The sequence below is a fragment of the Purpureocillium takamizusanense genome, chromosome 14 (genome assembly GCF_022605165.1).
Source record: "Purpureocillium takamizusanense chromosome 14, complete sequence".
In the NCBI taxonomy this organism is placed as follows: Eukaryota; Fungi; Ascomycota; class Sordariomycetes; order Hypocreales; family Ophiocordycipitaceae; genus Purpureocillium; species Purpureocillium takamizusanense.
In genome coordinates, this window is record NC_063081.1 from 229 (window position 1) to 258083 (window position 257855).

Below are 257855 nucleotides of genomic sequence, written 5' to 3' on the forward strand. Positions count from 1 at the left end.
TGTGTTGCGTCCCTTCCCTGTTGCCGTCGTTTTGCTCGCCTGTCTGTTGCTGTCGCCTTTCGTCCCCTTCTGTCTCTGTTGCCGTCCTTCTTGCCTTGTTTATTACGCTGGCTATTACGTTTTTATTACTCTTCTACCCCGTAATAACCGTTTAACGTACCTGAACCGTAAACTGCTTTAAAAACGTCCTTCTGCCTGCCTTAATGCCTTTTACTACTATGTTTTCTATTGCCTACCGTCTTGGAAACGCCTCCTAAACGCTTAAAACCGACTTTTATTGCTTCTTCTCCCCCGTTTCGTATCTTGTCGTTCTTAAACGTGCCTTTAATGTGCCTTCGACGCTGCCTGCTGAATATACCGCTGTTTAATACCGTTTTCCCGCTTGAACCGACTTAAAATACGTAAAAAATACCCCTAAATGCTTTGCCGATGTCTTCTGACGCTTTAACCTACCGAAAACCGCCTGAAACCGCTTTGCTTTGCCCTCTGCTGTACGTTGCCTTCGCTTATACTAAATTGCCGTTTCTTGCCTTTTATATTATAACTACCTACTTAAACCGCTATATACTCTCGTTAATACGTTATAAACCGCCGTTTGTACTGCCCTGTCGTCCCTTAACTGTATAATATCTGTGCTGCTTATTTAAACCTCCTTTTCTTGCCGTTTTACTTTTTTGCTTTATTGCTTTATTATTGCGTTACTTCGTCGCCCCGTTCGTTCTTACGTCTCCCTTGTTTACCTACCTGTCTTCCTATTTACCTACCTGTCTTCCTGTCTACTTACCTGTCTTCTTGCCTGCTTGCCTGCTATTGCTGCTACTATTATTACTGTTCTTTTTCGCTACCCCGTTGCTATTGCGTTACTATTGTATTACTATTGCGTCGCTATCTATATACTTAAAAAAATACCTCTCTACTATATTACTCTCCTTTTCCTTACTTCGATTGTTAATTGCTTCCTTGACTGCCCGTTCTTTACGCTACCTCTTTGCCTGCTTTGCTATACTTGTCTGCCGTCTCCTTAATTAACGCCCTAACGAACTAACTATCTATACTTACTCTTTGTGCCCGCTACCGCCGACTTTACTCCTTATATATTACTTTGCCTACCGTCTTATCTTATTACCTCCTTAACTAACCGCTTTAATGCCTCCTTAACGCTTCCTTAACGCTATCCTCTCCCCTTAACCCTCTTTAAACGCACTCCCCTTAACCCTCTTTAAACGTACTCCCCCTAACCTTAAACGACTATTATTAACCGATATTATCGACCGACGCTTCTCTAATAACGTTGCCGCCTTATATATCCCCGTCTATTCTTCCTATACCGCTTTATCCTCCTCGTTTACTCGTCTAATACTAATGACTACCCGGCTATATAAAACGTACCTAAACTATTACTACTACCCGCTATAACCTCTTTCTACTTATTTCCCGCCCCTTTATTACCTTGCTAACCTCGTATATCGCGTCTGCCCTATATTTCCTACTATCGCTACCTTACTTTATCCCGCTCGTCGTTATTTCCCGACGACGCGATTACCTATCTATCTATAACTCCGCTTATACTAACCTACCCTATGCCCGCTGCGTCCTTAACGAAACGACCGAAAAACGCTATATAACTCCCTATAACGTTCTATAAACCGTAAAAACCTACTCTTTTTCCTTTTCTTTACCCTTATATCCCTTAGGTTACGTAAAAATAACGTTTGACTATCTATTTTATATGCCGTCTTACTTTCTTGCCTCGATATACTAACCGATATAACGTAACTCCTCCCTTAACTATCTATAAACGTACTTACTTTAACCTTAACTCCGAATAATTACTCTTTTCTCTAACTTACTGCCTTTTATATCTATATCTCCGTCGTCCCGTTACTTATCTATCGCGCCGCTCCCCCCTTTAATAACCGATACCTACGTTATAACCGCTACTACTTTCCCGCGCGCCCCTTAATAACTATACCTAACCGTAATAAACGTATACCGCTTCTTAAACTACGCCTATACTTAGTTCTCGATTACTTTTACCCCTCCGTCTTACTATCTTTACTTTATCGCCGCCTATTTATTACTTTCGCCGCGGCTCTATCTCCTCCCTTTACCTTATATATACTATACCTCGTCTATATTACTTATCTACTTAACTTCTTAACTTCTTAACTTCTTAACTATTCGGCCGAACTGACGTTCGTCCTATCGCGTCCTCGCTGTCCGCTTGTCTACTGTATTATCTCGACGCGCCTAATTAACGTTGCCTTCCCTATTAACCCTAACGTTACGTTTATTATCGCGTCCGTTCCCGCGTCTAAATTACTTTCTAGCGTTATTCTTGCCTCGCTATAAACCGTTCTTTTTGCCGCCTCGGCTATCTCGTCCCTTATCTCTTACCTATTATCGCTTTTTTGCCTGCCTCTTAGTTATTATTGCCTTTACCCTCCTTATCTCGTTTGCCGCCGCTATTACTTACCTCGTTTCTAGCTCTATCCTACCTATTGCCGCTCTTTTCGGGTCGCCTCTTACCTATTGCCTATTTACGTCTTACGTAATAACGACTATAATAACCGTAACGCCCCTTACTTATAAAAACGCGCTAACTACCCTTATTTATTTCTCCTTATGCTCTCTTATACTCCCTATCCCTATGCCTTACTATTCGTACTTTTGCGTGCGCCCTTATATTACTAAATACTACTCGCGCCTCGCGATAACGGCTCCTATACTACCTATACCGTATATATTACTACCTCGGCAAAATAACTAATATATATTACTCTTTATAACGCCTTACCGACTATCGAAAACGTTCCCTTGCTTTTCTTTTATTATAACTCCCCTTATTTACGTATAAAACCTCTATTAAACCGTACTTATCGCCCGTTTACTATATATAACTAATAACGCATGCTAAATAACGTACTTTATTACTACTTACGCTATATAATAGCTACCCTTTTTATACTCCTTCCTTCCCTTTTCTAATTGCTTTCTATCTATTTACGCCTCTACCGTATCTATTCTTCGGCCCTATTGCTATCGTAACTGCCTTACCTCGCTATTAACGTTCTTAATACTTAACTAAACCTTTCCTTTACGCTATTACTACCGCGACTATTAGCCGGCTCCGTTCCTTATGCCGACTATCGCCTCGCCCGATGCGGCCCTATAGACTAATAAATTGCCTACCCCTTATACTCGCCGGCCCGACCGGTAACTCTCTATAGCTCTCTACGCTTCTAACGTACCTACGCTTACTTTTTACCGCCTTAACTGCCGTCCGGTACCTCCCTATTGCTTATAGCTTGCCTTACCTACTCTTATATACTCTTACGTACCCCTACGTCGTCGTTATAAACGGGCCCGAATATATTATAAACGGCTAGGCAACTTTAATAACGCCTCTAACCTTAACTACCTTTAAATAAACTTACCCTAACCTTCGCCGGCGCCTTTAACTACTGCTTGCTATTCTACTTTAGATATTAGTAACTATATCTTGCTATTAGTATAGCTATACTTATTACTTTTCGCCTCCGTTATTGCCTACCTGCCTGCCTACCTGATTAATAACGCGAATAACGCCCTATTTCGCGTATATATTAACGCCTCCGTGCCTTAGCGTCGTCCCTCGAACCCGTCCTTTAATGCCTCCGTATTATTACCTAACGTACGACCCGTCCCCGGTAGCTATTGCGTTCTGCCTTTTTCTCTATGCGCCCCGGGAATAAACCCCCTTACTATACCCGCCCCGTAATTCGTCCCGTCGTTATTATTCTATGCTTGCCTATCCTATAATTATTTAACCGCTTGCTTCGTTATGCCGCTTATATGCCTGCTATATGCCTCGCTCGTAGCGCCGCCTTGCCTTTATTTCGACCTTATGACGGCCCCGTTTCCTATTCGAACGGCTCGAACTATGCCTTTACTTTACCCTTCCCTATATTTTAAAACGCCTATGCGTTATGTATACTCTATTTTCTGCCCTTCTATGTCCCTCCCGCCTATCTGCCTACTCCGTCGTGCCGCGACCTTAAATAGACGGGCTCTTCTAACGTAATAGACCGTATTACGTTAAAACGGCCTAGTTTTCCCCTTCGCGGCTCTTACGCTATTCTCTCTTACGCTTTACGCGCGCTATACTTGCGACGTTGCGGGCTATACCTCGCCTTTATTACGCTTTACGCTTCGAACCGTATATTACCGCTTACTTAGTACGAAAAATACCTCTAGACGGCCCTCCTGTCCTATAGGCACTATACGTATACTTTAACCGCGCGATAACCTCGCGTCTTTTTTATACCGCTTTAATTACGCCTTTACTTTACCTTTCCCTATATTCTAAACCGTATATACGTTACGTATATACTATTATATATTATGCCCGCCTGCTAGCCTTACTTGCTGAATTGCGTATACTAGTACGTGTCTCGTTACGTACCGTTTATCGTATATTATTGCCGCTCTAAATTGCCTACCCGATATTAAAACCCGCCTCTAAATGCTCCTTTACGCTTATTCTTTAGCTAACTTATAACCCTACCGAAAACTTACTAGATAGATATCGGCCCCCCTTGCCTTATAGGCTACTTCGAACCTCCGCTCGTTTTAACTAGTCGATTACTATTAATGCCTATCCGCTAGCGATATACGGTTAATATAAACCCTTTATTAACGGCGATATATATTAATATTAAAACCCTTTATCGACGTATATTAATATTAAACGCCTACTATACTTACTTCGGCGGCGATATATATAAAACGCCTATTATATCTACTATATACTCTTTAAAACTATTAATATACCTTATTTATCTCTATTTAATCTTGCCGCCTAACTATATAAATATCCTATTATCGTCGTCTATTATTATTCCCTTAATCCTATATATCTCGTCCCTTAATGCCTTTAATTATAAACTCCTTTAATAATCGATACTATTAATAAAACTATTAATATGCCTTATTCGTCTTTATCCCTCTCTATATAATCTTCTACCTTAACTATTTAAACTACTCGTCGTCGTTATTTATCGCTTATCCGCTTACTTAGCGTATTTCTTCTATTAACTTTATTACGCCTAGTAAAATACACGCTAATATACCGCCGTATATTTTTACTATTATGCCCTTATACTAATAATCCGCGCCTTTAATACGCTAGAATATCTTACCGTTATCGTTAGCTACTTCCTATTAGTTATATATCCTCTATAGTAACCTATATAGGAAATATGCCGAAAATTACGCGAATTGCTACTTAGTAAATAACCTATCTTCTATCCGGGCTATATATTAGTCTACGGCTTTTTATATCTTACGCCCCTTTTATAAGTATATATCTATCTCGTAATATTCCTCCCGCCGCTTTTCTAAATAATATATTATATATCGCCCTACTTATCGTTCTAATTACTCTCGAAACTCCTCTACCTCTATCGCTACCTTTATCGTCTCTCGCGCTATTTTCTATTACTCGAAATCTATATCTCGCTACTACCGCTCGTAATTCGTTACGATCTTATATATTAATACGCTAGCTTACTTATCCTCCTCCTCTTCCTCCTTTATTATTATCTCCTCTATTATCGCCGCCGCCCGATATCGTCTCGTATATATATTATATACCTCTTCGTCTATTTTATACTCTATCCGGTCTAATTACCTATCTATAACCCGGTCTAATACCTACCGCCGATATTACTTGCCCTTAATAAACTACTCGACGGACTACTCCTATTATTATATATCCTACCCGTCGTCTTACTTATTGCCTCCCCTAGCCGCCTAGTATACTATAATAGCTTCGCTATAGCCGCCGTCTCGTCTCGCTCGCCTACTCTCTTATATATAATCCCATAACTAGTTTAGCATCCTAGTATATACGACTAAACATACGTTAGGTATATTAACGCTTAACCTTAATGTATTAGTCGCTATAATTAACGGGCTACCTTATACCTATTCCTAGAACTATACTGCCTTTCCCGCGATTATATCTATCTTAGTATAGAACCGCTTATACCTTAATGCCTTAGCTAACTTCTTGACGTGCGGGATGGTCTAGCCGTATATAATAACCTAGCCGCTTTTTTATCGGCTTAACTATTCCTAGATAACTCGGCATACCTTAGCGTCTTCCTCTTCCTCCTACTTATTAGGCGCCGCGCTTACTATCTTTACGCGATATACTATATTCTTTTGCGTTATCTATATCCGGAATTAATATATACGCTCTAGCGATATATCCGCGATATAGAAAAACTCGGCCTTATCTATCGGCGGCAATATAGCTATTAAAAATATACTCTATATGCCCTATTCGCGGATTATGCCTCTTAATTATAATAATTTCGGTCGGAACTTAGGGCTTACGTTTAATAAAACGTAGTACTTATTAACGATAATGCGGTTTAATACCTACCGGGATTATAACCGGTTAACGTAATCCTAGAATCCCTTCGTTACCGCTAACTCAGGCGTTATAAATACGACCGTCGCTACTAAGTAGCTACTATAGCTCTATTATATATATAAATCGATCTTATTCTTTTCGTAACGCCTATATATATCCTTATATAATACCGTTAACGGGATAATAATAATAGTCGTCCCCTCTAGCGAATAATATACTAGTAATATAAACGATAAACTCTTATTGCTACCTATACCTATAACTTATAAAATAGGCCCCTAGCTATATATAACGGCATAGATAACGTCTTCTTACTACCTATAGAATACGGCGCTATCGCCTATTATATTGCGTAACTTACTATAGATATCGACCTAGCTTAATCGCGCGAATTACTAAAACTAGACCTCCTTACGGTAGCTATCGAATAGGGCACGTCGTTATTTAGTCCCGGCGCCGTCCCGACCGGCCCTACTCTAATCGTCTATACTAAACCTTAAAAATCAGTACTACTATTAGCTAACTATCCGAAATTAGTCCCGCTTTTCTGCCGTCCCGAACCTACCTTACTATAACGCCTACGCGTATATTATCCCCGCTATATACGTCCTATAGCCCGCCTATAAATCCGCTAGGTTATCGTTAATGCTATCCTCGTCCTTATTGCCGAATCTACTATTATTAAATGTCTTATTTAAAAAACGCCTAGATATAATAATGGCTATATACCTCTACGCGCTAATAGTTAATACCGTGCCTATTAATCGTTTGCTATATCGCTAAATGATTTATCTCGCTCGATTAGATATCTATTTACGTTCCTTAATCTAATCCGCGAATCCTATTAGGTCCGCGTCGCTCTTTAGCTCTTATTCTTTACGTTTTTTTACGTACTAGCCGCCGCCTTCCCGTTCCTTCCTTAATCGCTCCCGCCTTTCTATATTACTTTCTGCCTCTATCTAGCTAACGATCTTATCGGACTATAAAAACGGATTGCGATTATCGGCCTACTTAACGATACCCTATACCTATTGCTAAAACGGCAATATTAACTATAAATACTATATTAATAACTCGCCGACCTCGCGCGGTAAATACCGGTAGATAACCTTAGCTTGCCCGGTCTAGCGGAAACCCTTATAGTATAACGTAACGAAATATATTATCCTTTAGTATACTAAAATATTCTATATACCGCCGTTAACGATATTAACGTACTAGATACCTAAAATCTCTATCGATCGCGCTAGCTACCCCGCTACTATATATATAATTATCTATAACCGCTCGCGGAATTGCTCTAACGTATATCTATATTTGCATACCGCCTTCGCCTTATATAGGTTATCGCTAGCCTTAATGCGGCTATCCTTAGAAAACTATATCTAGTAACGCGCCTTAGACTTTACTATATACTTTATTACTTAATTATCGCCCTTAAATAACTAATTATTGCGCTAATTATATAAAAACGAATAACCTACGCGATCTTTACTATAGTCGTCCTTTAACTAGGACTACTCGATCGGCAATAACGACTCGATCCTAGCTAGCTCTACGACTATTAACTCGGATAATAAATCGCGCGCCTTACCGACTAATATATATAATATATTATATAACGTATTTATGCTAAACTTAACCTTACGGTATTTAATATAATCGCCCTCTTAATCGATAGTCCTACTTATAGGTATATCGTAATGGATGCATATACCGTATATATACGTTTTAAAAATCTAATCGATCGGTATCGGTAATATATCTAGCTTATACGTTATTACCGTTATAAATCGCTAGACTTTTCTACGTATAATAGTAAAAATGCTCGTCGCTATCTTACGGGCCTCTTTCTTATCTATCGTTTTTATTAATATCGCTACTTTATCTTGCCGCTTTAAATATAAATAGCTTATTATTAATATCTAGGTAACCTTAATAATAGCCGAATAAATAAGCGTATAATTAATAGCCGGTACCTATTTACTATCGTTACGTATGCTTATAATAGCTAACTCGCTAATAATAGTATTATCGTAATAGCTTTCTTTAAACTAGTAGTCTAACTATAATATAACTATCTTTAACGCTAATCGATCTATACGCTTATCGCTCGCCTTTAGGTCTGCCGCCTATAGGTGCTCCTCGGCGGTATTAGCGAATGCGTTATATACGCTATATTAACGCTTTATTAACCGATATAGGGGCATAAATTCGGGCTTATCTACCTATATCCTATGTAAAATGCATAATAACTTCCTCTATGCGTCTTTATATCGCGCTTATAAATCGTCTTCTATATAGTTATTAAATAGCCGGCTTAGCTTAATATATATTTACTTACGCTAGACCTTAAATAACGCTAGGGCCCTAACCTTAGTCGATATTACTATCTATCGGGCCCGGTCTATAGTATAGCTTAAACTATCCTATATAGCTTATAATACTAGCTCTTTAGGCTATATAGGTCTTATTATTTCGCGTAATCTCGGTTTATCGGATCTATCTAAATGCTACGCCTACCTAGTATAGTTTAACTACCTACTTAGCTTTATCTTATCGTTAGCTACCTTAACTATATCCTCGCTCTAGGCGTCGAATTTGCCGACCTAGGCTCGGTAGATCTACGCGATATGCTATATTATGTCGACGGCGGGTATCGGCTGCTAGTATAACGTAACGGCGTTACCGTAAATCTCGAACTACCTATTTACAGCCCGGGACCGGAAAAATCGTTAGTAATAGACGCCCATTATCTATAGTATATCTTTTACTTACTTAGCCCGCTACGTAACGTTGCCGCCCCTAACCTAATTATTCCTCTATCTATAGACCCTCCGGTAATACTTCTATATGCCGATTACGGTACGGGTTATATAATAGTATGCTTCGTCGATATACCGTAAACTGTCTTATTTGGGTGGCGCGATAAATAGGATAGGATCTATCGTCTTAGGCGGGAACGTAAATGCGGCTAAACCGGCTTAATCTTAGATTATTCCTGCTATAGAATATACCTAGCCGGCTATATGCCTCCGTTCTTTAACTTCTATAGATATATATCGATCTCTTAAATAGCTACTTACTTCTTTAGCGATATACGCGAATCGGTACTTCTTATATATTACTAATAGATAACTATCGATCTTTATAAATGGTTCGATAGTAATAGCTTCCGTTATTATCGTTGTCCTTATCGTTAGCCGATTCTTTAGGTTTAGATATATAATGCTTTTATGTATTTACTCCCGTCTCCTATTATATCTATGCGGTTCTTATGCCTTTTATATTGCTATAAATGTATATAATTGTTATTACTTAACTGCTCCCGCTTCCTATTACTATATTAGATGCGGAAACTACTTTACGCGGGACGCATCGTCCTATATAGGCGTCTTAGGTATAATCCTATTGGCCGCTACCCTAGCTATAGGCGCCTTAACCCCTTAGACGCGGCTATTTATTAGCTATTCCGTCGTATTTAAATAGCGAAATGCTCCTTTATTTCTACTTTTCTAACGTTAAAAAAACTTCTTATTAGACTCATTATAATTAACGCTATACTCTTATGCGTATTTGACTATATTTTACGATATAGGGGTATGTTTGGTTGTAACCCTAACCCTCTATTAAATCTACCCCGGATATTTTAGCGTTTCCGCGATTATGCGAGATAATTCTACCTGCTTAGATAGAGAAGCCCAACTATAATGGTTAGACAATTCTACCTGCTTAGATAGAGAAGCCTAACTATAATAGTTAGGAATATTATATATTTTTTATTAATAAAATATAATTATTATAATATAATTAAATAATAAAAATATATAATTAAGTTTAGATACCCTTTAAATAAAATAAATAAGGCCTTTATATACTTAAAGCGTTAAATTAAAGTATTGAAAAACTATCCTTAAGGGTAAGTATAATCCGCTAAGATATAAATATAATATAGATTCCCTTTTAAAAAAGTAATATATAACGCTACTTCCTTATTTAATAAGTAAGCGATATAAATAAGAACCTATAGAATACCGCTCTTTTTAATAGTCTCTAAGAGAATACTATTAATTTATATAAGAGGTAAGGGATAAAAAGCGACTTCTTTATATATAAAAACGCTATATTAGCTATTTATATTAATTCCGCTAAGGTTTTAAACCTTAAAGTAACTATAAATCTTTTTTTATTAAGATATAATTAAATAAAAGAAAGGAAATATTAACTTACTTAATAATTAACTATAGTATTATTAATAGAAATAATATCGGTATAGCTATATTAAATAAAGCTAACTATATAAGAAAACTCTATTTTATTAAGATAATTTATATAGTATAAAGATCGTAAGTTTAATAGCTTTAATTATAAAAGGCTTATAATAAGGGCTTACTTAATTATCTTTAATAATAAAAAAAAGGTTATTATTAAAAAGGAAAAGAATAAAGTAAGTAAGAGAAGGAAAGGTAAAGAGAGAATAAAGTAAGGGCTTTTATATTATATATTACGATATAGGATAAAGTAAGGTATATAATATATAAAAAAGGGCGCTATACCTTTATTTTAAGCTTACCTTTTTTACCTTTTTTAAATATATAACTTTAAAAGATTTTATATATACTTAAGGAGTCTTTAATATTTAATCTAAAAAGATTATTTAATTAACTTTAATTATATAAAGCTAATATATATACCTTATTATTTATAAGTTAAATATAAAGAATTAAAAGTAATATTTACTTAATTTCTATAGGATATTATATAAATAAGGCTTACTTTAAAATAAGAATAATAAAAATAAAAGGCTATATTAAAAGAATAAATTAAGAGGCTAATAATAAAAAGATTAAAATTACCTTTTCCCCCCCTTTATATTTAAAGTACTTCCCTATATATATATTAATTAATTAACTTAATAATATTAAATTAATAAGAAGGCCTTTAGGCCTTTTATAAAAAAACGCGCTTAAAGAGAATCCTTTAAAGGATAAAGGGAAAAGTTAAAATAAAAGGAAGAGTAATAATTAAGGGGTTTTTTACTCCTTTAAAAAAAGCTATTATAGATCTTAACTTAAATAAATTATATAAGTATTAAATACCTATATTTTACTTTAGATAATAATAGCCTACCTTAAAGGTTAAGGCTTAATATATCGCTAATATATTAGTCTTAATTAATTTCTAGTAGTTTAAGGATATCTTACCTATAAGTAATATAGCTATTACTAGCTTAAAATAGATAGATTATATTACCGATTTTAATAAACTATTAATAAATATATATAAAAGAGAATAAGCTATAAATTTCTAACTTTATAAAGTATTATATATTATTACCTATAAGATTAAATACTTTATAGCGTATTATAGCTTTTTTATAAAAGTTATTATTATTAAACCTAATTATAATAAGGTAGAACTTAACCTTAATAATTTAGCTTAATTATATTATCTCTATCTTATAGGTATAATATTTATATATACCTTATATAAAATATAGCTTAATCGAATATATAAATATTAATATTAGCGGAGATTTTATATAGGATTCCTTAACTTTATATAAAAAGAGAACTATATTATCTTAAGGCTTTATTAAGTTAGCTATATTTAAGATAAGAAATATAGCTAACTTATTATATATAATATATTTAAGTATAAGTATTAAGAGTATATCTAAATAGTTATTAACTATTAGCGCTAATTCTTTATTAAAGTTAGCTATATTTATAATTTCCGATTCTTTATACCTTTAATCTTTAAGTAAAAAGAAAGATAGGAATATAAATACTTAATACTCTTATACTTTATATTTTATCTATAAAGGTAAGTTAGATTTATATTAAATAAGTATAAAGAGCTATTATAAACGCTAATAAATATTATTAAAGCGCTATAAGGCCTATTAATATATATACTATTCTTTTATAAGGATATATACTTTAGGGATTAAGCTATTATTTAGTAATTAAATAATTTATATAAAATAGTATTTAATTTATTACTCTTTATCTTTATAATAATAGTTATTAATAAGTTAAGACTCTAATATTTAAATAACTATACCTATATTATATTATTAAATTAAGGGGCCTTTTAAGACCTTTAAGTAAATGCTATTAATAATAATAAGCTTAGGCTTAATAATATCGAATATAGCTTCTAGACCTTTATTAAGCTTAGCGGTATAGGATACCTTATATATATCTTAAAGGTTAAAAAGGATTTCCTTAACTATTATAGTATTAAAATTAGGGAAATAGAAATTATAATAAAATACTCTCTTATCTATAATATATATAATTAATTACTACCCTTTAAGGAAGAGGCCCCTATATTACTATTAGCTATTAAGGCTACCTAAAATACTTATCTATAAGTAACTTTAATCTTAAAGACTTAAATAATATATAAATTAAGCCTAAAGATAAAAAGAGGTATTATTAAGGTTATAAAGATTATTATAACTAAAGTATTATAACTCTTAGACTTATTAACTATAATACCTAAGCTTATTACGCTACTATTATATAGAGCGACCTTAACTTAAGGACTTATTTATCTTAAGGTAATACCCTTTAAGAAGTAATAAAAAGAAGAAAGTACCTTAAATATAAATATATAAAAGGAACTATAAGTAAAGGGATTATTACGATAAAGTAATAAACTTATAGGAAAAGTTATTATTTAGCTATAAAATAGGGTTCTTAAGGCTATAAACCTTTTTATTATAAAGCTATAAAGTAATTTACCTTAATAAAGTAATAAACTTATAAATAAAGTTATTACTTAATTATAAATTAAGGCTTTTAAGACTATAAGCTTTTTTATTATAAAGCTATAAGGTAACTCGCTATAATAGAATAGTAAAATTATAAATAAAGGAATAGCTAAATAATAATACTTACCTATTATATTATTTAAGGTATAACTTTAGCCCTTAATAATAAATATATAGAAATTAATAATAAAGAATACCTCTAAACCTTTTAAAAGGCAATTAAATATTCCTACCTTCTTATAAAGACTTTACTTAAAAGCTAAAACTAAGATAATAGATAGGGAGCTAATTTAAAATAATAAAGTAGCGAATATATAATATAAAATTAATATAATAGACCTTTTATATCTTAAATAAATAAATTAAAGAGTTAATACTAAAATATAAATAATAATAGTAACTATCCTTAATATATTCTTATAGATCTTAGATAAGTTTAAGACTATATTATATACCCTAATTAGCTATACTTACTTTTCCTTATTGCCCTTAAGAATAATTAATAAAAGGTTCTAGCTTACGATAAAGTATTTAATTAAGACTTAAATAATTAAGTAAGCTTTATCTAGGCATAAGGGAATATTAAGGAAGACCTTTATATATAGCGAATTTATAAGAGATACCTTAAAGACCTTATATATATAAAGGGAGCTAAATAAGCTCTAAATCGATATAATAAACGATAAGACGCTTATAAAGAGGCGATAAAGGGCGATAAAGGGGGTTATAATTCCTTTTTAAGGTAAGGGCGTATACCGCTAGGGAGGTATATATTAATAAGAGAAGGCATAAAAAAGAACTATAATAGAGAGAGAGAGATAAAAGAAAGGGAAGGCTTAAAAATAAAAATAGCTAAGGGTAAATGGGAGCTATAAAGATAAGACTATAAGGATAACTATAAAGGAAGGAAGCCTTTTTAGTTAAAGAGGACTTATTATGCCTCTTTAGTTATAATTAATAATACTCTTTTTTACCTTATTTTTATACTTTAAATATAAGTATACTTTATTAATATAAGTATCTTATATCGTTATAAATAGCTATATAGTTTTATATACTATCGTAAATATAAATATTTAATACCTAAGACTATTTAATTAAAGCTTAATAGCTTTTTTACTATATTAATATATTAATATATAGGAGTCCTTATATTATAACGCGCTAAGTAAAGATAGGAAGAGTACGAAGGGAACGCGCTTTATAGTTTAGTATCTTTCTCGCCCTAATATAATACCTTAACTACCTTAACCCTCTTATTACCGTTATATTAATTACTATTTTATTAAATAGAAATCGCGAATTACTTTTTTATTTTAGGTTTCTATACGCTAAAAAATTTCTTATTCGACTTATTATAATAGGCGCCGCGTTCTTATATACTTTTAGGTATATTTTATAATATAAGGGTATAATTCGTTATAACCCTAACCCTTTACGAACTATACCCTATAGATTCTTAACGCTATCTATATTTCTATAAGATAGTTCTATAAGTCGTACTATAGAAACCTAACTATAAAGGTAAGCGCTGTCTACGTTTCTATAAGACGGTTTTACGAGTTATACTATAGAAACCTAACTATAAAGGTAAGCGCCGTCTATATTTCTATAAGACGGTTCTACGAGTTATACTATAGAAACCTAACTATAAAGGTAAGACAGTTCTATAAGTCGTACTATAGAAACCCAACTATAAAGGTAAGGTAAGCGCCGTCTGCGTTTCTATAAGACGGTTCTACGAGTCGTACTATAGAAACCCAACTATAAAGGTGAGGGGGCATTATTATCGCTTTTAGGGCCGCTAAAATATATTTAGAGGATTTCTATAGAGATAATTATCTATTTATCTAACTTAAATAATCGACTCGCTACTAGGGTCTCGTTTCTTATAATGCTTAATAGTTAGGAGGGTTATAGAAGATACACTAATAAAGTGTGCGAAATATTTTACAGGTCGGACTCCCGGTAACTAAGCAGAACGCCTTGTTGGGCGAAATCTGCAGCCAGGGTGGCGAACTCGCTGTCATACGCCCTATAGGATGGGTCGTAGAATACTAGTATAACCGTAGCGAGATGCGGCAACCTGACTCTCACGTTCTCCGCAAATTTCTCCAGTATCTGCAGCAGAACACAGCACCAGGTTTTATTATTGACTCTCTGTTGTTTGGCGTCAATGTGAAGCCTGAATTCTGAGATGGATGCCGGGAGAAGGTCGACAAGTTTGCTCCGATGGGGATCGTTAGTCATGATCTCTGACAAGGTATAGAGTTGGAGTACACCTATGGAGAGCATCCGAAGTCTTGACAGTGTGGGCAGGCTGGTGAGCTTTCCAGCTGGCCCGAATAAAGGGCCGACGTTCGTGTTGTAATCAAGTTGGAGATGTAGGCTGGTCAATGTGTCCTTGATGAGAGGGAGACCATCGTTGAGGCAGTTGCTGGGTGATCGTGGGCCACCCGAACCGCAATTCATGTAACAAAGATCCAGCTCCGGATACAACGAATATGTGGCGTTTTCCGCGTTTGTCGTGACCGAAAGAGTGCACAACTGGCCCAACCGGTTGCAGATGTCGGTGACATCGCACGGCGTGCAGGAGCTTTGCTGCAAAACGAGGTGCCGGATTGGTCCCGCGTATTGGCTTTCGGATCTTGCATCTGAGAATGCCTCAAAATCACCGTCATCGCCCGTCAGCTCCAGCCTCTCCAGTTTGGGCAGCGCGCCAAAAACTGGACCGTACAGGGCCAAGTCCAAATAGTCTTCGGGCGGAAGCCCATGCGGCCAAATCTGGACGTAGGTGAGATTCTGGAGTGGTGGAGCGGGCCGGTCACCATAACCTAGTGACCGAAAGACTGCTGTGGCGCGAGACTGGCCGAAGCCCCCCTCCACTGGGAGTGGTAAGCAGGTGCGATCGACATTGGGCATGAGCCAGAGTAGGGCAATGAGGGTGTCCATGAAGAGACGATAGGGCTTGCGCTTCTCTTCTATCACATATCGGGAGTCGACGACATCGGCGAGTGCTTTGAGAGGCAGGTAGTGGCTGAAGTCGAGAAAGCCGGCCACGGTTGTCCTCAGAGGGAAGTCGGTTGTGCACGTGGCATCCGCTCCGACGAGGCACGCAAATGTCCTAGCCGACGGACCAAGTAACGGATTTTTGATGAGTGTGTCGAGAAAGAGGGCCATGCTATGGCCGTCGGTTACTGTAGCATGCCGATACAATGCCTTCCGGGCGTACTCGCAGAATGTCTTTGAGGTCAGGCAGAGGTTTCGCAGAGTGGTGCGAACCAGCAGCCATGGTGTCTTGTCCAGCGGCAGATTGTACCCAACAACGGGGTCCTCAGGGGTAGGGATGTCGTCGAGCACGCTGTCAACGATGATTCGGAGCAAGTCTCGTGGGAGTGACTCAAAGGGACTCATCGTCGGTGGAGAGTGGAACACATGACATGGCCTCATTCTCAGACAGGAGCAAGATGGAGTAATCCTTTGAGAATGATCGATCCGCTGTAACCCCGTGTTGTAAAATGACATCCTCTAAGATTTCAACAAAGATATGGCTGAGTTCTCTTTTCGAGACACCAAGCTGTTGCCGAATGTCCAAAAGATGACTGCGCCATGATGGGTCAATGTCACTGTCAGTCTGAATGCTGGCAAATGCCCTATTTTGGCTTAGTGTGGCAAAAAATAAAACTCAGCTGCGTCGCCGTCAAGTGGGGTTGGCAGCAGGGAGTAGTTTTTTCACTGTTGACAGTCATACTGTACTGTGTGACCCCTTGGCCAAGGCTTATTAGGGACTGCGCCATGCATGTGGCTTTGGTCAAAATGGGCGGTTTGTGTACGATGAAATCTTCGATCGTAGCAGTCGGCTTGGGCATTACTTATGGCGCAGCGCGGGCCACCGTAGGCTCGGGTGGGCCTTTTGGACTTAAACTGATGCGAGTTGGCCTGGTTCTCAGCTTCTCTAGCAACTGCTGCATCTCTTCTCAACGCACTTCATGACCTGATTTCACGCTTTTCTGATACTCTCTGCCCAAATGAAGCCCATCATGGCCACGTGTCCAGTCCCTAGGAGCGACAGCTCTGCTTCATTTGACTTCCTACCTGTCGAAATAAAGCGCATGATCTGTGCCCAGTTCTGCATGCATTGTTCTGGGACGACGCATCTCACATGGTACCGGGATTACGAAAAAGAATGCCGGATAGCGCTCACTGCCCTCTCAACGACATGCAACAGTCTGCGATGGATAGCCCAGCCGCTTTTATATCATGGCACGTGTCGCATCAGCTGGAGTTATTCCTTTGTCCGCACAATCGCCAACCGCCCAGATCTCGCAGCATGTGTGAGGCACCTACCCAGTCACCCCAGACACTGGCACAACACCGCGGAATTGGAATATTACAAGGAGATAGCACGCGGTTTACGCCTAGACCTTCTCGGAGACCCTAACTTCACCGACTTGCATGACCGTTACGAAACGTTCGTCAGCGAGCTACTGATTGCACTTCTACCGAATATCGAGACGTTGGTCCCGTACATTAACACAGACGGAGAAGACGGTGTAATCACGACATACAAGTTCCTTGCCAGACGATTTTCATTGCCAGGACATTCCCCTGGCCTGCGGAACCTCCAAACATTATGCCTTCGGCCACCGACCGAATATTCGGGTATCACTCTTCCCAATTGTGGTATTGCTGTTTTACTAGGTGCAGCTCCTAACTTAGAGCACCTCGTGGTCCACGAGACGCTGGGTCTCCGTCTGCCGAATCCCTGCTGTGAGAAGTGCGCGCCTGAAAGACATTGGCCTGTTCTTCCAAGTCTCCAGATGCTCGACCTCGAGCATTTCCCAGTGTTTTGGGGCGCAGGCGAACAAGACTATGGTCCCACCCAGATCCTCGTACGACACTGTCCCAATCTCAAGCGACTCAGGGTCCAGCCTAGCGCTCCCTCCTACCTCCCGCAAGAGAACAGACGGTACCATTTCTCTCTAGCCGGATTTCTTGCGGCCGTGCAGTCGATCAGAGGAACGCTCATGCATCTCGACGTTGACTCCGGCCAAGTCCGCCTGCATCTTGACAAACGAACGCTAGGCCCAGCACTTGGGAAGTTTGCCCGGCTTGAGACGTTAAAGATTGATGAGCAGTTGTTTTGCCGACACTGGTTACAAGAGACCAAGCTTGGACATCACGAGACGAATTGTCTGACGGAAATTCTTCCACCAGCCGTTAAATTTCTTGTGCTACGAGTCCTTGAGGATTCGAAGGCCTGGCAAGATATTATTCATTTAGGAGAGAGATCTACAGCTAAACACTTTCCATCGCTCAGACGGGTTGAGGTCGAAGTGAGGTTCCAGGCGTCCGACGCAGCGAGATGGGACTATCTCCAGGACCGCATTAGGCCACACTGTTCTGCTATAGAAGAGGCGTTTAAAGGGACATCCATTATGGTATGGCTTGAAAGGAGGAGGAGATTTACGCTACCCGAATGGAAACCCTGGCGGGAGAATTGGAGGCGCGAGTGACGCACTAAGTAGGGTTATAACTATAGCATCTTTAAAGGACTATTTAACTACTTAGGGTTAGGGTGGCAAGTAGTTCGGATTAAGTTATTTAGCCTTATAATTATAGTTCGGGGACTATAATAGAGTTCGTAGAAGATTACTATATAAACTATGCCCGCGCTAAAAATTTTAGGGTATAGTTTATAGAGGGTTATAGTTTAATAAATTATACCTTAATATTATAAAATCTAATAAAAAGTATATAAGAAAGTAATGCTTAACTATTATAATTAGGCTTCTTTATTTAAGTAAGTAGAATTATCATATATAGTTATAAAAATACTAACTATTATAGTTAGGCTTCTTTATTTAAGTAGGTAATAAAAACTTAGAAGTAAGTACCCTATATTAAACTAATCGAATATTATTATATTAAATATATAGATTTATTCTAATAGGAAAAGGACTTAGTTATTATTAGATAATAGTAATAAATTAATTTATCTCCCGCCGTTCCTTAAGGCCTTAGTATATAAGGCCCCTTACCTTATATTACCCTATATTAGTAGCTAATCGCTAGCCCCCCTAGCCGATCCGCTTATAGCTTAGGATTCTATATTATAGTCTCTAAAGATTTAAGGTCGCTTAATATTAGTATAGCCCGACTAGATGTAAAACGGCTAGGTATAGAATTTAAGGATCTATTAGATAGCGATACGCTGTTTTAGTAAACTTCTATTGCTAAGTCTAGCCACGAATGTCTCCGGCTTCCTCGAGCCGCTATCTATGCCCGTTATTGACCAGTTTGTTAGCAGTACCCTCTGGGACTCGTGCAATAGCCCCACTAATCGAGGTTGCCGCGAGATACTGGCATAACCCAGTGGCGCTCATATTCATGCCAAGAAAGTATGCTGCAAGACCAGCCACATGTGGGCTGGCCATCGATGTACCGTTCGCGACGGCAACAGTGTGATTCAGAAAGGTGCTGGATATTTTAACCCCAGGAGCAAGAACGCTGACAAGTGGACCATAATTGGAGAAACTAGCGAAGGAATCGTTTTTGGCAGTTGCTCCAACCGTGCAAACACTGGGCTCCGTCTGCGGGGATGTGGAAACGATCTCTCCGGAGTTGCCTGCTCCTGCCGCAACGAAGATGCCAGCGCGGACGAGCCTCGAGGCGGCAGCATTGAGAGCAGCCGACCGCGGATAGCCGACGGACATGTTCACGATTCTGCCGTTGGGGCAGGCGCGAGAAATCGCATCGGAGTAGATAAAGTCGAGTCCAGCAATGGCGGCCGAGCTGGGGCCTTGTTAGCGAAACCGATCAACCCAATTTCTCGGCCCGAATGGCTGCATACATCCGACCGTTATCGTCGTCCGTGACTCTAACGCCTAAGAGTGTTGTATTCTTGGCGACTCCGTACGTCCTAGACCCGATGATTCCGGCAACATGGGTTCCGTGGCCCGATGTGTCGGTTGTTTCGTTGTCGAAAGTATTGATGAGAAAGCTGGCGCGGCCCTCGAAGTCCTATCAGGCACGTTAGTGAGATTTTAGTTCAGGCTGGGAAGGCTGATCACGAACCGGATGGGTAATATCAATACCCGTGTCCACGACATACGAGCAGGTGCCAGCCCCTGAGCTGGCGTCAAAAATATAGGTACTACTGCCAGGCTTGAGGCTTGAAATGCGTGCGAGACCCCAAGGTGCGTTCTTCTGCTCTGTTTCGTGGCTGAGAATCCACTTCGGCCGGTCAAGATGAACAACGGCATCCTGTTCCACATACTCGACCTGTTTGGGCCCTTTAGCATGCCATGCCTTCCCTTCTTGTGGTGTAATTGATCTTCAACTCACGTCATTGTGGTCACGCAGGGAGGAGAGTTGCTCCGCTGTTAGAACGGCCGTGAATCCGCTGAGTGCATTGTAATAGGTGTATACGGAGCTGATGGAACGGTTTGAGAGAAATCCGTCCACCGAATCAGTGCTAGCACCGTCTTTAATTTTGACGATATAAGTGTTATCAACCAAATTGGCCCCTCTTGGCTGTATTAGTGGCGCAGGAGACGCCCGTCGATACGGCACCGTAGCTTGTGCAAGCGAAACGGCTAGGAAGGTGAGGGCCGTTAAGAGCATCGTTTAAGTGATGTCGAGGGTTGAAATGGGTCTGTGGCTTGAGAAATGGGTAGTTTGCATGAGATTGACTTCAATGGCCGAGAAACGGGTCGTAGCTGACTTTATATGCGTTAGAGTAGTGTCCGTTCACTTGTTACCGTTTCTCCCCATTGGTGCCATCGGCGGACTCTCGTATTAGCCGTGTCGTGCTGGTCTGGGGGTGTCTCTCTCCGCTATAGATGACGCTTGACGCCGAGGATGAAGGATTGGAGGGAGGCTGAGCGATACAAGGGTCCACAGAAAACTATTGCTACGGCGCAAAACCGGAATGACGCCGTCTGGCCGTCTCACGACCCCTGAGTTTAGCAATGTAGCATGCTCATCATTGAGCTGGGGCAGCCAAACCTGGCTATGTTTGCGTAAAGCTTCCCTTTTGGCAAGTTACTGTGCTACATGGACGGTCCATCTGGCGATGCGGAAATGATCATTAACTACCGCTCGTCTAACGCACAACAACTCAATTGTCGGATGCATATTCAAGAGGCAAAGACATCGGCAAAAGGCCTGTCGAAGCGCATTACTAGGCCGATGACGGGGGCAGCGCCCCTGGATAAGGTAGTCTAAAGAAAGGTACTGCCAGGCTGATCGGCCAGCCGTGCACGAGACTGATACTGCTCGTCCTTGTCAAAGCGCCGATACAGTCTAGGCTCAGCCACCCTATGATCAGCATAAGCATTGGGCATAGCGCTGCGAATATTGCTCCGGCTGATGGTATTTTCACCAATACGAGCAGCAAGCGGAGCAGACAAGAATGAATTGGTGGATTCTAAGCCACCAGCCTCACAGGAGCTCACAGTCTCCGACGGTAACGTGTCCTTAATAACGAGCTCGTCCTTGCTAGAGAACCCGCTTCGTTCTCGAGGTAGCGGTCGAGAGCAGGGCGCACTGGAACCCACCAATCTTTTGCACCTATTACTTTTGAAGCTTGTCTCGTTCGGATGAACTTTCCGCCCGGCCATGGCCGGCTTTCCCTCGGGTTGCTTTATTATACTCGCCTTCCCGACACAAGAGAGCCCATCTCTTAGCGGATCGTTACTTCAGCGTAGCCAACTACTTCCTATACCTTTAACGTTAGCGACACTGAGGAATTAATTATTTATTCTTCATTTAGGAGTGATGGGTTACTACCGGCTCGAGATCTATAGGCCATAGCCTAATGCTTAAAAGCCATGGTGCCCCCCTTCCCCCCCTTTCCTTAGGAGACAATTTATTAAGACGATTAAGCTCGTTACCCATTAGGTCCCTATATATATCGCTACTATTAATTTTTAAACTAGACGTCTCTATTACGGTTAAAGAGGATATTCATATTATCATTTATAAAAGTTAAAGACGTAAGTATTCATTATATTACTATATTGACTAGTATAGTTTGAAAAAACTTACTCCTTCTTTTTAATAATCTCCTTTTCGCATTTTCTTTCCGCCCTCCATTATATATATCCCTTATAAGCAACCAGGAATAGGGAAACAAGAATAGAACGGGTTTCCACGTGACTTGCGTAGCCTATAACTATCGCGATAAATGTGTTGGTCGCAACGGTTGCGCCCCCAAGCACTAGGCGGGAAGCAGCCGAGGCAATATGACGTTTCATATAAATATAGAGCAGCCGCCCCCGCTTGTCCCCAGACAGTTGGCAAATTCCTTCCCTTCAACCACCGCTAAGATGCCGTCTGTCAGCTACCACCAGCTCTTCACTAAGGCTCGCAAGCTGATGCCTTTTCTCCCCCCGAAGCCCATCTCACCTCGCAGGGCTAAAGAGCAGGATGCGTCACCTCTTTACGGTCAGCTCCCCCCGGAGATCCGTCAAATGATTTGGGAAACGTACTTCCGTGGGCATGCGATTCATGTCGTCCTACCTTCACCGCGTATAAGGATTCGTGGTGGCAAAGAATTGTTGAAGTTTTGGTCGTCCAAGAGGCTCCGCAGCAAAGAATGCTTGAACTGGGACCCAGATAATTATATCCAATGCGGTCCTGACTCTATTCTGTGCTGTCAGCGTGAGCCAGACATCCAATGCGACCATATATCGCTGATATTAGCGTGCAAAAAGATGTATATCTCCTGTCCCGTCTATTCACGTTCCTCTACTAACTTAGATTATTAGCTACTTTGAATGCATACACATGCTTTATCGAGAGACCTTGTTCGACTTCTCCTATTCTAAGGGAGCCATTGCAATTATGCCTAAACGTCTTCCGGCGACTCATATCGCTAGTATTTCCCAGATCAACCTTGCCTGGACACTCGATCACCCTCTCTACTTTGAAGGTTTCAAAAATGGCAAGGACGAGATAATATGGGTTGCTAATTGGGAGGCCCTAGCGGCTATGGAAGGACTCAGGTGGCTGAGAGTTATCATTGAGATGTTTTACCCGTACGAGGCTGAGGAATATACAGAACGCGAATGGACTTTTTGGGAGATGATTAAGAAGGTAACGCGTCCTTGTCACTTCGAGCTTATTCTTCCTTTCCCTGCTGCGGCGTCGACGCGAGAGGAGACATTGCCTTGTACTATTATCCGCCGAATAGTACCGTGGAATAATGAGTCCCACTAGGGGACTCACGTAAATACATATCTTTACTTAATGAATTGTTCAAGACAGCTTGGAGAAAACTATAAGACATGCTATAGTAAGAGGAAGCTATATAAGGCAACTGTTGATGTATTTAAATAACGTTAAAAAATTGACCGTCCCTTAAGGCTTGAGGCATTAAAATGTAAGGCCTGTCTTTTTATAACGGTAGGCACTTGCGCCGGCTCGCTGCTCCCACCGGAAGTCGCATTATTAGTGCTCTTTGTCGCGAGTCCTGCGCCTCTTTTAAATGTACCATCTTCGTTTACCTCACCGCCCTTATCTATCAGTCCAGAGATAGAAGCGAATAGAGCAATGCTATCTAGAATGGGATATCAGAATCGATAAAAGGAAAGCAAAAAGTCTCATATAAATCTTACCGGCATTTTTATTAGGCGGAATAGGCGGGATACTTCCTGTCTGGGAAGCTAGCTTACGACAGTTTTTCCAGCCTAGCAATTATAGTTAGCCCTCTTCTGATTCATAAGGAGAAAACCATTCGTCCCGAAATATATACCATAGCCGTCCGAACCTCCGGCGTCTTGTGTCTTCCCGCCTCGTCGTGTATGTGAAAGCTTTTATTCTATGTCAGTTATATATAGCAGAAACTTAAGTTAGGTTCTCACCTCATGTATTATGACCTTATCGAATAGCTGGAACAAATCAATAGGTGTATACTTAAGCCAAGTTGCAAGTTTATCCAGGTTTAAATTAACAATCATTGAAGCCATTTTACCAGCCTTAAACTGACTTTGAAACTGGGCATCCTGCTTCATGGCATAGTCGAGGAACCAGGGGCAGATCTGTATCATGTCCGGCTTGTCGGAACTTGTGCGCTGGTTTGGGATGATCGTCCATGCCATAGCGCTCGCGCACTCAGCCTTGGCTTTAAGAAACTCTTTGTTCACTAAACATTGCCACGGATTTCCCTTTAGCAATAGAACGTTATTGAGCGTTAAGGTAGGTGTTGATAGGAAGTGCTTTAAGACATTCTCACCTGGATCAAAGATTCTTCTAGAGCCATCCGCGGCTGTTCCCTCTTTCAGGCGATCCAGCGTGCAAAAGACGAGCTAGTGGAGCTCATTAGTACTTCTGCTTGTCATTCATCTACCCATCAACAGGTATAGAGACGTACAACATCGGTATTGGAGCCTTGTTCTCCTTTGGGCTCGCCTTGGACAGGTTTTGCATTTTCCGAAATGCCTTGTAGTGCCACTTTGGAGCTCTAGTTAGACAAAAGAATTTATAGAGGTGACAGGGACGGGAAATTTTGCTGGTAAGAACCTTACATGTTACAGCCGATCGCTTAATAGGAAGCTGATTGGTACCGAATAAATACCCAAATACCTCATCTACGGAGGGTTTGAGTCCCGGGTTCGCCGTATATCGGGCAGCATTGGAGGCGAGTTCAGCAGCAGACGCGAACGCTTTTTCAAGAAAAGCGTGTTGAACATCGGAGCCTAACGATGTGAGCATTCGAAAAATTTGTCTCAGGTAAAGAACGGTTAATCACGTACTAGACTTTCGTCAAAGAAGGGTTCCTTATTCAGTGCACAAGGAAGATTAGGTCTGAAACTAACTTACCAGTCGTTCTGAATAGCGTATCCGGCATGGCATTGCTGCGTAAAGAGAAGCGTGAAGGCAACCAGCAGAGCTGACAGTTTCGATTGGTGAAGGCTAAAGAAAGCCATAACTCTAGCAATTTTGAACGGAGTGCAATTCAAAGGTCTCGTTACTGAGTTCAACTACAGTAGAAACGATGAAGCTAGCAGGAGAGGTAAGTTGTCAAGAAAACGTGGTATATCTATAGCCAAGTACTCTACGGCCTAGAGACGCAGACTTGGCAATCGCCTTGTTGGCTTATACGAGGTAGCATCTTAGGACCACCGCCTGGTTGCGACTTGCATATTTGGGGGCAATGTTTTGAAGAAATCACCTGCTTACAATTGGAATGTACAATCCCTGCGAATGCCCAACCACCGAGGGGGCCAACAGACGCAGGGATCAGGTATAGAAGTCAACCTGATGATCTCTACATGAATATGCAGTTAATACATCAGTTGGTCCTAAATTGAAACGTAGGACCTCTGTAAGTGCCTGGCCAACGAGCTGCGAACAGACCTCAGTTGGCCTTAAATTGAAACGTCGGATGCCTGTGAGTGGCTTGCCAACGGGCGGCTAACAGACGCATGACAAGTCAAGTAGGGAAGTCAGGCTGGGGATCTTGCAAAAGCATGTAATCAATAAACCGGTTTTCTACATCGAAACGCAGGGCTGCTCTGCCTGCCTGACCATGCAGAGGCAAACATAAGGAGGAAAGTATGCAAGTGAGCCTGGTGATCCTTCATGGGCATGCAGTCAATATGTCAGTCAGTCGAGATTAAAAACATAGGATATGTCTGAGTGCATAACCACCGAGAGGCCAACAGATGCAGGAGTTATACTAATGCTAGACTTCTACTAAGGGCTCTATACTTCTACCTGTCTCTTATAGGGTGCTATATGTGGAACGGCTCTGCTATTCGGAATGTTGCGCTAAAGAAAGGTCCTCTACTTCTGAGTAGTGCCATTCCTCATCTCAGAGGATAAACTCGAATGCCTCTATGCCTTGAGGAACGTAAGTTCCAAAAGGTCTTTCTGGGGGGTTGGTCTTGGTGTACGTAAACACGACCTCTTGTTGGTGGTCCCTGAGGCCCCTACCTCGGCCGATAGGATTCAGGCTTTAGAGCTCGATGCTTGTTAGGGTTAGTCAAGGTTCAATTGAAGGCCAAAGTCATAGTTTGGCTGCAAAACGCTATAGCCAAAGGTTTGAACCTAAAACAGATGCTTAAGGCCGAAGTCAGGGCCAACCTCAAGCATGGATGAGGGCCTCGTTCCTGAAGGTTGGTGTAGCAAGGCCTGCAGCGTTGCACTCTGTTGTGTATCGTGTTGATTGAGGTAGCGCGGGTCGTACAGCCTCAATTTCGTAGCAGGGTGTTCCCTACATATGAGTTTCACTCCCTTGTAATGCATTTATGCGAGGGGCGAAAATGTACATCTACCAACAGCGGCACAGCAACTGTCCGAGAGGCGAAAATGTAACCGAGGGAATGGAACAGTGCCATTGGCAAATACTCTGTCATAACGGCACCGTATCAACCCTTGACAGTCTTCTATACGATAGCCAGGATAAGTATCTATGCTCGCCCATTCGAATGACAAAGATGCTCCAGAGATTTCAGAGATTTCAGAGGTTTCAAATTGTTTATCAACGCGGAAACGTTGCCTACCATACCATTACACAGCAGCCATGTATTGGCAAATGACAATAATTTTGGGAACCGCCCTATTAGGGTTGGCACGCTGTCAGCAGCCTCAGATCACGGCTGACCCCATGGCGATGGCGAAGCGTGATGGCGACATTGAGATTCATCAAATTTATCATGCCCCTATCGGCGTGGACACAAACTACCTCACCATGCAAGGCAGTTCCACAAAGGTATACTATTCCGGAGCTTCCCATCACTGTTGACCCTTATGATGCCTTGACAGTTGAAGGCTAACCAGAAGACTTATTGACAGTGGATCGGCGTTCACAAAGACTACCTAACGGAATCAACTGGTACTACCACTGTCAATAATGTTAAGACAACGACGGTAGTAAAGGCGCAGTTGTCTGTCTCTACTGCGACCGCGACGTCGGACGGAGTTGGAGTAGGTGATGTTACGGTCCTCATGGCCGATTCGATTCAAGAAGAGGTGGCGGCCCTAATCAAGGGAGCTGCTGCATCTTGCGGAGCCCCGGTCAAGCGGAGTAAACGAGACGGTGAGCTTTGACTTCCTAGCATATTCCTCCCTCCTACTGCAAAGAGTGTACGAATTTCTTTTTGTTAATCCCAGCTCCTGACCTAACTTTCTTTCAGGCATGAGCTGCATGGTAAATTCCTTGGGAGGAGCGGCCCAGGACGACAGAGCTCTAGCCCTCATCAATCCAGCAGAATGGAACGGCTTCACCCTCGAGCTCGCGGACAGCGCACCACAGATCATAGCCGCCGCCGTCCAGGTTCTCAAGACGCAGGCTCAGAAGAACAAATTCGCCATCATGGTGGCTGCCGCGGCCGTAGCTGGGATTTGGACGGACGTGACTAAGCCTGCGGCGGAGGTTGCTCACAAGTACGTCTTTGATGGCGGCCAATTTGGAAGTTCGAAGGAGCATCCAGATGGGAAAGGCGATCATGGCCAAAAGACGCCGAAGACAACTGCAACATCAACTACTTCATGCAATCCATCAGCTACTGTTAACGAGAACTCGGTAGGTAGTTTTCTCGACTGTATCGATTCACTTCATCAGGACCTCGCTCCTTACTGATTCCGCCTAAAGCCAGCCTGTGACGACCCGGACTGCAAGGGAGAAGACAAAGTCTGCAAAGCAGAGGTAGGTAGACTCTTTCCCTACGTCCTATACCCCCCACTTCTTCCTTGTATCTTACCTGTCGTACCCAGGGCAAAAGAAAAGACTGCCCTTGCGCTATGTGGACCGACACGATGATAGAGGGTTACTTTGACAAAGACTGGGCCGACGCCCAACAGAAGATCCTAAAGGAGCTCGAGGACGGGTTGCCAAAAATTATCCCTCCGCAGTGTTTTCGCAATACGTACGGCGACGGATTCGACGGCAAACCAAATGCCGAGCCGTCCGCCTTCTGCCACTGCTCAAGCGCTAAGAGTGACGGTGGCATGACTAGCGGAAACTACCCTACTATGTCTGGTGACGGTGATAAGGCATGCACGTATTCGACAATGCCGACCGAGACCATCAGCATCACTATGAAACCAAAGCAGACCGGAGTTGCTGTGACCTCCTGCAGAATGGAGTCAAGGTAAGCAAGAAGCATCACTACGCGTTCCTAGCATGATAGAAGGGGCATATCCAGCTAAGTTATCGACCATTACTATAGCTATAGCCTGACTCCATATTGCACATGCAACGATGGTAAGATGCACGGCCAGATCACAACGTCATATCTAGGCAAGGCCACAACCGTCTGTCCCGACGCAACGGCCACCATGACGAGCAGCCAAGTCGGAACACAAACTTTAGAACCCTCTTGCTATCCGACCCATGGCCCACCTCATGACAAGCCGGAGAACGACGAGCTCATCAAGCTTTGTGGAACAAGAAAAGACGACTTTGCCCTCGTCTGCAAGTCAAACGCAAGGGACAAGATCGAGGTCGCTTGTCCAGGACATTCGAAATCCCAAGATTCTTGGGATCCCCTCCGCAATAACGGTTACTGGGCTAGGTTTGAGAAGGCGGATAAAGCCCCCGAGGACTGTAAGTCCCTTTTTGATCAGGGCGGCTCTGGCAGTGATAATGAGGTGGGTGCTCGGGTTGATGCCCTCTGCGTTATGGCGTTTGAGGCCATTCAGAAAAAGTGCACATGGAACGGAGGAGAGGTTAGGAACCAATGTGGAATCTTTAAGTACCAGTCTTGCCCTCTCGGAAAAGATTGTAAAGTTGGGGTTCCTCAGCTTTACGTGTATTAGGGTTCTGTGGAACTGACCCAGTCAGACCGAACGATCTTAATTGAAACAACTTTCATGTTTTATTATTACTTAGGTCGCGGACGATTATTAACTAGTATACGCGTGAGCAATGCCTACGCTTTGAAAGTCGGTGTTCAGGACTCATAATGCTTTCTTCGGTCTGTGTTATCTTGAGGCAACTATTAGACCGCTAGGTCGAGAAGCGATAGACTATTACGAGAGCAGATTTTCCCGGGCTATTACGGAAGAATATAATGAATATAGATGCTGGCTACCTAGTCGTGGACGAGCATGTCTTCCCCCTACTTTCACGCCTACTCCTGGAATACGATCAAGATCCCCATGTGCGGATTTTCTTCTCTCACCTTCCACTCTTCATCTGTGAACTTCTGGCCTTGCCTCCATTCGGCTCCGAGAAGTATCTCCTGTTGCCACTCAAGTTTTCCCATCATGCCGCCCAGCCTCGCTGCTTCTTCATACACCTTCTTTTTAAGATGCCATGTCATGAAATTTACCCCACCATTGTCTAAAAATACCCGAAGGGCCCACCCATCCCCCGAGTCAAGCTCTTCGGTATACTCGTTTCGTGGCCACATTTTTGTCAGTGGTGGTCGTTTATATATCGCCGCGCGCTCATCGATTGCGTCTGTTGGATGAGGAACAACCCCAATAAAGACTCCACCGGGCTTCAAATTGAGCGCAATGTTCCGGAACATTGACACAAGTTCCTCTTTGCTCTGTGCGTAGTTTAGAAACCATGCTCCGAAAGCAATGTCAAAGTAACCCTCGCTACCATCGGGCGCAAATGAGGTAGGTTTGGTACCGTCCCCAGTGACGAATGTCGCAAGTCCAGAAGACACCTGCGAGGGAAGGCGCCTTTTCGCACCTCTAAGCATAGTAGGTGAGATATCCATGCCTATCAGGTAGCCAGCCCCCCAAGAAAGAAGTTTTGACGAGTAAAACCCTGTACCGCATGCGAATTCGAGAACAGACGTATCGCTCTTCAAATGCGGCTTCAACGCGAGCTGAACGTTATGGGCTTCCATTGTCCTAAATGGGAGTCGTTCTATGACATCGTATGACGAGCCAAGGAAATCATATTGTGTCATTGCAAAAAGGGTTGTAATACGGTACGGAGCAGAAAGTTAGCTGGTAGCTATTACAGTAGTAAGCCCGGGTGTCCGCTACGTATTTTATGTATATCAAAGGGGTGCGCTATAGGAGGGCGAGCCCAGACTCCCTCTGATCATGGGAACATAGACATGCGTATTTCGGTTAATTTAATTCGTCGGTAAATACAGGATACGCGCAGAACTAATGATACAAGACACCGATACAGCGTCTGTACTACAATATACACCCAATCGCCATAGAGAACCGCATAAACTAGCTCACCGGGAGAGACACTCTAGTTAGCTATATACCGGTCAACAAAAAAGCAATGAAATGCACTAACTGCTAATGCTTTACTGCGGATCATTGACGAGTACATTAGGACATGGCATCCGCCTTAAGAAAGACACTCTAAGCAGTTGTCGTTGGTGAAGGCAAAAGCAATAATACGTTGACCGCTGATGAGGCTTCAATTCAGATCATCGACGAGTATATTCAGCACACTGCACCCGCTTTGAAATGCCCCATATCTGAATACCAATGAAAGATCAGCGGATATGTCTCAATACGACTCAATCGGAGAGCGGTACGATGTCATCAAACTGACGTTGTTCAATAAGCTGGAAGAGTTCAATTTCCGGGAAAATGTGCAGCCATTCCTGGCCAGACCTGACGTTACGGTCATTGACTTTGCGTGTGGCACGGGCTTTTACTCCCATCTTCTCCTCCGCTGGGGCGCGACCTCTGTAACTGGTGTCGACATCTCCCCAGCCATGCTCCATGGCGCTACGAAGCGACTCTCGCAGACGGCGTATGCTTCTCGTGCGCGATTTATCGAAGGGGACGGATGCAAACCTCGACTTTATTGTCCCTCTGGCTCAGGTCGCTTCGACATTGCCACCGGTGCTTGGTTCCTCAATTACGCCAAAGACCTAGACGAGCTCACGTCTATGTTTCGCTCAATTTCGATGAACCTCACCTCCGAAGGGGCTTTCATAGGCGTCTGCTTCCCTCCGATAGAAGATATGACAGCACGGGTGGGAGCATGCAATGACCCAGTGTTTACTAAGACCGGAGTTAGATTCGAATATCGCGACGAGCTCGAAAGTGGTCAAGGCTACTGTGTTCGAGTATTTGGTATTCCTCCGCCGGGTTGTCAGTCATTCACCAAAGGGGTCGAGTTTTCAGCGTACCACTTGAAGAAAAGCATATACGAAAAGGCTGCACGGGCCGGGGGGATGCATGGGAAGATGGAGTGGCGTTGTGAGTTTCTGGGAGAACAATGGCGGGATGAGCTAGGTTTGAGTTGCGATGGTGACGGCTGGAGTAAACTCCGGGAAACTCCGCAGCTGAGTATTCTGGTATTGTGGAAAAGATAGCAAAACTATTGGTCTCAAGAAGTAAAAGCAGCATGACTCGGAACCGCTCGTTGGAAACGATCCGGACTCGGTATGAAACTTGATGCTAATAGCAGCAATGGTGCCGCTAATGGGAGACTGGTACATTCATCGGCGAGACATCCCGATGCTGACAGCAAGGCTATTAACATGTTCTGTCCTGGACCCTCTTCTGGTTCTTACCCCAGGCCTAACATATGCTTCAATTCAAGGTCGTGTTTCTGCCTTGCCGGCAGACCCTCCAGATCGTACGGACCGCGCCCGGGGGGCAGCCACGGGCGCCTATTAGGCCTAGCCCCTTACACTCTCAGAAAATAACTCTTCAGAACTTCATTCCTTGAGGCAGTCCCTCAAGGCACGCAAGGCTCATACCGCGACAGACACATTTGGCCCAGCCCTCAAGGCTGAGGCAGCATCAACGTGCTATCTGTAGAGCTAGCTATTCCGTAACGACTGTTCTTTATAAACCTGCTTGGCTCTGCAGTGCTCAGCAACGCACAGCGTGCTCAGCCTGAGCATTTGATCACTCTGATCTCGCTGTGTTATCTTGCCTCTTGGCGAGCGTTACCCGATGTGTCCGTTCCGTCCACTGCTAAAGAAAGTCCTGTCGTTTGCGACATGATGAGTTCCCATGGGCCCTCTGGCACAATTCCACCACAGTGACAGCCGTCACACTTCTACTTCTCCGCCCACTCAGCACTCATTCTGCGGCCTGCAATGACACTCCCCACAAAGAAAGCCTCCACAGGTGCCACAGCCATGTGTTTTGAACTAGGGATCGGAAATTGCACATCTCTGGGCGCACAAAGTATCCTGTGCAGCGCTGCAATCATCGCACTTGCCATTGCGCCACGCAGAGATGGCGACGACAAAGCATAGAATGACAGCAGACGTCTTCATTTTGACTAGGCGCATCGACCAGTGATCAGTGACTATTTAATCTGCTCGACTTCAGAACGACTTACCGGATAGGACTGATGAGAGTGCACGGTGTCTTCAGGCCTCCTTAAGAAGAGAGCAAGCCGGACTGGCGTATAGAGGACAAGTCTTTAGCGATTTGCACGGATGCCCCTTTATTAGGCTATCAGTTTCGATCGGAAGATGATGGCTTGAATTGAGGAGCGAATATCTGAGCCATCTAGTTATCCTTTGATAATAGACTTTTTATACTTGTTCGTCTCCTTGCCGGTCGTATGAATCGCGTTGTTCCTATTCATGAAGTCCGGTACGCGGGTTGTAAGCGCATGAGGCTGAGACGTATGTTGGTTGACAGACAGAAGGGATCAGCGCTGCGGTTTGCCCAGGACAACGAGATCGGTGAGCATTCGCATTCCGTCTGCGGATACGATTGAGAGTTTTGAGGTTTGGTCATGAGCTGAGGCGGCCATAGCCATAGTAGGCGACCGCCGTCGTCAAACATCAGTGAATGGTCGACGCTAAACCCGGTCGCGAGCCGGGCGGATGATCGGCAGACCGATTGCCCGGAGGACTGAGTCAATATTTGTCCATGTAACACTTGAATCAAATCATTGTGCAACTACCTGCACCACACTGCCGCCCTCTACCTGAACTACCACATCTGCATCCCTCGTCGCGTCCAACCTATGACTCGCAATAAGGATAGTGTAGCCTCCAAACTCCTCCGCTACAATGCTGCGAACTTTTGCGTCAGTCTCCTGGTCCACGCTGCTCGTCGGCTCATCCATCAGGACGATGCCACCCCCACCACTACCGGAACACTTCCTCTTCCGCACCTCTAGCAGGGCCCGCGCCAGAGAGAACAGCTGCTTCTGTCCGGCTGAGAGGCCCACGTCGTTCAGGTTGCTTCCCAGCCCACCCCGCTGGCTCACCATGTCCCAGAGGCCGACACGGCTCAGCGCCTGCTGCATGGCCTTGTCCATGACACTACTGCTCTCGGAAGCCGCTCCCGCGTCGAACCAGGTGAGGTTCTCGCGCACTGAGCCTGGAAGCTCGACGGCGTCTTGAGGGATCGCCACAATGGTCGAACGAAGCGCCTGCCGGGGAATGCGCGACAAGTCCAGGCCGTCAATTGTGATTTGGCCCGTCTCCACATCGAGCAAGTGCAACAACGTCAGAAGGAGAGACGACTTGCCGCTCCCAGTGCGGCCGATGATGGCTACCCTTTGGCCTGCAAGGATATTCAAGTCCACGTTCCGGATAGCAGGCTGAGATTGAGCGTCTTCAGCACTGTAAGACTGCATCAGTAAAACTTTCTCTACACTGCATGCAACGAGAACTGGTCGTCTTACTTATACTTGGCCGTGACATGCCTCAATTGGATTGCGCCCCGCCGAGGCCAGTCGGTGGGCGGCAATTTATCTTCAATTCCCAAACCTTCCGTCTTGGTCTCGGCGATGAAACTCTTAAGCCGCGCGATGGCGCCTAGCGACGTCTCTAGACCTGTCCAGGAGTTGATGAGCATCGAAAGGCTCTGGTTAAACTCCATCACGTTGACTAGGGCCAGTCCAATGGAGCCCTTAGTAGCAGTGTTGGAGAAGCCCAGTGCAAAGCCGACGAGGGCGATAGCGATGGCCGCCACCAAGATGTCGAGAACAACATTCAGCCAGCGCTGGATGCAGTACCTGCGGCCCTTTATTAGCGTACGCCGGCCAGAATCGTAAAGCTACAGCTTACATCGTGTAATATGGCTTTTGGGATTCTTCAAGAAGCCGTAGATTGTCTTCGGCCATGTCCCTCTTCCACCCAAAGGCGCGCACGGTAATGATGCCAGTGGCTGTCTCGGTGAAGAGACGGTATAGCGGCGACTTGGCCTCCAGATCTAGGTGTCGCATTTGACGCGAGGTGCGAAGGTAGAATTTCTGGATAAAGTAAATGGCCACGACACAAACGGGGATAATGGCAGCGACGTAAGTTGCACCAGATGCAATCAACGCTGCACCTGCAATAACATTGTACACGTCTGTGGAGATGCTGTTAGCATGTGAGCGTCCGAGTCTGGAGGTGCCTCGTCGCGCTCACCGAAGGTTGTTGTGAAGACAGACATGGGAAGGACCTGGTCCACCAGCGTCATGTCTTGGCTGAATCTGCGAGGAATGAGTATCGACGGACGGCATGACAAGCAACTACGTGACAGTACAGACCGGTTCAGAACACTGCTAGTATCGGTCGATGTGAAGAACCACAGAGGCGCTCTAACATTCAGTCAGCACGTAGTCACAGCCAAGGGCCGATGTGGTCAGCGTACGCTAGGACGGCCTGAAGTAGAAGCCAGTGGAGATGCTGTGCCGATTTTGGTACAGCGACAATCATGAAGAAGCTGAAGAGAGTTAGCCCACCGCTTGAGCGTCATGATTTCGTCGAAGTATGAGTTCTCACTATACACAAGCCCCCGAGAAGAGCGTGCAGATCAAGCCAAAGGCCAAGTAGCCTCCAAAGTAGGCGTCGGGGTGATTCGTAGTCCCATGCTCGGTCCAAATCCTCAACCAAATTTCTGACGAGCACACGAGTCAGTAGTGTCAGATGATAGGATTTGAGTTCAATACTCACGTGGCAACTTTCCAGAAAAGATGTATCCTGCGGCGAGAACCAGCCAAATGATAAAAATAAAAACACCACAGGATTGCAAGTAAAACTTGTACAAGCTCAGGTCTCCGACCTTTTTTATCAGTTCCGGGGTGGATGGCTGCTTGGCGGAGGCCTTTCTGGATGTCCCGTCCCTTGAAGATGTCTCCCCTATATTATCGGTCTCTGTTCCCTCACCATCTTGTTTTAGGGCCTCCACATATTCTTTACTAAGGTACATGTCGCGGGAAGCCAATTGCTTGACTATTGAGCCTTTCTGATCAAGGGCGACAACCGTGTCCGCCGACGACAAGTACTCCACTGCACACGTTCAGTTAAGAACAGACACCAACAAGGAGGGCTGCAATGGGCAGATGAAAACTCACATGCGTGCGTGGCCATTACCACAGTTGTTCCCTCTTTTCGGAGTAGACCATCGGGCCCCAACAGGCGAGCGAAGACGTCGCGGGACGTCTGCTGATCGAGAGCGCTAAAGACGTTATCGAGCAGCATGATCGGGGAGCGAGAGTAGACAGCTCGTGCCAGGCTCTAGGAGACGTGGTGATTAGTTCAAGTCCGCAATGTACGCTGCGGGTACTAACCACTCTCTGCTTCTGGCCTCCGCTGAGGGCGTTCCCGCCGCTTCCAACAGAGGTCATATCCGCATCTTGAAGTTGTGTCATGTCCTTTTCCAAGGCACACGCACGAAGAACCGTTGCATACCACTTTTTGTCAAACGTATTCGGTCCCACGATATTGTCACGCACGGAGCCCAACCTCAACCATGCTGTCTGGTCGCAGTATGCAACTGAGCCGCTGACAAGGCGAACATGGCCGCTCAGCAGTCGTGCTTCGCCCAGTATAGCTTTGAGAAGTGTCGATTTGCCTGAGCCGACTGGGCCGACGATCATCATGAGCTTGGATGGCCAGAAGGTCATATTTATGTTGTTGAGGATGGCGTCTTCGCTATTTTTCAAGGTGAAAGAGGCCTTCTGTATCTGAATGGCTGGTGCTGCTTCTGATGATGATGCCCAGTCGCACACCGTATCCCCCCGTTGTACCACGCTTAATTCGACATCGTCGCCATGAGTATCTGCCTTGAGCGTGCTGGCCTCTGACGAAGGCGGCAGGGACCGATACTCGATCCTCTGGGTGCCGAGCATAAAAGCTTGGATACGCCCAAAGCACGCGAGACCAGCAACGAAGGTAGGATAAGCTGCAATAATATTGACAATAGGGGTTGAGACAAGGGTAACAATCGAGAGTGACGTGAAAGCTTCTGCAATGCTCAGACCTTGGCCACCTTTGGTCCAGAAGACAGCTGCGGCAATGATGACAATTGGCGTCAATTGGTCAGACAAATTGGCTGTGACCATGTCAGCCATGTCACGATTTCAAAACTATCCGAGGCAATGTCATGCAACAGACCTATCATGTTCATCCAAACGAAGAACAAACGAAACGCCTTGGAAGAATCCAGTTCTACAACCCGAAGCGACTGAATCAGCGTCGAGACACGATCGGAGAGTCCCATCATTTTGATGCCCTTGATCTGGCTGAGAGTGGCCGACGTAGTTATGACACGCTCCTGCACCTTCGAATTCCAGAGAGCTCTGGCTGGGCCCATGCCACGGGCAACTCTAGCAGTCGCGAAACTGGACACTAGAGATCATCGTCAAGAAGCGGTCGAACAAGAATGCTTCGCTGAGGGGCACTTACGGACGCCGGGGATCAGGATCAAGAAGCAGGCCGCGCCGACTTGTCGCTGTAAGAGATAGATGCCCAACCCCATTTCAATGGTGCTAGCCCAAATATCGTGGATCTTTTGCAGCCCGGCAGCAATTCCGTCGATGTCGGTACTCATCAGTGTGACCGCTGCGGACTCGTTGGCCGTGGCAACATCCAAATCCAAGACCTTGGCGAATATTAGCGTCACCATACCCCCGCGAACCGCCGTGATTAGGCGATAAGTGTGGTGCATGTAGTGGCATCGTGAGAACTAGGCCTCTGAATTAGCTTGATGTGGGCGAGCCGGGCTACGAAACGTACTGCAATACCGAAATACACCAAAGCCGATGCCCCAATAAGCCCCCCTATGATGCCACGGGAATGCTCCGGCCTGGGAGAGCCTATGAAGTCTATGATCGTGTTGATCAGGAATGGTTGCGCAAAGCTGAAGCCAGTGAAACAAAGTCTCGGGAGCACGGCGCTCCAAAACGTGGTCTTGAACGCGTTCCACGTGGCTACCGCAAGACAGTATTTGCCAGCCTTGTCAGCTACATACAGTCAGTAAGGCAGGTAAACCTTTGCGACACAACAGTAAATTTACCCGAATGCCATGATTTCTCTAACTTCGCACCTAATCTTGCCGTGTCTAGCCCCCGGTCTAGCGTGGGCAAATCGTCCACCTGGAGGAACGCCGTAAAGCCCTGGTGAAAGGTCGACCGTAGCCACCAAAAGACGGATCGGTTCCAGAACCCGCTAGACAATTCTTGAGACACTTTCGATGTAGCTGGACTTTGCTTGGAAACTTCTTCAAGGGCAAGCATGAGGATCTTGAACGCCAACGCCGCGGCGCTGACGGCTCCGACGGCATCGAGGCCCTGCCGGAGAAAAAGCGAGCGTACATTGGCAATGTCGAGGAGAATGGTGACTGAGAAGTATAGACTCAGAAGCATGGAAGGAGAATAGGAGTACCGATGCTCAGCAAACAGCAAGCCGCCAATGGCCAAGTCATCAAGAGCGGAGAGGGACGCGGCAGCGACAGCCACGTGAGTGTTGACAGAGGATGAGGTGGTGCTCCACAGGGCCAAGATGGCTAGCTGCAGGACGAAAAGAATACATAGAGCGGCCTTGGTGAGATTAGCAACGTGTACGAACTGTGGCCGGCGACACGTAGACGGGTGTGTTTACGAGCTTGGCCCATAACAGGCGGCTAGTATGGAAGATAGCTGCACGCTTGGTCAAGAACGCGATGCGCGCCGATGAGGCCAGAAGGAGCACCGCCGATGGCCCAATTGACAGGATACACTGCTCGAACAAAAGAGTAAAGTCGAATTGGCCAGCCAGCTGCGGCCCGAAGGCAGTGTCAGCGTCAACCGTAGAGGTGTGGTTCATGGTTCGTCCAGTCTCTTGCCAGCCAAGATTCAGTTGAGTCAATGGAAAAAGGCCAGAGAGGACGGCAGTCAGTCCGCGTATCAAGGCTTTCGAGAACCTGGCGGGGCAGGGAAAATCGGAGGGCCTGAGTCAGGTTGGAGCCTGCTCAGGATCGGATCAAACCAACCTTTGTGACCCCAGTCGCGTGACAGCATGTGCAGGAAAAGGGCCGGAACAGCAGGAACTCTTGTTCAGTGCAGCGTGGGACCAACACACAGTGCAAGCGTCCGAGACAACAACATTGTAGTGGTACTTGGCCCGTTGTCGTCGCGCCCGAGCGGGGTTCTATGTCGCGGCCCCACCACGTCCCGTCCTGCCTAATTCGGCCATCTACGATCCCGACCCCGTTTTGTGCATCACGAGTAGTCACTGCTCGTGTAAGCTCGTCGTAGGTGGTCCAGCCGCGACGTGGAGCAAGCAGCAGGACCTAGGGGTAGTTTCTCCGTCATTCTGGTCTCGAGTAGTTCCCAGAATCTGGGGTCCAGCCCTTTGCATTGTTGGGATCTTAACTCCAACTGCAACGGTTCGTGTTCTTCCTCAACGAAGTAACGAAGTCGCTCGGGAACTTTGCACCATGTCGGACACGGAAGACGAACAGGTCCTCTTGGACGACAATTCCTCTGACAGCGAAGAGCGTGGTGATCTGAGAGCATCACTAGGCAGTGTCAAGACCTACAAGGAGAGGCTGTCGCTCACAAAAAAATCCTGCCCCGAGCTTGTGCTGCTCAACACTGTGATCCTTCTTGCCAACATTGCCGTGCTCACATACCTCATGGCCAAAGTCTTACCTCAGAAAGAGCTCATATACTGTAGGAACGATGTATCCGTGTTTTGTTGCTGCGTTTACTGACAGGTTTGGAGCTCCGCTACACAGCGTCATCTCCTATCAGATACAAGATTTCGTAACAGACGAGGATCATCTCTGGACCGGCCCCCCCAACCCCGAGACCGATTCCAACTGGCACAACTTGCTGCTGGGTAAGCTCAAAGTTTGATTTATAACTGAATAGTATATCTGACATAGTAATGCAAGGGTTTGATGTTCGAATCTCAAACGACGACATGCAGAGACTGGGGCGATTGGAAAACGCGGTCGAGATAAAAGACGAACGGGGAGGTTATGCTGCACTCATAAATGTTTATCACGAATTACACTGCCTTGTGAGTGCTGCGGGATGTTTGCATCATATCATAGAGCACGTCTCTGACTTGATAAGAAACTCGTTCGCTGGAGCCTCTACCCAGAGTACTACTATCCCAATTCAACAAAGGAGCAGACTGACGAGAGAGACAGGCATCGAGGTCAGTCATCATCCTAGTCACAAGATGCACCATACTGATCAAGAGCCAGACCACTGCCTAAACTACATTCGCCAGTCGGCCATGTGCCACGCAGACGTTGGCATATCGACGTGGCACTGGAGAACGAACGACAACATGCCTCACGCCAACATGATGCCTCACACGTGTCGCAATTGGGCTGCCGTGGACAGTTGGGCCAAGGACCGCAGGATCGACATGTATCAGCCGGGCCTTTTGGTTCATCCAAAATTTGGTGAGATTTACACTCATCTGGTGAGTTGTACACTCTCTCACTAGTGCTAGGAGCCGCATTCCCTAATGGTCTTGGTGCAAACGAAGACGATGGGGGATCTTGAAGTTGAGAAACATAGGCGATAGAGAAAATGCATCAAGTCAAATGCTTGATGATGACAATGTGTTCGTTCTAAAAGGAAATATTTTACCGTGGTCGCCTTATGCTCTGGCAGCCAAAAGTGGCATGTAAAAGTTGCGTACATCAGTCGTGATGCTCTCCTTCGTGCCCATTGTGCACATGCTCATGTTTTGTCTGCTCTTCCGTCCTGACTCCGCCGACTTTGTCTCCTCCTAAGCCCACAGCCGCCTTGGTATTGGTCTCGTTCAACGGAGTTCTTGCCATAAACGCCGTGTGGCAGTGCTTGATGTGACTCTCCCGATCATACCGGTGCTCAACCTCCACACCTCTGTCCCTCATCCTATGTTCCTTCCTCCAGTAGAAAGAGCAATGGCTGATATGCCAACCAAATGTAGTCCAAAATTGCGCATCTTGGATGGGCTTATCAGCCAAAGCCCCAATTTTATTGAGCGTCAATGGCTGGGTCATGTTCCGGTCCGCCCAGTAGAGCCACTCGCCGCCGGGCCCAGCTTTGTTGAACTCAAACGTGAGTTCATCATCACGGCACTGCGGCGGCAGCCACGAAACCGAGAGAGCATCGTACTTGCAGCCCTTTGAGACGGCTTCTTCGATAGTCGCGCCGCAGTCGCACGACACGGGTACTATGGCGGGATTTTTCGAGTTGATGTATGCCTTGAAGCAGTAGAGGCCCCAGCCGACAAGTATGACATTCCACCAAGCAAAGAGAACAATGAGGATCCAACGTTTCAGAGGAGACTTTGGTTGCTGAGAGTTGCCAAGCAAAGAGCTGTTGAGAAGTGGTACATATTTTTGCTTGAAGCTGGGCAGGAGACCCATTGTGTCGTGGCTAAAGATGACGGAGCGAAGACATATGGCGCCAAGAGCGAGATGAGAATTGCGATGAGCAGGCGGGAAGAAAAGTCAGCCCGATTCGATGACTGATGACTGTGATAGTAAGGCTTCTCCAACAAACCCCACTTACACCGCTGCATCAGTTGGGCACGCACTCGACGGACTGTGTTCAGATTCTCTTCATTCCTCTTCGTACTCTACCCGCTTCAAAGCAGCCGCTGAGACTGGTGGTTGTGGAGTGTCACCCAACGACTATGCATCTATCCAGCAGTGTGCTAAGATCTTGCCATGATCGGGAGTGGACGCTCGGTCCTCTTCCGTCTTGGCCTGCGGGATCTTTGGAGGACCCACGCCCCGGGGGAGGGGGGTCGAGGGGCCAGACGACCACGCACGCAATACTGTCTCCCTCCTTCGCCGGCGTACAGGTGCGGAAGAGTCAGGTATGTCGCCATTGGACAAATCTTGCGCTTTGTCCCGTGTCGATGTATATAGCTGGCACCTAACGGCATGCGCAGCTTACGTTTTGTGACACCATCCGCGTAAGCACTGCAGAGAGAGCATGAATCCTCTAGACCCGACATCGGGCACAACCTGAATAAAGAAGAACTCTGTAGATGAGCAGGCCAGATCCCGGTAACGGCCCGAAGACAAAAGGCTCCAATACTCTTGCGCGAGGCGGAGTACCATTCCTTGATTCCCTTCCTCGGGTGGAGCATCATGTCAATATCGCGAAGCCGCAAAAGTTCGAGCTCAGTTAGCATGGCACATTCCGTAGCGTTGATCTTGTAGCAAACCTTTACGTCATTTCTACTCTTTAATACTGATTGCCCCTGTGTCTCTCCCCGCGGTCTGTCAGAGAGGATACTATCTAGGCAAGGTCCGAACGGAGATCCTGGAACCTTTGAAGGCTCACTGAAACAAAGATGCAACCAAGCTGTTTTCCACGCGGGATTGACTCTGGTTGGGATACTTGCATGGCCCCGCCCCGCGAGCAATTGGGGATGACGAGTGGTAAAGATTGCTCGAAGCAATGAACCCTGCACGCGGGGTAGCGATGCTGCGTTTGCGTGATGACTAGCAGCAGTTTTGCCAGCCGTGTCCGATACGACGGGGGCTGTTTGTAATGCAAGCCCTCTAGTCGAGGTTGGAGACGCGAGGCAGGCCCGTGAAAACTTGCGGTGTCCTCTATAAAGTTGCTGTCTTCATTGAATCTGCGCCATTCTCCGAAAGTCGTCTCTTTTCAATAACAAACCTTCCCAAAGAAACCGTTCATTTCATTCCTCTACAACAAAACATGCATCTCAAGGTTCTTCTCTGGTGCGCCGTCACCGTCGCTGCTATCCCGACTTCCAAGATCGAGGGTGCTACCTCGGCCAAGCGCAAAGAAATCGAGACCGAAAGCGCACTCTATCCTGTCACATGGCCATCCAAGAAGGACGAGTCTCATACCGAGGGCGCCCTATATCCCGTTACTTGGCCCTCCAAGAGGAACGAGGAGGGCGTCGAAGGCACTCTTTATCCTGTCACTTGGCCATCCAAGAAGAGTGAGGCCAAAACTGAGGGTGCGCTCTACCCTGTCACGTGGCCTGGCAAGTAGAAGCCGACACGATGCCGTATGTCGAGCCATTTGTTTCGGTCTCCTCTATGAGAACGAAAACTTACTGACATAGTCTCTAGTTTTGTTTCATGTGACGACTCCATAAGCGTTGCGCCCCTGGCAGCACTACACTGAGGCGCCGATGCAGCACCGAGTTTCGTCAGTTTCAACAGCGAAGGCATCGGTTTGTGATGAAAAGATGGTGTCATGGTTGGGTTAACAGTAAGGGATGGTGAGCAACATATGAACCTGAGGGTGACTGTATTGATCTCTGATGAGTCATCTTATGTCCTTTGCACAAAGCTTTTCCTCATATAGCCCTTAGAGTCCCTTAGTAGTGGCGCGGGAAGACACTTTGTGGACGTCGTCTAAGGCTGCGTGGTACAGTAGTCGTGATATGTGACCCTGACAAGTGCACGTAGGAAAAGTAGAAGAGATCATTTCGACTTTCATAAGCATAATCTACGAGCCATAAGAATTAGCTACTTAAAAATCGGACCGTTGATATTATTCTTAGGTGTGTTCTTACAATTTTAAAACATGACAACTTTTCACTTGTCTACTTTGCTTTGTTTGGCAAAATAGAGTGATGGACCCATGCCTCCTTGTTCTGACATGAGTGCAACGACGCAGAATCATGCATGTAGCCTCAAGCGAGTTTGCAACTTGAAACAGCCTTCTCAGGGCCTGATTATGCTGCAGACTGGTATGGGAATTAATACCTGAGGTGGAAGCATGCTTGACCAGGAGGTGTTATGGTTCGGCGGGCTGGCGGGTGGTGGGGCGCTGCGTGTAGCCAGATTTGTTAATGGGAACACGATGGTATGTCATATGCGCACAGGTGAGAGCCAAACGGAGCTCTTTCTCCAGTGTGCGAGTGATGGTCAAGAGTAGCCCAACACGGCTGGGACGCAGGGTGGCAATGGCGCAGGTTTCGCCCCCGCGGGTGATTCTCCGCACTGTGCGTCATGTCGACAGCACGATCATGCATGTTTGTAGGCCCTGGCTCATGACGTGGAGCACTTTTGCAGGCACCCTCCGGCGACGGCCTAATTGCATGAAGCCGAGTCGCCCGCTTAAACGATCTAGGCACGAACAATGCCAACGGCTGGCAATAGCCAGACAGCCTGATGGAAGACGTAGGCTCCTCCCACACGTATTCTTCCTTGCTTTGAGATCCTGATCTTGCCCGCTCGCAACATGGATTCATCTCGCAGGGCTTCAGCCGAGAAGCTCATCCGGAACACAGAGTACCCGTCTTCGTTGGACGGTGGCTCGGAGCTCGATGTGCGACACTGGGAGCACGATGCACAAAGGCCAAGGTCAACAACAAGGCGGCACTGGATAGCCGGCATCGGGTGTCTGGCGTTGTCTCTAGTCGGGAACGTTATACTGAGTGCGTTATTATACAATTCGTTGTCGTCTTTAGGCAGTAAACACAGGTGGAACGAGTTTACCTTGCCCTGTAAGTACCCCTCATCGGACTTAACCCCTTTGTTCAAGTTTAACGGGCCCCCGAGCACCTGCCGAGACGGCTATATCCCACAAATTAGTAAAATTTGACAACAGTGTCAACGGCGACCAGACGAAATACCAAGGCCGCCCAAGTGACGAGAATGACAAGTTGTGGGAGGACCTCTTCTCCCGTACGATTCAGATTCGAATTTCCAGCTCTGTGATGAGGGCTTCAACTGACCTAGTAATAGATGAAGTGTCTCGCATAACCTCCGAGGAAGCTGCCCGACTGCCCAACAAGACCATGCCAGAGGCACCCTACGAAGGAAGCGGCTACCTCATCGTGCTCAACGTCTTCCACAACCTGCACTGCCTCAACTCGATCCGAAAGGCAATGTATTACTTCCATGATCCGAAGTGGACGGCTGAGCATAATCCATACACGTATATGCGGGACGGAGACATTGATTCGATGCTGAGAGACATTGGCGGGGATCTGGGCATAGACCACGTAGACCACTGCATTGACGTCCTGCGGCAGCAAATGATGTGCTCGTCAGACACGACGCCAAACGTGTTCCAGTACAGTCCTAGGGATTTCGGGGTCCGAGCTTTCGGCAACGTGCTGCACGACTGCCGCGACTTTGACAAGGTAATCTCTCATACTTTCCTGTTTAGTATTAGGCTCGCGCGAACGTTGATGTGGCTATTCAGATCAAGCAGTGGGCAAAGGACCACCGCGCTCCGCCGTTCAAAGGGTTCGGGGACGGGGCGGCGGTGGGAAAATGTGGACTGTATGATTCCGGGGATTGCCTCTATAGCTAAATTCAGGCGACGGCTGACGTCCGCCTTCAGCGGAAGAGCATACTGTGGTAGCGTTGAAGTTGATCTCAACCAACATAGAACATTATGCCTCTTCCAATCAGAAAAGACGCCAATACAAATGAGTCAAACGAAGAAAAATATAATAGAACTGACCAACGTACTCCTTGCGAAGGTCCGCACCAGGTTCGAGCCTCTCGCGGAGCCCATATTCTTTTATCGAGTTTAAGTCGTACCCAGCTTGGCCAGAAAGTACATATACCTACCCGCCGCCACCAACTCGAAATTTCCTCACCCGTCCTACGGCCGTGGAGACTTATTCACAATCTCAACGCAGCGGCGAAACCTCTCTATTGCCATGACGAAGGCCTGCGAGCAAAGCCATAGCATGGACGCTGAGGCAACATTGCAGAAGTCCGCGACACTCGACCTTATGGACGCAGACTCGACTGTGATGGACTCGACACCGAGTAATGCGGGGCTGCAAAACGACGTCGCAGACTACGACACTGCCTCCGATGAAGGCGTCGACGATGACGAATTGGGACCAAAGACACCAAAAAAGCCGTTCGACCCTCGGCGATGTCTCTTCTGCAAATCTTACGCTGTCGGCTTTAATGAAAGCCTCGAGCACATGACCAAGAAGCACAGCTTTCTCATTCCAAACGAGAGCAAATTGATAGTCGACCCCGAAATCTTCATTGAGTACCTCTACCTCGTGGTATTTGGCTACTTTGAATGCCTGTACTGTGGTTCTCCACGACAGACTTTGCAAGCGGCGCAGCAGCACATGGTGGGGAAAGGCCATTGCAAGATTGACATCGACAAGGAAGACTCTGAGTACCGCGATTTCTACCAGGTAGAGTTTGGAAGCACTTTCGACCAAGCACGGGACCTAATGACCACGGTCGTGCACGAGAGGGAAGAGTCGGTCCGCTTGGCTTCGGGGAAAGTCTTGGCTCGCCGGACGCCGGGGCGAGGGAAGGCCGATCGCGTAAGGATACTACAGACACCACAAGAGCCAGGGCAATCGGCGTCCCGGCACACGAGCATGGATATAAATGAGGTTCCGGGCGAAATACCCAGCACCAACACTAAAAGACTTGCAAAAAGGGAAGCGGCTCTCCAGATGCAGCTGGCGAGTCTACGAGCCACGGATAGAATGGGCTTAATGCATTTGCCAACGTGGAAACAGAGGGCTGTGGTGATGGAGAGCAAGAAGCAGGTGGAGAAGGCCAGGGATCAGGCAAACAAGATGCTGCTCCAGATCCAGCTCAAGGCTAACAAAACACTCAAAGGCTGATCAAGGATAGAATAACACGCTCTATAATCACATGTAGAGCAAACCTAGTTACAATACTTTTCCGCAAAAATGTCGCACTTCATTGTGTTCTGCAGGTACGCGTGATATCACTTGCCCATGTTCTAGCCTGCAGTCAACTAATGTGTCACGCAGCGTTTTCTATGTGTGCCCTCTTCTTCAAGTAAATCCATTCTGTCTAGCTGTTCAGTCGTCTCTGCTCGCTGGTATAGATTGACGCGCAGCTCGCACCCATGCATTTGTTACTGCTCCAGAAAGCTGACCAAGGGTCCAGCGTGTGTCTCTGCAACTTCTCCATTTACGTCCCGTCTTCCTGAACTATCGGTACCGCAACAGAAAGCAATGTATTAGGAGTACGAATGCTTAAGTCTCATGTTCCTGCATTTTCGCAATATAACTTGCCACACCGGGCTATCAGTGCTATATTGTCCCGTCTCTGCGGGTTGCGAGCTAGGGGGTTATAGGCTACGTAGAGTTTAGCCTGGGCATCGTAGACCATCGGGATATAGAAACAGTTAAGGCCCATAGGTACGCGTAGTTACATTTTAATAGATACTATACTACTAGACAGCCGCAGGAATAAGGCTAGTTAGACTAAGCTCAATTCAAGCCATTATAGTTTAAGAGGCCAACGAATTACGTATCCTACTAGTTTCTAACTAGCCAAGTATAAGAGCATTTAGTTACTTATCTCCGGGCCTATCTCCGGGTGTACACTCCTGCCTACTAACCCGATAGTTTCCGGTCGAGATATCAACTAACAGCCGTGCCTTTGAGGCACCTTATTGGTGCCCTCGGTATAACATTCACGTAGATATCGGGCTCCCTCGGCTAATGCCTCGCAGGGAGGAGCGGGGTCAGATCGTCGACCTAAGACATTCCACGAGGCCTATATTATGGCAGAGCTACCACCGCCCAATAAAACTCCCCGGCATGAACTAACAGATAGATTCCCCTGTCACACGACCTCAGCTCTAATCAGGAGGACTTGAAAAGTCGATGAAGTGCAGTCAATTTCCAATGCATTGCCTCAGACACGTCATCCAGGAATTCAACATGGGCAAAAAGCGCGTCCTCGTTAGCTATGGCGTTGATGTCGACGCCGTGGCTGGCTGGCTCGGTTCATACGGCGGGGAGGATTCCTCGAATGATATAAGCAGAGGTGACTTCGGCAATCTGAGCTCACCACGGCGCCTTATCTGACTTATGACCAGGCTACTTTGCTGGAACAATTGGGACGCAGAGAGTGCTCAAATTGTTTGCCAAATATAACATCACGGCGACCTGGTTTATCCCAGGTCACAGCCTTGAGTCTTTTCCCGAGGATATGGCTGCTGTTCGTGACGCTGGGCACGAGATCGGCCTTCACGGTTATTCCCACGAGAACCCAACCGATATGACGATCGACCAGCAGCGTGAAATCCTGGATAAGACCTACCACATACTTACTTCCTTCGCAGGCAAGCCTCCTCGAGGCAGCGTTGCGCCCTGGTGGGAGACGAGTAAGGAAGGCGCCCAGTTACTATTGGACTACGGCATAGAGTATGATCACAGCATGGGTCACACCGACTGTCAGGCTTACTACTTGAGAGTCGGGGACACTTGGACGCCAATAGACTATAAAGAGAAACCCGAGAAGTGGATGAAGCCTCTCGTCAAGGGCCAGGACACTGGCCTGGTGGAGATTCCAAGTAATTGGTACCTCGATGATCTTCCACCAATGATGTTCATCAAGAAGGCACCTAATAGCCACGGTTTTGTCAACGCGCGAGACGTTGAAGATATCTGGCGCGATCATTTTGACTACTTTTACCGCGAGCATGACGAGTTCATCTTTCCGATGACGATACATCCGGACGTCTCGGGACGACCGCATGCTATTCTCATGCATGAAAGATTGATCGAATATATGAAGAAGCATGATGGGGTTGAGTTTGTCACTATGGCCGAGATATGCGATGACTTCAAACGCAAGAACCGGCCGGCTGAGGGAGTGATAATGCCGGCAACACCTGGTTCCATGTTGAGAATATGATATGGGGCATGTCAGCACTTCGAATACTTCTAAACTCTTCAGCTATTAGAGTCCAGCTTGTTATGTGTCTCGGGCTTGTGCAGAGCCCGGGTCATTGAGTCGACAGGTATTCATCGATTTAGAACCTGGGACACTTGTTTTGAGTGAAGAAGTGCAGTGTCTCACTTATTGCCGCCGTGTCATCGTGTTTCCGAATCGTCGTGGGTGTGGTTGCTGGTTAACACCGCTATTCCGCGTTGGGGCGTGTTATTAGCCGTCTGCTCCGCAAGCCAGCCCCCACCCCTTGAGCAACCCTTGCTCACCTTGCGTCAAGCTCTCAGACCTGTCTGAGTAAGAAAAATGCGACTGTATCATTGAAGGCGACGGATTGGTGCGAACTCAATGCGGGGGCTTGTGATAAGACAGTAAAGAGGATTGGATGTCGCAAAGGCCTGCTGCGGGTGACGAGCTGATGGGCAGGGGACAAGATATGCTTCGTGCTTGGACACCGTCAGCATGAATAAATGTACACGCTGCCGCACCTCATGTAACCGTCCTGCCGTCTTCATAACCTCGCAACCTTTTCCAAATGGCAGTTCTGTTACATAAACCCAGTTTGAAAGCAAGCGATCCTGAGCATGACGATTGTTCTCGCGGCCATGGAACGGACGTGGACAATCTCCACGCACTAGGCTACAAGGCGGAGCTGCGTCGCAACCGTTCCATGTTCACGCTGCTTTTCCAGTCTCTGGCTGTAGCGGCTGTATGATATTACCCAATCTCTTCTGGGTGACCTGCTTCTGATTCGATACTTGGAGATTCCGTATGGATTCGGCTCAACGCTTATAAGTGCAGTGTATGGCGGCGGTGAGGGTCCACTCCCCAACGTCAAGTCGTGTGCCGTGACGAGTTGCTCACGAGTCTATTATTATGCAGGACAGCTGGCCATGTTTCTAGGTTGGGTATTGGTTTGTGTTCTCGACGAGTGCATTGCAATCTCGCTCGGGGAACTTGCAGCCAAATACCCGACGTCTGCCGGACCATACTACTGGTCGCACCAAATTGCAAGCCCGCGATACAAGACCATCCTGTCGTTTATAACGGGCTGGACGTGGCTAATTGGCAATTGGACCATCACGCTTTCTGTCAATTTTGGGTTTGCGTCGCTGCTCGCAGCCGCAGTCAACCTGTATGAGCCCGCCTATGAGTGGCAGCCGTGGAAGCTGGTGCTATTGTGCTACGGGCTATGTGTGACGACATGGTTCATCGTTGCCTTCGGCAACAGGTTGCTGCCCTTCGTTGACACCCTTTGCGCCGCATTTACAGCCGTTACGATTCTGGTGACCTGCATTTGGCTGTCTGTAGAGGCAAAGGAGGGTCGACATTCTGCAGCATATACATTGGTACGTCTTATATGCGCCAAGTCTATCGATACTAACATGAATGTAGGGGCACGAGGATGTCACATTGTCAGGTTGGGGTAACTTCTCATTCTTCATCGGCATTCTGCCACCGGCTTATACGTAGGCTCATCTTTTGAAAGGCTGCGTTCGTGTGCTTACCATCGGTACTATGCAACCAGGTTCTCTGCCCTTGGCATGATCACATCGATGGCCGAGGAATGCGGCGACGTGGCCATCAAGCTTCCCCGTGCTATCTCACTTGCAGTGCCAGTCGGCTTCGTGGCGGGATTGTTTTTCGTACAGCTGCCAATACTGTCTCCCAAACAAACCATGTTTACTTACAAATAACCAGGTCATCCCGATATGTGCGACGCTGCCTGACCTATCCGACATACTCAACGCGCCGCTCGGCCAAGCCCTTCCATACGTTTTCCTCCGCGTCTTGGGAAATCCCGGCAGTGCGCTGGCACTCACAGTGCTGATTCTTATCATCACGATGTTTTGCTCCATCTCGATCACTGTCGCCGCATCTAGGACAACGTGGGCTTTTGCTCGTGACAGTGCCATTCCTGGTGCTCGACTGTGGTCCCAGGTGAACGAGAAGCACGACACACCCATATGGGCTTTGACTCTCACGACACTGGTTCAGATGTTGCTTAGTCTTATCTACCTGGGATCAAGCTCCGCCTTTAATGCATTCGTTTCCGTTGGCGTTGTTGCCCTGGCTGTGTCCTATGGCATTCCTATCGCGCTGTCCATGTCCACTGGTCGAGCTGCGGTCAACACCGCGCCGTGGACCTTTGGCAAGAAAGTGGGCTGGGTCATCAATTCTGTTGCGGTTTGTTGGATTGCCTTTGAGCTTGTACTTTTCTCCATGCCGCCTGCCATTCCAGTTACGCCTTCGACGATGAACTACTGCATTGTGGTGTTCGTTGGGTTCATGACCCTTAGCGCTGCGTGGTACGGCATCCATGCGCGCCACGGTAAGCCGCTTTGGTGCACACGCGCTCAGGTTCATGACGCTGCTAACACGAATTTGTGTCAGTTTACAAGGGTCCCCCCGATTCTGACGGACTTGTGGCTAACGCCTGACGGTGGATCATATGGGGCGACAGCAGGGAGTCTCTGGGCAAGGAATAGGGGTCTCACATGTGTACCAAGTAACTCGATTGTAGCAGAATTGGGCTCGTACTGCCTTATGAAGGCGGAGCTTTGCACGGCGGCTCTCAGCGTTGTTTAGTCCTGTTGACGATACATCAAAACTAAAACATGTCTTCTATATAGTTTCCCGACGGGTTATTTGGCTATCGACAAATTTAGCGCACTGTTCAGACTCGCACGCTAAGGTGTCGGTGTTGCTGATAAGCTGCCGCAGCCGACATATTGATTGAAGTGCCTTATTAAATTGCACAGGCTCGGCACGCAGCCTGGGAATCCGTTGTGGCAACGGTAGCACCCATGGGCAGCCCGGTCTGGTGCTGTTTCCCCGCACGCCGCACTGGGTAGTTGCTGGCATTCTTGACTTAATACCCCGATCTCGACCTTGATCAATCCATCACCTTCAATTCCGGGGCAACTGACCAAGGCGCAATAGTCGAGCAATCTTGCCGTGATGATGGCGCACGCCCAGACAAAACCGTGCCGCCAGCACCCATGACCCAGGACAGACACCGAAAGCTGCCACCAAGCGGCACTCTCGTAGGGGATGTCGAACTTGCAAGGAGAAACATGTGTGTCGAACCCTCCATCTAACGATTGACATCGAGTGCTGACCGAGCCTGAAGGTTAAGTGCGATGAGACGAGGCCAGCATGCCGACAGTGTACCAAGAAAGGCTTGACCTGCGGCGGCTACGTGCGCAGCTTCACCTGGTCGTATAAGCATCAACCAACGTCGTGCAGCCAGGCCGTATTGGAGACCATCGCTGTCAGCCCACCGCCATCGCCAAGCATGCGACGAGTATGCGACACTGCTTCGAGTTCAAAATCCCTCGATGATTCAGAGGCCCATGCGACGAAATCCAGCGGAACGAGCTTCTCTTCCGCGATGGTGCCGTTTGAGACCCTGCTTGATGCCGACAACCACGGCTTCACTGCCGATAGTGTCCAGCCCATGACCATGGAGTGTTGGCAATCGATGAGTGCTGTTCCTATTCAAGATATTGCGACCGGCTGCGAGCGGTCGCCAGCATGGGTTCCCAGCCCATGGTCACAGGACCCATCCGACTTCGGTGGCTCAACTCTCCCCGAAAGCAGCAACGAAACCATGCCGCGTCTCCTGTGCATATTCGCGATGGCCCAGAAGCTGTGGAAGCGCTCATGAACAACTGGTTTGGCCAAGTATGCCCGGCCTGGTCGGCATTCGACTCGCCCCTAAATCTGAATCGGAAAATTGCCCTGGAGATGATGCACAGCTCAGCAGCCGTGTTCAACGCGCTGCAAAGCATGTCTGCCAGCTTTCTCTCTCCGAGACTGCCGCAACTAGAGAAGCCCGCGCTTCAAATGCTTAAAAAGGCGGCGCTATCGATCACGGAGGAGGCAAACAATCTGCGAACAAAGGACATTCTAGATTCTGTACCAACCGGCCTGCTGTTCTCACTTTTCTGCCTGGGCACATCGGTATGCTGGTTGGAAGCCGGGCGACTGGGTCTGCCATTCCTGAAAGAGGCTAAAGGCCTGCTCTCTCGCGTCTCTAGCCGGGCTATTCTGGCATCAGATGACCAAATCGAGACGTTGGCGTTTTTTAGAAAGAGCCTTGTGTACTGGGAAATGTTGCTGTCGTTCGTGGACGATTACGAGCCTAGGCAAGAGGACCCCGTCCGTCAGCTTGGTCCTTGTCGCGACACGCCGGGCACAACAACTGATCAATTCCTTCATCCATGGACAGGCATCTCAACTCTAATGTCTCATCTTTTTACTCTTTCTATCCGGCTGTGCCGATCGCATCGACGTCGGGTGTCAAGGCCGAAGGGGACCGAGATAGCCATTGAGGCTGCCATGGAGGAGGCTCAGGAGGCACAGAATCTAGAACAGCGACTACTCGATACGGACTTTTCTGCAGTTTTACCTACGAATAGCACGGGCGACGAGAAGACCCCCTGGATGCATCTTGCATACGTGGCAGAGGCTTACCAGCTGGCCTCTCTGCTACAGCTCTACTTAACATTTCCTCATCTAGTGACCCTTCGCCTGCAGCTTGACCCGGATATTGAGGCCAACAGCAAAATTCCTTGCGACAAATGGACGATACCAGTGGCGCTGCGCCTTACAAAGCTCCTGGAACAGATACCGCCGGAGTCTGGCAGCCGTGTGATACAGCCGCTGCTGTACATTTGCGCGAGCACGGGGCTGTGTTTTAACGTGTCTCCCTTGTCGCCAAACAGCTCAACATGTCAGACCGAAGCAAACGTGACTTGCGATACATTGCCCATAACCTTGGGTGTGCAGGGTATCTTGGACTACATCGGCCAGATGCAGGTGGCGGAAGGGGGCGACACTATGTCCCAGATGGCCGTGGAAATCGGTACGGCCCGCAACTTCATTTTGCGGCGGCTCGACACTCTGGAATGCACTCTGCAACCGAGGCCTATTGCCGTCGCAAAATTGCTTGTTAAAGCGATCTGGGCTGCGTACGATGACGAGCAGGAAGGGTGCGGATCGCGACATTGGTTGGATATCATGGAAGCACACAGTCTACGATCTCTGTTTGGATAGCGCAGAAGTGAAATGAATAGGGCATGACTTGGGTCTTGTACACTTACCTAGTATCAACCATTTATCGGTCATGCTCGAGCGTCTTCCGAGGTGCCCGAATATGTGTGCAGCAAAAGGGGCTACGTCCTCGCTGTACTCGGCTCAGAAATTGAAAGAAGTAATGTATACAAGCTGGTCGTCGGGAAGCTATGATAAACACACCAGTTTTCATGGAATGCTTGGATTTGGCCAAATTGAGCGACGAAAGCCGTGCGACCAGCATGTTGTGGTGAGAAGGAGACTTTCCTATCTCGGTAATCCGTTCCGCGGGTTTGGACACGGAGTGACCGCACTTCGGGATGATTTTTCTTGCGTGAAACGACTGGTAGCATCCTCTTGTGTTTGTGGCAGACTGGCTCAGCATACGGTTAGACGGCCAGGCCTTATGTAGGGACTGACGAAAGCGGCGGTGAGATCCAGCCTGCCGCACGAAACCTGTTGAGGCGGCATTTGCAGCCCGCCTGGTGTCAGTGCAAAGCCAGGTCCTGCATGTCGTCGAGAGAGTCTTCGCCCTTGACAATGGGATTCACTATGATGCAACAACTCCCATCATTCGATCTCTATCAATTGAATCGACCGGGGCCATGGGTTGCCGCGGCGCTGGTGGCAGTTCTCATTCAAGCGCTGCTGCGAAAACGCCAAACCAAGCCAAGCGAGACCATCAGCAACAACAACAACGGGGCCAACAAGACTACCGAGACGGCCATCCCTACCTCATTCCAGATGTCGGTTCCTACCCCGTATCCAGACTGGTCTCTTGAAACGACCAAACCTCTGCCATACCGGGCTTTTCGCTATGGGCCAAGATACAACATTACCATGGGTCTTCGGTCACTTCCGCCGATCGAATGGATTGAACTTGACAATCATTACACCAAGTTTCACACAGAAAAAGCGAAGCGGCTACTAGAACGCGGCGACAAGTGCGTCAAGACCGACCCTGAGGCGTATAACGCGGCTATGGAGCTGCTGCAAGAGCTCACGAATTACCTGCCGGCTCGCTACCCCAGCTTATACAGGCGAACGGCCGTGGGTATCGACAACCTCTGGTCCGGCGAGTCGCTCAACATCACAGAGGTGCTATTGCGCGAGGACCCAATGGCCATGTGCGCGCGACTCGTGCAAGACGATCTCGCCCTCATGATTGAGCAACCGGACGGACAATATCGCCTCCTGGCGGGGGCCATCCTCCTCGCCGGCTTCTGGAGGCTGTCCGACAAATTTGGAATGACGCTAGCCGACATACACACGTCGGGAAACGTTCCGCACTTCGAGGAGAAGCTCCAAAGCGGCATGATGAAGTTCTTTCAACGGCTGCGATGCGATACGTTTTACGCGCGCAACAACTATTTCATCCAGGTGGACGATGAGCTGGCCTGGAGCCCCAGCATTGGCGACGAGGACGAAGCTGTCGTCAGCTGGGGCACGGCGAAGAAGAACAAGGCCATTGAGCACCACTTCTTCCGGTCCGAGAGGCAGACGCTCCGACGGCTGCCCAGGACGGGCGCGATAGTGTTCACCATTCGCACATATTTCGCGCCCATCACGGAGATTGCCGAGGAAGACTGCGTGCCGGGTCGGCTGGCGAGCGCTGTGCGCAGCTGGGACGAGTGGGTGGGCGAGTACAAGGGCAGGGACAAGTACGGCGAAATCCTGCTTGAGTATCTGGATCGCAAGCACGCGGAGCAGCTACAGAGGGGTCTGGACGTGGACAAGGTGGAGAGTAGCAAGAGTTATCCGTGGTGACGTGTCGCCGCGTCCTTGGAATGCAGTCTGTTGATTCATCAGTGCCGTCTGACTTGGGCTGTGTGTCTTGGTGATCTCGGCCGGCCGTGACTTGGGGCGCTTCTGCAGAGCGACTGCCAAGTACTTCCGCGGCCAGCAGGGCCGTATTGCGTGGTCAGGGGACGAGGTGCAAGGTGATACACCACTGTAAGTCGGGGCAGGGAGGGGCCTCACATCACCAATCTCAACAAGAGCGGCACAGGGGCACGTCAGTGCGGGGTAGATGACACGGGTGATGAGGCCACAAGAGACGACAATACGCGGCACAGGCAAAGACACGTTTATCCAGGCCCCTCTGGCCGGGAAATGTAACCTAAATCGGCAATCGTTGTCGACGCCTCGTCTTAGGCGGCAGCCAAGACGCCAAAGCGGCGGACAAGGTATGCTATCGGGACCGGTGACTGTATGCTTCTACTTTTCGTTATCTTCATGGTCTCAAATAGAAAGATCCAACGACACGCTTATTGCTCTGTTCCGTTGCTCTCAGCGCCGAAACCTGGACCAGCACGCGCTCGCTCATCAGGTCACGAATTGACACAAGACCCATCGACAGGCGTACCCTCTCAGATCATGGCGCTCCGCTCCCCGCACCCCCTAGACCCGCTCGGGGCGACAGAGATCCAGATCGCAGTCAACGCGGTGAGGGCGGCACACCAGGATGTCTTCTTCAATGTCGTTTCCCTACACGAACCGCGCAAGGCTGCTATGGTTCGGTGGTTGGAGAACCCCACAAGCACGAGGCCGCGTCGCATCGCCGACGTCTGTGTGATTGCCCCGGGGGGAAGGGTGGGCGAGGGGCTCGTTGACATTGTGGCCAAGAAGATCATCGAGTGGAATTGGATTACCGGAAAGCAGCCAATTGTGATGCGCATCAATCGTCGTAGCAAGGTACTTACACCCACTGACATGGGAATAGATCACCCTGGAGGAGCTCCAGTTAGTCGAATACATTGTCCGACAAGACCCTCGGGTCGTGGAACAATGCGAGATCAGCGGCATCTCGAGAGACGAAATGCACAAGGTCTACTGCGACCCGTGGACGATTGGCTATGATGAGCGTTTCGGCAGCCACGTTCGCCTGCAGCAGGGTCTCATGTACTTCCGACCAGACGTTGACGACTGCCAGTACCAATATCCGTTGGACTTTTGTCCCATCTACGACGCTGACCAGCAGAAGATCATACACATTGACATTCCAGAGGTGCGGAGGCCTCTCAGACGGGAAAAGCAAATCAACTATCATACCACAGCGATTGAAGCTGCAAGCGGCTTCCGCACCGACCTCAAGCCGCTTGACATTACACAGTCGCAGGGTCCTTCCTTCCAACTTAATGGAAGGCAATTGAAGTGGCAGAGCTGGAACTTTCACATCGGATTTAACTACAGGGAGGGCATCGTGCTTAGTGACATCAAATATGATGATAAGGGGACGTTAAGGGACATTTTCTACAGGCTCTCACTTGTGGAGATGGTGGTTCCCTAGTACGTTGACACGCAGGCGACGTCACAATCCTCCTCATGCTGATGACCTATAGCGGAAACCCTGACCATCCTCATCAGCGAAAGCATGCCTTCGACATTGGCGAGTACGGTGCCGGTTACATGACCAACAGCCTCAAGCTCGGCTGCGACTGCAAGGGTTTCATCAAGTACCTGGACGCAGATTTGCCGGCTCGTGACGGCAGCATCAGACACGTCAAGAACGCCATATGCATTCACGAAGAGGATAACGGGGTCTTGTTCAAGCACACGGACTTCAGGGATGATTCCGTCATCATTACGAGGGCGCGCAAGCTGGTTATCCAGCAAATCTTCACGGCTGCCAACTACGAGTACGCCATTCAGGTAGGGCTCGAGGACCCCGTTCATTTCGCATATACGAGAGCGCAGCTAACCCGTTGCAGTGGATGTTCCATGTGCGTTTCCCGCCAATTGTATCCGTGAGCTGTCAGCTGACCCGAAGAAGCAAGACGGAACGATTCAGCTGGAGATCAAACTGACCGGCATCCTCAACACGTACTCGATTAAGCCGGGTGAGGATACAAATGGATGGGGTACGGAGGTGTATCCAGGTGAGATGCTCGAAGTTTCCATATCGACTACTTTGACGCTCACACAACATAGGTGTCAATGGTCATAATCATCAGCACCTGTTCTGCTTGAGGATTGACTCCAATATTGACGGTCCCAGAAACACAGCGTTCATGGTTGACGCAAAGGCATCTGACGCACCATCAGGATCCGCGGCCAACAAGTACGGAAACGCCTTCTACGCCAAACGGACAAAGCTTGAAACCACCGGTCAGTCCGTTACAGACTATAATGGCGCCACCGTGCGGACGTGGGACCTGTGTAATACGAACAAGCTGCACCCATACAGCAAGGTTCCCGTGAGCTACAAGCTCGTGAGCCGTGAAGTGCCATCTCTTTTGCCCAAACAGGGATCTCTGGTCTGGAAAAGGGCAGGATTTGCGCGACACGCTGTGCATGTCACTAGGTGTAGGTCTTCCGGACGACGAACGCGAGATGTTTTTTTACCTAACATGCTGTCAGACCGAGACGACCAACTGTATCCGGCGGGTCGACACGTTCCTCAAACGTCTGGTGAGACCGCCGTAGGGCTGCCAGACTGGATCGGAGACGGGAAAGAGGGGATTGATAATGAGGATATTGTCCTTTGGCACACCTTTGGCCTCGTGCATTTCCCGGCCCCCGAGGACTTTCCCATTATGCCTTGCGAACCCATCAGCCTACTGCTGAGGCCGCGAAATTTCTTCTCCAACAACCCTGTCATGGATGTGCCGCCTCAGCAGTGCATTACGGCGAGTCAAATGGCGTCCAAGGGATTAGCTCACTTGTAAGGACCGAGAGTGAGGAGGCATCTGCAAAGCGCAAAAGGTTGTCTGTAGGCCCACCGGATGAAAGTCAATTATCAGTCATTTTTCGCGCAATAATTTACAAAAGACATGGGATCGTGCATAATGCAAGCGCCGGGATTGCCGGTGCAACATTCCCATGATGAGCTCTGTAGCGATATCGAATGCAACCCCCCGCCCGGAACGGTAGCACAACCAGGGCTTGAAAGCTGAGGTACCATCACAACCACGTGAAATTCAGGCTTGCGTCATACAGATCTGCCTAGCCGATTGTTCCACTACGTGGAATCGAGCCGTGCGGCATTGTGCGACATGCGTGCTCTAGCGACTTCCAATCTCGGTCACGATAGCCGAGTTGCGGCCTGACACCTGTCCCGTGACTCCGTGACGCGCAATCGCGGTCCCATGACAACAGACAATACACTTCGATATCTCAAGTTGATGATAGCCTTAGGCACACAGTGTTCCACTGCGTAATCGAGATGCTCATCGAACTGGCGAAAATGACGCTTTTACAGCTTCTTCTTGTCGTCTGTGTCGGTAGTCTTACCCACTTCGTCTATCGTCTGTTGAAGGACAGGAGAACAAGACACGCCGACACCGAGCCGCCGACCACGAGTGGTCCAAGAAAAAGAATCGTCGACGCAGGCTACGCCAGTGTATTTCCGCCATCACAACGACATGTTCTGGGTGAGATGCTCGGCATTGATGTCGAGAACCCTTTGAACCGGTTGCCTACTGAGTCATTAGTCCGCATGGACGAGGACTATCGCAATGCCGACCATGGCTCAAAAATATTTAGCGGCTTTACAGTCGGCGAAATCGAGGCACTGGGCAACTTTCCGGACTACGCAAAGCTATCGGGCGTTGCGGAACCGTCGCCCCTCGTTGGGTTCGACATCGACAGCGCCGCTCCGCGGCCATATCGGCCCTTTAGATGGCCTTACCACCAAACCATGTGTACGTCACCATTGAGTCTCATCTTATTATCAATGCTAACACCTGCGATTAGCGTTTCAAAAAATGGACCCAGACTACTGGATTGAGTTGGAGAGCACCTACCGGGAACGGATAGCGCAGCGGCTCGCTCTGTACACCAAGCACGGGTCAGACGTGTTGCAGGCACTGCCGGGCTCGGAGCTGGCGTGTAAGGAACTCATGGAGATGATGCTCCAGTACATGTGCACGCGATACCCAGAATGCTTCCGCCTGGACAAAAGTATCTTCTACAACAACATTCTCGACACGCGCACTGACCTGGACAAACTGCATCCGCTTCTTGTCTTGCTGGAGCATGTACCGGAGGACTTTGCCATTACTCTGCGCAACGAGGAGACAGGGCGCTACCACTTGAGAGCAGGCGTGGTTCTTTCCACCCTCGGCTGGAAACTCAGTCAAAAGATGGGCCTGGAGCTCGGCGGCGTCCACGCACCTGTACCTAGCTACAAAGAAAAGATGGCCTTTAGCATGGACCGGTGAGTTCTCTTTCCATCTCGACCAAAGAAGTGGCCTAACGTTGACACCTGCAGCTTCTTCACGAAAATGCCCGCATGGAGCCCGATTCAAAGGGGATCCTGGGGCCTGGAAATTGGGCAGCCGCTCTTCCTCCCCGAGGACCATCCGGACTGGTCGCATCGCGAGTCACAGAACCCAGACCTGCACCGTGATGATGTGTTTTTGCGCGCAGACTGGCAGACACTGCGTCGAATGCCCCTTTCGGGCGGAATCGTCTTCAACTTCAAGGCGCTATTCACCCCTCTCGAGCAGTTCAAGGACGAACCGTGCATTCCATCGCTGATTCTCAAGATTTTGGATCAAGGAGAACAAGGCATCATGAAGTATAAGGCGACGTGGCATGTGGAGCACGTGGCGCGCCCGGCGCTCGAGCAGTACGCGCGTTCTCAGATCGAGCGGGGAATTATGACAAAGAACTGGACGGAGCAAACGTTAGATGAGTATCCATTTTACCCCGGATATAACAAAGGTCATTGAAGTGTAGCGTAAGGACAGAATAAAGAGGGAGGTCATGAGATATGAGACGGATGGGGCAGCAGCCATGATGCGCGGTCAACAAGGCTCAGAATGCTCTCAGTAGCGAATCTTGTTCCCTGTAAATAAATGAGACGCGTTTAAGCCGCCCGTGTACCCGTCACTCGCTTATAATAGTGACATAGTGAGCAGTACAGGTTTCGAAGACAAATCAGGCTGAGCGGGAGTAGCGTGAGCCCGAAGCAGACCTAGGAGATCAGAGAGTAGACATATCGGCCCGTTCTCGGTGCTTCTAAGCTGCTGCCAAAGAAACAATTAGACGTATTACTTTAGTATCGACTATCTCTACAATGAGTTCAGACTAGAATTAGCACAGTGTTACACCATAGGGCCATAGTGTCTCTATCCTTATCTTGCTTATAATTTCTATTATACTATACTTTATATATAAGTGTTTAAAAAGCAATCGTTCAACTAAGAAAATACTCGATAAAGTTTTAGCCGCTTCATAATGAAAGTTAATATAAGGTAATAAGTCATTCTATTTTTACTATAAGATAATCATCAGTTAAAGAAAGCAAATGTACCCTACCTCCTTTAATGGAAGAGTTGGTAATAATCATTACTATATATCACTATCTTAATCTCTACCTTATACCAGAGCTATATAAAATTGAAAGGCTGTAACTTTGTCGTGTATTAAAGGTAGGCTTTACCCCCTGGGATTGATCTTCTTCACTCCCGTACCATTCATACACATCCCCAGACTCCTATATAAGTCTTCACAGCTGACCTATACTCTACCGGCTTCTATATCGCTACTTCTCCTCAACTTCAATGCCTCGACTCAGTACGCCTCTCAATCAGCTTGCAGCTGCAGTATATCGACGCCAAATTGATAGTACGTGAAATCCCTACCTCGATGTAATCAAGTCTTAGGCCGAGGATAAGGCTCCTAACTTTACTCTAGTTGAGGGGCTCCATCTCGAAACTCTGCTGGTTTTCGCAAGAGAACCAACCACGAACGCAGAGTTTCTTGATCACTTTGCCAGGAACCTTTCCGCAGACCTAATCCAGTCACTTCATGATTGGCAGGCCGACCCAGATGCGTGGGACGGGGTATATTCGAGGCTTTCAGCGCCGGCTCGGAGAGCTGTCGATGATTCTGTTGCGGCATTTTCTGCTGGAGAGACCGAAAGAGCGGCGACGATCTTTTCAGCCTTTGTTGAGTGCGTGTCTACGTGTCCTCCGTCGCACGAAGGGAATTTATTACTTCAGCCCTCTGTCATAGTGTCATTCACTCCTGAGCGTTATCGCCGTCGGCTTATTGCCTATCTTGTATGGGAGAAAATTAGCACCGTCAATTACTAGTTTGGGTTTTCTAACGATTGAGTCTAAGCTGTTAGTATCTACTTAAGCGTACCCTGCCAGTAATGCAGAAAGCCTTCAGTAGTAATTAAATGAGTATTAATAAGGTATTTCAATATACTATTTATGGATTTGTTAAGCATAAATAGAAATATTATCGTATAGTTACTACTCTTACTACAATATATCAAGTAAATTTTAGCCCATCAAGGGCGTAATATCGTCGCATTATAGCGTCACCCGGGTTTTATCTCTCACTTGGGGTCACATATGGGCCCGTTCTCAGGCCTATACATTACGTGGCACGTCGTGCGCGGTGGTATGAAAATTCAGAAACAACTTGAAACAGTGGTATGTGCCAAACCTAGCAGCACACGCTCTGTCGCAGCGTCTACATTCAGTACTGGCAGGCGCTCATCGCGCTCCGGCCATGCTACCAATGAAACGCGCATCACCTGTCATGTTCCCCCCAACCGTCCCCCCCAGCCCACTCTCTCTCGCGATGTGTCATGTGTTATTGAAACAGACCGCCCACCTAGTTCATTGCCGTCTCCGTCGTGTAAGAGTAAATGGCACGAGAACATGGTAGTTTCCGTGAAAAATATAAAGAGTCTATAACACGCCCGGCCCGCATGAGGTAATAAAAACCCCGGTTTTGCCATGTCTGTATTGATTGTCTCTCTCAGTGCTGTTACCATTTCCTTGTCCTCGTGCTATTATCCCGTCACTCTTTAGGACAACCATGCACGTCAACCTATTCCTCTGCGCCGCCGTCTACATATTTGTTAGGGCGACCGCCGACGCCGCCACCGCCGATAAAATCCTCGACGCGAGGGTGGTACAAGGCTCCTCTGAGGATGAAGCGGGGAAGAAGGCGGCGAAACTCAACAATCGAGATGTGATTGCAGGTGTATGTTAAAAGAGATGAGAAGATGGAGCCCGTGGCCTGTGGGGAATAAAGCTCTCTAGCATAGAAGAGTCAACTAACGTCTTTTACCACCACTGTGTACTCTAGGTATGCTCGGAATCCGACCAACCCTCTGGAAACTGCACCATATCGAAGGCCAAACCCTTTCAATTTGAATATACTAACCCAAATTCGTGGAAAATTAAGTACGAGGCGAAGGATTATCGCTGCGCTCCGGACCACAAGGTAAGTGAACAACCTCTGTTCCCAAATGCGACAAACACCGTCGCTTTGAGGTGGCTAATGACTTCTCTCTCTTCAACGCCGTAGTGCTCCTCTGACTGGCAGCGAAAGTACTGCCAGGTCTCTAAATGCAGTGGGAAAGAGGTGGTTAAATGCGGCCTCACTATATATGAGAGGGGTATTGATGGATAGAGTGCTTTGCGTCAACAGGCAGGCAGAGACACTAAGCTGCAACTGCGTGCTTCACGCCTGACATGGACATGTCTGTGTAAGAGTGGTGTTTATATGTTTGTTAAACAGCTCTATCAAGCAAAATTGGCTATGGGATATCGCGAGACCCTCGCGGCATGATATGCCGGAAGTGAAGGGCTCGCTGCTGCATACAAAAAGCTCCATCCGGAGCATTCGAGAGCGACCCTTACTTATCCATAACCAAGACGCATCAGATCTATTCCGCAGCGTGAAGCGGGTCCCTTCATGTCTTTGATGTTCTCGCACCATTCGCATTCGCGGCGCAGCCCACGATGACGGAAATAATCTTGTAGAGCCCATTGCGTCGAACAAGTGCCTTGAGGTCCAAATGTGCCATTCTCGATTCCAAAGCAGTATTCCAGGCTTTGACATAACTTTCGTGCCAAGTCATCCGCGTACGATTCTATCGAGGCCAACACAATTGAGCCCTGCACAGCGGCATCTGAGAGCGATAAGTGGCTCCTTTTGGCATCCAACATGTCAAGTCGCGATACAGCTTCGAGAATCTGAAGCATGATCGTAGAGCAGAATACCCAGGTAACGGCGTCAGTAATTGATCGGAACTTGAGCGAGAATGGAAACAGCTTGTCCGGATAAGCATCATCTGCGGGATTAACCAGTCTAGAAAGGACCGGGTATGAGAATGAACCCGATTCCACCTTGTTTTGGTAGCATTGCCGCCAGTCATGGAGCTTGTGGAAATTCTGGAGGAGCATTTCGCTATAGTCATGCGCTCGAAAGTCCCCTTGGGGGAGCCCACCAGACAGGAGCTGATGTGTTTCTTCCATGATCGCTGGTACCTCTGCGACAATGTCGAGAAGCCGTGGGAAGGAGGCAGACGACTGGGCCGGGCCAATGAGCTCTCGCCACCTCTGTGGCGCGAGGCTTAGAGAGCACCTTCTTGCAATGGCCTGGATGATCTGTCGTGGATATGGAAAGTCGGTCAGTCACCGGGAGAGCAAGTGAGGCAAGCTCGACGCGTTTGGGGCGGGGCCTCATGTCCATACACATATAACACAGAGCCGCACGCAGAGGCTTCGCCAGCTCGCTGATGGCACGTCTGGCACGCCACGATGCCTCAGGAGCTCGGATATACCCTGTGCGTGTGCGCGCCAGCTCTGATCCGTCGAGAAGACAAACAGCTACGTTGTAGTTAGTCATCCGGGCCATGAAGGCGCGACGACGGGGCCGATACCTCACACGTGGACAGAACGACAATTGCGGCCAGCGTCTCATCATTGTTACTGCCAAGATCGTGTATCACCTTGCCGAGGGCGTGGTTGTACAGCCGCACAGTCTCGTCGTAGGAAATGCTCGTCTCCCCCGACAGGCGTACCTGTATGGCGCACAGCGCCAGAAGTGCGTGGTCCAGCGCATCGCTCGGTCCGGTCATGCCGCAGACAGCCTTGGGCCACGAAAACGGCGTCGGGTCGCCACTGTCTTCCATGACGTGCGGCTGCGGCAGGTAGATGTCCTGCAGAAGGATCAAGGCCTGGGCTCTGACTTGAGTGATGTCATAGGCCGCGCCCGAGAGTTGGAGCCGCATTTGACAGAGCGAGTGAAGCCATCTTGATGATGCACAGGATCCTCGCGGGGGCCGTACTCTTGCGATGGCGGCAAGGGCAGTGGTATCGGGCTGTGCAGGGGTGCGGTTGACCCAGATTGTCGGCCGCTCGTAGCCTCGGCATCGGATTCCGGCTTTGGCGCATCTCAGGCAGAGGGGCGCCGTAAAGTCACACTGATGAAGAATGCCGGTCAGATCGCTATAAAGAGAGACGGGAAGGGAGAGCATGTGTCGCGCGGTCCGCACCTTGACGCGACGCCGCTTGCAGTCAAGGCAGGCTTTGGACTTTCCCGCAATACCGACCATGGTCGACGGGCTCTGCGCCGATGCGTGCGCGGTGGTGTTGGAGGACAATGCAGTTCCCAAGTTGATGAGCATCCTCTGGGGCGGCTCGTACGGGGGCAAGGGGGGGAACGTTCCGCGGCAGAGACAGGAAGGGGTGCGCGCCGGGTGGGCTAAGCCGGATGTAGAACCAAGACGCGAGCACAACGACAGGGCTGTTGCTCCACTCTTGACTGCTGACATTCTGTCTGCCGTGGACCGTGGACGCTTGTTGAAGAGTCAGAGACCCTTCTTCGCGCCCCATCTCCAGTCTGCGGCCGTATCATCCGACGACCGAAGATGCCGCTAGGTGATCATGAATGTTCCCATAGCGGAGACTGCCGGCGGCTTAAACTCGCCTGGGCACCAAAGCTCGAAACTCGAAACAGGGGATGGCAGGCGAAGATGGTGGTCGACAGCACCGGGTCGTGATTATACTGCCGTAGCTACCACCTACCTGTCCTGCGCCGCCTCGAAAGGGCCCGCATTTCGTCGCTAACCGCAAACGGCACCATTTCTCGAGCATCGACTCTATACTGCAACTCATGTTGCTGTTGCTGCAAAAGGTAGATGGGGTATAAGAACAATGCATCTTGACCACCCAGCAGGTCCGGGAGTTTGCTCATGCAGCTCGTTGTTCCATCTATCCTACCCTCCACTACCGCGGAGAATGAACCGAAACCAACATGAAGTCTACACCAGAATCCCGCTCATGCTCATCGAATGACGGCGAGAAGCAGCAACAAGGTCCACAAAGGGCAGACGAGGAGAAGGCACAACAAGGGTCCATCGCTGGCTCCAAGGGCGCAGACCTGGGACCCCCTCCAGATGGCGGGCTTGATGCCTGGTTGGTCGTTGTGGGGGGCTTTTTCACCGTCTTCGCCAGCTTCGGATGGATCAACTGTATGCATGTTACTCGGACCAAACATGTACAATATTCTTACAGCACGCCACAGGCGTTGGCATATTTCAGGACTACTACCAACATAACCAACTGGCATCGTACTCGCCAAGCACTGTCGCCTGGATCTCCTCAACGGAATCTTTCATGCTCTTCTTTTGGGTGTGTATACACGACGTCTTGCTTCCTGTTGCGCAAAATTAACAGGCCACGCGTAGGGGCCACTCGCCGGCAAGCTGACCGACGAGTTCGGACCCCGTGTCCCGATCCTAATAGGCTCATTGCTCCATGTGTTCGGCCTCATGATGACGTCCCTCTCCAAGGAGTACTATCAGATCATCTTGTCGCAAAGCATCTGCAGCGGGCTGGGATGCTCGTTCCTCTTCTACCCGTGTATGCCTTCTTTGGCCCCTCCCCCTCCGCCCCAGTTGGGCAGGCCACCATGCTAACGCCACGTCACGCAGCCATCACTGCACTCGGCACCTGGTTTCTGAAGCACCGCGCCCTCGCTTTCGGCATAATTACCGCTGGGTCCAGCATCGGTGGTGTTGTGCTGCCCATCATGGTGAATCACCTCATCGCACGCATCGGGTTTGGCTGGGCAATGCGAACCACGTCGTTCGTCTTCCTCGGTCTGCTTACCATCGGAAACTTGACCATCAAGTCCCGGCTGCCGCCATCTCGGAGGAAGTTTCGCCTCGCCGACTTCGTGACCCCATTCTCCGAGACCCCCTTCTTACTGCTAACCATCGCCTCCTCCGTCATCTACCTGGGCGCATTCTTGCCGTTTAACTTTATCATCGTTCAGGCCAAGGCAGAAGGAATGTCGACCCAGCTGGCAAGCTACATGGTTCCCATTGTCAATGCAGCATCGTACGTACACCACCCCCCGTCCCTACGCCTTGTCTTGGTTGTATGTATACCGACTGCTTGCAGAACCTTCGGTCGCATCATTCCCGCGCATTTCGGCGACAAGTACGGCGTCTTCAATGTCATGATTCTCATGACGATCCTGAGCGGCATCTCCATTCTCGCAATTTGGCTCCCAGCGCACTCCAACGCGCCGCTCATTACTTTCGGCGCCATCTACGGTTTCGCGTCGGGCTGCACGCTGTCCATCATTCCCGCCATGGTGGCAACCATTTCGGACGCGAGCAAGCTGGGCACGCGGAATGGCTCTTTGTACGCCTTTGCCGCAATCGGCACTCTGATTGGAAGCCCCATCGGAGGCGCCATTACCAACGCGCAAGGCGGGCAGTTTTCCGGGCTCATCGTATTTTGCGGAGTCTGCCTTCTCGTTGGGGCTGGCGTCACAATGATGTCCAGGCATGTACTGGTTGGCCCAGTGCTGAAACAAAAGGTTTAGACCGCGCATACAAAACATCAGAATAGCATCATAGAGGCGCTGGGATATGGTCAGATAGAATTTTCACACTTTATAGGTTTCGCAAGGGATGGAATTAGCCAGAACATTACGCAGCGGTCATGTAAATCAGTAGAATAGAGCCGATGAAACTAGAGCTAGAAAGCATTTTTTAGTCAGTATGCCTACATTGAACCGCTGCTGAATGTTCGATATAAACACGCTAGGTGCATCTCGGCTTATGCAGGATCGGGCTCCGCCCGCTTTTAAAGAGTGTCGCCGGATCTTGGAAAATCTACCCATTAACGAAAACAAACTACCGCCTCGTACTCGGACAATGCACGTTTAGCATTGACGCCTTGCTAACTGACCCTGTCTGTTGTCTGCTTGATCCAGCTCGGCCGCTCGGGATACTTCCATTTGAACCGATTCGGCCGCTGTATGTTGTCGTCCATCAGGTTTGCAATGCGGTTCATGTCTGCTCTGTTCCATTTGCCGCGGCCGCCAATCTCATCCCGCTCTTCCATGAGAGCTTGATACTGGCGCCTGCCTTCGGCAATCCTCTCTTCCCAGTCTGCAAACCCGTGCTGCGCACTTTGACCAACTTCATCCCAATCGTAGCCCTCTGGATCTGGGGACCCATAGGCGCAACTGCAAGAGAAGTAACATATCCATCGGACCAGCTCCGCTTCTGTGGGCATATTGTCGGTGATGGGATGATTGTGCAGGAAACTCTTCATTCCCACCATCCTGCATCGAGGATGGACACCTTTAAACGCAGGGCACTGACTCTGGTCCATGACAAACGTGTCCCACTCTAGGCCGTTGTATTGAAGTCTTAGGTAGCAGTCGTCGGGGAACCAGGTGCCCTCAACGACAAACACCAGGTCGAACGTCTCCAAGCACGGCTGCTGGACGGCCTTGATGGGCGTAGCTACCTGTTCCTGGATCTCAGGGGTCCAGCCGTCATACGTTTCGCAGCCGATGATTTTGACCAGCAGGTTCCTCAAGTTTGGCAACTTGGAGACGAGCTCCCATACCTTTTGGTACTCGGTCTCGCCCTCTTCGGGCCGTGTCAATGTTGTTCTGAGGGATGTGACAGCATTCATGTGTACAGCTGGCGTGATGTCAGACCATTTTCGAAGAAGATCAGCTTGTATGCTGATGGTGAAGCGGCTATAGACGTGTTGAATGGTCTCGATGTACTAACGCTGCGTTTCAGTAATGCAGGGTCGGCCAACGAAATGTGGGCGCAACTCACGAGCTGGCGACATGCAAATGGTAGCCCAAGAAGGTGTGCCGGTTCCTCAAGGCTGTCACACAAGGAATGACTGTAGCCTTGCCTGCAGTCCAGATCATCGATGCACCTGAATCACAAGCTGGTTACCGATCGTATCATGCGAGGATCTTTCTAAGACAGGGCATACCGGTATGCCTGGCAATGAACTTGGCCGGCAATCCAGGCCCTCCAGATATGAAGAACGTTTTCGTCAAAGGCATAATCGTAGATGGTCGAGCGCACCTCTGGAGGCAAACGGAAGAATCCCGCCCCTTGATGAGGGCTATCGAATTTCCTGGATGACAGGCGCTCTAGCATCGACATTGCCATCGCGGTTTCCGTTCAGAGTGAGGACTGTTCTAGCCGGCGAAATGTACTTTCAGGCTGTCTGTGAACCGCGACGGGCCGTCGTGGAGCTGAGGGTGTTTAGGGGCGTCGTATCTCTCGTGTTTCCTGCCCCGCTTTTCATATTCTCAATCTCAAGGATGCACGTATGCTTCTTGAGTACCTAATAAACCTCATCTACAAAACCCATCCTCATGTTGGTGAAGGATGGCGGCTGAGCGCCAGCATCGCAGGCTTTTTTGTCGGGGCGGAGTAGCAGGCGGTCGCCGCACCGGGAACAAAACGTGGGCGCGTCTGCCTCTTCGCTGCACTTTACTGAGGGGTCATGAAGACCACATGCACAACGCGTCCGTCAACGGGCTCGCAAGGGCAGACGAAGTCATTCAATCCGATGAAGTCAATCCTGCGGCTCCCAGGACGGAAGGTCGGTCCGGTCGGTGCACCCCTAATAATGATCCTCGCCGCGCGGAAGTACGGGAGTCGAGCAGGATCACGCGCTCGGTCACATGATGCGAATGTCACCCTCACTCATCTCACTCGCATTCTGGCGAAACCCCCGAAACCCAAATGCTGCCGCAGCCTACTAAAGTGCCGGGGTCAGCCAGCTCGCATTTCGTCACGTCGCAAATCCGTCTTTTCCTCCGCCGAAGCGATGTCAATCGATTAGATGCCGTTGATGGATTCATGTTGACGTGCAGAACCGTCTTCTCTGCGAGGTCTGGTGCTTCGCGACAACGGGTGTGATTGCCCCGCCTGGCCCTGCCAAAGTCACCCGGTCAATGGCTGGAAACCTGGCCGCCGGCAGAAACATGCAATCCCGTGGGGTCAAGGTGAAGACTGGTTGTGCAACCTGCAGGTCGGTTCCATGGCCTGTCACCGCTCCGCTCCGTGTCATGCCAGGCACGAGCATCTCGTGCACTGCCGAGAGTCCATATTTTGCTCACGCAATGCAACAGAACAAGAAGGGTCAAATGCGACGAGAAGAAACCGTCTTGCCAAAGATGCGTCAAGACAGGCCGGACGTGCGACGGCTATGATTCTCCCTTCAGAGTCTACACCGGCCAATCCATCCACGGCGGTGCCCGTGGTGGTGGTGGTGGTGGCATGAAGAAGCCACTGGGCGCTGGGAGAAGACCCGCAGGCTCTCCCAACTCGACCGAGGTCGCGCCTGAAGACATCGCCCTCCTCAACCGTTACTTCTCCACCAAGACCATGTTCGACGTGAGGCTTGGCTGCGACGACGAGGCCGAGAAAATCCTGCAAGCCAGCCTAACTGATCCGACAGTACGACACGCCGTCTCATCTCTCAAGGCTCTTCGGGAACATCTCGAGACCTCTGGGGACGTGCCGGCTCCGGCTCCGGCGGCGCAGCAAACCACAGGCTGCGGCTGGGACTTTGGAGTTCAGAGATACTGCATGGCTTTGAAGGGTGTCGCGTCCAGCCTGTCGTCCCCGGGCGCCCAGGCCCTCAAGTCGGCATTACTTTGCTGTCAGATCTTCATCAGCATTGAGCAAGTGCGTGGGAACTATGGGACCATGACCCAGCACATCATCCAGGGGCTCGGCATCATCCACGAGTATCGAGCAAGACCAGTCCTTGCTACTACCGGCAAGTTGATGCCGGCATACCCTGCCCAGCTACCCTTGCTGGATGTCTTTGTCATCAAGCTATTTGCTGCCCCTTGCAAGTTTGCGGAACCTCCAACACCAGCCGACAATGAGAGCCAGACGGCGGTGTCCTCGTCGTGCACCCTATCGAGAGAGCAGGAGCAGGCGGTTGAATCTCGACGCAATTTTCGTACCATTGTACCCAATATGCGGACAGCGCTCACAAAGGTTGCCGCATCGACGCTTGAATTCCTCGACAAAGCGTCCAGCGTGGAATCGGCCGAGACTGCTCTTGGGCTAGTTTCTGAGAAGGAGTCGCTGTTGAAGTCGTTGGAGTCCTGGGTCGTTGAACCCGAGCCCGTTGTCACGGGCGCAAGACCCCCAAGGCCCGAGCCTCTTGCATTGTCCTTCCTCCGCCTCTTTCATCAGACACTGAGAGTCATCCTCGTGGCGACACTGAGATCCTCGCTAGATGCTCGCGCTGAGTTGCGGACCGAAAACGCCAAATTGCAGCGCATAGCCGATATGATCGATGAGAGGTTAAGGGCATGTCAAAAGTCCACTTCGCCCAGCTAATGAGACATGAAGACAACGCACGCGCACTACGTGGCGCCGGGCTCATGCCGATTTGATACGGTAGCATTCTCAACACATGGTGCTATCTCTCTTTCGCGACCCTTGTCGCAATTTGGCAGGCTACCTTTTCCACCGGCCGCGGGCACACGACTCGCAGTAGCGTCCTGCTGAGGCTGTCGCGGGTCCTCCTTGGCTCCCTCCGACGGAGGATACACACCAAGAACTCTATGAGAAAGTGCCATGCATGGCCGCTGTAACTCGTCCCTCATCATCTACCACTACTTCCCTGCAGCCGCAGCCGCTGCCGCAGTTATGGCATCCCTGTCAGCCGCCAAGAGCTTCTTAATGGCCGGTCGATTCGTAACGCGATCCCACCAAGCGCTCACAGCTCCGCGCTCGAGGATCACGTCCCCATACCCGCACGCAAAGAGCCGTTGTATCAGCGGAATGTAAAATATGTCCACGAGCGTAAACTCCCTGCCGGCCATGTAATCCCCGCGCTGCAAGAGCCGACGCTCTGCGACATCGAAGAAAGCCTCCACAGATTTGAGCGCACTCGAGACGACGGCCTCGTCGACATGCAGCCCGATGAATTTTTTGGCAAACTTCTCAAAGGAAATCTTGCCCGCGGGGTCGGCGAAGTAGAACATCTCCTCCGACTGCGCCTGCTCAAACAGCGCCACAGCATCGATGTCGGAGTCTGCCGGCAGCAGCGGGAATGAGTACTTCCTCGTCAGGTACTTGCAGATGGCGCGGCTCTCGTACAAGGTGAAGCCGCCGGGGAACGTGACGACGGGGACCTTGCCCCAGGGGTTGCGCTGCATGTTTTCTTCGGACTTGACAGGGCGGGTCGACGTCAGCTGTGAGACTCGGCGCTTTTACAGGCGCTGAGAAGGGAGGGCGGGGGGGAAGGGGCGCATGTCCTCACACCCACCTTTTGCTCGCGCTGTGCGAGGTTGAGGAGCACGACCTCGTAATCCGTGAAACCACCCTCAGCGAGCGTCAGACGGATGCGATCCGCGTTGGTCGAGCCACGGGCGCTGTACAGAGTAAAGGACGGCATCTTGATTCTGGAGCGGGGCAATAGCTGCGATGCGGTTCTAGGGCTGTTGGCGATGGCCCTCGACATGTGCGCGGATGGCGCAGTTCACTTGGGGGACCCGGTCGGCTCTTGAGAGAGGTTGGAGCGGGCGGGCGTCTCTGTATATGTGAGTCGGGTCGAGGGCCACATGCACCGGGAGGGAGGGGAGGGGGTGCTCGCAAGCAGTTGAGCGCATAATTACATCAAAGGCTGTTGGTCAAAGGCAGTGAGACGGCCACTTACACGACATGAAGCGTGGTTGGCTGGCTCGCTCACGCTGCCGAGTTGAGCTGGCGGCAGAGGAGGGGGGAGGCGTAGGGGGGGGTCCCGGCCGGCCGGCGTCGCGTCTCGGCCTTCGGGCCCCCCCGGCCAGAACCCGGCCGGCGCCTTACCCTTTCCAGCGCACGGAGCGAACCGACCAGTCAACAAGCCGCCTGGACGCATCCGCCTCCAAAACCTTAAAAGTAGCTGGCCTTGGAGTTGCGACTCACCCGGGAGTTGAGTTCGAGGGTTGATGATCAATTGTTTGATGGTGGCGGCGCGTCTGGTCGGTGCAGACGGGACGGATTTGTAAACTGGCCGGAGGAAAGAGATGTCCGGACATCCGTCCCAAGTCGATTGCGTGACCCCGTCGAGTTGGGTTCAAGGATCCGTGATCCCGAAGCGTCGGTCAACTGAGATTGACGTTCTTAAAAGCGCGTTCGTTCCCTCGCAAGAAAGTCCAGGACTCGGTCTTGCAAAGCACAATCTGGGACTCATATACACACATACACCCTCATCACGTATTGACAAAATGCACATTCTCCTTCTCGGCGCCACCGGCCGCACAGGCAAGCATGTCGTCTCCCAATTACTATCCCAGGGCCACACCATCGTGGCCCTCGTCCGCGCCGAAAGCAAACTCGTCCCGCAACCGGGACTCACCATCGTCACCGGCACGCCGCTCTCCAAGCCAAACATCCGGAGGGCCGTCCACGCGACCCCCGGGCTCGTCCCCTCCGCCGCCATCATCACGCTCAACACGGTCCGCGCATCCGACAGCCCGTTCGCCGCTCAGCTCTCGCCGCCCAGGTTCCTCGCCGACTCCACCGCCAACGCCTGCGCCGTCCTGCGGGAGGCCGGCGTCGCGCGCGTCGTCGTCATGTCCACAGTGGGCGCGGGCGACTCGTGGGCCAAGCTGCCGTGGCTGAACAAGGCGTTCCTGGGGTGGACCAACATCCGATACGCGCTCGAGGATCATAACCTCGTCGATCGAGAGATTCGATCCACCGAATTGGACTGGACGCTTGTTCGGGCGTCTAGGCTGGAGTTTGACGACGCGAAGCAGAAGACGGCCCCTGTGCAGACGCTGGATGCGACGGGTGCGGGGATGCGCATGGCTGATAGCGTGAGCGTTGCCAGCGCGGCCACTTTTCTCATCAAGGTCGCTGTGGAAGGGCTCTTTGTGAAGCAGGCGGTGGTTATACGGGATTGACGCCGTCACGGATGTTGCGAACCAGTCTGGGACTTTGCTTGGATGCCTGTAACGATAGAGGATGCCAAGATATACAAGCCTTCATCTTATTTCAAGTTCTCGGATCCAACACCAGCCCCGTCTCTATAAATTGTCAAATGCACCCGAAATACGAAGATCTGAGAGTTTATGCTCTTGGCATCCAATGGGTCATTGTCATAATTGTCCTCTCAGCCGCAGCGATACTCTCCTTGACAGCACGGTATGCTGATCAGGTATGACAAGTGTTCCCCAAGCACACACTGCACCAAGACATTACCATCATCCACGCACTTCTCCAATACAAGGAGAGACTCTAACAAGCAAAGGTACGTATTGGTATCGCTCACAATCACCTCCCGAGGCAGACCGGCCAGCTATCCGACATGGTCGGCGGTTCTCGGCACCGACTCGAGCATCTTGTCGAGCTCGCCGCTTTTCTTTAGGGCCCGCAGCTCACTGTTGCCTCCAATCCGCTGTCCATTGATGAAGATGCACGGGACCGTTCGTTGGCCTGTCATTTGCTTCAACGTGTGGTGGAGAGCTGATCCGCCAGCTGGACAAAGTTGTGTCAGACTCTTTAAAAAAAAAAGGGGGAAAGACCTTGCCAGGCAGTGAGTTCACGAACAGGTAATGTCGACATCAATGCACACGTGTTGGACGCGCTTTTGCTTGAGGATCAGCTTTGTGGATGCGCAGTACGGACAGGTGACCTTGGTGAAGGCTATGACTGGGTTCTCGGCGACGAGCCGCTGTATATGCGCCTCGACCTGCGGGTCGTTTTTCGGTGTTGAGAGGCTTGAGCCCATGGTCTTGCAATGCGGATGGGAGAGAAACGCCTTGAGAATGGCGAGACTCCATTTATTAAGGTGTTGAAACAGTCGGTTGCAGGCACGCACAGGGAAGTGACGTCAGGCGATTTTGCCCGTGAAGCTCGGGCAGCAGGTGATCAATTGCGCTACGTACGTACTACTGTAGTTAGTTCCCCAGCACTCAGGTGCACCAAGAGCCAGACTAGCGGGGAACAGTGAACCCTGCATCGTCAGCTTACACTCCAGAGTCCAGACATTTCTCAGACAAGGGCTCTCCTGCGACGTCTGCCGTGATCGAATGCAGACGGATAGATTCGAGCACGATAAAAAGATCTATTTGTCTTGGGTTGCCAAGGAGGGCAGATGCGCTGCATTAAACGGATCTCGGGCAACAAGGCAAGGCAGTAGTACTATACATGATCGTCCCACGCTCAAATAGGTATCCAAATTCACCATGGGCCGCCGACCGCCGCCGGCAGACAATGGAAGCCACAAAACTACATGTACTAGGCCAAAACCTCGAGGTCATCGTTATACTTTTGCATCGCCAGCTCCGTATGGCAGTTGCCGCACAGCCAGCGCGTCTTCTCCCACCAGTGCTTGCGGCCCGGAAGAGGCCACCAAAACACATTCATAAACTTTTGCTTGCCCTCGCTGCGGCACTGGATCTGCGTCTGTGCCGTCTGTCCGCACTTAGGGCAGTCGATCCACTGTGGCTCCGGGCGCAGCTGTCGAAGTGGGACGACGACTTGGCGCTTTTTTTGTGTGTCGCCGCGGCCGCCTGTAGAAGGCATGATGATGTTGCTTCCTGTCGAGCTTGTTGTTGACGATTCTTGGCTCGGCATCGATGGCCTGGAAGGGTCTCAGTCAGTGCGTGCGCGCCAAGAAGGAATGGCGGACGGATAGTAGTTATGGCCTACGCACTTGGAAGAGGGCCGAAGATTCGACGTCGCGTACTGTTGTTCCTGGCTCGCGTCCATGACCGATATGCGGCGCAGGAGAGAACTCAGTTCTACACGAGGCTTATTGTTTCTTGGATGCACGATTATTGGAGCTGTCGGATCGCGTGATCGGGTGAATGCGTCGTCTTCGGTCTCATCCAAGAGAGGGACACAAATCTGGCCATGCGTGCGCCGTTTTATAGGCATCTTCATTCAAGTCTTGCCTTTCTTGCTGACGGCCTCATCAGTTCGCTCTCATCAACCGCGGCGATGATGCAGAATGATGACGTTCTCGTGGCTGAGCCCTGATGATCGTGGCTGCCCTGGCACTGGCTGGACCCTGCTGCCGAGCAGCGTTTCAGTGGGCGATGACAGGACGCGGGGCAGGGACGGGACCGCTGATCGTCCGCATTGGGTTGCACGCGCCGCTGGAGGAGGGGCGCCATGAGCTTTCTGAATCATCGTCGAGGGGCACCAGCGGCGCATCGGGCCCAAGATGGAGGTATGCGGTGTGGATGAAGTCAACCTTGCAGGGCTGACCCCTTTGACACGTATTACTACGCGGCAGAGCCAACTTTGGCGTCAATTGTAGGGTAACCTGAAAGCAACGATACCAAGGCTGAGAGGGCTGCCAACTTTCTGGCGCTGTTGGGCGGTTGGGGGGTGAGCTCCGCCTGAGGCCTTGGGGGGTTCTGCTTTGAGGCCAGAGTAATAAGACTGCCGATCAGCGGACCCCATTGTTGAAGGCACAAGCCCGACAAACAAATTCACTCCTTTTTTTTTTCGCGGTCCAAGAGCTTCACAGCTTGCAGTACCCGTCATCATGTGTGTTCTGACCTTCCGTTGCGCGGCGCATCTCGGCTTGGAAGCCCATCCCTCAGCGTGCGGGTTCGACGCGACAGCTAATAAGTAAGCGGGAAGCGGCCACGCAGGCAGCCCGCCCAGCCGTAGCACGAACAGCAAAACGACAGCAATTTGCCCGCACCGTAGAGTTTGGGCCTACAAAATAACGTCGGGCCCCCAAATTCGGGCACACCCACTTTCGGGCACCCTATAAGAATATATAAATAATTCCATTATTAATTAAATAAAATAGGTAATACGCTACTTTCTTAATATATAATATTTTATTATATAGGATATATAGTAATTTTAGACTATATTTTATATCTTTAATTTTAAATTTATTATAGATTTTTAAAGTTATTTTTAGAATTTAAATAATAATATTAATAATAAATTAAGTAAGCTATTTATAAATTAATATATAATATAATTAAATTATAATAATATTTTATATTTATATTTTAAAGTTTACTTTATAATATTTATTATATATAATTTATTATAGATTTTTTTATTATATATATAAAAATTACTATATATAGAAAATATAGAAAATATAGCTTATAATAATAGATTTTTATTTTTATAATATATAGATTTAAATATATATATAAACCTTATTTTTTAATACTTTAATCTTTTATATTTAAGGTATAAAATAAAAAAAGAATTTATTTTCTTAATTTTTCTTAAGAGAAAATTTAATATTAATATTATATTATATATAGCTTATTAAAATATAAAATAAATTTTTTTACTTAATATTAAAAGCTTAATTCTTATATATTTAAAGGGATTAACTTTATATCTATTTTCTATAATTAATAATAAATTTATAAATTTAGTTAAGGTTTCTTAGAGATATCTATAAGAATCCTTAACTAAATTTAATATATATTTTTTAAAATTCTTTATTATTTTTATATTATATATATAAGAAAAACTTATTTAAATTCTTAAAGCTATATTAATAAATAAAGTAATATAAATAAAATAATATATAATATAATTTATTTAAATTTATTAAAAAAATAATCTTTTATATTTAAATACTTAAGATATTTTATAAAAAGAATTTCTATTTTATTAAATATAATATAATATTATATAATTATTATAAAATATAAGAGAACTATATTACTATAGCTATAAAAGTATTTTATATTTAGCTTAGTAATTATATTAAATATATTATTAATATTACTAGAGTATTGCTTTAAGTATAGAGGTGTGCCCGAAAGTGGGTGTGCCTGAATTTAGGGGCCCGACGTTAACTGATTACGCTGCCCCCGCAAGTGAGGGCCATTGCGCTTTTGCGATAGCATAGCACTTGAGGCTAGCGTGGGCAGCTGCCGCGGCTCGTGCGGCTGCGGTGCAAATGACAACTGTTGATCGCGAGCGCGACTGTGGCACAGAGTGATCACGGCGCTCACGTTGTGGCGAGAAGGCGTCAAAATGATGGGAGCTGTGTGCGTGATCGCGGCTCCATGACGGTACGAGCACCGTGATTCATCCAACCCCTTGAGCCTCACAGCTTCAGCTCGCGAGACAAGCCGGCCTTGTCGAATGCCGACCGACAGCCGCAGACCAACGACTAACTTAAGTTACTATGTCCTTCAAGTGTGCGCGACGGATATAATGGGCCGCAGTGGTAGTAACATCTAAGTACGAGGCAAAGTTTCGACAAATACGGCTGTTCGATATGAGATGTGCTATTTCGATTTGATTCGACACATCCGCGGCCCGAGGCATCGACGGCACGGCCATCATCCGCAAAAACGATACGAAGTCGCGTTGCCACCTACCGAAATGGCCATAGCTTCACAATCCCCGCCAGGAACCGAACGATTGTAGCAGGCGCCGTCTGTCGAGACTTTGATCGATGCGGCCAGTCGGTGGTTTCTGGTTCTGGCATCGCTGATGAGCGAGCCCCTGAACGGCGAGCGACGCTAATAATAACAAGACATCAGCGGTCCGTCCGTTGTCGACGACGGCTCCACGCCCCGACCCGTCGCCGACTCCGCTCCTGCACGGCTGATGAAGGGTGCCTGCGCCCTGAACGATGGCGAGCGGCATGAGACAATGGCGGATACGTACGTACCTAGTAATAACTACAATGACGGCATGCGCCCTGTCATTCATCAGGCGCACAGCGAGCATGGCCTGTTCCCGTCGTCTCTCACCTCACTCGCGGGTACAATAACATCTCCTTTGTGCCCACAACCCACACAGTCTACCTCTCATCACCGCGCACGAGACTTCATCGTCGCCAGCATCTCCGCTCTTTCGCGCCACCCACACACACACAGGCACTCTCACTAGCTCGCAACGGGAACAATCGCGCATGCATAGCCAGGCACACCGAGCAGTGGCTTCTAGGTTCCTCGTAGTGTCGTCCAAATGCGCGCAAGCGATAGCGCCACGTATCGCGCCACCCCTGTAAGTTACCTGTAGCCTGGAGCAAGAACCGGCCGCGGCGGCCCCCCCTGTTCAAGACGCGGCGCCGGCCTTGCGAAAATCATCCTGCCAGCAATACGAACAGCAAGTGACAAAGCACATCCCGCCCATGTGGCCGCCCAAATAGGCAGTAGCCGTTCCACAACGTACTTCACAACCACTGGACGCCCTCCCTCCCATGTCGCTCGCTCGCATCTTTCCCGCCAACAAGCTCTCTCTCGGGGGGCGCACAGGAAGCTGACCCGAACTTTCGCTTGCGTTGGCTCGTTCCAGCCTGGCTTTTATCATGCAGGCTTGACGCATGGAGCAAAGGGCCGGGCGCAGCTGAAAGTGTCACATCTGACGCGATTGGCGGACGCATTTCACGTTCGTTCTCGCCCTGCCCTCTTCGGGGGGAACGAAAATTTCGAAGCCTACCCCCCAGCCCAGCCCAGCCCAGCCCAGCCCAGCCAGCATCGCCGACGCGCGGCGCGGGGGAGTCGGAGCTGGGGTTCCGGGTCCGATTGCGAACAAACTTGTCGAGTAATTGACGCACGTGTTGACCGCTTAGTCGTTTAACAAAGGAGCCATCTCATTGGGGAAGGAAAGGATTTGCCCTCCCATCTTATGTTTTTGGCATTGCGTACCGTGCTGTGCCTAGTCAGGGTCAGACTCCGACCCTGCCGAAATGGTGGACCCCATGTAGTTTTGTTTTGATCGTGTTCATCAAGACTTTGGGTCCGCTATCCTCTCGGCGAGGTGATGACGCTAGGGCTTCCCGTCAACTGAGGAATACGAGAAGGCCGCCGGGCTGCCCCCCCCCCCCTAACACCAAGCGGCGCTAATAAAGCATTTCTATTTTCTGCTCGGTAAGAGGTTATTTTACTCGAATGCTCCGCGTTGTCGATTCTCTTTCCATCACGTCGCAAAAAATGTCGCCAACATGACCCGCGTCGCTTCTCTGACCGGGCTGGGGAGGGGAGCCAAGATCCTCGCCATATGCGTCGTCTTTACCTGCCTGGCTCTCTTCTTGCAATCCTTGCACTTGCCTTCAGAGCTGTACAACTTGCGGACTGCAACGAGTAACAGTAAAGTGGTGGCTCATCCGCTGCCCAAGAAGCCAGCCAACACCACTGTCAGCGCCCTCGTCTTCTACGGTCGCGAGGACAGAGTGTCGTCTCTGCGCTGCTACTTGGAGGTAGGATCACCCATTTTCTTGTGCATGGTTCTACAAGAGTATCACTTTACCAGGGTACGAGAGAACTAATCCGATGTTTAGCGCAACCTTGTCGAAAATGGAGGCTGGCTAGACGAAGTCTTGTGGGTGGTGAACACGGACAAAGCCGACGACCTCCATTACCTCGACGAGATTATTGAGAGCAACCCAACTGTCCATCGCAAGCTCGTCGTTCCGGGCGACAAGTTATGGGTCTACTCGTACTACAAAGCATGGCAACGGCTTGACCGAGGAAAGTACTATGTCAAAATAGACGACGATATCGTATGTCTCCCAAACGCCACCACACCAAACGCGCCACGGCGGGAACCAGCCCGATTTATTAATGCCTCTTTCCTTTCTGATAACGCTAACGAGGACATCTTCTGAAGCTCTGGATGGCCGACGATGCGATCCCCCGGCTCGTCGCTCAAAAGATAGCGCGTCCGCAAGACCTCGTCGTATCGGCCAACATCATCAACAACCCTCCGCTCGGCTTCATGCACTACCACATGGGCGCGTTGCATCCATACTTCCCCGACACCGAAGCCCCTGCGGAGGAGGCCGATGCCACCACGCCATGGAAGCCGTCGCAGCACCCTTACTGGGAAGGTCCCGCGGATTACACGTGGCCCCTCGACAAGAAGCCGCCACACAAGAACCATCGATGGCTCCGTGTCCAGGACGACAACATGATGGGCCAGACCCCCGCCGCCGAGCTCAAGTACGAAGTCTGGGGGCCGAGCTACGAAAGCTGGGCCATCGCCGCGCAGATGCACTACTCGCTGCTCGAGAACATCGAGAACGACAGAACCGATGCATACAAGTTTGGCACCTGGGATATGCACGGACACCGCATCCGCATCAACTTCATGTGCTTTTACGCCGACGATATTCTGAACACGGATGTTGAGAACTGGCCCAAAAATAGGGGTGACGAAGACATGGTTGTCATCGACCTCCCCAAACAGTTGAATCGCTGTATGTATACTCCTGCGTCCATTGCATCTCTCTCTGGGAACACTTTCCTGGCTAACGCGGCTCATCAAGCTGTCACCATTGCGGGTGCAGCGTTGGGCGCTCACTTCCAATACTCGGATCAAGGTGACCTGGCCGATACAGACCTGTTGAGACGATACAGAGCGCTTGCAGATGAGCGCGCCTGTCAGTTTCAGCGTCGCAAGCAATCACCTACTACCACATCCAAGTCTCGGCCAAAAGCGACGAATAGAAGTCGACGAGCTGTCGGTTCGCGATAGGGCAAGCTCGAACTCATAGTCACTTGTCGACGTCTCTACGAATCTCCCCTGCGAAAGGGGCCCACATCCACGCCCTAATGGCACCAAAACAGTGCCCAAATCACTGCAATGTTGGCTAGCAGATGGCAGTGTTAATGATGTAGGTATTTCTCTGGCGTATTCTATCTCTAGCCCTAAGCTCACTTGACTGACCATGGCTCAAAACAGCTGCATGTACTACTACTACCTTGTCAATGCCGTTTGACTTGCAAAGTCAAAATGTCGAGTTCGGACAGTTTGTAACGGCTAGACGTCAGATGATACCAAATATACCCCTGAACAAACCTCTCCATGTGTTCCGAGAGCCGACCATGGCCCACGCAAATGTCCCTCAGCTGCTGCACCACTCTGAGCGTCTCGTTGGTGATGCGGCGCAGCGACTGGATCAAGCTGATGTTGTAAAACTTTGAGTAGCTGCGAATGAACCCGGCGGCGTCACCGGGACTTGCCTCCTCTTTGTAGAAGGAAAAGACATCGTTGACGTAGCCCAAGATGAGCATGATGCTTGGGATCGCCTTCGAGTACGTTTCCAAGCAAGTCGCCTCCGGGTAAACATCCTCGGGAAAGCAAAAGAAGGCAAACGGCTCCGCGACGCCAGTTTTGGCCCTGAAGTATACCAGGTAGTCCGAGGCTCCCTCTGGCAGAAACATGGGTTCAGTTTCTCGAGTCTCCACCACTGCTGACGAGAGAAATTCCAAGCTACCCTTCACAATCATGTCGCCACCAAAAGGCCCGAATATCTCACACTGGTCAGACAAGTGGTTCGTGAACCCCTGAAGCAACGTATGCCGCTGCATCTTGCCGCACATCAACGCAGCGGTATACGACTCCAGGTCGCTCGTGATTTCGGCCGTCAAGTCGTCAATGCTGATGACGTACGCAGCATACGTCGCAATGATCTCCTGCATGGCGGGTGAGAGATAGGAATACGTCTTCGAGCTGATCCTTGCGCCCGTCTCGATGCACTGTCTGACTACGGCGAGGGTGGCGGGAGACACGCCCTGGGACTCCATGCGGTTCCTGACCGCGCTCACCAAGTCCAGATCGGGACCTCCGTGAGGCGGGGTGAAGGAAATTTCGCGAAGGAAGCTGTTGATGACTTCTTCATACTGCTTGATCGTCCACTGATCGCCGCAGCTGGGCTTGACGTCGCGTCCCCCGGATGAGGGCGCTGTGGGATGAATGGCGGACATGATGAAGTGACCCGACAAGGGGATAAACAGGTAACTGATTGTACTTGTGGTGAAGAGACGATTCAAACTTTAGATTCCGTGAAGCGAGAGGTGCTGATAATCATTTGCGAGGGAATCTGTGCCGGTCTGCCCTCTTTAAGAGCCTGTCGCCTTTTCGTCTTCGAATACCTCCCCTTCGTCTTCGAACGCCGCCTCATCGTCTTCGAATCCCGCGTCTTCGTCTTCGAATGCCACCCCTTCGAATGCCGCCTCTTCGTCTTCGAATGCCGCCCCTCCGTCTTCGAATCCCGCCCCTTCATCTTCGAATCCCGCTAAACTGGAGCGAGCGGCTTACACGGTGTGACCTCAGGGGTGTGACCTCAGGGGCCTTGGCCCGTCCACGCACTACGTACTGGCGTGGAACGTAGGATGACGACGCGGAAAGTAAGCTCTGAGTGCTCTGAGTCGGGGATCCCCCCCCCCCCAATTGTGACGTTTCTACCGCCCGTGGAGCGTCATTGAGGCCCCGTTGTGAGGTAGCTCTGCACCGTAAGCGCAGTATTAGTACGACTGTCTCAGATCAAAAGATGGCGAAACGGCCCAGGCGGAGATCAAAAGATGGCAATGTTCACATGCGCATATCCTCATCGTCCACACACGGTCGCGGCCTCTCACAAACCATGCAAGCCAGCCAGCCACGCCCGCACCACCTGGCAGCTTCGCGGCCCTCTGGTGGCGTCAATTACTCAGATAGCCCGCTGACCGCGATTCTGGACCACTCGGCTCTGACTGTATGTGTGTGGCTCAAGGTTTTATGGGCGAGCGTGGGTGAATGAAGAGTGCACGCGGATGTACCGATGCAGTATCCCTTCTTTGCCGGCGATTCCATCACCATCATCGATGTGCGCTACCCCACGTAAGTGTCACCTACTCTCGATCGAGAGATCGTGAGAGATTTGTTGGAAGCAAATCGGCGCCCGGATTTTGCGCCCCCTCGTCAACAAACCGGCGAAGCTGAGTCAGACTATCCAAGGTTCTGACACCAACGAAGAGCACATGTCGCGAGATGACGCAAGAGCACTCTGTCTACCATGGACCAACAAGCAAACGCAGCATGCAAGGCATGTGGCGTGAGTTCTGAGCAGTCCGCGTTAGTATAGTCGCAGTGGCGTGAGTTGCATTGATGCTACGCTTGTACTTGACGGTATAGTATAGGAGCGCTTAGAGCTACTTGTTATACTTTATTCCCGAGGCACTTGGTGACACCGATAGAAGCGCAGTGGAACATACTGCTGAGAATCGGTCAAGTATCCTATAGCTGAGCTATTGATGGCTGGCTCAAGTGCTGGTCTGACGGAGACCTGCCGAGTGCTTCCCATCCTGTGGAACATATATAGCATGTCGACATCGCCAGTCGGGTTGGGTGAAATGGCCAAGAGACTCTCTGCGTTGACGTCCACTCCACCGGGGTGTCCTTCCTTCCGTATTGCGATCATGGATACCAATTTTGCCTTGAAGTTTTGCCCAAAAGGCCACATACACCTGGCCTTGACTCTGTCGTTGCTAACCATCGCCTGCGCGACGTTCTACGGTCTGTCATTCCGCCGGAAGCAACGCAGCCCGCTCCCACCAGGCCCTAAGCCTCTCCCAATCATCGGAAACATTCACTCCATGTTTCGCAAGTCACCCATGGATTGCCTCCAAGCCTGGCACAAGCAATTCGGGCCCGTCATTGCCGTCCGGTACGGCCAGCGCCGGGTCGTCAGTGTCAGCTCCTACCGAGTCGCTCAGGAGTTGATGAATAAGAAGAGCATGATATACAGCTCCAGGCCGCGATTCATCATGGCGTCGGAACGCATGACGGGCAGCTTGAATATGGCAATCATTCCGTACAACAAACGATGGCAAAACTACAATCACATAGCCGGGTCACTACTAGACGCCGGCGCCGTGAGACGCTATGCGCCACTGCTAAACCTAGAAAGCACGTATTGCCTGCGTGAGATGAAACACTCGGACGACTTCTCAAAGAGCCTGGCGCGGTTCAGTGCCAGTATGCTCCTCACGCTGGGATACGGGATACACTTGCCTCGGAGTGACTGCGTTGAACCCGACGAACTCGAAAGGATCAATGACCTTCCCTTCCAAGCCTTGGGCCAAAGTCATTCTCTGCTGATCGAACTGTTTCCTGTCCTCGACTACATTCCATACGCCGTGGCTCCGTGGAAATGGACGGCAGAAAGAACAAAGAATGAAACCACCGCCCTACATATGAAGCATCTTGCTACCGGCCTGTCAACCTCTACGTGGAACTGGTCCCATGAAGTCAAATCGCTCAAGGTCGGACAGTTGTTGTCTGACGAAGAGCTTGCCTATTGCATCGGGACGATTGAGCAAGCGGGGTTTGGAGCAATTCTGACCGTCGCGCGCCTGCTCGTCAAGGCAATTGTACTGCACCCCGAGTACGCGAAGCGAGCACAGGATGAACTGGACCGAGTCGTGGGGCAGGATCGACTCCCCTGCATGGAGGACCAAGAGCGCTTGCCCTGGCTCGATGCCATGATCAACGAAGCGATGCGATGGCAGCCTCCCACGCCCTTTGCCATCCCGCACGCCAACACCAAGGACGACGTGTACAAAGGCTATGTGATCCCCAAAGACACCATGGTCATCCCCAATCTATGGGTCATGGCATTCGACGCAGAGGATTTTCCCGATCCATACACGTATAGACCGGAGCGGTGGCTTAGAGGCGAACCTGTTCAGCACAGCTCGTTTGGCTTTGGGAGACGCATCTGCCCTGGAAGACACCTCGGATATACCAGCGTGTTCCTCGTCATTTCTCGCTTGCTGTGGGCGTACAACATCTCGCATGCGTACAGAGATGGGAAGAAGGTGGAGATCGACCCCTGGGATCTCAACTTTACCTTCACGGCGGCGTCAAACCCGTTCAAGGCGTCGTTTCAGGTGCGGAGCCCAAAGCACAGCCAGCTGATTGAGACGGCCTGGGAGAATTCGGAACGTGATGTTGGGAAGATTCTCGAGGGCATCAAGCCGAGGCGTGGATGAAGGCATCAATGTGTATCCGGCGGCAGGTGATTCTGCATCAAGCTGGTGTGGAAGCCCAAGCATCTTTAAGAATACCTCAAACCCAGTGGATAAATGAACTATGGGCATACGTGTCACGCGCAATAGACAGAATACTGGGCCGTTCGTTCGTTCCTCCAGCTAGTAGCTCAGACAGTTGCGTCGCTTCGCAGGCTCGCATCCTTATTATTATCGTCCATCAACGCTGCTCAAGCCCGCTGCTGGCCGCCTTTGTGATAGCGTTTCCAATGCGCTTCATCTCCTCCATCCTTTCCATCCAAAAGTTCCATCTTTCTTCAGACATTGGCCCGGGCGCCCATAGCCTCCCCTCCCTTTCCAGCGCCCAGCTCGTCTCTCCCTTCTTCGCGCCTTGCAGCAGCCGTGCCCGGGCGATGCGCAGCCATACTGCCGCCGCGGGGACTTCAAAGTCCCACACCACGCCGTCGCGGCTCTCGAGCGCGTCCGAAATGCACTCGTAGCCCCAGCTCAGGGGAAGCAAACCATCTTCGGCGCTGTTCGTTGCCTCTTCTTTCTTTTCCGCAGACGATCCGGCCACGGCACAGGTGGCTTCGACGACGGCGCGACGAACGTGCGCATCGCGCCGCCGCCCACGCGTCGCGGGGTCTCGCGTGGACAGTGCTTTGCGCCAGTGGGCTTGCTTCCATGAGTCGGACCAGGAGTCGCCGAATGATTTGAGGCCTTTCCACAAAGGCGCTGCTCCGTCTTCGGCCTCCTCCTGTCCATCCTGAGCGTCGATATCTTTGAGCAACGCGACGAGCGCCGCGGTATGTGACTGAGGAAGCTGGAAGAGCGCGTTTTCCATGAGACCAAACACCCTGTCGCGAAGATCCGCTTTTGCTTCCGAGGCGTCGTCCGGCGATGGCTTGGTGATTGCGGCGGCGGTTTCGTTTGACGTGGTTTGACCGTCGAGGTAGCGCCTCAAGGCTTCGACCTGGTGCGGGTGCGCGCCGGTTTTTTCTTCTCCGTCAACCGGTGCGGTCTGGCTCGCAAACCACGCGTCATCCGCAGGAGACCCGAAGCCATCCAGGTCGACCGACTTGCACGTCATTTCCTGCTCGTTTGCATCCATGACGGAAATCCAGTGCACCGTAATAAGCTGTCGCGTGAAGAGAGTCTCGTTGCGCTGATGGTCAAGCCTGGGTTGCAAGAGCCAGGTAGGTCCCTTGAATTATGAAGATGTCTCAATATCGACTCGCAAACGGAGAGCCCATGTCAGTCACATCCCGAGAAGGTGGCTGCGGGTGCCTAGTGGTGCCTGAACGTGGCAACCGCCCCCAACTGCTACTGCTAGCTACAGCGCTTGTTGCAGCCACCGCCTGAGTACTACAGGGCTGTGTGAGTGAGTGAGTGCTCGGCTCTTGTGCCCAGGTGATGTCATCTGGCCTCCAGTAGTTCTGCGGGTGATCGCCGTTTCTCACGCCAACAGTGGAGAGACGTTACATGGACCCGTGTAAGCTGCAAGGTTGAAGATGACGGATTTCGCTGTACTTGCGACTAGTAAACCAGGTGACGATGGTCTGTATCCGCTCCTCGAAGGAGCGAAGGGCTCATAGCTCGTCCGCGAGACGCGGCATCCAGGCCGGCCGCTCGCGCCGACAAGCCAGATAACCGCTCGTTGCGGAGCCTACGCTGACGCCCCCAAAGGAGTCAGCTCCGGCACGACACGGCAAGGCGCGTAAAGTCCACGGCAAGGCAGCTATTGACAGCCTCAAATCTCGATGCTCGTCTACCGACATATGCGCTCGGCGTCTTTCCGCCAGGCGTTGCGGCGGTAGCGGGCTGACCTTCCTTGCTCATCACTTACATGAGTATCGTTTCAACTGCGCATCCTTGTGAGAGGCGCTAGATCCTGCATAAGCAGATCAGCATCCGTCTAGGCGGTGCTCACGGTACAATCTGCTGTAGAAGCCGCGGCGATGGCAGATATCGCTCGCTCATCAAGGTCGCCCGCATGTCAACCCGCGACTATAAAGCCCAGTTCCAGACAGTCCATCATTCCATATCGATGCAGCAAATATCCATTTCAGTGTTGATTCATCAAGGCAAGCAATTCTTGACTTCGCGAATCATTGCCAATAAGTCAGTTCCCAGCGAGCAACCATGAAGATCACGCTTTCAACCGCTATACTCTTCCTCGGGCTCGTCTCGGCCCTGCCCGCCGAGGATCTCATCGAGCTCGACGACCGCGCTGAGCCCTCCAACGCGCCCATTGACGTACGTAGCTCTCGAACATCTTCTTCCAAGCATGCTCTATTTGGTCTGTGCTCGTTGCTGACCAGCCGCGCAGTGGGACGGCCCCAACCAGTCTGCCAGCATCAAGTGCGGCAAGAACACCTACGATGGCCATGACGTCTATCTCGCCGCGCAGCACGGCGTCAACCTTGGTCTGCTCAGCCCGCCCGAGACTCGCGGCGAGAAGAAGTTCCCGCACGCTTTCGACCACGACGACAGCAAGGGCGTGAAGCTCCATTTCCCCAAGCATTGCCCCGAGAACGACAAGCACAGACAGGAGTACCCGCTCGTCAAGAACGGCCCGTACAATGGCGGCAAGAACAACAAGAAGTACGGCGACGAGCGTGTCGTCTTCTACTATGACGGCAAGGCGCAGGGCGTCGATGGGCATCCCCTGGTCTACTACTGCGGTCTGATGACGCACGAAGGCGCAGCAAAGGGAGGTTTCATTCAGTGCCCTGACGGTAAATAGACTGTAAGATCTTTGCGTCCACTCATCAGCGATTGAGGCGCTCAATCCGCTTCCGAGGCCGGCGGCCTGTGGGCATTCTCGTGCACAGGAGCGCAATCAATTGACTGCAGTCTGACAAATGACGAATACTTTCTCGTTTCCATGTCCAAGTGAGACAGTGCCTGAGGTTCATAGCATCATAGAGTTGAACACAAGTCGCCCTTGATTATCCAAAGTAGACATAGCACAGTGCTTTTCGCGTCCACTCACGTCGACGCATCTTCATACGGCGCACTCATTGCGCCCGCTGTGAAGAAAGAGAGAGAGCAGTAGGTAAGGCAAGTCATAATTGGGCCATCTACCCAGCGGTTCATCTAGGGCGCCGACGAAGCATATTTGCCATGCCGGTTGATCCAATATTGGTTCAGTGGCTCCAGTGCGAGCGGCCGGACCTCATCTGAAGCGCAGGCGGCCTAATCAGGCTCAGTGTAAGGTACCCTTGCCCCGTGTCGCACCCCACAAGCCCTGAAGACAAGCCAAGTCGTCACTGTAACGTGAATGCCGCTTAAGCGGGTCTGCGCATGCCCCTTTCGCGGAGTGGTTGATCGATACATGCCGTCACTATTCATGGACTATGTACCCGGCTGGACATCGGCCTCCTATAATAAACCCACGGGTGGGGATCGAAACTCATCTGTATCATATTCCACCAACGCCGGGGCACCATGTTCCGTGAGACTGTGACTACAGGTAAAAGTAACAAAACGGTCCCGACAGCGTGTCCATGACATCCCCAATCTGTGTGGTCCCACCGGCGTGTCCCAGGCTAAGTTCGTCATCTAGGCTTACCACCCTCGAAGGTGGTATATTTGCCCACGTAATGTGGCTATATATCCCCTGTCCTAGTTGATTTTGCCGTCTCTTGGGATCCATGGCTTGCCTACAGCACAGGGCATTGTGAGTAATAATGCGACGGAAATGGCGACCTATAGCCCACTTACCACAGCGTCCACATGCGATCCATCATTCCGTGGTGGGTATAGAACGCAGGATCTCCGGGAGAGATGAATAAATCGAGTCCGGGGTCTCCCCTAAAGCCCCTAACTTTTAGAAACGGACGGCCGAAGTCACGTATCAGAGGCATGAAGCACCTACCCAATGGTAGCGTGGGCACCGCTATGGGGCCCGATCTCAATGCTATCCAGGACTCCCTCTGAAAGGGATCGGAACTCATCAACGTCCCGTTTCTTCAACAAATCTACGAATAAGTAGTCAGCCAAAAATCCTGAAATGCGTCCACTATTCAGGGCGTGCAACTTACCCAAAACAGTGGTCCAGTTGGCGTAACGAGTATTCAGAATAGGGCCCAAGTCCCTCTTTAACCGCCGGGGGTTATATGCTACGTGATCTCCCGGACCAACATTAACTGCCATGTTCGCAAAGGGTCCAGTCGTAACAAACCCGCCCCCTAGTCCACGTGCAAGTTTGCCTGTTCCGGGAAGGGGAAGACCAATGGGCGACTTAGGGGATTGGGTGATATTTTCGACGAACTCCCCGTTGCCCCCCAAACTATATGCGTCTCCGTTAAAGATCGGGCTGTCTTGCGGCGCCGAGGCATATCTTGGCCAGTCCCAGTACTGCATATTGTAAGTAAAAGAGGCATTGTAAGTAAAAACTAAGCCGTGAGGCATATTTCGTTGTGGTCTCGTGCATACCGGTTGATAACCCTCATAGCCACATTCTTCACGCAAAGCACGCTCGTATTCATAGACAAACCAACGATGCCATGGCTGGAAATAGCCACTAAAGTGAATGGTCCGTGTCTGTAAACTATGCGTGATAATGAAGTCGTCGAACTATAGCCATAGCTTTCCGTTAGCGGGTTGCGCATATAGTACCCAGGGTCACTTGTTGTTTCGTACTCGGGACTTTGCTCCGGTCGCCACACTTTGCGGAGTTCGGGGGGGCGACTCTTGGAGACATTTCACGGCATTGACATAGTTCAGCCTCTCTGCCTCGCTGAGAGCACCGCTATTGTGAACATTAGTCCATATCTTAGTGCATACGTGTTCTTGGACGTGTTTTTCGACATACTATTCGCGGCGGAAAACGACGTTCCTGGATGTACACCGAGCATGCTCCCCTCTACTATGGAGAGTGGCCTCTCGGTCGTCGAGGTATTGTAGAACTTTGTCCCGTATCCCCTCAACGAGGGACTCAAACTCTTGCCTGTCGGCGTCGTCGGGGTCGTCCCGTGAGGTAACCGATGCGTGACCAGCGGCCACCCCGAGACTGACCAGAACCAAGATTGACAACAGATTCATGACAATTTTTTTGTGGTCGTGGCTTTCTTGCAAAGCGTAAAGATGAAAATAATGACACGGACCGCCCGGACTGGGTGACTTCGAATTCAGTTCCGCCCGGGTTGACAACGGTATATAAGAGCACGTACAGTGGGTTGTACCACTGTCTCAGGCGGCACAAAATGTCTGAACAGCGACAGCCAGCACATCCCATTTGTGTTTCACGAAACCTTCGTATCGAACGTCAGGCCCAGGGCCACGGTCTCGGCTTTCTTGCATGTTTGCCTACCCTTTCTTTGGCCTTCCCCTTCTCAGTAGGGATAGGCGTGATAGGCGTGGGCACCGCACCGCATCATCCCGGCCAGAGAGCTCAGCCTGTGGCCCCTTCCGGCAGCCAGTCGAGAAGGGAAAAAAACCATGACGCCGCCATCTCCCGACCTTGGACGCCCTTGGCGTTGACGTGTTGGACGTATCTGCTACGAACGCGTGTTTGTCGGCCCTCCAAGTCTCCCTTGGGCGGGGCTGGTGTAACAAGCTGTCCGGGTGACGACCGGAAGCTCTTCTCTTGAAATGCCAGAGTGATGGGGGTGGCGCAACGGTTTGACTTTCACAAACCACAAAAACCCAAGCGCATCCCAAACTCACATGTTGACCGCATGCAACCATTGCGTCGAGAGTATCGCTAGCTAGTTGTTTGGACTTCTAGATGCTGTCCATCGCGGGCTCGGTTCGCACTATTGGTATCGAATCTTCGGACAGGGGCCCTTGGTCATGTATGTACGTAAGGTGGGCTGGCTGGCTTCTGTGAAGATGGCCAGTTTTTCTTTGTCGTAGGCGCGGGAGCTCCTCGATGTGGTCGTTACGGGCGGCCGCATCGTCACGCAAGAAACCGGGCGAGGGGCGCCGCAGCAAGTCTCAGGCATTTGTTTTGTTGCTTTTGTTGCTTCTGTCGCTCTCGCAGCCCGACGGTTCTCAGCGCGTCACACCGCGAGCTGGCGACTATGATGCACCACTTGATCACGCCGGCCGCACACAACGTCTTATTACTCTGTGCTGTGTGTATGGTCACGTCCCCGTCCTTAGCGCATGCGTCTAGCGCCGCCAGAGTCCCAGACGTCGGAAAGCGACCGACGGTTATTATTACTGTTTCCCAGGCGCAGTTGCGCAGTCTGGTCGTGGTTCCACGAACCTGGAAGAGGATGGCATTCCTGACCTGCCGCAGTCGTGCCTACCATGCGAGGAGCGGTCCCGAAATACAACACCCACCCCATAGCGGGCGTCGACACCGTCCAGCGGACGAAGTGTGGCGATGAACAAGCCTCAATTGAGGCGAAGTGACATGCGACATCGTCATCGTGGTGTGACGATTAGATGGAAGCAGCACTATTCGACAGAAGCTGTAGACACGATCGACACATGATCGTCCGCCAATGCAAGTCGCAGGCCTGCACCGGCACCACCACGGAAAGGGTGCCCAGAGCGTCAACAAGTCGAGCTCCACGACTGGTCCCCTCGGTGTGTCTGCCCGCCACGACGCAGGTTTGTTGACGGCGTCGGACGCGCGATGCCGAGACAAAAACTATGCACCAAGCACACTCCCGCACAAGATATACACATCATCACACAGGGTATCGTAGACATATTCCCCGCGCGCGTCGCGTAAGGCTCGCAGCCAATATGTCTCATGTTAAAGGAGACCATGGGCTCCGCTGAAACCTTTCCTCGCCCGCATGTCTGTGATGGCACAATACCGCCGACATAATAATGGCCAGGTTTCGCACCGTCGCGCTCCGGCGCGCATCAACAACCGCGTTTGGCTTGAGACGCTTTCCCAGCTCCAAGGGTGGCCCATGTCGGACGTTTATTCGTGTCCGCGACAGCCAGTCACAGCTGGGGTCCAACTTCCAGCGCCATGGCTGTCATACCCTTAAACTGTAGTACGTACAGGTCTGTCATAGCTATGAATGACAGTCAGCCAATGCTCCGGGCTGCCGCTGCGGGGGTTGTTGGTGTTGAATGATCCAGGCCTACCGTTCCGTGCCACTGGCCCCCTGACAGACACCATCGCACTTTGGTGAAACCGACCTACAACCTGCAGCATTTGTTGGTAGGGGGCTTGGTCGCCTACGATGGGCACCTAGTCTACAGTTCGTACTATGAAACGACGACCCCATCACAGGGTACTACTAACATATCGCGTCATCTGCGGCCGGTTCACGTTACTTCTCAAAGCTCCGAAAGTTCGCTTGTCATCGCCGAAGATTGAACGTATGCCGCACGTCCCATGATGGTCCCTACAGTGCCCTTCGCAGCCTTTTTCGTCTTGTTGCGCTTTTGTCTCCCTTGAGGCGGACGATGCCGCGGCCCTGAACGCGGCGCCTGATGGAACAGGGGGCCCACAAGTCAAGGCCACGAGCTGTAGTGCAATAATAATACTAATGTCGCGCTCACCAAGATCATGTTGGAATAGAACCTGGATTGGCGTTGCGGGCACTCAGGACCGCATGCGACAAGGTGCGTGGGTAGACAAAGTCGGTCTCCGTCAAGATCATGGCCAGCGACAACATCAAGGCCGCTGGCTTGAAGTGTGGCAACCTGGCGGATCAGCGCTCCGGTCAGTTACTTCACGAAGGGTCAAGTATTTTTTGCGAGGCGCCTTTGCGCTCTGCATCAATCCGGTCTGGGCGATAAGCGCATTCTCGTCACTATGGTGAAGGACTTCGAGGAGGTAGGTGGTCAAAGTTACTGGAGCCAGCACGACTGACGCGCCGGCGCGAAAGACCGCCAACGTCGGATTTCCATGGGCATCGCAAGCTGTTATTAGGTGGCTAAAGCAAGCTTCGGCGCGGAACTGCTGATGAGCGACAATTCAACACGTCAAATCCCCTGGCTTAGCCGAGCCGTTCATGACTCTGTCAAGATATTCCTACAGTTCCAACTCAACCGTCGAATGAAACGCGGCCATCATCGCATCAATTAGGCCATCTAAGAATCGTCTATTTCGTGCTGCCGTTGGTCGCGCCCGTCCCGTGAGTCTGCACACGTGCAGAAGCAGCTTCCGAGTTTGGATCTTCATCAATGTCTTCGGGTCCACGTGGATCTTGACACTCGTAGAAAGTCATCGCATCGATAATTAACCATTTGACATGTTACAAAGCCTAAGCCGCGTTGAGAAGCTCCCATTCACGGTACACGTAGCCATCAAGGTCGGCGGCTACGTGACCATCGTTTATATTGGTCGACAAGACCGCGTTGTCCAATCCTTCCGTACACAGGGGAGGTTACTGTTCTACCTCAGCTTCGGGGCAACTTCCATTAGCAGCATCGTAGATTCAGGGACGATTCCATCGAGTTGCGTTAAAACATTTGCGGAGTACATGGATTGTCCGCGATATATGGTCGCGCTTGCTCAGGAAGCAAAGGCAAGGCAAGCCTGAAGCTGTCATTGCATAAGCCGTAGTATAATAATAGTGCCATGCGGTTTTGTCAGACATCCTGAACGACTCAGACGTTCTCCGTAAGGTGAGCGAATAATGGCCTCGTTGACTCTCTGAGCGAGGCGCGGGCGTCGTCGCCCGAGGCAAAGCCATCGAACGCTGGGCCGTCAATTCGTTCCAACAGCAGCAGGACCAGAAAATGGAGCGGCTCCGCGCGACCGTCGAGCACGACATCAATATCGCCGATTCTCCGCAGTGTGATTGCCGGGCATCATTTACAAAGTTCGACAGTTCGAGCAGCTTGTCATGTAGCGGCGCAATGGCGCAGATCCGGAGTCCGCCGGCGTGGGGGTTAACATGAAGTAACCATGTTACCTCGGCTGTCAATCATTCATTCATGATTGCCGCGCGAGTAAGCTTATCCGTAGGTGCCGACCAACAACAGCCCAGTGCGGCGGCGTTGGCGTTGGCATCGTGATAATCTCTGTCCCTTCTCGTCGACGACGACTCTCTACCGCGCCTTGTTGGGGTGTTCCTCGACTGGTTCGCGAGCACGGGCGCTCGGACACGAGCCAAGGTCGCAGCTCCCTAGCGTAATCGGCACCAGAGCCCATTACAGAAGCTGCTCGACCCCGCGCTTGTTGTTTCGAGCAGGAGGAGTTGCAACAACCGGCGCCGAGTGGATCCTCGTAACTTGGTGGATTGGCGGGGGAGCCCGATTCCCCAAAAGAGAAAGTTGCAAGTCTCGCGCGTGCCATCCGGCGTGGGGCGCCGAGGCCCGGGGGGGCTTGGCTCTTCACGGACCCTATCCGGCAGACGGATAGCCCTCACGGCAACCAAGGCAGTATACGGGCTTCACGAGTAGTATGTATGGAGTCTGAGCACAGCACTATACGCAAGAATTGCGAAATAGACGACCACCTGCTTGATCTTTCAAGGTCGCTGAGAGGAGGCTACGCTCGGAGACTCTGGCCTCCCTCAAACGCGCTAGCTCGTGTCGATTCGCAATCTATAAGCTGTCTAAGTGGCTTGTCGATTGCGAATAAGGAAGTTGGGGGGAGGGCACGAGGGAGTAACTGTAGCTTCATCATAGCCAAATACTCACCGTCGAAATACGTCTATATAAGCCGGCCCATTCTTCATTGTCCAAAAGTGTGTGTGTTCAACCCAGTATTCATCAGTAGCAGTTCCATCAACCTCACACAATGGCCATCCTCAAGAACCTGGCAGCTCTGCTGCTGGCTGCTGCCCCTTTTGCCAATGCCTCTCCTGTCCCATCGGGCTCTGGCAAGTACATCATCACCCTTAAGAGCGGAATTGCCGCCCGCGATATCGACTCTCACCTCGAGTGGGTCGGCGACGTCCACGCTCGCAGCATCGCTCGCCGCGGCCTCGACCTCGCCGGTATCGGAAAGAAGTACGAGATCGGCTCCTACAACGGATACTCTGGCCAATTCGACGCTGCCACCATTGAGGAGATCCGTAACAAGGATGAGGTTTGCTTGCTCGCCCACCAGCTTTTCAACGCATCACATACATGATTCTGACGCGAGCAGGTCGCCTACGTCGAAGAGGACCAGGTCTTTACTCTGTATGACCTGACGACCCAGTCCGGCGCCACCTACGGCCTCGGCACAATCTCGCACCGCAACTCGGGCTCTCTAGACTACGTCTACGATAGCAGCGCCGGCAAGGGCGCGTACGCCTATGTCGTTGACAGCGGAGTCAACACTGCCCATGTCGAGTTTGAGGGCCGTGCATCCAAGGGCTATAACGCCGCCGGTGGCGAATTCGAGGATACTCTCGGCCACGGCACTCACGTCTCCGGAACCATTGCCTCTAAGAGCTACGGTGTGGCTAAGAAGGCCTCTATCATCGCCGTCAAGGTTTTCCAGGGCCGTACCGCCGACACCTCCGTCATCCTCGACGGCTATCAGTGGGCCGTCAAGGACATTATCAGCAAGAAACGCCAGTCCCGCTCGGTCATCAACATGTCCCTTGGTATGTATTTGCCAGAACATACTCAGTTTATCTTTCTTTAGCCCTAACGCGTATTGCAGGTGGTCCCGTCTCGCGTGCCTTTGACGATGCCGTCGAGAGTGCTTTCCGCTCCGGCGTTCTATCTGTCGTCGCCGCCGGTAACGAGAACCAGGATGCCTCTAACGTCTCGCCCGCCCGCGGCCCCAACGCTCTGACCGTCGGCGCCGTGAATGCCAACTGGGCCGTGTGGTACTGGAACTCCCAGCAGGGCTCCAACTACGGAAGCGTCGTCGATATTAACGCACCCGGCGAGGACGTCCTTTCCACCTGGATCGGCTCGACCACGGCCACTAACTCCATTACCGGCACCTCTATGGCCACGCCTCACATTGCTGGTCTCGCCATCTACCTTGCCGTTGCCGAGAACATTGGCACGCCGGCCGCTTTGACCAAGCGCATTAAGGATCTCGCCACCAGAAACAAGATTACCGGCATCAAGGGTGGTACCCCTAACCTGCTTGCTTACAATGGAAACCAGTGATTTATCCGGGAGTGGCCAAACAAAAACAAAAAAAAAAGAGGCGGATGCTTACGCCTATAGCATACGTTTTTCGCAGCTTCAGCGTACCAGAATTGTATACAGTCGCCCAGTCCAATTGTGGGCAGAGTCAATAGTCATATCTAGACAGAAATGAAACTTGTCTGGGATTTTAAGGCTTTTATTTTAGCGACGTGGTCTGGCCATTCAGAACTTTGACTTGGACTGCCACTGCTTGTGTGAAAACGGAGGAATCTACTTCCTGGGTCTTACTGGGGAGACATCCGCCTGGCAGCTTCAGTTCCCTCTGGAGGTCCGGTTAGAATGTGTAATGCAATGCGTCCCGTTCGAGCCCGATTAGCACTGATCGCACCATCAAGCCATCATTTATTGCTCGCTGCTGTTGTTGAAACTAATCGAAAACTGGGTTTCCTAACAAGAACCAATGCGAAACACCCTGACAACCATCTTGCAAGCACGAAACATGTAACTGGGTACGTTCCGTATATCGCAGAAGTGTTAATCCCCGGCAGGGTTCTTGTAGCAAGTTTAGAACTAAGCCGGAGCCGGAGCCGGGGCCGAGGGGGCCGGGGCACCGGCGGCGGGGGCAGAAGGAGAAGCCGCGGCCTTTTCCTTCTTCCTCTGGGCTTGAATCGCCTTCGAGTTCTCCTTGAGCTGGTTCTTCTTGTCTTCGGGGAGGCCTTTGCGCGTGGCCTTGACCTTCTGGAATGCGTCCTCCTCCTTCTGCTTGAGATCCTGGGGAATGGCGGCTTCGGCCGCCTTGCTAGCGTCCTTCATGGCCTGTATGGCCTGGCTAAGCTCAGGCGAGATGGCCTTTCGCTCGTCCTTGAGCTTTTGCATCTCGGGGCTAGCCTGTTTCTGACCCTCGCGCCTCTCCAAGTCCATCAGCGGCGCGTCCCTGCCGATGAGGTCGGGCTCAGCGAGAGCCTCGAGCTCACGGCGGTCATTGTGAAGAGTCGCCGCCAGGGCAGTCGCGCTCACTGGTGTAAAGGCGTGTCAGCAGGCAATTGTGATTTTTGCGGGGGCATCACAGAAATGTTGGGTTAAATTTTAAACGTACGAGCAAGAAGAGCCACGTTGAAGCGAACCATTTTGAAAGATGTTGTTGTTGTTGTTGTGAGAGTATAATTGTATAGAAAAGCTATACTTGTCAGATGTCTTAGATCTGGGGGAAGTTGTTGCTGAATGTGAGATGTGTTTGAAATGTTCAGTCGAGGAGAGATGGGACTGGACAGATGATCGTATTTGTATTCTACGGGGACGGACCGCTCCCCTCGCGCGAGTCTGCGTAGCGCCTGAGCAAGTGGAGATTTTTGGTCCGCAGTTTGTTTTGGCATCCAAGTGTTTTGGAGGAAGTACGACTCGCACTGTTACAGGTTCGGTATCATGAGGAGCTCCGCCTCACTTGGACGCACGAGACGTTTCGCCTGGTTCGAGCAAGGCGATGATCTCGCTGCCTACGTTCCCGAATTTATGACAGCGGCGAACTGCGTGAAACCGGGAAGCCTTCATCGTCAAGAAAGTAAAATGCTGCCCCTCCACGTTGAGATGCAAATCGCGCTGCAATACACCCACTCCTTGTACCGTCTGAAACATCACGACTTTGTCCGGGTCGCAATGAGGAGGCCATGCCACACCTGTCGCCGCAATGTCCATGGTGCCAGTATTCCGGCTGAATCGGCAGGTCCCCCTGCTCAGCCACACTCAACGGGTTCTTGCCTTGCACTCTTTCTACGGAGCTAGGCATGACCGAGGGGGGTCGAAAGCCATTTGCGATGGACGACGACAGCCCGGACATTCGGCTTCACCGATCAACAGCGCCGTCAGGTAGTCTCGTTGCAGGACAGCCCCGAGGCGGTGCGACTGGGGTCAGCACCCTTTCCGCTGTATGAGGAGTTCAGGAACTCATCGGTTCGTTTCGTAACCATCGCCGACCTTGGGCCACTCGAGAAAACGTCGGGTCCAAACTCCATACGCACTTTGATGCGCCATCCAAACAGCAAAGAGGTCGACCGACTTTCCGCTGGTTCTCCCGGAGAACGAGTTGTGACTGGGCGCCGTCATCCGCGACCTAGGCTAAAGCGCAGCAAACGCAACATGTCCCTCCCCAAACGACAGTTGGCGCACACTAGCAACATCTGCAGCTATGATGACAGTCCCTGTCCATGTCTGCGCCATGCCCTCTGCCGCGGCGAGCGCCTTGTTGTCTGAGCGCTGCAAGCAAAGGTCGAGCTTCAGCCTCGTGCTGAGATGGCATCGCATCAATCTTGTACAGAATCACGCTCTCAATGTTGCTCTGCAAGTAGCAGGCACACAAGTCGACAACCTTCTCAAATGAGTGCATAAGCTCATCCCGCCATACGACATCAGCTTGATGGAGTTATCGCTGTAAGTGTCTGCAATCATGCTCTCAAAAAAACAAAAAAGACCTGCGTCTGGCGCGGTCCCTTGGCCACGATGCACTGCAAGCACAGCGCTATTCCTCCTCAACGAGCATCTTCCCCTCCATACTCAAACGCTCCAGCCACTTGCTGAAGAACAAGGCGCAGCACCCCAGGTTACAAAGGCCTCGCTTGAACGATGCTCCACATTAATGCCACGGTCGAGGCAGAGCACTTGATGCTGACTCGCGCGGGTTTTCCCCAGCGCATGCGCGCTCTGCAGCCCGGCATCGTACAGGCGCGGGGATCGACTGGGGCTCGGGGCGTCCCTGAAGGCACTCGCAGGCTCGACCGGATCGCGGGTGTCGTCGAGTCTGCGGCATGGCACGAGCCACGAGGCCTGGCTGATGTGGCCAGTGGGACCGCAGATTCCTCCGTGAAAGATAAAGGACCATGCTCGCCGCCATCAACACTGGGCCGACTTGACTTTGGTCTGTGCTCCCAGACAGTGAAGCCAGTGCGGAGCGGTGAGCTTTCGGTCGATGCCGGTGCCCCCAACACCCACATACCCGAAGCCAATACAGGAGACTCTAGCCAAGACTATCTATCTGTTGGAGGATACCGTGAATCGTCACCAGGTTCCCAAAGACAAAAGCCCCGTAGGCAAAGGGCGCAGAAGCGTCCGTGTTGAGCAAGTCTCGGCAACGCTCCTTTCGGCGCGCCCACTGGTCCCCAGCTCACGTCAGGCAGAGGCTCGCCTCCTTCGAAATACCTGCCCTCGTCACCTCACCTCCCCAGACGGATCGCATGAGTGCTCGGGCTCGGTTGCGTCTCCGCCAAGTCTGCACGGTGGCACGAGCAGGGCCTCGGACGACTGGAGGGAAGGGTCTGTGATGCCGAATTGTCCCCAGAGCTTGGAACCTGGCACTGACAAACGCGTACTCCCAATGGTTTCGGAGTGAGAATCGAGATTGTCCCATCCACTTCCTCGAGGGCCGCAACATCAAGACTTGGAGCGAGCACGTAACACGTTCATATACTAGTCTAGGATGCAAGTCCACCTGTAAAACAAAAGTCTCGATTTGCCGGTCTCTATTGCGCGAGAGCCTGGGCATCAGGAGTTGAGTGACGGGTTGCCAACGCTTCCCTTGCCCGACAAGATACCCAACGTTGATCAAACTCGTGGTTGGGTCGTTCAGCAGGATGTGCCCTTTCGGCGGCTGATGATGACGCTCCATCCATCCGAGTGGAAAACCTGGTACGAATGCGTTCTAATCTTGTCCCGAGCACAAGACCTCGCAGCAAGGAAGTCTATCACCTCGAGGGCATCCACAACCTCTTTCCCCGACACGATCTTATGTTCGGTTGGCGTCACGGGCTTACGTTGAGAGCCGATTCGTTAGTCATCGTCGTGCATGTCGTTTTAAATCATGGTAGGTGCTATGTTGGGGGGGGGGGGGGTAAGGTATGTCCAAGGCAACTAGGGAAGGTGCACGGTCTGGGCTCAACTTACATCATAATAATACACCCCAACGTCGTTGTAGCAACCAATTCTCACATACTCTTTCGGCTTTGAAGTCCCCAAGCTCAGCAGGTTGTGCCTGGCGAACCACTTCAGGTTGCTTCTCAGCGATCTGTCGTACTCGTGTTCATTAGAACTCTCCCAGAGGCCGCATTCAATTTTCGGGTACTCTTGCAAAAGCTTTTCTTCTATGCTTAGTCTGGGGCTGGGGCTCCGCCGGTCGAGATGCCCCGTCATGGGTGAGGAGGGTGGTGCTGCGCCATCATCGGACGACGACGACGACGAGGTCGTCGGTTGGCACGAAACCTAATCGATTCTCAAGTCACCAAGGCGTCAGTCGTCGGCGAGTCATATCATAATAAACTTGTTGGGGCAGGCCCCCCTGCTCCTCGGAGCACCAGACGGCACTGCAACCAAAACCAACAGCAGGCGGGAGGGGAGGGGGCATGTACTTTACCTCTGCTGTGAGCGCAGCGAAAAGGGCGAGGAAGCTTGCAACTTTCATGAATGTATATGTGCGTTGGCGGCGAAACTGACGGTAGAGGCTTGTCTGGTTCAATGTCACTGCTTGGCCCGGCCAGCGGAGAGCATCGCCCTTTATACTTCTTTTACCGGGGCCTCGCCCGGTTGTCGCAGGAGTCGAGGCCGTGAATACGGTAGTAATCGCCCAGTATTGTGGCGGCGCGACTATTGTTCTCGATTCTCTCACGGCCTTGCTGTCGTGCATCAATGTCGAAGCCCCAGCCCCAGCCCCAGGGCCGTGCTGTGAAGCGAGGGTGCATAATAATAACTAACTACTATCAAACACTCATGGCGCGTGCACTGAGTTTAAAGAGTCGTTTCGTTTCGTGTCTCGAGAAAAAAGCCCACTCCAGTCCCTGTGAAACACTCTGCCTGCCTCCCGACCACGGTGCACCAAACGCTCTTTGCACGCCCCAGGAACCTCGGATCATTACATAGCCTCCACGGCGTCTGGTGGGACAAGGCGAAAACATGTCCCTTCCCGTGCGCGTATCGCAGGCGTTTTGTAAGGCTAACCCTTGAATGTCACTTGGCCTGAGAGTCTCTCCTTTCCTGTTACATAGCCCCCCGTCTGTGCCACTACCACTTAATCTCGCCCGGTTCGGTATTCGCGATGCGGCCCATCACATGCAGCTTGGATTTTGGGATATCGCTTGGCTCTGAATCAATGAATGCACCGTCGACGGCTCAGAATTGGCCGCCGACAAGTTACGCCTCCAAGACGCACAGCAGGACCCAGCAACAGCAAGTCCTTTGAGACAACCTAATGCACCGAGGAGCACAGTAAGTAACCTTGAGGTTGCATCATCGGTCAGACATATGGCACCGCACCGCACGGTCTCTACTCTTCTACTCTACTCCCTCTCTATAGTGTTGTTCGGTTCAACAAACACCCAGCGCCCTACTTTTGTCCATTCCTCAACACCAAGACTGGAGCGGAGCAAGCAGTAACATAACATGTTCATATTGACACTAGCGTAGGATCGACACCAGCTCGCCCGAAAAGTCTCAACTCATTCGCCGGCTCTATTTGGCGCGAGAGGCCTGCACCTGCACCGGCATATAAGGAGTCGCCATCAATGCCACCAGACGCTTCCCCCATTGTCCAACCAAGACAACCCACGTTACTCAACCCGTACTGACCATGACTCGCGGCGCACTCAGCAGCCTATGAAATATGCACGGCTAAATAAAACGTACCATCCCTCCGAGCTGGTAATCGAGTACGAGTGTGCATCTCTCTTGTCTGCCGTACATAGCTTCTTAGAAACGGGGTTCATAGCCTTGAGAGCCCTCGCAATCTCTTTCGCCGGCACGGTTTTATGGTCTCTCGACTTGCTCTTGAGAGCCGGTTTGCCGATGTTAGCAATCGTGCCTGTCGTAATAATCCATCCATGGCAGCTGGGTCAAAAAGTGTTGCAAGGTTTGTTGGCTCAACTTACATCACCCCACCATAGCCCAAATCTATCCCAGCAACTAATTTTTTGGAAAGCGTGCGGCGTCACAGACACGCCCTCGTCGCCCTTGTTGGTGTAGGACGTTATGGCCTTTGCTAGGGCCTTTTTATAATCGTTTTCTTTTTTGGTGCTTACCCAAATACCGCACTCAATTTTCGGGAAGTCTTTTAGAAGCCGGTCCTCTTCACTTTCGCTAGGGCTGGGGCTCCGTGGGCTGATAAGATCCCCCGCCATAATAGGTGAGGCTGCGCCATCTTCTTTGGGTGCGGTCGTCGGTTGGGCCAGAGCCTAATTCATTGAGTCACGGCCGTCAGGCGTCAGCGACTGGAGTGATGAATGAGCTTGGGGCGGCGTCCCTCGCGTCTGGTAGCCGCTGCAAACAGCAGGGCGGAGGGCGTGCACTTTACCTCTCCTGTGAGGGCGGTGAAAAGGGCGACGACGATGATGGCAGCTTTCATGGTTGCATGCGTTGGCGGCGGCGGGGGCGGCGGCGAAAGTGGCCAACGTAGAAAGGAAAGGCCAGGCTCGTCTCGTCTACTAGTTAGTTGCCTGGCCTCGTGTCAGTGGAAGACTTTCTTCCCCCTTTATGCTTTTGCCCGCCTCTCCCGGTTGTCGCGCGAGTTGTGGCCGCGAACGATCATCGCCCAGCACATGTCTGGGCCGCGCGGCACGTCTCCATCTCACGGACCTGTCGAACATGAGATGATGTCCAAGCTGGCCCGGGCCGTGCTGTGAGCGTGAATACTAATAATGATAACTTGGTACACCCATGGCGCGTGCACTGCTGGTTTCGTGTCTCGAGAAAACCTACATAGGGTCAACTCCTGACATGAAACGCCACAGCCTTACCACGATGCACCAAACGCCTTTGCGCGATGCATCTGACGCCTTTGCACGCCAGGAAACACCCACAACGCCTCGGTTTACTACATAGTCCCCGCAGCCGGCGGGAGGTCTGGTGTCTGGTCTCGTGCGCGCATCGCAGGCTTTTTCAAGCAGCGTCCGTCCTCTGCACGGTCGGCCTGCGTCAAGTCGCTTGGCCTGAGAGTCTCCGATGCTACGTACGCTGCGCTCACAACAAGAGGTTTCTGCGCGCGCCGCGGCGCTTCCCAGCCGTTGCCTGCCAGGACTCATGCATTGACGCACAGCAGGATCCTGCAAGCACATTTCTTTGAGACTATGCACTGCATGTGGTGCAGTACTTGACCTTTCAGGTTGCATATGTGATCAGTCAGACATCTGGGCACGGCACTCTTCTCTCTACTCTCTTCTAATCCCTCTCTATCCTATTCAGTTCAACAACAAATATCCAGCGTCACGCTTCCTTCTATTCCTCAACATCAAAAGAAAAACTGGAAAAGAAAAAAAAAGGCGTCAAATGTAGTACCGCACAACCCCCTCCATCAGCCTCCGCGCAGTGCGAGACACCACGCACCTCTCAATGCCGCCATCCGCGCCCACCACGACTCCCACAGCGACGCTCCCCCTGCCGTGCGCAATCACCGCCTCGGCTTCGTATCCGTGAGTTCCCCTTCCCCCAGCGGCGGGGCCATCGTCCCCATTTCGTCCATGGGCGTCATCATCATCATCCCCATTTCGTTCATGGCCAGCACCGCCAGCACCAGCACCACCGCGCCTCGTCGACGACAGCTCGGCCGCCACCGTGCCCGGAACGTTGAGCGCCGCGGCGATGCACACGGCGCCCGTCAGCTGCACGCTCGGGTGCGGCCTGCCCATCGAGTAGGCCTGAACCCAAACGTCTACTTCCGCTGCGACGGACCCCGCCTCCTTACTGTCCCCGTCCCCGTCCCCGGCGTCGATAGTGGCGATGTCGATGGCAGCTTTTGCCGTCGGCGCGTAGACGAGCGCAATCTTGGGCGTGCCGCGCGTCTTGGCCGCCGCTTCCACCGTAGCAGCCAACCCCATAGCCACCGCGCCCTCGCGCCGGATCGCCTCCACCAGCACGTCCCTTCGATCCGACGACAGGGGGCAAGATGATAGCGGGCCCACAACGGACGCCGCGTCGACCAACACAAACGGGTTGGCGGCGTCCACGAGCGTCACGCGGACGTCGAAGCGACCAACCTCCTCGCCAAGCGTAGGCGGAGCGCTCACAGTCAGCACCTCCTGCTTCCGTCCCGACGGGAAGAGTCTGCCCGTCACGCTGCCCGCAGGGTCGACAAAGGCCACTCTGACCTCGCTCCCGGGAGAGTTTACCCCGGGGATGGTAAAGTCTCCGTCTTCCTGGAAGCGACCGTCCTCGTCGACAGCCAGAGTCTCAACGACCGTCCGACAGGTGTTGGTGTTGAAGATGCTGACGTCTACCTACGTCTTTGTCAGTAACTATAATATACGTAGTAAAGTTGTAATTCAATGCTCAAGACTCGAGACGTGATACCTCGTTCCGCCCAGCCACCGGCCTCACCAGTCCCTCCTGGACCGCAAACGGCCCAACCCCGGAGAGGATGTTGCCGCAGTTGCCAGTAAAGTCAACAGACTCCTTCCCCACCTCGACCTGGACAAACATAAAGTCGACATCGATGCCCGGGCGTTTCGAAGGGGCCACGACGGCGACCTTGGACGTGGTCGACGTGCCGCCCCCTATGCCGTCGATCTGCCGGGGGTCGGCGCCTTGGGATCCGAGTGCTGCGATGAGATGCGGCGCCCAGTCGCTCTGCTGGTCCGGGAGATCCTTTCGATGTATGAACAGGCCTTTCGATGTCCCTGCCCTCATCAGCACGGACGGCAGCGTTCGACACGTGCGTCGCGGATGCGCAGCGACGTCGAGGATAGCCATGTCGAGGAGCGCCCGTGAGCATAAGCGCGGGGCAAGTTGCTCTTCGATCCCAATCCCGCCGCACGTTAAGAGTCTTCGACGAAACTTGCAGGCGACCGCCCTCAAGATATGATGGGAGCGGTTGAGCCAAGGCGTCGTTGTCATGGAGTTGAAGGACTGGACGTCGGTGCTGGCAGTTGAGAGAGTGCATGTGCTTGCTCCTGCAGGGCAACTTGAAACCCAGCACTATAGCATCAATCGACCACGACGACAATGCCCGCAACGCAAAGCCGCCCTTGATCAATTATTACACGACCGACCGACACAGCGTAGACACCGTACGCGATGTGGCTTCGTATCATGTACATGTACCCTCGGCTGTCAAGGCCGGCTGCTGGGTGAGGCGACATCAGTGGGTTATATTCCGCGGGAACGCCCTTGACGTCTTCCCGCGGGAACAACATAACCAACAGACATCACCAACCCGTAAAGGCCATGTTGCCCAACGACGCGCTGTTGAAGCCGAACAGTGGATCTTCCAGCAAACCAGGCTCGTTATTTGACGCCCTCCAGTTTGTCTGCCAAGCATAGCTAGCCACGGCAGCGTTGTTGTTGTTGTACCCGGTGTCGGGCACGGGCAGCGAGGTCGGGGCTATTCCGGTATTCGGCTCGTACTGGCTCGGTCCTGGCCCGAGGTCCTGCTGCTGCTGCTGCTCTTCTAGTCCGGCCGTGGGAGTCCGCTGTGTGGTGGACCACGAAGCCGCCGGCGGGAGCTGATGATGATTAGCATCCATCATGGCATATCGGGTTGCAGTCGCGTCGCCCTCCTGGAGGAAGCTCTGTATGATGCCATCCACATCCACCCACTCAGACGTGGGCGAGGAGCTGACAACTCCATCCCGCGTCGCAGCAACGGCCGTTTCGTCGCCGCCGTCATGTTGCCGTCCGACGTTGCTCTCCAGCTCAGCGCCTAGAGCCACCTCCTGTCCCCGGTTGTCCAAGTCGTCGTCAGACTCTGCCGCCTGGCCACTCGCGCCACCACCGGTCTGATCCACCACCATGTCCAGCGCATCGCCGGGAATGGTGTCAATGACAACGCCGAGCTTCTTCATGAGGCTCCGCACAATCAGCGTCGCTTTCCGCACGGCCGGGTTCGTCTCCTGGTTGATCTGAAAGACGGCGAGACACGTCGCCAGGCTGCTGTACGCCGTCGACTCGTGCCCGCGCTTGGCCGCAATGCGCGAGTGTATCGTCGCCGCCACGTACGTGGCGTAGGAGATGAGGTACGGCGCTCGCTGCACGGAGAAGGCGCAGTGGTACGCGCGCAAGAGCAAGACAATGCTGGAAGCCGCGGAAGCGCACTTGATGAAGGACTCGACGGAGATGGATCGCGACGTGCTGTATAGATGACCGTCCGCCACAAAGGGCCGGTGCAGTAGTATGACGAGCACATGGTACATGGCACTTGTTTGCTCGTCAGCAGCAACACTTCCTCATGGCAAGTAACTTGGAGCGATTCTGAACCTACTGCAAGCTGAATACGTGCGGCGGCGGCGGCGGTGGAGGGACGGCCTTTGCGTCCGTTGTCGGGCGCCTGCTCGGGTCGAACCGCACGTGGGCAGGCAGCGAGCTCCTCCACGCGCAGAGCCTACGCTGCAGCCTCCCCAGCATGGTGGACAGCTCAGCCGGGCTCTGGGAAAAGCTTCGCTCCGTGTAGATGCAGCTCAGAATGTCGCTCATAACGAGGGACAGCCTGCAGAGACACGTAAAGGTGGATATGCTGTACGCCGGCGAGCCGGGATAGTCGGATCCCGCCGCGGTGGAATAGGCAAAGGGCTGCCAGTGCTCGAGCTCCTCGTAGCTGTCGAGGAATTTGATGGGCACCAGGGCGTCGTTTTCCTTGAGGCTGACGGGACGGCCCTGATAGAGGCTTTGCACCTTGTCCACGACTTAGACAACATAGACACACGACGATCTGTCAGCACGTACTTTTCGGCAACGCAACGCAACGCATACAGCCGACTTGAAAAATGAATTGAACTTCTCACCAAACGCGCCCCAAAAGACTCGCCGGCGAATCTCGAGGTCCTCGTCGGAAAAACGACCCGTCGTAGATAGGTCGACATGCATGCCCAGGTCAATGAGCATGCGAAAGGCCAGCCCCGAGTACAGCCACGCGGCGCTGCGCTCATCGCCCAGCGCAAAGAGCGAGTTGGTCATGACGAGCAGGGCCTGGATGGTCGTCACGTCGCTGCGGTCCAGCGAGCCGCCCAGCAGTTCCCTGACGCGCTCGCGGAAGCGCCACCCCGCGGTGCGCACGTCTCCCGCGTCGCGGCGGACCTCGAGGCGCGGCGAGAACTTGCTGGCCCCAAAGTAGATGGCGTTGAGCAGGAGCTTGGAAAAGTAGGTCCCGTTGCAGGCCATGTCGCGCATAAAGGCCGGGCGGTGGGTGAGCAGGAAGGAATGGTGCTGCCTGTTCCAATGCAGCGACAGGAGGTGCATGCCCAGCTCGGGCTCGACGCCGTCAAAGTCGAGTTTGCCCTCGCGGTAGTTGAGCTCCTCGAGTTGGCCTGCAATCACTTTGTTAGTCACGATGCTGGCTTGGACGTCGTAAGTGGCGCGCGCCCCCCATCAAGGGTCCGTCCGTCGTCGTCGTCGTCGATATATATATGTAGGAGTCGCATGATATAATATACTCGGGAGAGGTCAAGTGCTCTTCTACTTACACTGGCGGACGGCTTCGGCGACGAGACCACGCTCCACCCAGTCGTCAGACATGCGAGGCCGGCAGTCGCCGCCGGCAGGACGGTCCGGGGGATTGCTGTCCTCGAAGAGGGTGCTCGTGCGACCGTGATAGCTGGACACGCCGTTGGCCGACACGAGGATCCTGGCGACGCGGACCTCTTCGGCCGTCGGCGCCCGCGATGCCTCCTGCGAAGCATCTTTCAGGCTCCCGGCGGCGCCAGCACGAGGCGGCGCATCCTCTTCACTACCGCCGTCGACGCGGGGGCTCTCGCGCTCATCCTCCCGCGTCGACGACGACGACACAGCAGTAGCAGTAGCTGGGCTGACCGCCGCCGTCAGAGCGGCAGCCTGCGATGATGACGATGACGCCTTTCGGGACGCGCCGCCCAACCTCGGCCTGCTGTTCTTGCTACGGAGATGGCGCGCCCGTCCGGCGACCTTTGCCGTGTCGGAGATGGGCTCGTATATGCACTCCTGCTCGTAGGTGGTGCAGTTTGCGCAGACGGGACGCACGTTGTTGCATTTGATCTGGCCCTGCGCCGTCAGCTTACGACCAGTTCTTCTGATCTACGAAACGAAACAATAACAACAAGTCGCTCGCTCGCTCGCATCAAGCGCGGGCAGGGCTTGTCTCGGGAGTCTGTCTCATGCTATGCGCGAGGGGTTCGGCGCGGTGCGGTGCGGTGCAGTGCAGTATAGTCAGTACTTGCCTTGCGGCGCCGACAAAAGGCGCATGCCTCGACGGCTCGGCGCTGGAAATGCCGACGCGGAGACGCGCTGCTGGACGGCCTGTGGGGAGCCGGCATCGTCTCCGGATGCTGCCCGCCCTGTGTGCTGTACAGTACGGCACTTGCAGGACTTGTTACTATACGAGGGAACAAGGCCCGTTCCTTGTTGCTGCTCGAGGGCGTCCACGTGTCTGTCGGGCGATGCAGCAGCAGCAGCAGCAGCAGCGGGAAGGATTGCGACGTGCGAGAACAGTGCAGCAGAGAGCCAGTTGAGAGCCGCGGGAGTTGACGATCCGTGGCGGCGGCGGCGGTTTGCTTTGCAACAAGTCGAGAGAGGTTCCGGTCATCAGTCTGACGTCCCTCTCCAACGCGGGGAGGGGAGTGTCTCTTCCCGCGGCAAGGACAAACTAATCAATATAAGTTACCAACTTCTTATTAGTACATGCCCCGTGCGTGCTGCTCCTCCCACGCGGTTGGCGGCTTGGCATGCAGAAGCCCCCTTCTTTGTTCGTCCACACCAACAACTTATCAAGTTAGTAAGTTGCTTCGTCGGACTAGTGCCGTTTATTAGACGCGCGTATAAGTCGTATACTTAAGTTACTTGGTAGATGGCCACCATGTTAGTATGCAACGGTGATGGCGCTGGACGTCCACTGTCGACGACGCAATGCGACTGTGCCGTACTGTACCGCATCGCCACAAAACACACAATGTAATCTGCGTGAGTGGTGTGGACGGAGCAGGCTTGTGTACACCATGACTAAAGTCGCGCGCTTCTTCCCTTCCGTCGTATTCGTCGTTGGCTGGGTGCCATGTTTGCTACCTCGTACAGACATGGGAATCAGGCGCTTTCTGGGGCATGCGAATCATCAATACATGCGGCTTTGCATTGAACTTGTTTAATACGCAGCGCAAGCATCTTTTCCTTGACCAACGTGTGAGGCACGATTTTGGGCCCCCAACGTATACAACTATGACGCCTCCCAAGTCCATGGTCAAAGCAACACACTTCAAGTTGGCGAGGAGGAATGAATGGCGCCGCCAAACCCGGACTTGACATCAAATATGTAACGGGACATATGTACATGGGTGAGTGAGGGTGACGATTGCAAAAGGGAAACACCCCGAGACACAGCAATGAGGGCATTGCATATCGAGATGCACCATCCATGCATGCCTCGGTCACTGCCCGTTGGTTGCTTGCAGCCGCCACCGCCGCGCCGTTGGCATTAAAGACCAGCGCAGAACCCAAAGCCCACTCACTCGCCACATGCAGCACAGCATGACATCCATGACTTTCGGAACGACAAAACCCGAATTCCCCCCAATGCCGTCCGCCGTTTCGTTCGTTTCGTTCCCCTCGGGGCACAAGTCCGGAGAGTAGACGGGGCGCGCATACATGTACACATATCCCGCGGGAGCGCTCCCGGCCTGCAGGCCCCATCTGCCCCTCATCCGTCCGCCCATCCATCCATCATACCCCTGGTTGTTGTTCATGTCGTCCCACAACTGAGCTGAGTGAGCGCGATTACTTACTGCCGTACTAGGAGGAGGACTGGTCGACGGACTCGGGCCACGGCAGCCTGACCAACACGCTTACACTTTCAACACTAGGTACGACGTACGGAGTACTTGATGCACTGTTACTCTACCAAGTACGTTACTTACTGTACAAGATAGTGAGTGGGGGTGGGGGAGGTTGCGTGCACCGCAGTGCGAACGGGGACGGACACACACGATGATGGGGTTCAACAGCACAGGGATCCCACGCTCGTCATGTTGGCTGATGTGCACACCCGCTGCCGGCGTTGCACGATCAACATGGTCCGCCCCCGTGTCTGGTGCGAGGTAGATATATAGAAACTTGCCCACCCACTCCCCCGATGGGAGAGCGGTCTCGGTGAGGTGCGTCCAGTCGACCGTCCGGGGATATATACACGCTGGAGATAGGATCTTTCGAGCAACACCCACGATCCATCCCCGACGACAGCAGGCATCATCCACTACTGACTGCCGTCATCGACCGCTCCATCAAAGACTTACACGCAGACACACACTCACACATAAGAACAACAGGCGTCACAGCCCATCCTTCGCCCACCATGCTGCCCTCCAGCACCCCCCACGCCCTCGACAACAACAACAACAACAACGGCAGCACCACCCCTCCCCCCTCCGACGAAAAAGCCGAAGCGCACCGCATCGAAGAAACCTCCCTCGCCGCCACCCTCCCCCTGCCCCCCGGATGCACATACACCACGCCGCGCGCCATCCAGGAGCGCTTCCCCACGCTGCGCTCCCTCTCCGACGCGGACATGGCGTCGCTCAACGCGCGCGTGCGGCGGCGCATCGACTGGCGCATGATGCCCTGCACCTCGGCCATGTACCTGATGAACTACCTCGACCGCATCAACGTGTCCAACGCGCGGCTCGCCGGCCTGCAGCGCGACCTGGGCATGAGCGACACCGTCTGGAGCCTCGGCATCTCCATGTTCTACGTCGGCTACGTCGTCGGCATGGTCCCCGGCAACATGATCATGGCGAGGTCGAATCCCCGCTACTTTATGCCGGGGCTGATGCTGCTGTGGAGCGTGGGCACGGTCTGCATGCCCGCCATGAAGAGGTGCGTTTGATATACTCTCTGTTTCCTTGTTCTTGTCTTCACTCTGAAGGCTATATGAGGGGGGACAGACATGGAGAAGACGTAAGAAACTTGCTGACGAGAAGAGAGCAGTGGCGCTGGCTTTGCCGTCGCGAGATTCTTCATCGGCCTGGCCGAGGCGCCCTTTTTCCCGGCTCTCACTCTTTGTACGTTGGCGCCTATTTCTTTCTTCCCCTGACACAGTGTCTATTCTCTCTCTCTCTCCCTCTTTTATTCTTACTCTTAATCTTTGTGAATAATGATTCCATCTGACCCAAGAAAAAAAAATAGTAACCTCCTCCTGGTACACCAAGGAAGAATCCCCCATGCGCATGGCCATCTGGCACGCCGGCAACACAATCTCCAACATCATCTCCTCCTTCCTCGCCGCCGGCATCCTCGAGCACATGAAGGGCGTCGCCGGCCTGCGCTCCTGGCAGTGGTTCTTCGTCATCGAGGGCGTCGCCTCCGTGCTCGTCGCCGTCGCCTCCTACTTTTTGCTCCCCGAGTGGCCCAGCAACACGCGCTTCCTCGACCAGCGGGAGCGCGAGATGGCGCAGTACCGCGTCCTCGTCTCCAACGGCGGCGTCGACGAGGAGGAGGGCGGCGTCTGGGCGGGCGTCTGGGCCGCGGCCAGGGATCCCTACACGTGGCTGTTTTGCCTCATGCACTTTGCGCTCGTCACGGCGCAGAGCTTCAAGGACTTTTTGCCCTCGGTACGTTGCTCTTTGACCCCCCCTGCATGATTCCATTGCTTCGACTGCTGCTGCTGCTGCTTTCGGCTTCTCCCCCTGACGGGGAGTGGGAGAATCCAGAACCTGCCGCAGCTTCATGTCAAGATCCATGAACACACTGACACGCCGCCCACAGATCATCCAGACTTTCGGCTACAACAAGCTCATCACCTACCTCATCCAGGCGCCCCCCTACGCCATCGCCTACGTCTTCGCCTGCCTCGTCGCCTGGTCCTGCGGCCGGCGGCAAGAGTCCACCTGGCACATCACCGTGCCCGTCGTCGCCGCCGCCGCGGGCGCCGCCCTCATGATGGGCACGCTCAACGTCGGCGCGCGCTACTTCGGGCTCGTGCTGCTCATCAGCGGCACCTACAGCGCCTTCAACATCCAGCTCTCGTGGGAGACGACCGTGGTGCCCGCGCCGCGCGCGAAAAAGGCCTCGCTCATCGCCATCGCCGACTGCCTCAGCCAGACGAGCCACTGGTTCAGCCCCTACTTTTACCCCAAGCGCCAGGCGCCCTACTATCGCATGGGCGGCGGGCTGGTCCTCATGGGGTGCGCCATCGCCGTGGTGAGCTGCTTCGCCATCCGCTGGCGGTCGGTTCGCCTCAACAGGAAGCTCGACGAGAGGCAAGGGTGGACGCCGGGGTCGGGCATGCAGAGGGGGTGGAGGTTTCGCTACTAGTAGGCGTCGGCGGCGGCGACGAGCATGTCGAATGGTTCCCAGCAGGTGGTGGTGGTGGTGATGGTGGTGACGGACTGATGGTGTGCCACTACCGGCAGGAGAAGATGACGAGGGAATCATGTGAATGGTACTCACCCTGCTGCTGCCTGCTGCAGACACATGCACAAAACATTTTGCCCAGTTCTCGCCTCGTTGCTTCCCTGCTGTCTGTCTGGTACAAAATACATACGCTCACGCATGCCCGTCCGTAGCATATACATCACCGACCACCACCCTCCCACCCCCGCCTCACAGTTTCGACGACGCCTCGTGCAGAAAGCGCGACGGCACAGGCACCCACACGGCGCGAATGTACTCGGCGAAGCCCTTGCCCAGGTTATCCAGCAGCTTGGAGCTGCTCACGCCACGGCCCAAGGGCCCATAGACGACAAAGTGCACGGCCATGATGCCGGGCAGCTCGACGCGCTCGACGTGGTACCAGGGCCGCCAGTCGGCGCGCATCAGCTCGCGCAGGCGGTCGCGCGTCATGAAGCTGCGCAGCCAGGCCCAGCGCTCGGGCGTGTGCACGAACAGCCCGAGGTTGACGTTGCCGCCCTTGTCGCCGGACCGGCCGAGGACCACGTCGCCGAGCGGCCGCATCGTCTTGGGCCCAAACGACGTCAGGGGCGTGGGGTCCGCCGCGTCGTAGCTCGCCCGCGGCGCGAGCGGTTCGGTCATGGCCGGTGGTGGGATGGCGATGCGTCGCCGCGGCGGCGTCTTGTCGCCAGGCCTGCCGCCGGGCAGCAGCAGCGTGACGGCCTCGTCGAGCTCCGTCTGGGGCACCACGGCCGGGTAGTAGCCCAGGAAGGGCCGGGGCTGGAGGGTGCGGAAGTCGAGCGAGCAGTGCATGCCTGTGAAGACGTAACATGTCAACATGCTGATCCATACGCTACACCGCGCGATGGCAAAATGCCCAACGGTTGCGACAGAGGGAGCTGCGTCAAGAAGGAGGGAGGGTGGCGTACCCGGAAAGTGAGCCATGAAGCAGTAGTTCCACGCGCCGGCCACGGCGCTCACTGCCGCCTTGTCCCGCGCCTGGGCAAAGATGCGCATGTACGTCGTGGCGGCGAGCTGGGACGAGGGGTTCTCGGCCGGCGTGCCGACGCGCTGAAAGTCCAGCACGTCGAGGGCGTCGAGGGCGCCCCATGCGGCGAGGCGATGGCGCACCTGCGCCTCCTGAACGTCCCACTTGTGGGTGGTGGCGAGCCCCGTGGCGTTGACGAGGATCTCGAGCTGCCAGCCGGCGCGGTAGAAGACGGCGAGCTTTGTGGTCGGGGGCGGAGGACGGCCGCGGACGCCCCAGACACGGACGCGGTTGGTGTGATTGTTGTTCTTGCTGTTGGTGTTGGTGTTGCGCGAGGGGGGAGACGACAACGACGACGACGGTTCCTCGGCCTCGACGCGGATGCCCGAAATGTCGGCCTTGACGTCGCTGTTGAGATAGACGTCGCCCTGCAGCTCATACAGCAGCTGGCAGCGCACCGTGTCCTCGGTGACGAAGCCGGCGAGGCCGTCGTGCTTGGTGACGACGCAGGTGCCGTCGGGGGCGACCTCGGCGATGGGCAGGCCGAGGTCGACAAAGGCGTCGACGGGGTGGCGGTCGGCGCCGGCAAAGTTGGCTCCGGTGACGTAGGTCGAGCACTCGATGAGGTGGCCGGCGATGAGGGCGCCGGCGAGCTCGTCGAGGCGGTCGGGCTCCCAGCCGTACCACCAGGCGGCGGCGGCCATGACGGGCGAGGCGTCGGCGACGCGCCCACAGATGACGATGTCGGCGCCCTCGTCGAGGGCGCGCTTGACGGCACGGTAGCCCAGGTAGGCGTTGGCGGCGACAACGGGCATGGCCGCGGGGTCGGAGAGGAAGGCGAGCGCGTCGTCGGCGAGGGTGACGTCGGGGTTGTCGGCGTCGAGGTGCCGTAGGCCGTTTCTCTGCGCGCCGAGGAGGGCGCCTATCTTGGGCATGAGGTTGTCGCCGTCGACGAACGCGACGCGGAGGGCGAGACCTCTGTGGGCAATCTTGGGTGCAAGGGCAAGTGAGTGCGAGTCCATCTAGGCCGCAGCATCCATGAGGCAGGGGGATGTCGCTGGTGTCGGCCAACGTACCATGTCGTGAACCCTGTCGGCCAGGCCGCTGGGATCCAGCGAGCCGCCGTTGACGACAACCTTGATGCGCTTCTCAGCGACGAGGTCGAGGGACATTTCGATGCCGGCCAGGGCCGAGGCCACCCAGCCAGGCTCAGCGGCGTCGTGCATCCTCAGGGCGCCGCTGGCCAGGGTCGCCTCTGCGACGGCAATGGTGAGTTTTTTTTTTTCTCGAATTACATTTTCTTATACGGGAGAGACTGGTGATGGAGAAACGGGAGGGAACTCACCCGCGAGATAGTCACCGGTGATGACATCGACTGGGCCGTACGCAGCCTGGTTGTACATGTGTATGGCCGGATCGGCTGAGAAGAAGCAGTCAGCTATACACACTCCGCATCTTGCTGGGATCAGGGGACGACCGACTGACGGCGCCAGAGCAGTTGGCGATGCGAATCGGCCGCTGCGCCGCGGCGAAAGGCGTTATTGTCGCGGGCGTCATCATTACGAGGAGCGATGGATGGGTAGCTGGTGATGCCCGTCTTGGTGTTGCGGCGAGGGATCGATCAGGAGTTTTGGTGACGGCGGAGTGTCGCAGTGTTCAATTATTACGTTGATCCAGCAGCGGCGGGACAGCGGCAGGTCATGGCTGGGAAGGACGACAATGACAACGACGACGATGACCAGCAGCGCCGCATCAACCAGTGTCGAGCATGCGACGGGAGATGCATCGGCGGGTACAAGTACCAACTTGAGGTTGGACGATCTCGGCAAAGGTTTTGGCTAGCAGCAGGCGGCGTGCTGGCGATGGATGGCCCGATCGATTGATCGACTGCGGGGGTGTTGGAGAGCCGAGGCACGTCGACACTTGCTTGTTACTGTACCTTGGTAGTACAGTAGGGAGTACAGGTAGGGTAATGGAGTTGAAGTTGGATGGCAGAAGGTCTATGTGGTACGTGCCTACTTACCCAAGATCAGACAATGGAGGATCAGGGACGCATGCATGCATGCAGGCATGCAGGCAGGCCAGACAGGCAGGATGATGAGGAGTGCCGTTTGGTCACCAGGAGCGGTCATTGGAGGCAATTGTGTCTTTGTTTCTTTTTTTTTTCTTTTTTCTTTCTCCCACTGGCCCAAGGGTGAAATGTGGAGGGACGGCAATAAATTTGCGGTAAATCAGGTGTCCAGGTGCTGTACAGAAAGGCATTGGCAATCGCAGCGCCTCGCTTTTTCACGGCCCCCTCCAGTCCACACCGGCTCATCCATGCATCCAGCATCGACAACGAAAAACCACATGCAAGTTATTAGCGGCCCCCGCCCCCGCATCCACGGCCAGTGCGTGCGTGCGTGCGGGGACGGCAAGCGGCAAGTGGTAGCTATGTAGGTGGTGATCGACGGAACGGCACACGGCAGGCGGCAATCCATCCACCGCATTGCACTGCCATGTGAACGCCGCCCCGTCCCGTCCCGTTCCCTCACTCCTCCTCCACCACCACGCCCCGAATCATGACCCGCGTCCGTCCGTCCGTCCGTCCTGTCATCGTCACCGTCACGACGTCTCACCAACATCTCTCACACACACACAACACGCATGATGCAAACAAACCCGCGCTCACGCCCACACTTGATAGCATTCGTCCACTACGTACACACTTCAGAACCCCCCACCCCTTCGTCCGTGCGAGTCGTGTATGGACATGGGACCCCCCTAGCTCGCTACCAAGTACCCAGGACAAAGTCCTCGTCGTCGTGACTTGGGCTCGCCCGCAGCCAGGCAGCCCCGTGCCATGAACTACTAACCACCCGGAAATCGACGTGCTATCGTACACACAGGCCCGTGCCTTGCTTGGGCCGTAACCGTAACCCCCCGTGTCAAGAGCGTGCGTGTGCCCTTGCTCGCTCGCTCACCCAACCCCATGCTCCATGCCTCATCAGCTTTTGTGCTCCCCAGGCTTGCTCGTGTTGTCAGCCCGATCCGTTCCTGCCCTGAAGAGAGAGAGAGCAAAGAAAAACAATCTCGTCGTCAAAACAGTCTCCATTATACACAAACACACTCCTTAACGCCTGTCCCTGACCTCTAGCCGTCTCAGGCCCCTCATCCTGTGCCGCATGCATTTCATATTGCGACAGTATTTGTTGTTGTTGTGCTTGTCATTGTTGCTGTGATGCTGTTGTCGTTGCTGGGCGCTGCTGCTGGTCATGGTGATGGTGCACGGCCGCGGCCGGCACCCTCATCCCGGCCTCGTCCCAACCCGGTCGCCGCCCCTCCGCGCGCCTTTACTTGCGGTAGGCAACGCCCGGCCGTCGCTTCGCCGGCACCATCGCCGCTCGTCTGCCTCGCTTCTTGGTGGCAGTGGCAGTGGCAGGGGCAGGGGGCGCGACACTTGCTCCTTCGCTCTCGTCGCCCGTAGCCGAGCCGGCAGCCCTGGTGGCGGCCGTCGCCTTGCTGGTCCGCGCCGGGCCCTTGGCCCTGCCCGCCGAGCTCGTGCTGCTGCTGCTCGCCATCGTCGCCTTGGCAGCCTTCTTGGCCCGCTTGCGCGGCGGCGCCTTGTCCTCGTTGAGCGCCCTCATGTACGCGGTCACGACCGACGGCGCCGTGCGCTCCACGCTCCGCCGCGACACCCACGTCGCGTCCTCGGGCCCGAAGCCCACCCACTCCACCAGCAGCTGCTTGCGGTCCGCACTGTGGTCGCGCACCCGCAGGATGTCGTACACGTCCGGGTCCGTCGGGCTCACCGGCCGTCCGCCCTCTTCGCGCCAGTAGCCCAGCAGCGCGTCGGGCGCGTCCTCGTGCAGGTTCGCCTCGGGCTCCCACGTCGTGTCGCCCGCCGCCCACTCCACTTCGATCTCAATGGACGTGCCGTTGGCCGCCCAGCGCCAGTCCCCGAAGCGCTTGAATGAGAATTCATCGCCCTCATCGTCGGCGGCCTCGTTGTTGTTCTCGATTTCGTCTTCGTGCTTGTCGTCAATGTCTGTCTCGGCGCGACGCTCGTCGTCAACCTCCATGGCGTCTTCGGCCGGCCGCGCGACTCGTTCCCGTCGCTTCTGCTGGGACTGCGGCTGTGGGGACTGCGTCTGGGTTTGCTGCCTCTTCTGCTGCCCCTTCCGCGCCGTGACTGCCGGTTTGTCTGCGGCGTGAGATGCTTTTCCCGACGACTTGGGACGGCTCTCGGGTGTCGTCACGGCCGGCGCATCGGACATGGCTGGCGACGAGGGGGCGGCGGCGCGCTTCAACGGCGCGCGCGTCGGAGTCGACGGGCCATCGAAAGATTCGTGCGTCGACGCGGGCTTGCCCGCGGGCTCTCTCTTTTGCACCTTGCCGGTGCTCTTCGCCACCTGCTTTTCTCCGTCAGCATCAAACGCCACCCATGAGCTTGTCGACCGCGCGCGTCCGCGTGCGAGGCAAGGAGCACTCACCGGCGTCGAGGTATTGCTGGTGCTCGCAGGGGAGCGGTTCTGGTTCTTCTTGGACGTTGTCTTGGCTTTGGGCGACAGCGGCGGGCGCGCGTCGTCGCCGCCACCGCCGTCCGAGGGCGTGCGCGGGTGGGCGCTGGACTCCTCCGGCTTCTGAGGGCTGAAGAGCGTGTTGAGGATGGTGTTGAAGACGGCGGGGGCCATGACGGGCAACGGAAACGTCGCGCGCAGGCGGTGCGGCTGCGAGAATGGGAAGAGGGTTCCCGCGTTGGGAGAGAAGGGGGGGGGGGGCTTTATGCGAGCTCAAGACGCGGCGGCGAGATTGGCGGTTTTTGTATCCTCGTGGTCAGCGCAATCGAGAGACGATCACGAGAACGAAAGAAGAGGGCGTCACCAGAGAGAGGGAAGGGATGGTGAAAGAAAAGGAAATAAAGTGAACGGAACGGAAGAGAAAGGGAAGAAGGCGGAAGAAAGAGGTGGTGTGCGTGGGAGCGTGTGTGTGGCAGAGCCGCACAGGAAATGAAGGCGGGCGTTTGTGTTTGTGTTTCTCGCATATCTACTACTACTAAATTAACCTACCCAGGTCGGTGCGACAGTAAAAAGGCCAGGGGAAAAAAGGCAGATAGATTGCCCACCCGCCGCCGATGACGCCAAACTCGCGTCGGCTCATCACGCGCGACCTACTACCTAGACAGCTGCGCGGCTTTGTTTTAGCGGGTGAAGGCGGGTGGATCCACCGACGCCACGCCAGGCGCGCGGCAGCTGTTCCGGCGCCCGTCGTGCCGCACGAGGAGCCGCCCGGCCGCTGAAGGCGAGACGGGAGGCCCGCCGGCATCCACTGCAGGCAGCTGTAGACCTGTGGAACTCCAGGCTGTCTGCCCTCCACTGCCCGCAACCAAAACAATCCATCGAGGAGCTGCCCAGCTACGTAGCTGCCCGGGAGGCCTGCAGAACGGGAAAAAGTTGGGATGGGATGCGCAGCCACGTGACGGCGCTGTCCGGGCATTCCAGCTTTCTTTCTACGTATAGTAGCTCCCTTTGCTCCCTCTCTCTCTGCCTTGGCTCTCTTCCATCACGCCGAACCGTGGCCACCTACTGTACCTACTAAGGTACACTTTGAACGGTGCTGTGGTACCTCGTAGGATGAGGCTCAAAATCAGCCAGCTGTCACCGTTGACTTCGATCCCTGCTGCGCTCCAGTCCGGTGATGGGCCGACTGATTGCATTGTTGTACGACGTAGTATCTATCTCCCCTTATGAAGAAGTAGTACCACGAGCAGTTGTGGCTGCGCCCCTGGCAGTCGCTCTCCACCCGCGTCCATCCTCACTCAGTCCCACCACGCAGCGCAGTCCCTCCTCCCCTTCCCCCCGCCAAAAAAAAAGAGTGAAATGACACACCCACCCACATCCACACATCCACACCACCCACTGCGACATTTTCCTCCCCCCTTGAACTACTACCATCGCACACAATCAGCCAAAAAGAAAGGGTCTGGCCGGGGATTGAACCCGGGACCTCTCGCAAGCCATGCTTCAGGGTTTTCCCTAAGCGAGAATCATACCACTAGACCACCAGACCGTGTTGTTTGATCTCTAACCCCGCGCTCCCTCCCTGGTGGAGGAGGAGGAGGAGAGAGAAGGCGGATGAGCGCTGTTGTTTCATCACGTGATGATTTGCTGTTGAAGACGGTTGTGCTTATTTTGTCTTATGAACCCCCCAAAACGCAAACCCCCACATATTGGGATAATGTGAGCTGCAGGGAGAGAGATGCCGAAGCGATTCACAGGGCTCTTCGTTGCACGTCCTCTTTTTGGTTCGTATAGCTTTCCTCGGACATTCAGCATTCAAGTCGATAGGCCGGCCACCTTTTCCTCACTCCCTCCCTCTCTCTCTTCTCCGGGCAGTATGCGCTTCCGCTGTGGTGGGTGCACGTGAGTAATAAGCGAGCGCGACGCGTCTTTCAGCGATTGCCGCACCCGTACGTACGTACCCTGCACCACTCCCAGTTTGCTCAAAATCGCAGCCTACCGGCACGATGGCACGCCAAACGAGGAGCCAGCGTGAATTATACCGCCCATTTTTATGCGCCTCAATACGAGAAGTCTTCATTTTGCATCGTCTGCAGGTGTTGTCTTGTCACCTCTCATCGTTGCGGCTGGCTGCGTCACGAACCTCCCGTAGCAGGCGCCATTCCACCACCTGCCCACATCGTGAGCTGCCTCATGTACGGTGCACCCCCGCCCTTCGGGACTGTGATTCGTATAGTATGAACTTGTAACCCCAGCGTGATAGGAAGAAACAAGGTTCGAGATCATAATACAAGCTCTTTATTTCTTCATTCATTGCTTGCCATATCCGAGGGCAATGCCCCCCCTAACTAATAGCCTATACAAACGCACGTGTTTGCTACGCGTGGGCAACATGAAAGGAGTGGCCCAAGCAGGCGATTCACTACGTACATCCCGGCGTCTCTACTTACACACCGCGGAGGCAGTCCAGCACGCGCCACCGTCGCCGACAGATGATGAAGCTTGTGACCCTCGCCCCGTGGCGGCAGTACCGAACCGTCCCGTTCGCGTGCGAGAGCGGCGACGCGCTCGCCGAGTGGGTCGGTGGGTCGTGCGAGGTTTGCGAGCCAAGTGGAATCTTGCATCACCAGCAACCCAACAAGTGGGCTGGGCGGGCCACGAACAGACGGCCAGCAAGTCTTTGGTTCGTGCGTGTCACACGCGAGGGCAACAGTAAGCGGCTACCTCATAGTGATTGATGTTGGCATTATAGGTACGAGCGTGTAGCTAAGATGTTTCCATATTGGATCACAATGGCTACTTGGGGACCATCTGAGCAGATCCCACGCAAACGCCGTCCTAGATGATGGTGGCCACCAGGGCCTACTCATTTGAGCAGCCGCTGGGGTAAATCTAGCAGACGCAAATGCCTGTCTATGGTGAGCAGACCATTTGCAACACCCTCGTCCTGGGCTCCATGTAGTACTTCCATCCGTCGTGGACACATTGTAGACCCTGCGCACCACTCAACACGTTCTGTGGGCCGTGTTCTTGGTGTGGCGGGTCGTCGAGCTAAATACGTAGTAATAATATGATGAAACGTCGGTCAAGGGCTGAGTAGGTACCGCGCATCCAGGCCAGCCAGCACCTCGCAGTACTCGAGCGGCCACTGAATGTACTTTTGGTACTCGCTGGGCAAGGTCTTGGCCAGATCCCTTGTCCAGCCAATAATGACATTTTTCCGTCCCGGCAACTTTGGGCAGTCTGCCGGGGCGATGCAGAACCGGCCGAGAATGTAGTCGAGCAGGAACATGTGGATGACGAGCAGTCGGCCGACATGGTTCTCCGCATCGATAAGAGAGAGAAACTCTTGGTTCGAAAAGGATGATGGCATCATGTACAAGATGACAAATTCTTTCCAAGCTGCAGGGCCATGTCAGTCGGGCTGACCACACAGAATCAACATGACAGTTAGACGACGTACCGGCGAGGGACGACTCATGGAGGGCGTCAATGCACCGAAGCTGGCAGCCCAGGTAGGCTCTCTCGGTCTGCTCATGACACAGGGGCTCGAGGCTCGCGACAGACGCCCTGAAGGCGTCAGTGACGGCAAAATCCTTGGGCATCTCGCAGACTACGGCGGTGAGCGACTGGATGTGGCCCTGGGGCGTAAAGGTCCGAAAGATGGAGGTGGTGTAGTCGGTGATGACCGAGGTGGCAACGAGGTGGGCGCCCCGAGTCATGGTCATGTACTCGATCATTGTGTCAGAGAGTAGGGACGACTGCGTGAGGAGGCAGAGGACGGTGGCGAAGAGGGCGTCGGCGTCGGCAGCCGACGTCGGCGGCCGACTGAGCTGCTCGTTGAACAGTTTGATGGCGACGACGCGATGCTGTAGAGCCTGCGAGGTGTAGTCGACGTTGCCGTTTTGCGAGAGGTTGGAGGCGCCAAGTCCGAGCAGGGCGTGGGCCAGGTGCTCATACTGGGCAAAGTCAGCACTCATGCGACGTGATGGAGGGGGGGCAGCTTGCAGGTCAAGCCTCACCTGGTGGGACATGGCGGCGGCGTCGGACCAGACCTGGCCGTTGCGGAGGGGAAGCGTGGGGAAGGCCGTAGTCAGGAACTGGTGGTAAAAGCGCAGGTCTTGGAGGGCGAGCATCGAAGGGTTGGCGCGCAAGGCGGCGGCGGCGGCGACACCAACGGTGTTGGAGGAGGAAGCCGACGGCGACGCATTGCTGGCAGCTGGGGGGTAGACGCAGGTGAGGCCGAGGCGACGGCAGGGAGCGCACTCGGGGCGCAACTCGTTGCACTTGACGCGGCGCCGCTTGCAGCTGAAGCAGCCAAGGCGCGACTTGAAGTGGCCGCGACGACTCAATGGCTGGCGAGGGGTGGGAGTGGCATTGGCGGCAGACGGCACGGCCGCAATGGCCGAGGAGGAAGTTGGCGATGAAGCCGAGGGAGGCGGCGACGAGGAACAGCCGTCTCGGGTCGAGCCGCCGCAGGAGGATGAGGACGAGGACGAGGACGAGGAGGCCGTTGCTGACGAGGGGCACGAGTCGGGACTGAAGCTCGTCTTGGGCCCCATGACAACGGTCTGATCGCGGGATGTCGCCCCGGCGGCACTCGTAACGGGGGCCGACATTCAGCCCCAAACAAATGCCGGCGGTGGTGACGACGGAGGCGCGCGTCCAATGACGCCGTGGAGGACGGGGGGGCTGCAAGAGCTGCCTGCCGTCTCTTGGGCCAGCGCCACCACCACCGCAGCCGCCGGGCTGGGCCGGGCTGGGCTGGGCTGGGCTGGGCCTCGGGATCAGGGGCGGAAGCGGCCTCGAGGCTGCGGAGCGGGAGCGAAGGCGAGACGATGCGACCGCTGGGCCTCTCTGTTGGCGACGGTTGGTTGGTGTTGCGCGCGCGCGCAGCTCTCTCTCGGTCGCAGTCGCACCGCACCCACGAACGTCCCGGGGGGGCGGGGGCCGCACGGAGCCGGCAGACCAAGGCCGGGCCGGGTCGATCGATCGATCGGACGGACAGGCAGACGGTCGGTCGGACGGACAGGCGAGTCGGGTTGGTTCCGTGCAGCCAAGGCTGGGCCGGACAAGGAAAGCCACTACGTGCGTACTGCGACCGACAGGGCGGCGGGCAGCAGGCGGGCAGCAGGCAAGCGGGCGCCCGAGTCCGTGGAGTTGGGAGCCGGGAGTCCGCGGAGGATGGACGACGTCGGCGTTGAGGGGCGGTGACGATGGTCCGTCTGGTGTGCAGAACGGCGCAGTCAAGTAGTGCCCCAATTCAATCAATGGCCGCTGCCTGAGGTAGGTGGTGTTCCAGCCAGTGCAAGCGAGGGCAGGCCGGCGGGATGGGCAGCTCCGCATTTTTTTTTTCTGACAGCGACAGCGCCGCCGCACAGCCTCTGCGCTCGGCCGTAGTTCATTGGAAGTCCCGTCTTGAAGCCGCCTGGTGAACTCTGGGGTTGGTCCATCCAAAGCCGACGTCGGGCTATTCGACCTTTTGTGAGGCGGCTCTGGCCCGCCTTCTCCGTGTGGTTGCGTCGCAAACGAACCCTCCCTTGCCTCCCTCCCACCATGCAGCTGAGCTGACCCGAACTGGCAGTGGAGTGACATTGGTAATAAACTTCCATCCGCAGGCAGGTCACTGCAGCTGTGCGCGCAGCGCAGCGCAGTCCAGGGCACCTCAGTATCTGGCAGCGGCTGAGCGGAAGGAGTGGAGGGGCCCGGGGGTGGGGTGGGGGGACCTCAGGGGAGGGGCCTGCACCGCCCAGCCCTGCGCACCCACCGGGCAGGCTCTCCATCCACTGATGGATCCACTGCATGCCCGCATGCGCTGAGGATTGAGCTGCTCTACGGGGCAGTACTAAAGGTTAGTACGTAGCTGAGGTGGTGCACTCCGGGGCCGCACTTCACTGCGCACGGCACTGAGACGCCTCGTCGGCAGCAGGGCTGACGGCCGTCATATCCGAACGCCCGGTCGCCGCCCGCACGGCGTCACGTGGGGCCCTGGGTCTTCAATGTCCCTCCCCCGACTCCCGACGCAGCGGGCTTGCTTCTCTCATTGATGGATGACTGGGATACCGACACCACCAACACGATCAACTACACCTGAAGAGGCATGACACTAGCACACCTCGTGTCGTCTTTCCTCCACCAGCCCTCTGGGTGCGCCCCGACGATACAAAAGTAAGCAACAAGCTCTTGCCTTTCGCCCTGCGGCAGATGCTACGCAGTGCTCTGGCTAACTCGTATCAAAACAACCTCAAGCGGGGGGGACAAGTCCGTGAGCTTCAGCCTTCATGACATAGCCTGCCTTTTACCTGCCTAGTAGGCCCCTCTCCAGGAAACACAACCTCGGCCTGTCGTTGCAGACCTCGAATCCGGCCCTCGCATAGGTATGCGTCCACTGCGCCGTCACAGTACATACCGAAACATCGCCTACGTACCCCTTCTCGTTAGCCACATCGGAGCACCTTGTATTACACCGTTTTGGCAGGCACTCACGTTCTTCTTGTCCGTCACGTCTTCGAAGCCTTGCAGCTCGCTTGAGCGCTTGAGCGCCTGAATCGTCTCGTCGGGCAGGCCTGCCAACCCCGCCTCGCGTCGCCTGTTCTCCCGCACGTACAGCAGTCGGAGACCCTGGTTCAGCAGCAGGTTGATGCAAAAGGCACACAACATGGCCACGATGCCGCTCCGGTACTCGGGCGCCTCGGTGCTCTTGAAGAACTGCGGTCCTGAAATCTGTCCGACGCAGTAGCACACGAATACCCACCCGCTGGCCACGGACCGCTTCGTGCTGCCGGCGATGTTACTCGACAGCAGTCCCAGTATTACGAGAAATCCCACCGGGTAGCTGCCCAGAAGCCAGACTCCGACGAGCCTGCCCCATTTGTTATCCGCGGCGAGCTTGTTGATGAGGCAAGCCCCAATGATCTATTTTGTTCAGCCCTTTCGTGTCGGAAAATCAGCTCAATGGCGGCCTTACCGGAGGGATCATCGCCGCGCTGGCCACGTGTAGCCGCGAACTGCGAATCTTGCTCGAAAGCACGCCCGAACCTAGCTGTGCAACGGTCTGCACGGCAGACAGCGGCAGCTGCATCAGGATGGTGTTGAGCGGACTGAAGCCGAAGCCCTGCACGATGAGCGGCCCAAAGGCAAGCCCGCCGCTGCCGATGGCGTTGACAAATGAGATGAGGCCGAGCACGATGACAGCGGGATCTGTGGCCGCCTCCATGACCTGGTTTGCGTCAAACCTCCTACTGCGACCCGTCCCGGTCTTGTTCGCAGCCACCCGCTGCACCGCAATGACTTTGTCTTCGTCTTGGAGCCAGCTGGCCCGCGCTGGCCCGTCGGGCACGAAAATCACAAAGGCGATGCCCCATGCAACCGTGACGGCCCCTAGGATGAGGAAGATGTACTGCCACGGCGCCAGACTTCCTCCAATGTGCCCGATGCCGTATGCGAGGAGGCCACCGATGCAGCCCCCTACGCCCAAGAAGGAAATCCATAACGCAGAGCGTCCGGCCTGCTCCTGGCGCGACCACCAGATGCCCGTCACGGCGACGAATCCCGGCGAGATGGTGGCCTCTGTCATGCCCAGGATGAAGCGGACCGACGCGAGCCCAGCAAAGCTCGAGCAAGCGGCCGTGCTCATGAGCACGCCGCCCCAGAGCACAATGTTGGCGCCGAGAAACTTGGCCACGGAGACGCGCTGCAGAAGCGCCACGCCAGGGTACTCGGCCACCAGGTAGCCAAAGTAGAAAATGCTGCTGGCCCAGCTGTACTGCTGGCCAACGAGATTGGTGTCACGGATCAGGCCGTAGACGGATGAGTAGGCCAGCGACGTCTTGTCGATGAACTGTAGGGCGTATGTGACGCAGAGAAACGGGAGGATGCGAGCGTCGATTTTGCGCAGCACACGTTTGCTCGCGGCCGCGTCTGGCTCACCGGCGGCGATGGCCCGCACGGCGAGGTCGCCGGCTTCATCCGTGATGCGCGCCGCGCCCTTGTCGTCACGCTCTGCGTGGCTCGCCTGGCGTGAGACGGACAGCTCGATGGCTTCTCCAGCGCCTGTAGACGGAGCCTGTGCAGCCATTGCGTCTTGTCGAGCACGTTCTCTGTTGCAAACAGCACGCGCTTGCCAGCTCAAGTCTTACAATTGCCGACTCTCTCACTGGCGAGCGAAACAAAGGTCTAGGCCTCCCGTCTTCAGAGGGCACGTCGTCTTCGCCCCGACCGACTGATAACGCCTCCGTCGTAACTGGCTGGGAGCGTGGAGATGCCTGCCGGTGTCGGCCGTGGCCTTGCGACGTGGACGATATCGCACCGTCGGGGAACTTGTCGGCGACGGCGCATGGGACCCTGGGCGTATCCCGCTCTTGCGCCGCCCAAGCGACGGCGCTACTCGCTCTTTGGTGGATCTTTGATGAAGGATGGCCGGGACCAGGGTTCCCCATTTGGGGCTCCCCGCATTCGCACTCCGCGTGGCATGTGGCATGATGGTGAGCTGGTGGCGTCGTCTGTCCATCGTAGCCAGGCTTCACGCAGAGTTTATGGCTTGTATCTCGGTAGAGTACGGAGCCATTCATTGACCTTTTGCGTTGTTGGCATTTGTCAGACACCCGAAGGCACGTTGTCACAACGCAATGAACCAGCCAAGCGATTTCTATCTCGGTGAACGAGGGGCGAGAGCCGCCAGCCTTGGTGGTGACGATGCTGGCAGGCCACCTCTCCTCGAGGACATCAGCGCGGCCGTCGATGAACTCGCCGTTGCCTTCTGGCCGGTCAACAAGACGATCCACGACAACCCTGAGCTGGCGTACGAGGAGCACCACGCGCACCATGTGCTGACGCGCTTCATGGCCGCCCAGGACGGCTGGCGCGTGACGAGGTCTGCGTACGGCATCGACACGGCATGGGTGGCCGTCTACGATTCGGGGAGGCGAGGCCCGGTCGTGTCCTTTAACGCGGAGATGGGTGAGGCGCATCCCTCCTTCCGATAAAGTCAAGACGGTAACGGCTGACGTAGTTTGTATGTAGACGCCCTGCCCGGCATCGGGCATGCCTGCGGACACAACCTGATTGCGAGCGCGTCCGTCCTCGGTGCCGCGGCGACGGCCACCGTCATGAAGAAGCATAAGCTCTGCGGCAAGATTGTGCTGTTTGGCACACCCGCAGAGGAGGGTAGCGTTTTCCCTCCACCCACACATACACACGAGTACCGTACCGTACCGAGTCTGGCTGACATGTTGTTGTTGTTGTTATCATGGCAGGTGGCGGCGGCAAGATCCGCCTGCTCAACGCGGGCGCCTACTCGTCGCAAGGCGTCGACGTGAGCCTCATCTCCCACCCGGGCATCGTGCCGGACGCGGCGCGCATGCACACCACGGCGCTCTCCAGCTTCCAGGCCGAGTACTTTGGGCGCGAGGCGCACGCCGCGGCCAACCCGTGGCTGGGCATCAACGCGCTCGACGGGCTCGTCACCGCGTACGCGAGCCTGTCGATGCTGCGGCAGCAGTGCATGCCCGGCGACGTCATCCAGGGGCACATCACCGACGGCGGGCTGCGCCCCAACATCATCCACGCGCACGCGGCGGGCCGGTTCGTCGTGCGCGCCGACTCGCAGGCCCGGCTGGGGCGGCTCCGGCGCAAGGTCTACGCGTGCTTCGAGGCCGGGGCCACGGCGTCGGGCGCGAGGCTCAGCATCACCGAGGGGGAGGCGTACAGGGACCACGTCGCCAACGGGCCGCTCGCGCGGAGCTACACGCGGTACTTTAACGCGCTCGGCCCGCGGCATCCCATCGCGGAGAACGTCGAGGAGGACGTCCGGCGCGGGCGCACGCAGGCGAGCACCGACCAGGGCGACGTGAGCTACGCGATGCCGAGCCTGAGCCCCGCGTTTGCCATCGCGCCCGCCGGGGAGGAGGGCGGCGGCCAGGGGCCTCACAACCCCGAGTTCGCGGCGGCGGCGGGCACGCGCGACGCCTTCGCCCGCGCGGCCATGGTCGGCAAGGGGCTCGCGGGGGTGGCGGTGGATTTGCTGACGGTGGAGGGGTTCCTGGATGAGGTGAAGAGGAGTTGGAGGGAGGACATGGAGAGACTTGGCGTTGGGAGCGATGAGTCTCTGTGACTCTGTGATGGGTCTTGATGATGAGTGTCGTCGACGTGCCATCATCATGACATGACATTGGCGAGGGACGTGTATGGGTAGCAGCAAAAAGAAAAAAAATACGCTCATATTTTTGTACGCGCTCTATCTTGATGTGATGCGAACAGTCTATCCTGTAGATGGAATGCCTCTGACATGCCAACAACCACCGTTCTACGATTCTGCTTGTCCTGTCCTGTCCCAACCTAACAACTCGCCTCTACCTCCACTCTCTCTCTTTCTCTCTCTTTCTCTCTCTCACACACTCACACTCTCTCACTCACTCACTCACATACACACACAAAGAAACGCAGTCAAAGCTAAAAGAAGCGCCAGATGGAATCCGCCGACTTGGTGCTCTTGAACCTGCTATACGCCCTGCAGACGGGCCACAGCATGAGCATGGCGGCGGCCCAGACGGCAAAGTAGGCGGCGATGTTGTCGATGCCGCGCGTGTCGCCGGGGTTCATGGGGTCGGTGGCGACGCCCGTGTCGTGGCCGAAGAGGGCGACGAGGGCGGCGCCGAGGGCGAAGACGAGGAGCATGTGCGCGACGTAGAAGAAGAGGGCGGTGGTGCCAAAGTCGAGGAGCATGGCGGCGGGGAGGGCGAGGAGGCGGTGGCTCCAACGGCGCAGGTGGTGGTCGTGGTGGGAATGAGGTTGAGGATGAGGATGGGGAGGGGCGAGGCGGCGCGGGGGGAGGGCGGCGAAGAGGGCGAGCAGGAAGAGGTTGCCGGCCATGGCAAAGGCCCAGAAGGAGACGTCCGGGGGGTACTTGACGATGTAGAAGAAGGAGGGCATGTCGGCGAGGTACGGGTTGGCATCTTGACGTTGCTGCTGCTGCTGAGCGGGGGTCTGCAGGCAGCCCTCGGAGAGGTTCCCCACGCGGAGCACGCGCGTGAGGACAAAGACGAGGGCGAAGAGCAGCGCGACGAGGACGTGCGCGGCGGCCACGGCGCGGGGCGAGCGCGGGCGAGAGGACTGGGCGACGAGGACGCGCCCGTAGAGCAGGCCGAGGATGGCAAAGGAGAGCCATGCCATGGGGGGAAAGCCGGACAGGACGCGCCCGCCGCCGGTGGTGGCGGCGTCCATGACGGGCCAGAACCAGATGCGCAGGAGGGGATTTTGCGGTGCGGTGGCTGTTCTAAATGCTGATGATGGCGTGAAGGAGGAGGAGGAGGAAGAGGAGGCTGAGAGTGAGGGTGGTGGTGATGATTGTAATGTGGTGGTGGTGAGCGACGACGACTCGGCCTGGCAGTGGCCATGGGTCTCGGAGAGCCATATGTTCCACCAGATGGTGATGGTACTCAGGATGAGCACCGCGGCGTTGTGGACGTGCCACGAGATGGACGCGGCCAGCGCGGCGGTGGTGGTCGAGTCTTGGGCCCGCCCTGTCGTTGCATCTGCTACTGCCGGTGCCGCCACCGTCGTCGTCGTCGTCGTCTCGCTAGACAGCAACGGCCGTCGCTCACCCGCACCATCTCCTGCCCGCACTTTGCTCTTCTTCACCATCCACCCCTCCAGCCAGCGCGCCAACGCCCCCTCCGTCCAATCCATGGCCATCCACAGCAACCCCGCGAGGAGGTAATCCACCGCCAGCGCGAACAGGACCATGTTGAGGAACCAGACCTTTCCCGCCGTGACGACGAGCCCAAACACGACCGTCACGGCCGTCAGCACCGCGGCGCGCACGGCCAGGTAGCGCGCCAGGCGGGCGGCCCCCCAGCCGAGCCTGCCGCGGCGCGAGCGCCCGAGGTACACGACGCCCATGCCGAGCAGGAAGGTGAAGCCGGGGGCGCAGAGGTGGGTGAGGGTGCGCACGACGTAGGCGACGGGGCGGTTGAAGCGCCGCACGACGGTGTCGTCGGACTCGGGGACGCGGCCGGTGCCGTGGGACCAGGTGTGCAGCGCGAGGGCGGTGTGGTCGAGGGCCATGATGATCATGAGGAGCCCGCGGAGGAGGTCCGGGGCGAGGGCGCGGGCCGACGTTGATGCCGCGGGGGGTTTGAGCGGCGGGGAGGAGGAGGAGGATGAGCCTGTTGATGCGCCGTTTGTGCGGTGATCATGATGTAGACTGCCATTATTGACTGCTGCTGCTTCGGTATCGCGGTAGCGGCGATTGTTATTGTTTTTATTATACGACGGGAACGAGTCGTAGCGGTAGCCGTTTTCCGTTGGCTCGGTGGCCTCGACATTCGAGTCGGCATCGTCGTCCATGTCGTTGTCGTCGCGGTGGTGGTAGGAGGCGTTGCCGTCTCGGACGGTCGGCCCCGAGGCCCCGTGGCGGGCGTCGGCGGCCGGGCTGCTCGGTGCCATGACGCCTTTGCTGGCACAGTCGCCCAGATCAGAGGAATTGGGGACGATGGTGATGTCGAGGGACCGAAGATGGAAGCGAATGGCCCGGGACGTACTTCAGAGGGCCATGGCAGTAAGTAGTATTGTCCGTTGATCGTCGTTGGGGGTTGCGGAAACCGCGGAAGAGAAGATTGGGTGTGTAGGAGGCGCTAGTAGCAAACTCGTCTTTGGAGCTGCGGAACGACTGGATCGATCGAGTCAGGGCGACCGACGGCCCGGGGGGCGCGGCGTGGAGATGGATGGATGGATGACGCGCGATGGTGGTGGGATACCTAGCAGGCAGTAGAGGCGTACTGGCGTTGGTTGGTAATCGTGCTTGATCCGCCGTGCCGGACAAGGATAGGTATATGGCACAGGGAGGACTTGCCTGTCTTGCGCCCCAGTGCAGTGATGGCTGCCTGGCGGAGTTTTAGGCGTATAAGTTACTAAATAAGTTCCTTCATCACCCCTAATGACCTGACCTGTCTTTGAGGGGCTTGCACAAGCTCCATGATTGTCACCTCGTTGAAGAATTTGATCTCGTCTCTGCCTCCCCCATCATACTAGATCAATTGGAGAAGTAACACAAATCATGGGCATGATGGAGAGTGAAGAGGACATGGACCGACGGGTCGTGTTTGGAGCAGCAGGCGGGCGGACTTTTAAGGATGGCGGCGCCAGCCCACCTCCCCCCATCAATCCTCCATCTGCTGCTGTGCATCTCCAACTCCGCCGGCGGGCGGGCTTCCAATGAGGCGTGTCAACGGGCAGCAAGCCAAACTCTTGTTCGCGGGCCACCGGGGAGGACGGACCCAGACGGGAGCACTGCGTCAGCCACGTCAAGGTGAGAGCGCGGAGGGTATCACAGCAGGATGGACAGTATAGTATCCAAAGCAGCAGCACAGGCGAGCCAGCATCTCATGCAGTGGAAGCAATGGGAAAACAAGGAGCTGTCGAGATTGCCAGATGGTGCGTGCTCATCATACCCAAGGTACGTATGCTTTGAGAGCTGCAGCACAAGTACAAAACTATGAACGTGAAGTTGTCCATCTATGAGACACAATCAATCATCGCCCCCACCAGTTTGACGCCTCGCGTGGCACGGCATTAGCCCGTGTCTCTCTTCCTCCTCATCAATGCCGCCTGCCACGCGCCACAATGCACTCATCAGCAGCAGCAGGCCCCAACTTGGCCAGGCACAGCTTTCCCCGTCCAGACGCCACTGCTCCCCGCCCCCGCCCTCCCTTCCGGATCGTGCCGCCAGCCGCCCAAAACGGTAGGTATGTACAGTGGGTGTACATACCTCTGGACCGAGCACTAATGACGCCTGGGGTCATATAACCGGGCTATATGCGCCCGCAGCGGGCGGCAGCGGTGGCTGGAGACAGAGCGTGAGCGTGCGCTACCTACCTCGGCTTGTTACAGCCTACTAACTGCCTACTGCTCTCTCCTCCGTTTGTGTCCGGTGCTGCATCACGGAAAGGCAGAACTACTAGTTACAGCAGGCGCCGATAGCGGTCGCGTGGATTGCTTCATAAGAGAAGCCCTAATAAGCGCGACCCCGTCATTCATTTCTCACCTGCACTCATAGAGACTCATCAATTGACGTTATCGGCATAACCGCTCTCAACGACGGACGGCGCACGCGACTACTCGGAGCAAGCGCAAAGAGGAAGCCCAAGCTCCAACAAGCTAAAGCCATCCATTCATTCAGACAAGTCGCGAAGCAAAAGGGGTACCGCCGCCGTCATGTTGACGCCCTGTAGGTCGGCGGCAGCACGATCGCTGCGCGCGCTGGCATGCTCCTCCCGGACCTTTTCGACGTCGCTGTGGCCGCGGCGAGGCGGCGGTTACGAGGACACGATAGACAACCTACGCATTGATGGCAACTCTCGCGTCATCTATCAAGGTATGGGACGAGGGCCCTGTCTGTTCCTCCAAGAACGTGAACCTCGTGTGCTGATTGATGTCTGATCTGATGGCTTAGGCTTCACCGGCCAGGCTGTATGGAACCCCCTTACATCTGATAGCCCTCTGCTCCTTCTGACAACTGCCAGGCCACGTCGAATGCCAAGGACACCATCGAGTACGGCACAAAGGTCGTCGGCGGCGTCTCCCCCGGCAAAGGCGGCCAGACGCACCTCGACCTCCCCGTCTTTGGCACCGTCCGCGAGGTATGTATGCTTCTCTTCTCTTCACCCTCTCTCTCGCGGCCCCTTGTCCCCCCTCCCCACCTTCTCGCCAACAGTCAGGGATATGAGGTGGAAAATAGAGCAAAGAAGGAAAAAGGATGATGCTAACCGCAGTGTCCATCTGTCCTTGCAGGCCATGCAAGCCGTCAAGCCGCACGTCAGCGCCGTCTTCGTGCCCGCGCAGTTCGCCGCCAGGGCCATCGTCGAGGCCATCGAGGCCGAGGTGCCGCTCGTCGTCTCCGTGGCCGAGCACATCCCCGTGCACGACCTGCTGCACGTGCACGAGGTGCTGCGCACGCAGAGCCGCAGCCGCCTCGTCGGGCCCAACTGCCCGGGCGTCATCTCCCCGGACCGCTGCCGCGTCGGCATCATGCCCTACCGCCAGTACCGCCGCGGCCGCGTCGGCATCGTGAGCAAGTCGGGCACCCTGAGCTACGAGGCGGTCGGCGCGACGAGCGCCGCGGGGCTGGGGCAGAGCCTCGTCGTTGCCGTGGGCGGCGACTCGATGCCGGGTAAGCCCCCTTTTTTCACCCCTTTTCCCGTCACATCGCGCTGGGGCATCATGGATGGGTTAGCGAAAGGAGAGAGACAAAAGATGGGAAGGCTCGCTGACAGAGGAACAGGCACCACCATTGCCGACGTGCTCCAGGTCCTCCTCACCGACCCCGAGACCGAGGGCATCATCGTCATCGGCGAGATTGGCGGCGAGCAGGAGCTGCACGCCGCCGACATGATTGCGCGGCACCGCCGGTCCACGCCGAGCCCCAAGCCTGTCATCGCCATGGTCGCGGGCCAGACGGCGCCCGTGGGCAAGATCATGGGCCACGCGGGGGCCGTCCTCTCGCCGAGGGACGCGACGGCGGCGGACAAGGCCGCGGCGCTGGAGAGGGCGGGCGCCGTCATCGTGCCGCACCCGAGCGTCATGGGCGTGACGATGAAGGAGCTTCTGGGCGTGAAGTAGTGATTTGGGCAAATTAGTAGAATCATCTATAGAGCCGAGCATGTTTACTGTGGTTCAGCCATGGGTGCTTGTCGAGCGAGCGCCTGACGTGCATGCCTACGATTTGAAGTACAGAGATATACGATTACCGAGTAGATTGGCAGATATTGACGTTCCGGGTCCCAATTGGCGCGGGGTCTTAAACTGTTTCTCGCTGACTACTAATAGTATACTATACTCTGTATGTGAATTACGTTCATGTATGTGACTGGATGTCAAAGTTGGCCTCACCTGTCCACCACGCTTCATGTCGAGTTGACCCTTGACTCTTGCGCTATTGACGCCACGCCCTCTCCGCATCGAGTCGCAACATTCACAGCATAAGGCGTGCGACCCCGCATGATTGATACATGGCGCGAACAGGCGGGCCCTCCCATCCTCCACCAGGGGCCCCTGCTGCTGCTGCTGCTGCTGCTGCAGATTCTCGGTCGGTTGGAGTTGTTGGGCACATCACCCTGCTGCTCAGTGCCAGCACTGCCAGGAGACCTCTGCTGCTGACACAAACGTTTGCACGATGAGCAACGCCTTTTTGTAGGTAGGCAGTGATGAGACTGCCTCACAATCGCTTCACGTCTCGGCCATGGAGCCCAAGAGCTGCCTGGTCTGTCGCAAACGCAAGGTGCGCATCACAAATTGACTGACCCTTTTGCTTCATGTCGGTCCTGGAATCCCCCTGACGCCGTCTTGACTTTGCTGACGCTCTCTCTCTCTCACTTTCTTTTCCCCCCTTCGCAGGTCAAATGCGACCGCAACCCAGGGTCGTGTCGCAAATGCGACAAGTTCGGGGCACAATGCGCCTACGCGGCGGCGACGGCGGCCGAGGAGGAGCCCAACAACAGCAACAACAAGACACGTAGCGCGGCCTCCTCCTCCTCCTCCTACTCCTCCTCGTCCCATTATTCTTCCTCGCCAGCGTCACGGCGTCCGGGCGGCAGTGGCGGCAACCAAGCCATCACAAAGGCCGGCCTCGCGCGGCGCCGCACCTCCCGGTCCTGCATCGAGTGCCAGCGGACCAAGGCCAAGTGTTCGGGCGAGGCCCCGTGCTGCGGCAGATGCGGCACGCGGGGCCTGCCTTGCCGCTATCGTGACGCGGCGGGTAGCGGCGGCGGCGGCGACAACGGCGCATATCATGAGGCCCCGCGCGCTTCACCATCCCGCGCCCTCGTCGATGCCCCCTGGATGCCGCCGCCGTGGCTGCTGTCGCGCAGCTTGCCGTCCGTCCATCGCGTGCGCCGACTGCTGGACGTGTACTTTTCCCTCGTCCACACCGTCCGGTGCCTAGGGTTCCTGCACATCCCGACGTTTATGGAGCGCTTCCGGGAGGACAACGACGAGGAGGAGGAGGGGGTCGCATACCAACAAGACTCGTCGGGACTCGTCCACGTCATGTGTGCGCTCGCCGCGCCCTTTTACTGCGCCCACATCACCGCCTCTTCCTCTTCCTCCTCTTCTTCTGCGGACGAAGACGACGGCAGCCTCCCGCCGGGCACGCGCTTCCACGAGGCCGGACGGGGCTGGGCGGCGTCCGCCATGGAGCACCTGCTGGCCAACTTTGGCAGCGCCGCCGTCGAGTGCCTCATGGCGGCGGTGCTGCTGCACGAGCACCACCTGCGGGTGGGCGAGCACGCCAAGGCCCTGCTCGTGTCGGGCATCGTCGCGCGGCACGTGCAGATCCTGCAGCTCAACGTGGAGCACGACGACGACGTGCTGTGCGAGCGGCGGCGGCGCCAGGAGGGCCCCGGCGCTGCTGCTGCTGGTTCTGCTGGTTCTGCTGCTGCCGGTGCTGCCGGTGCCGCCATGTCGATGAACTGGGCCGTTGTCAAGGAGTCCCGGCGGAGGCTCTTCTGGGCGTGCTACCTGCAGGACGCCTTCATCGAGTGCGGCATCGACCAGCTGAGGTTCATATCCGCCGACGACGCGCAGGTCCAGCTGCCCTGCCGCGAGGACGACTTCATCAGGGGCACGCCGCGCGTCACGGAGATGCTGCGCCGGGGCACGGTCCTGCCGTTTGTTGTCGACGAGAGAAGGGACAACGACGGCGACGACGTGAGGGACCTTCGTCGTTGTCATCATCATCATGAGGGCGGCAGCAGCGGCAGCAGCGGCGCGGCGAACCTCGACCTGAGGGCGTTTTACATCCGCGCCATGTGGACGCGCTCGCGGGTCCTCAAGTACGTCAAGCACCTCGACGGCGACGTCCCCTGGAGCGCCAAGCACGACTCGCGCTTCCAGCAGCTCGACGCGGAGCTCGCAGACACGGAGGCGTCCATCCCCGACGCCCTGCGCATGACGCCCGCCAACGTCTACCTGTACAAGGCGTCGGGCCGCCTCAACGTGTTCTTCGGGCTTCACATCGTGCTCGCGCAGACGTTCAACGACCTCTACCGCGTCGGCGTCTCGGGCCTCGTCTTCCCCCCCTCGGCGACGACATGGATCCGCGACAACGCGCCGCCCGACTTCCTCGCCCGCTGCCACCGCGTCTGCGCGGCCAAGGCGGCCCACATCGCCGGCCTGCTGGACGACCTGTACAGGTGCCACAGGGAGAGCATGGTGGACGTGCCGTTCGCCATGCACGCGCAGGTGTGTAGCGGCGTGCTGGTCACGACGCTCGCCTCCTGGATGATGATGGGGCGGCGGCGCTTAGACGACATCGCACAGCCGCTGCTGCCGGGCCGCCGGGTGTTTGACGACGACTACGCGCGCATGCTGGAGAGCAACGTGCGGGTGCTGCGACACCTGCGGCGCTACATGAAGGTGGACCTGTTCGTCGAGTCCGCGACGCAGGCTCTCAAGCGCTTCGAGAAACTGAGGGAGAAGCATCAGCAGCAGCATCAACAGCGTAGTCGGAACGAAGGAGGGGCCGGGCCGGGCGACGAGGACGGAGAGCAGCCGGCCCACGACGGCGAGACCGTGCAGCACCCGCGGCAGTTTTCGCTGGACTACATCCTGAACCCGCTGGGCGTGTATCCCATTGCGCGGACGCAGGCCAGCGAGAGGCACAAGCCCGAGGAGTTTGCCTCTGCTGCTCCTGCTCCTGCTCCTGCTCCTGTCGCGCGGCCGTTGACACCGAGCAGCGCCACGGACCCGAGGGGGCAGCAGAGCGCCGAGGAGCTGATGGTGCTGGATGACGCATTTCGCGGCAGTGCTGGCACATGGGACTGGTCGCAGGTGCCGTTCTTGGAGAACATGGGATACCCGATGTTTCTCGAGAATGATGGCCTGGAGCACGGCGCTCTGTTGTACAACGGAGGAGCCGCTGGTATGATGCAGCTATAGCTCAAGAGCAACTGGTGTATCTGCTCTGACCCAGTGGGATGTCACCAATGTAGCTGAAGGCAACGGACGGTTTCTCATAACGAATGGCCGACGTGGTTCAGCTAACAGTTGAGTATACGATGGGTTGACATGTCCCCCGCGTCAAGTGTGTGACCGTCCGTGGCGGACTTTTGCCATCGATGTCGGCAGCCAATGTATGTAGAATTGAGGTCTCGCAGAACCGTCCAGAAAGAGACCCCTGACCATCTCCCGTCAGCGTCACGATTGCCCACAATGCGACCAACGTCATCGCCAACATGACTGTTGCGGCGCGTAACGGGCTCCCCACGGGACTTGAAGGCACCGAACGCCAACCAACGTCGCTGACCTCTGGCCCGACCAGCCGAGCACGATCAAAGGAGGCTCCATCCATTCCGGGCGCCTCCCGTTTTTTTTTTTTTTAGTTTGTGTCCCTACTGGACGCTCGCCTTGCGGAATACAAAACCACCGACCGCCATGATTGGGGTTTCCATATTAGGACGGGTGGCGTCTCGGAGGCTGAGCGGCGTTCCGGCAACACAGTCAGCTTGTGCCGTGCCCCCCGGATGTCCCGTCGTCCGGGCGGGCTAAACCCTTCTATGACGACGACGAGAAAGACTGCTATTTTGGGGGGAGGGCCGCTGACAGCAGCCATTTCCTTCCTACCTCCATTATTGCTGAGGCGCCGGGAGAGTAAAGTCGTCAACGTCAGCGCGAGCCAACGGCAGTGGCAGCTTCCGGGCGGCGGTGATGCCGGATTGCAACGTGGGTGATGGATGCTCGATTGAATGGAATACGTGCGGCGGCACTCTCGGTCCATGTCCTCTCTCTTGTTACCTTATTATAGAGCCGAGTACAAAACCCGCCGCCACTGCACCGTTGTGCCATGTATATTCCCATCTGCCAAACCAAAGGCTAAAACGAACAATAACTCTAACTAAAAAAAAAAAAACATTCCAACACACATTCGACGAAACAAAGGCGCCTTGAAACAACAACACCTGCATTGTGACAATGAAGGCCCACTTCGTCCACCTGTCGGTGGTGTCGACCCTCCTGGGCGTCGCCCTCGGAGCCGCCATCCCAAACAACGACGGGTTCCCGGCCCCCAGCGACCAGCAGAAGCTCGGCATCGCGGTGCAGGCCGGCGGCTTGCTCCCCAATAGCCCGCCGCCGACCTCGCTCGGCGCCGGCAGCGCCACCGCGTTCCAGCTCATCGCCTTCAACGAGCTGTTCGAGACGGCCTACTTTAGCTCCCTCGTGCACAACATCTCCGCCGGCGTGGACGGCTACCGGGCTGAGAACAAGGACGAGTTGGTCAAGATCTTTTCCACCGTGCTGGCTGTAAGTAATAAACCACTGAAACTGAAACTGAAACACAACCCACTCTCTACATCGTGGGGGGCTGGCTGTGTGTCTCTATGTTGGGGTCGCAAACACAGAAGAAGATTGATCGTCAGCGACTAACGGAAACGCTTTCTGCTTATAGCAAGAAGAGCAACACGCTCTAGCAGCCGTCTCGACCCTCAAGGGCGCGGGCGTCTTCGCCCCCTCCCCCTGCCAGTACCAGTTCCCCGTGTCCAACCTCAAGGACGCCGTCAACCTCGCCGAGACCTTCACCGCCGTGGTCCTCGGCGCGCTGCAGGGCGCCAACGTGCTCTTCGCCAAGGACGGCGCCACGGCTCCCATCCAGACCGTCTCGTCCGTCATCGGCCAGGAGGGCGAGCAAAACGGCTTCTACCGCGTCTTCCTCGACAAGGTGCCCTCCGAGTCGCCCTTCCTCACCGCCGTGCCCGCCCCCTTTGCCTGGTCCGCGCTGCAAATGTTCGTCATCCCCGGGTCGTGCCCCTTCCCGCTCGGCAACATCAACCTGCCCATCTTCCCGCCCCTCATGACCAACGGCGCCGCCGTCGCGGCCATCGAGCCGCGGGACCAGGACCTCTCCTTTGCCGCCGACCTGTCTGCTTCGGGGGTCGCCAAGGAGTACATCGGCCGTGACGGCAGCAGCCTGTTCCTGACCTACACGACGGGTCAGCAGCTGCCCATCTCCGTGCCGCTCAAGCACGTGTCGTGGAGCGGGAGCAAGATCAGCTTCTCCGCCGAGTTCCCCTTCTCCAAGCACGTCATGCAGGGGTTTAGCCACGCCGCGCTCACGACGAAGAACAGCTTCGAGAGTGCCGATGCGGTCGCTGAGGCAGCGCTCGCGGGGCCTGGTATCATTCAGGTGAACAATGCGCTTTGACGCGGTGGTGGTGGCGAGTCATTTGAGCTGGGAATGATGAATCATTTGCATTGATACAAGAGGGCTCAGAGGCAACTCCATCTGATATAGGTACACAAACGTAACTTAGGGATTGTTCATAATGCACCACGAACCAAAATCATCTTTAGACTGTAATTAAGACTATCTGTTATTCATCCGCCGCCGTGCCCTTCATAGGATGCCTACGTCCAGTCGCTAACTGTGGAAGGCGAGTCGTTCCAGGCGTAGTAGAATCTCATCAATACTTTGATATCTGACTTACATATGTACATTCGCAATAAGACGGATCACAGGGCAAGTGGTTAGAGCAGGGAAGCAGCAGCAAGGATAGCAGCGCCAAGGTATGCCCACCCATTCCCACTGCCACCGGACGGACCGGGGGGCGGCCTCGGGATTGTACCCGGTCTCGACCCCCCGGCAGGGCTCGTCGAATTCTCTCGAGCAATTATGACGCTGTCACCTGTTTCCAGGCTCCGGCGCATCGCGTCTCGAATGGTCTCTGCCCCAACGTGCACGCCCAGAGGGACGATGACGTGGAAGAGCGACTCCGTGTTCCACTGGCCCTGGATGTTGGCGACACGGTGACCAGGTGTGGTGGTATATGTGCCCTGTATATCGATGCGCATCCAACCTGCCCTATCGGCTCCTTGTCCTTCGCGGAGGAGTGAACGCGGTACATCGATGTTATAGCGGGACTGGACCTCGTTCGGGGTCGTCGACACGCGCCTGCCAGCCTGCACAGTCGTCGGCAGTCTGTCTTCGACCCAATCGTTGATGAGGTGCTGGAATATTAGGCCAACAGTTCGAGGAAAGTTCCGCAGCAGTCTAGGGTTTTGAGGTATGTGAGCGTTCTTGTTCTTCCCCTTCTTCCCCTTTCCTGGGGCTCGCTTGACGATGCGATGTTTCAGAGCCTTTGCATCCCCGGGCTGGAGGTACATCAAGATCCTCTGCAGCACATCGTCGTCGATATCAATGAGGTCGAAGCCCCCTACGCGGGCAGACACGAGCTCCCAGCACTGTGCCTGATCGTTGTGTTCGGGGCTGTCGGGGTTCATGGGAGTAGTCGCGGTGGCGTTGGCAACTTTGTCGACCCTCTCCTCGAGATAACGATCGGTACCCACGTTCTGCAGCTGGAAGTAATTCTCTCCGCACGGACAGGGGATCAGTCTCCATTGATGGTGAGGGTCGCTCGTGTCATCGTCCTGTGCCTCAATGCGCTCCCCTGCCCAATGGTCCAGGACCGTGCCGGAGGCTTTATTAATGATTGCGTAGATGGCGGAGTCGTCCTCTCCGAGCACTATGTCGAGATACCATTGGCTTCCCCATTGCATCAACGAGTCCGTGGACATGACGACGCTTCCCGGCTTGGTATCAGGTTTGAAGGCTAGGCAGTGTCCTGTCCGGGAATTGATGAGAGCAAATGATGGAAGCCTATCTGCTACCTGTAAGAAGCCACCGAGACACGTCAGAATACTCTTGAACAATAATGAAAGGGAGAAGAAAGAAACAAATACATGGTGGAGGCTGTAGAGGAGATCCAAGCTTACCTGAACATTGATCCAGTGGTGGTATGGATCCGTGATCCCATTGTTTGGATGCGCCTCAATTGCATCACCACCACCGTAATGGTCCAGGGCGCCGACCGTCTGCGTGCTGACAATGGCAATCCCGTCTCCGGCCGCCTCAACCGCCCACAAGGCTCCCGCGTCCTTTCTGTCGCTGGTCGCCACGACAATTGGCGACTCCTTTGTCGCGAGGAGGACCCTGCCCGTGGCCCTGTTGACGACTGAAAAGTGATGCGGCCTGGTCCCGTCGGGGACGAACCTCCACTGCACGCTATAATCGAGGGCATTCTCCATGCCGGATGAGGGCGAGACGGTGCTTTCGCTCTGCTTGAGGAATTTTCCAGTCTTGAGATTCTGCAGCGTCGTCCAGTACACGGATGGGAGGGGTTGTTGATGGAGCCTCCAGGCCTGAGAAGAGTTGTCGTGATTTGTCTGGGCTTGGAGTTTTCCCGACGTGCCGCCCTCGATTACCTGAATAACAGTGTCCGTCACGGCGCTGACGATCTTGACCCTATGTGAACCAAATAACGCTTTAGTCTTGAAGACCTGTAGTGGATCGCGAGTTAGGTTCAACTATTAATGAAGAGACTGACCGATCGTCGTTGGGATTGCTTGCGTCAAGGTCGACGATTTTCCATTGTTGGTTCTTCTTGCCGTGATAGTTGTACGCAATGACAGGCGTCCCGTCGGCCGTCTCGCTCCCGGACAAGTCGAGGACTTTGTTGTCATCCTCGACGCTCCGGATCACGTAACCCTCGTCGGTCGATTCGACGAACCACAGCTGGTAGCGCGAGGCATCGGTAATGGGGACCTTTTCGGATGCGAGGGCCGAACCATTGTTCTTATCATACCCAAGAAACCACCCGGTTTGCGCATGGGAGATGCGGTACAACGTTGGGATGTGGACGGGTACAAACGCCCAGCGCTGCTCCAGTCCATTATTCCAAGTTGACGACACACCAGCATTGCCGGAACCAGTGGTCAGAGTCAAAGCCTTTTTGCTGGAATTGTTATTCACACGATAGTAGGCGGCTCTGTTTAGGTTCCCTGCTGTTTCAGTATCATGTAAATGTTATCTAGATTCAGATAGCTGCACGCAGACTTACCCGTCCGCATCTTCAACCCATTCAAAAGTCCAGTGCTGGTTGGCATTGACCGTCTGCGGATACATGATGACTGAGGCACCGTCACTCGTGGCGCTACCTCTGACATCCAAGACCCCGTCCGTTTGAGCATTTCTGACATAGAAGCTGACGCCATCCGAGAGCGGCTCGAGAAGCCACATTTGAGACCGATCAGTCAAGACTTGATGAACCCCAAGCTTGGCTTGGCCGACTGGCGTAGTCGCGCCGTCAGGAAGGGCACCGACTCCCAGGACACTGCCATTGGATCTGTTGCGGATCCAGTACGCTCCTTGAACTGAGGAGGATATAACGACATCAGAGATGCTGCATGGTTCAGGGGAAAAGTGAGAGCCTTACATGTAGAGGGAACAACGTTGATCGACATGGTGCTTGATTGAAGTTATGTGTATCGAGGTCTTGTTAAAAGGTGTTCGAACTGCTAGAAAGCGGGTGCTGAGAAGTTTATGGTGTAGAAAGGCTTTTAGATTGTCGATGAACATTCCTTCCCCAGCAATATATATATATATATATATATATATGGCAAGCGATTGAAGCCGCCGGAACACTTTACACGCAGACCGCTATGACACAGTCTGAGACGGCTAATCGACATTGGACCTCTGCTATGCTGTTTCCTAGTCTATAATCACTTTTACATGCGGGCAGCCGTGAAATAGGCTACGATTGCTAATCGGCATTTCAAGACTTCTACTACTATACCGTCTCCTAGTATATAACCACTTTACATGCGAGCCGCCGTGAAACAGGCCGCGACTACTGATCGGCATGAGACCTCTGCTGTGCCGTATCCTGGCATACACGATGCTTTGCCTTGCAGACGAAGATACGAAAAGTATTCTGCCCCACTTGGCGTCCCCCGGACCAGCCTTCCCTTCACATATATTCCTTGCATGCCTTCCTTGAAAGAAACGTGGTGACGGAGGGGGGAAAGAGGTGTCTCACCCCCCTCCTCCTCCACCCCCCTTTATATATTTATAGATGTATCGTGAGACTCGCGGGTCAGAGATAGAGGGTGGTTTTAAGCTCTAGGTCGGAGTCGAGAGTAATTGCCCAGGCCCTTGGGCATAATAGCTCCCCAGATATCGCGTGTCGCGAAAAAACGTGGGGTTGTAACTTGTAACCGATCGTTTGAACCCCTGTATGGTGCTTCAGCGGCAGACGGCCCGTGCGGGGACTTGAGGCATCCATCCCTTGTTGCCTCTCTTCCACTAACGTTAGAACGGGCCCCCAGCAACCAGCATACGACTTGACCCAATCTACCTGCTGCGGGTTTTGAACATGGCGCCAGCGCAGTCAAGTGGTGAGAATCGTCGAACATCCCCGAGGGGCGCCTACTGATCGACGCCGCCATGGGAGCTGGATTGCAGAGGCTCGATCCCCCGGGACGATCGATGTGAAGATGGGGTGCGAGGTCGGAGTTGGGTTGAGGATCATTGCCCCGTCTTTATGGTCGCGGCCGCGATAGACGGCGGCGGCATGACCGTACTAGTATTGCCGACCGTTTCTCTACGCACGAACATGCGCGACCGCCTCGACAAGGCCGGCATTTGATATCATATGTGGCGTCCCAGAACGTCCAACAAGGCTGCACCGCTCGTCATCGTTTCTGCCGAAGCGGCTTGCGCGGAGGTGTTTATGGAGGTCGGCCGGTTGGACAATAGGCAACGGCTAGACCATAGCGTCGTCGACGAGTGCCACCTCACGATCACCGCGAGCGACTACCGTCGTTCGATGTCGCAGCTGGGCTGGTACTTGCGGAGCGTGCCGACGTAGACTGTTGTTGACCGCGACGCTGCCGCCAGTCTTTGAGGAGCCCTTCTTCGAGCATAATAAGCTCGTGAGGCCGCTGATCGTGAGGGAATCCACGGACCGGTCGAACACACTCCATGTCGTACAGCGCGAGCGTAGTCTAGGCACACTCGCCGCGCGGCATGCGCCAACCTGTCCTCTCGACGACCAACCAAACATAGGCGCCTGCCAAATGTCAGACATCCGCGGGCCGTGACTCTCTTCACGCACCTCGTGGGCTAAACCCCGCTTCCGATTTGACGGCTGTTAAGGGCGCTTCATGAAACACATGTGGTGTTGGATTGTCGCACTGCAGCAGAGTTCGCTGGTCGGTGCTGATCAAGGCTCGCGGAATTGTGTGTGCATCATATCGGCCTCTCCGCACCAATTGTCAACCAATCACAAGGCGGCGGGCTAGCTCCGCGCAAGTTACGACTTTTTCCAGAGTGGCGGAACCAAAGGATTGATGAGGGTTGGCATGGTCATAAGAAAAGGCCAAAAAGAGGTGCCCGAAGCTCTCTGTATTGTGTGTGTGTGTGTGGTCCAAGTCTTGCTTTTTGGGGGGGGGGGGTTCAATGTGGCCTCTTTTTATTATCTTTGTCCTCGCGGCCACACCTTCCCGATTTGTCCTTCCACGCCCCACAAGGGCAAGAGCCCACAACAGTCAGGTCTTACGTCACCGGCCTGACTACTTCAGATGCGCAAGTCGAACTTGCCCCCCCTCATTGTTCTGTAGCTACCATATACCCCAATAGACTCCCTGTCAACGGATGGCACACCCTGTCCCACGTTTGATCAGATCTTGTCTTCCCGTCTCCCACATCGAATGCCCACCGCGATGCAATGCGGCCCTCTCCTTCCATCTGAGGACCTTCCGTTCGGGGCGTGCATCCGATTTGAAGGGTCCTCATTCTGCTCTCGAAACGGGAACAACGCAGTTTTCCCTTCAGTCTCCGAGATTCTGCAGAGGAGCGCCGCACAACACCCAAAATTTATCAACCGTCACGAACGACCCCCTGTCCGCTTTCCAGAGCTCGGCCTTTTTGTCAAGTTCGGCAAGCCGCCCAAGGTGACAATTGCCGAAGGCCAGTGCCTCTGGGCCCTGCGCCGGGCTTTACCCAACATTCCCATGCCAGAAATTTATGGTTGGACCCAGCATGAGGACTTGACCTTCCTTTTCATGGAACTTATAAGCGGTGTTACGTTGGAAGAACGGTGGGCTTGTATCACTCAGCCTGAGCATATCCAAATCTGCCACGAATTGCGGACTATGCTCCTGGAACTACGTCGATTACGTCAAAAGCCCGGCGATCCTTTTATCGGTAACGCCGCATCATTCAATTAGTAAGAATTCTCTACTAATTAGTCGATAGGCAATATCAGTCGCGGACCACTGGGAGATGTGGTGTTTTCGAACGGGGTCTTGCCACAAGCAGGGCCATTCACATCCGTGAAAGAATTTCATGATTGGCTCTCAGCAATGATCAAGAGAGGGAAAGAGAGGCACTGGCAGGGAATCGACAGCTCCGATATTCCAGACCCATATCGTCAATCTTTGCCCGATGGCTCCAGTATTGTTTTTACTCACGCCGATCTACATCCAAGTAATATTATAGTGTCTCCAGACTCGCCATGCAGGATTATTGCGATAGTTGACTGGCAACAGTCGGGCTGGTATCCGGATTATTGGGAGTTCTGTAAGGCAGAGTATGCTGTCGAAAGTAGCTCGGATTGGGCAACTGAGTGTGTTCCACGGTTTCTGGAAGAACCAGATTGTGTAGAGATTTTCGAGTTGTACTCCAAAGCATATGGATACTGATATCATGAAGCATATGACTCAATTGCTAAATAGGAAATGGATGGCAGCGCATGACAGCCGCGGCGGAGATGTTTGCTATAGCATGCTGAAAGCTATGCCTTGAGGAACAGAGTGACGAGAGGTTTTCTAGGGGGACAAGTTCGCGGCCTCCTATTGGTGAGCTTCTTGATCGCCTATTCATCAATAAGGAACCAATTGTAGAGAGCTAGAGTCAAGTCTACTGAGGCCGGGAGCTGAGGCCGGAGCCAGCGCCGATACCTTTAAGCTAGCTCAACTACCAAATTGCCAGAGGCCGAAGCCAACGCCGACACCTCTAAGCTTGCTTGAGTGCTAAAGGCTAGGGCCGATGCCTATTCTAAGGTAACAATTAAGGCGGCTAAGATCGTTCCTCAAGGTGTTTCTTACGCAAGGCCAGCATCGCGGCCGAGCGGCTCCCCTATATCTCGCATGCGCTATAATGCGCACTTGATTGGACCAGACGCGCCCAAACCGAGCGCTTGCCGCTTGCATGACAGGACTCACCGTCCACTCGACAAGCCAACAGCATGGCCTGTTGTTCAGGATTGTAACAGAGATAACCATATTCATGCCTTTGATTGGGTTTCATTCCGACTACGCGCTTCTAGGGCGCCAACGATCGATCAGAAAGGTAGATAGCGATGCCATCCATGAAATATAAGTACGATCAATACCCAACGACGAGTGAGCAAATGCGCAACAGAAAACCACTGCATCAATTTACAGCAGTCCTTCTCGTGCATTGTCGAGCTCCATCCGCCGAACGTACATTTTACTTCTTCAACACAGAATAATGGTCCTTTACGTGAATTTAATTGCGTACCATGACCAAGGTCGACGACGGGCTCCTGCGCACTGGGCCGTCTTGGTAACGGACCAAGAGGACACACAAGATGGAACTGTTTACCACGCGATCGGGTCTCCATTTCACGGATATACCCCGGAAATTAAAAGAAACTACAACCTAGCCGGAACAAAGAGGCGCCATACGATGATTCTCCTGGGGTACCTGGATGACGCTTGGTTCAACTATCTGGACGACATATCCGCCTCCGTCCCAGCACCGGGGATGAGCCCCAATCCCCTCGACCCTTTTGCAGTAATAATATACTTCGGTTATTTGCTGTAGCGCGGTTCGCTGACAACCAATTTAGGGAGAAAATTGTCAACATTGGGTTCGGGACTTCGTTCAAGCGTTGATCGATCAAGGTGGGATAGATCCTTCGGCCCAGGACTATCTTCAGACAGCGCCGGCGGAATGAACTCCCAGTAGATGGATTGCGACGGTATGTTGAGTGGAAATGATCCGATTTACCGTTCACTTCAACTGCACGAAGCAAGTTCGGGTGCGAACTCGAAAGTGGCAGGTAGCAATTTGAGGTTGGCCGACAGAAATATATGCTAGTTGGCAAGCCTGTCTTTTGGCGCTTGTCATGTGTGTGGCGTGCTGTCTATGTGGTGTGGCCTTGTCCCGCATGCTGCTGACACACCTGGGCCTTCACGAGGTGCATTACCATAGGGGACGCATGATGGCTCGTGGAGGCCGTTGCTATCAGAAGCGGGAGTGTTTCGCGTTGTCTAATGCTATATTGTTTTAAAAAATTCGCACCCGCTGGTGACGATGTTTTTCCGGTGTTGTCGATAACTATAAACCGTGCCTATTCTAATACTCTTTCATATAGTCTACTAGAAGGTAATAAACCGATCGGGGCCGGGAGACTTTATGGTTCCGTGCTGGTATTGGCGGTGGTTGCCTCGTTGCCTGGCGAGCGACGGTGTCAAATTAGCGCCCGTGCGGAGAGGCATCCCTTGCCTTTCTTCCTCAAGAACGGGCTCCAGTAGCATACGACTTAACCCAATCTACCTGCTTGCTTGACCGCAGCGCCATCGCTTAAGCGGTGAGAATCGAACATCCAGGAGGGGCGCCTGCTTGTCGACGCTGCCATGGGAGCTGGAATGCAGACGCTCTGAGCTTCCCCTGGCCAGCTGTTTATCACCCATGCCCCCCCTTCGTCGACATGCCGACTACGCTGAACCTCGCAGGGCAGGGCCCCGTCACCCTCGACTGGGCCCTCGCCGAGGAGAGAGATGTCATTGACTGGGCGAGCTACAGGCCTGCGGCCGACAGACTCATTCAGGACCTTTGGTCGCAAAAGGACACGATCGAGGCGCTCATCAGATACCACATGTGCCTGACCAAGCGAGATGACTGCGTCGTGCTCCCACCGCAGCACTGGATTCAAGGTGCCTTCAACATGTGCATTTTCGCCGAGATCACATACGGCGGCAGCGCAAAAAGTGGCAATACCCGCAGAGTGGTCTTTCGCTGTCCTATGCCACATAAACTTGCAGAGGCTCGATCTCCCGGGACTATTGATGAGAAGATGGGGTGCGAGATCGGGGCGTATGCTTGGGTTGAGGATCATTGCCCCGAGATTCCCTCGCCACACCTCTTTGGCTTTGGTTTGACCAACGGTCGACACTTCACCCACTCAAAGCATATGCCATTGCTGCCCCGGACTCTCCGACATTGCTGGCGCTTTATCCACTGGGTCTTTGGACTCCCGCTCCTCTCCCATTATGTACAGAACCATCCCAGCGGCAACCTGACTTCTGCATACATGCTGCTCGAATACCTTGGACCAGACACTGGTCGCATGCTCTCCGATACCTTTGGTGCTCAGTGGAGGGACGTGGAACGACGAAAGCGCCTATTTAGAGGCATGTCTCGAATCATGCTGTCGTTGGCCAAGATTCCACAGCCGAGGATCGGATCCTTTTGCTTCAACGACGACGGGACCATTACACTAACGAATCGGCCTCTCAGCTGTTCGACTATGATCCTAGAAAACGCCACCGGAGCCAGGTCGATGCAAAGAGGCGATACCTACACAAGCACCGACGCTTATGTTTCGGATATGCTTGACCTGCATGATCAACAGCTCTTATGCCAGCCAAATGCGATTGTTGATGAAGGAGACTGTTATTTTCAAATGGCAATTAAGACTCTAATTCGGGTCTATTCTCATTCCTTCATTCGAAAGGAATTTCGTCAAGGCCCCTTCTTACTACAAACTAACCGACTTTCACGCCAGTAATCTACTAGTCGACGAGGAGTGGAATGTCACAGGCTTGATCGATCTTGAATGGATCTGTGCGCTTCCTCGCGAGATGCATTGTGTGCCGTACTGGCTTACCGGCTGCGCCATTGACGGACTCATAGACGAACACTCTGACGAGTTCGACAAGGTGCGAGAGGAGTTTATGCTCATATTTGGACAGGAAGAGCGGTTGATGCGTGCTCGTGCTCGTGACTTCTGTCTAACCAAGGTCATGCGAGAGACATGGGATTCACGGGGAGTGTGGTTTTGGTATTGCATATCTTCTGTCAACGCCATGTGCTTCCTTCTTGAAGCGAACATACTGCCAGCGGGATCCTTGGGGCCCGAGGCCGAGGGAGTTATATCCAAGTTCTGGTGTCGGGATTCGCGAGCTGTTGTGAAGGCAAAATTGGAGGATCGCAAGGCATACGATGAGGAGCTTCGCAAATTGTTTCGGTAGGTACATACATGCAAGAGCCTAGGCACTAGTCTGGTGCTGGTGCTGGTGCTGGTGCCGGTGCTTCGACTAGCGAAGACCTGCCTGGGGAAAGTGCCGAATGTGTGTGCCCAGAGAAGTGGGAGGCGTGGTCACCATTTGAAGTCCCGCTGCACGCCAACATGGGTCCAAAGCTCGCCATCGCCATGCCATCACCACTAGTCAATTGACTACTAGCTAGGAAGCAGCGCCCTCGGCACCGAGATCCGGTCAGCGACGGATCTCGCCCTCGATGTGATCTTGTAGATACAATACCATACAGTTCAAAGAGGTACCTTGTGATTGACCAGCGGTATTAGTCTGTATACTAGTAAGAGTTAAGCAGCAAGTAGTATAAGTAGATCAAGTTTGGCTTGACTATATCCTCACGCGAGCTGCCCCGTGAGGAGTCCTAACATCTCAAGCTCTTTGGCTTACCCCGTGTATAAGAAAGTCCACCATCACCACAATGATAGCCCAACTCTCCGCCATCATCGCCCTGGTGCTCCTCAGCACTGCCTCCGCCACCTCCCCAAACTTCCGCATCTTCGACAGCACCGCATACACCAACACCTCCATCGGCTACGCAACCTCCAACATCAACTGGATCCCAAACTACGTCTGCAGCCCCCTGGTGGAAGGAGGTGCGCTCCCCTCGGCGACCCAATGGCAGGCCATCGTCCTCGACTGGAACGTCCACCCGGGCTACCCCCTCGTGCTCGACTGCGAAAACGTCTATCTCACCTCCGCGTCCACGGCAGACCGCAACCTCGAGGTGATGAAGACGCTGCAGACGTGGGCGGCCGACGTCCTCCCCGAGGGCCAGATCATCGGCTGGTACGGCCTCTCGGGAAACACGGCGGCGTCGCTCTACCGGCACTACAGGAGCCTCATTGCCAACCACAGCAATCATGCCTTTTTTCCCTCGGCGTACACCTTTTCCAGTAGCCTGGCCACGTGGAACACGTCGCTCAACGCCGTCATTGGCAAGGTCAAGGCCATTGACGCCTCGCTGCCCGTGTGGCCGTTTGTCTGGCCGCAGTACCACAACAGCCCCTACGACTTCTACCCGGTTGATCTCTGGCAGAGCCAGCTCCAGGTGCTGGCTGGGAACAGGGACGTCGACGGCTTCGTGATATGGGGTGGCAAGAACCACCAGGTGTGTGGCGATGCGTGCCAGGCAGTCGCGGGCAGGCAGCCGTGGCTGGGCACGACGAGGTCGTTTCTCAAGACACTATACGGAGTATATGGTGGGCAGCCACAGCGAAGCGGCGGCCAGGTCTTTACCGGGGCATGAACCGGCGGTCGCTCCGAAAGGCTGATGTACGTGATGCGACATGAGTAGCTGTGGCGCATACATGTATTCGTCGTATCTATGATGGTAGCGACCGTGTCTCGCTTCGTATTACACATTATCACGCTGTATCATGTGCAGTAATCACCATGATGGCGCATCAACCCCCTCGCCATTTGGTATGTATCGCTGCCATCGAAATCTGCACTCAAACATCCTGCGCTTTGGCGGTGGCGGCAAACGCCCGCTTGACGGCCTTGTTGTACTTGTGCGTTTCGACGCACGCCGTCACAAACAGGCCGAAGCGGATGATCCTGTCCACCATGATATTAGCGCTGGAAAATCACTCAGCCGCGGGCCGGCGGACTCGAGGATGCTCACGTCGCAAGACTTCCCAGGACGAGGGCACCCGTAGTAAAGCCTCGCACCTCGTCCGCCATCTTCTGATCCCTGGGGTATTCCTCGTTGGTCCACGCCGTCCAAAGCACCGACGTGAAGACGATGACGATGACGGATCCGAGCAGCAGGATGAGGTCGACGCCGACACAGGCGCCCGGGGGGATGCCTCGGCGGTTGTGGCGGACGAGCAGGCAGATGGTCTCTGCGACGTCCCACAGGAACGACGCGCCGGCCTGCATCGCCGACTATTAGCTCTCTCTCTCTTTCTCTCTCTCTCGATCTCAAACACGGCGACGAGAAAAAAGACGTACCGGCGCACATAGTATGAGGATGGGCACGTAGTTGCCGCTGCTGGCGGGCTTGCCGAGGAGGATCAGGGCCACCATCCAGAGGAGGGCGGCGGCGATGCGCGACCCGAGCTTGGCCCTCCAGCGGCCCGCCGAGGCGAGCTCTTGGGGATACGCTTGATCCATGGCCATTTTCGTGCGCGCGGGTAACGAACGGCCTGGCGGGAAATGGAAAAAGAAAGGGTTGACGTTGTTGTTCCTGACGAAGAAGCCGCTTGTGTTAGCGTTGTGTTGGAGCGAGACGCGGCAGCCAGCCCTTTTAAACAAGGAACGACTGGGCTTCACTTGCCACACACACACACACACACGCACACGCACACACACACACACAAAACACGGGCGAGAGACATACGTCGTGTGTCGTGCTTGACCTGCACGCAGCAGCAGCAGCAGCAGCAGCAGCAAGCGTCACAGCGGTGCTATTGGCCCCAGGGCGATCATTGGTGATCTGCAGCGGGCTGAGGCATCCTAGTGTCAGACCTGACGTATGCCAATGATGGCTAACGCAACGACGCCACCACCAGCACCACCACCCTTTTGCGTTTGCTCCTTCTCACTGCCTGTGTAGAGACTCCGCTCCCTGTAGATCACTGACGCGCGGGGGGGCGCGAGATGGATTTAAGCTCACGCTTAGTGGAAACGGCAGGGCGATCCCGCTGCTGCGCATGCACAGGCCGATGCTGAATCGGGTATCTGTGGCGTGCGCCATCGTCACGAGCCCAGGGGGACCTTTTTCTTTTTTTCGTCCCATGGCTTGATAGTGGCTGTGAAGCCCTCGGTTGCTTGGCATCTTGGTAGGTCGTTGTTAGTTGCTGCTGGGTCTTCGACTCCCCTCGCACATACATGGATGGGCACATGCCACCATGGCTATTCCGCAGAAGGAGGATCCCGACGGTATTCGTATATTCCTTCAGGCTGTGTTTATTAGTGGACGCAGCATCTGACAGCGGCCGCAGACGGCATCAGCAAAAAAAAAAGGGGGGGGGGCGTCTGCCGTCGTGGGTATGTTGCTGCGGCTTGGGAGTTTAGAGCATGTTCATGAATATCACCCACCACGCGTGCGCTTTCTGTCGTGCAGGCACCAGGCACTTGACCATTCGTCAGCCGACCAGCAGGAGGCACAACGACAAAACACGTCCATTCCCAGTCTCGTCTTGCCCAAGGTGCGCACCAGACCGACGTGGCTGCCAGCACGAGCAAGCCTCTGACTACACAGCATATCTCAACTGCCATCGTAACTACATAGTTTGCGTCACTTCAAACCAACCCCCAACACCTGGTCGCAAGCGCGGTTGCTGAATCAGTTGGGCTGTGCTGCTCCGAGGTGCCAGAGCTGATCCCCAAACTGCTGTAAAGAAAAAAAAAGGTCTCACCCATCTCAAACATCAACCCCTCTTGCAGACTTATTCACGGCCAAGGTTCTTGGATGACATTCTGCGCTCATTTTCATATACGCTACCCGCGCCTATACGTGAACCTTATCCTCCACAGCCTTTTCGACATTGACACTCTCGTCCTCGGCCCCCTCCCCCTCCGGCTCATCATGGTCGCGCAGCGCCAGCACGGTAGGGATCGCAACCAGCAGACTGCCAATGCTCAGCCCCCAATTCATGGCCAGCTGCGTCATAGCCGAGTATCCCTCGGCGTTGATCCTCCAGGCCATGGAGCCGCCCGCGGGCTTCAAGGCCGAGTAGGCACCCACGACGACGGCGTTGACGACGGGGCTGCCGCGCGACTGCGCGCCGATGATCCAGTAGCAGTACGCCTGCCAGAAGGAGTCGTAGGCGCCGTAGAAGAAGTACAGGAACATGGGGCCCAGGAAGACGCTCCCGTCTGTATAGTCAGTGTCCTGCTTGTGGCCGCCGTGAAGACGCAGCCGCTCGTCGTTCCACAGCTGAAACTTGTAGCCGCCGCCCCAGATGGCCATGCCCGTGACCAAGAGCACCGTCCAGCCGGCCAGGGCGCGGGCCCTCTTGCCGCTGCCGAGACTCAGACGCCCCTTGTAGTCGAGCACCAGGCCCATGAGCAGTCCGCCAAACATCTGCGCGATCCAGTACAGCGCGCCGTTGAGGGAGCGCGTCCGCAGGTCAAATGTCTGGCCGTTGACGTTGTTCTGCTGGTACGAGTAAAAGACGTTTGCGTTGAAGAACATGGGGTACAGGCACGCGACGCGCCAGTCGAGCACCGCGATGCTCGCCGTCTGCCGCGCCGACGCGCGCAGGTTCGCCCAGGTGACGGCCTTGGACTCCCGCGCGATGCGCTCCCCCGCGTACCTCGCGGACAGCGCCTCGGTCGAGCAGACGAGCGCCGAGAGCGCCCAGCCGAAGAGCATGACGACTATATACGCGACGTACGTCGAGTCCGTGACGGTGCCCGACGTGGAGCGAAAGTTGAGGCCGAAGCTGGCGAGCGAGCCGATGGCGCCGCCGAGGTTGAAGACGACCCAGAAGAGGCCAATGGCCCGCCCGCGCGTGCCCTCGTCCGTGTAGGTCACCATGACGGTGCCCTGCGCGACCCAGAAAAAGGCCGCGCCCACGCCCAGCAGGGCGCCCGCCGCGATGACAAAGGCGCCGTCGTGGGTGCGGTTGAAGTTGAGCAGCGAGCCGGCGTAGAGCGCGTACGTCCAGCCGCCCAGCAGGAGGGACAGCCGCGGGCCCAGGTACTTGTAAAAGGCGCCGACGAGGACGAGGGCGGCCCCCGCGGTGCAGGCGTGCGTGGCGACGTTGGAGTTGGCTGCGACGGTGCCGTCGACCTGGCCGGATCCGCCCATGCCGGTGAGGGCATTGTACATGCCCGGGTTGCAGAAGGATATGAGAGAGATGAGGACAATCTGCGTCCACGGATCGTGGAGGAGCCTCTTTGCCCTGGAGGCCGTAGGCGGAGCGAGGCCGTCTGCTTCGGCGACCATGGTGACAGCACAGGAGGGTGAAAAGGGGTATGTAGTCGTATTGATGGGGAGGAGGAAAGGGGGCCGTCACAAGACTATGGTCCTCGCATCAGGCTCATGCCACTTTCCAAGGTCGCTTGTGATGCGCTCGGGGCCCTTTAAGTTTCAACGCATGCATGTAACCAGCCTTACCCCTACGTCCATCTCGCGAAGAGCAGTTGGCGGGGATGACGCCGGATCGCGGCACCGAGATCCGTCCGGCCTCAACAACCCCAGCCGGAAGAGATGCCGAGCCCTCGCCGCGGCCGGAGCACGCAAGACCCCAAGTCGATAGATTTGGAAAAAATGTTGTTGAGTAGAGGAAAATGGATAAAAGACGGCCGTATGGACGCTACTATTGGCAAAACCCCCGTTGCAAGCGCCCGCATACGATAACTACCCCTGCCATGGCGCCATCGTCACCCCCGGATAACCCTCATCAGCAGCAGCAGCAGCAGCAGGAGCACGACGATGCCCTTGGCAGCCTCGACACCGAGGCCCTCAGCCCCGTGGCGCGCACCATGGACTCCATGGACACGCTCGGCCTGTGCACGTCCTTCAACCACGAGGAGGCCCGCGTCTCGCGCGCCGTCGCGGAGCGTCTACCCGCCATCGCGGCCCTCGTCGACGACCTCGTCCCGCGCCTGCGCGCCGGCGGGCGGCTCGTGTACGTGGGCGCGGGCAACAGCGGGCGCGTGGCACACATGGACTGCGCCGAGCTGCCGGTGACGTTTTCGGTAGATGGACGCTCGCAGTTCCTGGCCGTGGTGGCGGGCGGGACGGCGGCCGTGCTGGGGGCCGTCGAGGGCGCCGAGGACCTCGTCGACGACGGCGCGGCCAGGATGAGGGACCTTGACCTGACGCCGCGGGACACCGTCATCGGCATCTCGGCGTCGGGGCGGACGCCGTTTGTCATGGGCGCCCTGGGGGTGGCGGTGCGACGCGGTGCCCTGACGGCGGCCATCACCAACAACACCAACAACAACACCAACAACAACACGGGAGCATCCCGCATGCAAGACGACGATGAGGATATGAGCGTCGCGCACCCCATCGCCGTGCCCGTCGGCGCCGAGTTCGTCACGGGCAGCACGCGGCTCAAGGCGGGCAGTTGTGCCAAGCAGGTCCTCAACATGATCAGCACCTGCGCCATGGTCAAGCTCGGCAAGACATACCGGGGCCTCATGGTCGACGTGCGGGCCAACAACAACGAGAAGCTCCGCGCGCGAGGGAGACGCATCGTCCGTCAGGTGTTGCGCGAGGGGAAGCCGTCGACGCGGACGACTACTCTGCAGCACGTGCGACGGAACGACAATCCAGGGGCGGTGGCGGCAGAAGAAGAAGACGCTGACGACGAGGACGACAGGGCCATTGACGCGCTGATCGAGCGTTGCGGCGGCAGCGTCAAGCTCGCCTGCGCCGTCGGGCTCTCTGGCCTGCACCCAGATGCTGCAAAGGAGAGACTGGCGAGCGTGGACGGCCATCTGGAGGCCTTTGTTAACGGGCTCGAGGCGTCGGAATCACCACGGTCACCGCAACGTCCGACAACAACAAATACACCGCACGGGCAGGGAGAAGAGGAGCGGGAGCGGGAGCGGCAGCGGCAGCGGGAATACTTCCTCTGCATCGACGGCGGCGGGACCAAGTGCGCCGTATCCATCGCCACGCGCGGAGAAGGCATCGTCGCGCAGGCCACGGCGGGCGCTTGCAACCTCAACTCGACATCCCTTGACGATGCCGTCGAGCAGATCCGGCGCGCCACCGCCGCCGCGGCCGCATCGCTACACGGGCCAGACGAAAGGTCAGGTCAAGTACCGTGGCGGCCGAGCTTCACCAGGGTCTGGGCAGGCATCGCCGGACTGCACCACGCCAGCCACCACGCCGGCGCGCTGGCATCTCGCCTCGAGCACCTCCTCGGCGTGTCCACCGAGCGCGGGAGTCTGCGTCTGACGTGCGACACGTCGCTCCTATCCTCGTGTCTCCTCGCTGCCGCCGATGACGACGACGAGGAGCTGGCCGAGGGCTGCTGCGTCGCTCTCATCGCCGGGACAGGCGCCGTGGCGACGGCGTTTCGGAGATCGGCGGACACGGGGGGCGAGGTCGTCCAGGTCGGCAGGACGGGCGGATGGGGTCACCTCGTGGGCGACCAGGGGAGCGCCTTTTACATCGGCCAGCAAGCGCTGCGCATCGTCCTCACGAGCCTCGAGGCGCGCCAGAGCGACGACGACGACACTCATCACTCGCTCAACCGGCCTCTCGAGGCCGCCGTCGTCAAGCATCTCGGCTGCGGCAACGACCCGAAAGACGTCCTGTCGAGCATCCTATCATCCGTCCCAGAGGGCGGCGCCCAACAACCGCTCCCCAAGCAGCGCATCGGCAGACTCGCCCTCGTCGTGACGCAGTTGGGATTCGCAGACGTCGACCCCGATCCGCAGGCCCGCGCGATCCTCGACGACGCGGCCGCTTGCCTCGCGCGCCTCGTCAGGCCCTTGGCTTCGGAGCGGCTTTGTGACCCGCCCAAGGGCATCCTGGCCCTGTCAGGGGCCCTAATGAACGTCAAGCCGTACCGGGACTTGGTGCTGGACAAGTGCGCTGCCATGGGGGTGCGCTTTGGGAGGATCGTGGTGGTCACGGACGCCTCGGCGTACGGGGCCGAGTTTCTTGCAAAGATGCGCCATACGTCGCTAGACGGCGATCGGTAAGGGCTGCGATCTGGTATATACAGTATAGGCTAGAGAAGATGCTATTTTTGCCGACTAGATGTCGCACTTGTGCAACAGGGGCCTCGCGGGAGCGACAACAGTCAGTCAGTCCAGTCTCTCTCAGTTGTTAATAGACCAACAGGCTGGAGGCCCTCCGTCGTCCAGCACCTCGGCCACTTGAAGAAAGAAAAATAAAGGATTAGAAAAGAGAGGGGGGGAAACGCGCGCTCAAAATTGGGTTGCCCTCTCATCGGTTGCTTTATGGCGTCTTATGAGCCTATGTGCCTAACTTCTGCAATTAAGCTTTCTTGAACTGATCATCCTTCCGTGCAGCAGCCTGAAGGGCTCGAATTGGCCTCGTCCAATACAATCTCCCGTCATGTCCAATGATTAGACAATGCTATCAGCCGCATGGAAGTAAAAGCAAGTACACCATCAAGCAATCGCACGAAGACCCCTGACATGCGCCGGGATCCGCCAGGGGCTGAAGGATAGCAAGAGGACAGCATAAGATGGCATGCAGACGCATCGCTGCCATGATGGAGATGAAAAGCATGATGCGGGTGAGACCGCAACAACGCCGGCAGCAAGACGCCACTCGGCAATCGGAAGTTGTCTGGCCTTCCAACACATACCCTCGGGGGCGTCTCGCGAAACACGGTTCTGGTCCATTGAGAGACCGTCGAGCCCAAGTCCGGACAACGAAATACGAGGATCGGAGGAAGACCTTTATAGCCAGAGCTAACTGAACAAGAGCCATTCTCAGACCATGAGTCGGAACAACAGCCCTTTGAACAGGAGCCATTCTTAGACCACGAGTCGGACGTCGCCTCTGCGTCCGAAGCCTTGCTTGCCTTGTCCCCGGGCACTCTCTCGGCACCCGCGGTCTGGCGGCTCCGTGTTTGATTCCGATGCGGACGACCAACCGCCGCCGCCGATGCCATCGCCTGGGATCCATGCACGGGACCGGCTCGCCATCTGCGTCCCAGTGTCACAAACCCCTTGGGCACCTCACCCCAGAATATCGTCGCAGCCAGCACCGTTCCAAGCGAGTTTGTTGGGGGTATCCTCGGGTATATCAGTCAGTGCGCCCGAAGTGGCCGCTGAAATCAGTCTCTCTTTGAGCTTGTCTGGGCCATTGGAACCGACACTATACCCAGAGTCACTAGCAGGCTGAAGAGAAAGATAATAAGCGAGAAGACCGCCAATGTGGGCGGACGCCATCGATGTGCCGGAGATGGTGTTAACAGCGTGGTTAGAGCCAATCCAGGTTGACAAGATGCTTAGCCCAGGCGCAAATATATCAACACACTTGCCATAACTAGAGAAGTAGGCTCGGTCGTCACCTATCGCCGAAGCGCCAGTTGTTACTGCCCGTGATGCTGCAGCAGGGGAGGAGTTGCATGCATCTGCATTATCATTGCCAGCAGCCACAGCGACGTGGACGCCAGTTTCGACTGCGGCGTTGACGGCGGCGTCAAGTCCTTTAGTCCGAACCCCCCCGAGAGAAAGATTAGCAACGGAGCCTTTAAATCCCTTTCGCTTCCCTTCTTTAGCAAGTTTGGCCTGCTCTAGATGAGCATTGACCGTAAACTCGATTCCCTTGATGGTGTCTGACATAGTGCCGGAGCCATTAGATCGAAGCACCTTTACGGCATAGATATGAGCTTTCTTAGCAACACCATATTTTTTGCCGGCAATTGTTCCAGACACATGTGTTCCATGACCGTTACCGTCCTCATCCTCGTCGCCATCGGGGATAGTTGCACCCCACTTGGCACGCCCTTCGAAGTCGACGTGGTTGATATTGATACCGGTGCCAATGTCGTATACATCAACACCCAATCCGGCGTTGGTATTATATAGGTATTGACTGAAAGTACCGTAATTAAGACGATCGCGGTGGGAAATGCGGGCCAGACCCCAAGGAGCCCCTTTCTCAGTCTCATGAGCACAAGCGTTTTCAGTTGACACGCGTTCCGCTAGAGGAATATCGTGATCGTTTCTCTCAGAAGGCATATAAGTTTGAGTGGTGACTATTGAGTCAAGTTCGATATATTGGACCTGAAATACCGTTCAGCTTCCTTCCGTAGAAGTTCCCCAGAGCCCGACATGGCAACAGGCGGGGGCAGGGTGATCCTTCACACGGCGGTTGCTGACTTACCTCAGGACGTTTCGAAATCTCCCGTACCATAGATTCATTGAGGCGGCCGGCGTATCCACAAAAGGCACTACCAATATTATACATGTGCGTTATCCAACTAGGCGTTCCGTGGTCGTCAGAAGACGGAATCTGCTCTCGCTTTCTAAGTTCGAGATGCTGCTCTTGTTCCTCTCTGTGAATACCGCTGATCCAGCTAAAGTGATCCGAAGCCGTGGAGACATTGGCGCAATCCTTGAGTGAGATAACGTAGCTTTGGACCTCTTCGCCGTGATTAGAGAACAGAGGAGCCGACGTTCCCTGAATTGTATTATCCTTAGACGAAGCTGCGTGGACAGCGGCCACGAGTAGTAAGGTAAGGATGGTCTTCATGATAGTTGCTGCTGTGCGTGGAGGTGACTCATATTTGCGCTGGCACGAGCGTGCTGGTCCAGTACACATATATATATCTGTATTTATACACATAGGCAGAAATGCAAGTTTCAAGAGATGTTTCATTGCGGACCGCAAAACACGGCGAGGAGTAGCTAACGCTGCAAAATAAATTAGTGAGACGCGACATAAAGTCCTCGCGCCTATCGCTGGTGCAGCACGGCTCCTAGCTGCACCCATTGGCACGTAAGGAACAATCGCTACATCGTAAACAGGCATATTTCGTATGGCATGAGGTGCTTCAGTTGCTCGACTAAGGCTAAAGAAACCTGCTGCTCCAAATGCAGGAATGGTGGCACGGTGACACTCAGCCCTCGCAAGGACGGCGCGTATACTAATTCCTGGACGCCACAAAACATGTACAACGCTAAAGACAATGTCTCGTTCAGAGGATTGTCTACCAAGTCCTCGGACACGTAGGTAGATCCATCTGCATGTGTTCAGTCCGCTTGCGTCGGTGAACGTCGCAATGTATGGCAATCGCGGCAGCCCCGCACACAATCTGCAAGACTTGGTGGAACAATTCCGCGGGGAAACAGGTGTGCGCTCTAACTCAGAGTAAAAAAGCTCGGCACGGATGTAACGGGGAAGTCTATTATCAGCTCGGGTGACTTGCTAGTGGACTGCCCAGCTATTTGTCCCCGAGACTCTATATCCCCAGTGTTGTTCGTTCGACCTCGGTCCTCTGCCGTTATATTCTATGCCGAATCGAAAGAGCTCTCCCGCTTCCCCGATGGATCGATGGCATTTGAATTCGGCCAAGTGGCAAAATATCTGACTGCGTGATCTGGTCATTCCGACATCACTTGCTTAAATAAGAGATAAGTTATAATATAAAAGGAGGAAGCTCTAATAACTTATCTCTACCTTTAGGGGAGAATTTTAAAGCTATAATAATAACTATAGATAATATAAACTTAAACCGCTAAAATATAAATTACGCTATATTAAACTTAATAATATTATTTACTTTTTTATATATATAATTTATATTTTATAATAATAATAATAATAATAATAATAATAATAATAATAATAATAATAATAATAATAATAATAATAATAATAATAATAATAATAATAATAATAATAATAATAATAATAATAATAATAATAATAATAATAATAATAATAATAATAATAATAATAATAATAATAATAATAATAATAATAATAATAATAATAATAATAATAATAATAATAATAATAATAATAATAATAATAATATAATAATAATAATAATAATAATAATAATAATAATAATAATAATAATAATAATAATAATAATAATAATAATAATAATAATAATAATAATAATAATAATATAAAAGATAATTTAAGCTAACTATATACTATATAGCCCTACCCTATATAAATAAAGTATATAAGCGCGGGCCGCTTGCGGTAGCGCATTATAGCTTATATAAATACTATATAATAGTATAAATAAGCAATATTACGGCTATATAACGCGCCTTTAATAGCTATATCGAGAGCCCGCGGCTAAGACTAAAGACTATAGCTAATAATAGCCGAGAGGGCATTATAAGCTAGAAGAGGCTGCATTTACTATATAAAAACGCGACTTTTAGCTTATAGGCTAGACGCGTTATGTATCGGGTTTTTATGGCTATATCGCTATTTTATGGCTAAGAGGTGTGCCTCTTAGTTGGTTTCCGTCGGACCTACTAATGGGTACTACTAATAATCTTCCGACGAGATGAACTCACCATCCATCCTCCGTCATCCCCTGTCTCACCACTCTGCCCGGCCGACCCCGCGACTGAGCTCCCCCCCCCCCCCCGCCGCGGCCATGTTTCCCGGGGGCCCAAACCCAATACAGGTGCAATTCCTGCCGCCGTACAAGCAGGCGAACCCGCCGCCCACCCCCATCGTCTTGATCCACGACGGCGGAGGCACCATCTTCAGCTACTTCATCCTCGGCGGCCTCAACCGCGATGTCTGGGCCGTCTTCAACCCCAAGTTCTTCGACGGCGAGCCGTGGGAGGGCGGCATGGACGAGATGGCGCGCCACTACATCGACCTGATTGTCGAGGCCGGCATCAGCGGCACCATTTATCTTGGAGGTGCTGTGCGGTCCCCCCGCCGCCTGCCTCGTCGTCAGCTGTACTGGGCATTCGGGCCGTTGTTGCTGACTCGTCCCCCCTCCTCCTCGCAGGCTGGTCTCTCGGAGGCTTTCTGTCGCTCACAATGGCGCGCATGCTCGCCGACGATCCGTCTACGGACCTGTCCATCGCCGGCTTCCTCATCATCGACTCCCCGTACCACCTCGCGCGCGCCAAGATCCCGACGCAGACGACCAAGTCGAAGATCGACGGCATCCCCCCTCTGGTCCAGAAAGCGTTCGACAACTGCGACGCCATGCTGCAGCATTGGGACCTCCCGTCGTGGGACGCTCCATCCGACACGGACGCGGAGACCGAGCTGAGGGTCGCGGGCCGAAGTTTCACGCTCCAGCGGGGAAGCGTCCTGTACAAGGCAGTGGACGAGGACTGGAAACCCTTGAGCGTGCGGCGGCTCGAGCACTACGAAAAGGCAGCAGAGGACAAGCCGGTCGCCGCGCCGCCCCCCGGCGTCATGATTCGATGCACGCGCCACACGCAAAAGGCGGACGAGGCCCAGCCGGGGACGCCCCTCATCGACGTGTTCCGCGATGAGAAGCTGCTGGGCTGGGAAGGAAACCATGCCGACTTCATCAAGGCCGTCATTGACGTCGATGCCGACCACTATGGAGTGTTTGACAAGGATGATCAGCCCAAGGTACTACCCGCCCGCCTGCCCTCGTCCTCCCTTCCTCACTCCGCCCGAGCGCAAGACCAAACCGACGGACTGACAGGTGCGCAGATGGATAATCTGACTTTTCAAGTCAACTCTGGGCTTGAGATTCTGGACAGTCTCGCTAAGCGGTCAAAGAAATGACCCCGCCTTTGGCCTCTACGGAATCGACCTCTGGTCCTCGGCGAGTGTAGAGCTGCAGCGCGCGCCGAGCAGGGACTGGTCGCCTCCCATGATAGACAGCGAGAGGTGTCCTTAGACTATACGAGCAGCGCGGTTCCCGTATACACGGATAATGGCCATGCATCGCAAAGCAACCGATCATGGCTCAGCATACATGTTCATCTAGCCCTAAATGAATATACAAATCAACGGCCGCGGGCCTCTCCACCAGACACCCTCACGCGACGACTTCCTCTCCGACCTCCCCCAAGGCCTTGAACAGCCCGTCGACGGTGCCGGCCAGCGTCTGGCAGTTGACGACGACACGGAAGAAGTGACCCCTGGGTCCCGGAGCAAAGTCAAACATGAAGCCCCGCAGGAGCATCTTTTCCACCATGGCCCTCGTGCGTCTCGAGTTCTCCTCGCTCGCTTCCGACACCGCTCCCCCCGGGGCGTAGTAGAAGCACACCTGAAGACACGACGGCGGGTCCATCGATATGAGCTCAAAGTCGGGCGACGCCGCCACCAGATCCGTCAGCCGGCCCGCCATGTCGAAGGCGTGGTCGACGCCCCTCTCGAAGCCCGCGGGCCCGTAGTACACCCACGCGAGGGCGAGCTTCAGGCTGTCGGCGCGCCTGCCGCACTGCAGCGTCAGGTCGGCCAAGTCCCAGACCTCCTCCTCGCTCTCGTCGTCGTCGTGGAAGAGGTACCCCGCGCGGAGCGAGTTGGCGGCGTGGAAGCGGCGCAGGTCGCCCGTCAGGAGAAACGAGCACGTCATGGGCACATTGAGCATCTTCTGCGGATTCACCGTCAGCGAGTCGGCGAGCCCACAGCCGTCGAGTCTGTGCCGGTGCCTGCGCGAGAAGCACACCGAGCCGCCCCACGAGCCGTCGACGTGCAGCCACATGCCGAACTCGTCACACACCCGCCGGAGGGCGCGCACCGGGTCGTACGCGCCCATGACGGTCGTCCCCGCCGTCGCGTTGACGTACAGGGGCGTCATGCCGCCGGCGCGGGCGTCGAGCACGAGCGTCCGCAGGGCCTCGGGCATCATGCGGCCCAGCCCGTCGACCGGCACGCTCACGACGCTCGACGCGCCCATGCCGCACGTCACGGCCGCCTTCTCGACGGAAAAGTGCCCGTGCGCGCTGGTGAAGACGGCGAACCGATGCGCCGCGCCGCCATGCAGCTTCGTGTCCGGGTACAGCGCGCTGCGGGCGATGGCCAGGGACGTCAGGTTGGACGCGCTGCCCCCCTGGCAGGTGACGCCCCCGGCGTGCGGCCCGTCGAAGCCAAAGCACGACGCCAGAGCCTTGGCCGTGGTCTTCTCTATGATGGTCAGGGCGGGCGAGACGTGGTAGACGTGGACGTTAGTGTTGAGCACCCCGAGCACCATCTCCGACACCACCCCCACGGCGTTGGTGCTGGCCGTCAGCTTGTCCATGAAGCCCTGGTCCCAGGTGTTGACGCTGTACCGCAGCACATCCCGGACCACGTCGACGAGTCCCTCCTTTCCCAGCCCTTGGTCCGACGGGAGCGAGAACCCAAGGCGCCGCAACAGCTCCTGCGGCGGGTACGGCTCCACGAGGGTGTTGCGCGGCCGGCCGTTTACATGACTCTCCGGAAGGCCAGTCGCCTTGGCCGAGGCGGCGTCGTCTGCGGCCTTGATGTATGGGATGATGAGGTCTCTTACGGCGTCAAGGAGTTCTTGCGTTTCCTCTGCGCGACGCAGTGGGGGTTTGTTGCTCTTCGGATGGCCATTGCCGTTGGGGAAGCCGTGGAGCGGCTCGGCATCATGCCCATGATCAGAGGCAGGCATGGCAACGAGAAGAGGCTGGCGGCTCAGCTTCAGTGTGATTCAGGGCAATAAGAAACTATCCGTCGTCGTGAAGGGCCTCAACGTTGAACGCAGTCGCAGATTTGTCAAGAAAGTGCTACTCCAAGCATATCACGTTTCCCGCGCAACGCATCTATCAATGCTAGGAAAGCGCTCTCTCTACAAGCAGTTGGCCCCGGCCCCCATGTCGTGTCTCGCATGAATGGCTCCCGCCAACAAAGCCCCCCCGCGTAAGCGGGCAAGTTACCACTCACCGAGGAGGGCAACCACATTCTCTCTAGCTGGACAAGTGTCGCATTAGTCTTTCCGGTAGTTACCGCCTCCCCCTTCGGGGGCGCTGTTCGGTATTAGTATGCAGTTGATCAAGGGCTGGGACAGTTGCAAGGCCCCCGCTGGGGTTGTCTTCTTTGGCGTCGGTCACACAGTGTGTCTGTCTGCCATGCATTCAGACGTGTAGCTAGCTCCCTGGTAGCCTCTACAGTCCTTTGCGTCCTGAGTGAGTCGATCTTTGTGTTGGACTTGGAACATGGTTTGTTACATGGACGCTTTCAAAGTCACTCAAATATATGTTTATTTCTACGTTGCGCCGCCGTCTGAGCACATTTAGAGCTGGCGGACGTGTAATGAAACATGGCAACTCATTGAAGCGTTCATGATAGTTAGTCGAAACATGAACACACGTCTCCGTCACCTCACGTCACCTCACGGAGTACGAGCCAATTGCCACCCAAATCTTGTTTTTCCCTTTCCGAGGCTTTTCTAGCTCTTCCATGCGTGCAAAACCCTTGTTCTTCACAAGTTAGTCTTGTTAGTTATACAACAGTCGTCGCCACATACGTCAGTTGTTAGATGAGGATAGGCTTTGCCAAAGGATGAAAATCGCCGATACCAATATGAAACCCCCATTCGCTCACTAATAAGTCGGCCATGGCTTTCTTCTCACGCGAGGTGCGTGTAATGTATCGATCGGACGCAACATGTTTCCATGTGCCGTACGTACCTCGATCTGTCCCTTGCTGTTGTGCGTGACAGTCAGACGGGTCAAGCCCTGACTAATAAGGCCTCACTCACTCAAAGGCACGCTTTACATGGAGTTCACCAACGTGCGCGCGGCCTGTGGTGTGAGTACGTAGTTACCCCGCATGATCTACCAAGTTCACACCTCGACTTCACTGCTGGGACTGCTGGTCCGGCATCAAGTGACGCCCTGACAGTGTGTGACAACATTGACCCCCATCGTCCACAAAGTGTACCAGACCTGCATTTTGAAAGGGTCCGGTTCCCCAGATTGGGCAGCTCCAGAACTCAATTCATCGCTATTCCGTCATCACAGAAGCACACACACAGACACACACGATGCCGACATCACGACCAATCACCTCCTTCAAGTGCCTCACATTCGACTGCTACGGCACGCTCGTCGACTGGGAGGGCGGCATCTACAAGGCCCTCTCCCCTCTCCTGCAGCAGCTCCCAGCCTCCCACCCCCTGCGGCACGACCGCGCCGCCGTGCTCAAGGCCTTCGTGCGCACCGAGGGCACCGTCCAGCGCGCCCGCCCCGACGCCCTGTACTCGGCCGTCCTGAGCGACGCGTACGGCCGCCTCGCCGCGGAGCTCGGCGTCCAGGCCGACGCGCAGGAGCAGGACGCCTTCGGCCAAGGCGTCGGCGACTGGCCCGCGTACCCAGACACCGTCGCGGCGCTGCAACAGCTCAAGCGGCACTACAAGCTCGTGATCCTATCCAACGTGGACCGCGACTCCTTCGCGCGGACGCTCAGCCGGCAGCTCCCCGGCGTGGACTTTGACGCCGTGTACACGGCGCAGGAGATCGGGTCGTACAAGCCCGACCTACGCAACTTTGCGTACCTGATCAGGCGTTGCGGGGAGGACCTGGGCGTCGGAAGGGAGGACATTGTGCACACGGCGCAGGCGCTGCACCACGACCACGTCCCCGCCAAGGAGTCGGGGCTCGTCAGCGCGTGGATCGATCGCGGGGTGGAGATCAAGAGCGTCATGGGAGGGGACATTGAGGACTACAGGGACAAGGTGGATCTTTCGTGGCATTTCCGCAGCATGGGCGAGATGGCCGACGCGGTGAAAAAAGCTGCTGCGGCGCAAGTTGAATAATAACTACATGCCCATCACGCTCTGCGCTCTGCGGTGTACGGGATCGTTTTGGTGTGTATCCAAGTGTCACGATGAACAAGACGATATAGAAGCCAGGTACTTAATAAACCGCTGAGAGCGTTGGGGCTGAAGCCTGCTAGTGAAGTCGAGGACTTGCCAGACTGTGCCCCTCAACTCTAAGCATTATTGAGTCTGGTGCCTAGACAGTCATGCGTTCCAGGGAAAACTTGAAAATGTAGGTAGCTATCGGCAGAGATGAACGAGTGAGTACCTAGCCAATCGCTTCAAAAACGTTCTGGAATCTGGACGTTCCACTCGGGCCCAGCTTGGCGGCCCCGATCAAGGCAAAGCAGCAGCGCCCAGCCCTGCCCCAGCGTACTGGCACTGGGACTTTCAAATACTGTGTTGCCCTACTTCCAGTTTTGACAACTGCTGCGTTTCAACTGAACAGTCGTAACGTGCCAGAAGTGGGCTATCGGACCACCTACATGTCAACGAGGTATCCGATGATACAGTACTTCGTAAGTGCGACGACGACAAATACGACGTCTCAGCCTGGACCAAGACCGTCCAAGGTCGAGTGAAACGCGAAGAGTTTTCTTAAGAGTATGTGGACCTCTCGACCTGTGCGCTTTCGCGGCCAAATATACTTTCAAGCAATTCACCGTCGGGTTTGCCCATCCAGTTTTGACGCATATGGACGAATCGATTCCAGCGCGGCGTGGACTTGCTATGTAAGTCACTCACTCTCAGGCGCTCAGCATACAATAAATCATGGATCAAGCAAACTCAACGTCAGACCCGATGCCACATTTCTTCCAGCACTGCAGATATGCTCTATCCTATAAAAAATTACTACATGATTTGCGCCTACCATGATCTCGTGCCTCTCATTCACTCGCTGGAGACCAGCGCGTCGTTTCACACTTGGTGACGCGGCAACCGGGTCGACTACGCGTACCATTGGTACTACTATATCATCAAGGCAACTGCACAGTAACTCATCTTGGCATACCACAATGATCAATATAACCATTGCTTTTATATACCCGTTGTAGGCGAGCGTGACTATACAGCGTCTATGGCAAGGACGTATAAGTAGCTCTAGCTCTACCCTGAATATTGACTGTCAAACTCATCGCTGAACATAGCATCAACTGTATCCGTGCCAACTCGTCAACGCAAAGCAAAATGAGACTCTCATATACCATCATCCTTTCCACTCTCGCCAGTCTCTCTGCAGCAAAAACACTTAGCCCATGCTGCTCCCTTCCAAAACACGCCCGAGATCAAAATGCCGCCGCAACGCTCCAAGACCTGCAAGGCCTGCTCTCCGTGAACCGCGGACACATCCACGCCCTGATCGGCAGACTCTATCTCCTCAGGGAATCCATGCATCAGAGGCAGGACAGTTCCGTCGGGGAGACGGGGTCATGTGAGAACATGAAGCCTCAGCACGAAACCAGCACCAGCGACGGCGCCGACTACTGGAAGGAACGAATGGAGACCGTGCGGCATTGGGATGCTCCCGAGACTCGGGAGCTCCTGGACGGCGACGACTCTTGGAGAAGCGCACAGAACGAAGCAGACGCGCTCGCCAAGATTGCGGATCACGTCTGGGTTCTCGCGTCGTGGATCGAGCTGAACGAGGACGTGGCGCATTCTTACGCGGCTTGCGCCAACTCGAGCGACGTCAAGTGTGAGGATCACGGTACTGGACATGAAGACAAAACCTTGTTGGCCGGATAAAACGACGAGGCTTTCGATCAAAGTATGTTCAAGTTCAATACATGTACATACACAGACACTGGAGTTCGTCTACGGTCCTTGGCTGCAAGAGCACGGAGCTGCCCTGCAACCCCGTGCAACTCGAATCTAGCACGGCCGCTGCTATTGATGGGTCTGGGAAGCGGCTTGATGTGATGTCAGGCAACCAGGGCCTGTTGTAGCGACTCGCCTGCGAATGTGTATAAATGTCGATTACTAGTGCGGGGCCCTCGCCGTGCCTTGAAGCTTCTTATCCAGTCATGCCAGTGACAAGACCAGTGATCTGTGAATTGATGCATGTGTGTGCGTTTGCTCCTGGCGCGTCCAAATTCGCATTTGATCTGGCGTGTCGCGACTCAGCATCGCCTACACCGACCCGAGGCACTGAAACGAAACCGTTCGCTGCGTGTGACGTGGATGGTCAAACTGTAAAGCTATTTCTCGTTTGCCCATTTACCAACCATGGGACAATCGCCTCCTCGCATTCGCGGATAAAGTGTCATCTTAAAAGTATCTTGATCATCGTCGTCGCAACGGCCTCAAACCGAGCTGACACCGAATAGAGCATCAATTAGAAGCGTGCTACAGCAACGCCACGCGGTAGCTTGCTCAATCGCCCCTCCAGTCAACTCATCAGGGGCACTACACCTCTAAACTGCCGACTCTGCGAGTCTCAGTTTCTCAACTCGCAAGAATGGCGGGAGCACTTCAAGAGCGCCGCACAGTACGTATATATCTACAGCTACCATCAACATGGCCGCCACCCGGAGTCTGGTCTGACTTGCGGCCGTAGCGTCACGAAACTTCGACAGCGGGTGGCACCATGCCCGCAACTGCCAATCCGCCCGCACAGCCACGGGCGAAGCCGGAACCTGCTCTCGACCGACGCTCAAAATCGGGGGAATAATACCAAGAGCTTCATGTTGAGAGCAGCGATAGTCAAGGTAGCCAATTCGGCAGCGCGCTCAGAGAAAGAAGAAGCAGTGCCGCCCCCTTCAACCCGGATCAATGTCTCTTCTGCGCCGAGACCATGAGCACCCTCGACAACAATCTCGCACACATGGCGTCGGCTCACAGCTTCATCGTCCCGTATCAAAACTGCTTGACGGTCGAGCTGGAGGCGCTCGTCTGGTACCTTTACCTGATTGTTTACGGATACCGGGAGTGTATATGCTGCGCTGCGCGTCGAGCCACGATCGGAGCCAATCAACAACACATGGCTGCCAAAGGCCACTGTCGCTTCGACGTTTCCGCGGCGGACTTTGAGGATTTCTATGAAATCCAAGAATCAAGCTTTTTGTTGGACGCCTCGAGCCTCGTACGACCGGACAAAGGGTCTCTACGACTGCCGTCCGGCAAGCTACTACTCGCCCATCGAATCCAGCCCCCCGGTCCCAAGCCTCCAAACGCTACTCGCCACTCGACGCCCCAACACACGAGACCATGTACTTTGGACGAAGTAGCGTCTAACGCAAACATGGACGTAGCCACTCGACGAGACGACAGAAGCGAGGCTCTTCTAGTGTCGCAGCTCTCTCGACTGGGCACGCGGGACCAGCAAAGCCTGTGCTGGCGCGTCTGCCCGGCCACGACATAGGTCCGGTCACTACTCGCCACGAGGAAGAAGCAGCTGGACAAATCGAGAAGAGAAGAAGCGCGGTCCAAGATCAAGTTGGAGAGATCTGGCAACCAGACCTTGATGAAGCGCTTTATCCCTGACGTGCCTAAAGGCTGAAGGGCATCTGGTGTTGAGTCACTGCATGTGTGCCCCATCAGTCAGCCTCATAGACATTAAATAGCGGGTGTCATTCGCGAAATGCCCGAGCATTTCACATCCAATGTCAAAATATTGCATCAAATATGATGCTGTATACATGGAAGCCGATGAGCGTCAGTCCCGAGCGTGAAAGGAGATTGATGGCAGACTGATGACTGCATCAACACTCAAAGATGTGCCAACGTCTCAACATCTACGCATAGCAGCAATCAGGCCCGATTTATCCACAGAAAAACCCCTTCTTCATGCTCCAAAGGCCAAAGCATATTTGCAAATGTAGCCACAGGTCGTCGTGGCCCAGTGTCTTACTGGGTCGCTTACTGGTGTCGTAGCGGCACTAATCACCGCGTTATGTAGGGCTCGGCGTGTAAGTCGACGTAGCAATGAGTGCATGAGGTCTGACATCAGCCGTGCCATTCATGCAAACAGGCCAAGGTCCCGCAAGGATTCGCAGGCACCCCCCCCCTAGTGCTAATAGCTTCATGTTGGACTGGAGCGAAGAAGGCAAGCAAACTGTCCAGCACGAGCCCGAAGGAGCCCCTGCCAACCTGCTGCCGGCTGGCCGCCACTTGACATCAGGCTGGGGTGGGCCTCGACTGCGAGCAGACGTCAACAAGTAACCGGCATGTCGATCCATCACCTTGTTCCTTATAAGCCCGAGATGGCTGCGTTCCGGATTAGCCCCCCGTATCGAAAGATAATCAGTGCCAACTCGGCGTCTTGGTTGCGGAATCGTCGTTTCATCATCAAATTGTTCGCAGTTTTTCTCCCATTTTCTTCACTCTTCCCATCCAAAACACAAACAAAGACAGAAAATAAAAAGAGGGCTACCCTGAGCCGCCAAAAACTCTTCTATCCTGATCCAACAGAGGGCTATCCTGAGCCACTCTTCACCAAATCCTGATAGAGGGCTATCCTGAGCCTCTCTCCTTTTACTATTCTTCTTCACGTTGAGGGCTGCCCTGAGCCAGTCCCCAACATCTCACCCGAGAGGCTACCCTGAGCCACGCACACTCTCAGCCCCTGTCTCATAGTTGACTTTGCAAAAAGAATTAACTATCGCAAAACAAAACATGAATCTCACACCAGCAACACGGGCAGTTCGTGCTTCCACGTCTTTGCTCCGTACCAGCAGGGCCCATGCCGCCCCCTGTGGTGGCGTGCTCCTCCGCGCGGCGTCTGGTGGCCGGCGCCCGTTCCATAACTCTGCCGAGGCAAAGGCCGTCGAGGCCGTGGACCCTAGAATCATGCCCCTCGACCAAGGGGTACCACCGCCCTTTCCTTCGGGGTTCGCCGCGGCGACCATCGAGTCAGCCAAGGAGAAGAAGAAGCAAAAGCAGCAGCAGCCCGCCGTCCGACCGGCTCCGGGGACGAGTCAGCTGGACGTCCTGGCCCAGGCCTACAAGCCCGAGTTCTACGAGACCGTCGCCAGGATCATGGCCCTGCGGCAAAAGTACGTCGAGGACCGCGTCATCTTCGTCGAGAGCAGGGAGATGCAGTCGCTGCTGCTCGGCCTCGGGGCCCGGCCCGAGGACTTCCCCCGGATGCAAGTCGTAAGCAACCGGCTGTACCACGACCCGACGCTCCCCTTTCGACGGAGCAGGAACGGCCGCTTCCTCATCGACTTCGACTCCAACTCGCTCCGGCGGCTCGAGTTCCAGCCCTTTACGCTCACGGCCGAGGAGGACTTCAAGCGGCACGACTCGGGGCAGCTGCGGCGGTTCGACGAGGTGCAAAACGAGCTGCAGCTCAACTCGGCGTTCCAGGCCCTCTTCGCCTTCAAGGCCATGGTCCTGCACGGGGTGGCCACCATCCACCGGCCCAGGCTCGCGTACGGGGCCAACCGGTGGGTGTGCACGCTCTTCAACCTGCGCACCGTCACGACGCCGGACCTCGTGGGCGAGCCGGCCCTCGAGGGCGTCCACTCGGACGGCGTCGACCACACCATGACGACGTACCTGGGGAGCAGCAACATGGCGCCCAACAGCGCCGCCACCTTCATGCACGACATGGACGAGACGACGGGCGTCCAGCTCGACGACGTGTCGCCGCACCACATCCTCGCCCGCGTCCAGCACAGGAACTTCCTCGACACCCTCATGATTGTCGACCACGAGCGCAAGCACAGCCTCTCGCCCGTGTACGCCGTCGACGAGACCAAGGAGGCGACGCGCGACATGCTCATCTTCTTCACGCGGAAACCCGTCGACAAGACGCACGTCTCCGGGTCCATCGACTCGCTGCGCCCGCACCGGGACATGCCCATGGAAATCCCCCTCTTCGTCCCCGGATCTCGCTGAACCGTTTAGTCTAGCATGAACAATCCCGGATCTGTTTTTCCTGTGCTGTGGTCTCTTACTGTCAGGTGCATTCGAGGTACAATGTAACACGGCGTCTATATGGTGGATCTAGCATTCAGTGAGATACACACATCACATACACACGTGCATCCCGGCATGAGGAGACTTCAACCAACGCTCCATGCCAACATAGGCGCAGACGCTGGGCGGCTATCACTGTGTCAATCACACGAACTCTTTCTCATGTCAAAAAAGTCTTGAAAAGCCCCGACTATTCGGAGGGGACTCTTGTTTCTAGGACTGATCAATTCGAAGTCGTCGTTGAACACAACATGAAGCTCATCCTCGGCTGGCCCCCTTGGTCGAGCAAAATGGGGTCTGGTATTGCTCCCAGCACCAGCCGCACACCGAGGCTAGGCTCGCAACAGCAACCCATCGTCGGCCTGAATGTACCGGTATTTGCTACTACTCATTCGTTCAGCTAAAGCTTTCACGAGCCAATGTGCCGCCGGTTTGCCTAAGCATCTGTCGTCCCAGGCTTGCTGACTGGATGAATCTAAAACTTGCAGCGATATACTCATGACATGGAGCATGTATGAGCTCGGGATGATGAGCCGTCGCTCAGCGAAATGGCGATGCCGTCTGACGGTAGTAGCTGCCAAAAAGTCTTGAGACAGTAATCGCAGGATTTGAGATTCCCACTTACAGACACATGATGGCTTATTACATGTACTCCACAGGCAGCGACTCATCCACGAAAGGAAGACCCAACAACAGCTTCGGCAGCCGGGAAATGATGAGGCCAAGTTGGATGTGTCTGATCAACTGTTCCTGGCTTGAGCAGCGTGGTCCATTCATTTAAGATTAAAGAACTAAGCACAGCGGTCAAAATAAAGTAGTCGGTTAGTGTCTATGCGGGATATATGCCATTTAGTTCGTTCTTACTGTCCGCGCGCCAGCTCAATTATTCGAGCCATCAACCTTGATAAGGATCAAGGCCTAATGCTCCTACCACTGCGCATGTGAGGGGCCACACATCTACCTACTGACTATAGGCAAGGGCTCACGTTGGCCAAACACTCGCATCCCGTAGCATTGTCCGCGTGAGGCAAAGTATTCCCGTGCACCCACCCCCTCGCACGCAAACGCATATGGGAGGATAGAAACCAACCTGCATGCAAGGGCCCTGTGAGTGACTTGGAGGTCTTGGGAGCTCTGTCACCACACGACAGGACCGGAGGACATGAACGGTGAGACGGCACAACCCAGTAGGTATCATCAGACTGCAACGTCGCCACCCATCACCCAGACTTTATCGGCTCACTCACTCGTGCACGCAGTACATGTCAACAGTACGTGTCTTGCTATTTGCGTCAGGGCAGGGTTCAATTGAAGTGCCCAGCAGTACCACCACGGGCGATGCTACGTGCTGGCTGGATACACGGACAAAAATAAAATAAAAATACACTGTCAATGACATTCATGTAACCTGCCATTGAGAGGGATGCTAGACATGATGGCACCGCTTCCAGTCGTGAGACAGCGCGCGCGCCGCCACAAGTTCTCACTCATGCCCCCCAAAACGGAAACTGGAGGGTAATGTATGTGTCTTCATCGAACGACTGGACCAGAGCAAGCTCCATTTACATCTCTCCTGCACCACCACCACCAAGCACCCACCAACCCGCCATCGAACCCTACCCTACTCACTACCGTGTCATTGGGGGGCCACGGCACTTTGAAGCCCTCGAATGCCAATCGAGACGCGCCCGCTGCATCCAGCGCACGTGGTCTGCGCCTCTGGACTTATCCCCCTCCCTCCCTCCCTCCCTCCCTCGCTCACTCGCTCACTCACTCTCTTCCTCCCTCTCACGCTCTGGTACGTAACAGGAGATCAATGTTCCTACGTACTACTACCAACCGCTCCCCAAAAGTCTGGCGCCATTCATCCCCCCCCCTGGGCGACACGACCGCGCGCAGCAGCACATGAACAAAAGCTTAGCTTTAGCTTCTGGTGCACCAGCCCAAGCTGCAAGCCCGCAAGCCACCTTGGCTCCAAAGCTGAATGAAACCTCATCCTCATTCACACCGCTCGCTCGCCAGCGCAACAAGGGGCGATACGTAAGGGAAGAGGTCACGCTCCGACTCCGGATCTGGACGTTGGGCCCTTGTTCGGACAAGTGCCCATCCATGGTATCTCATCAACTGCCTGCTCGCGGCGCCCCCTCCCCCTCCCCCGGCGTAACCCCCGTGTACTTCGTATATCGTGACCGGTAGCTGAACCAGCTTCTTCGCGAGGTGGCGTCTGGCCCCTCGTGAGCCCGTGCGTGACATGTGCCATCCGCATACACACAGCCCAGCCCAAATCCATCACCGTTTTTATTAAACGGCACAGAAGTCTCTCTCTTCTCTCCATGAGATGTTCCCAAGCATGACAGCATGACCAACGCTTTCCCGCCCAGGACACATTGCCCATCACTGGGGAAAATAGCGTATCGCGCGCCATGAACCAATACGTCCTGCTCCCACCTCAGTCCGCCGGCGCGGCCTGCTGCTCCCTCTGCTGCTGCCACCGCGACGCCGCATGCCCCCCACCGTTACCGGCGTACGCACCCACGGATCCAAACCCGGCACCGACATATCTACAAGCGACACGGCGACCATCCTCCTCCTCCTCCGAGCCCCGCAGCAGCCACGACGGGGCCGCCGATAATAGGCAGTCAGGTGCATGTAGTAGTAGTCGTCTTGCCCGGTGGTGGAAGCGCATAGCAGGCGCCATGACCTTTGAGGAACATCCGCGGCCCAGGTAAATAAATGATAGAGCGTGCATGCATGGGAGCTACCATTCCGCCCTAACCAAAGTCACCAGAGAGAGAGAGAGACCTTCACGGCAGGCAGGCTGACTTGAAGACCAACATAAAGTAGTTACTATCACGGGCACTGCGAGACCATTTTCCTCCCGCCGGGGACGTACATGGCCTTGGGACGCCCCAAGCTGTGTCCCGTCATGCGCGTGTCTACCGTTCAGACGAGTATGTGCCCTGCGCCGCGTGCGATGACTTCACATGGCTGGCGACTTTTTTTACTTACCCCTTCTTTTCCTGGTACCAACCAGATTCAGACATGTGTTTCGGATCGTGCTGCAGGGGGTAGAAAGCGCAGAGGCTACGCCGCCACCAGGTCACGGCACGGGGGGGCGCTCGCTCGTCCGTCCGTCCGATCGTGCTCCCCATGTCATCCATCGATTCTTTGTACTTACTTACACCTCGTCACTCAAGAAACGATCATTTGAGCGAGCGGTAAAGCATCATCATCATCATCAAAAGGGCCAGACAGGCAGCTCTTCTGCCAGCTGAGTGTACGTACTGCGTGGTGATGCCCTCGCATCCCATCATCGTATTGCCCTTCGCCCTGCTCTGCTCTGCTCTGCTGCTGCTGCTCTGCGACTCTCACACATCCACCCCAATGTCATCGAGCCCAGCCCGTATGACCTCCCCCGCCATCTCAATCTCATACTGGATATCCGGCTGCGCCTCCTCGTAGAGCCAGTTCTTCTCCCCCGCCATCCTAAAGTTCGCCTCCGCCAGCTCGCGCGGGATGATCCTCTTCCTCAGGGCCGGGTTCCCCCCCGCGCACGCCGCCTCGACGCGCAGCTGGATCTCGCAGCTCCTATCCACGAGCCCGAAGAGGAAGCTCGCCTCGTCGACCGTGTGCCCCACGCTGATGAGCCCGTGGTTGAGCAGAACCGCCGCCTTGCCGCGCCGACCCAGCGCCCGCGCGATCTGCCGCCCCTCCTGCTCCGCCGTCACGATGCCCCCGTACTCGCCGTCCACGGCCAGCGCCTCCCCGTACACGTCGCATATGTCCTGCGTGATCATGTCCAGCGGCCGGCCGAACGCCGCCCACGCCCGCCCCGCGATGGTGTGCGCGTGGCACACGGCGTGGATGTCGTGGGGCCGCGCCTTGTGGATCTCCGAGTGGATGTAATAGCCCGGGTTGTTGGCCGGTCGAGTCTGCGTGGTGGCCGGTTAAGTAAACATCATCTGCGCAGGCAGACAACGGGGAGGGGGGGACGACTGGACCAAGACGGCACCGACGGAATGGAGCAGGCTCACTCACCCTATTACCACCAACGACCTCGCCGTCGCTGATGCGCAGACACAGCATGTCGCTGCCGTTCAAGAGGGCAAAGTGCCTGCCGATGGGGTTCATCCAGATGAGCCCCGGGAACTCGGGGTCGCGCACGCTGATGTGGCCCGAGATGCCCTCGGTGTAGCCGTTGCGCGCCCAGTTGCGGAAGACGGCCGCCATGTGCACGACGATGTGCCTGCGGTGCTCCTGGAAGGACGGGAACGTGGGGATTCCTGTGCAAGGCGATACACTGTCAGCGGGCAACAAGAACGGCAACAGCAAGCAACAGCATCATCATCGTCATCATCATCGTCATCCCTTAGAGACAAGCGAGCCGAGCCTGGCTCGCCATTAGACACAAGGACGTCAAACACCAACACCAAAAACCCCGACAGCGTTTCCCTTTCTCTCCGCCCGCTCGCAGGACCAACAATCAATCAACTCACCGGTGAGAGGGTTCGGCCCCCGACTAAGGCTCGCCAGCTGGCACTCCATCTCCTCCTCCTCCTGCTCCTCCTCCGGCCCCTTCGTCGTGTCCATCCTCACCACCTCACCCGGACGGCGGCCTTCGCACGCCGCAGCAGCAGTGCTGCTAATAGTCGCCGTCGTAGTAGTGGTGGCGGCGGTCGGGGGAGCCATTGTTGCGCATCGACCGACTGACTGACTGACTGACTGGCTGGTCGTCTCGCTGTATGTCTCGCTCTCTGTGTGTGTACGTATCTCTCGATAAGTGACGGGGGCGAGTGATGAGTCCCTCGTCTTTCCAGATGGCTATGTGTAGTACAAAAGCTTGAGGGATCAAGTCTCCAGATGGCTGTGTAGTACAAAAGCTTGAAGGATCAAGTCTTCAGATGGCCATGTGTAGTAGTAGAAAAGCTGGAGGGGCCAAGTTCTCAGATGATGTGTAGAACAAGCTCAAAGGACCAAGTTTCGAAATCCTACTTATTGATGTGTAGTAGAAAGAAAACCTTCAAGTGCCAACCAAACTTACCCCCTACAAACAGCTTCCTTGCTTTGCTTTGCTCGCCCATGACGGCCCAAACTCCGCCGTGTTGCAGTGGACCGCTGCCCGGGTAGGTGGTGCGGGGGGGGAGCAACCCATCCCATCCTGGCACTTTGCCGGGCCCTAAAGGTTCGATGGACGGCAGGTAGCTAGTGGTCCCCAGCGCCTGTGGTTCCAATTCGCTTCGCGGGGTTACTAGGGCGCATCGCCAACGAAGCCAAAACTGACGTAAGACCATCCAGTCAGCCACCTCACAAACGCATCAGTCTGCTCCCAGAAGGCGTTCACTACGGACGTAAGTGCATCCAGCAGCGCCTTCTGGGAAAGCACATCGTCTCCCCTCCCGTCAGACCGCTGCGCTACTTACGGCCTCTGGCACCTCCCTGCCCTTGGCTCAATCCACACCGACATGTCCGCCTTCTGTCCCGCTACATCACCGTGGCGAGCACAAGGTAGCAAGGTCTCTTCGTAGCAGGAGGGCGCGGGCTTTGCATCTCGCGGCGTCCATTGATTGTAGTCTATGAGGACATGATAGCTGAGCTAAGGTAGGCAAGGCAACCGCCCGTACAAATAAACTCGTACGCAGGCTGCATGACACCCACGGCCTGCATCGTTCCGCCCAGGCGCACCGCGCGCCTACACGCCGCCTGACTTTGTTTGTCCTCCTCCGACTGGCCCCTTCCACCGTCCTAGTTTGGCCACCACAACCGATTCAACATGTGGTTGACACGCCTTGAATCGGCGCGCGGGCCCAAACTCCAAGTCGCTTCATCTTCCAAACCAAAACATTAATAGAAACAAAGGCTCGGGTCACCGGGATGAGGGCCAGAAGCAGAATTCACGATTGTCGCGGCCCGCATCCCTGGACGTGGTGCCCGGCATGGGTACAAGGGCGCTGTCGTTTGGCGCACGGTGCGTATTGCGACAAGACCCGAGGGGCAAAGAGGCGTGCCCGACGCACAGTCCGGGACTGGTTGGTATCCAATGCGCCAAGTCGGGGCGTCCCTTTTGTCCAAAATTGGGCACGCCCGGCCGCTCGCCCGTCGAGTCCATCGTGAAACGGTTCCTCCGAAGGGTATCGAAAGTCGTCAAGAAATATAAGACAAAATGGCTCAGATGTGTTAGATGTTTAAAAAAAGAAAATGAGGCATGGGCTGCCGCTCCGCATCATCAGTTCCAGCCCAGAGAGTTCTCAGCGGCCACAGGGGCTGAGATGTTGGCTGTCCGGCCCGAGTTACCAGCGCCGCTGCGCCCGCTGCCGTGGCTGTCGCGGCCACCGGCGGCGCCTCCATAGTTGGACATGTCTCTGCTGAGCAGAGCGCCGCCCATAAGCGCGGGGCTGCCGGCGCCCGTGTACCGCATCTCGGACGAGTCTTGGCTGTTGGTGACAGAGCTGGTGCGGCGGTGGCCCTGACGCTTGCGCTTGTAGCGACGCGCAACAATGAACATGGCAGCACCATACATGACGCTGCACGCAAGAGCGCCCATTGTGATGCCAACCGTCGTGCCCATCTGCTTGGGCGACTGGCCGCCGCTGTCGTTGTTGTCGAAGGCATTGTTCTCGTTCTTCTTGCCACTGCCGGGGTCTCCAGTGGGCACTGGGCCGCCATCATCGCCATGGAAGTTGCCATAGATGTCAATCCGGCTGTCGATGAGAGCCGTGAGGTTACGGACGGTATCGTCCCCAGTATGGTACAGCGCCGAGTTGGGGTTGATGATATCCCCTTGCAGTGCACTGACCAGGGTCTCCGGGTAATTGATCTTGGCAATGGTGGTGATGTAGTTTTGCTGCCTCCTCGTGTCCAATGGGACAAGCCTGGACACCTGAACCCTATCAACAGCAAAGCCACCAGCTCCAGCCAAGGCCTTGGGGAGGTAGGCGAAGATTTGGGCCGCGGCTAGAGTGTTGCTGGCAACGAATTCATAGTTGAGGGCATGAAGGAACCCAATCTGGATCTCTTTTGTGCCTGCAGGCACATCCTTTTTGCCGTCTTTGGGAGAAATGACAGCAGGGATGCCCGTGGGAAGACCCGTGGAGCTGGGCCCAGTCGGCGTCTGGGTCGGCGTGGACAAGGTTGCGGTCGTGGGCTCGGCAACAATCGACGTCGGGAGCCAGTTATCCGTGTTGGTGAGCGTTGCCGTAGGGCGGATGCTGGTGACGCCCTGCACCGTCGTCGATGGGAGTTCAGTGGTCGTCGGGATGTTTGTCGGGGTCACAACAGTAGAAGGCGGCACAGATGTCGAGATGGCCACAGTCGAGTTGTTGATGGCAGTCGTAGTCGCCGGCACTGAAGCAGTCTTGGTGTCGGTGGGGGCCGACGTTGGAACATCAGTGCTCGTACCATTCGTGACGGGGATACCTGTTGGCAGGCTCGTGCCAGTCCCGGTAGTGGTGGTACCAGTGGTGATGGTACCAGGCGCCGTACCAGTCGCCGTGGGGGTGGCGGTGCCCGTGGTCGAGTTGCCAACGGGGATGTCACCCGTGGCCGTCGAACTCAAGGTAGGCAAGCTATTCGTGACGGATGTTGGAACGCTGGTAATGGAGGGGATGTTGGTTGACGTATTGTTGCCAATGGGTTCGGTCACGCTGCCGCTCGGGGATGAAGTGGTTGTCGGACCGGTGCCAATGATCGAAGTCACGGGCGGGACGACAATGATCGGTGTCTGCGTCGTCGACGTTTCAGTGGCCGAGGGAACTGCCTTGGACGTCTCCGTGGGCACGACGGTCGAATTGACGGGGCTCGGGTTCAGTACCGAGCTAACAAGGGTCTCGATTGGTTTGAGGATGCCGCCATCGGTCGAGGTCGTTTTCGCGGGCTCCGAAGAAGCAGTCAAGGTGCTGTTGGCGAGAGGCGTCGTCTCGACGGCGGTCTTCTCAAAGGTACTCGAGGTCTGAAAGGTACTCGAGGTCGTGGCCTTGGTGCTGGAAATGACGCCTGTGGGGGCGATGACGATGGCCGTATCGGTGTCGGAGGATTCGGTGGACGACCCTGTCTGCGACTTGGTCGCCGGAGTCTTCGAGGTCATCGTCGTCTCCGTCGGTTTCTCCGGCTTCTTCGGATCCACCGTCTCCGTCGTCGTCCCCGTCTTCTTCGGATCCGCCGTCTCCGTCGTCTCCGTCGCGCCTATCGTGTCCGTCGTTCCAGTGGGCTTCGTCTTCGTCGTCGGCGTGGTCCTCTCCGTAGGCAGAATGGTGGGACTAGAGGTTCCGCCAGTTCCCACCGGAGGCGGAGGGACAACGACGGTGCTCTCGATTACGACCGTCTTCACGTTGCTGTTGTCAGAAGACGACGAGGAGGACTTAGACGAGGATTTATCCTTGTCTAGAATGTCCGAGATGATGTCGCTAACGAGGTCCCTTCTCGAGGATGACTCGCCCGCCGTCGTCTTAGGAAGAGCGCTCGGCGTGGATATGGGGCTCGTCTCGGTAACCGTCGAGTTGACAAACTCTCGCCTGATCTGGCGAGGGTAGTAGATGCGAGGACGGTCGGCCTGCTGGGCGACAGCATTTGCCGACGCGGCAAAGGCCAAGGCCGCAGCCGCATACATTGAGGTCGTGCGCATCTTGTCAAGCGTCGATGGCAAGCGGAGGCGATGTTTGTTGGATATAAGTAGTGCAAATGATGGTGACGGCAGTGCCAGATGCCGTAGTATGCTGCTTACGCGGTAAGTAATGCTGCGATTGCTGCAAGGGGCTGGACCGGTCTCACTGTCAGGAACAAATATAGCGAATGTACTTGACGTATATGTCAACGAGCGTTGTCTAGCAATCCTTCATCAGTCTCCGTTTTGCAGCCTGGAGAATGACTGACGCTGCCTCAATGGAAATTGCGATGGATGATCCGGCATGTCAGAATCGCCGTCGCCGCTGACACTTGGGGCATATCAAGCGACATCAGGCTAGACCGCCGTCCAACGCAGGATCGAGGCCAAATACGTGCAGGTCGAGTCGGCCGTGACTCACATGTATTTTGCGTACCGGGACGATAATGTATGTTCGGTAACGAAGAGAAGAGCGGGAAAATGAGCGACTTGACGAATATTCGTCAATAGAGTTGTAGAAAAGGACTCGTCGTCGTCGTCGTCGTTGTCGTCGGTGCCAGTCCGTCAAGAGGCGTCAGTCGGTAACCTTGCGCCGCGCGGCTCGTCGAGGACAGCGATCAGTCGTCAACGGGGCATTTGTCGCGAGAACCTCCAAAAGGGGTTCCAGGGCCGTGCGGACATGAACGGGGAGACTCGGCGAGCGAAAGAGTCACTCCGTTCGCCTCCCGAGCAAGATTGTCGTGAGCGGCGGGATGGAGGAAGAGGTTCGCGGGGGGGGCGGCGGGCGACGGAGGGGATAGGAGGAGGTGGTTGAGGTGAGGAGGTGAAGAGAGAGCGAATAAAGGAATGGGACGGGGGACGCAAACGAAGGAATGAGAGACGACGGGAATGGAAACACGACAGCGACAGGGGCCCGGGTGGGAGGAGTGCAGGTTGATGAAGGGCAGGGAGGGGGGGGGGGCGCGGGCCTCCTCCCAACCCTTCACCCACCCGCCCGCAGCCGGCGGCGGGCGCGCGTGTAGTGGACAGAGGAGAGGGACCGCACTGCACCCGCACCGCGGCACGACAGGGTAGGGCAGGGCAGGATAGCAGGGCAGGGCAGGAGAGAGAGAGGGGGGGGCAAGCCCGTGCAACAGGCCCAACTGGTGCCACCACAGCTAGGCGGGAAGAAGGAGGGAGCAGCAGCGCTAGCACCGCCCGCGTCCGCGCCCTGTGCCGCATCGGTGGGTGGTGGGCTCACGTGTGGGCGAGCCCACCACCTCACCCAGTGGCACCCACCATTCCACCCACCGCCCAGGTACGAACGAGTCGAGTCGAATAGGTAGGTAGACCAAGTCCCCAAAAGACGCGTGCTGGGGTGGAGGGCTGGGTTGGCGGGATGGCTGGGTCGCCGCCAGGCCCCTCGCGAGCTTGGGCGCGCGTGGCCAGACATAGTAACTATTAACATCGTCGACAGAATAATGGACAGCCACGCCGCGTGCTGGTGGGCTACGTGCGGGCCAAATGGGTCTATCAATACGTCCACGACTAAGTTAGTCCATCGTTGGTATGGGTCTACAGGCCGCATCGCGAACGGCGACATTGGCGTAGGGCGGCCAAGCGGCGAGGGGCCGTGTACCGCGGCGGGCCTGCCAAGGTCTCGGCCTACCGCACCGGGGCGCCATCAAGCGACCTTCCAAGTTTTCCAAGGGTGGTGGTGCGTGCTCCCTGCACCTCATGGGCAACCGCCAGTCACCACCTCGCGACGACGCCATTGCGTGCGTGCTTGCTGGCACGCGGCGCGGCGGCGGACGAGCAGCCAACGGCCGGCCGGCGGGCTGCGGCTGGGCTGGGCTGGGCTGGACCTGGGCAACGTGTGTGCCGACGCCGCGTGGGCGACCAGGGGTTGCGGGGGGGGTTTCCCTCGCCTTGAGAGCGCGTGGTGCGGCATCAATGATGGTGCAAGGCTCGCGAGGCGAGAGATGCAGCCAGATGTGGACAGGGGACAGTGAGCCAGCCGCCCGACACCTGCGCCGGAAATTGCGCTGATGACGAACCCATGGGGGGGGCATCTTAAGACCAGCGGGTTTGGCAGGCCACACTGAGCCCGCACAGGGTGCCGTGTCATGATCCAAGTGCTGGTTGGGCGCGCGTCCAAGGTTCCAATTCACAGCGCTGGAACACTGGGACGATGGAGAGCGCGCCCTGGCGCCCCAGGAGTGCTGGCAATTGGAGCGACCTTTGGTGCGCAGTGGGGCCACCAGGTGGACGGTGGCAGTGGATGCCCCTGATGAGGTGGTGGTGGTGCCAGGCTTGCCATTGCCAGGCTTGCAAGGCCGGGCAGCCTACCGGGGTGCTAGCTAGGGTGCCCCCCTGTTTGCGGTGGGTGACCTGAGCTCCATTAGGGTTTGACCTAGCCGCCCGGCGCGTCATCCACTCTATATTAAGTACCCTCCAAGCTTGTCTTCCGTTCCAGTCTGAAGCCCCTCCCCGGTGGAGGCCGCGAAGCCCCCAAGCGCACCAGGGTCCAGGGGCAGACCCATCGTGATTGGCCGATGCTGCCCCCGTCGCGGGCCCCACGATCCAGGAACCGCCTGCGAGCATCCACCGCCTGCCTGCCTGCCCTGCCTGCCCGCCGCCCTTGCCCACTTGATGGCCGCAGCAACGACTTTTTTTGCCCGCTGGCCGCCGCTCTCCCCTCGCTTGAGAGACAACCAGTTTCACCGTGCGACAGAGGCGTCAAGAAGTTTCCATCCGTTCCGGTCGTGAATAAGTTGGATGTTTCCTCGCTTGTTGGGGTGTTTGCCCGCCGCCCGCAGTCGTGTGTTTCTAGGCGCAAATCGTTGCACGAGCGCTCGCTCGCTCGCTCGCCCGCCCGCACGTTTGGGTCGTGTGTGTGTGTGTGTGTGTGTGTGTGTGTGTTGGCGGCCCCCTCCCTCCCTCCCTCCTCTCTCTTCCTTCCCTCCCTCAATTCCCCCCCTTTCTTGTCCCATCATCGCGGCCACCTGCCTCCCCTGAGTCCCCTTCTCGTCCGCGCTGCCCGCTCGTACGCCCGACCCTGGGCGGCGCCGCCGGCAGTGATGAGGCCGCGAACCCCCGTTGCGTTGCGTTCCTTCCACGTCGCCTTGCATTGCCTCGCCTTTTGTGCTGCCCTGCCCTGCCCTGCCCTGTGCGCCGCCGCCGCCGCCGCCGCCGCCGGCGGGTTGGGTTGGGTTGGACCCGACCGCAACGTCCCCCAAGAGCCGAAGCAATCACTTGCAGCAGCTGGTGCTGCAGCAGCCGTCTGCATCACCAACAAACGCATCTCGATCAGACCGACTGCAGCACAGTCACAGGAATCTGGACCGGCCCTATGACTTGGGGCCCGGGCGCATTGGCCCTGCGGCCACGGCGACGGCGGCACCCGGACTGGTCGAGCTAGTATGCATGTACGAAGTATGTATGTATGTGCGTGGTCCTGCGAGGAAGAAGAACGCTGCTTGCTGCATCCGTGCCCCTGGACCACCTCCATCCATCTTCTTCATGGATGGGCCTCGTCGATTGCCTGCCTCGACACACGGGCAAGCATGCAAAGCAGCAGCTTGCCGCCACCACAGCATGGAATCACCGGGGGCCCACGCCGCAAATTTCATGGCTGGACTCCAGGACCGAAGAAGCCAAGCCAAAGGAAGCCCAGCCCAGCCCATCTCTACTAATTTGGCCGACGTGATCCCCATCTCTCGCCAGGGCCTTGACTCCCAGACCCCTGGCCTTCCCTGAGCTTGGCGCCAATGGCCTCCAGCCGCGCGCAGGCTAGCAGTAGAAGCAGTACGGAGTACGTAGTAGAAGCAGCAGGCAGTGCTAGTCGCGGCTCACCGCAGAGCCTTCCCGTCGGTACAAAGTTGAATCACAGGCTCCATCCCCTCTCCACGACGCAGACCCGCGCCGGACTGCTCGCGCGGGGCGTGCGCCATTGTCAGTACTACGACTACGTACCTTCAGGTGGGTGCCTGCCTGCCTCCGGTGCCTCCGGTGCCTCCGGTGCCTCAGGTTGACCGCAGCCTCACCGTCCGTCACGGCCGGCCGCTGGACACATCGAAAGGGAAATGGAAGACAAAAACAACAACAGGCGAGCCTGATGCCCCGTCCTGTTCCTGTGATGGACCGGATGACAGCACGGCTACCTGCATTGATGGATGTCAAACAGCCTGTGCTACCTACCACCTTACTTGCCTTGTCTTCCCGAGTGAGAACACATCCCTTCCTTTGGTCCATTTGCATTCCTTTTGCCGAGCGGCTCTCCACGTGCATCCATCCGGGGGCAAGCGACGATCCCGACGAAACACAGTCAGATTTGACTGACAAGAGAAGAGTGCAAGATTTGCTGCTCGCTCCCCCTTCTCCCCACGCCCTTTTGACGCGCCACCCGCACATTCCAGAGACCCCTTCAGCCCATGTCTTACCCTCCTCTCCCCGAATGTCTCTCATCATGGCCTCACTTCGCAACTTGGCATCAAAGCCGGAGAAGGGGGACAGGGAAGGGGGGGGAAAAATGTCCCCAAAAATAAACTCGCCCGCGTGTGAAGACCCGCGCCGTGACGCCCCGTGGACAAAAAAGCAAATCCCACGTCCCGGTCGTTGGTGACGATAATCCGGTTCCTGCATTAGCACCGCCGCTCACGCTCACACGAACATGGTCGGCGATGCTCGATTGCGGCGCGGGCATGCATCCACAGCCAGCCAGCCCGTCGCCTTCGCAATGCGAGGAGCAAATTTCGCTTCCACGCTCCGTGAAATGAGTTGGGCTTCGGAGGAGCCCGGCTTACCTTATAGTAATACGCAGTAGTCTATAGTCCAAAAAGAGCCGTTCGCACGAAATAGGCAGTACTAGTACCAGTCGTCCGTACGAAGTAATAGCGCGCCCCAGGATGCCACTCCCTCTTCCACAACCGGGCAGGCAATAACTACGCAAGACCAGGCAGTAGTAAATTCGTCGATGCTAGGTTCGCGTGAGGCTCGTCAATGGAATGCACTTCAAACAGCACTTTACGGACAACCAAGACCGACGCGTCTCGTCGGTCGGTGAGCAAAGGAATGCGCCCTTCATCCTCGCGAATTTCTCCCCCGAATCCCCCGCGTTCGTCCCAGGGTCTGCCCCGTGTCAGCATGAGACACGGGACAAGAGGCTCGCGAGCGGAGGCGGCGCCGCCTCCGCGGCCGGCTGAGCGGCTGACATCGAATGTCTTGGACGTTTCCTAACAACCCACGTTATCGCAAGGGTGAATCACGAGAAACTAACTTACCATCTCATCACCGAGATGGCGCTGCGGCCGGCGGGTCGTCCCAGGGACCTTCTTGTCTACTGTTTTGGTACTAGCCTCGCCGTGAGTGTATCGTCGTGTCGCGGGGACGCCCTATGCAGATCCGGACCAGCCTGAGCGATGTAGGGAGGGAGAGAGAGAGAGAAGAGAAGTCATTTACCTACGTACGTACTAACGTTAGACTCCGGAGTCTTCGTTCGCACCGACAGTTGTGGTGTCATGTTCATCCCATCCAAGAGGCCCGTGGTTCAATATCCGATCCGTGCGCTTGTGACGAGAAAGGCCCCGACGCTCGGACGCCATGCTATCTCTCCGAGCCGCAACAACACGATCGCATGGTGTTGGCTTGCCTCTTGCCTCCGGCGCCAGAAACACCAGCAGGACCGCTCATCTCCCCCCTCGTGTCGTGTTTGGGTTTGGCCGTCTCGTTTGGTAATTTCCCGTTGCGCGTGTGCGTCGTGATAGTGGTGCCCGCCTTGACTCTGGTCTGGCTTCTTCAAGTCGGCCGCGGCGCAGGGTGCGTGTGTTGTTGGTCGCGCGGCGCGTGCAAACCACGTCGAGAAATCCTCTCAACCACCCTCTCCTCTCGCCTTTGCGTTCCCTTCCTTGCTGACCTGTTTCTGTTCGGCCGTCTTCCGCACGTTTGCTGCCAACGCACCTATACGTACCTGCTGCCGAACGACACCGCCACCCCATGCGCCCTGCGTGTATGTACTCGCGCAGGCTTGTTGCTCCACGACCCGGGCATCTATGGAGGCAGTCCTCCCCGCAAGCCCCTCCGTCACACAAGATCGGGAAAAGTAGGTTACTACGATGTGCAGGGGGCGGGCGCGGGTTCAGGGCACTTTACACGGCCGAGACGCAAAAGGTTCTCCGGAATCTAGCCTTCCGCTCCGGGTCTCCCGTGAGGCGGACTGCTGCGCAGACGGCACATGCATATGCATGTGTCGGACATCGTCCCATCTTTAATCTTACTTCTGCACTCGCCTTCCGGCGGAGCTGTATCCGTCGCTCGGGATTAAACTGTTGTGAGAGCAATAATGTGTTGCGGCGTTTTAAGACACCATACGTGTTATGACAGAGCCCTGGTGCAGACACGGAGCTTTCGCGAGCATCGCCATCTCGAGCAACAGTGTCAGCATCTTGAATGACAATAATTTCCCCCCAAGGCCCGTATGCGCATACATCACACTGCAAAGGTTCCGGCAATGTGGTATCTCGGCTCCCACTGGAGCGCGCGCATATTCCCCCCTTACATATGCATGAGACTCTTCAGCTAGGCTTGGCGCATATCCTCTGGTGGCGAGAGGGCCCGTCGGCCAGATCAGTCCATTCGTTGCAACGATGTTTCCAGTTGCGGGCATTCTTCCAACATGCCCATGATCTTTGGGGTACTCCTGAGCTTGCAGTCGATGGCTGAGGTTGGACGGTTGTCGCGAGACGCCCGGCCGAGTAGACGGTGGGCTTGTTGATGTCTAGCACCTGTGACGAAAGTGCATGCCACTCTTTTTGACATGACCAAATGGTGTGACGACGGGGAAAGCATCGAGATAATTAGGAACTGCTTGGGCAGCGGTTTTTTTCGGATAGCTTCATAGTACCACAATATCATATCTTCAATGATTCCGATGACACACGATTGTAGATGTTGTGTTATGAGGTGGTTCAGTGATTCTCCACTATTGCAGTATACTCGACTTTTACTCGACATTAGTAAATCCATGACCAATCCGACTCAATAGTGTAATATGGACGTCAAACGGACAGGGTGGTGGCAGCGTCAATCTTGACCGACCCGTTGTCTACAGTCTCGACGCCTTGATAGCTATAGGGTAGGTGCGTATTTTTGAAACACGTCAACGAAGAAGCGTCGTCAGTCTCAGGTTCAACTGAGCAGATTCCATGCTCAAGCGGCAGACAGGGCCGGGAAGTGTATGAGCAGCAAAGCAAAAGGCATGGGCTTGTGAGCCTGCCAACAGAACGACCCTCATCAGGCTTCACGGCTTGCGTTGGCCAAAAAGTATGACGCCCGCCTTCCGGCGCCTCCGAAAACACGGCGGCCGATGTCAGCGGGCTCGGAGGCTCCAGCGGCTCTCCACAGGCGCCCGTTGGGCGGGCCGGACGGCCGCCCGGAGATCCCTGCGCGTGTGGAAGGGGGCCGCTCTGTCATTGAGGGGGGGGGGGGGGGCCACCTACTAGCGCGCTGGTGGCCTGACTGAGACGCAAACCGCCCGTCCGTGTGTCTGCTTGCTTTGTCTGTCATCTCGCGCTTCTCCCGACATTCGCAATCCCATCCGCCCCAACGTCGTACATACAGTACGGGAGGAGCAAGGAGCGCCGCCTCTTCGAACCGCAGTTCGCCATGGCGCGCCGGCAGCATCTCACCGCGTCGCTCATCCTGGGGCTCGTCGTCTTCTTCAGCATCACCTTCTTCATGACCGCCGGCTCCACCAGCGGTCGCAACGTCGCCGATGTGTCCCCCGGCGCCGCGCGGTCTGCCCCGGAGAAGCCGCTGAGCAGGCCGCCCGACACGCAGCACGGCAGTGCGTCGTCGTCGCCCTTCGCGGTCGACCTGGAGAGCGCCGGCGATCTCTTCGAGGGCGACTCAATAGCCCCCAAGATGGAGAACGCGACGCTGAAGTGAGTGCCGTGCCCCCGAATCCACACCCATGCCGCCGCCGCCCCCTCGTGATCTTCACTTATCTCCCCGTCAAAACCGGCAGTGGCTGACCGTAAAACCTTCCGCCTAGAGCCGAGCTCGGCCGCGCGACCTGGAGGTTTCTGCACACCATGGTCGCCCGCTTCCCCGAGAAGCCGACGCCCGACGACCGCAAGACGCTCGAGACCTTCATCCACCTCTTCGGACGGCTGTACCCGTGCGGCGATTGCGCGAGGCACTTTCGAAGCCTCCTGGCGAAATACCCGCCGCAGACGAGCAGTCGCAACGCAGCGGCCGGCTGGCTTTGCTTCGCGCACAACGTCGTCAACGAGCGCCTACAGAAGCCCGTCTTCGACTGTAACAACATCGGTGACTTTTACGACTGCGGCTGCGGCGACGAGGGCAAGAAGGACAAGAAGAAGGAGGAGGGAAAGCGAGACGATGATGCGTCCGCTACTCCAGGAGACGTTGACAAGACATCGTGACTTTTGTATTGGCTACAAAATATTGAGCATTGAGCGGGTATGGCGTTATCTACTATCAATCCCAAGTACTGGTTTGTAAACTGCAGTGTCGGAATAGATCATGGCTTCTGCAAGCTATCTCATGATGTCGATGGTGCGCACCGTTGGCGTTTGCGAGCGCCACGCAGCTGAGAGCCGTTGGGACCCTCCAGGAGTCTGACAATCGAGCGCATCATGTTGATTAATGTGGCAAACAACTTCATGCATGAGCAAAGGGTATTGTCGAGGCGACAATAGCCTGTCTAGACTACACGTGATTGGTCACGTGATAAGCCTGATCGGAGCTTGGCGCGGCTGCGCGTACCCAGAGCTGCCTGAGCTTCACGTCGAGCTCCAGCCTTCCGGCCAACCACCAGCGGCGCCGCCTCAACCTTCGATTCCCGCAACGACATCCCCCCATCTGCCCCTAGGAGCGACGCCAGGTCCCCATCTATCGTACTCTCACACATACGCTTTCAATCATGGAGTTTGGCCACAAGGGAGTGTTGAACGAGGGTGAGCAAGCAGATCCCAGAACGGGTTGTGCCGGCACGAGGCCGACGTTTGGTGACTGACTTCTGGGTAGATGGCATCCACGTCGACATGGACCGATTGAAGAAGGGCGAGGTCAAGTGAGTGCTCGACTGCCAACGAGTCGCCCGTAAAGCAGGGAGGTGACTGACCCGCGCTAGCCTGGGAACCTCAATCATGGCGGTGACATTCAAAGACGGCGTCATTCTGGGTATACTTCCGCCCCTGACCACGACGACCCCGTTGGCCCATGACTGACCGGGCTCTTGCAGGTGCCGACTCTCGGACGACGACCGGCGCCTACATTGCGAACCGAGTGACGGACAAGTTGACGAGGGTACACGACACCATCTGGTGCTGCCGGTCAGGCTCGGCGGCGGACACACAGGCCGTGGCGGACATTGTTCAATACCAGCTGGGCCTGTTCGCCATGCACAGCGGGAAGCCGCCGATGACGCAGACGGCGGCGTCGATATTCCAGGAGATTTGCTACTCCAACAAGGACCGCCTGAGGTGAGCCACCGCCCAATGCAGACGCTCGGAGCGAGTATGGCTGGCGATTATTGGGCGTTTGCTGACAGGGTTCGGTGCGTACAGCGCGGGCTTGATCATTGCCGGTTGGGATGAGCGGTTTGGCGGCCAAGTCTACTCCATCCCGCTTGGCGGCTCGCTGCACAAGCAGGCGTACGCGATTGGCGGCTCGGGTTCGACCTACATCTACGGCTACTGCGATGCTAACTGGAAGGAGGGCATGGAGGAGGCGGATGCCGTCGACTTCGTCAAGGGCGCGCTGCGAGAGGCGATCAAGTGGGATGGCAGCTCAGGCGGCGTGATCCGCATGGTGGTGCTGACGAAGAAGGGAGCCGACAGGCACCTGTACCTGCCGGACACGGACTACAAGGTGCGGCACGAGTAGAGCAGAGCGGGCAGTGGGATGGTAGGGCGGGCGGGCTTGTCGACATGTCAGATGGCATGCTTCCCAAGGGGGTGCTGTCGACGTGCGCCATGCTTGTTGCGTGGCGGAGGTACGTGGAGGCTTAGATACGACTGCGTCTGTACAATAGATTTCCGACAATGAGACGAGACGAGACGACCGACTTGCCTGCGAGATGTGCCCGCCGTACCGCCAGATTACCTAGGATGCGACGCTCGTGGCGGACGCACGAGATGCAGATGGCGTAGGGCCCGGGCTGGTCACGGCTGACGGATATTATGCCAAGCAGCGGGAGGGGTTTATCTGTATGAAGTGTGTTGGACCCGGTCAAGCAATCGACCATGGGGACCAGCTGCGTGAGGTCAATCAAGAGTTGACTGCAGACTGAGTGAGGCACGACGAGATGTGTGTGTGTGAGTGTGTGTGTGTTGTGTTCCTCAAGTGCGCAGTCGGCCGATATCGCGACGCTGACCTACCATATCTACCCACTCACCTACCTAGGTACCTACCTCACCTTCCCTACCTGCCTTATCTCGATGGCATGTGAGGGCGAGTGACGTCGCACGAAGGCATTGAGCTACGTACCTTACCTAGGTACTGTATATACATGGCGGCTGGGGGGGATTGGGCGCGGCAGATCACGCGGGCTCCCCCTCCGTTGTGGGCCAGGTCATCGTACTGTATGTATCATAGGGGAGAAGAACCCCCCCCAAAAAAGGAAAAGGAAAAGAAAAGAAGAAGAGGAGGAGTGAGGAGGAAGAAAATGATGGCGGCAGGCAGGGAATGCTGGTTTGGCGGGCGGGCGACGACGACGAGGGGCAGCATCCTGGTCCTGGCGGCTTCTAGAACAACGGACGGGCATCGACCAGCCAGGCCAGCACTCATCAGTGTTGATTGAGGCTGGAGAGGAGGAGAGAGGCCCCCCTGCATCACCGACTACCCCCTCGAAAGAGACAGATACCTTTCATACTATACAGGATGGACTACACAGCAGTATCAATGGTGTGATCAGATACCGTAGGTAGCTCACCTACATAGCTGGTACCTTAGGTATTAACGAAGCACGTGGTACAAAGCACCAGAGTAATGGGCCAAAATCGGCGCGTGCCTGCCTGGACTTGCTGCGTTGGGGGCCGGGCTCCGTCAAGACGTTGCGGTCGCGCACACTTCCATCATCACTTCATTCACATCCATCATCCTGATTCCTCCTCCGCTCCCCCCCACCCCACGCCCGTCGCCGCCGTCGCCGCCGCCGCCGAAACGGGCTGGCCCTGGCCCGGGCACGCCAACACCCCACGTGCTGGAAGCCTTGGCTGCGGCGCATCGCCTACGTACGAAGTACTGTTATACTAGAGACCCGGCTTCATCATCCGTCCATCCCCGTCCTCCCCTGCCTTGCCCGGCCCCCCACTACCTTATTAGTAGGTACTCTCTATCGCTAGACGTCAGTCAAGAAAAAGAGGCTGACGGCCCGGCGGGCGGGCGGCCGCCTTGCTTGCCGCCATCGCACACCGCCGTACGTCGTCGTACTCGTATTATGTACAGTATTGTAGGTACCTAGATAGGTAGTAGACAGCAGGGCAGGGGGAAAAACGCGCCGAGACCTTTTCTTTTCTTTTCTTCTCTGTCTCGTCAGTCAGTCAGTTGTTCTTGTGTGCGCGTGTGTGACAACATCCGCCGGCACTCCATCGCGCGGAGGAGGAACAAGCACAACTTTTTTGTTGAACCACGCCCGCACCCTCGCCTGCCTGTCGTCGTCGTCGTTGTTGCAGGCACCACCGTCCGTTCATCCATCTATCCGCCTCCTGATTATATCTTTTCTGCTGCCAGCATCCCATCCGGCTCGAGTCTGGAGAACCCTGCCGCCCGGCGGGCACCCTTCTCGTTTTTGACGTTACGTTGGGCAGAGAGAGACAGACAGACCCCTTCGTTGGTGGTGTTGCGGCTCCTCGCGGCGCGGCTGGCTCCAACGACACGGGGGCGATCAACAGGGGGAGGGGGACATCTTTCATCATCTGAAGTCGCCACCGACTGCGTCACCCGCGAGCGACCTGATTCCCGCCCGGGCGGCCTCGCCTCGCCACGCCTCGCCTCGCCTCGCCGCCCTCTTTCACCTTGTTTTGTATCCTATCCCGAGCCTGCTGTCTTGCGCCGCCGCTGCTGCACCGTCTCTCTTCGGGTCAGGGAAACAAACACCTTTCAGGATTACCTACTACCTACTACGTTACTTGGTACTCTACTACGTACCTTGCTTGCCGCGTTTGATATACAAAGGTACCCGCTTACACCTTGCGTCACAAGAGACGACGGACAACGACAAACAACTACCTACGTTGCGACCTTTACACGACGACGACATCAGATACTACTACTACATCTTACCCCCCGCAATCGGACGTCACATAGCTTGCAGGTGGGTGGCGCATCTCTCGCATCCTATCATCTGTCTTAGCTTTTTCGTGAGGCTCCCCCTTGGCGTCTCATATCATGCACTCCCTCGCTGGCATCCCGTTGTCATCGCCCCGTGTCGTGGTGTGCCCCCCCCCCCGCAAAGCTCCATCATCCCAAGTGCAACAAGATTCTCTGTATCATGTCGTCCTCGAGTGAGGAGGGAGGGGCCCGGCAGAGAACCCCGGAAACGGTCCTTTCATGCATGTCCATACCCGGCATGTCCCATAACTGCCCCCCCGGCATGCACAGATACAGGACATACTCCTGCACTCTGTATGTACATGCATCCTCACGCGGCGCATCGCGGCCACGACCCCGGCCACGTGCTCTCTCTCTCTCTCCCCATCGGTCTGCACGCACGCAAGGGGGGAAAAAAAATCAGCAGCCCAAAGACTCGCCTGCGTGACGTCCATGTCCCGCCGCCGCTGCCGTCATGACGCGGGCGCGCAAGCACACAAGCACGCATGCACGCACGCACGAAACGTCTAGGGTCGGTCGGGTACGACGGGCGCGCTGTTGCAACGATGATGCCATGTACACAATCAATGGCCGGCGAGCCCGCCGTCTACGTGGCGCTGTCTGTGCTGTCTGACCTCCAACGGACGTCCACGTCCTGAAGCTGCCCCGTCAGAGAGACTTTTGTCAGACAGAGAGCAAATCTTGCTGCTGCTGCTGCTGTTCCTGCTGTTCCTGCTGCTTGCTCCCAAGGTGGACAGGTGCATCAAAAACCACAGCTGACAAAAGCGACGACACCGACGTTGGAGGCGCGGGGCCGTATGCGACCGACAAGCGACGGATTGGAATCAAGGGTCCGTCCGTCCGTCCGTCTGCCCCCCCCCCCCCCCTCCGCCCATCCGGCAACAAGACATGGCCCCAAGGTTTTGGGTTGTGGCGCCGCCCCCCGGCGCACGCGGTCGCTCGGCGCCTCCGGGAATTTGTCGTGCGGGCGGCGGTCGTCCCTGACGAGGCTCGTTCGGGTGTGTGCACTGGCATCAACAGATGATGCTGCCGTGCCAAACGGGACGAGGGGCCATCGTGCTGCTGGCGGGCCACGCCTCGGACGGGCCGACAAGCGAAGGCACCCCCTTTCCCCCGACGGGCGATCCAAACTGAAGCATCGAAAGCGCAGGGTCGTGCAGGAAGTCGGCTTGCCTCGTGTGCTCTGCTCTGCTCGGAGTCCTAGATCCAAGGAGACTGCCTCTTTATCTCTCGGTGGTGCTCCGCCCCACTGGGCTGGTAACTATCGCGACCGCGAGAAAGAAAGGGTCGGACGCCGCATTCAGCACCTTCCTGGAAGGATTGAGTGGATGGATGCCCGCCTATGGAATGGATGGCGCGGGCTTGTTATTAGGAGCCTTGCGATGCCTGAGCTGGCCGCCCATTCTGGAATTCACCCGGACGGCTTCCAGTGGAGGTTCCAGGTTGAGCCCAGCGGCCCGAGGTTCATTGCTAAGTTGATAGCACGCGGAGGGCCGGGGCACCCTTCCTTGGGCGCCTACAGTGGCTTCCATAGTACCTCAGGTACCGGGCTGGGAATTGAAGGTGGCTCCCGCACCGAGTCCGCCAGCAGGGCCCCCCATTTCTGCCCAGCACAGCCTGAGCCTGGCCTGAAGCATGGACGGACGGGCAGAACCTGCCCGGAACTGAGCGCCGCCCCTCACCGTCCATCCTGTGCTGCGCTGAGGCCTCTGGGCCCCGCTGCCGCCGCCCGCCCGCCGCTGCCACCACCTTTCCCATGGATCTCTCCCTTTTTCATCATCCTGGCAACAACACAACACAACACAACACCACCGCCACCCTCCCTCATTGTTTTCTCCTTTCGCGCCCGGCACCCACACCTTTGTCCATCTTCTTTCGAGGCGCCAGCGTCTACTCTGCGCGTCTTGTCCTGACTTTTTTTCCAATTACGCCTTTGATGCTTGTTGCCCGCGCATTCGCTTTCGTACGCTAATCTTTATTTCCTGCGCGACCTTTGCTGAGGCTAGACAAGCACCAAGCTACATCGTCGTCTCCATTGTCGTCATAGTCTTATCTCGCCACCCGTCAGGCTCCGTCCTCATCCTCCTCCTCCTCCTCCTCTGCCGCCGCACCCGCCGCCGCCTCGCGTCCTCGACCGACGACGCAGCGCAGACGCACGCCCGCAGCTCCCCACCGCCCCCTCACCCGTGGCCGCAGCTACGATGCCATGGCAGCTGTAGTCGGCGAACTCGTCTCCGATCTGTCCCGCTTCCATGATATGATCGTCACCCCCTCGTCGACTTTACACCAGCAAGCTCAACATCAACACCGCCGCCCTTCGTCTCCCTCCGTCTCCCCGCGCCCGTCCTCGCGCTCGCGCTCCTCGCATCGTCCGGCACACGCGACGGCCTCGACGACGTCGCCCTCTCCGCGCCGTCCCGCCCATTGTACTCAGTCGTCGGCAAGGACGGTGCCTGGTCGCCACCGGCAGCGCGAGCCATCCGCGGCTCCCTCTCCCGCCTCTGTCGTCGCCGATAGCCTTCACAGCGAAACGACTCGCATCACAACCGACGACGTGGCCGCCACCACCACCGCCGCTCGCAAGAGGGGCTACGGGCCGTCCACTACGGGCGACTCGCGCATCCCTTCCCCGCCTCCCTCATCGTCGCCCGCTGTCGCCGCCGGTCCTGCCGAAGCTGACGATGCAAAGACGGCATCTATGGCATCACAGCTCGGAGACCGCGTCTCCGATCCTCGCTCGGCTTTGCCCCCTGATACAGCCGACATGAGTGCTCCCGCGCAACGGCAGCAACCGTCGCCACCCGACGACGGCCTCCAGGCCCCCTACACACCCGCCCCGTATCTGGTATCGACTGCCGCAGCAGCTCCACAGCAGACCGTCGTCCACGTCCGCGATCTCGCCCACATACAGACCCTCGCGGGCGCCAACGTGTTGGGGGGCACCGGGGCCAGCGCGGCGGGCGATGCCCCCATCAGGTACGAGATCAGCGGCATGCCCATCAGCGACATCATCGAGATGGTCGCCGCTCTATTAACAAAAATCACTTCCACCAACGACCTGCAACACGATGCCATGCAGCGCAACGTTGCCCACCAGCAGCAGGCCAACCAAAACAGCGACAACGCGGGCGGCTCCCAGATGAGCCCCTTGAGCCATTCGGTACTCGCCTTCCACGGCAAGAATGTGCCTGCCATTACCATCCTGAGCTACCTGTCTCGCATTCACAAGTACTGCCCGACTACATACGAGGTTTTCCTCAGCCTGCTCGTCTACTTTGACCGCATGACGGAACGCGTCAATGACATGGTCATGAAGACGGAAGAGGCGCGGCGACAGCCCATGTCCCGCCCTGCGTCATCCCACCAGCCCACCACTCAGCATGACACCGCGATGCGCGACGACCCGCCCGCCGCCCGCGGTTCGGACGAGAGCGACTCGGACCTCGCTGACGATGACGACGACGACGACATGGTCGACTCCCCCACTAGCTCTGCTCGCAGAGAGGCCAGCCGGATCATCACGGTGCCTGACGAGCAAGCCCCCGCCATTGGACCTGCTACGTATTTCGTCGTTGATAGCTTCAACATTCACCGACTAATCATCGCCGGCGTCACCTGCGCCAGCAAGTTCTTCTCAGACGTCTTCTATACCAATTCTAGATACGCCAAGGTGAGCAACGGCTACTCCCCCGACTCGGTCAAGCTGTGCTCGACTTCATGCTAACCCCCCCATCAGGTCGGTGGCCTGCCTCTTGCCGAACTCAACCATCTCGAGATTCAGTTTCTTGTTTTGAACGACTTTCGTCTCGCTGTGCCCGTTGAAGACCTCGAAGCATACGCGACGATGCTTGTCGAATTCTATGCCCGTGAGGTGGTTGCGCACAAAACGGCACCTGAACCGGCGTCCTAGGGATCCGGAGCCATGTCGTTTGACTGCGGAATGAGCTCTGAGCGTTCTCTGAGGGCACACAAAGAACGTTATAGACTAAGAGAAGCATGTCTGAGTACTGTTGAAACTCATTTACCCCTCGTCAGGCGGAGGCGGAGCATTCCACGACCGAGACGACACCATACAGTTCGCTGGTAGGGTTTGCGCTCCGTCAAGGTGCCGCCTCCTGTCACTTGACCAGTGCCAGTCCTGGGGCTGCACATTGGGAAGCATGTGAAGACAAGCAGAAGTTGAGCTGTCGGGGACAACAAGCACTGACTCGGAGGACCGAGGCTGCCACCAGCGGACCCAGGTCGCACTGGCCTAGAGTTGACCTCTTCAATGAGTTGGACAGGCGGCAATTTGGTTCGTTACGGCGCATTGGTTGGACAAGACCTTGGGCATCCATTGGACGTGCATCAGTGTCGAGGCTCTGAGCGTCTACGAGGGCGAACGTCGTCGGCCTTTCTTGTTTGAGTCTTTTCCCCTCACGTGGATCCACAGAGGGGATCTATACCAAGAGGCCGTGGAAACTGGAAGGCATGGGCGTGGCCTTTGGCGGCATGAGTTGGAGGATCACGGCCCCCCTCCTCTCCTCCCCCTCCTCCACAACAAGGTCGCACGGCGGGTGGTCTGAGATTAGAAGGCGCATTATCGCATTTGGGCGGACGGGCGGGCGGTCGGTCGGTCGGTCGGTTGGCGGGCATGGGCCAAGGTGTGGCGCTGGAGGGCTACTGGTTATATAGATGGACACTTTCTCCACGGAGCCCCATTGTGAAGAGAAGAGACAAAAAAAAGGGCCCAAGCGGAAACAAGAACAAGGAATATTTCCAAGGCTAGCAAGGAGGAGCCTGCGAGCGACCCGGAACGTGACGGTGCATGCATGCATGAAACGAAACCCCATGTCCGACGTAAATAGAATCCACTTCCCTTCTTTCAACGTCCCTCCTTTCTCACCTCGCGGACCTACACAGTATACGACACAAGACTGCACACACACACACACACACACTAAGTACCTATGCCGCGTACGCCATACAACGCCACGCAATAATATAATATTCTATTCCCAACAGGAAGCATGTGCGTGTGCATATCCGTGGGGTGGGTGATTGGTGGGTGGCCGTGATGGGAGTTTTGCCTGCGTGCGTGCGACCTGCTGTCCCCCCCCCCCCGCCGTGTAAAGCAACAAAAACGGACGGCGCGGATGGGTGGTCGGCACGAGGCAGAAGCTGTTGGCCCCGCGCGCCTGACCGCCTGAGCAGCGCTCGGCCGCCCCTCTCCCGGACCCGGACCCGGACCCCGGGTCCGGGTCCGAGTCCGGGGACCTTATGCGCTTGCCTTGTCGTTGGTCCAACCCCTCCCTCTCCCTCCCTCCCGGAGCGACGGTCTGCTCGGAGCGGTTGCGGCGGCGGACTGGACCGGAGCGGAGCGGACGTCCCGGGTCCGGACTGCCCCCCCCGCCCCAGGACTCGGGGAGCTGGCGGTGGGAGGGGCAATGACAACAGACAGGACGGGGCTGAATGAATTGAGAGGCCGACGCAGCAGGCATAATAAAGCCCAACAACCCATCATGCGTCACGTCACCACAAGAGGTTTTTGGTATCGGCCAGTACAAGAGGTGCGTCGGCGTCGGAGGCATATACTAGATCTTTCATGTAAGTTGTGATGTATATGTTATACATACTATATCTATAGTGCTCGCGCAGGGCACGCCCACCGCTTCCTCGTCCTCCTTGATCGTCGTTTCACACTGTTCTGTCGCCTCCACTGCCGTGTTTTCAATGCGGCAGGTACGAAGGACGTAGGTAGATGGCTTGAACCCTCTCCACCTCCTGCTGTTGGAGTAGGCAGAGACACGCCTGCGCCTGCGTAAGAGACTGCCGCTGCCTGTAGGCTCTGGCCAAAGCCGAGCCGTCCTGTTTTGATCGCAATATATGCGACCTATGCGCAGTGAACAACGATAGCCGGAGTCGAGCGTCTGAAGCGCAACCCATCGCCGTGCGTTCCATGCTGGGAAAAAGTACATATCGTCGCGTAGTTCCGTCGTGATATCGTTGAGCAAAATAAGCATGCACACCACAAACGCCCTCTCATCGTACAAGATGATGCCACAAATCGCGCCCAAATTTCAACGCTAAATCCGCCCTATGCAAAATTACGAGTGAGTTGGCTGCCACAGCGTGGGTTCATGCAAATGCCGACCGGGCTCTGGAGCCTAGAGGTGCGCTCTGGATTTGTGCGGCTTCCAAGTCTCGGTGGCATGGTCGAAACTCAGGTCGGCATTCTCCATCTTGACACCGAGCTGCCAGCGGCCCATGCCTGGCCAAAAGTTCTCGTACTCGCCGATAAGCTCGCCCTTGTCGTCGCGCATAGACATGTCGAACCAGCCAGCGCGCGTCGTTCGGCTGTACTGCAGTGGGATGACCTTGCACCATATGTCTGTGCTCGGAAGCTCGCCGTGGCTGCCTTGGCCCTGCGGCACCGGAGGCATGGCAAGCGTGGTCTCGAAGCCAAGGTAATTGGCCCACCGCGTGGCGAAAGGGAACGAAGGCACGTAGGATACAGGCTTGAAGGTGGCCTGGAAGAAAGGGACCGTGCTGGGCTTCGATTCGGTGATGTCGTCGGTGGTGTCGTGAGGATAGACTTTGACTGACACCGAGTCATTGGGGCCGTAATCCCAATCGAACTTGGCCAGATGCTTGGGACAATTCCAGTCTAAGACGGCGACGTGTTATCATCCGGCTGTGTGAGGAGCGAGGCCATCCCAAGCACACTTCGATGTCGTCGGCCCCCGACATCACATCGGGTGCGCGACGGATGCGGACAGACAGTATGCGGGCAGCAGCAACCGCGGGATACGAGGGTACAACTGCATGAGGTAGAGCGAGCATGGCAACAAACTTACTGACGCGGCCGTTGTAACATGTGTGTTTTTGAGAAACGTAGATGCGAGTAATTCGGGGGTTGCGCCCCACCTCCGGGCGGCCGTCCGGGCCGTCACGGCGCCAATCGAAGGAGCCCGGGACGACCAACAGCTCGTCGTACGGGCCGACGGGAGAGTCTCGGTATCGGATAATCTGGATCATACTGAGGCCCCCCACGGGATGGCTGCCGGGCGGGTTGGCGAATTCGGTGCCTGCCTCGAGTGGCGAATAGGCGTGCTGCGGCAGCTTTCTAGCGGCGGCCCCCGACGTCCAGAAGGAAATGCAATAGACATCGCCGTTGAGCGTCCATGGGGGCGGTACGACTTTGATCGGATCCGGGTCAGGCATCGACGCCGCGGCTGGCCAAATGTCCCTGTCCGATGGCAACGAGACCGACGACGAGGTCGCGTTGTGCGCCGTGGACGACGACGAGGCCGCGTCTCTGCGAGAGACGGTGGTTGACGTGGTGGTTGTGATGGAGCTCATGGCCAGAGGCTCGACATGAGGACAGGGGCTTGTTGGTGTGAAGCAGGCTTCCAGACTTCTTGGTACGGAGCAGTGATAAGTGCAAGGAGCCGGAAGATGGATGGATGATGGGGGCGGATCGGAGGCGGCGAAGGGGGGCCTATTTGAATGCTCTGCCAAGTGTCAAAGCATCGCAAAGGCACAAGGGTAGATAAGTGAGTGAGTAAGTGAGTGAGTGAGTGTAATGGTGCCGGGACGATCGGGCGCAACAAGACGGCGACGGTAATGGCGACGGCGAGGACGACTGGTGCTGGAGCAGCGCAACAAGAGAGATCGCGCGGATCCTCGGCGGGCTCCTCCCTCGAGGCCTATCTATTGGGGCCAAGGCGGAGCAGCCTAGCCCATTGTCCGAGCTCTCGCGAAGAGGCAGGCGGACAACCAAGGTGGGCTAGGTGGATGGTGGTTGTTCCGCGGGTCCGCCGCCGCAGCAGCAAGACGTGAGGAGCTGACGACGAAGCAAGCGGCATGGGTGGATGGCGACAAGGCCCGCCAAGATGGCCCAAATCAGGGACTGTACGGCGCTGGAGTCGTGCGTGTTTGGAACCCAAGAGGTCCCTCTCTGTGCCTGGACCTGCACTGGACTCACGGCCGTCGGAGTGCCGTATGGGGGGGTTCAGACGCGGCGGCAGGGGACTCATGGGGTTCCAGCATGGCATGGCATGGCATGCTAGTGAGGATGGAGTCGGTGGGGTGGGATGGGAGGGATTGGTGGATGGATGGGTGGATGAAAGGATGGTGGGTGGATGGACGGATGGACGGATGGATGGATGGAGAGGACAGAGACTGCTGGTGAAAGGGGGTAGGGGGGCCGCCTAGAAGGGGGGGGTGTGGATGGATCAGCGTCGGTCTTGCAAGAACATGTCAAGAGCATGTGCATGAGTTGGTCGAAAGGTGCTGCATCGCCAGCAGGCAGTCGATGAAGCAATGCCAAGTCATGATAGCGCCGGTCCCGTCATGGTCACGCCTCCGTGATGCCGGGGCCCCGATGCGGTTGTTGCAGTGCACTGCACGCCGCAGCTGCTTGGCGTTATTTTGGACATGCACTTGCTCAGTCAAGGTAGGGATCGGGGGGGGGGGGGCCTCGGGGGCCTCGAATCGAGTCGGGCGGAGGGCAGAGACGGGCGAGATGGGGCGCGGGACGAGGATCCATGGCGTCGACGGTGCCAAAGTCGGAGGTGACGCACCTGAACCTAGACAGGACATGAAGTAAGTATCTTGGCAGGTGTAGAGGCCCTCATTACAAGGTCTGGTAGGATCTTGGGTACCTACAGTGAAAGTACTGCCGACCTCGGCATAGTGAGGTAGGTACAGTCCGTGGGAAAGGGACCTGGAAGCTTTCCGTCGCCGCCAAAGACGGGAGAGGCAAACGGGGACGGACTGGGCTGGAACGGCACGCCTGTCCCTTCTGGGGGCTGACGATGATGAATCCCGCCCGCAACGGGAGCTGGGCTGGGCTGCTGCCCTGAAGAAGCCGAGGCCAGCGCGGCGGGCTGTGATTCCCTTCTTCAACTAGCGTCACACGGGTCCTGCTAGCTTATGCGACGGCTCGCCATGAGGCGCCCGCCGGTGTCTTTTGCTTCCCTTTTTCTCCGGCCCCCACTGGTGCTCTGGTCTTGTCTGGTCTGGTCTTGCTTGTCGAGACCTGTCGAGGTCTGGTGCGGTGCTTGGGTCGAAAAGCGCACGCCCGCCTCTGCAGGGGACCGGACCGGCACGGAGAGGGAGCCGCCATGCGGCGGCCTGCATGCAAAGGGCCGGCGGCGCGCGCAGTCCAAAATCTCATGGCCCAAAAGACCCCCGAACGCGTCGACGGTCTGTGGGCGTTTGGCGGACACACGGCATTGGACCTCGTCCGCCCGGTGACTGTCCGAGTGCCACAGCCACAGAAATCGACACTCCGGGTGGCTTTCGACAACGTGCGTGGGCGGGCGCAGGGGAGACAGACACAGGCAAGACAGGCAGGCCATGCAGCCCAGCCGGTGGGGGAGACGGACTGTCGTCTGTGCTTCTGCCATGCCTGGATGTTATTAGCCATCCGCGAACGCAGAGCTGCAGGCCGACCAACATACGACCCACGTTGCCATGCTGCTGGCCCGCCACCCACCGGGCCGTCGTGTGGCATCGCGGGGCCCAGGTGCCCGGGTCCATGAGCCCTCGTGCAGTGGCGCTGCTTCTGGCAGGCTGGCGGAGAAGAGCTCTCGTTCAGCCCCATCCAGACACGACATGCATCCTGGCGGGCATTGGCGATGGATGGAATGCGATGAGGAGGAAAGTGACTCGTCAAAAGTTATTCGAGCAGTGGGACATGCGCTGCCAGCATCTAGAAGTACTATACCTACTATACAGTACCTTTAGTAGTCCTCATTCTACACTTGAGTAAGTGCAGCAGGTGCCCTGGGTGGCAGCTTCCCGGACCAACTCAACTCAAGCACCTTCCTTCGCCTCCCAGCCCAGGCGGAACGAAGTACTTAGTGTACAGTACGGAGTACGTATACCATTCGTTTCATTGACAGGGCTAGAGCCAGATAGATGATGGGCAGGAGTGACGCCCCACAGATTCCTTTCAGCCTTCCACTCTCGGCCTCACGGCAGGCAGGCCTTCATCGATAACTACCTTACTTGACTAACAGCCAACCGTGACCTGTCCCATCAGTTTTGTTGCCACCAGCCCCGTGCTGCCACGTCGTCAATCGAGTACCGTGATAGATTGATCCATTCATTTCTCTCCGCACGCATCGCGAGCGCGGACGCCTCGGTGGCGTTTCTCTTCTTCATTTGCAGCAATCCGCCCTACGTACAAACCAGCGAGCTCGCCCCTCGAGCACAGTACGTACGAAGTACAAATAGACGAAACACTTACACGACGCATCTTGCAGACTGTCCCTCTGCGGCACAGGCCCCCGTGCATCTCCGTCTTCTTTCCGCCGATTAGGTGCAACTACCTTGTAGTAGCAGCACGAGCTCAGGGCATCCTCCTCAGTGGACAAAAGGCCCCAGATCCTGACTCGATCACCCGCCCCAATACTACCTACGTACTACCAGGCCTTGCTCGACCCCCAGCAGCGCCACCTACCCCTGCGGGCTCGTCCGAGGATCGCCTTCGCTTGCGCCATATTCCCTCTCTGGGTTGGGTTGCGGCATCAGGCGACCCATGCCATCCTGGAACCAACCGATCAGCCAGAAATCGCTTGTTGTTTGGCCATCACGGTCATCTCCACAGCTTCGCGCAGATGCACCAAGCGTGCATACGTAACGTACGAAGTATGCGCCGCCGTGTCCGCCAACCACGTTGCGCTTGACTTGCGTGTGGCCTGGTCATATACCTACTGTATGTGAGTGCTTGATACGGACCCTCACTGCAGTGCACCCCTACTAAGAGTTGGTTGCCTTGTCACAGCTGCCTTGGACCCATCAGACACGTCGGTTCGACGGGTTGAGTTGCCATGTGCATCTACGTACTGCAATGACTCTCAACCTGGCATGCGTCTGACCCGCGCGATTCCTCCCTGCAGCAACTCGTTTCCGCCTCACGGATGCAACAAGCACGAGACAGGAAGATTGTCGTTGGCTGTGATGCCATCATATGCCCCCCTCAGGGGTACTAGAAACTCATCGGTGTGCATGTGCGCTTCCAAGGTGCAGGCATGTCCTACTGGCCAACGAAGCTACATCATAACTACTACGTACAGTATACGTGTAAGCGCTTCTCTCGGCAAGATAATGCCACTGTTTGACGCACCGGTGCTCGCTTGCTATGTGCTGTTAATTAGTATCAGTCAGTCCCAAGGCAACGGAAACCGCCCGGCTCTGTGTCTCAGCTCTGCCTCTCCATTTCAGCCGCACGCTGGCGTGACCGGCAATTTGGCATCGTCTCAATGCTGTCAGGTGTACCAAGTGCATGTCCGTCGTGGGTACGTAGCCTACAACATGTTCGTGGCTTCCCGTGCTGACAAGGGCCTTGACTGCACAACAACGTCCCACCCCGGCAGGCAGGATCTTTGGTTTGGTGTCTATCGCCTCGGTGTCCATCGTGGCAGCCCAACACCCCGGCTCAAACAAGTGGGCGACACGTCCCTCACTGTCAGTCTGCAATTACTCGTTGCACAGGTTGGCAGGGCTGATGGGTCATTCAAACGCATCCTGGTGCCAACACTCATACCATGGGTGCTCCTTGGATGCCATGGTCAAAGTCAAGCAGTTCCCAACGTCCTGCAAAACCTGCTTTTTTCTTTCGGCGCTCGCGACACAAGTCGCCGATGCGAATGTGTTCGCCTGCGACTTCAGGGGTCAGGGGAGACCATGCACCCGCCGCCTGCCTTCGTTGGGTCGCTGATGTGAGTGCATTGCAGCTTGAGATCTTGGCTTCTCAACGTCCGCCACTCAGAGCCTACATACTTGCAGCAGAAAACAACGTCATTCGCTCCGCCGGCCCGGCGTCCTTTCAGGGTACGGCCACGGCTCCATCAGCAATGTAATCGCTCTGCTTTGTAGGGCGGCAACGTTTCGTCCGCTGAGGCCAAGTCGCGAAGCAGGGCCCTCCGGTGTCTAGCGCTAGGTCCATCACACCGCGACCTAATTATGTGTCGTACAGTCGTACTACCTGTTTTAGTAGTTTCTCTCCATCCGGGGTACAGGAACGACCGACATAACTAAGACACGGGGCGGTAGGAGACGACGGGCATGACATATGGCTCGATCGATCGACAATCCACTCCCAAGGACACGTCGGAGATCTCGCCCCTGAAGTTTACAGCGGTCCCGATGCGACAAGGCCCACGGGAACCACGGCTGCGCAACATACCTACATGTGCGCAAGCAACCATGCTCGAGCTGTGCGGACGCTAGTATCGCGCACGCGGTTTGTCAGTGCCACCAAGTATATACTGTGGCCGCACATGCTATACTGTACAGTAGTAGCACTACTACTATCCCATCTCGTACAATACTTGTCGACAGGCGCTTGTTCTGTGCGTTTCCGCCATAGGCCGCAGGCTCGGCGCCACCCCGCACTCACATCATGGACAGCACACACGAAAACTAGGCACTCCCCGCCCGGAAGCCGGACTTTCGGCGTGTCCCACTAACACCGGCCGAGGCGAGCCTCCTGATCGAATGCGTGTTGCCTGTCTGCTTCAGATCCAACGGGCTTGCATGCCGGTTGCTGCTAATTGCTCCTTCGGTTGCCCGTTTTGCTGTTGGCTCGAACCGCACCGCACTCGCGCCGCGCCGCACCGCACCGCACCGCACCCACGCGCGCGGGAAGCCTTTCCTTGTCGAGGCCCCAATGTCCGCTCCGCATTGCGCCGCCAACGGCCTCTTTTGATCTTATCGCCGGCCGTGCGGTGGCGGCTCCGAGGCTGGCCGGAGGCAATCCACCGCTCCTCGCTCAGCAGCGGATATACGAAGGGAAATGGGAAACAAGAAACAGGGGGGAAGAAAACAAAAACACCCTGTGCACGCTGCACATTTTGTATCCGTGCCTGCCGCCTGCGGACCAGGTGATCGTGTTGGTTGCAACGGCCCGACTTGTTATAAAATACGGGGGAAAAGAGATGCCATCAGAAACGACGAGGCAGAGAGCCATGCATCAGAGCAAGACACGCCACGCCCCCCTGCCTGCCTTTGCCCTTTTCGCTCCGCGACACCCCACCACGGCGCCGTTCACTCGGGTTGCCACCCAGCCCCCGTCCGTCCGTGGGTAGCCATTCCAAGACATCAGCGCGCACACCGCCGTCGCCGTCGCCGCCGCCGCCCACGATGGCTGTCTAGAACCAAGGGGGAAGGGAAGGAGGGGCGGCGCCGGGACGAACGCCCGAACAAACGAGCGACGCAAAGTACCAAGGTACGTACAGTATACGCACGTAGTTAGAGTAGCGAAATTCGATGTGGAAACAAACGCACGTCTGTCGCGGGCCCCCCGTCGGTACGTCCGGCTTGCGACGCTGTTCCCGTCCTGTACGTACGTACGTGCTGCTGCGCGCCCGTTCGGTCGACTCCCGAGCGTGCAACGACACAACGACGTGGGGAGGGAGCGACGGAGAGATCTTCCCGAGGACTGTCGCACAACGGCCCGACGCGTTTCGTCGTCTTCCCTCGTGAGCAGCTCTTACATGTCTGTGTCTGTCTCAACGAGACCCAACAAGCTTCCCTCGTCATAAAGCATCCCGTGGGATTATGAGCTAGAACACACCTCTGTATAAGCCTACATAAGCATTTGGAGGAAGGCGCAGTCATCAGCCTTCCTCGACGTGAGATTACGCAACTCACACAAATCGTTCGAGGCGACGACCCATCATCAAAGCCACGACAACTCTTTGCAGGCGGCCATGTGCTGCTGCAACTCGTCGAGCGATGCTCTACTATTACTTTACTCGACCTCTTGCAAGACACAATGCTTTAAAATAACGGCCAACATGCCAGCCGCTCGTGCTGTCTCGAATCCCCGAGCCCGCCGGACCTCTGACCCTCACACCCACATCTCCAACCTCGTCTTTGAACGACCCCATGTGGGAAGCTCCTTTGCCCGAGGGATTTTGACATCTGCGCTGCTGATAACAACATGAAGCCCCTCTACCGTCTCTGCCTCAATCTCCCGCTCGTTGCTCCCCAGGATGCGAAACTCTAACGTCTCGCTGAGGAACGGTACCACTGCAGTTGGTGACAAATCTGCAATGTACCCCGCTGCGACCATCTTCATCACAGCCGAGGTCAACGGCAATGCCCCCGAAATCTTGGACTGTGACCCGTTGGTGTGCTTCATCGAAAACATGCCCACGGAGCCTGCCAAGTTCTGAGCCGATTCCCAATCGAGCGCATTTGGTGGCGGCTGCCCCAAGAAAAAATAGACCGAGTATGATCCATCAACAGCCTCTGTGTTGACGCGAACATTGGCGGTCCATTCTGTATACCCGCCGTTCTTGATCAGGCGTGCGCTCGAGGGGTTTTGAGCGCTCAACTGGATGTTTGGTCTGAAAGCACCGCTTTGGACGCCCGCTTTGGCGGCATGTCCTAAAGGCCTCGGCTGACCACCTCCGTGCTGAGCGATTGCCATTTGACCGAGGGGGCTGGACGAGCCGTACCACTTGTTGATCTTGTCGATTAGTGAGTGGCGGATGGCATCCTCAGATCCGCGAGAGGGGTCAGTATCTGCATACGTATAGCCGAATACCTCTGTGATCCTCGACATGTCGGAGTCCCAGAACGTGCCATCTGAGGCGAAGTAGAATGGGGTTAGGGGTGTCTTGGATGTTTGGATCGTTCCCTTGATTGCAGTGAATGTGGTCTCGCCCGCTGGCATCGGTGTGATCCACGCGGACGGGTTAAGCATCTGCCATATGGCTATGAGACGATCCGTCATAATATGGTGAAAGAAAAACAAAGGATCAAAGGCGGACAGCGGGACATATGTCATGTGGCCCTTGGATCCGCCGTATATGTGAATCATGTCATGTATGGACTCGATAGAGTCCATCATTGATAGACCTTGTGATGGGGCCCAGGCCTTGTTGCTGAATGCATTATAGTCATGGTAACTCGAGAACAAGACATAGAGACGCTGCTGGATTTCGGGTAGCTTGGATAATAGCGCGTCGTTGACTTTGGAGTTGTTGGAAGGCGGCGATGTGATACTGACTGCCAGTTCGGGCCCTCTTTTCGTCTCGTTCCACTGCTTGAGCTGTTCCATTGTCAGCCGCCGCGAGAACAACGAAAGGTGGAAGCGGTACCGGATTCCAAATGAGCGCGTCTTCGTCAAGAGGATGGAAATGGTAGGAAAATAACGGATTCTTGATGTTTTGAATGCCATTAGGACCGCTTTGAGCGATGATGGGACTCCAAAATACGTCTGGGAGATGTGTCTCTCCAGGAGGCGGGCTTTGGGACCAATCCCAGTAAGGAGCACGAAAATCTGAGGCCGCAATTTGGTACAGCCGTCTTTCGGTGGCATTCGTAAACAATGCCGCGATGGCGTTGGCCATTGTATACAATTGTTGCTGGAACGGACGTCAGAGATGCCAGCACTGCGGTCGGTGTCCCAAGATGCGGATGCTACGTACCTCGTAGAGTGCTAGATATGGTCGGTGCCATGTGGGAAAGAGAACCGAGTTATGAGGGCAGTATCCGGATTGACTGGCCCCAGAAGAGGCCTCGACACCGTTCCATGAAACGAATGGGACGCCGTGTATGCCTGCCAGTGGATTGTCAGTCGCACGTTCAGAGGGCTTGGTCATCGAGTTACGCAAACCAGTGACTTGGTAATAGGACAAAGGGTCTTGTTGATCAGCAGTTTGAAACATGCTCATGGAAAGAATGAAGAGGTCCCATTTGTGTTTGTCTGCCCTCATCTGTCGAATCTCCTGCCGAACCGGAATGGTACCGTTGGTGGCCAGCGGCAGTTTGCCGACCAGGATCGGGCTGGCGGTCTGCCGCCGAGTGAGACGAGAGACATCGACACCGAAGTCATATCCCTGACAGCAAGCCAAAGGGATTGCGATGGCGAGGATGGTGACAAGGAGAACGGGGTGTGTCGCTGCTCGCAGCATCGTGTGTCTCTGAAACGGTCTGCGAGATGGGGCTGGAAGCAACGGCTGCGTTTCTTGTACGACCACGGACGGACACGAAAGGACGGCCCAGACGCTGACCGTGATCTCAACAACGAAATTAGTGTAAATGACAGTGGCAATGAATTGAGCACGATCCAGAAGTACCAAGGTCTTGGGGGAGAGCCTTGTCCAAGAGTGCAACCGGAAGAGACAGATTCGGGGCACTACGGGCGAGAGAGGCAGCCGTTGGAGAGGAAAGCGATTGACTGATGGGATGCTGCTTTGCTGGTGGGTGGTAGAAGACTCAAAAGAAGGGCGGGCGGCTCTGGAAGAAACAAGAAAGAGGAGCTAGAAAAGCGAGCGAGCGGTCTGGAAAGGAAAGAGAGACGTCCATCCGTCGATGATGCAGCGAGTTGGGAAGGAGCGACTGGCATCTAAGAATTCGCTCCTGCCTCCTGATGGTCATACTCGTGGACTATGACAGAAGCTGGCTCCAGTGCCCCTCAACGGCCGTTCGATTTCCTCAGCTGATGGTGGCATCACCTCACACTTTCTTACCCTTCAGAGCCTCGTCCGGACGCCCACGGCGAGCGCCTGCGACGAAGACCTGACCAATACAGCCAGGCAAGCGCGGAAATGCAAGCCGTTGTTTTTGACACACAAACAGGCGACCAAAACCGACAGCTCTCTTGCCAGGTGCGCGGCGGCATCAAGGCCCGTTACACCAGTACGACACGCAACGGCTGCCGGCAGCTTTCGAAACGATGGCACACGTTCATAACCGTCATTGGTAGCTGGAACTTGGGCAACTCGAAGAATACCATTGCAACGCCACAGTCCCCATAGATGCGTTGGGCTACCACGACATGTTCTGGACACAAGCAGGAGGCACCGTCAAGGCATCGAAAGGGCCGGATGGGACGACAAGCACGACTGTGAGCATATACTCCCGATATTCCGACACGCATGGACCGATGATGCGCACCTAGGTGTTGACTTTTCGCTTCAACTAAATCGGATGGCCAGCCGTTACGACTTGTACATGCTCCTCTCCCCAACCTTGGACACTCTCTTCTCTTGCTCAGCAAACGCCTTCTGAAAGACCTGTCTCAGCCGCTTCAGTACCTCATCACAATTTTGCGCAACCTGATAGTGAGTCACGAGGCGGCCCCCCATGACTTTGAGGCCGGCCTCCTCGCTGAGCAGCACGAAACGGTCCTCACTGCAGCCTGCGGCCTCCAGATCGAGCCAACACATGTTCGTGTGCGCCGGATGGACGAGGGTTCCACCCATCTCTTGCCAGAGGTGCTCGACCTTCTTAGCCATTGCGTGAGATTCCCTGAGTAAGCCGTCACTGCCATCGGGAGCTCGGCCAAATGTCTCGTCGACGGCTACCCTCGCGGCCGCTGTGACGACACCAGGCTGCCGAAGGCCACCGCCGATGGACTTGCGTACCCATCGAGCATGCTTCAAAGTCTCCTCGGTACCAACAAGCATGCTGCCGACCGGGGCGCCGAGGCCCTTGGAGAAACAAAGGCTAACCGTGTCAAAGTGGGAGCAAAAGTCGGGCAGCGTGCCGGCGCCGGCCACAACGGCTTCCCACAGCCTGGCACCGTCGCAGTGCAACTTGATGCCATGCTGCCGGGCAAACTTGGCAATGCGCTCGACTTCGACCAGAGGCATAATCATACCGTTGAGAGTGTTCTCAAGGCTGATGACCCTGGTGGGGCAGGCATGGACATCATCACTGAGCACTACATTGGCCATGACGTCCTCGAGGGTCAGATGGATGCCGTTGTCGGGCACAATGGGCTTGACTGTAGCACCCGTCAAGGACGAGACCCTGAGATTCGCGTCAGTTTGGGTCGTGCATCGGCAGTTTCCAGGAGAGGCGGTGGGCAACTGACCCGCCAGCCTCATACTTGACGATGTGTGACCGGTGGTCGCACAAGACGCCGTAAGGTGGTTGAACGAGGAGGCTCCTCAGCGCAAGTTGATTGCCCATGGTTCCTGACAGTACGAACAGGCCTGCTTCTTTGCCAGCAAGAGCGGCGACATGGGCCTCAAGGTCGATGGTCGTCGGGTCCTCTCTGAAGACATCGTCCAAGAGTGTGCAGGACTGAACGGCGGCCAGCATTGACGGGGTAGGAGTGGTCATGACATCGCCTGGGATGAGTCAATGCTGCGCTTTCACACAAGACGCGTAGGCTGCGGGAGGAATGCCTTACTCCTCAAGTCCAAAGACCCAGGGCCTTTGGCCCCAATCCAAGCGTTGTGCACGCCTTGTGGGGGTTGCGATGTGCGAATACTGCCGTCCATGGCTGCTGACGAACTGTGAAGGGACCGAGAGGGGGCGATTCGAAGCGGAATGTGCAACGGCGACAGCTTCCACAGACACCGGGACCTCAAGGCTAACGTGGCTGCTGTGGTGGCCATGTCAGGTTGGATGAACAGAACAGCGCTGTCTAGAGCAACTGCCGCCGCACCGGACAAAAGTTGAAAGCCGGGCCGTCGAAACAGGCAGAATGTCACGCTGCCGAGTGCGCACCCAGCAGGGAGGGACCCCACCAACGCCTTGTCTGTGATGCGCCGTCGCCATCGGAAGGGCGTGGATCCACGGCACGATGCGTTTGACCAGGCAGGGAGGGCACCGGGCCGGGTCAACGCACAGACAGACGCTGTTTCTCGGCATAGACGTACCGACCGCAACTCAAAGTCTTGCCGGCGTCGGCACGGGTTTCGCCCGACCGTGTCACCGACGTGATCGGGGCGTCGGCGGCGTGCCTGGGTCTGTTTGCTCTTTGGGTGGTGCGGCGGGACTGCCGCGCAGTTTGCTCTCACTGTGAACAATCCAACGAGCCTCGGCCAACGGGCCGGCCGGCTTGCTTGCATTCCTTGCATGCCAGAAGGGAAGGCAGACAGGCCCGACCAAAGCACGGACACGTGCGCAAGACCCCGCGGCAGCAACCAACCGCGACGCCGGCGGGCAACATTGCGATCATCTGCCCTGGTTCCCCAATGCGACGTGTTCCAAGATCGGATCGGCTCGCGCGACCCCAGATTTCCGGTTGTGGCACTCCATGTCCCGCAATGGAAGTCGTCGTCGTCTGCAACCGTCACCACATCCCTTTGCGGAACAACGTTGGCATCATTGAAGAATGTCTCACCACGTCTTCTCCTACTACTACTACCGCCAAGCCTCGCCCGCACAGAAGAGAGTTGCCGCCAGCAGCAGCCTAAAGCGCTAAATACGTTGATGGAGTCGGCAATCATTGGTGGGAGCGAGGATGGAAGCGACCCCGGCCTAGCCTGCGGCGGTGCATGGCATGATTCCAATGTCAATGCCTCCGCCCGTACCTCTTTGCTTGTCAGCTACGTGGCGCTGGGTCCGCGCGCTTGGGCTTGGCTTAACCAGCGGCCCTGGTCCAGGAGATGTCTAGACTCTACGGTGAACGCGGCTCCTTCGCGAAGCTGGCGACCGATCTCGTCTTCAACATCCATTCCCGCCGCCATGCGTCGGTCGACGCCTTGAATCGCCAAGGGATCCTCTTCCAGCGTCATGGCAGCGCGGCCGGTCTTCAACCTTGGCGCCGCCGCACTCGTGGGCTTTGCCCTTTTAATTTTCATCTCGCGACTGCCCCTTCGAAGCGCCTCAGCGGTGCACCGCATCTCACCAACCGACCTCGGTCTGCGGTTGCCGCGCCTCAACTTCACTTCGTCTTCCCCGTCGACCAGCCGCCACAAGGAATATTACGCTTCCGAAGCAGCCGCCGAGTTCTGCGCCGCCCATGGTTACTCCGTCTTTTCGCCCGAGTCCGACTCGGGGGAACGCAAAATTTACGACCTCTTCATGGCCAACTCGGAGCTCGACTTTCTCGAAATCCGCCTCGGAACAATGTACGAACACGTCGACTACTTCATTATCGTCGAGTCGCCCGTCACCTTCCAGGGGACGTCGAAAAACCTCACGATTCGAGACAATTGGGCCCGATTCTCGCAGTGGCACGACAAGATGATATACCACCTCCTGGAGTTCCCGGCTGGGTTCGCTCCCAAGCTCACATGGGACTACGAGGATCTCCAGCGCGACGCCACGTTCAAGCAAGTCTTGCCGAAGCTGCAAGGGAGACAGGCCCCCGTACAAGGGGATGTGCTCATCGTCGCCGACGTGGACGAGATTGTTCGTACGGCGACGCTGCTGCTGCTGCGGACCTGCACCTTTCCACGGCGCCTGACGCTCGCCTCCAAGTTTTACTACTACTCGTTCCAGTTCCTCCACGTGGGCGACGAGTGGCCCCACCCGCAGGCTACCTTTTATCAGGGCGAGAGGGACACGATCCCGCCGACCAAGCTCCGGAGCGCCGACGGGGACAGCCGGCTACAGCGGATACGCGAGTCGGGCACGTTGAGCAACGCGGGGTGGCACTGTAGCAGCTGCTTCGCCACCATGGACCAGTTCCTGAACAAGCTGGCGAGCTTCTCCCACATGTGGATGAACGAGCCCAAGTATCGCGACAAGGCACGCATCGCGGCCGCCGTTCGCGAGGGCAGGGATGTATGGGGGCGGGCAAGCGAGGTGTTTCGTCGCATCGAAGGAAACACGGATGTCCCGGGCGTCCTGATGGAAGCGGAAGGGCGCGAGAGGTTCGGGTACATGCTGAGTCGAGACGGCGAGAGCGCAGGCTTCTCCGACTATCCATAGGGGCCCGTCAACGGCACGAACGGCATTGCGCGTGTCATGTATAGCATTCTTGCGGCGGCGTTAGGGTTGGCATTTTGGGTGGCCTGGATTAGATCTTTGCAGACGCGTATATGTATTTATATAGGACCTGATAGACCATGGCGGTTAAATGGAGTTTTGGGTTTTCCTACACGCTCGAGGACACGATTTGGCAAAAGGACGCCTTTGCAATCTCATCGATATAGCACCGAGGCTTGGAGCGAACAACGGCACGTGTCGGTCACTGACTTGTGGTGTGCGTCCATCCATGCATTCTGGGCGTCGTTGTATACAGTCTACATAGTGGGAGCACCGGCGGAGTAGGCTGAGACACGACAAAGGCCCATTCGTACGTACGTAGTACGTAGCGTGCGAGACAGTAGCAGCAGCAGCAGCAGTTTGCAGCGGGAGCGTGCATGAGTCCCCGACGCAAGCCTCGATCGATATGCTTTCGTACAGGTAGTTTTTCCCACATTATGCATCTGCCTAGGGTGCTTGGTGCTTATTCTTGACTTTCTTGAGCCGGATCTTGGGAGGAGATGGGTTTCATAATGGTTACATGATGTGTAGAGAACTCTTTTGAATGCTCTTTTCTATTTTTCCCCTTCCTTTGGCCTGTCCGCCCTGTTATGTTTTCGGCCATTATTTTTTTTTCTGGGTTAGGGGTTGAAGTCCTCCTAGTAGTAGGAGGAGGAGGAGAGAAGGGGAATGTAAAAAACTTTTTGGTATACTGTATATTCGACGAGCGTACGACGATGTCAATACCTTGTGGTGGTACTGTACAGTATAGATGACGTATCAGGGCACGCAGCGACGAGAACAGGTAACGTCAATGCAAAAGTATGGAGGGCTAGGGTGTGAATTCTACTTGCCCTCCTTTTGATCATATTTGACCCGACCCGACCCAATCCGATCCGATCTGACGCGTGCGTTGTCGGTGGTGGTGGTGGTGGTGGTGCAGCTCGCTACTACATACTGCCGTGTCCTGTATCAGACGCACATCTCCTCCCGCCGCCCGTCGCAGCGATAACCCGTACATGTATAACGGGTGCTTCCGCACGTAATATAAGGTAATGTACCTACCGACCTACCTACTTACGCACTATACGTACTTCGTACGTACGTAGGTACTTTGCCGGCATCTCTCTCCCACTGTCCGTACAGTACTATAGGTAGTCAAGTCATGGAGCACGCGTGCTACTACTAACTTACGTAGGTACTTACTGTAGTTATCAAGGTGGAAGGGCCGGGCGGGGGGGGGGGGTGGCGCGGCCCGCACCGTCTTCGCTCGCTCGCACCGCCCCTCGAGCACGGGGGCGACGCGCCCGCAAAGGGGACAGGCACGCACTGCCCGTAATAATATCTCACCCTTTTCCTCACAACCCCCTTTCTTGCAACATTTTTTTTTCTTTCCTTTCATTTTTTATTCTTGGTCCCCATTTATTAATTTATTTGTTTCAACGAAAAGAGCAAACGTCCTTCTGCCATAAGTGCAAAGCAGAGCAAAGCAAAACAAAGCAAGCCCCCCCAACCAGCCAGCCAGCCAGCCACATACATCCATGTATCCATGTACCCATGCATCTACTAGGTACCTAGTATGCAGCACGCACGCACGCACGCACGCAGTCGGCGTCGGCGGCAGCAGCGGGCGCGAACCCGACGCACGAAAACGACGAACCCTCCTCCATCATCAACCCAGTCATTCATCACTCCCCCCTGTATGCAGTTACTATACATACAGTAGGTAACTATATCTCTGCGCTATTAGCCCCCCCGTACCCTTACTACCTACCCCCTTACCTTTCTTTCTTCATCTTGCCTTCCCACCTTCCCATTCCAAATACCTACCTACCTACCTACCTACCTACCTACCTTTGGTGACAGCTTACTCGGCTTTACTCATGTGTATAGTACGCAAGGTGCATAGTAATGTACATATACTACAGCACCTACTACTACCTTATGTATACAGTATGCGTATCACTCCGGCCTTTGTTGTTATACAGTACCCGCTGGACGGACGCCCAGAGGATGTCACGGATGAGGGACCCGGGGGGAGGGGCAGGAGAACCCTGATTCCCAGGTAGAAGAAGAGCAACGACAAGATCACCAAAGGGACAAAGAAAAAAAAACAGAAACCCGAAAAGCAGATAAGAAAAAAAGAAATACAACTACTAAAATCACCACCATCTTTCTGGTGTCTCTTCCTCTCATTCCAGAAAAAAGAACCCTCAAGCTGAGTGAGTACTAACTAACTTGGTCCGACGGCAAGGGACCCTGGGCCATCATCATATGTATCATACCCGTGCACCACCACCACCACCAGCTCCGCTCTGCTGCCCCTCCCCCAAAATGATTCCCATCCCATCCTCTCCCACCACGCAAGCCTATGCCCGTATACTGTACAGTACTTCGTACCCCCCCATCCCCCATTCCCACCCACGCGCCTCGCCCACCCCCTCCCTCCCTCTCTCTGCCTCTCCCTCTCCCACACCCCCATTTGAGGGTCCCGAGCTTGCCGAGGCACAAGAGAAAGTGTGTGTGTGTGTGTGTGTGTGTGTGAGAGAGAGAGAGAGAGAGAACAGACGGGGGGGAGGAGAGACGGAGGCGACGTGGGCGACTATCTGCTGGCCCGGGACCTCGCCTCCTGCTGCTGCTGCTGCTGCTGCAATGATGTGTTGGCCAACGCATACATACATGCTCACGTACATACCGCATCAAGGACGCAGCAGAAGGAAAACAAGTGGCCCGCCCGTCTGCAGTAGCTCCCTCGCTCCCACAGCCCTTTGCGGTCGCCCCCCCAAGCCCGGTTGAGAGAGAGTCCTTGTCGCCCGCCCACTACGTACGCGAAAACGAGTGCCAACGCATCACCACCACCTGGCAATCACTTACACGTCGGCAGCCTGCGTGCCTCTCTGCATTACATATGTACATATGTTGCCGTCACTCCCTCCCAGCAGCGTCGCCCGACACTGCCTCGCTCCTCCTCTGGACTCTCTCTTCTCCTTGTCGGACCTGGGAACCGTCAGCCTCGGCTCTGCAGCTCATCGCCAAGGCCACCTCGAGTCCGCTCCCCCTTCATGCGGGCCGTGACAGCCGGACACCACTTTTCGACATCTTCAAGGACTTGCTTGCTTCTGCCGCCCGCCGACATCGCCTCGGGGCCACTTCTACGCGCGTCTATGCAGCGCCTGTCGTCAGGCCACACCAGGCGAGGCCCGCGGTCAAGAAATAAAGTCGACAAATAGGAGACTATGGCAAACAAATACGGGCAAGTGTCTGCATGCCGTCAGGCCCGATACCCTGTTCTACTCCCGTTTCAAAAGCCTCGCTATGCTTTCCAAACCAGCAAATGAACCAAAAGGAGGCCAAGGGACCGTTCCGGCACCTAGTGGCCGCTCGCCCGCGCCCGCTGCACCCCGCGTCGGCCTTTTTCGTGACTTCGTGAGAGGAGCAAGTTTTTTTTATATATTCTCTGCCGTTTTGTCAGCGCCCCGTGGCCAGCGCCGCCGGTACTGCGCCGTCCTGGACCTCGTGCTCCACGGGCACGGCGCTTTTGCGCCATTATGCTCCTCCGCTCGGAAGAGCGACGTGCCCTGCGGCTGAGTGCGTCTTTGGTCGTCGTCATGGTCGTCGGTCGTCGTCGTCATGAGGGGGTCGCTGAACATGTTCCCTGTTGAGGAGGGGGATCCTGCCATCCGCAAGAGGGCGAGTGCGGCCGCGCTTCGCCTCTCAACGGCCAGCCCATTTCACCAGAAACTGCACCACGGCGTCCAGGTTCGTCTCCTCCTTGGCGCTGATGCCATAGCAGCACACCTCACGGCCCTGGATGCTCTTCAGGTCCAGCTCGTCGATGAGCTCGTCTACCGAAAGCTTCTGTGGCAAGTCCGACTTGTTGCCCAGGACGAGGAGCGGGATCCCGGCCAGTGTCGCATATTCCATGAGCGAGTGCAGTTCGTCTTTGGCCTGCGGAATGAGCGCTACATCCGCAATGTCTACAATGAAGACGATGGCGTTGACGCCCCGACAGTACCTCTCCCACATGCCCCGGAACCGCGGCTGGCCTCCGATGTCCCAGCACTTCAGAGTGACGTGTCCACGTTGCACGCGCTTCATGTTGAAGCCCACTGTCGGGATCGAGCTGAGAGAGCGGTTAGCCAAGGAACTGCTGAGGAGGTCTCGCGTTGGAGGCCCAAGCACTTGAAGCTTGCGGTTCATCATGGAGTGCACCCTCAAGGGGGGTCACTCGCGCATGCATACTCGGTATGGCTGACTTACTCTAGAGTGAATTCGCCGCCCTTGATGTTCGGCTCAGTTAGCGACTGACAAACTCACGGAGCATCAACCTGGGCGTGGACGAGCTCACCGCCAACACGCGCAATAGCGACGTTTTCCCCGCATTCTGCAGGCCGACCAGAGTTACCTCCATTTCCATGGCCCTGGTAGAAGTCTCGTCAGCACGACAAGTCATACGAGTCGCACAGTAACAGCACGCAGTCCTGGGACCGCGCGCGCATTGCTGTCGCTAAGCTCGAACCTACCAAAACGTCCTCAGCAACCAGTCGTATACCCTCCGAAATAACCCCGCCATGTTGAGATCCGGTCTGGATAAGTCGCTGTGAAAGGGACCTCGTCGAACGACGAGTGAGCGGGCGAATGCGGGTCGATGGCGTCGCGACGGCTCGCACGCACGAGCAGGGCGAGACGGAATACGATGCGGCGGCTTCGAGGATCGAAGGATTTGCGAGGGGCGCAAAGCATTAATCAAAGGACATTAACACAGCCGGTAGCGCCGCTGCGTGGTCGAAAAGAAAGACAATAAAGTTACGCCGTTTCGGATGCAAAATGGTCTTGTGGTGGGACAGTGGGGCGAGGCGAGAGAATGTCTGTCCGTCCGTCTTGTCTGTCTTCCGCTGGGCGCGAGCTCAGCGTCGGGGGGCGTGCTCGTGCGTCGGTTCGAGAGTGGACGGGAGAGCTGTCGATGTCGCACGAGGTGACGGGGGGGGAGAGCTGAGGGCGACGAGAGGGGGAGAGGGTTGTCGCGCGCGAACGGGACGCCGAAGCGGGAGCGGGAACTTGGACTGGCGGCGGCGGATCAGAAAGTGGACAGAACAAGAGCAAAGCAGCGCAAAGCAGAGTAGCGCACTGAGAGGGAAAGAGGGCGAAGTCCTGGGGGGGTGGAAGCACGAAACTCAGGTCCAGGACCCCACTCTAGACGGGATGGCGGGCACAAGGGTAACTTACCAGGTTGCCAGGCAAGCCTTGGGCGGGGACGACCCGTGCCTCGAAAGCGTAGCGTCGGCAGCGGAGGGCGATGGTGCGGGCGGCGGCCGGGCGAGCGACCTCGACTTGACCCGGGGGGTCCAGCAGGTACTTGAAGTAGGTGCTGGGCTGCTGCTCACTCGTGCGTCCAAGGTCGCAAGCCGACGAGAGTCGAAGCGACGGCGGGTGTTGTACTGGGAGGTTGCGTACAGAGACTGAGTCTGCGACAAGGACCCCTCCCCCCAATGCGAGCACTTGTCTGTCGTGACGTTTGTCGTCTGCTGCTGTAGGTACGGTGGTATGGTAGGGTAAGGTACCTTGCGTATTGCCGCGAGAGGTCTGAGGGTGGTGCCGAGTGCGATCCCCGGTCCCCGTTCCAGGCGGTACTTGGTGCCTCCGCTCCACCCCAACAACCTAACGGGGAGGTACCTGTTCGGGCACCCTTCTGCAGTGGTGGCGGGCGGCCGTGCAAGGCGCAAGGCGTCGCGGGGCCACGTCTCTCAGTACCTGACTGCCTGTCAGAGAGCCGCAAATGCTGGCTGCGCTGGTGAATTCTGACCGGCAAAGGAGGTGCCTTAGGGGGTCGCTGATGGCGGCACGGCCTTTGCAGACGGTGCAGTACAGTGCTGCTTCTGCTGCTCGTCAAAGTCGCAGGAATCCCGTGTGGTGTGTGTGCGTGTGCGCGCGCGCGTGTGTCGCTTTCGAGTCACCGGACCCTGTTGCAAATGACGGGTAACCGCTGCGTTTCATCCACCTACCGAACCAGGGTGGTGATCAACGGGCCAGTGGCCGGGGTAGACTGCTGCTTTGCCTCAATGTCGACACTGTCGTCGACAAATACGGACCCAGACGGCAGCGGGGACGGACCAATTTAGCATGTGCAAGCAGCTCGTCGCCCAGAGAGTCTATCAATCTGCCAGGGTCAACAACCGTGCGGCTCCAGTGGTGCAAATCGCGATGATGGCTTCGTGACGGCCTGCCTTGGGCGTCGTCCGGGGACGCGGCGCTGGACAATGTCACGGTGTTGTTGCTGACCGGTAAATGCTGTCTGCTGTGGAGAAGGGTCGGGAGAGCAGACGGCATCTCATCAGACACGGCCGGTAGACGTTTCCAAGGAAGCCAGAGACCGTTTAGGTGCTGACGTACGTCGTTTGTTTGTTTCTGCCGTGCAGGCGGGCGGTTGGGAGAGGAGAAAAACTGGAGGCGTCGAGACGCGGGAGGTTCGGCCGGCAGAATGGAAGCTGAATTCGGGCAGTTGGTAGGTCGCGCCTGCCAAAGCAATGGGCTCCCGTCATGAGCACCCAAGCAATGCACCTTACCGGACAGGGCTGTAACTACGCAGGTACTTTTTAGGTGACCGCCTAACTCAAGGTACCTCGAGTATAGTGAGTGCGCAGGCGTGTATTGTCGGAAGTATGAGTCTTCATCGTAAGGAGACCCAACGCTTGGACAAGACGAGTCGATGGCTGACGGCAGACTGCGGCTCCCATCAAGCCTCTCGGTCAAGCATGGTTCAACAACCAAAAGAAAGAACGACGGGAAGCGAGCCGACGTACCGACGCCTTCACGTATCTACAGACTACTAATATTGTATACTATACTTCGTACACCCTCGACACACGAGTCGATGATGCTGGTGCGGGAATAATCACGACACCCAACGTCCATCAAGCCCTCATCAGCGTCTAATACCTACATCGAACAAACAGCACCGCGACCCTTGGCCTTGCAGGACGTTTCAGTCCGTGCCCACACCCTGGGTCTGGGCGCGCGGTTGGGCTGGCCTCAAAGGGCTTGCAACCGGGATGGAGGCGCGCGGGACGAGGCGGGAGCTAATTGGGGGCCCGCTGATCTGCGAATTCGAACAGGAGGAACGATGACGGCCCAGAGCACACCAGCGCGATGATGGATGACGACGAGACGCCATAATGAAGAAACGGGACTTGCTTGGTTGTTAGGTTGCAAGCTCCCAACAGGCTGCCAACCATAACCCCAGTGCTTTGCTGCGCAGTAGCTGACTTGCTGCTCCCCACGCTTCGTCCGCCGTTGCCCCCGCGCTTTGTCTCCATGGTCCGTCCCTCCACGGGACGCCATGCCTGACGTTCTGCAGGTGAGAAGTGCATCAGGTCCCTGTCCTTGTACTCCGTACGTGTGTACTACGTAAACTTGTGGTTCTGCCGTCCACTTTTTGCTGCCCGCCTTGCTGCCTGCTTTGCTCTCCAGCCAGGCCTGCGCGCACCCAGTCCTGAGATGGTTACGGTCGTTTGATTGACCCGCCGTCACGGGGGCCGTGTTAGTGGGTGGTGTGCGTGCGTGGGCGCGCGTGCGACGACGCGGGGATCTGTCGCGCTGGCCCTGAGGGTGGTCAGTGGCCCGCCGATGATGGTGGGCACCAGAGACATGCCACACGATCAACGGCTCCTGCCGCAAGACAAGCATCCACGGGCAGCGCCGCTGAAGATGAAGCTTTATCAAGGGCATGGTCTGGTCCGTGGCGTTGTTGGGCCTCGTTGGGCGTCCAAGTTGCCTAACCCCGTGACGGATCATGGCGTGGGTGCGTTACCGAGACACCGGACGGGACGTATTGCACACATCCAGACGTCCACCCCTTGGCCGGCGGCAGAGAGGGGGCTGTGCAATTCTCTGTGCCTCCCACGCTCAGCCAGGGGCTCTGTGTCATCAAGTCATGCAGAGCTCGAGGCTGTATGAGTTCCTGGCCTTTTCAGAATGGCAAGCTGAGCAACCACGCCGGGGCAACAGATGGTTACGCCCACTCGCCCTCCCCGTCTCCTCTCTCACGCACGAGGGCTCAAATCCCAGGCTTCTTGCCGCACCTGGGGCACCATGTCCCCCGCATACCGGCCGAACTTCCATGCCGTGCATCCCACGGGTGTGGCAGCATTGGTACGACGCGACGGCAGTCCAGTCCAAGAATCAATGCGCTGAGACAGCTTCCCCCCCGAGACATCGACTTTGCCGAGGCGTCCCGACTGCCGTCCTCGGCGCCCTATTGGCTGGGCCGTGCTGTCAAAAATCCTCGCAGCTTGGCAGGCGTCGAAGGTTTGGCACGAGTCTCGCTGTAGGACTCGGACCATGCTCGTATATGTACTTGCGCTCAGCGGTCAGCTGCTTGAGTGTCTGAGGTGAGGGAGGCCCAAACCGAACGGAACCTTGGTGGGGCCGGACTTTGTTTCCAGAGTGTGGGGCAGTCAGTGCCTCCACTGACTGGCATGCAGGCCCCGCTTACAGTTATCGATAATGCCAGCGCTCATGTGACCACCGCTTATCGGCCAACTTTTTTTTTCCTTCGGCAGCGATAAGCCCGAGCGGCCTGGGCGGGCTCTCGATAGCTTCGATTTTTCGTTCCCCGTGGCCAACCTTGTCGCTCCGAAGTAACCAGACCTCGCCCTTGCCTAGAATCACCAGGCACCGGTGCCGTCTCAATTGGATATAGAGCGCCTACAGTTTGAAGTGCAGTTCAAGCTCGACCCGAGCTCACCACTGCCAGCGAAGCAGCATTCTTTGCACCCGCCGGCAGGTCGCCGAGGCCGGGTCTTTGCCGCCATGGCTCCCTCAGCCACGAACACGGAATGGGACCACGAGTTCAACACCCTTCGCCGTCAGGATCTTTTCCGCAATCCTCCGAAAGATCATAGTGCGTATCCCGCGCTGCAACTAGCCGTCAACCCCCACATCGAATCCTTCAATGGCATCTTTCGCGACGATGGCAGACCCGGGCTGTTGGCGCACGGCCTCGCGGACATTGGGACCAAGACATTCCTTGACGGCGACGATAGGACCGGGCCGGAAGGCAAGAACACACTCAGCATCCGCGTCAAGGACGTGACTCTGCAAAGGCCTCAGGTCCCGCCTTCAAACAAGATGGCGCGCAACAGGGAGGTTTTCCCAGCAGAGTGTAGGGAGAGGCACGTTTCATACAGAGGCAGACTGTCCGCAACCTTTGAGTACTCAATAAACGGAGGCGATCCCGTCGAGTTCGTGCGGGAGCTGGGTCAGATGCCAATCATGATCAAGGTACTACTCCCATGTCCCCTCGCTTCTTTGCCCTCTTCCGCTCACCACTGATAGTCTAATCGTTGCCATCTCGAAAACAACTCTCCCGCTGTATTGGTGCAGCGCAAAGAAGAATCCGAAGAGCTTGGAGGGTACTTTATTGTCAATGGCATTGAAAAAGTCGTTCGACTGCTGCAGGTCAATAAGAGGAACTTCCCCATGGCCATTCAGCGACCGAGCTTTCAGAACCGCGGTGCAGGCTACACCCCCTACGGCATAATTGTTCGGTCCGTACGGCCAGATGAGACGTCACAGACCAACGTTCTGCACTACCTTAATGACGGCAACGTCACCTTCCGATTCTCATGGAGGAAAAATGAGTACTTGATTCCCGTCATGATGATCCTCAAGGCACTTGTGGAGACGAACGATCGCGAAATCTTCGAGGGTCTGATCGGCCCCATTGGATCCAAAGCGGCCGGGAACACGTTCTTGACCGACCGGGTCGAGCTGCTCCTGAGGACATACAAGGGCTATGAGCTATACAGCAGAGCGGAGACGCGAGCCTATCTTGGGCAAAAGTTCCGAGTCGTTCTAGGTGTTCCCGAGAACATGTCCGACTACGATGTCGGCACAGAGTTCTTGCGGCGCATTGTTTTGGTCCATCTCGGCAATGTGGACGTGACGGAGCAGCAGGATCAGGACAAATTCCGCATGCTGCTGTTCATGACCCGCAAGCTCTACGCCTTGGCCGCCGGAGAGTGTGCAGTTGACAATCCTGACGCAATCCAGAACCAGGAAATTCTGTTAGGCGGCTTCCTGTACGGACAGATTCTCAAAGAGAGGATTGATGAGTTCCTCAGCGTCGGCGTCCGTACGTCGTTGAGAGACTACCTCCGCCGAAACCCGACCATCCCCTTTACATCAGACGATTTCCGCAAGGAATTCCCAACGACAATTTTCAGGAAAGCCAACGAGAACCTGGGCAATGCGCTCGAATATTTCTTGTCTACTGGCAACCTACAGAGCCCTTCCGGGTTGGATTTGCAGCAGACGGCTGGTTTCACTGTCGTTGCCGAGAAGCTCAACTTTCTCCGCTTCATCAGCCACTTCCGAATGGTGCATCGTGGCGCCTTCTTCGCTCAGCTCAAGACAACAGCCGTGCGAAAGCTGTTGCCGGAGTCTTGGGGCTTCATGTGTCCTGTTCACACTCCCGATGGCGCGCCCTGCGGTCTGCTCAACCACATGGCCCACAAGTGCAAGGTCATGACGGACTCGCTGGACGTCTCCACCCTGCCTGCCCTGGCGAGGGAGCTCGGCATCGTCGAGACTTCATCTGCCTCGACGGCCGAGAGCGTGGTAGTCATGTTGGACGGAAAGATCCTCGGCTGGTGCACGCCCGACGAGTCGCGACGGATCGCGGATTGCTTCAGATACTGGAAGGTTGAAGGCACCCACGGCGTACCGCTACACTTGGAGATTGGCTACGTGCCACCGTCAAGGTCAGGTTCGTACCCCGGAATCTACATGTGTTCGACGCCATCCCGCATGGTGCGGCCAACAAAGTACCTGCCGCTGCAGAAGGAGGACTTTGTTGGACCGTACGAGCAACCGTACATGTCCATTGCGGTTGTGCCGCAAGAGATTGAATCTGGCATCAGCACGCACGTCGAGTTCGAGCCCACCAACATGCTCTCCATTCTGGCCAACATGACGCCCTTCTCCGACTTCAACCAATCCCCTCGTAACATGTACCAATGCCAGATGGGCAAGCAGACCATGGGTACCCCTGGCACAGCCATCAGGTACAGGACGGACAACAAGTCGTACCGGCTACAGACTGGGCAAACGCCAATCGTGCGTGCTCCCTTGCACAACGCGTACGGCTTCGACAACTTCCCCAACGGCATGAACTGCGTCGTGGCTGTTATCTCATACACGGGCTACGACATGGACGACGCCATGATTATCAACAAGTCTGCGCACGAGAGGGGCTTTGGCCATGGCACCATCTACAAGACCAAGAAGATCTCGCTCAAGGACGACTCGAGAACAAAGGCGAGCAAGAGCGTATCCAAGGCCTTTGGCTTCGCCCCGCACAGCTACGTCAGTGCAGCTTACCAGGGCATGCTGGACGACGACGGCTTACCTTATGTCGGCCGACTTGTGCAGGAGGGCGATGTCATCTGCGCGTGGCACACGGTGACGCAGGATTACAACGGCAACTTTGTGAACCTCGACGGCATCACGCACTACGAAAAGTACAAGGACGCGGAGACGGGCTTCGTCGAAGAGGTGCGGCTGATTGGCGCGGAGACGGGGTCGGAGCCTCTGCAGACTGTGTCGCTTAAGCTCCGCATTCCGCGCTCTCCCATCATCGGCGACAAGTTCTCGTCGCGTCACGGCCAAAAAGGTGTGTGTTCGCAAAAGTGGCCGGCGGTCGACATGCCGTTTTCCGAGTCTGGCATCCAGCCGGATGTCATCATCAACCCGCACGCCTTCCCGTCTCGAATGACGATTGGCATGTTCGTGGAGTCTCTGGCGGGCAAGGCTGGCGCGCTACACGGCCTCGCACAAGATTCGACGCCGTTCAAGTTTGACGAGACGAACACGGCCGCGGATTACTTTGGACACCAGTTGATGAAGGCGGGCTACAGCTACCACGGCAACGAGCCCATGTACTCGGGCATCACGGGTGAGGAACTAGGCGCGGACATCTACATCGGCGTGGTATACTACCAGCGACTGCGACACATGGTCAACGACAAGTACCAGGTGCGCACCACGGGCCCCGTGGTGCCGACGACGGGCCAGCCCATCAAGGGCAGAAAGCGAGGCGGCGGTATCCGAGTCGGCGAAATGGAGCGCGACGCGCTGTTGGCGCACGGCACCGCCTTCTTGCTGCAGGACAGGCTCCTCAACTGCTCCGACTACTCCAAGTCGTGGATCTGCCGGCGCTGCGGCTCGTTCCTGTCGGTGCAGCCGACGGTGTCGCAGTTTGGCTCGTCGTCGTCGTCGTCTAAGAAGAACAGGGGGGCGCCGAGCATGGTCCGGTGCCGCAGCTGCGCGACCCGGCTGGACGAGACCGAGGGCGTCGACCTGACGGAGATTCAGGGAGAGATCTGGGAGGACGGGCAGGGCCACTGCTGGGTCGGCGGCGACCAGACGACGCAGGTGGTGGTGCCGGGCGCGCTCAAGTACCTCGACGTGGAGCTGGCGGCCATGGGCGTCAAGCTCAAGTACAGGGTCGGGCGGGACGACGAGCCTCGCAAGGGGCCGATGCGGCCGATGGCGACGCCGAAGCTGATCAAGGCATAGATCGGTAGGGCAGGCCTACTTTGTGGCTGCGTTTTTCTGTTCTGTTTCTTTTTTTTTTTTTTTCGCATACCCCCTGATGGGAGGGAGGAAAGGAACATTTTTGTTTGTCGGCCCATGCATAGGTACTAGGTAGTACTCTTTTTTTTTTAACGATTTGTGTACATTGATCAATGCATGTTCAGTGGTTTGTTGACTCTATCTATATACATGGTGTGTTTCCCACTCGGCCCACTGGTCCCTACATACATAGAGGTAGCGCCCTCCTCCCCTTTTTCCCCTTCGCGACGATGACCGCCCGTTGATCCAGCCAAACGATTTATGAACTTTGCTTTGCACCATCGGCGGCGGCATCGGCGGCGGCGGCGCGGCGACCGAATCTCTTGGTCCTGCCCGCGTCGGCGGGGTGCAGCTCGACGGCGCTCCTCTCACGGTGGTGGTGGGCTTGGTGGTCGTCGTCACGGCGCGTAATGGCGGGCTGTATGTCGCCGCAGTCCGGCCTCTTGAGGTCCGTGGCGAAGATGTCGGCGACGAGGATGAGCAGGCCGTTCGTCCAGCCGAACCCCTCGACGACCTCGTACTCGCCGCCCGCGCCCGCCCCGACGAGCGCCCTGGCGCTGTACTTTTCGAACATGGCGCCGACGGCGCGGTCGGGCAGCCCCCCAAGCCGCGGGGTCTGGGCCGTCGAGCCGCCCGTGGCCCACCAGGTGCAAAACGTTGAGTCGAGGTACCGCTGGGCGAGGCGCAGGGCGAGGTCCTGCACGTCGCGGTGGGCCGGGTCGTCGACGCCAAAGGTGGCGGGCGTGTTGAGCAGCCCCTGTATGAGGACGTGCATCAGGGGTGGCCAGACGTTGGGCTCGTCCCACTGCTGGCCGGAGCGCAGGTTGGTCGCGGGCACGCCGCCGGGGAGGCGGTCGAGGTAGCGGGCGACGCGGGAGAAGGCGGTGCGGACGGCGTGCGGGTTGTCGCGCAGGTGGCGCGGGGCGGCGCCTGTCCAGAAGGGGAAGAACTGAGCGACGTGGAAGAAGACTTTGTGGCCGGGCGGCGGCGGCGGTGGCAGCGGCGGCGCATGGTGGTTGTAGTGGTTCTGCTTGTGCTTGCAGCGGCCGTTGACGTTATTGTCCACGTCGTTGGTGTCGCCCATGTCGTCGTCGACGTCGTCGTCAGCGGACCACCGCACGTACACTTGCTGCGACGACGACGTCATGTTGTAGTCAAAGTAGCTAAAGTGCGTCTCGTTCCACATGAGGGCGTGCATGGCCTCGCTGCGGCGCTCGGCGGCCTCGTGCCACGCCTGGCGGGCCGAGTCGTTGCCGCGCATGGCGAAGAAGTCGCCGATGGCGCGCTCGTTGCCGTAGAGGATGGAGTTGAGGCAGACGGGCACGACGTTGCGCGTGTTGAGCGAGCGCAGCGGGAAGTAGACGTCGCGGGCCGAGTCGTCGGGGCGGGCGAGCCAGCGGCTGCTAAAGTCCCAGCCCGTCTCGGCGGCGGCGGCGAGGTCCGAGTAGAGGAGGGCGCGCTGCGAGTCGTTGAGGGCCTCGCCGGCCCGCGGCGGGTAGATGATGCCCGAGGTCGGGGACCAGTACGACTCGTTGGTGGCCTGGACGTAGTCCTCGCGGAACGACTCGGGGCGCGGCTGCGTGTTGTCGACGGCGTAGCGGCTGAGCGTGTACGTGTGGTCTGCCACCGTCACCTCGACGGAGCGGTTGCGCGTCCAAAACTCGTGCTCGCGGACCAGCAGAGGCAGGGCGCGGTCGAGGATGGATGTGTCGTTGGTGTGCGCCAGGTACGCGCGCACCATCTGCGACAGCATGGGCGGCTGCGAGCGGTTGAGGTAGTAGATGCGCGCACCGTTGGGCACGAAGCCGAAGCGCTCCACCAGGTCGAGGAAGTTGTCGATGGCGTTGCGCGCGATCTCCGTAAAGGCGCCGCGCGTCCGCAGCAGGCCCTCGAGCACCCAGTACGTGTCCCAGTAGTAAGGCTCGCGGAACCGCCCGCCGGGGATCACAAAGGTGCGGTTGATGGGGATGAAGCTGTTGGGGCAGTCGGCGCACGACGACGAGTCGGCGCCCGCGTACGAGCGCGTCAGGTCCGGCCAGATGCCCACCACCTTTTCCACAAACTCACGCGTGACGGGGTCCTCGATGCGCTTCAGGAACTCCGCGTCCGTGTGCAGCTGCTCCTTGGGCACCGCCTTGAGCTCGCCGCCCGCGTCGTCAAAGTACGTCTCGAGGAAGTCGTGGAGTATGCTGTCGTTTCGCAGCGGCTTGGGCAGCTGGTCGAAGGCGGCCTGGATCTCGCGGAGAGGGCGCCGCGCCGGCCTTGCATGGTGGTCATCGTGTAAGTCAAGTTGTGTATGTGTGTGTGTGGTATATTGTAGTGGTGGGCACCAGGGGGAAAGATATGTGGCTTTCTCTCATCTTCTCATCTTTTACGGGGCCGGGGGCACATGCACTTACATGTCGACAAAGTGCTTCGAGTCTTCAAACGGGCGCGCCAACTCAACCTCCTCCAGAATGCTGCCGTGACAGTAGATGGGCGAGTCGCAGGGCGCAACGACGGAGCCATTGACGTATAGCGCCGTCGCCGTCGACGCCGTGGCCGCCAGCACGGCCGCGAGGCGCCTCGCGGGAGCCATTGCGGACTGGCAGTTTTGGGAATGGGGGAGAGGGTCTCTGTCGTCGGAGCACCTCGCCTCACCGAGGAGTAGAAGGGATGAGGATGCCCGAGCAACAACACACGTGCTCAATGGATAAGGTTGGCAGTGAGCGGCCTATGCTTGTGGGAGAGCACGGGGCAAGGTGATGGGGACCCCAAGGGGAAGGGCGAGAGGGGCGGGGGATGCCGACAAAGATATACCTGACGTGTATAGGATCACGCGGGGAGAGGCAAGAAGATGCGCGCGCCCCGAGCGACGACGGCAGCCATATCATCGTCCTCGTCCGCATCCGCGTCCTTGCCTCGTCGTCCTCGTCGTCGGACGCGACCGGGGGGGCCCCTGCCCAAGCAGCCTAAAGCGGAAGGCTCACGATGCGGCCAAGGCAAGCTACGGCGTCAAGCTTCGATGCAAAAGCAGCCTGGGCGGCATCGCCGGCGGCGGGAGAGCAGATGATCATCATTGTACGTAGTGGGATGTGAAGCGGAGTAGGGAGGGAGGGGGGGGTGGGCGTGGGTCGTGCCGAGATGATGGCGATGCCTTGGCAAGAAATGAAAGAATGAGTTGGGTATGGAAACTTGGGCCCCATGCGTACAGTGGCTCTGTGAGTTGTGTGCATACCTGTACGTATAGGTAGGTATTGATTGACGTGTCTGGTAGTATGAAGGCAGGTACTAACGTTACTATGCTTCCTTCCCCGGATGGTGCGCGCGTGAGCAGCGAGTATGTAAAAAGTACATACCCTGCGTATGAACTCGTCACACCACCATGTGCACCGACTGACTCGCGGCATCGAGCCGCCCGCCTCGAAATGCCAAGGCCGCGGGTCACGATGCCTGGGAGAGAGCTTTGCGGAGGTTGCCATGTGGGTTTTCGTCCCACAGCCGGAGAGCACCACCACCCTGCTACGTACTAATTTACTACCGAGTAGTAGGAACCTGCTCCATCCATGCCCCCTCAAGCAAGGCGCGAATGCGACGCTGAGGCTGCTGCCAGAGTGGCGTGTACCGGTCGTTCTTCAGATGCCGAACAACGAGGGCGGGACTGGCAGTTCTGACGCGGGCGAGATGTAACATGCTTGGACACTGGATGCACCGTCGCCTGCGCGGGACAGTTGGCGGTTCAAGAACTCATTGGTACGGGCATGTACGAATATGTACTACATCCATTAGTACGAACTGCCGTGTCAACAGACTGGAGCCCGCCCGCAACCGAGCAGGAAATCCATGAGCTCCAAAGTTGGCCAACAAAGCGCGTGCGTAGCAAGAATCGGACAACCCATCGACTCGGGACTGGGGAAAGAAAAAAAAAGGAAGGGCGGTTCCCACCTCATGCGTCTGTTATGCATGCATGCCATGGATGATGGCTGCATCTCGGGGTTCGTCTGCCGCCGCGGTAGAGCCGCTGCTTGCACGCTTCGGGACTGGCGGCCGAGAGGACGTGACGTCAAGCATCGCCTGCACATAATAAATTCAGCGTTATGGCACCTTGTAAGGTAGGTACGTAGTAAGGTACTAACCCCTACTGCCGGCTTGGCTCTGCCGCTGAAGAAGCCCCAGAGACAGGCCCGCGTGGCCGGTCGATTGCGCCCCAACTTGGAAATCCCGCCGGGTGCCACTGCCGCGCTCCAGCACACCCACCCGACTGGAATCGCCGCTCGACAGGGGCCGGCAGTGCAAGACGCCACCAAGGAATAAGCATAAACACACCCATCGACACTAAAATAACTGACCTTGCAGGTCACCCGACTGACCCCAGCACATGTGGTACTGGAGGTAGTAGTAACTACCTAGGTAGTTAGTCGAATGACTCTGTAAAACTCAACATGTCTGCATACTGTCACCGTCTCGTAATGAATCCGCACTCCCCCGCTGCTTCAATCAGCGGTGAAGGCGTACGTATATTGAAGCATACCTTGTTCACAATGGCGCGAGGGAAACATGTGCCTGGTCTGGCGTGACTCTGCCAATTCCCCTTGCCCATCTCGTGACGCACGCCCGCCCGGAGCAATCCCCGCGGAGATTGATTGATGCTGGCGGATGGGATGCGGGATCCAGGGTCTCAGAATTTCCTAGCCAGCCATGGTGCCGATTTCCTGGGGCCTGATTGATGCGAGAAACGTCGCCACGTTCGGAGAAACGGCGCAACATGATGACGAAGTGACGGAGGCCACGTACCGGCGTGCAGCACGCATATGCACCTTGCGAGCGCCACGGTGGGCAAGCTGTACGAGGGCTTGCCGAGCCGCTCGTCTCGTCGTGAATCCTCGTCGATGCCGCCCCAACACCGCGCCAAGGTTCGCCATGGCGCTCGCTGCACATCATCAACAACGAAGAACAAGCCTTCAACGCTGCCCACCGGACTTCCCACACCCACAGACACCAGCGTCGTGGTTATCCACTCATAAACAACGACGACGGACGCTGAGACGGCACGCAACGCTCCATCCCCTCCACATCTCCCCGCCAAGCCCCCCCTTTCCTCCTCCTCGTCCCCTTCAATAGTCTGACTGCGGGGCGCCTGCGGGGGGGAAAGCAATATGGGGAGTTGCAAATTGATCCTGGGCACGGGACCAAACTGGGGGGGCCATGATCACCTCATTCACCTCCTCGGCGAGCTGCGCTGCCTTGCCCAGGGGAACGCAGGGACGGGGGGACTGGCTGCCGGCCCGAATTCCCCCATCTCTCGATGGCGTCTGAGCACGCGAGCCCTTTTTCTACGTGCTCGTTCGTGCGTACTTTTTTTCGTGACGGGACATGTGCGCTCGTGAAGAATCTGCTCATGCGAAGAAAAAGTCTTCATCCTTCAAGTCTAGCTATGCGGTATTGCCGTCGGCCGCATAACAAGACCCCGGAGCAGCCATCATCATTGACTTTCCTCCACATCCTCCTGCCTGCCAGAAGGATTTGGTTCCTATGCGTCACCGTGCCTCTTCATCTTCTAACGTGTAGGTTACGCGAGCTCCATGAGGAACCTCTGAGATACCATCCCATATATTGGGTGTCTACTGGGGGCGAACTAGGGTCCCTGCTAATTGCCGCCCTGTGTTATTATCGTCTGGCTCATGCGACGACCAAGGACGGATTCGTCCGGATGAACGTAGTAATGCGATCCGTCCCTATTCCCACCAACAAGCGGCGTGGTCTCATGGTTTCCTCCGCACCGCAGTGACAGCAGTACTGCAAGACCCTCTGCGTTCTGTCAAACTGCTGATCGCCGACATGTTATCCGGCCTAGCACCTCGGGGAATCATTTCTCACACCAGCATGCTGCTGCTGCTTTATTTGTCCAGCTGCATCTCGGTCTCATCCACGAGCTTTACGGGATTGCACGAGCCCGAGAGGAACGCCGAATTGCAGACGAGCGGGCCACACACGACACATGGCGTCGCTGAGAGCTAGCCGCCTCTTATCTCAGCTCGACCACCGTTTTTTTGAGCTCTCGCGCTGCAACACCTCCCCAGCTTCCTATACGCGTCCCGGCTCCCTTGCTGTGAAGACAGGTTCGCGCGAAGCCACCCACAAGTGTAGGGTAAGGTAGGTACAGTCGAGTTTTTGGCAAAGTACGGATTCCATTGAGTCGAGACCGTAGCCTGTTCCTGCAGAGTGTGGCTCCGTTCGTCTCGACTAGGACTGAGACATGCATGAAGAAAGCCATGCGCAACACGTGACCTCGGCGGCATCAATCGGTAGCTACGTACGAAGTACGAAGTATACTGTAGGTAACAGACGCGGTGCCGGCTTTGGATAACGACGCGCATCGTGTATGTATGTGTGTGAGTGAGTGGGTGAGCGTCGATGGCGAGTTGGCACCCATCTGCGGGCTTATATCCCTCCAGCCACGAAGCGGTGGCTCAGCATTCAACACAACGCGCGCCGGTGTTGCGAATTCTTGCAAACATGCTCTACTTCGTACTTGTGCATCGGTGCTCGCGCCGCTCAATTATACAAGCAAAACCGTCACCGCATCATATCATAATACGGGTTGGGAGGGAAAGAAAAAATTGTGTATAGTCGGGCGTCAACACAGCTTGCATCTTCTTTTCTTCCCCATTCACCTCACCCCCAACTTTGCCTGACGGCTGGGCCGACGGTACGTACCGCCACACGGGCCCCCCTGACACGACGCTGATGACGTTGCACGTGCCCCAGGTTATAGCGGAGCTGCACAGCTGCGCACCCAGCACAGTGGCGGCGGCGGCGGAACTTCCTTGTTCCGATGCGCTGAGGACTCGGATTGGGCAGCCGCGCAGCTTACCTCGTGTGCCAGCTTCCCTGTTGGCCCGCCAAGACCCAATCGCGGGAAGGGAACAGGTTGCCTGAAAGGAGAGACCTGCCTGGCCCGGCCTTTCTCCTGATCAAACCTCACAAACACCAAACCGCCCCATCCATCCATCCGTCCATCCACCACCACCGCATTGCAACGACCACGCGTCTCAACTGCTCGCCATCAGCAGCTTGCGACGCCGAGTCATCCCACCGCGTTTCCTCCCATCTACCTCCCTTCCGGTCCTTTCCCCCCTTCCCCCCCTTTCGCGTTTGTTGCCTTGTTGCTCCCTAGCGCTCCTCGTTATCCCGCCCGTCCCGCACGGCGCATGGAAGCTTCCGCCAGCTTCTCCTCGAATCGTCGCCCGAGTGCCTGCCCCGTGCCTCAACATCCATCCGCCCCACGACCGCGCTTGGCAGCTCCCTCCCGCGTCGTCTGACTGCGTTCGAGCTTTCAAGGGCATCATCGGCCTTGCGCCCCTCTCGTCAAGCAACGCGAACCACCGGCGCCATGGCGCCCATACCCATCAAGTTCCATGAGCTTGTGCAGCTCGCCAATGTCGGCGTCGACACGCAATCCATTGGCTTCAACTCCTGCGTAAGTCTGACGTGCCCCCCCACCCGGCCGGCGGAATGAAAAACATAGAGAGATGTCGTCTACTAACCGCGCCTTGCTCGCCTGCAGACCCTCGAGTCCGACGCCTACGTTTGCATCCGAGAAAAGAAGAACGAGGCCGCTCAGCCCGAAGTCGTCATCGTCGAGCTCAAGAATGGTAACAACGTCACCCGCCGGCCCATCAAGGCCGACAGTGCCATCATGCACTGGAGCCGGCAGGTCATTGCCCTCAAGGCCCAGTCCCGGACGTTGCAGATCTTCGACCTCGAGCAGAAGAAGAAGCTCAAGTCTTGCACTATGAACGAGGACGTCCAGTTCTGGAGATGGATCAGCGAGTCCACCCTGGGCTTGGTCACCACCAGCAGTGTATACCAGTGGGATGTGTACGATGCCTCCCAGGAGGCTCCGACCAAGGTTTTCGACCGCAACGCCAACCTCAATGTATGTTTATTTCCAATTCTGCCTGACTCCTGCGTTCTCCAACAGACTGACCATGTGTTTTCTTCTCGCAGGGCTGCCAAATCATCAACTACCGCGCCAACGAGGATGGCAAGTGGATGGTGGTCGTTGGCATCTCCTCCCAGCAGGGCCGTGTTGTCGGCGCCATTCAGCTGTACTCAAAGGACCGTGGCGTTAGTCAAGCCATCGAGGGCCATGCCGCTGCTTTTGGCTCCCTGCGACTCGAGGGTGCCCCCCAGGACACGAAGCTCTTCAGCTTCGCCGTCCGCACCGCCACCGGCGCCAAGCTCCACATCGTCGAGGTCGATCACCCAGAGTCGAATCCCGTCTTTCAGAAGAAGGCGGTCGACATCTACTTCCCCCCCGAGGCGACCAATGACTTCCCAGTGGCTCTTCAGATTTCCCAGAGATACGGCGTCATCTTCATGGTGACCAAGTATGGCTTCATCCACCTCTACGACCTGGAGTCGGGGAGCACCATCTTCATGAACCGCATCTCGAGCGAGACCATCTTCACCAGCTGCGCTGACAGTGACTCTTCCGGCCTCGTGGGTATCAACCGCAAGGGCCAGGTCCTGTTCGTGACCATTGATGACTCGACCATCATCCCGTATCTCCTCGAGAACCCCGCCAACACAGAAATCGCCATCAAGCTTGCCTCTAGAGCCGGACTTCCTGGTGCGGACAACCTCTACGCGAAGCAGTTCGACCAGTTGTTCAACTCCGGCAACTACATGGAGGCTGCCAAGATTGCGGCCAACTCTCCCCGAGGCTTCCTACGAACGGCCGAGACGATTGAGAAGTTCAAGAGGCTGCCTGCCCAACCCGGCCAAATGGCCTTCACTCTCCAATACTTTGGTCTGCTGTTGGACAAGGGCGCCTTGAATCAGCAGGAGACTATCGAGCTGGCCCAGCCGGTTCTCCAGCAGAACAGGAAGCACTTGCTTGAGAAGTGGCTCAAGGAGGGCAAGCTGGACTGCTCCGAGCGGCTCGGCGACATGGTCCGCCCTTACGATGTCGACATGGCCCTGTCAATCTACCTCAAGGCCAACGTGCCCCAAAAGGTCGTTGCGGGCTTCGCTGAGACCGGCCAGTTCGAAAAGATCCTACCGTACGCTGCTCATACTGGTTACCAACCCGACTATATCCAGCTCCTCCAGCACATCATTCGCGTCAGCCCCGAAAAGGGTGCTGAGTTTGCGACAGCGTTGGCCAATAGCGAGCAGGGCCCGTTGGTCGACTTCGAGCGGGTTTGCGACATCTTTCAATCCCAGGGCATGATTCAGCAGGCCACCGCCTTCCTGCTCGACGCGCTCAAGGAGAACAAGCCCGAGCATGCGCGCCTGCAGACTCGTCTCCTGGAGATGAACCTCATGCACGCTCCCCAGGTCGCCGAGGCTATCCTCGGCAACGACATGTTCACCCACTTCGACAAGCCCCGGATCGCTCAGCTTTGCGAGCAGGCTGGCTTGGCCCAGAAAGCGCTAGAGTTGTACGAGGACCCGGAGTCTATCAAGCGTGTCATCGTCAACATTCCGGGAAGCGCCAACTTCAACCCGGAGTGGTTGACGACCTTCTTTGGCAAGCTCTCCGTCGAGCAATCCCTGGACTGCCTCGATGCCATGATGAAGCACAACATTCGGCAGAATCTTCAGTCGGTTGTTAATATCGCGACCAAGTACTCCGAGCTGTTGGGCCCCGTCCGTCTGATCGATCTCTTCGAGAAGTACAAGACGGCCGAGGGTCTCTTCTACTACCTGGGCAGCATTGTAAACTTGTCCGAGGACCCCGATGTGCACTTCAAGTACATTGAAGCCGCCACGCGCTCCAACCAGCTGAACGAGGTCGAGCGAATTTGCCGCGACAGCAACTCTTACAACCCTGAGAAGGTCAAGAATTTCCTGAAGGAAGCGAAACTGCCGGAGCAGCTGCCTCTCATCATTGTGTGCGACAGGTTCAACTTTGTTCACGACCTGATCCTCTACCTCTACCAGAACCAGCAGTTCCAGGCCATCGAGTCGTACGTTCAGCGCGTCAACCCCTCCCGAACTCCGGCCGTCGTTGGTGGTCTTCTGGACGTCGACTGCGATGAGAACATCATTAAGCAGCTTCTTGGTACCGTCAACGCCCAGCAGATCAACATCGATGAGCTGGTCTCTGAAGTCGAGTCGCGCAACCGCCTCAAGCTTCTGCTTCCTTTCCTGGAGGCCACGCTTCAAGCTGGCAACCAGCAGCAGGCCGTCTACAACGCTCTGGCCAAGATTTATATCGACTCCAACAACAACCCTGAGAAGTTCCTCAAGGAGAACGACCAGTACGACACCTTGACTGTCGGCAAGTACTGCGAGAAGCGCGACCCCAACCTGGCGTACATCGCCTACTCCAAGGGCCAGAATGATCTTGAGTTGGTGAACATTACCAACGAGAATGCCATGTATCGTGCGCAGGCTCGCTACCTGCTTGAGCGCGCCGACGCAGAGCTTTGGCGATTTGTCCTGAGCGAGAACAACATCCACCGACGCTCGGTCGTGGATCAGGTCACATCTACTGCCGTGCCCGAGTCTACTGACCCGGGCAAGGTCTCGATCGCTGTGTCTGCGCTCCTTGACAACGACATGCCTCTTGAGCTTATCGAGCTGCTCGAGAAGATTGTCCTGGAGCCTTCGCCATTCAGCGACAACCAGAACCTCCAGAACCTCCTCCTCTTCACTGCTGCCAAGGCGGACAAGGCTCGCGTGATGGACTACATCCACAAGCTGGACGGCTACAATGCTGACGAGATCGCCTCGTCCTGCATTGATGTTGGGCTATTCGAGGAGGCCTTTGAGATCTACAAGAAGGCCGACAACAAGGAGGCCGCTGTCAACGTTCTCGTTGAGCATGTTGTTAGCATCGACCGCTCGCAGGCCTACGCCGAGGAGGTTGACATCCCCGAGGTCTGGAGCAAGGTTGCCAAGGCTCAGCTGGACGGCCTGCGGGTGGCGGACTCCATCGACTCTTACATCAAGGCTGACGATCCCAAGAACTACCCCGAGGTTATTGAGATTGCTACACACGCCGGAAAGAACGAGGAGCTCATCAAGTATCTGCGCATGGCCCGCAAGACCCTGCGCGAGCCCGCCATCGATACCGCCTTGGCTTTCTGCTACGCTCGTCTGGACCAGCTGGCCGAGCTCGAGGACTTCCTGCGGGCTACCAATGTCGCCAACATCGAGGAGTCTGGCGACAAGGCCTACGAGGAGGGCCTGTTCGAGGCCTCCAAGATCTTCTACAGCAGCATCTCCAATTGGGCCAAGCTTGCCACGACACTGGTGCATCTCGGCGATTACCAGGCCGCCGTCGACTGCGCTCGCAAGGCCAACAATATCAAGGTCTGGAAGCAGGTTCACGAGGCCTGCGTTGAGAAGAAGGAGTTCCGCCTGGCCCAGATTTGCGGCCTGAACCTCATTGTCGATGCCGAGCAGCTGCAGACGCTCGTCAAGGACTATGAACGTAACGGATACTTTGACGAGCTCATTAGCCTCCTGGAGCAGGGTCTTGGCCTGGAGCGTGCCCATATGGGCATGTTTACGGAGTTGGGCATTGCGCTCGCCAAGTACCATCCGGAGCGGTTGATGGAGCACATCAAGCTCTTCTGGTCCAGGATGAACATGCCAAAGATGATTCGTGCCTGCGAGGAAGCTAACCTCTGGCCCGAGCTGGTCTTTTGCTACTGCCACTATGACGAATTCGACAATGCCGCCCTCGCTGTCATCGAACGGCCCGAGAACTCTTGGGAGCACCAGCAATTCAAGGAAATTGTCGTCAAGGTTGCCAACTTGGAGATCTATTATCGGGCGATCAAGTTCTACGTGGAGCAGCACCCTTCGCTGCTCACGGATCTGCTTGCGGCGCTGACTGCTCGCGTTGATGTCAACCGCGTCGTCAAGATGTTCCAGAAGAATGACAGCCTGCCGCTGATCAAGCCGTTCCTTCTGAATGTGCAGTCACAAAACAAGCGCGTCGTCAACGAGGCCGTCAACGACCTTCTCATCGAGGAAGAGGACTACAAGACGCTCCGGGACTCTGTTCAAAACTACGACAACTACGACGCTGTCGAGCTGGCTGGCCGTTTGGAGAAGCATGACCTGATCTTCTTCCGCCAGATTGCCGCCAACATTTATCGCAAAAACAAGCGTTGGGAGAAGTCGATTGCGCTGTCGAAGCAAGACAAGCTGTTCAAGGACGCAATTGAGACCGCCGCAACGTCGGGTAAGACTGACATTGTCGAGGATCTCGTCCGATATGTGAGTTACCGAGCCGTCGCGATTATTGCCGTTGCGTACGCTAACCATCTGCAGTTCGTCGACATTGGACACCGCGAGTGCTACACTGGCATGCTGTACGCCTGCAACGAGCTCATTCGCCCGGATCTCGTCCTAGAGCTGTCGTGGCGCCACGGACTCACAGACTTTAGCATGCCTTACATGATCAACATGCTTGCCCAGCAGACCAAGGAGATCGCACTCCTCAAGTCGGATAACGAGGCTCGCAAGGCCAAGGAGAAGGAGCAGGAGAAGACGGATGACAACACTCCGATCCTCGGCGCCGGGCGGTTGATGATCACGGCTGGGCCCGGCGGCATGGGCGGCGCCTCGCCTGCGCCGTACGGCCAGACCAACGGTTTTGCGCCGCAACCCACCGGCTACGGATACTAGATGCACTTACCCGTGTGGGTCTGGTTCCCTGCGCACCGCATGCAGGCGCCGACCTACGATGCCAACGGCTACGGAGGATTCGGGTCGCGGGCCTGCTCTGCGGTGTCACGGAGAATGGATGATTCAGGAATTTCACTTTAAGCTTACGACTGTACCCATTGATGCCCCCTTGATTTGCTCTTGATTGTCTTGCGGAAAAGGGAAAGTTGCGGACACGTGCTCTTGGGATGGCACAACAAGGGCGGCGGTGTCCGGATTTGCCATCGCGTTTCGATTTGAAAGGATGACGCTTGGCCGTCACGGGGGGAGGGGGGGCACGGCTTTGCCTGGCATGAAGTGTTTCACGTGGCTCTTGCCACGGCTAGACTAGAGGCGAGGCATACTGCGAGCCAGACGCGAGGACGATGGGGCATGTTGTATGATAGTAATCAAGTCTTGATTTGATTGTTCAATAACGCTTTACAAGCACTGTGCCGTGCCTCTGCAGATGTATATGCATAATGAGAGAGAGATGGATCCCTATAAGCGCCGTGTCAATCCCCACAGTAGAGCGACATCCTATGCATGTAGGATTGATGTTGGTAAATCATATCCTATGTGCATGATGTCGGGGTTAATGGACTTTTATGCCGTGTCCTCTGACACGGTCAACTGGCCGTCTCCAGCCCCGCCGAGCTGGCGCTTACGCCGCTTCTTTTCGTCCTTGGGCTTCGCGTGCGCGACCTTGAGCCACTCGCCGTTGAAGGCGTTGACGAGCCAGTTGCTGAGCTCTGCGGCGGGCGAGCGGACGTCGTCGGTTAGCCGGCTTCTTTCATGTACCCATGTACGTACGTACGGGAGGAAGGACGGAAGAGGATGGTGGTGGTTGTGACAGCCAAAAAAGAAAAAGGGGGACTCACTGTCAAAGACGACGTGGTTGGCGTGGTGGAAAAAGATGCCGTGGTCGCTGTCGGGAAAGACGTGGACGTCGTAGTTTTCGACGCCGGCGAGGTCGAGGGCGTCGAGCAGGGTGAGGGAGTTTTGGAAGTGGACGTTGTCGTCGGAGGAGCCGTGCATGACGAGGAAGCGCTTGTTCTGGCCGAGGGCGGTGGCGTTGGCGACGCTGGAGGCGCGGTAGCCGTCGGCGTTGTCGGCGGGGAGGCGCATGTAGCGCTCCGTGTAGACGCTGTCGTAGAAGAGCCAGTCGGTGACGGGGGCGACGGCCATGCCGTACGAAAAGGTGCGGCCGGCGTCCTGCTCGAGCGTCTTGAGCGTGGTGAAGCCGCCGTAGGACCAGCCCCAGAGGGCGAGGCGGTCCGCGTCGACGTAGTCGAGGGAGGCGAAGTGGCGGGCGGCGGCGATGTGGTCGTGCGACTCGAGCGCGCCGAGCCGCGAGCGGACGGCGACGCGGTGCTTGCGCCCGAGGCCGCCGGTGCCGCGCGGGTCGACCGTGACGACCAGGTAGCCGAGGTTGGAGGCCGCGTAGGACTGGAAGTCGACGGCGAACTTCTTGGTCACCGTCTGGGAGTTGGGGCCCGAGTACTGCTGGAAGAGGACCGGGTACTTCTTCTTGGGGTTGAAGTGCGGCGGCCGGCGCTCCACGTAGTTGACCTCGACGCCCTCGGCCACCTTGAGCTTGCCGTACTTGAGCACGGGCAGCGCGTGCTTCTTGGCGCTGTCGGCCAAATCGCGGTTGTCCTCGATGACGCGCTCGTACTTGACGGGGTTCGAGGGCGTCGAGATGACCTTTTGATAGGGGATCTTGGGTCCATGGTACGTGAGGAGCGCGTAGCCGGCGCCCGACGAAAACGACGCCGCATAGTATCCCTCGGCGGATGTGTCCGTCAGCGGCTTCAGGCCCGAGCCGTCCAGCTTGACCACGTATACGTGCCGCTGGATCGACGACTCCTTGGTGGCGACAAAGTACACGAGGTTGTTTTTGAGATCGACGGCCGACGGCGCGCTCTCGACCTCCCAGTCGCCCTTTGTCAGGAGGATGGGCTTGGGGTTGTCCACGGGCGTATAGTACGCCAGGTGCTCAAAGTTCTCGTGGATGATGGTGTCCACGTAACCGTCGTGCTGCCGCCCGTTGGCAGGGTCGGCGGGGATGTAGGTCATCTTGTGCGATATCTCAAACCAACCGCCGTCAATGTCCGCAATGTTGATGTCGTTGATCGTCTTGGCCGAGCGGGTCCGGACGTCGACGAGGATCACCTTGAGGTGATCGCCGACGCGGTTCGTCTCCTTGACAATGACGTTGTCGCCTGCCCACAGCACGTTGTTGACGATGCGATTGTCGTCTGAAAAGTCAGAGTCGACGGATGCGGAGAAGACCTCGGCCTTGGCGACGTCGTAAAACTGCAGGTCGACGACGGGGTTGTGAGAACCAGGCTTGGGGTACTTGATTTTTCGCACCTCGGGGTACGCCTCCTCTCCCTTTGGCGGCTGCTTGCCGCTGGGGCGCGAGACAAAGTACTGGATCGGGAACTCCTTGACGCCGGTCTCGTTGGTGCGGAGGAACGAGATATACTTGCCGTCCTCGGACCACCACGTAGCGTCGCGCGCGCCAAAGACCTCTTCCTCGTACACCCAGTCAGGGATACCATAGAAATACTCGGGACCACCATCCTTGGTGATTTGAACGACCTCCTTCTTGTCGTTGATGCGTCGAATGTACAGATTGTTGTCGAGGGTAAAGGAGACGGCGTCGCTTCGCGGGCTCCAGGTCGCGAGCTGCACCTTTGCGTCTGCCCTGTCGGGATGCAGCGCTTCCACATTGCCGGAGGCGACGTCCAAGATGTAGTACGAGGCCGTGAAGGAGTGTCGCCAGTTCTTCTCCCGGTCGACGCCGATGAGGACCTTTGTGAGGTCTGGGCTCGGCTTCACCCACCCCGGCCTGCGCGGCTTGCCTTTGTACTCAAAGTACGCCGTCTTCATCAAGGTCATTGAGTTGGGCGGCGCGGCGGCGGCGGCGTCTCTGGGCAGCGCATCTTGGGCCAAGGTCCGGACGTCCTCGACGACGAGGTAGTCCTTGTCGGGGGCCCCCTGTTCCAGCAGGAGCCCGTCCTGGCCGTCGGGGTCTGCGATCCAGCTTATGGATTGCGAATTGGGCGACCAGAAGCCCGTGACGACCTGATCCAAGGTCACGGCCTTGCCGGAGCCGCGGCTGCTGGCGTCGGGGTCGTGGTCAGAGTCGCTGGCGTGCTTATAGGACCCGGACACGAGGAAGACGCCGAGGGCGGCGAACCAGCCGCCGACAAAGACGACGCCCACGATCCAGAGTATCTTGCGCAGGCTGCGGTCCATCGGCTTGCGCTGCTGCAATGGAGCGCCTGACGTGCCCAGAAAGGGGCCCGACTCGACGGCGTACGGGTCGTCCTCCAGCTCGGCGGCCTCTTCCTTGTCCCGGTCAGCATTGAGGCGATGCTTGCCGTTGGACTTTCGCGCTTCGGGGCCCTTTTCCATCTCATCGTGCAGGCGGTCGAATACGAGGCTCGTGGTCGACACGGAGGAGAGGGAGCCGCGGGACGAACGCGGCGGCTCAGGCGCAACAGGGCCTGGTCCGGATTGGGCCATCGTGTGTGCAGGCAGAGAGATGCGGGTTGGCGACAGGACGAGGCGCTGCGGGCGCGATGGCTCAATCTCATCCGACGCTTTTCGACAAGCCCATGCTGCTAGGGAAGCAGAAAGCGGATGCTCCGATGCGAAATGCCCCTGGCTGCGACGAAACGAAGGGCTCCGCGACGATGGATGTCGGGACGGGTTGGTGGTTCAGTTGATTGAGGCGGGCTGCTGATTCGGTGCTTCCCGTCATTCACAGCGTCTCAATAGAGCTGAAGGTCCCCACCCCAATAGGTAGGGCGACCGCGTCCACGCTGGGGGGGCCAGCGGGCGCGGGTCCTCCATGTCCATGCCGCGACCAAAAGAAGCCACAGTGGAAAGTTTGCTACCCTGCACTAGTCCACCTCTCTTGAAGGCGCGGAGACGTGCAACGTGCATCGCAAGTGTGAGGGGGGTCTTGAGGAGCGAAATGAAGGAGCGAAATGAGGAAGGGAAATACCCGTCTCGAATGGAGTACGAAGTAGTTAGTGGCTGCGGCGACTTGGTATATAGTCGCTGCGAGCATTGGGAAAAGGATACTTTTGGTGCTGGGCTGGGGCCGTGCTATCAGGTAACTACGCAGTTAACTATTAGGGTGCTGTGGAGGATGCGCCGAAGTCGGCGGCGTCTCTCCCATCGCTGTGCACTGCCGAGTAGGGGATGCCCCAGCGAGGAACGTCGGCGTGGGCCATTCTACCACCAGCGAGGAAGGGGAGAGGATCCCCGAGGTCCGGTCCCCTCCTTACCCTTGTCCCTGCCCAACGACGACGAGCCGAGTCCCATGTCCTGAAGCTCATCTAGTTCGGACTCTCCAGGGCACACGGGGGCTGGCTCGCTGCCGGGGGACTCCATGGCAGCGCTGCCGAGAGATGCCAGCACTAGCCGAGGTTTCTACTGCTGCTGCCGCTGCCCGAGACGGCATCTGAGACCAAGTACGGAGTACAAAAAAAAGTTTCCGCATCCTTGTTCTCCTCAGATGGTTCTGCTCCGCCTCAGGAAAAACACCGCGATGACAGCTCTCGTCCGTCCGCGGAGGGTCGGACAGTGGACGAATGGAAATGACCGATTCGGCCTATTGTCGTACATACGACACGCACACGCACACACACACACACACGCATCGCCGGGTGGGTGGTGCTTGGAGCTCAGCGCGCCTGCGCCCAATTGGCGATGCTCCTTGTAGCGCCCCCGGAGATGAGATAATCTGTTACCTCACTGGCCGACGCCCTCTCGCACCCGTTCGCACCGTGACGTCGCCCCCATCTGCACCGGGCCTTGCAACAGTGTCAAGCGAGGCCCCGCACGTTGGTCTCGCCCCCTCAAAATGCATGACTTCACTCCCCCCGGCTTTTACAGCGGGGCCCCCCCCGGGGCGCGGCGACGGACTGCGCGCGCTGTAGAGTCACGTGCACGCGCCGGTTTCGCGGACTTTGTCGGCGATTTCTACAATGGATGGTTGGTGGTTGTGCCCGGCGAGTGGGCGCGGCACGGCGCTAGGCTAGCCCAGCTGCCGGTGCTTTTTGGCTCTCTCCCCTCCCACTGCCTTATCAATCTGGTAAAACGGGGGCGACCCAGGCCCGCCAAAACCGGGTCTCTCTCTCTTTCACGCACCTCTTTTTCCTCTACTCGCCTCTTCCCTCTCTCTCTCCATCGCCACCTCGCATTCCCAATCAACCACCGCCTCCTCGAAAGAAACCCCGTAACCCAAAAACCAGAACAACAAGCAGAAAAGCATCAGCGACGACAGCAACGACCGTTCGCCCGCCCACCCCGCCGTCATCATGCTTCCCCTGCGCGCGTCCTTCCGCGCGATTCGGGCCCTGCCGTCGCCCGCCGCCGTCGCCACCACCGTCGGCCGCAGAGCCGCCGTCACCTCCCGCGTACCGGCCGCAACCCGCTCCTACCACGACAAAGATATGTTTTCCCTACCCATCACATCGCATGCATGCCCCTTTCTGGCGGTGGCGGCGACCTTTGTGTGAACAACGATCATGAGAAGGAGCAACCTTAGGCTGACATGCGCCCCGGCCAGCACTCATCGACCACTACAGCCGGCCGCGGAATCCCGGGTCCATGGACAAGAAGGACCCGTCCGTCGGGACGGGCCTCGTCGGCGCCCCCGCCTGCGGCGACGTCATGAAGCTCCAGATCAAGGTCGACGAGAAGACGGGCACCATCACCGACGCCAAGTTCAAGACGTTTGGCTGCGGCTCTGCCATCGCCAGCTCCAGCTACCTGACCACGCTCGTCAAGGGCATGCGGTGTTCGTCTTGCCTGCCTACCCGCCCGCCCCCAGCACGCCCTCTCCTCACACAAATGCTGACGTTGATATTCTCATCTTCATAGTGGATGACGCCGCCAAGATCCGCAACGTCGACATCTCCAAGGAACTCTGCCTCCCTCCCGTCAAGCGTGAGTCGAATCTCCCCTGCCCCCTACCCCCTTCTCCTCCAAGATTATGATATCCCTACCTACCTACCTACCTACCTGTCCCACGCTGACACAACCCGGCCGCGCGCGCCCCCCCACACACACAGTCCACTGCTCTATGCTCGCCGAGGACGCCATCAAGGCTGCCATCGCCGACTATCACGGCAAGAACCCCAAGGCCTCCATCTCCGACCTCGCCGGCACCGCGCGGACGCTGGAGAAGGAGACGGCCGCGGCCTAAGTCGGAGAAAAAAACGTTTGACGACGATGACGATGGTGATGCGTCGTCAGGTCAGCAGCGAGGGAGGACTTGTCACGATACAGTTGCGTAGTGGGAAACGAAACTCGGCATGGTTCAGGGCGAGTTGCCTTTTGTTTTGGTCGTTTGTTTCACCAGAGCGGAGTGGAGTTTATCTTCAAGGCATGGTGCGGATTGACTGTACGCAATCACGCGCGGCACAGGGATACCGGGATATGTTTGCTTGTTACTGCGTCGGACGCGCGGCACCTCTCCCAAAAATAAAAAGAGCTCGAGGTCTTGATGATCCCAGAATGAACATGATTTCAATGGGAGTATGGATGGATAGCATCGTCAGAAACTGAACCTCAATTGTGCATCCCCCTTCTAACAGTGTGTCTGCTGGCACTCAACGCATTGTCTCATTTCCCGTTGCGCATGTTGACTGTTGACGCAACAGCCTACCTACCGACTGCTCTCATACCGGACCCATCCGCGGGCCTGTCCTGGTCAACGTCCCGACTCCGCACAATGATCGATGTATCCTGTGTCTCGCCAGGAGCATGCCCTGCCACACCCCCTCCCTTCAGCCAAGTATGCCTGATAAGGTACCAGGTGACCAAAACTTGGTGTGAGCGCACCTGGCGCTCTGCCTTTTGTAGTCTCGCGAGAGCATCCCCTAGTATCCTGTACAAGAAACGAACCATAAACGCATCCCAATCATCCCATCTCATGAGCCGTGAGCCGTAAGCCTACTGGTCCGTAAAACTGGCCGTAATTCTTTCCCACCTACATAAGGGTAGGGGGAGGGGGTGTTTCTGCTGTGAAGCGCTTTCTGATCAAGGCAAAATGGATATCGAAGCGACGCAGCCATGCCATAATGAAACGAGGCTAACATTCCAACCGAAAGCCAAAAGTCCGTCCGAAATAAGGGTAGATGTTCAGAAAAAAACAACGCTGTGCGTGCCATCCAAGTAAGTGTAAATGTGCCCGATCAAATTAGTGTGGCGGCAGGGTATCCAAGAAACATGTCCGTCGTGTAGTTAAGAGATTGGCCAAAAAAATCATGATGTCAGCCACTCGTCGAATGATCTCTCTGTAAGATTTCCTTGAAACAGCGGTGGAGGGACAGGCTGCGTCCAGTCGGTCCACTTGCGCGCCCACTCCCGTTTGTTAAAATATATGTTCGCTAGGCTCAAGCAGAGATCCCGAAGGTGCTTTCTGTGGAAAGCGTTTCTGTCTCCGGGAGCACTCCGGGAGCACTTGCGAATGGCAAGACGCATTGTGTAAAGTCTTCGGTGCAGGCATCTCAGGCCCGTGATAGTCGCATCAGTCTTTCGACCCTGTTTCAGATTCTCTGACAAGGCGAAATATATCTGATGCTCAATCAGCCGCCCGAACATGTGGAAGAGAACAGCGCCGAGCCCGTTGAGCCGTGTGTCCGCGTCAATTCGTCGGCCATCCCCCAGAAGCTGGAACTGGAAGGAACCGCCAGACGAATCCTCCTCGTCGTCGATCAAAGAGCCCCAGTCGAAGGGGTCATCATCAAGTGTGGGGATGCAGGCTGCCAGGCGAGCTCTGCTCGTTGCTCGAAACCCGCTTTGGGCCATGAAGTCCCGCAACGTGGGGAAGAGATGGCAGGCGGCGCTGGCCTCATCGATCAGCTCGAGACATGCCCTCAGGTCGAAAGTACATTCAGACTGTGCCTGCATCCTGGTGCGGTACAGGCTCATATGCGACCAGCCTCTATTGACACATTCGCCAAGATCGGTCGTGATCTGCGAAGTTGTGCAGCCCTCCAAAGATCGGTAGGGGACCAAGGCATGAACGCCATGGTGTTCTTGGAGATTGGTGTTAGTTGGGTGGTCTCTACAGACAGGGTCGGTGGATGGCGAGGAAAATGTACGTACCAGTGAACTGAGTAGCGCCACCCCCTTCTAGCAGGGGCATGAAGTGGTGTCTTGTACAGACACACGTGTTGGAGCGACCCGTACTGCACGTGGTGCATCGTGTTTTGCCGTCCTCGCCCAAGTCACACTGTAGCAAGAACCACGAGTTAGGATAAAGTGCCATCCGCTTGCTAGGATTAGGTGCATTTCTTACGCCACGGTTCTTCCATTTGCATCGGGCACATATGCTGAGGTTGGTCTTGCGTTTCTTGGCGTCATCCTTCTTCTGTCTCGACAAGGGTCCCTTGCGAATACCCTTTCTCTTCTTGCCCGTCGATGGGCCTGCTGGCTCTGGTTCGTCTGTGGCGACGGGGGCTTGTGGAGTACCATGGGGCGCCGCCCGGACCGGTGTGTTGACAGACGGGCCCGGCTGCCCGGGCCATGTAGATGAGCCGGACCCGGTTGGGTCATTGACATGTATCCGAAAAGGACCAGTCGCATTGACGGATTGATCTGTCTCCGTGCCTACTGTGAACTGCGTCGTGCTTGATACGGATCGCTCTGTGGGCAGCAAAGCTGGTGCTACGAGATGGTTGTATGAATTGTATGTGCTCGGGGATGTGCCGACTTGAGGGTCGGTCATGAGGTTGGAAGAGAGGCTGGCTTGTGACAGTATTCTCGGCCGATGGGGAATGCTTGCCCGGGTCCAATGTTGACCAGGGATGCCCACGGGCTGTGCGGAGACTGGAGGAGCCCTAGAGGCACCATGTTGCCACTCCAGAGAAGCTGGCTGGGGTTGGACTGGCTGGCCCTGGCCCTGGTCCTCTTGGTATTGCTGGTACTGCGCTTGCTGGCATTGGTCCTGCTGGTGTTGACCTTGTTGGTATTGGCTCTCTTGGTCGTGGTTCTGCTGGCTTGGCTGATATTGACCTTCTTGGGATTGGCCTTGCGTGTATTGGCCATGCTGGTGAATGTGTGGGTTTGTTGGGTTAGGTGATGGCCCGCCGGGCATCCCCTGGGCAGTCGGATATACCACTTGAGACGGTACCCCAGCAGGGTCAACAACCATCATTGGTGGGTCAAAACCCCGGTGGCTGCTGTGGAAGGATATGCCAGGATCATGTGTGCCGCCTTGAGGATTGTTCGCAAGGTTGGTGTCAGTATAATCATATTGGGATAACTGGTCATTGGCAAAGAGGGACGCCATATTGAATGCCCCCGTGGGCTGCCCTGTTGTGTCCATGGACTGGGAACCAGGTTCATACGCGTGTTGGGGGACATAGTCGACGGCTTGGTCCTGTGGATCGAGGAGGGAGGGTGCGAAATGCGCGGTCCTGTTGTCCCACCGAGAGAACAGCTCCAGCGGACGTTGGCTCCAGCTACTGTCGAATTCTTGAAGGTAGCCCTGGATCTCGCCAGGTCGACTGGACGCGGCGGCATTTCCCTGAGATTCGTCGAGTTCCTCATTCATCCTGAACGAACGCATGAGCCTCTATTGATCGAACAAGGAGAGCTGGAAAGCCAGCGTCATACTTACGTGAACGGGTAGGTGGAAGAACTGTTGAGATGGTGGCCGTTCGCCATGTCGGTGGTCATGAACCCCGGCAGCATCCCGTGCCCACGGCCGAGCTCGTCCTCAGCCATAATGGTGGCGAAGTATTTCGTTCGTATGGGGCGTCTCGGAGAAAAACGATGATCGGGGGAGGTGGCAGGACAAGCCCGTGGTGAGTGTAAGTTGCTTGCCGACGCTGGGGCAGCTGGTCTGGTATGGCGGGCGGAGCGGTGACAAATGGGCACAAGCAGCAGGCGGGCGAGGATGGATTGGCAAGAGCACTTGAACGAGCGGGGTCTTGTCCCAACGATGGTATGGCCGCCAGACGCCGTGACAAGCGAGCAGCTGTGGCGGTGTCGAATGGTCTTGGAGATGTGGGAGGTAATAGAATGGCTGGCGCGTTGTCGTGCCCTTTCGCCGTGTCGGTCGGGATTTGCTCGTCTAAGTCCGCACGGAGCCAGGCGGAGACGGGGAGCGACGACTGGGGCAACGACGTTGGCCGCTGGAGCGTTGGTGTCGAAGCCGCGTGCCTCTCGTCGACGTGGCCTAGGTAAGGTACTGTATCCTCGGGTGACGCAACGTAGATGGGAGAAGCCAAGCCAAGGTAGTAAATAGTGCCCAAAAGCTCGTACTTCGTAGAGTGCGGTCAAGTCGCAGATTCGACGGCCAAGCAGACGGCAAGACTGCAGTAATAATATATTTGCAGCGACGAAACGGAGCGCCTCTGCGGGGGCGGCCAACGACCTTTAAATTTGGTCGCAGGTGCTGCGGCCGCCGGGTGGTGTGTGGTTGCAAGGTAGAGGGACGAACCGTGTGGGCGGCCGGGGGAGCTTATGAACGGCTGCCCAGGCGGCCCACCGTTGGCAAGTGTAGAGATTTTTGGGGATTGGGGTGGGAAGGCGACGAGACAGACAGACACCCTGGAAGGAGCAAGGAGCATACAAGCCCGGGAAGGCGGTATGAATCGTTTTTGGGTGGCGGGACGCGTTGGGTAAGTGGAAGGAAGAAAGGAAGGAAGAAAAGAAGGAGAGGAGGAAGGAGAGAAGAAGGAAGGAGGAAAGGAGGGAAAGAGACAAGGAGGCTAGCAGGCAGTGCAGGCGACGGGCGTGACAGCGGCGGGTATGGTGAAGCTTCACGACACACGTCTGGTTGCATGCAATCACACAGGTAAGTTGACGTCCGAGTCTGGAGAGCAACGGGAGTGACCCCACTAGGCGAGAGAGAAGAGGAGGCGGATGGGAACTGGCGAGACGAGGGGCACCATATACATGGCGCCTAACGATGGGTAGGGAAGGGTAGGGCAGGGGCAAAGCCATTGTCGACGACGCAGCAGGCCTCGCCTCCAGACCACCGCCTGTCGACCGCCGTTGTGCTCTTCGCTCTGGACGGCGCCCGCCCGCCCCGGCAGACGCGTTGCGTCGGTCGAGCTACGGACAGTTGAACGTGTTGAGCCAGCCATAACGACGTACTGGGTACTTGACGCCCGCATGTGCAACAAGTGGAGAGTGGCTCGTTGTCGACCGAAGTTGCTCGCCATGTCAAGGACGCCAGGGGTCGGGATTGGGTCAGTTGGTGAATCGGTATCGCGGCGGGATGTGGCCCTCTACACCCAGTGGATAGCGCAGGAGTGTCGATCTCGCGCGCCAGCGAGAATCGTTCTCCGTGCCTTGGTGGTTGGACAACGGCGGCGGCGGCGGCCACAGCGCAGTGGCAGCAACAGCAGCAACAGCGGCGGCGGCAACGGCAGCAGAACCACGGCCACACACAAACCTGCGTCATGCGCTACAATTTGACTGCCCAGGTGGTAGACGGGGCCTGTCCCTGTCTCTTGGGGCCCCGGGAGACGGAGAGAGCTGCCAAAACGGAGGGAGGGGTGACAGTGGGAGGGGATCTGGTGGCCATGACCGCCGACAGGGGGGGAGTGCGCCAACGAGCTGGCGGAGAGCCGCTTCGGTCGCTTCGGTACGATTGACGTCAGGCGTTGGCTCTTGAGGCCCAAGAGCTTCCAGCCCGAAGATTGATGGGCGCTCATCAGCTGACCATGTTGGCAGGAGGCAGATTCTCGTTAGCGGAAATCCTAGATCTACTCTGGAGGTCCTGCCACCTTTTTTGAGCTAAGACTTCATCCGGTCCCTTGATTCTCTTCTCTTCGGGCGATGCTGCCCAGTGCTGCACTTGACCAGACGGATGTCTGTTAGTCTTTGGGCAGTGCTGGGAGATGGGCATCGTGGACGTTGTCAAGGCTCGGCCCGAACAACTACTACGAGCGCGAGTCTGAGCCCCGTTTACCTCTCAGCCTGCCTGCCCACAGCCAAAGGATTTGATGAGTGTCCCACGACCGAGCCGGACTTTGTTTCTCTCCGTGACTGCCAGAGCGTCGCGTACGAGAAACAAGAGTCGGTGTCGCGCGGAGATGGGGTGGCGGTGCGGTGTCGTCGAGCACTGGGACACCAGCCGGCGGCGGAGGCGATGCACACCTGCCTTCAGGTTCACCCACTTTGACGAGGCCAATTCTCGGTATAGGACCCATTGGCTCACGACATCCGCCGGCCACACGCGCGCACAGTCACTTGCTTGAAAAAGGTGGCTGCTCTGGTTGCAATTCACCTTTGGCGTCGCCGCCAAGGAAACGGCGCTCATGCTCACCTTATCTCCATGATGACCGACGCCGGCCGGATGGATGGGATGGCATTGTTTGGCCAGAGGATAGACAGGTAGTCGGCCAGGCACCTACTGTACCTAATAACCCTCGGGTTTGCGGGTGACGGGGAATAAGGTATGTCACACTCGCCCCATCAACCCCCCGGTAGGCGGCGCGCTATCCGTGTGACAAGTGCCATGACGGGTAGGAGAAGGAAGTACTTGGCAGGACGTGGATCGCATAGCAGGCCAGCCAGACCAGCGCTAACACGCTTTGCGTCCCCTTCATCGCTGCCGGATTCAAAGGAAGAAGCGGCTTGCTTCCTCATCCTCTTGCCATGCTGGCTGGCTGGCTGGCTGGCTGGCTAGCTGGCTGGGTTGGCAGCGAGTTAAACCTCTCGCTTCGATTTCGGTGAGCGTGAAGTGGATTAAGCCGACGCGGGTGCTCGACTTGACCCTCGTTCTGCAACGATTGGAAGGGGGATGGAGGCTCCACCCTTCAGACCGAAGAATTGAAACAAAGCGCAAACAAACAAAACGCATCAGAGGCGATGACGACGACGACAACGGTGACGATATCCGGGGCGAGGGAGAAGGGGCGCCACCCTGGAGCGTGGGGACATTGTCGTTCCAAGTGAGACGCTGCCGCGAGACGAGTGGCACTACCGGCGGCGGGACGAGAGAGAGCTCGCAGCACACGTGCGGTTGGATCAGTTGGTCCCTGGATCGGGCCGCAGCCCCAGCTGAAAAGGGTTTACCCTCAATCTCCCGCCTCCCCTCTCTTGGGACACGCTGGCGAGAGGGTTGGGGGTGGCTTAGGGGAGGAGGGGGGGATGGATGAATAGGTGGTGTGCGCGCGTACTGGCGTCTGCGAGTCTTCGGGCCTCCAAGAGCGGCATGGCGGCGCTGCCATTGTGCAAGAGGTTGGTTGGGGTCGGAGCGGTTCCCTTCTTTTGAGACTCGCAGGATGCAATCGAGCCGGGAGGAGGGCACACTAAAGACAGCCAAGCAGAAACGGAGAGGAAGCAAAAAAGCATTAATGAAACCAAGATGCAAATCACATGAACCATCGATGCATTGTCAGGGCGGACGGGGCTGGCGTCGCGGGAAGCCATCGTTAGCGAATCGATGCGCTGTCCACCGACCGCACTTTTTTATCAATTTTTTTTTGATCGGGGACCCCAAGGCGCTGACGATGACGACGACGACAGCGACAGCTTGCCAGCGACAAAAAAGAACCCCGGTAGCTCCGACGTGGCCGGCGGCGCCTGATTATCGCTGGGGGATGGGGGGGGGGGGAGAGAGAGGAAAAAGCAAAGGTAATTAGCACGATTGCCTCGTCGACGCCTCGCGGGTGTGTGCTCTTTCCTGCTGCTGCTGCTGCTGCTGCCGCTGGCCCGCTACCACGACGAAAGGAAAGAGCGAATGATGGACGGCCCCGTCTCGGCCACGACGCCCCGAGGGGATTGATCGCCCTCTTTTTTCTCTCTCTTGCAAGCCACGCCCTCTTTTTGCCGCCACGAGCGCGGTCCGCATCGCCTGTCGTTGGCCAACAGACGAAGCGAGTACTTGAACGAGGCCGTTTGCCCTCCTTCCTTCCGAATCGGACCGCGCTGTCCGTTGAGGAAGACTCACTCCTTGTCTTGTTTGTTTCCTCCTCCCTGTCCTTGCACGGGGGGATGGGATGGGATGGGACGGGATGGGATGGGATGGGATAAGCGCGACGGAAAGAGCCGCAGACAGCACCTCCTCGCTCCCGCCTCTCGCCAGCCGCCACCCCGTCCTGTCTGTCCGTCCGCCTCTCCCGGGACGGCAACGGCCACAGAGACGGGGGAGGGAGGGAGGGAGGAGAAGGATGAGGAGCCTCCTTCGGGGGGGCGACCGTACCGCATGGCCGTTCGACCCTGACCTTTTTCTTGGTTTCGCCACTCCGGGTCCCGCCCCCTTGCCGGGTTTCCCTCTTCCCCAGATGAACGGATCTTGAGGCTCTGCGGCTCGGGGGTGTCGGGGGTTTCGGGGTTGGTGCGTCGCATTGCCGACTGACGTGACAGCTACCCGCTCTCCCCTCCTGCCATCCCCTCCTCCCCTCCTAGGTATCCTTGGCTGGTTGTCATCCTGGCTGGCTGGCGGGCTCCCTCCCCCGTGGAACACAGGTGCTGGCGATGATGCCTCCGGCGCGGGGGAGGGGAAGGCGGGGGGGGGGGGGCGTTGCATGATCGACACCGACAACGACGCGCATGGGCGGCGACACAGCATGGCATGTCGGACGGTCGTTTGTCAGTCAGTCGGTCGCCAGACGTCGTCGTCAATGAACCAAGTTGGAGGAACCTAAAAAGGCAAGCATGCAGGCAAGGGGAGCCACAACAATCGTCGGTCGGTGCCCACGCGGCACAGCAGCAGCAGCAGCAGCAGCAGCCCCGTTGGAGATCTTGGGACGGAGCCTCGAATACCGGGCCAGCCAGCCAGCCAGCCAGCCGAAGAAAGCCAATTCAATGGGGCAGTGCAGTGTAGCGCACGCACGCACACTGCCGTCGGCTCTTCTTCTTGGTCATCATTGAGTGGGTGGTCAGTCTTCATCAGTCATCAGTCGGTCAAGCCACTCTGCCCCTCGTGCTCCTCTTGCCCTGCCTCACTCTCTCGTCGTTCCCTCGATCCTCTCCAACGCTCGCGAGGAGCTTCTTTGTAGGTCGCCACCCTCTTGTTGCCGCTACCATCGCCAGCCCCAGCCAGCTTCCCCTGAACCCACAACAGCGCTAAGCCATCCCCCCCAAAGCCCCTCCACCCCCCCGCCCCAAAAACGCTCCAGCAGCCTCCCGTCCCACATCTTTTTTTGCCCTTCCCGCTCCCCAGCCAGCGTCCCGCGGCCGTTGCGTTGCCCCTCCTCCCGTCTCCTCTTCGAGGCTCCTCCCGCCGCAAGGTACCTTCGAAGGACGGGTCCCGCGATTTCGTCGTCTTTCGCTCGGATACGAAATACGCGCCGCCAGCTCACTGGCTCGCACCCTCGCCCCATCATGCCACCCAAAGACACTCGCCGCTCCGCCCGCCAATTGGGCAGAGAACCCACCGTAGCTGGGCGGCCGTGGGTTCATCTACTACTGGCCATTACAACTTTGCCCGTTGCCTGGCGCGCGAGTCCAGCCACAATTGCTGCTACCTGCTATCCGCTAAAGGGGCTCGGCTTTCGTGATGCCGGTATTTGGGGCTGGGCTGGGCGCGGTGCGGCGCCGAGCAGAGGTGCCGATCTCGCGTGGCTGCTGGTCGAAGGATATATAAGTATGGGTGGGTGGCCTGTAGGGTCGAGTGTAAAGAAAGAGAGAGGGGTCGTAGTAGATCAATTGAAAAGAAAGAGAATCAACCTCATTCTTGTCCCAAACCACTTCTCCCTCTCTCAGATCGGTGGCGATCGAACGAACAAGACGACGACGACGAGTTCGACCAACAGAGCGAGCGCAACTGCCCAAGTCCCGGGCACCATCACCACCACCACCACAGCTCGTCACCAAAACCAACAAACTCCTCCCGCACAATGGGTTTCGGCGCCAAGGAAAAGACCCCCGAAGAGGTCGCGCATATCCCGCCCCAGCTGTCCGACCTGCACTGCTTCACGGAGACGGAGGGGGTCATTACAACCAGTGAGCCAAAAGCCCGCCCCAGCTTTTCCCTCCCCCTTGATTCAGGTCAGGTGGTATTGTAGCTTAGTAGCATCAAAAGGTTGTACGGTACTTTGCTGACGGAGCATTTGCCTGCTTAGCCATGATGGACCTTCCGGGATACCGCGTCGAAAAGGTCCTGGGCACCGGTACGTGTAACGTCTTCCTTGTCTCTGTAGCCTTACACGCCCCCCTCCCCTCCCCCCCCCAATGGCCCGGCCCCTGCACCCCCAGATGCGCGCGCGCACGGGCACACACACATATACTTCGTATACTGTACACACATACAAACTAACACACACATGATGTGGGTTCCAGTCTACGGCATCAGCGTGCGGTCGCGCAACATCGCGGCCAGCCTGGGCATGGTGATGAAGAGCTTCGCGGGCGGGGAGCTGCGGTGGTTCACGTCGATGCTCTACGCGTGCCGCAACGACTCCATCGGCCGCGTCGTCGACGAGTGCAAGCGCCGCGGCGGCAACGCCATCATCTGCCTGCGCTTCGACGCCGGCGACATGGGCGGCTTCGCGCAGACGGCCGCGTACGGCACCGCGTGCGTCGTGCGCCGCGTCGAGGGCGCGACGGTCGAGGTGCCATCGCAGCTGGCTGGCGGTGCTGGTGAGGCGGCGTGATTGACACCTATACTGTGGGTATAAGCAGGTAACCTGGGGGGGGGGGTTTATTACTACACCTTACCTTAAACAGCGTACGAAAGGTACTAGGTATTGCTGCTGCAACGACGGGGCAGTGCGCGTGGATGGTTGGGTAGGTGGGTGGTACTCATGTGGGCAGAGAACTGATGGTGGTGGTGGTGGTGGTGGTTGACTGACGGAGGATGATGACTGTTGGATTTGTCAGGTTTGTTGGAGAGATACCCTTCTTTCTCGTGTCATGTCCATGTACGTTGTCAAGTATGCATGGACAATATGGCATGTCTGGAATAGAAATCTGCTTGCTTTCTCATGGACCGATGAAAGCGACCGCGCGCGCGTCGTCGTCGGCAACAAACTTCGGGGGGAAAAAGTCGCCACGGTTCGTTCGCAGCAGCATGCGCAAACCCCATCCATCATGCCACACCGTCCCGCCCCAGCTTTTGGCTACCAACTACGTTACTACCTAGCATTACAGTCATCACCGTGTCAATCTGCTTGGAGTACGCATGTAAGTTAGCTACGTAGTAACAATGTTGGGGTTGGTGGTTTTGTGTGTGTGTCAAACATGCTGTACCGCCCCAAGCGTCTCACATACCTAGCCAGCGAGGTTATCCATCACACGGGACTGGATGGAGCCTCTGAGCGTCATCATGGCTGTTGTTTGCAACAGCCAGGTGGTGGTACGCATCAAGTCTCTCACCATTTGATGATCTTCGGATCATGTAATAAGCTGCCGAGGTCCCACGTTTTCACGGTATCTGGGCCAGGCGACACCCAATGGTGGGACCTCTACTGGCGAAGCGCGTCTCTCGCCCTTGGCAAACTGTGGCTTCCCCAACGAGGGGCTCAATGGGGATAATGGAATGGGCATGAACGCTGACGATGTCTCTTGTATAGGTAGTCATTGGCTTCACCGGCAGCGGAGCTGTGCCGGGCAAAGAGTGGGCGCCAGCTGGAAAGCTAAGAAGACGGCCGACTTTCGAGGCTAGCATCAAGGCTCTCGGCGATAAAGCTCGTTGCAACCCTATCAAGCCGCGTTGTACCATGCGCGTATATAACCTAAGGCATGAGGTTCAGACGCGACGATATATCGAGGCGCTACACCGTCCTTTACAATGACATACCGCTGTCCTCCGTAGGCTCATCACAGCCCATCGCATCCCTAGGAGGGTTCAAGCTCAACAGCTTTACAAAAAAAAATAAAAAATTGCGGTGCTTGTGAATGCAACTAAACTTTATCTCATGAACCTAACCTCAGAGGTCATTGCTTTCTGCCTCCAAGTTAAAACGATCTATCGGGCTCGATACTTCTACAGATTCAGATCCGTGGATCTTATAGTGACATGATACATAGCTACGAGGCGCGTATTAATGACGTTATGCCGAGTCACCGCCCTGGACAGACGTCTGGTTTTGGGCAGATTGGGAGGAATAGAGCGAAGGAGAGGGGGGGGGGGTCATTATGACTGACAGAGGACTGAGGCCTGATTACCAAGGTTAGCCTTCATACTCGATCTGAGCACGCACACACTCTTAGTCATGAGGCGTGTTTTTGACCTCGTAAACTAAAGTTTCGATATCCGAATATCGGGCTAGTAGTTCGCGAGTAAAGCGCGCACGGCGAGACGGGAGATAAACTCCGGCACCGTATCCATGCCGTATGCTACCTGAATATACTTTTTCCCATTATATCATACTGAAACCTCGAGCGATACAGTGCATACCTTCTTCAATAGGTAGCCCACGTAGCTCAGAGCGTAGGATCAGCTCCCACTTGCCCATCAGGCGCCACGTGGCTCAGTACTTCCGATAGTAGGTTGAGAACGGCTTATAAATTCTTTACTAACATAATGCGAGTATGTTCAGGCATTCCTTGCGCTCTAAAGCTTTTAGGAATAGGCTTTCTGGGCCGTTTATCCTAGACTGGACCAGTTATGTCATTGAATCCCTGTAAACCTGGATAAAAGGAGGACGGTTCTCCCTCGTCGACGTATCTCTTCGTAACGAATCTAGAAACACAGACACCATCTAGTATTCCTTCTTGTCGCCTCGCAACATCTCAGTAATCCTCTTCCGTCTCTCATTTATCGCGCCGGACTGTTGTTAAGAGGTCACAATCAATCCAGACAATCCGCTACATGTATTCTACACACCTTTCCAACGCTCGAATATAGTATCAACGATCAAGACGTGAGATGCTATAAATCATATCAAGTACTGGAGCCTCGGAGCTAACCTTCGCACAGGAAAATTACCAAATCAATGGCCAATCTCGTCATTGCTTTGGCTCTTTTCGTCCTGGCCGCATCGGCTGTACCGGGTAGCGACCCGCTCGACGTGCGCCAGAAGCAGGCGAAGTGTGGTGAGCACTGCACAAAGTGTATCTTGGCCTGCTGGGCCGGGGCTACCTATTGCAACGGCGAGTGTGAGAGAGACTTCACTGCACGCAGCTGTGGTGATTCCTCTTGGTCTGTGAAGGATCCTCAGGCTTGTGACACTTCACCCGACCCAAAGAAATGTCGAGAGTGTGGGATCTGTTTGAAAAAGTGTAGTGACGGGGTAATTAAGTGTGAAAGGG

The 257855-nt window shown here is 55.4% G+C and overlaps 72 protein-coding genes and 1 non-coding gene across 80 annotated transcripts; 39 read left to right on the forward strand and 34 right to left on the reverse strand.

The window, feature by feature from the left end:
* Nucleotides 1–15152: 15152 nt before the first annotated feature.
* On the reverse strand, nt 15153–16616 carry JDV02_010700 (uncharacterized protein; the record flags this gene model as incomplete). The annotated part of the gene is made up of 1 exon (XM_047992456.1): nt 15153–16616. The coding sequence occupies one exon, from the start codon at nt 16614–16616 to the stop codon at nt 15153–15155; it is 1464 nt and encodes a 487-aa protein (XP_047848470.1).
* Nucleotides 16617–19477: 2861 nt separating this feature from the next.
* Nucleotides 19478–20828, reverse strand: JDV02_010701 (uncharacterized protein; the record flags this gene model as incomplete). The annotated part of the gene is made up of 4 exons (XM_047992457.1): nt 19478–19997; nt 20056–20225; nt 20280–20486; nt 20550–20828. 4 exons carry the CDS (start codon nt 20826–20828, stop codon nt 19478–19480), a joined length of 1176 nt encoding a protein of 391 aa, XP_047848471.1.
* A 6330-nt stretch (nt 20829–27158) lies between these two features.
* Nucleotides 27159–27815, forward strand: JDV02_010702 (uncharacterized protein; the record flags this gene model as incomplete). Its single annotated transcript, XM_047992458.1, has 3 exons — nt 27159–27249; nt 27347–27739; nt 27805–27815. The coding sequence occupies 3 exons, from the start codon at nt 27159–27161 to the stop codon at nt 27813–27815; spliced, it is 495 nt and encodes a 164-aa protein (XP_047848472.1).
* A 5191-nt stretch (nt 27816–33006) lies between these two features.
* JDV02_010703 (uncharacterized protein) lies at nt 33007–38174 on the reverse strand (the record flags this gene model as incomplete). The annotated part of the gene is made up of 14 exons (XM_047992459.1): nt 37353–38174; nt 37073–37299; nt 36743–37022; nt 36452–36685; nt 35626–36389; nt 35410–35572; nt 35009–35344; nt 34838–34952; nt 34707–34778; nt 34603–34653; nt 34481–34545; nt 34136–34421; nt 33751–34083; nt 33007–33688 (listed from the first exon to the last, which is right to left on the reverse strand). The coding sequence occupies exons 1-14, from the start codon at nt 37699–37701 to the stop codon at nt 33007–33009; spliced, it is 3957 nt and encodes a 1318-aa protein (XP_047848473.1). The 5' UTR covers nt 37702–38174.
* Nucleotides 38175–38753: 579 nt separating this feature from the next.
* Nucleotides 38754–39174, forward strand: JDV02_010704 (uncharacterized protein; the record flags this gene model as incomplete). The annotated part of the gene is made up of 2 exons (XM_047992460.1): nt 38754–38988; nt 39041–39174. 2 exons carry the CDS (start codon nt 38754–38756, stop codon nt 39172–39174), a joined length of 369 nt encoding a protein of 122 aa, XP_047848474.1.
* An 803-nt stretch (nt 39175–39977) lies between these two features.
* On the reverse strand, nt 39978–40691 carry JDV02_010705 (uncharacterized protein; the record flags this gene model as incomplete). The annotated part of the gene is made up of 1 exon (XM_047992461.1): nt 39978–40691. One exon carries the CDS (start codon nt 40689–40691, stop codon nt 39978–39980), a length of 714 nt encoding a protein of 237 aa, XP_047848475.1.
* A 1309-nt stretch (nt 40692–42000) lies between these two features.
* JDV02_010706 (uncharacterized protein) lies at nt 42001–42303 on the forward strand (the record flags this gene model as incomplete). The annotated part of the gene is made up of 1 exon (XM_047992462.1): nt 42001–42303. One exon carries the CDS (start codon nt 42001–42003, stop codon nt 42301–42303), a length of 303 nt encoding a protein of 100 aa, XP_047848476.1.
* Nucleotides 42304–44968: 2665 nt separating this feature from the next.
* JDV02_010707 (uncharacterized protein) lies at nt 44969–45900 on the forward strand (the record flags this gene model as incomplete). The annotated part of the gene is made up of 1 exon (XM_047992463.1): nt 44969–45900. One exon carries the CDS (start codon nt 44969–44971, stop codon nt 45881–45883), a length of 915 nt encoding a protein of 304 aa, XP_047848477.1. The 3' UTR covers nt 45884–45900.
* Nucleotides 45901–46823: 923 nt separating this feature from the next.
* Nucleotides 46824–47936, forward strand: JDV02_010708 (uncharacterized protein; the record flags this gene model as incomplete). The annotated part of the gene is made up of 2 exons (XM_047992464.1): nt 46824–47063; nt 47116–47936. The coding sequence occupies exons 1-2, from the start codon at nt 46901–46903 to the stop codon at nt 47934–47936; spliced, it is 984 nt and encodes a 327-aa protein (XP_047848478.1). The 5' UTR covers nt 46824–46900.
* Nucleotides 47937–48489: 553 nt separating this feature from the next.
* On the forward strand, nt 48490–50496 carry JDV02_010709 (uncharacterized protein). Of its 2 annotated transcripts, XM_047992466.1 has the most exons (7): nt 48490–48678; nt 48734–48782; nt 48852–49318; nt 49365–49438; nt 49498–49615; nt 49671–50301; nt 50364–50496. In XM_047992466.1, exons 1-7 carry the CDS (start codon nt 48505–48507, stop codon nt 50408–50410), a joined length of 1560 nt encoding a protein of 519 aa, XP_047848480.1. In that variant the 5' UTR covers nt 48490–48504; the 3' UTR covers nt 50411–50496. The 2 variants fall into 2 exon arrangements, with proteins under 2 accessions (XP_047848480.1, XP_047848479.1); XM_047992465.1 differs by having other exon boundaries at nt 48490–48782.
* Nucleotides 50497–51506: 1010 nt separating this feature from the next.
* Nucleotides 51507–53030, forward strand: JDV02_010710 (uncharacterized protein; the record flags this gene model as incomplete). The annotated part of the gene is made up of 1 exon (XM_047992467.1): nt 51507–53030. One exon carries the CDS (start codon nt 51507–51509, stop codon nt 53028–53030), a length of 1524 nt encoding a protein of 507 aa, XP_047848481.1.
* Nucleotides 53031–53588: 558 nt separating this feature from the next.
* On the forward strand, nt 53589–54815 carry JDV02_010711 (Dextrin dextranase; the record flags this gene model as incomplete). The annotated part of the gene is made up of 1 exon (XM_047992468.1): nt 53589–54815. The coding sequence occupies one exon, from the start codon at nt 53589–53591 to the stop codon at nt 54813–54815; it is 1227 nt and encodes a 408-aa protein (XP_047848482.1).
* A 512-nt stretch (nt 54816–55327) lies between these two features.
* Nucleotides 55328–57715, forward strand: AMO1 (Primary-amine oxidase; the record flags this gene model as incomplete). The annotated part of the gene is made up of 6 exons (XM_047992469.1): nt 55328–55715; nt 55771–56336; nt 56390–56699; nt 56800–56926; nt 56979–57353; nt 57408–57715. Exons 1-6 carry the CDS (start codon nt 55425–55427, stop codon nt 57713–57715), a joined length of 1977 nt encoding a protein of 658 aa, XP_047848483.1. The 5' UTR covers nt 55328–55424.
* Nucleotides 57716–58425: 710 nt separating this feature from the next.
* JDV02_010713 (uncharacterized protein) lies at nt 58426–59722 on the forward strand (the record flags this gene model as incomplete). The annotated part of the gene is made up of 3 exons (XM_047992470.1): nt 58426–58690; nt 58743–59205; nt 59260–59722. The coding sequence occupies 3 exons, from the start codon at nt 58426–58428 to the stop codon at nt 59720–59722; spliced, it is 1191 nt and encodes a 396-aa protein (XP_047848484.1).
* A 2107-nt stretch (nt 59723–61829) lies between these two features.
* Nucleotides 61830–62006, forward strand: JDV02_010714 (uncharacterized protein; the record flags this gene model as incomplete). The annotated part of the gene is made up of 1 exon (XM_047992471.1): nt 61830–62006. One exon carries the CDS (start codon nt 61830–61832, stop codon nt 62004–62006), a length of 177 nt encoding a protein of 58 aa, XP_047848485.1.
* A 495-nt stretch (nt 62007–62501) lies between these two features.
* On the reverse strand, nt 62502–64410 carry JDV02_010715 (uncharacterized protein). Its single transcript, XM_047992472.1, has 4 exons — nt 64300–64410; nt 63685–64227; nt 63497–63631; nt 62502–63400 (listed from the first exon to the last, which is right to left on the reverse strand). The coding sequence occupies exons 1-4, from the start codon at nt 64357–64359 to the stop codon at nt 62660–62662; spliced, it is 1479 nt and encodes a 492-aa protein (XP_047848486.1). The 5' UTR covers nt 64360–64410; the 3' UTR covers nt 62502–62659.
* Nucleotides 64411–64634: 224 nt separating this feature from the next.
* JDV02_010716 (uncharacterized protein) lies at nt 64635–66708 on the forward strand (the record flags this gene model as incomplete). 2 transcript variants are annotated; one of them, XM_047992474.1, is made up of 6 exons in its annotated part: nt 64635–64940; nt 65077–65277; nt 65331–65437; nt 65494–65668; nt 65740–66148; nt 66212–66708. In XM_047992474.1, the coding sequence occupies exons 3-6, from the start codon at nt 65423–65425 to the stop codon at nt 66639–66641; spliced, it is 1029 nt and encodes a 342-aa protein (XP_047848488.1). In that variant the 5' UTR covers nt 64635–64940; nt 65077–65277; nt 65331–65422. The 2 variants fall into 2 exon arrangements, with proteins under 2 accessions (XP_047848488.1, XP_047848487.1); XM_047992473.1 differs by having other exon boundaries at nt 64635–65277; nt 66212–66641.
* Nucleotides 66709–67000: 292 nt separating this feature from the next.
* JDV02_010717 (uncharacterized protein) lies at nt 67001–68619 on the reverse strand (the record flags this gene model as incomplete). The annotated part of the gene is made up of 3 exons (XM_047992475.1): nt 68066–68619; nt 67900–68005; nt 67001–67843 (listed from the first exon to the last, which is right to left on the reverse strand). Exons 1-3 carry the CDS (start codon nt 68245–68247, stop codon nt 67001–67003), a joined length of 1131 nt encoding a protein of 376 aa, XP_047848489.1. The 5' UTR covers nt 68248–68619.
* Nucleotides 68620–68834: 215 nt separating this feature from the next.
* Nucleotides 68835–70912, forward strand: JDV02_010718 (uncharacterized protein). 2 transcript variants are annotated; one of them, XM_047992476.1, is made up of 2 exons: nt 68835–69118; nt 69219–70912. In XM_047992476.1, the coding sequence occupies exons 1-2, from the start codon at nt 69042–69044 to the stop codon at nt 70444–70446; spliced, it is 1305 nt and encodes a 434-aa protein (XP_047848490.1). In that variant the 5' UTR covers nt 68835–69041; the 3' UTR covers nt 70447–70912. The 2 variants fall into 2 exon arrangements, with proteins under 2 accessions (XP_047848490.1, XP_047848491.1); XM_047992477.1 differs by having other exon boundaries at nt 68835–70912.
* JDV02_010719 (Glutathione transferase) lies at nt 70428–71846 on the reverse strand. The gene is made up of 2 exons (XM_047992478.1): nt 71381–71846; nt 70428–71282 (listed from the first exon to the last, which is right to left on the reverse strand). The coding sequence occupies exons 1-2, from the start codon at nt 71573–71575 to the stop codon at nt 70725–70727; spliced, it is 753 nt and encodes a 250-aa protein (XP_047848492.1). The 5' UTR covers nt 71576–71846; the 3' UTR covers nt 70428–70724.
* Nucleotides 71847–71984: 138 nt separating this feature from the next.
* On the forward strand, nt 71985–73027 carry JDV02_010720 (uncharacterized protein). The gene has a single exon (XM_047992479.1). It carries the CDS (start codon nt 72120–72122, stop codon nt 72999–73001), a length of 882 nt encoding a protein of 293 aa, XP_047848493.1. The 5' UTR covers nt 71985–72119; the 3' UTR covers nt 73002–73027.
* Nucleotides 73028–73309: 282 nt separating this feature from the next.
* Nucleotides 73310–73875, reverse strand: JDV02_010721 (uncharacterized protein). The gene is made up of 2 exons (XM_047992480.1): nt 73648–73875; nt 73310–73575 (listed from the first exon to the last, which is right to left on the reverse strand). Exons 1-2 carry the CDS (start codon nt 73826–73828, stop codon nt 73397–73399), a joined length of 360 nt encoding a protein of 119 aa, XP_047848494.1. The 5' UTR covers nt 73829–73875; the 3' UTR covers nt 73310–73396.
* A 273-nt stretch (nt 73876–74148) lies between these two features.
* JDV02_010722 (uncharacterized protein) lies at nt 74149–75298 on the reverse strand. The gene is made up of 2 exons (XM_047992481.1): nt 74756–75298; nt 74149–74683 (listed from the first exon to the last, which is right to left on the reverse strand). Exons 1-2 carry the CDS (start codon nt 74983–74985, stop codon nt 74338–74340), a joined length of 576 nt encoding a protein of 191 aa, XP_047848495.1. The 5' UTR covers nt 74986–75298; the 3' UTR covers nt 74149–74337.
* Nucleotides 75299–78726: 3428 nt separating this feature from the next.
* On the forward strand, nt 78727–81018 carry JDV02_010723 (uncharacterized protein). Its single transcript, XM_047992482.1, has 5 exons — nt 78727–79252; nt 79334–79555; nt 79663–80251; nt 80321–80668; nt 80737–81018. The coding sequence occupies exons 1-4, from the start codon at nt 78998–79000 to the stop codon at nt 80527–80529; spliced, it is 1275 nt and encodes a 424-aa protein (XP_047848496.1). The 5' UTR covers nt 78727–78997; the 3' UTR covers nt 80530–80668; nt 80737–81018.
* Nucleotides 80760–81761, reverse strand: JDV02_010724 (uncharacterized protein; the record flags this gene model as incomplete). The annotated part of the gene is made up of 1 exon (XM_047992483.1): nt 80760–81761. The coding sequence occupies one exon, from the start codon at nt 81759–81761 to the stop codon at nt 80760–80762; it is 1002 nt and encodes a 333-aa protein (XP_047848497.1).
* A 1473-nt stretch (nt 81762–83234) lies between these two features.
* JDV02_010725 (uncharacterized protein) lies at nt 83235–84809 on the forward strand (the record flags this gene model as incomplete). Its single annotated transcript, XM_047992484.1, has 1 exon — nt 83235–84809. The coding sequence occupies one exon, from the start codon at nt 83235–83237 to the stop codon at nt 84807–84809; it is 1575 nt and encodes a 524-aa protein (XP_047848498.1).
* JDV02_010726 (uncharacterized protein) lies at nt 84638–85917 on the reverse strand (the record flags this gene model as incomplete). Its single annotated transcript, XM_047992485.1, has 1 exon — nt 84638–85917. One exon carries the CDS (start codon nt 85915–85917, stop codon nt 85027–85029), a length of 891 nt encoding a protein of 296 aa, XP_047848499.1. The 3' UTR covers nt 84638–85026.
* Nucleotides 85918–86368: 451 nt separating this feature from the next.
* On the forward strand, nt 86369–87573 carry JDV02_010727 (uncharacterized protein). The gene is made up of 2 exons (XM_047992486.1): nt 86369–87062; nt 87136–87573. Exons 1-2 carry the CDS (start codon nt 86949–86951, stop codon nt 87550–87552), a joined length of 531 nt encoding a protein of 176 aa, XP_047848500.1. The 5' UTR covers nt 86369–86948; the 3' UTR covers nt 87553–87573.
* Nucleotides 87574–94476: 6903 nt separating this feature from the next.
* On the forward strand, nt 94477–95792 carry ALP1_2 (Oryzin; the record flags this gene model as incomplete). Its single annotated transcript, XM_047992487.1, has 3 exons — nt 94477–94767; nt 94828–95272; nt 95332–95792. The coding sequence occupies 3 exons, from the start codon at nt 94477–94479 to the stop codon at nt 95790–95792; spliced, it is 1197 nt and encodes a 398-aa protein (XP_047848501.1).
* Nucleotides 95793–96157: 365 nt separating this feature from the next.
* JDV02_010729 (uncharacterized protein) lies at nt 96158–96939 on the reverse strand. The gene is made up of 2 exons (XM_047992488.1): nt 96871–96939; nt 96158–96790 (listed from the first exon to the last, which is right to left on the reverse strand). Exons 1-2 carry the CDS (start codon nt 96899–96901, stop codon nt 96345–96347), a joined length of 477 nt encoding a protein of 158 aa, XP_047848502.1. The 5' UTR covers nt 96902–96939; the 3' UTR covers nt 96158–96344.
* A 5994-nt stretch (nt 96940–102933) lies between these two features.
* Nucleotides 102934–104489, reverse strand: JDV02_010730 (uncharacterized protein; the record flags this gene model as incomplete). The annotated part of the gene is made up of 2 exons (XM_047992489.1): nt 102934–104017; nt 104091–104489. The coding sequence occupies 2 exons, from the start codon at nt 104487–104489 to the stop codon at nt 103067–103069; spliced, it is 1350 nt and encodes a 449-aa protein (XP_047848503.1). The 3' UTR covers nt 102934–103066.
* A 455-nt stretch (nt 104490–104944) lies between these two features.
* Nucleotides 104945–107824, reverse strand: JDV02_010731 (uncharacterized protein; the record flags this gene model as incomplete). The annotated part of the gene is made up of 5 exons (XM_047992490.1): nt 104945–105932; nt 105997–106417; nt 106517–107038; nt 107195–107747; nt 107804–107824. 5 exons carry the CDS (start codon nt 107822–107824, stop codon nt 104945–104947), a joined length of 2505 nt encoding a protein of 834 aa, XP_047848504.1.
* A 1393-nt stretch (nt 107825–109217) lies between these two features.
* JDV02_010732 (uncharacterized protein) lies at nt 109218–112180 on the forward strand. The gene is made up of 5 exons (XM_047992491.1): nt 109218–109555; nt 109618–110564; nt 110676–110749; nt 110874–111298; nt 111453–112180. The coding sequence occupies exons 2-5, from the start codon at nt 110044–110046 to the stop codon at nt 111999–112001; spliced, it is 1569 nt and encodes a 522-aa protein (XP_047848505.1). The 5' UTR covers nt 109218–109555; nt 109618–110043; the 3' UTR covers nt 112002–112180.
* A 105-nt stretch (nt 112181–112285) lies between these two features.
* On the reverse strand, nt 112286–115008 carry JDV02_010733 (uncharacterized protein). Its single transcript, XM_047992492.1, has 5 exons — nt 114546–115008; nt 114410–114484; nt 114141–114319; nt 113006–114053; nt 112286–112891 (listed from the first exon to the last, which is right to left on the reverse strand). Exons 1-5 carry the CDS (start codon nt 114622–114624, stop codon nt 112290–112292), a joined length of 1983 nt encoding a protein of 660 aa, XP_047848506.1. The 5' UTR covers nt 114625–115008; the 3' UTR covers nt 112286–112289.
* Nucleotides 115009–115740: 732 nt separating this feature from the next.
* JDV02_010734 (uncharacterized protein) lies at nt 115741–118202 on the reverse strand. Its single transcript, XM_047992493.1, has 2 exons — nt 117537–118202; nt 115741–117458 (listed from the first exon to the last, which is right to left on the reverse strand). The coding sequence occupies exons 1-2, from the start codon at nt 117735–117737 to the stop codon at nt 116397–116399; spliced, it is 1263 nt and encodes a 420-aa protein (XP_047848507.1). The 5' UTR covers nt 117738–118202; the 3' UTR covers nt 115741–116396.
* An 819-nt stretch (nt 118203–119021) lies between these two features.
* On the reverse strand, nt 119022–119112 carry JDV02_010735. Its single transcript has one exon. It is a non-coding gene; the product is annotated as a tRNA-Pro (tRNA).
* Nucleotides 119113–119856: 744 nt separating this feature from the next.
* Nucleotides 119857–123001, reverse strand: JDV02_010736 (uncharacterized protein). The gene is made up of 3 exons (XM_047992494.1): nt 121586–123001; nt 121027–121522; nt 119857–120965 (listed from the first exon to the last, which is right to left on the reverse strand). Exons 1-3 carry the CDS (start codon nt 122180–122182, stop codon nt 120649–120651), a joined length of 1410 nt encoding a protein of 469 aa, XP_047848508.1. The 5' UTR covers nt 122183–123001; the 3' UTR covers nt 119857–120648.
* A 515-nt stretch (nt 123002–123516) lies between these two features.
* JDV02_010737 (uncharacterized protein) lies at nt 123517–125877 on the reverse strand. The gene is made up of 3 exons (XM_047992495.1): nt 124531–125877; nt 124050–124478; nt 123517–123983 (listed from the first exon to the last, which is right to left on the reverse strand). Exons 1-3 carry the CDS (start codon nt 125638–125640, stop codon nt 123960–123962), a joined length of 1563 nt encoding a protein of 520 aa, XP_047848509.1. The 5' UTR covers nt 125641–125877; the 3' UTR covers nt 123517–123959.
* A 313-nt stretch (nt 125878–126190) lies between these two features.
* Nucleotides 126191–127674, forward strand: JDV02_010738 (uncharacterized protein; the record flags this gene model as incomplete). Its single annotated transcript, XM_047992496.1, has 3 exons — nt 126191–126521; nt 126585–126728; nt 126818–127674. 3 exons carry the CDS (start codon nt 126191–126193, stop codon nt 127672–127674), a joined length of 1332 nt encoding a protein of 443 aa, XP_047848510.1.
* Nucleotides 127505–130296, reverse strand: JDV02_010739 (uncharacterized protein). The gene has a single exon (XM_047992497.1). It carries the CDS (start codon nt 130005–130007, stop codon nt 128013–128015), a length of 1995 nt encoding a protein of 664 aa, XP_047848511.1. The 5' UTR covers nt 130008–130296; the 3' UTR covers nt 127505–128012.
* A 1136-nt stretch (nt 130297–131432) lies between these two features.
* Nucleotides 131433–133353, forward strand: JDV02_010740 (uncharacterized protein). The gene is made up of 5 exons (XM_047992498.1): nt 131433–131934; nt 132013–132029; nt 132083–132199; nt 132351–132729; nt 132841–133353. The coding sequence occupies exons 1-5, from the start codon at nt 131775–131777 to the stop codon at nt 133176–133178; spliced, it is 1011 nt and encodes a 336-aa protein (XP_047848512.1). The 5' UTR covers nt 131433–131774; the 3' UTR covers nt 133179–133353.
* A 364-nt stretch (nt 133354–133717) lies between these two features.
* JDV02_010741 (uncharacterized protein) lies at nt 133718–136703 on the forward strand. The gene is made up of 2 exons (XM_047992499.1): nt 133718–133836; nt 133953–136703. Exons 1-2 carry the CDS (start codon nt 133798–133800, stop codon nt 136491–136493), a joined length of 2580 nt encoding a protein of 859 aa, XP_047848513.1. The 5' UTR covers nt 133718–133797; the 3' UTR covers nt 136494–136703.
* Nucleotides 136704–137399: 696 nt separating this feature from the next.
* Nucleotides 137400–138916, forward strand: JDV02_010742 (uncharacterized protein). The gene is made up of 2 exons (XM_047992500.1): nt 137400–137855; nt 138001–138916. Exons 1-2 carry the CDS (start codon nt 137526–137528, stop codon nt 138751–138753), a joined length of 1083 nt encoding a protein of 360 aa, XP_047848514.1. The 5' UTR covers nt 137400–137525; the 3' UTR covers nt 138754–138916.
* Nucleotides 138917–139076: 160 nt separating this feature from the next.
* Nucleotides 139077–141848, reverse strand: JDV02_010743 (uncharacterized protein; the record flags this gene model as incomplete). The annotated part of the gene is made up of 5 exons (XM_047992501.1): nt 139077–140216; nt 140322–140850; nt 140933–141373; nt 141446–141758; nt 141821–141848. 5 exons carry the CDS (start codon nt 141846–141848, stop codon nt 139077–139079), a joined length of 2451 nt encoding a protein of 816 aa, XP_047848515.1.
* Nucleotides 141849–147127: 5279 nt separating this feature from the next.
* JDV02_010744 (uncharacterized protein) lies at nt 147128–148670 on the forward strand (the record flags this gene model as incomplete). Its single annotated transcript, XM_047992502.1, has 2 exons — nt 147128–147938; nt 148216–148670. 2 exons carry the CDS (start codon nt 147128–147130, stop codon nt 148668–148670), a joined length of 1266 nt encoding a protein of 421 aa, XP_047848516.1.
* A 484-nt stretch (nt 148671–149154) lies between these two features.
* Nucleotides 149155–149982, forward strand: JDV02_010745 (uncharacterized protein; the record flags this gene model as incomplete). The annotated part of the gene is made up of 1 exon (XM_047992503.1): nt 149155–149982. The coding sequence occupies one exon, from the start codon at nt 149155–149157 to the stop codon at nt 149980–149982; it is 828 nt and encodes a 275-aa protein (XP_047848517.1).
* A 51-nt stretch (nt 149983–150033) lies between these two features.
* On the reverse strand, nt 150034–150952 carry JDV02_010746 (uncharacterized protein). Of its 2 annotated transcripts, XM_047992504.1 has the most exons (3): nt 150690–150952; nt 150361–150611; nt 150034–150293 (listed from the first exon to the last, which is right to left on the reverse strand). In XM_047992504.1, exons 1-3 carry the CDS (start codon nt 150855–150857, stop codon nt 150188–150190), a joined length of 525 nt encoding a protein of 174 aa, XP_047848518.1. In that variant the 5' UTR covers nt 150858–150952; the 3' UTR covers nt 150034–150187. The 2 variants fall into 2 exon arrangements, with proteins under 2 accessions (XP_047848518.1, XP_047848519.1); XM_047992505.1 differs by having other exon boundaries at nt 150034–150611.
* A 1238-nt stretch (nt 150953–152190) lies between these two features.
* JDV02_010747 (uncharacterized protein) lies at nt 152191–153633 on the reverse strand (the record flags this gene model as incomplete). Its single annotated transcript, XM_047992506.1, has 1 exon — nt 152191–153633. One exon carries the CDS (start codon nt 153631–153633, stop codon nt 152191–152193), a length of 1443 nt encoding a protein of 480 aa, XP_047848520.1.
* A 425-nt stretch (nt 153634–154058) lies between these two features.
* On the forward strand, nt 154059–156353 carry JDV02_010748 (N-acetylmuramic acid 6-phosphate etherase; the record flags this gene model as incomplete). The annotated part of the gene is made up of 1 exon (XM_047992507.1): nt 154059–156353. One exon carries the CDS (start codon nt 154059–154061, stop codon nt 156351–156353), a length of 2295 nt encoding a protein of 764 aa, XP_047848521.1.
* Nucleotides 156354–160759: 4406 nt separating this feature from the next.
* Nucleotides 160760–161886, forward strand: JDV02_010749 (uncharacterized protein; the record flags this gene model as incomplete). Its single annotated transcript, XM_047992508.1, has 3 exons — nt 160760–161033; nt 161126–161727; nt 161812–161886. 3 exons carry the CDS (start codon nt 160760–160762, stop codon nt 161884–161886), a joined length of 951 nt encoding a protein of 316 aa, XP_047848522.1.
* Nucleotides 161887–162142: 256 nt separating this feature from the next.
* On the reverse strand, nt 162143–163723 carry GAD2_2 (Glutamate decarboxylase; the record flags this gene model as incomplete). Its single annotated transcript, XM_047992509.1, has 1 exon — nt 162143–163723. The coding sequence occupies one exon, from the start codon at nt 163721–163723 to the stop codon at nt 162143–162145; it is 1581 nt and encodes a 526-aa protein (XP_047848523.1).
* A 1165-nt stretch (nt 163724–164888) lies between these two features.
* JDV02_010751 (uncharacterized protein) lies at nt 164889–165965 on the forward strand. Its single transcript, XM_047992510.1, has one exon. It carries the CDS (start codon nt 165098–165100, stop codon nt 165866–165868), a length of 771 nt encoding a protein of 256 aa, XP_047848524.1. The 5' UTR covers nt 164889–165097; the 3' UTR covers nt 165869–165965.
* Nucleotides 165966–167311: 1346 nt separating this feature from the next.
* Nucleotides 167312–167617, forward strand: JDV02_010752 (uncharacterized protein; the record flags this gene model as incomplete). The annotated part of the gene is made up of 1 exon (XM_047992511.1): nt 167312–167617. The coding sequence occupies one exon, from the start codon at nt 167312–167314 to the stop codon at nt 167615–167617; it is 306 nt and encodes a 101-aa protein (XP_047848525.1).
* Nucleotides 167618–170659: 3042 nt separating this feature from the next.
* On the forward strand, nt 170660–171712 carry JDV02_010753 (uncharacterized protein; the record flags this gene model as incomplete). The annotated part of the gene is made up of 1 exon (XM_047992512.1): nt 170660–171712. The coding sequence occupies one exon, from the start codon at nt 170660–170662 to the stop codon at nt 171710–171712; it is 1053 nt and encodes a 350-aa protein (XP_047848526.1).
* A 3304-nt stretch (nt 171713–175016) lies between these two features.
* Nucleotides 175017–177230, reverse strand: JDV02_010754 (uncharacterized protein). Its single transcript, XM_047992513.1, has 3 exons — nt 176290–177230; nt 175832–176076; nt 175017–175725 (listed from the first exon to the last, which is right to left on the reverse strand). Exons 1-3 carry the CDS (start codon nt 176480–176482, stop codon nt 175162–175164), a joined length of 1002 nt encoding a protein of 333 aa, XP_047848527.1. The 5' UTR covers nt 176483–177230; the 3' UTR covers nt 175017–175161.
* Nucleotides 177231–177308: 78 nt separating this feature from the next.
* On the reverse strand, nt 177309–181325 carry JDV02_010755 (uncharacterized protein). The gene is made up of 2 exons (XM_047992514.1): nt 180811–181325; nt 177309–180609 (listed from the first exon to the last, which is right to left on the reverse strand). The coding sequence occupies exon 2, from the start codon at nt 180408–180410 to the stop codon at nt 178017–178019; it is 2394 nt and encodes a 797-aa protein (XP_047848528.1). The 5' UTR covers nt 180411–180609; nt 180811–181325; the 3' UTR covers nt 177309–178016.
* Nucleotides 181326–187928: 6603 nt separating this feature from the next.
* JDV02_010756 (Thiol oxidase) lies at nt 187929–188922 on the forward strand. Its single transcript, XM_047992515.1, has 2 exons — nt 187929–188308; nt 188419–188922. Exons 1-2 carry the CDS (start codon nt 188031–188033, stop codon nt 188810–188812), a joined length of 672 nt encoding a protein of 223 aa, XP_047848529.1. The 5' UTR covers nt 187929–188030; the 3' UTR covers nt 188813–188922.
* A 279-nt stretch (nt 188923–189201) lies between these two features.
* On the forward strand, nt 189202–190507 carry PRE3 (Proteasome endopeptidase complex). The gene is made up of 5 exons (XM_047992516.1): nt 189202–189346; nt 189417–189462; nt 189523–189572; nt 189634–189874; nt 189959–190507. Exons 1-5 carry the CDS (start codon nt 189313–189315, stop codon nt 190275–190277), a joined length of 690 nt encoding a protein of 229 aa, XP_047848530.1. The 5' UTR covers nt 189202–189312; the 3' UTR covers nt 190278–190507.
* A 1857-nt stretch (nt 190508–192364) lies between these two features.
* Nucleotides 192365–197279, forward strand: PCL7 (cyclin-like protein interacting with PHO85). The gene is made up of 3 exons (XM_047992517.1): nt 192365–192708; nt 194732–196395; nt 196462–197279. Exons 2-3 carry the CDS (start codon nt 194932–194934, stop codon nt 196633–196635), a joined length of 1638 nt encoding a protein of 545 aa, XP_047848531.1. The 5' UTR covers nt 192365–192708; nt 194732–194931; the 3' UTR covers nt 196636–197279.
* Nucleotides 197280–198871: 1592 nt separating this feature from the next.
* Nucleotides 198872–200066, reverse strand: JDV02_010759 (uncharacterized protein; the record flags this gene model as incomplete). Its single annotated transcript, XM_047992518.1, has 2 exons — nt 198872–199371; nt 199562–200066. 2 exons carry the CDS (start codon nt 200064–200066, stop codon nt 198872–198874), a joined length of 1005 nt encoding a protein of 334 aa, XP_047848532.1.
* A 1488-nt stretch (nt 200067–201554) lies between these two features.
* On the reverse strand, nt 201555–202117 carry JDV02_010760 (uncharacterized protein; the record flags this gene model as incomplete). Its single annotated transcript, XM_047992519.1, has 1 exon — nt 201555–202117. One exon carries the CDS (start codon nt 202115–202117, stop codon nt 201635–201637), a length of 483 nt encoding a protein of 160 aa, XP_047848533.1. The 3' UTR covers nt 201555–201634.
* Nucleotides 202118–202947: 830 nt separating this feature from the next.
* On the forward strand, nt 202948–207633 carry JDV02_010761 (uncharacterized protein). The gene is made up of 4 exons (XM_047992520.1): nt 202948–203430; nt 203500–204006; nt 204057–204388; nt 204452–207633. The coding sequence occupies exons 2-4, from the start codon at nt 204001–204003 to the stop codon at nt 204591–204593; spliced, it is 480 nt and encodes a 159-aa protein (XP_047848534.1). The 5' UTR covers nt 202948–203430; nt 203500–204000; the 3' UTR covers nt 204594–207633.
* On the reverse strand, nt 206569–208642 carry JDV02_010762 (Tyrosinase; the record flags this gene model as incomplete). Its single annotated transcript, XM_047992521.1, has 4 exons — nt 206569–207777; nt 207827–208093; nt 208157–208287; nt 208345–208642. 4 exons carry the CDS (start codon nt 208640–208642, stop codon nt 206569–206571), a joined length of 1905 nt encoding a protein of 634 aa, XP_047848535.1.
* Nucleotides 208643–209599: 957 nt separating this feature from the next.
* On the reverse strand, nt 209600–211441 carry JDV02_010763 (Low-specificity L-threonine aldolase). 3 transcript variants are annotated; one of them, XM_047992523.1, is made up of 4 exons: nt 211211–211441; nt 210871–211065; nt 210550–210808; nt 209601–210485 (listed from the first exon to the last, which is right to left on the reverse strand). In XM_047992523.1, exons 1-4 carry the CDS (start codon nt 211332–211334, stop codon nt 209672–209674), a joined length of 1392 nt encoding a protein of 463 aa, XP_047848537.1. In that variant the 5' UTR covers nt 211335–211441; the 3' UTR covers nt 209601–209671. The 3 variants fall into 3 exon arrangements, with proteins under 3 accessions (XP_047848536.1, XP_047848538.1, XP_047848537.1); XM_047992522.1 differs by having other exon boundaries at nt 209600–210485; nt 210871–211441; XM_047992524.1 differs by having other exon boundaries at nt 209600–210808; nt 210871–211441.
* Nucleotides 211442–211794: 353 nt separating this feature from the next.
* JDV02_010764 (Beta-1,4-mannosyl-glycoprotein 4-beta-N-acetylglucosaminyltransferase) lies at nt 211795–213542 on the forward strand. Its single transcript, XM_047992525.1, has one exon. The coding sequence runs from the start codon at nt 212202–212204 to the stop codon at nt 213342–213344; it is 1143 nt and encodes a 380-aa protein (XP_047848539.1). The 5' UTR covers nt 211795–212201; the 3' UTR covers nt 213345–213542.
* A 3552-nt stretch (nt 213543–217094) lies between these two features.
* JDV02_010765 (uncharacterized protein) lies at nt 217095–217953 on the reverse strand (the record flags this gene model as incomplete). The annotated part of the gene is made up of 4 exons (XM_047992526.1): nt 217095–217503; nt 217641–217660; nt 217729–217801; nt 217904–217953. The coding sequence occupies 4 exons, from the start codon at nt 217951–217953 to the stop codon at nt 217095–217097; spliced, it is 552 nt and encodes a 183-aa protein (XP_047848540.1).
* A 4026-nt stretch (nt 217954–221979) lies between these two features.
* ACR2 (DNA-directed RNA polymerase) lies at nt 221980–226081 on the forward strand. Its single transcript, XM_047992527.1, has 2 exons — nt 221980–222659; nt 222714–226081. Exons 1-2 carry the CDS (start codon nt 222189–222191, stop codon nt 225954–225956), a joined length of 3714 nt encoding a protein of 1237 aa, XP_047848541.1. The 5' UTR covers nt 221980–222188; the 3' UTR covers nt 225957–226081.
* A 33-nt stretch (nt 226082–226114) lies between these two features.
* JDV02_010767 (Alpha,alpha-trehalase) lies at nt 226115–228591 on the reverse strand (the record flags this gene model as incomplete). Its single annotated transcript, XM_047992528.1, has 2 exons — nt 226115–228274; nt 228413–228591. 2 exons carry the CDS (start codon nt 228589–228591, stop codon nt 226273–226275), a joined length of 2181 nt encoding a protein of 726 aa, XP_047848542.1. The 3' UTR covers nt 226115–226272.
* A 4318-nt stretch (nt 228592–232909) lies between these two features.
* Nucleotides 232910–239096, forward strand: CHC1 (Clathrin heavy chain). Its single transcript, XM_047992529.1, has 4 exons — nt 232910–233472; nt 233560–233931; nt 234003–238235; nt 238290–239096. Exons 1-4 carry the CDS (start codon nt 233386–233388, stop codon nt 238644–238646), a joined length of 5049 nt encoding a protein of 1682 aa, XP_047848543.1. The 5' UTR covers nt 232910–233385; the 3' UTR covers nt 238647–239096.
* JDV02_010769 (uncharacterized protein) lies at nt 239081–242638 on the reverse strand. The gene is made up of 2 exons (XM_047992530.1): nt 239546–242638; nt 239081–239416 (listed from the first exon to the last, which is right to left on the reverse strand). Exons 1-2 carry the CDS (start codon nt 242199–242201, stop codon nt 239271–239273), a joined length of 2802 nt encoding a protein of 933 aa, XP_047848544.1. The 5' UTR covers nt 242202–242638; the 3' UTR covers nt 239081–239270.
* Nucleotides 242639–243828: 1190 nt separating this feature from the next.
* Nucleotides 243829–245300, forward strand: ISU1 (iron-binding protein). The gene is made up of 4 exons (XM_047992531.1): nt 243829–244139; nt 244261–244488; nt 244572–244637; nt 244763–245300. The coding sequence occupies exons 1-4, from the start codon at nt 244007–244009 to the stop codon at nt 244894–244896; spliced, it is 561 nt and encodes a 186-aa protein (XP_047848545.1). The 5' UTR covers nt 243829–244006; the 3' UTR covers nt 244897–245300.
* Nucleotides 245260–249349, reverse strand: JDV02_010771 (uncharacterized protein). The gene is made up of 3 exons (XM_047992532.1): nt 248320–249349; nt 246804–248254; nt 245260–246733 (listed from the first exon to the last, which is right to left on the reverse strand). Exons 1-3 carry the CDS (start codon nt 248424–248426, stop codon nt 245958–245960), a joined length of 2334 nt encoding a protein of 777 aa, XP_047848546.1. The 5' UTR covers nt 248427–249349; the 3' UTR covers nt 245260–245957.
* Nucleotides 249350–254286: 4937 nt separating this feature from the next.
* Nucleotides 254287–255639, forward strand: JDV02_010772 (uncharacterized protein). Of its 2 annotated transcripts, XM_047992534.1 has the most exons (3): nt 254287–254606; nt 254726–254773; nt 254943–255639. In XM_047992534.1, the coding sequence occupies exons 1-3, from the start codon at nt 254501–254503 to the stop codon at nt 255254–255256; spliced, it is 468 nt and encodes a 155-aa protein (XP_047848548.1). In that variant the 5' UTR covers nt 254287–254500; the 3' UTR covers nt 255257–255639. The 2 variants fall into 2 exon arrangements, with proteins under 2 accessions (XP_047848548.1, XP_047848547.1); XM_047992533.1 differs by having other exon boundaries at nt 254287–254773; nt 254943–255285.
* The last annotated feature ends 2216 nt before the right edge of the window (nt 255640–257855 follow it).

Bases quoted from the DNA above. Each gene is read 5' to 3' on its own strand.
- JDV02_010709 (XM_047992466.1), top strand. From the start codon at position 48,505: ATGGCAGTTCTGTTACATAAACCCAGTTTGAAAGCAAGCGATCCTGAG. The intron at 49,616-49,670 runs GTACAGCTGCCA...ACAAATAACCAG, and splicing joins TCGTGGCGGGATTGTTTTTC to GTCATCCCGATATGTGCGAC. The intron at 50,302-50,363 runs GTAAGCCGCTTT...AATTTGTGTCAG, and splicing joins CGGCATCCATGCGCGCCACG to TTTACAAGGGTCCCCCCGAT.
- JDV02_010715 (XM_047992472.1), bottom strand. From the start codon at position 64,359: ATGGTCGGTATTGCGGGAAAGTCCAAAGCCTGCCTTGACTGCAAGCGG. The intron at 63,632-63,684 runs GTATCGGCCCCG...ACTACAACGTAG, and splicing joins TCGTTCTGTCCACGTGTGAG to CTGTTTGTCTTCTCGACGGA. The intron at 63,401-63,496 runs GTATGGACATGA...CAGATCATCCAG, and splicing joins TGCGGCTCTGTGTTATATGT to GCCATTGCAAGAAGGTGCTC.
- JDV02_010718 (XM_047992476.1), top strand. From the start codon at position 69,042: ATGGCTGGAAACCTGGCCGCCGGCAGAAACATGCAATCCCGTGGGGTC. The intron at 69,119-69,218 runs GTCGGTTCCATG...GCAATGCAACAG, and splicing joins ACTGGTTGTGCAACCTGCAG to AACAAGAAGGGTCAAATGCG.
- JDV02_010719 (XM_047992478.1), bottom strand. From the start codon at position 71,575: ATGTCGAGGGCCATCGCCAACAGCCCTAGAACCGCATCGCAGCTATTG. The intron at 71,283-71,380 runs GTGGGTGTGAGG...CGCCCTGTCAAG, and splicing joins TCGCACAGCGCGAGCAAAAG to TCCGAAGAAAACATGCAGCG.
- JDV02_010720 (XM_047992479.1), top strand. From the start codon at position 72,120: ATGTCCGGACATCCGTCCCAAGTCGATTGCGTGACCCCGTCGAGTTGG.
- JDV02_010721 (XM_047992480.1), bottom strand. From the start codon at position 73,828: ATGGGCTCAAGCCTCTCAACACCGAAAAACGACCCGCAGGTCGAGGCG. The intron at 73,576-73,647 runs GTTCGTGAACTC...AACTTTGTCCAG, and splicing joins CATTGATGTCGACATTACCT to CTGGCGGATCAGCTCTCCAC.
- JDV02_010722 (XM_047992481.1), bottom strand. From the start codon at position 74,985: ATGAAGATGCCTATAAAACGGCGCACGCATGGCCAGATTTGTGTCCCT. The intron at 74,684-74,755 runs GTGCGTAGGCCA...AGACCCTTCCAG, and splicing joins AATCTTCGGCCCTCTTCCAA to GCCATCGATGCCGAGCCAAG.
- JDV02_010723 (XM_047992482.1), top strand. From the start codon at position 78,998: ATGACCCGCGTCGCTTCTCTGACCGGGCTGGGGAGGGGAGCCAAGATC. The intron at 79,556-79,662 runs GTATGTCTCCCA...CATCTTCTGAAG, and splicing joins TCAAAATAGACGACGATATC to CTCTGGATGGCCGACGATGC. The intron at 80,252-80,320 runs GTATGTATACTC...CGGCTCATCAAG, and splicing joins CCCCAAACAGTTGAATCGCT to CTGTCACCATTGCGGGTGCA.
- JDV02_010727 (XM_047992486.1), top strand. From the start codon at position 86,949: ATGAAGATCACGCTTTCAACCGCTATACTCTTCCTCGGGCTCGTCTCG. The intron at 87,063-87,135 runs GTACGTAGCTCT...CCAGCCGCGCAG, and splicing joins CCTCCAACGCGCCCATTGAC to TGGGACGGCCCCAACCAGTC.
- JDV02_010729 (XM_047992488.1), bottom strand. From the start codon at position 96,901: ATGGTTCGCTTCAACGTGGCTCTTCTTGCTC. The intron at 96,791-96,870 runs GTACGTTTAAAA...CCTTTACACCAG, and splicing joins CAACGTGGCTCTTCTTGCTC to TGAGCGCGACTGCCCTGGCG.
- JDV02_010732 (XM_047992491.1), top strand. From the start codon at position 110,044: ATGCTGCCCTCCAGCACCCCCCACGCCCTCGACAACAACAACAACAAC. The intron at 110,565-110,675 runs GTGCGTTTGATA...AGAAGAGAGCAG, and splicing joins TGCATGCCCGCCATGAAGAG to TGGCGCTGGCTTTGCCGTCG. The intron at 110,750-110,873 runs GTACGTTGGCGC...AAAAAAAAATAG, and splicing joins TTTCCCGGCTCTCACTCTTT to TAACCTCCTCCTGGTACACC.
- JDV02_010733 (XM_047992492.1), bottom strand. From the start codon at position 114,624: ATGATGACGCCCGCGACAATAACGCCTTTCGCCGCGGCGCAGCGGCCG. The intron at 114,320-114,409 runs GTGAGTTCCCTC...TTGCCGTCGCAG, and splicing joins CACCGGTGACTATCTCGCGG to AGGCGACCCTGGCCAGCGGC. The intron at 114,054-114,140 runs GTACGTTGGCCG...CTTGCACCCAAG, and splicing joins CCGACAGGGTTCACGACATG to ATTGCCCACAGAGGTCTCGC.
- JDV02_010734 (XM_047992493.1), bottom strand. From the start codon at position 117,737: ATGGCCCCCGCCGTCTTCAACACCATCCTCAACACGCTCTTCAGCCCT. The intron at 117,459-117,536 runs GTGAGTGCTCCT...GACGGAGAAAAG, and splicing joins CCAGCAATACCTCGACGCCG to CAGGTGGCGAAGAGCACCGG.
- JDV02_010736 (XM_047992494.1), bottom strand. From the start codon at position 122,182: ATGTCGGCCCCCGTTACGAGTGCCGCCGGGGCGACATCCCGCGATCAG. The intron at 121,523-121,585 runs GTGAGGCTTGAC...GACTTTGCCCAG, and splicing joins CCGCCGCCATGTCCCACCAG to TATGAGCACCTGGCCCACGC. The intron at 120,966-121,026 runs GTACGTCGTCTA...ATGGCCCTGCAG, and splicing joins CCATGAGTCGTCCCTCGCCG to CTTGGAAAGAATTTGTCATC.
- JDV02_010737 (XM_047992495.1), bottom strand. From the start codon at position 125,640: ATGGCTGCACAGGCTCCGTCTACAGGCGCTGGAGAAGCCATCGAGCTG. The intron at 124,479-124,530 runs GTAAGGCCGCCA...TGAACAAAATAG, and splicing joins GCGCGGCGATGATCCCTCCG to ATCATTGGGGCTTGCCTCAT. The intron at 123,984-124,049 runs GTGAGTGCCTGC...AGGGGTACGTAG, and splicing joins ACGTGACGGACAAGAAGAAC to GCGATGTTTCGGTATGTACT.
- JDV02_010739 (XM_047992497.1), bottom strand. From the start codon at position 130,007: ATGGCACCGAGCAGCCCGGCCGCCGACGCCCGCCACGGGGCCTCGGGG.
- JDV02_010740 (XM_047992498.1), top strand. From the start codon at position 131,775: ATGTTGACGCCCTGTAGGTCGGCGGCAGCACGATCGCTGCGCGCGCTG. The intron at 132,200-132,350 runs GTATGTATGCTT...CTGTCCTTGCAG, and splicing joins TCTTTGGCACCGTCCGCGAG to GCCATGCAAGCCGTCAAGCC. The intron at 132,730-132,840 runs GTAAGCCCCCTT...ACAGAGGAACAG, and splicing joins GGGCGGCGACTCGATGCCGG to GCACCACCATTGCCGACGTG.
- JDV02_010741 (XM_047992499.1), top strand. From the start codon at position 133,798: ATGGAGCCCAAGAGCTGCCTGGTCTGTCGCAAACGCAAG. The intron at 133,837-133,952 runs GTGCGCATCACA...CCCCCTTCGCAG, and splicing joins TGGTCTGTCGCAAACGCAAG to GTCAAATGCGACCGCAACCC.
- JDV02_010742 (XM_047992500.1), top strand. From the start codon at position 137,526: ATGAAGGCCCACTTCGTCCACCTGTCGGTGGTGTCGACCCTCCTGGGC. The intron at 137,856-138,000 runs GTAAGTAATAAA...TTCTGCTTATAG, and splicing joins TCTTTTCCACCGTGCTGGCT to CAAGAAGAGCAACACGCTCT.
- JDV02_010746 (XM_047992504.1), bottom strand. From the start codon at position 150,857: ATGGCCATGGATCAAGCGTATCCCCAAGAGCTCGCCTCGGCGGGCCGC. The intron at 150,612-150,689 runs GTACGTCTTTTT...TCGGCGATGCAG, and splicing joins TCCTCATACTATGTGCGCCG to GCCGGCGCGTCGTTCCTGTG. The intron at 150,294-150,360 runs GTGAGCATCCTC...CATGGTGGACAG, and splicing joins GTCCTGGGAAGTCTTGCGAC to GATCATCCGCTTCGGCCTGT.
- JDV02_010751 (XM_047992510.1), top strand. From the start codon at position 165,098: ATGCCGACATCACGACCAATCACCTCCTTCAAGTGCCTCACATTCGAC.
- JDV02_010754 (XM_047992513.1), bottom strand. From the start codon at position 176,482: ATGGCTCCCCCGACCGCCGCCACCACTACTACGACGGCGACTATTAGC. The intron at 176,077-176,289 runs GTGAGTTGATTG...CGCCTTGCACAG, and splicing joins GGGGCCGAACCCTCTCACCG to GAATCCCCACGTTCCCGTCC. The intron at 175,726-175,831 runs GTGAGTGAGCCT...GCCACCACGCAG, and splicing joins AGGTCGTTGGTGGTAATAGG to ACTCGACCGGCCAACAACCC.
- JDV02_010755 (XM_047992514.1), bottom strand. From the start codon at position 180,410: ATGCGCACGACCTCAATGTATGCGGCTGCGGCCTTGGCCTTTGCCGCG.
- JDV02_010756 (XM_047992515.1), top strand. From the start codon at position 188,031: ATGGCGCGCCGGCAGCATCTCACCGCGTCGCTCATCCTGGGGCTCGTC. The intron at 188,309-188,418 runs GTGAGTGCCGTG...CCTTCCGCCTAG, and splicing joins ATGGAGAACGCGACGCTGAA to AGCCGAGCTCGGCCGCGCGA.
- PRE3 (XM_047992516.1), top strand. From the start codon at position 189,313: ATGGAGTTTGGCCACAAGGGAGTGTTGAACGAGG. The intron at 189,347-189,416 runs GTGAGCAAGCAG...ACTTCTGGGTAG, and splicing joins CAAGGGAGTGTTGAACGAGG to ATGGCATCCACGTCGACATG. The intron at 189,875-189,958 runs GTGAGCCACCGC...CGGTGCGTACAG, and splicing joins TCCAACAAGGACCGCCTGAG to CGCGGGCTTGATCATTGCCG.
- PCL7 (XM_047992517.1), top strand. From the start codon at position 194,932: ATGGCAGCTGTAGTCGGCGAACTCGTCTCCGATCTGTCCCGCTTCCAT. The intron at 196,396-196,461 runs GTGAGCAACGGC...CCCCCCCATCAG, and splicing joins CCAATTCTAGATACGCCAAG to GTCGGTGGCCTGCCTCTTGC.
- JDV02_010761 (XM_047992520.1), top strand. The intron at 204,389-204,451 runs GTCAGGGGAGAC...AGTGCATTGCAG, and splicing joins GTTCGCCTGCGACTTCAGGG to CTTGAGATCTTGGCTTCTCA.
- JDV02_010763 (XM_047992523.1), bottom strand. From the start codon at position 211,334: ATGCCGAGAAACAGCGTCTGTCTGTGCGTTGACCCGGCCCGGTGCCCT. The intron at 210,809-210,870 runs GTAAGGCATTCC...GACTCATCCCAG, and splicing joins TGGGTCTTTGGACTTGAGGA to GCGATGTCATGACCACTCCT. The intron at 210,486-210,549 runs GTCAGTTGCCCA...CGCGAATCTCAG, and splicing joins GTCAAGTATGAGGCTGGCGG to GGTCTCGTCCTTGACGGGTG.
- JDV02_010764 (XM_047992525.1), top strand. From the start codon at position 212,202: ATGGCAGCGCGGCCGGTCTTCAACCTTGGCGCCGCCGCACTCGTGGGC.
- ACR2 (XM_047992527.1), top strand. From the start codon at position 222,189: ATGGCTCCCTCAGCCACGAACACGGAATGGGACCACGAGTTCAACACC. The intron at 222,660-222,713 runs GTACTACTCCCA...CACCACTGATAG, and splicing joins AGATGCCAATCATGATCAAG to TCTAATCGTTGCCATCTCGA.
- CHC1 (XM_047992529.1), top strand. From the start codon at position 233,386: ATGGCGCCCATACCCATCAAGTTCCATGAGCTTGTGCAGCTCGCCAAT. The intron at 233,932-234,002 runs GTATGTTTATTT...TTCTTCTCGCAG, and splicing joins ACCGCAACGCCAACCTCAAT to GGCTGCCAAATCATCAACTA. The intron at 238,236-238,289 runs GTGAGTTACCGA...AACCATCTGCAG, and splicing joins TCGAGGATCTCGTCCGATAT to TTCGTCGACATTGGACACCG.
- JDV02_010769 (XM_047992530.1), bottom strand. From the start codon at position 242,201: ATGGCCCAATCCGGACCAGGCCCTGTTGCGCCTGAGCCGCCGCGTTCG. The intron at 239,417-239,545 runs GTGAGTCCCCCT...CGCCCGCCGCAG, and splicing joins CAACCACGTCGTCTTTGACA to AGCTCAGCAACTGGCTCGTC.
- ISU1 (XM_047992531.1), top strand. From the start codon at position 244,007: ATGCTTCCCCTGCGCGCGTCCTTCCGCGCGATTCGGGCCCTGCCGTCG. The intron at 244,489-244,571 runs GTTCGTCTTGCC...TCATCTTCATAG, and splicing joins GCTCGTCAAGGGCATGCGGT to TGGATGACGCCGCCAAGATC. The intron at 244,638-244,762 runs GTGAGTCGAATC...CCACACACACAG, and splicing joins CTGCCTCCCTCCCGTCAAGC to TCCACTGCTCTATGCTCGCC.
- JDV02_010771 (XM_047992532.1), bottom strand. From the start codon at position 248,426: ATGGCTGAGGACGAGCTCGGCCGTGGGCACGGGATGCTGCCGGGGTTC. The intron at 248,255-248,319 runs GTAAGTATGACG...GCGTTCGTTCAG, and splicing joins TCTTCCACCTACCCGTTCAC to GATGAATGAGGAACTCGACG. The intron at 246,734-246,803 runs GTACGTACATTT...CCAATCTCCAAG, and splicing joins TGGCGCTACTCAGTTCACTG to AACACCATGGCGTTCATGCC.
- JDV02_010772 (XM_047992534.1), top strand. From the start codon at position 254,501: ATGGGTTTCGGCGCCAAGGAAAAGACCCCCGAAGAGGTCGCGCATATC. The intron at 254,607-254,725 runs GTGAGCCAAAAG...TTGCCTGCTTAG, and splicing joins GGAGGGGGTCATTACAACCA to CCATGATGGACCTTCCGGGA. The intron at 254,774-254,942 runs GTACGTGTAACG...TGTGGGTTCCAG, and splicing joins CGAAAAGGTCCTGGGCACCG to TCTACGGCATCAGCGTGCGG.